Below are 215,124 nucleotides of genomic sequence, written 5' to 3' on the forward strand. Positions count from 1 at the left end.
ACTCTGCATCTTTCCAGAGTTAGCTCCTCTACCCCTCTAACACTGCAGAGCCTCTTTCATTCCTTGCTCCTATGTTGGGTTTCATATGGTTCCACTTCTTTTGACTGTTTCTGTTCCATTTTCCACTCATAATTATATTTTTTAATCAGGTTACTTTGTCCCAACTTCTTGATCATGCTCTTAAAATCCTGCCACAGTATGCCATGTTTCCTAAAATTAAGGACACTTTTAGGTGCGCTTTGACACTACCCCTGGCATAGTATCATACGGTACTACTGATAGCACCAGTGAATAATATTTTAAAATTTAATTGATCAATATACAAAATTAGAAAACTGGTGCCTCCTTCTATCTGCCATACTTTTAGTTGTGGCCAACCTTGGCAACTTTAAGACTTGTGGACTTTTAACTCCCAGAATTCCTCAGCCAGCTGGGGAGTTAAAGTCCACAAGTCTTAAAGTTGCCAAGATTGGAGACACCTGATCTAGCTTACTATTTCATCATAGACAACAATGAAAATTTACAATAATTGATTCCTACAGTTTAAATGCTTGGTTTCTTTCTCTTGCTGTCTAAATTAACAGATGATTGGCTAGTATCTTGTTGGTCTTAGAGCAGGGGTCCCCAACCCCTGGTCTGTGGAGTGGTACTGGGCCACAGCATGCCAGAAATTGGGCCATGCAAACAAGCAAAGCCCCATTCCCAGGATGCAGGCAGTACACAAAACCACCTGGTCTACGGAAAAACCTCTCACCACAAAACCAGTCCCTGGTGCCCAAAAGTTGGGGGACACTGTCTTAGAGGAACCTGAAACTTGGATTCTTATCTTGCTGATCTCAAGCCTTATACCAGAGTACCACAGCGATTTCACACCCATGTCCACTCGGGCCATGGGTGTCTCCTTCACCATGTTCTCCTTTTGTTCTCCTTCACCATGAATTAATGAGAATTGGGGTGGATCAGGGCATTAGCTAGAAGCTGATTTCTACACTTCCTTATGGAGGGAGCAAGGTCAATAGTTATTCCTGCAGTAGTCAAATGAGTTCAATCACAATAGCCCTGTGAGTTTGGGAAGTGTTTCAGGGATGAGAATGGTTTCAGGTTTGTCTTCTAATCTGAAGTATTATGACAGGATGAATAAGCAAAATGGGGCTTCTTGCCTTACCTTAGTTTATTTGTAAACCTGCCTGTTCTGTAATGTTATTATTACCAGCCTTGTGTATTGATTATACAGTAATTTATTTTTTTAATTATTTTTTAGTTGGTATATGCCACCAGGAGTCACAAATTAGGAGAGGGGAGACTTTACAAGTCTAGGGAAGGGATGGAGGAGGGGAGGGAAGGAAAGAAGGTCTCTGGGCAGTGTGTTTCAAATTTGGCAATTTTTAAAGATGTGTGAGGTTCAACTTCCACACAGACAGCATGCTCCACAGACAGCATGATCTCTGGGCTCTATATAACCTGTCTAGAAAACCAGATTGCAGACCCATGCTTCATTTGGGAGATTTATTTATTTATTTATTTATTTTGTCACAACAGTATACATAAACATCGACAGAAAACAACAACACATCATAAAAGAAAAAAAACAAATGTATGAGCAAAAGTATGCAACAACTATATTAATTTGATATAATGAAAGGGAACAATAGGACAGGAACGGTAGGCACTTTTGTGCTCTTATGCACGCCCCTTATAGTCCTCTTAGGAATGGGGTGAGGTCAACAGTAGACAGTTTTTGGTTGAAGTTTTTGGGATTTTGAGTTGAGACTATAGAGTCAGGTAGTGAGTTCCAAGCGTTAACAACTCTGTTACAGAAGTCATATTTTCTGGAATCAAGTTTGAAGCGGTTGACATTAAGTTTGAATCTATTGTTTGCTCTTGTATTATTGCGATTGAAGCTGAAGTAGTCTTTTACAGGAAGGATATTGCAACAGATGATTCTGTGTGTTAAACACAGGTCATGTCGGAGTCGGCGGAGTTCTAAATTTTCTAATCCCAGGATTTCAAGTCTGGTGTTATAAGGTATTTTGTTGTTTTCAGAGGAGCGGAGAACTCTTCTTGTAAAATATTTCTGGACACGTTCGATTGTATTAATGTCAGAGATGTGGTATGGGTTCCAGACAGGTGAGCTGTATTCAAGAATAGGTCTAGCAAATGTTTTGTATGCTCTGGTTAGTAGTGTAGTGTTTTTGGAAAAGAAGCTCCGTAAAATTATGTTTACAACTCTTAGAGCCTTTTTTGCTATGTAGTTGTAGTGGGCTTTGGCACTTAGGTCATTTGATATGAAAACTCCAAGGTCTTTAACAGGGTTATTTGGGTTTATTTGGAGAAGCGCCCAAATGAGAAGAAACGAAGGTGAGCAGGAAAGGTAAAGAGCATTCACATGGCAGGGAGTAGTAATTGTGGTCCATTAAACTCACTTTTGTGATCTTAATCACATGTATGTTTACAGTAATGTAAACTTTAGTCCACCAAGATAATGTCTACTTTCCGGCTTTCTGACAAACCAGTTATCCCCTTTATGAGAGTTGCCTAAGGGTCACTACTTAATTGCTACAAAAATCATCCACACTGCTTGCCACCAGATCCACAGTGCTTGCAGAACCCCCTCCTAATCCAAGCGGCACCCGACTTCAACCCAACAAAGCGGGCGAACGTGGATTATAGACTGCCTTCTTAGAAACGTCGGTAGTCATTGTACTTGACGCGCGATAAGATGCGAAAGAGGAAGGCTGGATGGCAGAGTGGGGGGAGGTAACCGTAAACTGGATCTTTCCAAACGTATGATTCATTGCAATCTTGCAATCCGCATGCCGGTCAAGAAAGAGAAGACTATTCTCCGCAACAGTTCCATTTCCGTTGACTGGGGCGCCTCAAACAGCTCTTTTACGCGGCGAGAGACACTGAAGGCGCAGCCTAGCCCACCGCGTGGAAGCCGCCGCTGTTGCAGCTGATGGTGACGCGCAAAGACCCCTCCCCACCAGTTTTTTTTTCATGCCCGCCTTCCCGTACGGGGCCGCCTGCCAATAAGGACGGAAGCGTTTCCATCTGCCCCCAAAGTCGCTTCGCCATAGGCCGGTTAGGGATGTCTGTCTCGGAGCCGCTTTCCCCCGCTTTGGGAACTGACGCAGGGGTGAGGAGGCAAGGCAAGGCAGGGTAGCGGAGTCCAGGCTCCCAGCCGCGCCGAAGCTAGCGAGGAGCAGCGCCAGAGCTGCGATGCTGCGGTTGCGCCATCTGTCAGGAGCCTGGGGGGCGGCGGCGGCGGCGATAGTGGAAGGAGGGGAGGAGACTGACTGAGGCGGCTTTTCCTTAAGACTTGCATTTGAGAAGAAGAAGAAGAAGAGAAAAAAAAGGGAGGAAACGGGAACCCGAACCCATCTTCCCCGGACGAGCAACGCGAGGCTGCCCACGCGCCGAACAAAGCTGCGGCCGCCTCCTTCGTCTCAGCGTCCCTCGCTTGCTGAAGCTGGGACTTTTGACGCCCACCCGTTTCCTTCCCTCCGCCGTCTTTCGGTCCTTGCCTTCGTTCATAGCGAGCTCCGGAGCTGGCGGGAAGTGAGCGAGCGAGGGGACCTGGAGAGCCTTTCACGAGGGACTCCTCTTGCCTCCGCCCTTAGGATCCTGCAGAGAGAGAGAGAGAGGAGGAAAACGAAGGGGAGGGGGCGTTGGTGAGAAAGGGGCTCTGCAGACCAAGTCCTGCTGTGTTTCAGGTAAGACCCCGAACGGCGATCCCCCCCACACACACACACCCCTTTACACACACACAGCCCCGCCTTAGGAGAAAGGGAAGGAAACGTGCGCCGGCTTTTGTGTGCTCGCCTTTGGTTGCTTTCCCTTCGCCCTGCTTTGTGCGCACTTCTTCGCCTTGAAGTGCCTCCGAGCGTAATTGTCTCTTCGTGCCTTTCTCTCCTTCGGGGCTCCCTCCTGCAACACCCCTTTCCTCCCCCCCCCCTCGGGGCTACGTACGTAGGAACCTAAAATTTCCCCCGCGGGAGAATTGGAAAGGTGGGCGGCGGTAATCGAAACGTGGATGAGTGCGTGGGAAACGGGGGAGTGGGTGGGGACCGTGGGCCCCAAGAACGAGTGGCGGGGGAAGCCTTGACCCACCCCCGCGAAGAGAAATCGCTTGTGTTCGCTGTGCGGGAAGGGTTCAATTTGTCTCGTTGAACGTGGCCGGGTGGGGAATTGAGGACCCCCTAAATTTTAAAGAGTCGGGTTTTTTTTAAAGATGCAAATGTACTTAATACCGTGCGTTTTATACGTGTTCTCCTGAACGTATATATGAAAATTAAGCCTCCAGAGCTTGGCTAAGGCCGCCGTGGCTAAGAGTTACAAAGGGTGTAGTCCAGTTCTAATGGTTGTGGGGTGTCATTCATATTATTGTTGGGTTAAGAGTATGTGTGTTATTTGGGGGGGGGCGGAAGTCTACGAGAGGAAGACTTTTGAGATCAGAAGTTTCTCCTTTTACTAGATTTGTCCAATGGTGTGTTGGCATGAAGGGTAATTTGGACCATCGCGGCCGGAAAGTGTCGGGTTAGCGTGACATGCTGGCGAATTTGTGAGACCGGCTCTTGTGATCTGCTGATTAGGACTGATGGTGCCATATGACAAAATGTTTAAAAGGGGATAATGTTGGTGGGATCTGCAGAGCTGAGGCTTTGTGAAATGAGGGCTTTGGCGTTGGAGTGGAACTTATTCCCTTGGCCCATAATAGGAGAAAGACTGGGTAATCCCTGATGGAGATGCCTTGAGGTGTGAGAACATTAAATAGATAATGTTCTGTAGCATGTGAATGTGGAAAAGAATGGTAATAACTCTGATGATGTAATCCTTTAATAATTGACGAGTTTCCTGTTCAGCTGGGTTTTTCACACACTTTTGCTGACTTTTTTTTTCTTCCTTTGGGGTCCTTTGCAAGATCTCAACCTCTCTAACTTGCAGAAACTGAGTATAATTTAGTTGTCTTAAGGATGGGAGGAGCCATAGTGATCCATGCCTGGGCTTTATGTTGCTGTAAGTTAACTGCAAAAAAGGCGAGTGGAAGAAATAGTAAAACAGCTCCTCTCCTTCAAATAAATTTTGCAGGATTTGTATAAGAGCGACAAAGAGAAGGGCTTTAAGAGAAGAGATCAATAAAATGCTGAAGGGCACTGAAGTTTGAAAGGGGCTCTCATTTCCTCTTCCTTTTGATTATTCTCTCTCCTCCCTAGCTTTGCAGTTCTCTTTCCTCAGGAGAGACCATCACTCTAATATCAGTCACTTTCCTTAAACATTTAGCCTTAGTAAAGGATTCTAAATGTTCTACCATGGATGTCCACATTTTTGGTGCCTACAGTCTTAAAGGGCATTTAAACCAATCTCTCTCTCTCTCTTTAAATGGTTTTGTGGTGCAGTTGAATTTGATTTAATGCTCTATCTGTAAAAAAATATAGAATTTTTTAAATTTAAAAATGAAGGAGTGATTCATGCTAGTGATTCAATTCATTCTGAGATAGGATAATGCCAAAAGCATAGTCCTATTCATGCTGACTCAGAAACAAATCCTGTTAAGTTTAATGGATTTAAGTGTGTAAAACTGCAATCTATAGTGCACATAATAAAGGTGAAATAAAGGATGCACACGCCTTCTCTTTTATTCTCTCACCCCACCTTTAACACTGTAATGGATCTGATTCCTTCAAAAAGGGAAACGGGTTTGGAAGATAACTTCTTCTTTCTGGGCAATTTCTACATGAATTATGGGAACTTCAGTTCCCAGAATTCTTAATGTTGCTGGTTGGGAGTTCTGGGAACTTCAGTTCAGTCTGACATAAACAGAGTTTAAAACCTCTGCTTAGAAGATTGTGGTTTTCTTATTTTCAATTGCACATCCTTGTTTTATGCTACCTAAGTGACTACATTACAGTGAGCTGTTCTTTACAGTAAACTTACCACATGATGCCATTGTAAGAATTATACCAATTGTTGAATACACTTGTGCTGGTTTTTAAAAGATACAGTCTACTAATGAGGTATAATACATGTAACTCTAGAATAAACTTAGTGGAATTAATTTCATTTGAACCATAAAGCTGCCTATTTCAGCATATTGACTGTGTGACTGACAATTCCTAAAATAATACTTTTAATTGCTTACTATTTAATAAAGTTATTTTATAAATGGTCCTATTATAGGGGCCGGAATAGCTCAGGCTGTTAGAGCCTGTTATTAGAACACAGTAGCCTGCAATTACTGCAGGTTCAAGCCCGGCCCAAGGTTGACTCAGCCTTCCATCCTTTATAAGGTAGGTAAAATGAGGACCCAGATTGTTGCGGGGGCAATAAGTTGACTTTGTAAAAATATACAAATAGAATGAGATTATTGCCTTATACACTGTAAGCCGCCCTGAGTCTTCGGAGAAGGGCGGGATATAAATGTAAACAAAAAAAAAATTATCCTTATGTTAGCAACTGGCTGTATTCTGCAATTGCAGAGGACAAGTACTTAATTTATGAAATTCCCTAGTTTTTTATTGTATTTTAATTTGCCTATAGTTATATCTACTATAAGGTTTATGTATTACCTGAACAAATGTAAAGAGGTACTAAGTCCACTTAAATATGTTCATTGGTTACACTGAATTCCAAGAGGAAAAAGGCTAAGGCATTATACTGCATTATAACCTCTGTTATAGTGCATGAACACCAAAATTTAAAAACAAACATGACACCATAATAGAGGTGCAATTGCAGATGGCCCCACTGATTTCTAAACCCCTTTCCTGATTTTTTTCCCTGTTATAAGAGTAAGTCGGGCTAAAAGAAAAGGAATGTTATTGGAATGGACATCCCCAGGAACTGGCTGTTTTCATTAGAATGATGAAATCAACTGTGTAGTGTTGTGCTGATGATTCCATCCCTTTTGTTCATATGATTTTACAATACATGTACAAAGCAGGGGTGGGTTCTACTTACCTTTATTACCAGTTCGGAACAGGAGCGTGCACATGTGCTCGCTTCACTCATGTGTACGCGCTTCTGTGCATGCGCAGATCGTACCTTGTGACGTCCGGGCAGGTGGGCGGAGCCTCCTGCCACTTTTACTATTGGTTCGGAAGAACCGGACAGAACCGGGAGCAACCCACCACTGGTACAAAGGAATTGGGTTTGTATCACAATGCAAAGATGCTTCTTATATCATTCTATACACGCCTCTCTGAAGTAAATCTCAAAAGGTGGCTAACTTATGACCATAGCAACATGCCAGGGTCAGATGATCACTATTTGTGACTTTCCCAGCTGGTTTCAGACAACAAAATCAACGGGGAAAGCCAGATTCATTTAATAACTGCATGATTCATTTAATGACCACAGCAAAAAGGCTCCTAAAATCAGAGTGGTCACACAATGACTTAATGACTGCATTGCTTAGCAATGGAAGTTGTCACAGTTGTGGTCATAAGTTGAGGACTACCTCTCAGCACCACTTAACTAGATTGGGAAACTAAAAGAGAAACTAAAAGTTTCAGAAGAGTAAAAACTACTACTGTCCTAGTAACTGATTCCTATCAGAAGTAAATCTAGCTCAAATTTGTATCATTAGATTTAAGTGATGGGAAGAGGGTTTGATTCTCCTCTCAATGATTGTTATTTTCATTCTACAAACCTGAGGCACACATTCTACAAACCTGAGATAACACGAGTTATCAGTTCTGTGGAAGTGGTAATTTTAGCAAGAAGACCATCTAGTTCTTGACTGGCTTTAGCTGTTCACCAAATATTAACTCTTGCATACAGTATTTGATTGAAGATATAGGAACACAGCCATTGACTTTTTACATAGGTGAATGTAGGTAGATATACCACATCACAAGTAATGTATGCTTCCATGAATTTATCTGCATTATGTCCTTTGATTTTTAATTAAATTGTTTTTGTAAAAGAATCATTGAGATTTTAAAAATAATTTAATAATTTGTAATAATTGTAATGTACTTACAGGGGTCTCTGGTGGGTGGGGCAATGAGCAGGAGGCTCATCCTGCAGGATGAGGTGAGGCGAGGCAGTGGGCGGGGCAGCTACAGCCAGAAACAATTTCACCTCACACTTCTGTCGTACATTAAAGGAAATGCTGCATATAGAATGCTGTACAAACATTGGCTGTGTGAGACAATTTTGACAGGGCTGAATGTCATTATATTGTTTAATGGAAGAATTTGACAGTTGCAGCTGGGATATTAGTGCTATTGGGAAGTTATTTAAAGAACTGCTTCTCAAATTCATAATATTTCATTTATGCCTTCAAAAGCTCTTTTTGAAGTGCTGATATACCATGTAGCAGTTTCTTTTGTTAAAATAGCAGTTCAGGAAACAATTTGAACACAAGGGGATTCTGGCTTTCAGATTGCAGCAAAAATTGCAGAACAGAAGTAATTTTGAACTATGAGCCATTGTCTTGCCCAGTTGAAGTAATATTTCTTGAATGACTGTATATGGTTTTTTGAAGAGTTCAGTTCCAGAAAAGATGTATTTGCTATTATAATAGTAAAAATAAATAATTCGTATCGCATAAGGAAGATGGGTGGTGAAATTTCCTGACTGGATGTCGTTCAGATATGTGGTACACCATATTCCATTGAATATGCAAATTTATGGGTGCACTTAATATAGTTGCAAGTTAATGCCAGTTAGGGAATACTAATATCGGGAATAATTTTATTTTTGTCAGCAGAGCAAATAGTGCATGCTTTTATGTGTGTATGTCTTGTTACATTCAGACATGTTTTAGAATTTTTTTAAAAAAACAGAACATTTCAAGATATCTAGTGTCAAAACATTTTTTCCTGAAGTGTCCCTTAAATCCGTATCGTTCAGCTCATTAGAAATGAGTCAATTCACATTTCCACTGGTACAGTCATGAGAATGAAGTGACTGTAATTTCCTTAACTGCTCCAAAGATGGACTTTTAATTATCAGTGGGACAAATGGGCTTTTGTAATAAGATATATCTGCTAATTTTTTTCAGGTGATGCAGATGCTAGGCAGCTTTGAAAGTTTTTGTCTATTGAATTTTCCACCGAAGAGGTAACAGTGGAAACAGATACTTGCTATTTATAAAACTATGAATATGAATCTTCTTTATGCCTCAATAGAATACAATATATTGCTTCAGGAGCCCAAGTTACATGATGCAAGTCATACATAGGTGGAATGGTTTGACGAGACACCCTTGAGGCTTACATACTAATAAGCTTCATTAGGATAAACACTATTTCTAGACATAATATGATATGCAATGAATGCAAATTTGATTATAGAAGTTAAAACTCACCCTTTCAAGCAGTATGCTTCAATTAATAATTACATTAAACTAATCTTTTGGAAAACACATTTTATTATTTTATCGTCCATAAGTTCATAGATGCAAATATTTACTCTTACAATCTCTCACTTATCCATCCACTAAAATGAACTGTTAGTAAAGTCATATATGTGCCGTTATAATGTCATACATCTCTTCTATATGCTTGTGTTAATATTTACATCAATGTATGCTGTCTTATACAAACCTTTATTGGTGGATCCCAGGCTCCAATTCAACCACCCTCCTTTCCTTTTAATTTTCATAGAATAATTGTTTGGTATGAAAATAGGTCACTAAAGATATTTATAGTCCCAACAGATCTCTGTCAAGAGGGAACTGTTTTTATAATACATGTATATAACATAGCGACTTAACCAGGAAATAAATATTTCAGACATGATTAGTGGGATTGCACGCCTGAAAAGTTCTGAAAATATAGGATTTTTTTCCCTTTCAGTATGGAAGTAAAAATATCTGTCACAGAAGGAAGAATCAAACCAAAAACCAAAAAGAGCCTTTTAGCATTCACTGTATTCTGCCTCCTGCTTCCCATTGTGACATTTACCAGGAAATGTACAAACCAACAAACTTTATTTGTTGCCCTCCCTCCAGAAGTGACCCTTGGATGTATTTGGATTCTACCCTTGTGCTCAGGATTTAGTATTATATTTTGCCTTCATGAATTATCTAATATTTTTAAAAAGAAATCTGGAAGCACTTACATTCATAGTAATTTTCTACATAGTTATTCAGTCTGGTTAGAGCAGCTTCCCCATCTTCAAAATACTGGGCTGTAAATTCTGCCTTTATTATAAATTACCTATACAAGAGGGATTTTAAAAAAAAGAAAATACAAGGATGGATAAAAACCATTGTCCTTTAGCAGTAAGTCAGAAAAGGAGGAAAATTCTCTTTTATGTAAAACAGCTTTTAATGTCTTTCACTAAAACACGATCAAAAAGCTTTGACCGTCTTGTAGAATCCATAGGGAGGAATGCTCTGTACGTTGCCTTGGACTCCTGAGGAGAGGATCTAACCAATTTTTAGTTTTATACTAAATGTTACTTGTACTGATAATATAACACAGAAAAAGAATGATTAAAAAAAATGCTGTAGAACAGGGCTGTCAAACTCCCGGCCCATGGGCTGGATGCATCATGTGCTGGCCACGCCCACTCCCTGTTTAGCAAAGGGGAGGAGTTCCAATACGTCACGTCACGTGATACCGCCGTGATGAGGTGAGTTAGTCACCCCTGCTGTAGAATCTAAGTGAAGATAAGGTATGGAATGCTAAGATGGGAATGCTTACAGAAAGGTGTCTTTTGGCTTATTATATTTTGAAAAGTGTAAAAATATAAAGATACCCGTATATACTCGAGTATAAGCTGACCCGAATATAAGCCGAGGTACCTAATTTTACCACAAAAAACTGGGAAAAACTATTGACTCGAGTATAAGCCTAGGGTGGGAAATGAGGCAGCTACTGGTCAATGTAAAAAATAAAGATAGAGCCAAGTAAAATAACATGAATATTTATTTGAACGAAAAACAATAAAAGTGCAAAAGTGCAAAATGTTCGGCGCTCATTTTTATTATGCAGCGCCCCCTGCTGGACATCTATCAAAAATACAGTATCTTTTAAAAGTACATCGAGACGTAGACTCGAGTATAAGCCGAGGGGGCCGCTTTTCAGCACAAAAAACGTGCTGAAAAACTCGGCTTATACTCGAGTATATACGGTACTATCCAGCCAAAATTAAAGACTTCATTCCTGTTAATTTTAGCAGGAATTCTAAATATAGAATTCTTCTACTGAAATCAGTGGGATCTGTTTAATTTCAATGAGTTTATGCTCTAATTTGCATGCTAGTCATTGGAAATTTTTTTAAGGTCATGTATGATGCCAATTTACTATAACTGAAAAATTGTTTCGGTATTTATACTTAAACTTCTGGTAAATAAATGCTTGCAGTTAAAAAAAACCCACCTGAGAAATGTTGTCTCAATAATACTGCAGTGGAATAACTGGAAACATATAGGGACTGTATAGGGAAAAGTAAGTATGTTAGAGGGAAACCCATCATTGGAAAATTAGTTTTTTCTTTTTCTTATCTACTTTTTTGAAAATAACTAACTTCAGAATAGTATTCATAGAATTGAATTTGAATAATGAAAAAGCAGATATGCTGTTTAATTTGTTATTCTAATCCAGGCATAATTGGCATGTTCAAATTATTATTCAGTTGTGCCTTTCAAAATTCTAATACTTATTCTACTGTGTCAGTTTGGCCACCAAAAGTATTCTCAAAATTCCTTTTGAGGCATCGGTCCAAAAAGGTTAAAGATCCAGAAAAAATATTAATACACTGCTGTCCAAATGTTGTTTCTGTGTTCTCAATAATTACAACTCTGTCATATTTCCAGTTTTTCATTTCTCTGGCAAAGTCCAGTTCTATAGAAATCTATACAAATTTGTAGTTTAAGAAAGAAAATTGGAACAGTGTTGTCACAATGTAGAGTATTGTTCAAACAATATATCTATATGATAAACTAAAACTACTTTCCTTAAAATGTTTTTTTTCTAGAGCATCAGGAATGGGGTAGCATGTGAGCTCTTTTCAAGTAATATATTTCCAAATGTTTATGTTTATTCAATTTCTATACCGCCCTTCTCCCAAAGGACTCAGGGTGGTATACAGCCAACTAAGAACAACAAATACAAAAATTAAAAACAGATTTAAAAGAATAATTTAGATAGGCTGAATATACTAAAAACTATTAAAATCCCCATTAAAACTATGAGGCCAGTCCTGCACGATGGAATAAAAGAGTTTTCAACTCACGCCGGAAGGCCCGGAGGTCAGGGAGTTGGCGTATCCCTGGGGGTAGCTCGTTCCAGAGGGCTGGAGCCCCCACAGAGAAGGCCCTCCCCCTGGGGGTAGCTCGTTCCAGAGGGCTGGAGCCCCCACAGAGAAGGCCCTCCCCCTGGGGGTCGCCAGTCGACATTGTCTGGCCGACGGCACCCTGAGGAGATCCTCTCTGGGAGCGCACTGGTTGATGGGAGGCCACCGGTAGCAGGAGGCAGTCCTGTAAGTAACCTGGTCCTAAGCCATGGAGCGCTTTAAAGATGAGAACCAACACCTTGAATTGCACCCGGAAGGCAACCGGCAGCCAGTGCAGCCTGCGCAGGATAGGTGTTATATGGGAGCTTCAAGTTGCTCCCTCAATCACCCGCGCGGCTGCATTCTGGACCAGCTGGAGCCTCCAGGTACTCTTCAAGGGGAGCCCCATGTAGAGAGCGTTGCAGTAATCCAGGCAGGAAGTGACGAGGGTGTGAGTGACTGTGCATAGGGAATCCCGGTCCAAGAAGGGACGTAACTGGCGTATCAGGCATACCTGATAAAAAGCTCCTCTGGCGACGACTGTCATATGTTCTTCTAACGACAGCCATGCATCCAGAAGGAGCCTAGATTACGAACAAATAGGATTCAGGCTATGTGAAGCAGTGCACAATCTCCACCGTAATTACCCTCTCCCCTTAAACCATATTGTCAACAGGCAATCATTTCAAGTACAGTGAGGAACTTGTCCTTGCATGTGAGCTAGAACCCAGTTATACAATCATCTCAACCAGTGTGACATGCATATATTGTATACAAGCTTCAAATAACTGCACATAGTAATCCAAGTGTAACCTCAAGTTTTTCTTTGTCTCTCTTTGTCTAAATGGCAGATTTCACTCCCAGGAACATTCTTCACAAACAAGGCCTTCCTGATAGGAATAAGAAGCTGCTGACAGAAGGGGGGGAAAACAATTCTATGGACATGCTTTGCCTGTCTGCTTTTTTGGATCTGATATACAGGGTTAGATGTTGCTTTATTTCAGGGGTGTCAAACTTGTGTCATGTTGTTGTCATGTGATGTATCATGACTTTTCCCCCCTTTACTAAACTGGGAATGGACATGGCTAGCGCATGACGCATCCAGTCCTCGGGCCGCGAGTTTGACACCCCTGCTTTAGTTTAATGATTCTATTGTTGGAATTTCCTAATGCACAGTAGACCCAGTTTTATACAGATCTATGTATCTTGTATATATATGTGGGTATAACTATGTGCTTAAATATGCTTGTATTAAACCATGATTTCGATTGCACAAACTTCTGTAGATGGATGCACGATTCCACTTTTGGAGGCGAAAAATAACCTGGTTGAAATAACCATTTTGCTGATTCTGTTATGGCAGTCATTAATCTGTTGGTGGATTGTTAGTGTGTGGGCATAGGATGGAATAAATCTTTATTATTCTGATTAAATGTCAAGCTCAAATGATTTCCTTTTCTGCTGTGTGAACAGTCAGTGGGGTGGACATTTTTCCCCTTGATGATGCCAGTACTGTTTTGCCCTTCCAAATCAAGGTCCTTGCCAATATTCTGTGTAATGAAGCAAGTCAAGAGCAAACCAAACAATGCCTGATTTATATCCAGTCTACCTGAACTGATTACCCCACATGTATTACACATACAGAAAATATAACATTTTTACTGGCTCATATATCTTCTACACATGATGAATGTGCACTTTTGGCTTCTGATTTCAAGGACTGTGATGCTCCTGATTGTTCTGTTTTCGTAAAATTAGTTTATCCTGTTTTTAAAAAATAGTCTTAATCATTTTAAAAACAACTATTTTCAAATAACAAATCTGTTAAAATAGGGCAACAAACAAGTAAAACATAATAAAAACATCAATGATGAAAAAGAGCATAAAAACTCAAATTATTGGTTGCTGTAACAAAAAACAGTTAAAAATGTTTGGAGAATAACATATCTTAATCCAGTAGTTCGAATATTAAAAAGTGAAGGTAGCAGAAAACCCTTTTCAGAAATGTATTCTATACATTAAGTATTACAGAGGGGATTTTTCTGAACGTTGTCGTCATTTTTGAAACTAGAGCAATGAATTTGTGACTGGTCTTTTTCTTGAGAAGTTCATAGATAGATCAGATATTTTTCATGTACCCACTACATTTTTTAAAAGTTAAATCCTACATTACCTGTAAACCAGTGGTGAAATCCAAATTTTTTTACTACTGGTTCTGTGGGCGTGGCTTGGTGGGCATGGTGTGGCTTGGTGGGCGTGGCTTGGTGGGCGTGGCAGGGGAAGGATACTGAAAAATCTCCATTCCCAGCCCACTCTGGGGCTAGCCAGAGGTGGTATTTGCTGGTTCTCTGAACTACTTAAAATTTCCACTACTAGTTCTCCAAACTGCTCAAAATTTCCGCTACCGGTTCTCCAGAACCTGTCAGAACCTACTGGAATTCACCCCTGCTGTAAACCAACAGGGGAGTTTTTGGTAATTTTCCTGTTCTATCCTTCCCAACCCAACCCATTTCTAAGTTTCAGAAACAGCATAGTATGGTTGAAGGTTCCTCTCATTCAAAAAAGCTCTGAAGATAAAATGCTGTGCTTTATAGGTATTTAAATTTGTAATCATCAACTTCGTTGTTAAACACAATATCATTTTGCAGATTCTAAGTTTTAGAAGACAATGTTTGCTAAGAATATGTGCCCACTTTAACAAAGATATGATGAATATCTTTAGTTAACAAAAATGTACAGTGCAATTTAAATACTTCCAAATAGGGCTCTTTAACTGACGTTTCAGTTATTGTGTTGCATGGAATCAAAATGGCTCTTATCTTGCTGTGATATGCAACAAACCTAAGTATAGCACTGATGTTCTAAGAGGACAGCCATTTATATGATAAATTAAGCTTGAAACCTCAAGCAGCTGTTTTATGGGTGTAAAATGGCGCCATATACAGCCACCAATCAGTGAATGCTGCTGAATGTATTTTGTGAACTATGTAACCATCTACTAACAATATTGTTTATTCTGTGTAGTTTAATCAATACACTTATTCAATTATCTTAAAATTTAGGCTGTAATATTGTGCACATGCCCCGATTCCATATATACCATAAACTTACTTCATAACTCACTATATAAGGATGTAGATTCTTGAGGAGGGACAGTATTTCAGTGAAACCGCAAATGCAGCAGCTCTTTAGAGCTGCTTTTTGAATTTAGAACAACTAATATCCATGTTGCTTTGCTTTGTCCTGTTCCAAAGCTTTTCCACATCCTTGATTAGTACTTTCAATATCTGAAAAAGACTTCTCTGCCCGTACAAAAATGTTTTTTGATGTTTCCACTTGAGTACTAGAAATCTCATTTTCAGCTTTTACAAGTGTCTGTCAAGACTACGAAGTGATATACAGACTTCTGGTGAGGATTCATAATACTTAGCAAAAGAAGTTTTAAAGATGGGTTTAAGGACGAATCCACTCACTCTTTTTTTAATAAACAGCAAAGGGAAGATTAGAATAGAATAGAATAGAATAGAATTTTATTGGCCAAGTGTGATTGGACACACAAGGAATTTGTCTTGGTGCATATGCTCTCAGTGTTACATAAAAGAAAAGATACGTTCATCAAGGTACAACATTTACAACACAATTGATGATCAATATATCAATATAAATCATAAGGATTGCCAGCAACAAGTTATAGTCATACAGTCATAAGTGGAAAGAGATTGGTGATGGGAGCTATGAAACGATTAATAGTAGTGCAGATTCAGTAAATAGTCTGACAGTGTTGAGGGAATTATCTGTTTAGCAGAGTGATGGCCTTCGGGAAAAAACTGTTCTTGTGTCTAGTTGTTCTGTTGTGCAGTGCTCTATAGCGTCGTTTTGAGGGTAGGAGTTGAAACAGTTTATGTCCAGGATGCGAGGGATCTGCAAATATTTTCACGGCCCTCTTCTTGATTCGTGCAGTATACAGGTCCTCAATGGAAGGCAAGTTGGTAGCAATTATTTTTTCTGCAGTTCTAATTATCCTCTGAAGTCTGTGTTTTTCTTGTTGGGTTGCAGAACCGAACCAGACAGTTATAGAGGTGCAAATGACAGACTCAATAATTCCTCTGTAGAATTGGATCAGCAGCTCCTTGGGCAGTTTGAGCTTACTGAGTTGGCGCAGAAAGAACATTCTTTGTTGTCCTTTTTTAATGATGTTTTTGATGTTAGCTGTCCATTTGAGATCTTGCGATATGATAGAACCCAGAAATTTGAAGGTTTCTACTGTTGATACTGTGTTGTCAAGTATTGTGAGAGGTGGAAGTATGGAAGGGTTTTTCCTAAAGTCTACCACCATTTCTACGGTTTTGAGTGTGTTCAGTTCCAGATTGTTTTGGTTGCACCACAAGGCTAGTCGTTCGACCTCTCGTCTATATGCGGATTCGTCATTGTCTCGAATGAGACCAATCACTGTTGTGTCATCTGCGAACTTCAGTAGCTTAACAAATGGATCATTTAGGATATCATTAGGATATCGATTTTAGAAAGTTATAAATGTATTAAGGATCCAGATAGATTTGAGATAACATTTTGAATTATTAGAATCCTTCCCATGGGAAAATGGTATTTTTTATTCTTAGAAAGTGATAGGATGGGACTTTGAATATTAGATACTAGAGGGAATCAGAAGGGACTAAATATTACAATTAAAGAAAAAGACCACTTAAATTTCACTTACTAGCACAGAATGGAGCAAACTATTTTTATCATTGGATGTATTGGAAGATACTTACTTGTGAGTAATGGATCCAGAGATTAATCTTAAAAGTATCTGCTGTTATATATAGCTTGTATTCAGTTCAGGTTAAAAAAAGGAATAATTTTCACCAGATTAGACTGAGTCTGATCTGAAACTGCATTTAAAAATGACAAGCTACAAGAATTAAATGTAAAAAGATGTTACATTGGTTATACAAATAAGGCCAGAAATATCAAATGGCAAATCAAAAAAGTGACTTGCATAACTTTCTTCTATTGATTACAAAAGAGACACATGAAAGTTCTGAAGGATTTTGTGAGAAGGGACAAAGAAAAAAAATAAAACAAGCTCTATGATATTACTTGAAGGGATTAATGATTAGGATTATTAAAGATAAAAGGAATGTAAAATGGGCTTACTTGATCAAAATTAAAATAGGTATGTTGTTATAGGTAGTCCTTGACTTAATTACTAGTCGTTTGACAACTGCAGTCACAACGTCCTCCAAATGGGTACTTTATGGCCCATAAACACTCCCCCTCCCATCAAATGATCACTTTCTGGGTGCTTGGCAATCTGTTTGCATTTACAACCAGTTCCCAAGTGCCCTGTGATCCTGTGAACACCATTTGCAATCTTCTCTGCTGGTTTCCCCAGAATGTCAAGTCCCCAGAAAGCGCAAGCAGAAGTCTGTTTACTGGATGCACATAGGGATTTTCCTTTCCCTCTACACAGGGAGGGAAAATTCTCCTGTGTGCTGAAGGAATGGACTTCAAATCTAACAAAATGCTAGCAAATGGTAACACTCTGAGCCTTTCCAAATCTGGTATTTGCTAGCCTTTTCCGCACCAAAAGAGAAAACACCAGCAAGTGCCACAGTTCTGAGTGTAATGTTTTCACCAGATTGGAGGTTTATTCCTTCAGTGGGTCAGGGGATTCCCCTGAAGGAAATCCCTCAGTACACTGGAGGAGTATACCTCAAATATGGCAAAAACATTAATCAACACTGTGATTTGTATTATTCTCCCTGAAGGGAGGGGGGAAAGATCCATTCTCCTGGATAGGGTGGGAAATCCTGCCCCACCATATCCAAGAGACTTGGGTCCTCTCCCCGGTGCTCTACTCAACAACCTGAACAGTTGCTTAATGATTGCAACTGGGATTGTAGTCATTGTGTGAAGTGGTTACATGGCATCTCACTTAACTGCTTCATTCAGTGTCCGAGATTCTGGGCCCTGATCGTAATTGGAGGATTACCTGTATTCCTGATAGCCATTAATGGACTTTTGCTTACCAGGACTGAATAAGAATATGTTCATAGATAATGAAGGGACGCAGTGGCTCAGGGGCTAGGACACTGAGCTTATCAATCAAAAGGTTGGCAGCTCAGCTATTCGAATCCCTAGTGCTTTCATGTAACATGGTGAGCTCCTGTTACTTGTCCCAGCTTCTGCCAACCTAGCAGTTTGAAAGCATGTAAAAAATGCAAGTAGAAAAAATAGGGACCAGCTTTGGTGGGAAGGTAACAGCGTTCTGTGCACCTTTGGCGTTTAGTCATGCCGGCCACATGACCACGGAGACGTCTTCGGACAGCGCTGGCTCTTCAGCTTTGAAACGGAGATGAGCACCGCCCCCTAGAGCCGGAAACAACTAGCACGCATGTACGGGGGAACCTTTACCATTACCTTATAGATAATAAATGAGATATGGGGTGAAAAATTTGTTGTATTTTTTAAAAAAGTGATGTTGTTAAAATTATACTCATAACAAAGTGACTTCTTTATATATTACATTTTTCTTTGCTATATATTTTTCTTTATTAATATTTCTGCACTTTGTTTTTTTTTCTTTGATTTTTTGTGGTTTGTATTTTTATCTGTTTAACTGTAACGTTTAATAAAACGATTGTACAAAATGATTACCAAGTGATATAAACAAATCCCAGTTGCCACAGAGGCCTAATAATCTCTGCAGTCTCTATTTTAAACTCCAAAGTTACATGGTTCTCATGCTAAGAATTCCTGCCTTGCCCTTTTTGTCTTCTTTTCTACTAACATTTGATCTAACAAAGAGTGCTGCAAATGTTGCTGACTCATGTTTTACTTTTTAACAATTCTACCTAGATTAAGGACAAGAGAACACAAACAAGATTAAATATTTACTTATAGTTGGGGCCTATAAATTCTTAGCACTGATTTCCACTATCCATGGGATCAGTATCCCTGATTATAATGATGCTTTATTCTTCCCACTTGATCTATTTACTTTATACAAGGAGCCATGGGCTTCAGAACTTTTGGTGAAAAGTCTGCCGTAAAGAAATACAAATTCCTGATTAAGAATAGTTTGGTTTTAGTTATTGGTTCTAGACAAGGCTTTTATACATTATTTTTCCATTTATTATAGTACATTCACAAGATTTGGCAACAAACATACTAGGAAACCTCTATATTTCTGAACATAATATTTTATGTATGTTTTTTGTTTCCTTTTGTGTTACTTTTTTTTCTTTATGAGTAGGCGTCAATCCCACATTGAATGCAATGAGATTTCCTTCTGAGTAAATATATTCAGGATTATATGTTTGTTTTTGCATATTATGAACAGGTGTTCTTTTTTTTAATCATCATTGACTAATCTCATTTGCTTCTTTAATTTGGAGAAGATTAAGGATTTCTTTCAGATGTGGAAGAGTTCAGATCACCTTTTCTGAATTATTTTTTATCCACTCCAGGCAGTACATTTGCGTAAAAATCTACTTCACAAAACACTTAATTGTCATTTTCTAGTGTCTCTGATAAAGATAATAAAGGAAACACACTGGTGGTGCTGGATGAAAATAGTGAAGTTTTACACTAGTAAAGCTGAATGGCACTATATTGAGAAGCTTTGCTGCTATAAAAAAATGACATAGTTTTTCAGCAAGTGTTTACTTCTGCTGAGGATCAAAAAAATCAAAATAGATACATAAAATATTTATTTTATATAAGACTGGCATAGAAACTGGTTCTTTGAACCAAGTTAATATTTTCTCACTGCAAATTTCACACAGTAAAGTAAAACCTTAATTTCATCAACATGTTATCAGCCTGTCTCATGAGGAGATAGAGAATTTGTGGCTCATATAGTTCTTTTCAACTTTTATCATTGTCCGAGACTGCTGGGAATTGTAGTTTAGCAACATTAGCAGGATAGTAGGCTGATGACAGGTATTAATGAGATTAGGTCTTTATTTTATTGGATGAGAGGAGCAGAGACTAGATGCTACTGAAACTGTGTTTGCATTTCCAAGAATTGGAATACAGCTTGTCTAAAAAAATTGATAATTATGAATTTCTAAAAAAAAATAGAAATTAATCAAATCACTCAAGTTTCCTTTACACTAACAATGAAATACTGGAAATCTACCCTTTGTGCCTACTAGGCTTTGAGCCTTCTGAGATATCAAACATGTAAATTAGATGCAGTTGCTCTATGACTAGCATTCAGGTTGAAACTAGACTGAAATTCCTCTAGCTGTTTCCCATAGAAAAGACCAAGGAGACAGTGTATAATAACTTGTAGTTGCTACTGTGATGGGCTGGATAATGTTAAATTAGTGACCCTGAAGGAGATTCTAGAGGTTATTTCCCAGTGCTGGAGCTCCCTGCCAAGGAAGAACAGCTAACTGTAATTCACTTGTCCTTCCATTGGCAAACAATGACATTGTTTCTTCAGACAGCTTTCTGGAGCTGGCGCTAAAGCAAGTTTAATCTGGAAAACACTGTATTATTGAATTTTTATTTGAGGAATATTAAGCATATTCCTCAATTAATATTGAACATATTTATATTAAAATATGCAATTAAATAAATTATATACATAAAATATTTTATATACAGTAATTAAATAATTTTTAATTATATAATTATAACATTTGTATTTTATAGTTAACCTTGACATTTTTAATAACAAGATAGTGATTTTTTTAAAATGTGCTCTAGTTGGAGTTCCAATTCGGCTACATTCTTAAATGTTATGCCTGTATTGCATCATTTTAACTCAAGTAAACATTATAGCAATTTAAAATCCTGCCAGTAATTCTCAGAGTTTGACCTAAATCCTTGCCTAAAGAAGAAACTTAATTGTTAGACAGCTGGACTCTTGTCCCTAATGTTCTTCTTACCAAATACTGCAACTTCTGCAAAATTATCTCATTTGAGCTTTTCACATTAAAAGAACAAACTACATTAAGATGATTACAAAAGATCTTGTAGTTTAGGTGTGAGTATTATGAGATACTCACACCTAGTATGAGGGACTATGGAAAGCAAATGGTTTGAAAATAGGTTTTGTGCGAAGGAAGACCACTATTTATTTCATTTATATTCTATATTTAAAGTTTATAAATGGATTGAGTTAAAGAACAAATATTCAGCAATTGCCATATTAGTTAATTTAAGCCATTATTACTAACTAAGCTGGAATGTAAAACAAAATTGCTTGTCCTATCATCTGAGATAGTTAATATCTGAGTTAATATCTGATAGTTAGATATCTGAGTTAATTTGTTCAGTAATCTATTGGTTTTAATGCTTCTTTAAAATCCAGCTTTCAATTCCATATATATTTAGGGAATATATATAATTTAGGGTATATTTAGGGAATACCATGGTTTTTATGATTCTCATATTTGCAGGTATAGACACTTCATGGCAGCTGAATATCTTTTCCAAGGCCTTCATGTCTTCTCTACCAAGTGCTAGCCTGTGGCGTATTTTTTTGACTGCTTGTTCCTTTACAGTTTTGATGGTTGATCCTAAAAGGCAGAGGCTATCATCACTTTGATTTTTTTGTTGCCAATTCTAAGGCTGGTTGCTCTACCTGTTTTCGTTAATTGGCCTTTTTTATATGTAATTGTAGCCTCCTTTTTTCTCTGTTCTCTTAATTTCTGTTAGTACAGCTTGCAGATCTTTTGCATTTTTGCAATAAGAATAGCAAAATTATCGATGTTTCTTGCTCCAGTTTTAAAACTGCTCAGTTTACAGTATCTTCTACAGTTACCCAACCAGCCTTGAGCAAAAATAGGATGAACTGCCTCATCCTGCTAGGACGAGTCCATCCTATTCACACTGTCAGAAAGGACTTCAGATCCCATCAGTCAAAGAAGTCTATTGGGAGCCACAAGAAGAAGAACCTGCTGCAGTGCCTACCCTTTGGAATATCTTATTGTAAGGCAGGGGTGTCAAACTCAATTTCATGGAGAGCCACAACAGGTTTGTGTTTGACCTTGTGGGGCCAGGGTTGGCATGGACAGGGTGGGCATGGCCAGCTTGACATTACTTGTGTTGGGAGCACCTGTGATGCCTGAGCGCTCTGCCAGTGAAAATGGACTCCCGAGCTCCATTTTCGGCTGCAACAGCCTCCTGCAACCCTCTGCCATCAAAAATGGAATTGGGAGTGCTGCCCGCGGCCTTTGTGAGCTCCATTTTCGGCTGTGATGGCCTCCGGTAATAGTCTGTCAATGAAAATGGAGGTTGGGAGGGCCGCATGCAGCCCTCCCGAGCTCCATTTTTCCTGGCTGAGGCACTGGGGGCCGGTCCTTCGATGTTTCCAAGGGACCCTATGGGCCAGATCTAAACACCCCACGGGTTGGATCCGGCCCCTGGGCCTTGAGTTTGACACCCCTGCTCTAAGGTAAAATCTGTCCCCACTCTCCCATCTTTCTGCAAGTGTCTGAATACTTAGCTCTGCTGATTGGCCTGGAGTCCAAATGGGGCTCCACACACACACACACACACACACACACACACACACACACAGGAGGTGGTTGCTGAATTGATAACAAACTCCACATTCCCACCCCGCACCAGCTTGCTCTCTGCTCTTTACCCATTTATCTTTTTGGTTATATATTCTCATTGTGTTCCTTGTTAATTGCTTATTTTATAGGTTCTGTTATTTTACTTCTGTTTACACTCATTTCATTTTCTTCCTTTTTATTATTGTAAGCTGCAATAATAGCCCCATGGTGAGATAGGTGGCAAATAAATAAAATAATACTTCAACAATATTCTTGGGTGATGCTTTGAAGATACGTCATTAGCCGTGAAACAGCTCCTTTGAAATAAAGCAGGTAATGAATGGAGACATAATCTTTGTAATGGTGGCATTCTAACTTCGGAAATTTCTCTTTAGGAAGGTTTGTTTAGAATTTCTTCCTTTGCTTTACTGAGGACCCAGATTGTTGGGGGTAATGTGCTGACTCTGTAAACCACTTAGAGTGGGCAGTAAAGCACTGTTAAGCGGTATATAAATCGAAGTGCTATTGCTATTTACTTGGTGCTAGATGAAAACCATTCCCAAATTCCTGAAACTCTTTTAATCTGTAAGTGACATTGCTATATGGTGTATTATGAATAGAATAGCAAAGTCCCATTACTCTATTCATTGGAAATAATGCAATTGATTGTTTATGAACTACGCTAATTATGTTGAACAGTTATTAAAAACCAATAAGTCTGTATAATGGGAGCAAAGCACTTTTTTCCTGATAATATTCTTTTGAAGAAAGGAATGTGCATGAGCGTAATTAAATTTATCCTATTGGATAAACCCATAGAAGACTTTTATGTGAGAAATAAGGCTGTTTTCCTAATAATTGAGTTTATTGTTTTGAGACAAGTTTGTACATGGAGAAGAGCCGAAATGTAATTCAATTTACCAACCTAGTCTCACAGATAATAGGCAGAAACCAAGTTCACCCTGAAACATGGTTTACTGAATAAACCACAACTGACATAACACACCGAGTCATAAACCATGTTACTAAGTCCAGTGGTGGATTCCTAACCACAATAAACTAAATCACACAGATTACATTTTTTATTTGTTTATTTCTCAGATTCATATGCTGTTTCAGTCATGAAAATGTGTCCTGTATACTTCAGTCCAATAATATATGCTTTCAAAATAAACAATATGGTGAATAACCAAAACTTATGGCTTCATACAATTGAATGGAAGAAAAAAAATCAAATATGAGCAATCCTGAATTACATGAGATATAAAATATTTGAATTAGCTGCATATTAAGATTGATTATGAGGACAAAGCATCTCATTTTTTATTACATTGCATTATTCATGTCATGCCCTAATGCAGATCAGTGGTGTCATTCATGAGTTTGTAGGTCAGAGAGGGTATCACTGATGCAAGCATGAAAACATTATGCATGCTCCTAGATGCAGATAGATCTCTGAATAATATGACTAATAAGATCAAAAGTTTTCCCATTGGTAATCAAAAATCAAAAAAGACTTTTCTGAATCTTAACATAGTCATGACATTGAACAGATTGCTATATCTCATTTTCTAAGGTACACTGAGGAAGCTGATACTGTTTCTTGTGTTACAATTAACTCTTATTTTCCCAGTCTTTTTCAGGAAAATATTATTTTAGTGACACTAATATTTTTGTAATATTGCATTTTTTTAACCTGCAAGAACTTAAGTTCACACTTAGCAGTTGAAGGAATAAGGAGAAAAGATATCATTGTGGTTAGTAGAAGGGTTCCATTAATGTATATACAGGTAATCCTCAACTTAAAAGAATTCACTTAGTGATTATTCAGAGTTACAACGGCACTGAAAAAAATGACTTATAACCATTTTTCACACTTATGATGGTTGCGGCATACCCATGGGCACGTGATCGACATTTGGATACTTGACAGCTGTCTCACATTTATGACGGTTGCAGTGTCCTGGGGTCATGTGATCAGCTTTTGCGCCCTTCTGACACGCAAAGCCAATGGGGAAGCCAGAGTCACTTAACAACTGGGTTACTAACTTAATGACTGCAATAATTCACTTAACAATTGTGGCAAGAGAGTCGTAAAATGGGGCAAAACTCACTTAACAATTGCCTCACTTAGCAACATAAATATTTGGCACAATTGTGGTCATAGGTCGAGGACTACCTGCACTACAATCTTCCTACATTCAAGAAGGAAAACAGAATACATGCTTTCCCCACATGGATGTTTTATTTGAGGATTAAATTATTCTTGGAAATTCTATTCCAAGGTAAAGTTTTCCATAGAGTTCCTTCACCCATTCTCTTATTTTATCTTAATAGACTCATATTAAAAGGTGAAGATGAGCCTTTGTTTTTTCAGTCACAAGTCATTTTAGGATCTGCTAATCTGAAAGCACAGTAGTATACAGGTAGTCTCGACTTATGACCATAATGGAAACATTTCCATCGTAAGTTGAGGCACCCACATGACTGATCCAATTTTAAAATCCTTTTTGTGGTAGTCATTAAAGCGAACACCATGGTTGTTAAGTCAGTCACTGCATTACTATGGGTGTTTTTTGTTTTTTTCCTGAAACAGGCTGATTGGTTGCCAAGCACTCAAAATGTGATCATGTGGCATGGAAATCTGGACCAGGTCATTAGTACCTTTTGGGGATAGCTGTTGCAACTTTGAACAGTTGCGAAATGTGGACTACCTGTACTACCAGATGTTAATCTCAACTATAAATAAGAATTGTTTATAATGCGAAGAATGATTACTTTTGTTGTATGTGTGTTTCTGAGACAAGGCTGACTGGTCAATTAGTCTCTGCAATTGTCTTGGCAAGATTTCAGAAGTGATTTGCCATTGCCTGCTTCTGAGGGCTGAAAGAGAATGGCTGGTTCAAGGTCACCCAACTGGCTTGGTGCCTAAGGTGAGACTACGCTCATGGTTTCTAGCCTGGCACCTTATCCATTATACCAAACTGAGTTTCATGTTACTTTATTTATTAAATTTATATAGCCACCCATCTCATAAAATGTGACATACTGTAAAATCAATGGCATTTAAACTGCAAAAAACTTATGTACTATTAGTCTATAATTGTCTACATTTTGTGGGATATGGTAGTATATGTGTTTCCATACTACTCAGTACAACAATTATATGCGTTGGAAAGGAACAATTATGAAAGCATTATTCTTTCAATAAATGTTTCAGTTATTTCATTTGAGCTAAAATACTATTTTAATTAGTGACTATTAGATGACTTATTTCATTTTAAAAAAGATAGGACATACTGTAAAGGGTTTTAGAAATAATTCTAAAAATGGCTCCTGAAATCACTTCCACAGTGTTAAACGGTGCTGAATAGAACAGTAGAATGGCTTTAAGTTATTCAGATCTTGGCTTAATTGTGTTCCTTTCTTTTAAAGTCTTACAGCTCAAATATCTCAATTAAAATATAGAAAAAGGCAACCAGTTTGTTAAAATAGCATCAAATAGCACTAATAAGTAGAATAGTGCTATGTGAAAAGGTATGTGTGTCTATCCACTCTCATTTTTCTATATAGGTATTCTAGTACTAAGATAATTACCACTGCAGAAACTGTACCAACATTTTTTTCCAAAACAAAGTAACATTTGGTTCTATGAGAAGAATTGGAAGAAATGGGCAATTTGTTCAGGGCTATGTCTATTTTAAATAGAAAAAAATATGTGTAGCTCAGGACTGAACTGGGAAGTCCGTGGTGCTCTTTGAGATTGGTTGTTTTCATTACTCTATTAGATAACATCAGTGCTAGTGAATGAGGGATTTGCTCTCTGTATATTTACAGTAGCTTGTCCTGCTGGAAGGGCAGGTGAGAGCTTTCTCCTTGGTTAGATTGATTAGTGAATTATTGTAGTCATTAAGTTAGTGACCTGGTTGTTACTTCCCAATTGGCTTTGCTTGTCAGAAGGTCGCAAAAGCTGATCACATGACCCCAGGACACTGCAACCGTCATAAATAACAAACATACAGATCTTCAGTGGAAGGCAGGCTGGTTGTGATTGTTTTCTTCTGCAGTCCTAACTATCAGTTGAAGTCTGTATCTATCCTGTTTCATTGCTGTGCCATACTAGACAGTTATTGAGTTATAATTGACAGACTCAATAATTCCTCTGTAGAACTGTATGAACAGATCCTTGGACAATCTGAGCTTTCTGAGTTGACGGAGAAAGAACATTCCTTTGTTGTGCCTTTTTAATGATGGTTCTAATGTTAGATGTCCATTTCAAGTCTTTGGAGACAATAGAACCTAGAAACGTGAAGATCTCCACTGCTGATACTTTGTTGTCTAACATTGCAAGCGGTGGTAGAATAGGAGAGCTTCTTCTAAAATCTATTATCTCTACAGTTTTAAGAATGTTCAGCTCCAGATTGTTCTGGCTGCACTACAGAGCCAGTTTATCTACCTCTTTTCTATATGCATTGCAGACTCATCATTGTTTCAAATGAGATCAATGACTGTTGTATCATATGCAAACTTCAGTATTCTAACAGAGGGATCATTCAAGATGCAGTCATTGTATAGAGAGAGAAGTGTAATAGAGAGAACACACAGCCCTGGGGGCTCCTGTGCTAATTGAACAGAATATTCTACTCCCACCTCCCATCCCCCAAATCAAGTAGGGCCAGAAAAAAAACCCCGATAGGACCAAACTTGAACCTAAACTTATTATGAATTTTAATCTTCCCTTTCATGTTAAACAGTTTAATTCAATGACAGTGTTGTACTGTTGAATTGGTTTTATATAAAGCCACTTTTTGTTTTTTATTTCCTATGACTCAGATCAAGTAAAATCATAAATTGCTTACTAAGAGAAAAAATTAAATCAGTTGCTTTAATCTGATTGATTCATGACTGATATTATATTACCAGTGATCCTTTGAAATGTTTTTAAATGGTTCTATATATTTACTTGAAGGTATGCGGTGGCTCAGTGGCTAAGACACTGAGCTTGTCCATCGAAAGGTCGGCAGTTCAGCAGTTTGAATCCCTAGTGCCGCACAACAGGGCGAGCTCCCGTTACTTGTCCCATCTTCTGCCAACCTAGCAGTTCGAAAGCACATAAAAAAAATGCAAGTAGAAAAATAGGGACCACCTTTGGCGGGAAAGTAACAGCATTCCGTGCGCCTTTGGCGTTTAGTCATGCCAGCCACATGACCATGGAGATGTCTTCGGACAGCGCTGGCTCTTCAACTTTGAAACGGAGATGAGCACTGCCCTCTAGAATCAGGAGTGACTAGCACATATGTTCAAGGGGAACCTTTACCTTTACCTATATGTTTACTCATACCTGTAATCTGCTATGAAATAATAATCTCTTGTGAAAGCTTCTTTTAAAAATCTCTTACAGGCTGTCCAGTATATCTGAAGACACAATGGCACCCACATAATTCAGGAGACAATGGATGGGAAAGAAATGGCTTGTGTTAAGAAGAATTTGAAAAGCGACACAAGTCCTCTGTGAATTCTGCCTCATTCCAAGGCTTATTTTGAAGTGTTAATTCACTTATTTTCTAATCATAAGTTATCAATTCAAGCCTGTGACCTTGGGGTATTTTTTTAAAAAATTAAGGCATATCACATCCAGGAGGCAGTACAATTGTCCCCATCAAAGCAGAGTCAATGCGATTTACCTTAATGAAGTGCTTAGTCTTGTCTTGAAGTAGTCAAGCAGTTCTAGAAGCATTTGGTAGTATCAGAAGAGGCTTTGGCATCTGGACTGGAGCTTTTTCCAGCAAATAGAACTGATGAAGAGCGAGCTCATTTTTTCATGTGCATAACTAGAAAGAGGAGGAAGATGATGTGAATGGAAGAAGCATTTAGATTGAAAGAGTTGTACCTTTTCATTAGGAGTGCAAGAAGAAGTTTTCTCTAGTTTGCTTTTCAAAAGGCTTTTTGGATTTTTGCTTGCAAGAAGAGTCTAATGCACAGTCTCCTTGAGCTGAAGTCTAGACAGGAACAGGATGTTAACAATTACAATGCAGGTATGCAAAATGACAGTTCATTTGCAGACAGATTTTGCATCTTCTCTCAGACATTCTGGTTGCTTATTTTTCTGAGAAGAAAGATGAAAAGCCAGCATCTTTAAATCACATTTAAAAAAACAAGCTAAGTGATTGCCCACTATTTCATACATTACCCTTATAACCCATATATCTCACTCATGTCTTTGTCACTCTTAAGATCATTGTTGCACAGCAAGCATTCTTTAATGGAAAATCCAGCACCACGGCTTAAAAGATGCTAGCTACATTCACTATGTAAATCGGTTCCACCTCTTTCCCTCCCCCACACCGCCATCTTCTTGTAACTAGATCTCACTCCTAGGTTCTTCTGTGATCTTTCTATCCCTCAGAGTCCCATCTCTCCTTTTACCTAAGTTGTTACTGTACCATATAGGGCACATAATCATGGCAGAAGAGAAAGGATGATGTCTGCTTTGTGAATGGTGAAGTCGGAGAGCCCATGAATATAAAAGATAATGGGAGGTGAGGGAAGGTATCTAGAAAAGAGGGGGGGGGAGAAACAGTTTAATCTGGATTCTTCCTGGCACTGGGAATGCTCAGAAGCTGAACCTCAGAAGGCTGCTAAGAGAATAAAGAGAATAAGATCAGTGCGGCTAATGTATCTGGAAAAGTCCTGAAAGTGCTAGAAACTATTGAATTACTTCTCGGGGGATGCCTTGAGTCCTTGGTGCTCTTCCCATAATATCTAAGGTTTAAAATGAAACCAGTAAAAGAGATAAATCAGGAGATTTGGAGTGGATACTGTCAATATACTGATGATATTCAGTTGTAAATTGCCACCTCAGGCTCATCTAGAGATGCTGTTGAAATTTTGTTGTGTCTGGAGGGTGTTGAGGTCTGGATTGGATAAAACATTCTGAAATTTAACCTAAGCAAGGTGGAGCTGCTGTTTCATTGCTGTTGTGTGTTGGCTCCAGAGTGATATTTTGAGAGGATGGCACTGCCCTTAAGAAGCAGCTGTATGACTTAGGGACTTCTACTAAACATACAGCTATTAGTACAGTGCAGATTTATAGTGGGCAGGGAATGTGTGGGCCAGATTTTTGCTCTTCAGCAAATCATTAAGAAATGTATGAATATGAAAAATTAATTGCCCATTTGTTGATTCGTTGAAAGCATATGATAACATGAATAGGCTTGAATAATGGAATGTTTTTTCCAATATGTAATTGAAAGTTACCGTACATCTGAATTGGATAAGAGACGGATATAATGGAACTAAAACATGAATAATAAAATGAAAGAAGTCATGAGAATAAATAGAACATTATTCTCCCAGAGATAAGATTGGCCCCAACCCTGCATACCTTTGCAATGCCCTCAAAACTTGGATGTGGCAACTGGGTTTGGACATCCAAAGGAATTGTGGAATCATTTAAATGATAATATTGTACATAGTTAGAGTGGACTCTCCTCTTGCATGTTTAAATATAACATGTCTGATCTTTCACATGGAATACACGTTTATTGAGAAAATATGAAAATGGCTGTGTATAAGAATATGCTTTGATCACTTGGTTATATCAAATGAAGAGTTATGTCAACAAAAACATAGAAGTAAGTTGGATGCAGTGGGAACTTCATACTGAAAAAAATAAATGATTGTATAAAACGAGAAGACGTAAAGTCAAGCATGAATGGGTGTGAAAGAGTACAAATTAAATACAAAATGAATAACCAATAAGGACAAAGTATGTTGAGGTAGTTGGTCATAACAGAGAGAATGAATGACTGTTGAATAGTAAGACAAATAAATGAAGGTTGTATGGATCAAGAGGATAAAAAACATTATTTTAGACGACAACAAAGAACAAACAGGATTTGGCTTCCATAGTGGTAACCAATTATAGCAAATGTGGGACGGGTGTTTTAGGAAATCCTTTGTGAAAGGAATCCGTGAGAAGAAGAATGTGCTAGTTTGACTGATATGGAGGATACAGCTGCAGCAAACATAACAGGAAGCATTGCAAAGAGTCATAAAGGCAGAGACAGAAGAAGTCAAGACACAGATTTCACACAGAGACAAAATGAGCTCTTAAGGCTCTCCCCTTCAGCTGGTACAAAAGGAAAAAAATGCACTTTTAATGGTGCTGGCTTCCTGTTTTTAAATTGATTGCTTTGTAGATAATGAAGATGAGTTCACTATCACTTTTCATTCTGCATTTTCTTATAATGGATAAGAAAATATTTTCAGTCAAGGATGTATTTTTAGCCCTTCTGTTTTTCATTAGAGAACCGATTTTAAAATTTTAATCTGCGCTCCATATAGAGAATTCATTTTTAGTCACTATTAAGAGGTGAAACTTTTTTTTTAACCCAATTCCCCTTTTTCGTTGCTATTGGCTTCTGCTGTATATTAATTTCTTCCACTCCATCTCATCATCTCAATCGCTAATCAAACAGATATGGTCAGGGGAAATCCTTTTCAATGTAGGTCATTTGCCATTCCATCTACCACCCCCATCATTGCAGCAGAGGCTATAAAAAACACATATATGCCACTGCATTTATAAAGCATGTAGAAAAAGAACAATAGGATATGGATGAGTTTGACAACACACTGCCATCTGTTTCACTGTAGCTGAAGAAGAAAAAGGATGGAAACTCTAGCAGTTACAAAAGGAGAGAATTATATGCTGTTTTGATGATCACTGAACTTACTATATTAAGATTGTTTCTGCATTTATTATTTAGGATTTAGTTTTCATCCCCAAGAGCCGCTCTGACTGTTCGGGACTAAATTAATTCCTCCAGTCTGCTATTTCATTTGAAAGTGTGCAGGAAGTTAGCTTCCCTTCCTTCTGTAAAGACTAATAGAGTTGCTTGATAGTGAGATGGGTAGCATATAAATTTAATAAATAATAATATGAGGTCCTGATTTCTTTTTAGGGGTAAAATGACACAGAAAAATTGGAAGTTGATAAGACCACCTCCATCTATCTGCTGTGGTATGAAATTAATCAGGATAGTGTAGTTTTTCTAATTTTCTGTTCACTTCTTTAGTAAAAATGCAGGAAGTAACGATCTCTTAGCCTGCTTTGCAGCAGTTGGAAGGACTTAGAAAATGGCTGACTGGATCGTTGGTGATCATATGCTCATAGGTGATTTCACTTTCCTGGAAATGATCCAGGAATCAGTCTCATCATTCTAGCAGAGACAATGTAGGTAGACTTTCCTGAATAATAATCAGTGGAAAATCTGTAAGCGATTTTGGCCAGACACATGCAACTCTGCACAATTGAGAAAAGACAAAAGGATGTAATCAGCAGATAGAAGAAAGAATGATAATCAGGAGTGGAGTTTTAAATATAACAAGTAGTAAATTTGTATCTGTAAACTGATAAGTGGAGCTTCAAAAAGTTGAATGGACAGCTGGAAAGATTATTTTAGCCACACGCTTTATTTTCTTTGTTTATTTGTTTCATAAAATTTCATTAAGTAACAATAAAAAGTAAAATAACAAACAGAAGACTAAAGAGTAATTGGAAAGAAAAGGTCAAGAAGGGAACAAGTAGGTGTGCAAAAAAAGAAAAAAGAAAAAACTTCGGACTATCTTTGGTACAGATACTTACATTGTGGGAATCTGTAAGTTCTTCTCAGTGCATACAAAAATGTTGCTACTGTTATTATACATAAAAACAGGGTCCCATGTTTATTTTCAAGATGTTTTTATAAATCAAACCTAAAAGAAAATCTTTTGATTTCAATTGCACATTTATTCCAACAATTTTCAGAATTAAAGTATACATATCTGTTCCCAATATTTTTAACTTTTTTACATGTCCCCTAAAGATGAGAAAAAGTACTTTTAAATAAGTTACACTTCCAACATATATTTGACACACCCTTATACGTCTTTGATAATTTATCATGTGTTAAATACCAAGGGTACTTCTTATAAAAATTCTCTTTCACGTTATAATTCAATATATATTTTATATGTTCTCCCATTGATAACGCATATTATATCCATTTTCCCATTTAGTCACACAATCTTTAACATATTCATCTTTCATAATTCAGTTTCAGTAAAAATGTATGCATCTTATTAATAACATACTCATCAATGATACACAGATTAAATTCAAAATTGGTTTTCTTATTTATACAATCAAACTTGTCCAATTTAAATATATCTGTCAACTGAGCATGTCATTGACAAATACGACCCTTTATTTCCAATTCTTCCCTTGGTTTTAATTTGTATTCTTCTTTGGAAAAAGTCAACAAGTCTGCCTAGGTCAGCCAAATTTCCATAACTATAATTTCTCTTCTAAAAAAACTTATTGGATTGACAACTGTAGAAGAATTTTGGGAGAAAATATGGCATGTCTAACAAAAAGCAAAGGTAAAGGCAGGCATTTACCCCATTTAATGCAGATAACAAATAATATATCTAAGTCTTCTATTTACAGTATAGTAATAGTGTATGCCAATGTGTGTGCATTATATCTTCCTCAATATTTATAAATTCAGTTGCAATGTAACATACAAAACAAACATCCTAAGCAATTTTAAAAGACAAGTATTGTCAGAATGTGGTTAGCATATTTATTGGCCAATATTAAATAAAGCTTGTTGCTTGCAGTTTACAATGTAGTGGCTGGAGTTGACATCAATAGGATCAGTTGTTGTCCCCTTCAGCTGAGATGCTAAAGGGTGAATAGTCATGGAAACAGAACAAGCTTTTTTCCTCTACTTTCTAATGCGGCCAAATCATTAAGCAGTGTGGGAGAAGCAGCCTCTGCCACAACTGTTCAGTTGCTAAACAAAGAGGTTAATTCTTTGAGGTTCATTCTTTTTGGCATCTGTCAGCAACAATAAAATATTAGGTGCACACTCCCCCCACCCACTTCATCTTTTTTTATGTTCAGAGTATCATTGTACATATAGTGATTCATATGTTGGCCTCCTACCTTTGACTCTTCATATCCTAGGAGAACCCACTGATATAATTGGTACTCAGTTGCTGCTAAAGAACAACTAGTGGGAGAATTAATCAGATAGATTAATGGGGGTAACAGAAAAAGGCAAGGCAAGGTAGAAAGTAGAGTTCTGCAGAGACTACTTGATTCCCTTTCACCAGAATGAAGGCTGAGAAAATAGCCATTGCAAAAGCCAGTTTGGTATAGTGTATAAGGCATTAGGCTAGAAATCAGTAGACACTGAGTTCTAGTTTCACCTTGGGGACAAAACCAGCTGATTGATCTTGGGGCCCCCACTCCCAGCCTTAGGAAGGAAACAAGGGCAAGTAAGCCCTGGGGGGGACGACGACTGGAGGATCTATCCAGGAAGTCACCAGCACTCAAAAACTGATCTGAAGGCACTTTTTTTTTTAAAAAAAATGCACATGGTCCAGGGAGTAGTCCTTCCTGCAGTTTGATCCCAGAAATACAAAAGTTGTGTTTTTTTTCTCTCTCTCTCAAAAAGGACAGCATGGTAAACAGATAAAATACGCAGTACTGCTTTACTTTTGTTAATTTTCATCAGAGCGGAAGAAACTCTGCTCTGCAAGACAGGCTATTAGGAGAGAATGAAACATGCCCCCAAACATAAAAATCAGTGGATGAATTGTAAGAAAAGTGAATAAGTCAGGGAGGAGGATCACAACTGAAACCTTGTCTTTAAAGAAAACAAAACATTGAAATTCAGAGCATATATTCTGGAAGAAAGGAATTAGGTGAATGGAAAGAAGAATAGATAAGCAAACTAGTGGAAGAAGATCAAGTGAGAATGGGATTGAGAATTATAAAAAATGAATAGGCTTGTGACAAGCCTATTTATTTAAAAGTTGAAATCAATGAGATTTGTTATAGAAGGTAATTATATATCTTTGCTTTCTACCAATTATCCAAAAGGCTGTGTTTGGAACCATCTGTAGCCTGATTATAAGAGTAACTCTGATTTGGGGCTAGACTAATTGACTACTGCCTCCATTAGTGATGACTTGGGTATTTGAATTCTACTTGGGAGAAATACACTGCAGTTAAACTGGTAAATTAAAATGTGACATAAACAGGTTGTGGAGTAAGCTTCGCTAAATTTGTTTTTTGCCATTGCATCTGCTCATTTTCACACTTTGATGGGTGGCTGCTTGCACTATTTTTGTGGCTTAAGGTTAAATTCTGTGATTGCTTTTACTTCATGCAAAACTATCAACTTAAGCCTATTGTAAAACCACAGAATTGGCAGAAATAAATTGAGCCAAAGAAGGATTACGGTAGTTGTGAGATCTACTGCTTCAGCTGCAGCATTCCACCTACTTAGTTGACAGTCACACCATCGTTGCACAAATCTGTCATTTTACAAATGTATTTCACCTATATTTACAATTTACCAGTAAATTATCCTTTATAGAAACTAACATACTTGTGGTATAATAGCCCATGTGAAGTAATCCAATATGGAGTATATGAAGTTGGGGAATATTATTGTGTAGTCATTTAACAAGTCAAATATCCAATTGTGGATATTTTTGTTTTTTAGGACTAAAATTCAGATATTGATCTCTGTAGAAGGAATAATAATTTTATGTCTGATTATTTTATTGTCTCTGGATTCAGGAAAAAATAGAAGGCAATAAAATGCTCAACATTTGTTGTTTGAAATGAATAGATGAGCATGTTAATCTGCTTCAAGTAGAAGTCAAATTCATCAGCAAGCTAAATTATACAGTTAACATTTTTGACATTTCTATAAATACAAAAAGCTTGCATTTGAAATTGTAAGGTCTTGAAGAGACAGGCTTGCATTATCTTGGAAGTTGCTTAGTTTTGGACAATTGCCCCCTCCCCCCAAATGAAAGGATTCTACATTTATAATTGAAAGGATGTAGTTAAAAATAATCCTTGGTGGTTAGAAAGTTGTTAACATGACAGCTGTATTTATGTTTCAAAGCTATGAACAAAACCTATAATCATAGCTAGCTTTCTATAAATCTATATTGCTTTGCCTTTTAACTTAAATTCTAAAAGTAAGATATACTGTATTTGCAAGCTTGCTTCATTTCCAACAGTATGAATCAATGTTTACTTTAAAAAAACACTTCAATTTTTTATTTCTTTATATTGATTTTGATTCTCAGGTTTGAGAATTGGGGTGGTAATTAGCATAAAAGAAATAAATACTGGTTATCAGAAACAATTTATGAGTCTTTTCTAAAACATGCATTTGATTAATTCATTAAATTAATATGGGAGTATTATGCCTCACAGCAAACTTTGTTTTCACACAAGGTATATGAGAAGATGGGGGGAATTGGAGGGATGTTTATTTGACATTTCAGGAATCAGGTATTGCAGATACCTGTTGTGTATTTGCAATTATTTTTTAGCATTACTTCTAGCTTTTGTTTGCTATGGATATTGTGCAGTGTTTCTCAATCACAGCAACTTTAAGATGTGTGGACTTCAACTCCCATAATTCCCCAGCCAGCTATGCTGGTTAAGGAATTGGGGGAATTGAAGTCCACGCGTCTTACAGTTTTCTCGGGGTTGAGAAACACTGGGATAGAGGATATGATTTCTAAATAGGAGCTTTACTTATCTACGAACTCTTAGGTAATTAAAACCAGGCATTGCTTTTATTCAAATTCCGATAAAGAAATCACAATCTCAACTTTTGAAAAGCAGGTCTGATAAAACATCACTCTTTGGAATGATGTTCTTAAAGTGATCATCTAAACCAGGGCTGTCAAACTACCGGCCCATTGACCAGATGCGTCACGCACTGGCTATACCCACACCTGGTTTAGCGAAGGAGGAAAAAGTGCCGATACGTCACGTGACGATGATGTGAGTTTTAGACCCCTGATCTAAACTGATTATTATTCTAATAGGAGCACTTCCTATGATTCAGTGAATTAAATTTATTTATTTTATTTTATTTTATTAGATTTATAGACCGCCCTTCTCCCGAAGGACTCAGGGCGGTGTACAGCCAAGGTAAAAAAGAAACAATGTACAATTAAAAGTAAATTAAAAAACTTATACAATTTGGCCGAAAATTAAAATGGTTAAAAATCTAAAAACCCCAGTTTAAGACTTAAATAAAATTTAAAATTCGAAATCTAGACAATTTAAGAAAGCTCCGCGCGAACAAACAAATATGTTTTCAGTTCGCGGCGAAAGGTCCACAGGTCAGGTATTTGGCGTAAACCAGGGGGAAGTTCATTCCAAAGAGTAGGAGCCCCCACAGAGAAGGATCTTCCCCTGGGGGCTGCCAGCCGACACTGCCTGGCGGACGGCACCCTGAGAAGTCCCTCTCTGTGTGAGCGTACGGGTTGGTGAGAGGCATGAGGTAACAGCAGGCGGTCCCGTAAGTACCCAGGCCCCAAGCCTTAAATCAATTCAATTTAAATCAGTTCTGTGGGAGGAAAAATGCTTCCGGGAAATACTTTCTCCTGGGAATGCTACTAGAAATACTTTCTTCTGGGAAAAATCTAACCCAGATTTGTGAACACATGGCCACTGAGTTTTTTTGTATGCCCAAAAACAGTTCACCCATTTTGCTTACTACTTTCTCTACCCATCTTGTACCTTTGCAGGTCTCTGCTATTTGATGCCTTCCTGAAGGAGTGTGTACGTGGTAGTGTTAGGGCCAGATTGTGTATGCGATGGCATTGGTATCAGGGGACTGCATAGAACACAGCCATTATGGAGTGTGACAACAGGCATTTCAGGAAAATGTATTATTGTACATGTATAATGTATAATTTTATTTACTTAATTGTGTTCATAATTAATAAATATAAATATGTGTTGCATTTTTTCATAGGAAGAATGTGGCCCAGCAATTATCACATTTTATGTAACACAGGTCCCATATTTATTCATGTGAGATCCTGATTTCAACCATATTACACCAGTGGTGGAATTCAAATAATTTAACAACCGGTTCTCTGCCCTAATGACCAGCTGAGTAGGTGTGGCTTGGTGGTCATGTGACCATGTGGGCGTGGCCAACTGAACATCACTCTCGTCGATGCGTGCTTCGCCTTAGCTGTTACAATGTAATAAGGGTTAACCAGAGAGGCAGTTTCTGTAATCAGGTCAATAAAGATGAGGCTAGAAACAACACCAGAATGTTTCCTTCCTGCCTTCCTTGCAGAATTAGCCCTGTAAAGTGGAAAAAAACAAAATAAGATTTCTTCCAACACCCGGTTCTCTGAACTGCTTAGAAAGTTAACAACCGGTTCTCCCGAATAGGTGCGAACTGGCTGAATCCCACCACTGTATTACACTTATAGTATGCTTAGTATCTATAGATCAGAGATCTTGGCTGGAGAATTCTGGGAGTTGAAGTCCACAAGTCTTAAAGCTGCCAAGTTTTGAAGACCTCTGATCTATAGTGTTGCAAGAATAGCATTTCAGTTCTTTGACTTTTTTAAAAATATGGGAAAGAGTTTTCTGTTGGTATTATTTTTACTGAGTTGAAATGAAACTTTATGTAAAAAACACCCTACAACCAAATAAAAGAGCTCATAATAGATACTGTGGCTCGTCAGCCATGGTTTGTGTATTTATTATGGCTTAGCATGTCATCTAAACGGAGTTGCCACTATTTTCAGTTAATCCTAGCTGGAATAAAGCCAATCTTTCTGATTTCAAATTCTCATTAGTTCTTACTGAAAAAGATGTGCTTGTGTCTTCAACAAGTTTGGAAGACATATTAAGTCATAAGAAAGCCATCAAAATCATCATATAAAATGGGGTTTAGGAAGGCAGCATGTATATTCCTATCATTACCTTGTTGGCTAAATATGTCATTTGACTACAATCTGTTAATTGTATTAATGATCTAACATGCAGTGCTAGTATTTATCGGAGGAACTGCTCTACAGGAGTACTACTTCTTTCTCAGTTGGTGGTTTCAGTCAATGATGCTGGAAGAACAGAATTTGGTCCAGTGGCCCTGTGTGAGGTGCCACAGGGATGCTACTCTGTCACCTGCTGTTTAGCATTTACCTGAAGATTATTGACAAAGATCATCAGGACATTTGGATATGATGCCATAAATAAACTGATGATATTCAGCTTTCTATTGGTACCTCTGGCCTATCCAGAAGTGCTTTCAAAGTCTTGTTCTGGCATCAGGATGCTGGGTCTGACCCAAACAAGATGGAGTTGTGGTTTATTTATTACAATTCTCTGCCAATGTTAGAGTTGTCTCTCAATAAGGGAGCACTGCTCTTAGAGGTTCCCCTAGAGTCATGCTTCCTGCTAGATGTGCAAGTGGAGCCATGGTTTGGAGGCCTTTGCCTTGCTTATAGTGGTGCAGCAGCTGCATCCCTACCTAGAGTGGAAACACCTGAATACAATGACTTACACCCTTAGCACCTCTTGATTGGATTTCATAATGCACTTATAGGGGGCTGCCTTTGAAGACCACCTGGAAAGTGCATTTGATTCAAAAGATAGCATCCAATTCATTGGCCAGAGCTCACAACTTTTAGTAGGCCCTTTATTGAGTGTATAGTATTGCAAGTTTCAACTTATAAAGCTCTATATTGCTTGACAATAGTGTTCCAACCAGAAGTTGACTCACTGAAGATGAACCATCCAGGATAAACTGTTTGTGGTTCCTATTTCACGAAATGAGAAAGGGTGAGGCAAAACAAAAAAAGCCTTGCTTTCCAGTTCAACAACATTAGTGGCACACTAGTTTTTTTTAGATGTAGCATTAGTGCTGTGGAACAACATTGGCCTAGATTTCTTTGGTAATGACTTTTCAGAAACCTGCGAAAATGTATCTTTTCTAAGGGGAATTTTGTCACTGTTGTGTTAATATTTTGTTTTATCACATATATATATTGACATTGTTGGAGATAGAAAGGTTTCTTTGGGATTATTAACACAATAGCTGTATATTTTTATTATGTATTTATTATTCTTGAAAGCCACAGAGAGTCTTGAAGGATTGGTAATTCAATCAACCAATAATATATATATATACACACATAAAATGTATGCCTCTACCTGTTTAATGTGAATATTCAGGCTTTATTTGCTCATGTTGCTCACACTGGTTGCACAAATCCAAAAGTGGTGGAGTCAGTCCTGTTTTGATGAAATTATATAAACTGAATGAGCCAACACAGCATTTTTGTGTGTGACATCTGCTGGTGGGCTGCAAGCCAGTTAGCTAGCTAACCAATGGGGGAAATGTAAAAAGTGGAAAGAGAGATGTATAGGGATAAACTGAAGAGAAGAATGGTTCTCTCCGTCATTGACCAAGTGGCATCCCTGGAAATAAAATACTTATCTATCAAAGTACTATTTTTTCATTCCCTTATCTAGTATACAACAGAAAGGAAGAGGAAGGGTCTGAGCTAAGGAGCAAAAGATGTTTTATGCAAATGCTCACGTGGCAGTAATTGGGAACAGAATAAATTCAGTGGAGACGGAGTGCTCTGGTAACATGCAAAACCAGGAATGGAATTGCCCAGCAAGCAAGTACACAGTTAACCCACCCATTAGGAATAGCTGGCTAGCAGTAATACTGCAGAGGCATACACAGTGTCATTTTGCCATCAGTCAAGCAAAGCAGAGTGAATTTGGGATAGCATCCAAAATCTCGGGTAGAAAATGATCAAGGGAGCCAAAGATGATATAATGGCGAAACAGGCTCTTACTCAGCAGTTTAAATTAGAGTTTGACTAAACATTTAGAAACATTGAGCTGTAATTGGCATAAGTCAAATTAAAGTTAACATCTGGAGTAGAATGTAGTGAATTCCACTTCTGTTTGAATATTTTTGGACCTTTTTTTGAAGAGATGAAATTAACAAGATAGGCACTAGCAGTAGTTCCAACATTAGATCCCACAAAAACAACTCTTGTTGTCCCTGTAATTTGCAGATCAAGTTCAACAAGAACAAATAAAATCTCAATACCCTTATTTTTAATTCAGGAGGCTGATATGCTCCCCTTTTATTGCTTTTGCATAAAAACATGTTAACATGTTCTTTGTAATGTCATAATACAACAACACTTTATTAAAATAATCAGTGAACTTCAAGATATTGAAAATACATCATTTACAGTGGCCTTGTTCACTGCCAGCAGAAAATGCCACCGAATAAATCAAGTTTCTTCACCCTAGTGAAGTGTCTAGACATCTTAGATGTCTTAGGATGGCAACCCTTAATCAGCATAGAATGAAGCAAGTTAAAGCCTTTTAATATCTATGAGTTTTTGTTCAATAATCTGCCGGGTGGAAGAGACAAAACCATTTCTCACTAGGCTTAAAAGACAGCAAATAAACCATTTATTTTGCCAGCAGCAGATTATGTATCTATAGTACTGTTATTAATCTCTTTAGGGCTAAGACTCTTGCTTTATAGCGCTCTAGTTTGTATTTATAAAGTTCTAAGACCTCCAGAGGTAGTACATTCAAAATTCCTACAGGATTTATTTTGCATTCCCTGGTGTTCTCCATTTTTCTTTGTGCTTGACATCTAGACTACTTTCCCTAAAGACAAGCATGAGATTCTGTCAGCTAAGGTATTGGTTAGATTTGTCTTTCAGTCGGGAACCTCTGTTTCCATTAATCCTTGTATATAAGTTTGTACATCCTGGTAAAAAGGAATAGAATTTGAACTTAGATACTACAGACTTTCTTGATGCCACTTGGGACTGAGAACCACTATAGAGCTGAAGCAATGTATGTGATTCTAGTTTTTAGAAAAATTGGAATATAAAAATCACATTATTGTAATGGATATTTGGATGACTGTTTACTGGTATTCCATGTCAGTGGTCCCCAACCTTTTGGGCATCAGGGACCAGTTCCATGAAGAAAGCTTTTTCCGCAGACCACGTTCCATGGGGGACGTGGTTTTACATGCTGCCTGCATTCCACAGATGGGGCTTCGCTTGTTTGTGAATGCCACTGTCTCAGTGACAGTCCACAGATCGTGGGTTTGGGTCCCCTGCTCTATGCAACCATATTAGAGAACCTATATGTTAGCCAAATTCAGAGATTTGCCACCAATATATCTGAAGGGAAGATGATAACTCCCCCAATACAAAATGACTTTTGGGTTTGATTGGCTTGGGACCTTGAATCATTCACAAAAGTTTTACTTAGCTGCCCATTCTACTTGACCAGACCAGCTGACTCAATAACACTCCCAACTAGTGAGAGGAAGACAGTTTTTTGTGTTAGAACAGTGGTTCTCAACCTGTGGGTCGGGACCCCGTTGGGGGTCGAATGACGATTTGCCAGGGGTCGCCTAAGACCATCGGAAATATGGGAAGTATACTTGCAAGTCGAAGAATCGCGCTCCAATGGTTGACTCCACAAGCCAGCTGCAGGCTCTTCAAATCGCTAGCCGAATTCGGCTTCAGGCACGATGAATTAAAAAAGAGCGAAATCTTTGCTCTGATGTCTCCCTCTCAAGCCAGCTGCAATCACTCCCAATCGCTAGCCTAATCTGGCTTCAAACTTAATAGGGGAGGAGTCTCCGTTTTAATGCATCCGTCCTCAAAGCAATCGCAAGCAGTTCAGATCGCTAGCCAATACGGCTTCAGGCGTGATAAATTCAAAACGAAAATAATTTTATGGTTGGGGTCGCCACATCGTGGGGAATTGTATTAAAGGGGTCGCCACATTGTGGGGAATTGTATTAAAGGGGTCGCCACATTGTGGGGAATTGTATTAAAGGGGTCGCAGGTATATAAAGGTTGAGAACCACTGTGTTAGAACATTGGTCCAAGGAAATCTCCAAAAAAGTGGCCAAATTCTGTTCTGTTGCCATTGTTACTTGAAGGTACTTGGTAATAAATAAATAGTATGTGTCATGTGGAACTGTGTTAGTTAATGCAGTACATCACTTGAAATGATGCCTTGTGTGTATTTAGTATAGTAGTTAACAGCATCATATTAGAAACCAGGAGATTGTATGTTCTAGGCCTGCCTTAGGCACAAAGCCAGCTGGGTGACTGGCTCAGTCACACCCTCTCAGCCCTAAGAAAAAGGCAATGGCAAATCACTTGCAAAAAATATTGCTAATAAAACTGCATGGGCATATCACACAATTCTCCAGAGTCAAGACTGACTTGAAGAGGCTACACACAGAGAGATAGTTTAATTGTATGCACTATGCAAAGAGTGCCTAACTTACTACTATAAATTACAAATAAAATAACCAGCACAGTTAATGGCTGGAAAGTATTTGCACTCCAAAGACATATGGAGTATACTGCATTTGGCAATCGTTTGATAAAGAGTTTCTTGGGAAAAATATTGATGTTTGTCTCATAAAAATGTAACTTAAAATGAAGCAAAAGATTTGGAATGCAGATTTCCAGGATAGGATGTAGTGAATGATAACATTGCCTATTCCTTGTTAATGAAAAATGTCTGAGTATCGGAGCCAGATGCATCTTATCTGTAATAGGAAAATATGTAAAACTATCTTATATCTGCAAAATTATGGCATGTTTGACAGACAGCCTAACCACAATCAGCCAAATCCTTTTACTTGTGCTTCTGACAGCCCACAAAAATACAAATTGGGTCGAAATTGACATTTGAGGACACAGAGTCCCCACCCACATTTTCCAGGATGTGTTTGGTATCCCATAACTTTAATGCCAGGAGAGTTCTGGCAAGCCTTCATTACATCTTTTGCCCACTTTGCCAATACGCAGGCAGGCAATGGTAGAGATGGTTTAGCTGATGCAATCAATCATTGTTTGTGGGGGATGTATAGTATGTGCCAGGACAGCAATATTTCTGCTTGAAAATTTAAGGCTTTTAGGATAGTCTTCACACACATGGTGCTTTAAGAGGACAAGATAGGGGCTGTAGTACTTCTTAATGAAATAGGTTGACATTTATTTTGGTTTATTGGACCAATACTCTCTGTATTATACAGTACAGTGCAAAACAAAATATCCCTTAGTTGGAAGGAGGAAACGCTATTAAAAATTCAAAATAAAACTCACTGAAACTCAAATAGAAAATTCTTTTTTTCCCATGAAAATCACATTAATTAAGATTATAAGGTAGACCAGTGAGACCATGTATCATGTTGTTATGACACAAATATTGCAGCTTACATAATTGTGTTTGATATGGGTATACAACTATATGAGGATGGGATTTGCACTATGACACACCTTGTGCTTATTATCATTTTGCACCTTTGTGGCACAGTACTGATGCTGCTGAATTGAAATTTTAGTAAACTTGTTCTTTTGACAAGATAAAAATGTGCTTTTTGGAATGAATTTTATATATTATTACATATAGTGTTTACATAGAAGTGATTTACACAGTTCTTATATACTGTAAAATTAATGTGAGTGGGATTGAAGTTCACTATGATTAACTAAAAATCTGTGAAGCAGTTAGTCATCCTTTTTCAAATTTTGTTTTATGGGTGCTTTTCTTAGACCTCTGTTCTGAATTATTTTGCCAGGACTCTTAAGTTCTAACAACAAAATCAAGTAGGAAAAAAGCTGACGTTTAAAATGCATTGTCTCATACTCGCTTCTCCTGGGATGCATGATGCAGAAGTCTTTTCTTCAAGTGCAGATAAATATACCAATAAGCAAACTTATCTTGGCTTATTTGAATAAGCTTTAAAAATACTTTTAAAGTAGGTTTGATTTTTAAATTTAGTAGAACAAAGTGACTCAGTTGTTTCATTATAACAGCGTAATTTTTCTTTTAACAGACTATTTCATCTGTACTTTGCTCCATAGCCATTTTCTCTGGGTAGAACTTTCTGTTTCACTAAGTACGGTTAAGAATTGGTTTTCATGAGTAGGAGATCATCCTCCCCTGAATAATTGCCTATTAATTGAAAGAGAAAGAGAGTGCATTTACGATAAGAACAGACGGAAATGCTGGAAACAAAGGCAAGAAGAATTTACAATAGATCCTGCAGTAGGTTTAATATTTAACTATTTTGTCTACAATAAGGCAATCCTGGGTGCTGAAAATTGGAAGATTAGCCTAAATACCCATCTTTCTTCTTAGTGCATTTTGATTCTTTTTGCAAATTTACATTTCTTTTTTACCCTGTGATATTTTCTGTGTATCAGTCCAGTTTTGTTTCCATTTCACTGTATTTTCATCCTCTTTATTCTCTTTTGCTGTTTATGCAGAACTGAACACCAGTTGGGTCCAGTGCAGGGCTAAATGAGAGAGGGGGTTAAATGGATGGATAGATGAATTTGCTTGATTTGTTGTGAAAGAATAATTGGCCTTTGCAAATGAGGGAACTAACAGATCTTACTTTGCACCTTACTTTACAGATTAAACTTAATTAGATGCATTTAAATTGTTTGTTGTTGCTTGGTCCCTGCTTTTATTTTATTGATTTGTTTGTTTGATGTTTTTTCTCTGTTGGCAGGGAGAGAGATATATGTGTGTGCATATGTGTGTATGTTTAAATCCACATATCACAAATGTAATTATATGAACATGCAGGCTGTTGAGGAAAAGTTTTTGAAATTGATTTCAGCTAGCCACTCTGGATTAACACAGAATTTTTGTCTGTGTTCATTTATTTTCTTTCCACTCTTTTAAGACATGGAGAAATAGACTTCCAGGTCTTCTCATCTTCTGTTAACTTCTGTTACTTTTCTGTCAACTACACATTATAATAATTCTGCAAAAATCTAATTCTTATTTAGCTATTGACAGACACTGGCCCAGAATTACTTAACTTCAGTTCAGATTAAGTCTGAATCCATTTATCTTTCTAGTTTTCTTTCCTACTTCAACCAAATATATTGAAAATTGTTCAGCTCAGATTTGACAGTTTGCCTCAAAGCAGTAATCAACCAAGGACTCTGGTGTGGTGAGTGCATGTGTCTTTTGATGAATGAGTAAGCTTGTGGTAGAAGGACACAGTGCCTCATCATTCCTCTGGCTTTGATTTTCACACTGGCAGTCAGAATGGAAACGCAATGAGCTCTGGAGGAGGAGAAGCAAATGGCTTTTTCCTTCCTCAATGAGCTCACTGAGGCATTTAAAAAGCCTGCTAAGCAGCCTGTATTGAAAGGTTATCAGTCAAATAGCATTGCTCTCCTACAAGTCCTTACAATCCATTCATATAAAAGTTTATTAAATCATATATAGAAATTATGCAACCGGTAGTAACAAATGTGCAATTTGTTACTACCGGTTCTGTGGGCGTGGCTTGGTGGTGGTGGGTAATGTGACTGGGTGGGGTGGCCAACTTTTTTTTAATTATTTTTAAAAGCATTTTTTCTACAACCTCTTTGGCCAATTATTTTAAAAGGCTCCTCTGATGATCCCAGCTGAGTTACCTGATCATCAGAGGTTTTTCTTTTCTTTTAAAAGCATTTTTTTTTTGCCTTTAAAACGGGTGAAATCTAAAAATTTTCCCTACCGGTTCTGTGGGTGTGGCTTAATTGGTGAGCGTGGCTTGGTGGTCAGATGACTGGCTGGCCAATAACAATAAATAATAAAAATAATAAAGTACACAAAACAATAAGAGGTACCAAAAACCAACTTTCACACTTTACACACACACACAACACAACTGACTCACACACAATGTAAAAGCAGCTGCACCTCACCCAAAATGGCCCCTGCAACAAGCAGGAACCTCACACAGCCACAAAAAGCCCAAAAACCAACTTTCACACTTTACACACACTCAACACAACACAATACAACTGACTCTCTCACACACACTCACAAAATGCCACATACAGCTTTGTGAGATTTTGTGTGTTTGTGTATTAGAGTGAAACACTACAGAAACACACCAAATCTCAGAAAGCTGTACAAATATTTTATTTTATTATTTTATTTTATTTTATTTATATTTTTAGATAAAAGCAGCTAAATTTAAAACTTGCTTAACTTTAAAACTTTCTTAACTTTAAATTGCTATGTCAAAAAAAAAAACTCCTAAAAAACCCCACAATTAACTATTTTTTTAAAGCTTCCCCCCCTTACTTACCCAATTCAAGGGAAAAGGCAGGCAGATTGAGTTGCTCACCGATGAGATGGATTGAGGCAAGCAGATTCAGTTGCTAGCTGATGCAATTAATTGCAACAGCTGAAGCAAGGCTGGAATAGTGAGCGAGACTGAAAGAAGCAGGAAGCTGCCAAGTAGACAAGTGGGGACCGGGCAGGGATTTTTGCTACCAGTTCTCCGAACTACCCGTCCCCATCACTACCGGATTGCCTGATCTAGTTCGAACCAGGAGCATTTCACCCCTGCTTTAAAAGAAAAAATAGCCTCTGATGATCAGGCAACTCAGCTAGGATTGTCAGAGGAGCCTTTTAAAAGAATTTTTTCTACAACCTCTTTGGCTGAAGAGGTTTTAAAAGCTTCTGATGAGCCGTGCAATCATCAGAGGCTTTTTTTTTACTTTTAAAAGCATTTTTTCAGCCAAAGAAAAAATGCTTTTAAATAAAAAAAAAATCTCTGATAATCGCGCGGCTCAGCTGGGCGGGGGGGGGCAGAGATTTTTGCTACCGGTTCTCCGAACCACCTGCCGCCATCGCTACCTTATCAAGCAATCTGGTCCAAACCAGGAACATTTCACCCCTGATGCATACTGTATTTATGAAACACCGATGTATTGCAAACATTTATGTGCAGATATATTTGTCTTTTTTTTGCACTGTGATTTTTTTCTTTAATCAAATTTAAATTTCTAGCGATCTCTAGAAAAATCTTACCATCTCCTGTTCTTTTTTTCTCACTTGGTCAGAAGGGCACTTAATTTATCTCCCTGCATTCAGTTTTGGCTTAATACTTTTGGCTGTAGCTTTACTTTTTACAATTTTTTTTAAAAAAATTCTTTCTGTGTGGCTAAATCATTCATCTGTGGTTTTAATTGAATGCTCAGTCTAACCTAACTTATCAAATATGTCTGTATATGTAGTTTGACTGCAGATAAGATTTGAAATGGTACATTAACTTGCTGGGGAAGTTAGTTTGATCATCCCCATCAATTCACATACCCTTAAGTTCCTAAAATTAAAAAAAAATCATAGTGTATGGAATTTCTCAAATACTCCTGCTTAATAACAAGATATGAATTTATGGGACCTGACAGCTGCCCGTGAAGTCTGGGTGTGATGAAGCAACAGCTGTGACTTCCTCTGAACTGATGTTTCAGCCATAGAAATGAGCAGTTAAATTACTTGGTATCAGAATTGTTGGATTCTCTCCAAAACCCAAGCATTTTGTCTCCCCATAGGCAGATGTACAGTCTTTATTGTTGGTTCTTTTGTGCTACCATAGTTTACAATTTCTCCTCCCTCCTTAATGCATTCATGGCTTCCCCTACATGTAAAGTTAACATTGAATGCAATTTAGTAATATATCTAACCTGCTAATAAAAGCATAAAGGCAGTTCCTGCTTTTAGAAAGCCAAAGCAAAGTTTTTAAAATAGCAGAAATTCTGCAACTTGAAAAAGTATTTTGATAGCTAATAAATCGGTCCTGAATTGGATATGTTTGAGTGGGAGCTGTAGTATGTTGAGAAATGCAGTTTTTGGTAGTAACAGAAAAACAGTTGCAGAGAAAATGGTCTTTATGATAGATAGGAAATACCCCAGTCTGCAACGGCTGTATTTTCTGTTTTGCTACAAGTAGCAGGAAATGTTGCTAGTTGTGTGACAAACGTGTTATCTTTTTAACATTTCCTGCAATCGGTGTAGTTATCCAGGTCTCACTATTGAAACATGGCATAAGAATTTGTGTTGCTGACATACATAGTATTTTGGGTTATTCTAGAACCATGATGTCATAAAAAACATGTTATCAGAATACATTATAATGGCAAGAATCTGCCCACACTTAATGGTTGGCAATACCCTGAGATGATTATTCACTAATACTGTTTAGAGAAGAAGAAAAGAATGATTGTTTCTTATGAACTTCCCTAGTTCACACTGAGCGCCAAAGAATCGAGGCCTTTGAACTCTGGTGCTGGAGAAGACTCCTGCGAGTCCCTTGGACTGCAAGGCGATCAAACCGGTCAGTCCTAGAGGAGATCAACCCTGACTGCTCTTTAGAAGGCCAGATCCTGAAGATGAAACTCAAATACTTTGGCTACCTAATGAGAAGGAAGGACTCACTGGAGAAGAGCCTACTGCTGGCAAAGATTGAGGGCAAAAGAAGAATGGGATGACAGAGAATGAGGTGGCTGGATGGAGTCACTGAAGCAGTAGGCATGAGCTTAAATAGACTCCAAGGGATGGTAGAGGACAGGAAGGCCTGGAGGAACATCGTCCATGGGGTCGCAATGGGTTGGACACGACTTCGCAACAAGTTCACACTACCTTCATTTTATTCATAAATAAAGTTTATATTAGCCATTACTAGTAATTATAAACTTATTCCTTGTTACTGCAAAACCCTTGGCTATAAATTATGACTTAGTACACAAAAAACTGGTTACAATTAATATATAGGTACACCTCGACTTACAATCATTTGTTCAGCGACCGTTCAGTGTTACAGTGGCACAGAAAAAAAGTGACTTGCAGCTGGTCCTCGGACTTACAACCATTGCAGCACCCCTATGATCGTGTGATCAATATTTGGGCACTTGGCAACTGGCACGTATTTATGAGGGTTGCAGCATCCTGGAATTATGTGCTTCCCATCATGTAGTTGCCATTTGCAATCTGCCCAGCTGGCTTCCAGCAAGCAAAGTCAATGGGAGAAGCCAAATGCACGTGATTCACTTAAACTGCAGCTTAACAACCATAGCAAAAAGGTCATAATATTGGGCATGACTCTCTTAACAACCATTTTGCTTAGGAATGAAAATTCTAGTCCTAATTGTGGACATAAGTTCTGGACTACCTGTAGCTGACAATTTAATATCTAGTTACCTAAAGAGAAAAGAGTTGTTAAGATCGGCATTGGTTCTAATGTTGATACTTCCTATTTTCTGTGCTGCTCAGTTGTTTGTTTATGTAACTTGAGCTTTGCATTTCACAAAAGCATAATATTTTCTCATATAAGGGATTTTCGATCTTCTCCCCATTAACACACTACCTCTCAGCATCCTTTGATAAAAGATGGCTGTTGATACTAAAGATGCTAAGAATGTCGTCTGAAACTCGACTTCTATGTGTCTTTTCCTATAATCATGTAGCTGTTTTCTGATTGATCAAATGGATCTCTATTCCAAGAAATATTGTGTAGAATTTGTAGCATATAAAGAACAAAAACAAGAGTTATCTTAAGAGTTTCAGATGAAGCAAGTTCTACGGATGTCATAACAATGATCATTTTAATTTTATGAGAATATCTTATTTTGTCTTTTGCAATCATTTCACCTGAAGAATGTTAGTTTACAGATTATTAGAAATGAACTCTTTCATCCCCAGATCTTTATCTTACCTGGGTAAGGCAGGCCTGGCACTGCCTTACTGTACCTCTATAATACAAATTGAAATGTAACAATAGGAATATGTTTTTAAGATATTTTCATTGTAAGAGATAAAATGTTTGTATTCTTTTGGGATATCAATGCAATATTTAAGCTGTATACGGAACCATAACAATATAGAAGTGTGGAAAAAAAACACCATTATATTCAGTTATTTTTATTTTCTCTCTTGTAATTCTCACAATATCTTGACTTCACGCTAAAAGCTCATAGCATCACTTTTTCATTGTGGACTAGACTGCTAATCATATTAGTGAATGGAGAGCCCCCTAATTATAATGTTATCCTGTAAATGGTGATTCGCTTATTTCCAATGAGAGCTCTTTTACGTATGGATAAAAGTATAATGTTTGTTTGAGAACATCATTGGATGGAAACTACTAAATCAGATCAGTGGTATTACAACTATTCAGAACTAAGAGTTTGTATGTCCTCCAACTTGAATTCTCTATTTTAGCCACATTAGAAAGTGCTTGTTTCTTAAGGGAATGTGGCAGAATATCAGAGAGTGATTTTGTATACAAAATATTTCTTTTGCCTTTATGGTTTTTTTAAATGCAACAAGATCCAAAATCTATATTATTAATAGTAATGTTAATGTCCCTGTTCTTCATTTGTTTGTAATATTAGGATTTTAAAAGAAACAAAACAATCAAAATCCTTAAAATTCTATGAATGACAGAAAGTAGAAAAAACATTTGAACATTGCAAAATATTTTGTTCTTTAGGCAACCGTCAGCAAGTAAACACTATAGAACTTGAATCTATGTTACAACGTTTTAAAAACTTGTTAGCTTTTGAATTCATAATGTCAACTGCATTTTTATAGGACAATCTTGTATATATTTAACTGAATGTAAATTTCTCTAAGGCAAAATTTCTATTAATTCTACTGAACTCTGGATTAAAATACTGTGAAAAAGGAAGGATTTAACATCTAATAATCACAGTTACTTTTTCTGATATTTTTTGAGGAAATTATTTATAAGAAGAATCTGCGAACACTATGCTGGCATTGGATTCCCCATACATAATAAAGCTATTGAGAGCTTATCTTCTGGAACATTTGCTACATATCAACATACTGTACTATAGATTATTACTGGATTTATCTTCTTTAAAGTAATGTCTGAAACTGAATTACGTTTACTAAATAAAGCCTTTTATTTCTTTTCCCTAGAATTGCATGTCTAATGAATGCAAAAAAACCGGCAGCTGTTCAGAATTCTATCCAGTTACAAGATTGCTTGAGGTTGTTTTTTCATATTTGCATAAACAAACTTGATGTTTGACATCCAACATTAATAATCAGTTTGTTTTAGGCTTTGTAAGGATTCTCACAGTCAAATGGAGAGGATTTTTTCCTCAATTCTCCCCAAGAAAAATTTCAGAAGATCAACATTTTTTTTTCTATATGGAGGCAAAGTATTTATGAAGCCAATATTTCCTTTCTACTGATTCCCAAAGGCAGGGCTAGAAAATCTTCTAAAATCGGTTTTTGTGGGAGAAGATAGCTTTCTTTTCCAGTTCCAGTCCTAGTTTGTTCTGGAAAGCTCTGCCAGCTTCATATGTGACCAGGGCCATCTCAATAGTTTATCTACTTTCTTTCTTTTTATTATTGCTTTACTTGGGTTGGCTTCCACATTCCTTTTTGGGAATTCCTAATCTAATGGCCATCAAAAATCAACAGTGATGTCTAGGGATTTGTTTAAGTTTTCTAACCATGGGAAAGAAACAAAGAGTTTGACTTTTAATTATTCTGTGCAACAAGTGTGTTTGAAATAGTACTCTTATACAGCCTTGCTCTGCACTGGATGAATTTTCCATGTGTTTTTTTCCACAGTAGCAATAGCACTTAGACTTATATATTTCTTCATAGTGCTCTAAAGTCCTTTCTAAGTGGTTTACAGAGTCAGCATATTGCCTCCAACAACCTGGGTCTTCGTTTTACCTCCCTTGGAAGAATGGAAGGTTGAGTCAACCTCAGTCAGGATTGAATTGCTGGCAGTCGGCAGAATTAGCCTGCAATACTAAATTCTAGCCACTGCTCCCCTATGGCTCTGCAAGATGGCTCCATGAAGAAAACTTCATTTTTTGGAATAATTATTGAATTTAGGCTATCATGTTAGTAACTAAGGTAAACTCCACTTAGAGTTGTAGTGCTGCAACTATGGTAGCATATCAGTATAAACTGTTTTAAAACTGTTCTTGGTCACTGCAAATGAATCTTACCTATTCGTGCACAGTTCAAGAAAACTCCCTAAATGTATATTAGTTCTTTCCAAGTCATATCTCCCTATTCTATTGCTTGTTTTTTTATTTTATTAAACTAGGTTTGAGCATATTCATTCTCAATTATCTCCCCACAATCTCCAAGTTTCTTGTCCTATTTGGGAGAAATAGAGTAGAGTTAGCATGTCCTGTGTAGTGGTGAACATTTAGTCCAAACACCTGAATGGCATTACCTGCAATTACAGATAACTCTTCTGTAAAAAATTGTTTTGTACTTAGCTTTGATGAAGCTTCAAGTGAAACTATCTCTTGAAATTGAAAGCAATACGGCTTTCTTATTTATGGATTGATTTGATTTAAAAGCTGCCCAAATATTCAATCTAGAAGTATTTGTATCAAATATCATCAGAAAATATTTTTGTCCTGAATGGGTATAGACTTATTATTTGCAAAAATTTTGAACAAAAAAAGATATTGGAATCTTATGATAGTTTTATTAGAGTCATAGTAATCAATATTACCTTTCTCCATTTGTCTTCTTATTCCTACCCCAGTCTTCCTCTGTCAGGTGCCTTCTGAATATAGGGGATTTTCACTTCCATGGTGTCCAGTCAAAACTATATGGGAGCTGAATGGTACACCAGATACCACCAGAATGGGAAGAATATACTAAGCAGTGAATCTCAGCATGGACTATAATTGATAGTAGTGTGCAAATAAACATCTGGTTCCCTTTAATCTAAATACCATTCCAGTTAGGCCAGGACTTACAGTGAGATCCTGTGTCTGTTATATAATAGGAAGTGGTGGATACATGCAACAGCACAAGCCTTTGCAGTTTATAAAATATTGGGATTCAAAATATTTTTCAAAATATGAAATTCAGTTTCTTTAAAAAGAACAGTCACCAAGTGCAGTTCATGTCTATTGAAATCGCTGTAAACAACTCAGTGTTTTAACATAAGTCCATTCATTGAAAGAATCCTATAAATAGGAGCCTTGTTCTGGCCTTCGAAATGCTTGGAATGTGCCTGTCACGTAATATGTGTGCCCATTTCAATGGGAACACATGTCTCCTCAACTCTGTCTTAGCACACACACACACACACCGAGGAAAAAGTTCCTCAGGGAAACTTAACATTGTTAATTGTGTAATACAAGCAAGCTCTGCTGTTTTATAAAGAGCAATCCTTTTCTTGGTAAAGCATTCATATAGAACAGCTGTAAATTTAAAACAAGTGAATTAATCTTCTTGATGTAGATGAACTTACGATCAAACAGAGATCAATCATTTGGGAGGGGCCAGACAACAGTTTTTGTGTGATTAAAAGCAGCTGGTGAAGTTTTGGAAGAAGTGACATTTTAACTGTGGGCTCTATTCAGTATTGCACTTCGTATCATACGTATGTTTCAGTTTGACTTCAACATAGGAAAGACTAATTTTTTTACATAGTGTATGGAGGCGTGTATAGTTTTCAGAGAACATGTAAACTTGAGTTTTGGGGTTTTTTTCCTCCCGGAAACTTGGGTATAGTCTCTTTCCTCCCCCTCCACCCTGTTTAGAGCAGGTGGGAAGCCTTGCAGTAGACAGCTAGTGTTTCCTTGTGGGTTGCTGTAATAAAGGACCTTTGTAATGTCTCTTTATATGACCTGAATACAAGCTGAACTGAATGCATATTAACTACTCCCAAGAACCATTTCATTTAGTTCAAGACCTTACCTGAATTGGCATTGCTGTTTTCTAGCAGGATTCATGCACTTTTCGGAAATATAAAGCAATTACAGACCTGGCTACCTAAAGGGACAACTTCTCCATTATATACATCTGCTGTTAAAGTAGTTAAGATCTAGGGAGGAAGGTGCCCATTTGTCAATGGAGAGAGAGAGAGAGAGAGAGAGAGAGAGAGAGAGAATTCTTGATATAAGCATCTTTGTTGTGAACTAGACTCCATGATCAGTTACACTTGGCAACCAATATAATCCAGATATCAAATTAAGATAGTGCTTAGCTTTATAATCTGGTACAATATTTTCTTGAAGCAATGTATAATTCTAAGGATTCTTTTTTAATTTCATGCTTAATTGTTGGTGTTTAACTGTATGGCAAATTGCTTTTGTTACCTATCTTGCCAATCGTTTTTAAGATTGAAAAGTAGATAAATATGTATAAATAATCATTATTTTGCATGCCTCAGGAATAAATACGTTTCTTATTGTATTAGTTTGAAGGCTGATAGATAGGTACTCCTTACACATCGTCTGCCAATAACGTCTGCTGAGGAATAAGAGCCAATTTAGAAAAAGAAAGGAAGATTGTATTCATGTCTGTGCAACACAGTACCAATATTTTCTGGTATTAATGACAGTCCCATAGCTTATAAGTACATATGCATCTGTTTTTAATTTCATGATGAGATTTCTGAATTTGATTACAGGTAATCCTTGACTTAAAACCATCATGTTCGAAGTTACAGAAATGACTTGTGATTATTTTTCACATGACTTGTAGCATCTCCATGGTCATATGATCAAAATTTGGATACTTGGCAACTAGCACCTATTTATGTAAGTTGCTGTATCCCAGGGTCATCTGATCGCCTTTTGCAATCTTCTGACAAGCAAAGTCAATGTGGAAGGCAGATTTACTTAACTGTATTACTAATTTAACAATTGCAGAGATTCACTTGACAGTTGGGGCAAGAAAGGTTGTAAAATGGGGCAAAACTCGCTTAACAACTCTAGCAGTGGAAAGTTGGGGCTGAATTGTGGTCATAATTCAAGGACTTTCTGTATAAAATATAAGAAAATTTTAGAGGATTTTTTTTCTGTTTTCTCAATTATAGTTTTTTGCATTAAAGGAGATCTAAATGAATTCAAATAATAATACATCATTTAATTTTATTGTGAGTTAAGTTGGAACATAAAGGAGGTCATACAGTCAGTTTTTAAATTTAGACTGTTTAAATTGTAGTTCTTCAATATTTGTAGCAGATAAGTTCAATACTTTAGCTCAGGGGCGTCAAACTCAAGGCCTTCGGGGTGCTTCGATCTGGCCTGTGGGGCCGCCCTGGAAACAGTGAAGGACTGGCCCGCAGTGCCTTTTCCAATGAAAATGGAGCTTGGGAGGGCCACATGTGGCTCTCCCAAGCTTTGTTTTCACTGGGAAAGGGTTGCAAGAGGTTGTCACAGCCAAAAACTGAGTTCGGGAGCCCGTTTTATCTGCCAGAGTGCTCAGGCCACCACAGGAACTCCTGACATGAGTGATGTCGAGCTGGCCACACCCACCTTTCTCCTACTGTCAGGTCCACTTGTGAATCTTCAATTAAACTGATTTATTGTTAAACATGCCTATGCAACTGCTTGGGGTTAGATAAGGGTCAACAGAATTCAAGGGAGGTTGTACTTTGTTCATTTGTGGCAATGTAGGGATTCTTGGCCGATCCCTCTTTTAACCTTACCCACAGGTTCTGCTACTCCTATACCTAACTTTAAGAAAGAGTTGTAAAGCATTATTAAAATTTAGATAATGGCATTCGTTCTGTGTTATGTTCGGAATGCTCTTTGATTCATATGAAAATTAAATAAATTCACAAAAATACAACAAAAGAATAATATACATCATCTTACATATAATAATCGAAGCAAGAATAGCTTTCACGCAATGCTGGAGATTACCTTCTGAAGGTTTAATAATTAAAAAAAATTCAATTGGGCAGAAATGGACAAATTGACAATTGATCTAAAAGGACAAATAGATTTGGAATACTACGCAATATGGGAGAAGTGGTACGATTGGATTGAGAACAGAAAATTGAAAAAGGAATAGATAAAATAGAGAATTAAAATGTATAGTAAAAATGTATAGAGTGTATTTGAACTGGAATGTTACGATATGTAAATGGTCGCAGTTATGATTAAGATGTAAGTAAGATTTGTTTATTTGTAAAAACTCAATAAAAAAAAATTAAAAAAAGGAAATTAAATAAATTCAGTTGGAGGGAAATTTTTACTTGTTATACACTGTACCAAATTTGAAACACAGAAATTCTGTATACAGATCAATATAATCCTTGGCCATCCAATTTATTATTAACCAATAATAGCTGTGATTAAATTCAATTGGATTATGGCATGAAAATATATATCAAGGCATAATCTGCAATCTAAGTAGCTTTTAGTCAAGTGCTAATTCACCAGAGTTCCAAAATCACATTTTATTACAAAGTTGATGCTGAAACAATAGTTTTAGAGTCATTACAGAAAAAATATAAATCTCATTTTTTATTTTTGTCAGGATTTACTCTTTTTTTGGTTTTTTTTATCAGCAGCATCTTACACATGCTTTTTCTCTCCAATAATTAATATCAAAATTATTCTGTCAGTGTAAATTGTCTGTACTGTAAGGTATTTTTTTCTATATATACCGTATATACTCGAGTATAAGCCGAGTTTTTCAGCACGTTTTTTGTGCTGAAAAACTTCCCCTCGGCTTATACCCGGGTCTATACGGCTTATACTCGAGTTTTTGTTTTTTTTTTAAAGCCCCTCGGCTTATACTCGAGTATATACGGCTTATACTCGAGTTTTTTTTTTCTTTTTTTCACATTTTACCGGACGGAAGCCCTGCCGGTGCAGTGAGAGGGCGGGGCGGGGGAGCCGCCAGCCTTCTCAGCTGAGGGAGGGAGGGTTTCCCCAACCGGTAGGTGCCTCATTTCCCACCCTCGGCTTATACTCGAGTCCCCAGTTTCCCCCAGTTTTTGGGGTAAAATTGGGGACCTCGGCTTATACTCGGATCGGCTTATATTCGAGTATATACGGTAGTTTAAGGGAAGAATTGCGAAAGCTACCACAAAGATTTCTTTAGCATCGGCAAATCATTATATTTGTCTATCTTAGCCTTTTTATTTTCAAATTATCCAAACTGGATCATGCATTTCTAGCAGTTTTTCCGTAATTGATAAATGTACTTTTGCTGTTTACAATAAATGTTGATTCATAATAAACCTGTGGAGTTCTATAAAATAGTGATAGCAATATATATGTTCTTAAAGGAGGGAGAAAAATATTAAGAATTTGAATGAATTTGGAACTCAGAAATTTTGAAGTTTACAGTCAAGCAGGTATGATTGATGAAACAAGTTTCCATGATCATATTGTATGAACATATATTTTGGTGTTTTCATGCATCTTCAGCTAACAACCCAGGAATCTATGCTAAATAACTTTGAAGTAACTCGGAATATTAATATGGCTTAAAACCAGGGGTGAAATGCTCCCGGTTTGGACCGGATCACCCGATCTGATAGCGATGGCGGCGGGTGGTTCAGAGAAAAAAATGCTTTTAAAACTAAAAAAAGCCTCTGATGATCGCATGGCTCAGCTGGGATTGTCAGAATCCTTTAAAAGCATTTTTTCTACGACCTCTTTTGGCCAAAGAGGTTGTAGAAAAAATGCTTTTAAAAGAAAAAAAAAAGTTGGCCATGCCCACCCAGTCACATTACCCCCACCACCAAGCCATGCCCACAGAACCGGTAGTAACAAATTTTGCATTTCACCACTGCTTAAAACCAGCTTAATAACATAGTTCCTTTTGAAGATTTTTAATGTCACTTTATTTAATGAATCTATATTCAGGAAAAATGGGGAAAAGTTAAAAAAATAAAGAATTAATGAAAGTGTAATTAAAATAAGTCCCATGAGCTGTTATTTGTGTATCTAGCATTCAATTAGTGTTCATTATTCTATGGGACCATTTTGCTTCATTGTGCGATTGAGTACATTTGATAATTGGCAAATGTTTGTTAAGTTCGGGAAATGAAGAGGCAGGAGACGATACAAGTGACAACAGCTCTTTAGTTTATTGTGATCCCAGCAAAGAACAACAGGCAAAGACCCCTCTTTAAATAGTAATTTGGCTGAGGCACCAGCCAATCAGCAACGTGCATTTTCCCACCCAAATTTCCCTCCTAAAATTCAAATACATTACACTCCTCCCCTCCCAGAACACATTTTACCATATTTACATAATTTATGCATAGCATTTGCATGTTATTTTTCCATGTAGTCACGCAGGTAGACAGGGCGTCTCCTAACTCTTTCTGACCTGCGCAATTCATTCCCTGGGAGTGAGTCGAGCTGGTCGGAGGGACTGTTTGTTCCTCCCAGCTCCTCCTCTGGGCCCTCCGGCCCTGGATTATTGGCAGAGTCATCCCTGCTGTCCTCTGGAGGAGCCGGTTGGCGTCGCTGGACTTCTTCAGACACAGCTAAGTCCTCCGATCGCCTCAGGGTTGAGTTAGCTGTTGGTTCAAATGTTTGGTAGTCAGGGTCTGGCTGTTTGGTTTCTGGATCGTCTTGTATTCTTTTTCGTACTTGATCTATGTGGCGTCTCCACACTCGGCCGTCCCCCATGTCTACTAAGTATGACTTTGGACCCGTCACTCCTACAATTGTTCCCCTTAGCCACGCTGGTCCCTCACTATAGTTATGTGCCCATACCGGGTCACCTGTTGCCATTGTTCTGGTTTTTCCCTTCGTGCTTTGGTACCCATCAGGGGAGTATGTAGGGTTTAACCGATCTAGGGGGCACGGGAATCTTCTTCCCATTAATAACTCCGATGGGCTGCGGCCGGTGGTCACATAGGGAGTTCTACGTTGGACTGCCAGGAAGGTATCAATTTTGGATTGCCAATCTCTTGGGCTAATTCTAGATAGCGCTTCCTTGGCACTGCGAACGAAACATTCCGCAAGTCCGTTCGTCGCCGGGTGGAAAGGTGCCGAGAGGACATGTCGGATGCCCTCTCCTGCCAGGTACCCCTCAAACTGGGTGGCCGTGAATTGTGGGCCGTTATCGGACACTAGAGTATCGGGCAACCCGTGTGTCACAAATAGATGCCTCAGAACTGTGATTACAGCTTCCGCTGTTGTGGTTTTCATGATTAATATTTCTAGCCACTTTGAGTAGGCATCTACCACAATTAAGAAGGTCTGCTCATGGAACGGCCTGGCGAAATCTATGTGGATCCTGGACCAAGGACCCTGGGGTTTCTCCCATTCCCTTATGGGGGCTGTTGGGGGTAGTGGCCTTGATTCTTGACATGCTTGGCATTTCCCCACCTGATCGCTAATGTCTTTATCCATTTGTGGCCACCACACATAACTTCTCGCTAGGCTTTTCATCCTCACAATCCCTGGGTGGCCCACATGCAATAGCTCCAACACATGCCCTCGTAATTTCTCCAGACTAACCACTCTCTCCCCCCATAACAGACAACCCCCTTGTACCGATAGTTCCGAACGCTTTTTTGTAAACTCTTTGAAACTATCCCCTGGTGCAGCGGGCCATCCCCTCTGCACCCAACCGATCACAGTTCTTACAATAATGTCTTTGTAAGATGCCCTAGTCACTTCCATAGATGTGACTGGGCCAGAGTCCAAAGAGTCAATTAACAAGACAGGGGTTGGGTCTTCAATAGTCTCTGGCAACGGGTATCTACTTAAAGCGTCCGCATGCCCCAAATCCTTGCCCGGTCGGTGAGACAGTTTGTACGAATATGCTGCCAGGAAAATAGTCCAACGGGTCATTCTGGGTGATAACGCAACCGGTGTTGGACGGTCCCCCGCCAAGAGTCCCAATAAAGGTCTGTGGTCTGTGACTATTTCGAATTTCCGCCCAAACAGATACTCGTGGAATTTTTTAACCCCAGAGACTATAGCAAGGGTTTTCCGGTCCAGTTGGCTATAGTTCCTTTCCGCTGCGGACATCGTGTGGGAAAAATATGCGATAGGGGCTTCTGACCCGTTCGGTAACCTGTGGCTGAGGACAGCCCCCACCCCGTAGGGTGACGCATCACAAACTAGTACTAGTGGCAATGTCCCATTGTACTGAATTAAAAGGCTGTCGCTGGACAGAAGTTTCTTAACGCCTTCAAATGCTTTAGCCTCAACCATGCCCTAACGAGTGCAACAAATGTTGCACTATGGGAACCGGGTAAGCACTCTTTTGCAATGCTTTGTTAAGCATTGCCTTATAGTCAGCGCAAATACAGACTGATCCATCCGGTTTGACTGGGGTCACTATTGGTGTCTCCCATTTTGCATGGTCGACGGGGACTAGTATTCCCTGGCTTACTAATTTGTCTAGTTCCCTGTCAATCTTGGGTTTGAGGGCAAACGGGACCCTCCTAGTTTTTAATCTAATGGGAGCCACCTGGGGGTCCAAATTGAATGAAATGGGGGTCCCCACGTATTTGCCCAGGCTGTCTTGGAAAACGTCCTCGAATTCTCTCAACAATTCGTCCTTCAGGTTGACTCCGCTTCTGTGAACCCCGGTTATTCCCATGCCCAAGGCTCGGAACCAGTCCAGACCTAGCAAGCTGGGCAGGTTTCCATCTATGATGGTGATCGGCAGGGTTTTCTTGAATTGTCCATATTTCACTCTGACAGACGTGACTCCTCAAACAGGGATTCGGTTCCCCTGGTAGTCTTGCACTCTCAGCTTTTGGGGTTGCAGCTGGCGTTTTGTGACGTCTGGCAGGTCCCTTGCGATTGTGTCCTAAGACATAATCGTGATTGATGAGCTGATATCTACCTCCATTTTACACTGCACTCCTTCGATGTATGTTTTGGTGAATATTTTCTTTTCTAGCCGTGTCGATGCGTGGCCCACTCGCACAGTGGTCTGATTCAGCTTCGCGCCTTTTTTGAACTGACCACTCCCTAGCCGCTTCGCGGATCCGGCGCCCTGTTGATTGGCCGGTTTGAATTTTTGGCGGGAAGGTTGGGAGGCTCGGCAGGCCTGAGCTATGTGTCCTTTCTTTTCACACCGCCGACAAATTTCATCTTTGAACCTGCAATTCTGTCATTGGAGTTGGCCTCCGCAACTCACGCACTCGTCCCGGTCGCCTCTCTCCGGCCTCCCGGTGTGGAAAACCGCTTCCTCTTCTTCGCCGTCCGATTCAGCCTGGATTTCTTCGCTGTGGACTGGTTTTGCTTTCGCCGCGGCATTTGGTGTGTTCGGCTTTTGTAAGGTTTTCGTCGCTTTGGTGGATATCTCATGTGCCCTGGCCTCATCCAGGGCTATCACCAGGATTAGGTTGCTTTTCGACAGCAGCCGCCTCTGTAGTCGGATGTCCCTGACCCCACAAATGAGTTGTTTTAATAAAGTGTCCTCCAAGTCACAGTGGGTTGCGGCTTTCCTTAATGCGGCCATGTACACGCTTATCGATTCGCCCTCTCACTGAACTCTTTGCCTTAACTCGAACCGTTGTACAAACTTCGATGGCACCGGCGCGTAGTGTGCTCGTAGCGTCGTCTGTAGCATTTGCCATGACACCGACTGTACCGGCGTTGGTTCCGACAGCGATTCGGCGGTATCAAAGACTTCTGGCCCACAGTGGCTCAGGAAGTAAACGCGCTTCCGATTATCCGATACTCCCTGCAGTTCGTTAGCTTCAAGGAAACACTCGAAATGAGCCATGTACGACCCCCATTTCTCCTTGGCTGGGTCGAATGGCACTGGCGGCGTATAGCTCAACATCACTATGTATCCGCTCTGTATGACTGGCTGGGTTTGAAACTAAGTTGCTTCTTCAGCTCTTTTCCTAGTCTCACTGCCTTCAATATCCCACCTTCGTCGCCAATGTTAAGTTCGGGAAATGAAGAGGCAGGAGACGATACAAGTGACAACAGCTCTTTGGTTTATTGTGATCCCAGCAAAGAACAACAGGCAAAGACCCCTCTTTAAATAGTAATTTGGCTGAGGCACCAGCCAATCAGCAACGTGCATTTTCCCACCCAAATTTCCCTCCTAAAATTCAAATACATTACAATGTTTTTAATTTTTTTATTGAAATTTCGGTATGTTGAAAAGTGTATGATAGCCCTTTGCTTAGCTGATAAAGTTTGGAGCTCTCATTAATTACAAGTTTAACTTCTAAGCATAGAAGCATGTTAAGATTTGTAGAAGAGAACTGGCGCAATATCCCATCTCCAGTATATGCCAGAATATTAGGATTGTTTGTGATCCATCAATATGGAAAGGCATAACTGAGCAAGTCTTTTCTTTTTTTGCAGACTCTGTCCTAAAGGAAGTGCTGAAAAAATGTGGTGAATAAAAGCTCGTTGCATTTTCAGGGGGGAAACTTGTGGTAAGCAGTTTTCATTTTACAATAGGGGTATTTGCAGTTAATTAGCAATAGCCCTTAGACTTACTGTATATACTACTTCAAAATGTTTAACAGCCCTCTCTAAATGGTTTACAGAGTCATCATATTGCCCCCAACAATCTGGGTTCTCATTTTACTGACCTCGGAAGTATAAAAGGTGGAGTCACCCTTGAGCCAGTCAGGATCAAATTCCTGGCAGTGAGCAGTGAGTTGGCCTGCAATACGGCATTCTAACCACTGCGCAACCATGACTCTATTTTCAAATCTATTTTTTCAACCATTTTTAGTTTAATATAGGATATTAAAAACTATAATTTTACAAAGTTGGCCATTAATACGTTAGCAATATTTTCCTCTTTTTAATTTCTTTTAAATCTGAAAGAAATCTAGCAAAGCCTTCAGGCCAGGAATGCACTGGAGAATTTAATTTGTCAAATCAGCTTGTATATTGTGCTATGGCTTTTATAAAATACTTGGGGCTAAAATCTAAGACAGGGTTATATAATAAAGTCTTGCTTCAAAATAAACAAATTGATTATATCACCATGAAAACTCATAGTTCAGTTGGGAGTTAAAAATAGTGATTTTTGATTCTGTAATGAAATGATTTTATTTGGAAAACTTGGCACTGACAGGCCATGATTATTTTTTGTTCTGGTTTTCTTTAAATTAGTTTGATTATTTAATATTTGTTTTTTGTTTTTGCTAGACTGGATTCTGACTTAAAGTACCTTGAAGTTAAGTCAACACAAATCCAGGTAGGATTTGTGTTGATTTTTGTATAGTAGTTTTCAAGTGTACTCACTGAAGAAATTTTTTAAGTTGATAATGTGGGTGTACTTTACATTTTCAAGTGATATTTTAAAAGCATCATTTGAAATGAAAGCAGGCTCCAAGACGGAGTATTTAGTGAACCATGGTTATTTACTGAAATATAGTGTATGCTAGGAAATAATCTGTTGGGGATTTATACAATGAACAGGGGGCAAGATGAAGTAAATTTACTTTTTCACCTCCATGATGTTGTCCATTACCACCTCATCCAAAATCAGCAACAAATGCTTTTATTGGAATCACACTTTTGAATCTCTTGCTACAGATTTGAACCTGAGAGAAAGTAAATGAAAATCTGCTACTTTTGTCTGTTCTCAATTCATTTTTTCCATATGCTGGTCAAGATATATTTGAAAACTACATGTGATTTTCTCCAGCTTTATTGTAAGCTGTGATCATAGGAACACTCATTTTATTTTTACATAAATGGGCTTTTATGCCTCAAGCTAAGACAGACAATTGCCATAATAAGTTTCACACTGTTCTGCAATATGCTTTATGTGAATGCCACCAATATTAAAAGATTAAATCCAGAGTATATCCACGCTGCTAAAACTTATCATTGCCTTAATTACAGGATATATTTGAATATTTTTATGCATTATTGATTATTCAGACCTGTTAATAAGTTTAGAATTTATGGGAAATATATACATTTTGTGATAAATGCATTCCTGTCCCACTGCCTTCCTGTTTCTTTTTTTCTTCATTTCCTTTTCTTCCCTGTGTAATCTCTTACATAATTCATGTACTTAGTGAAAAAAAAATGGAATTTTAGAACTGGTTAGCAATCAGTTTTCTGACTTCAGATGAAGCAAATACTAGAAAAGCACATTCAATTAAATGGGTTTGAATAATCCCATAATAGTAATCCTTTCCACACACATTCCTTGAAATTTATCATTTGCTTATTTATTTACAGTACATTGATTTAATGTACTGCGCAGGGAGTACATTAAATCCAAAGATCCTGTTTTTTTTATTTTCCTCTCCCAATGGTTAAGTACAGAGATGCTCTTTCTTAGAGGAAAAAAAGCTCTGAGGAAGGCAGTCCACTAAGCACCATAATAAAGACTGTTGAGGGTCCCTGTTTTATCTAGTTGTTTAGTAAGCAAGGAAGGGTTGAGACTGGAGGAGGCTATGGAAAATGAATTACCATTGCTGCCCATAGACCGTATCTCATTGTTTCAGCCACTGTTCTTGCATATCATCTGTCCAATCTTTCTATTTCCTTCCCAGCCTTGATGTCATTCCTTCAGTTCACCTACCTAGCCAGTCTGCATTTCCCATTCCCTTCCATCGCTCCCTTCTCCTTACCAGGAATTCACACATGAAACATGGAATAATTCACTCTCTTGCTTGATCTTCCCTTCTTCCCTTGGATCTCAAAGTCTACACAGAAAAATATGGCACTTTTTATGGGAACCTGTGGCTGCTGTCTGACTTTGCTTTTGTCAAACATATGGCATTTGTCATTTTGAAGAATTCCAGGAGAGGAAAACCTCACCCTGTTCAGAACCCAGTGGGAACACAACTTTTATAAATGACTATAGCAAAAGTGTCAGTGCACTTCCTCTTTCCTTTTATCTTCAGACTTCCCAAAGAGGCTTTCTATAGGAAGCAAATTCCCAGCTCACATACTCAAGAAGACAATCTCCTGAAATGTTGAGCAAGGCTTCTCAGATTCCATCTCACCCAATGACTCTCTCACGCGCCCAGGCATTTAAATAGGGAAGAAAAAGAACTAAAGGAGAGAAGCAAGGAGAGGTTGCGTTAGAGGTAGAAAAGGCTACTGCGAACTCTGTGAGGTTGATTTATCAGAACAATTTCATTTTTCTAAATCCATAAAATCCACTCAGGAAACACAGTCCCATCACCATCCAGTCATTCTTGCATTTTGGGTAGCTGAAATAGTTCTTGTAGCTTCAGACACAGCAGCAAATACCCCCTTCCTTGATAAACTGAGCAGATTCATCAAGAATACAGCCAAACATTACCACAGTTTGTTTCAGACCATGTCAAAAACTTTAAAGGAACTACTGATAGCTCTCTGGTAGCTTCCTTGATTTAGAGACATAGGAATGACTTCCCCAAATACCCTAATGATTACATTATTTTGAAGATGACTCATGAAGTCAATACTTTAGCAATCATAGCAAATTGTTGATAAGGTGCAAATTTCCTAGACATACACAAATCAGTCCAGCACTCCAAATTTGATATTTACTATGAATTTGATCTTTACTATGTCACCATCATGTGCTAGTCCTGAAAGAAATCTCTCATGATATCCCTTGCATCTGCATGGAGAAGGTTTCGGGGGATGCTGTAAAGGACGAAGTCCCATCTTCTGTCTCTTTCGTCAGCATGGATCTTGCTGACGAAGGGGTAAAATTCAAATTCAAAATTTTTCCCTACTGGTTGGTGGGTGTGGCAGGGACAAGATATTGCAAAATCTCCAGTCCCACTGCACTCTGGGGCCAGCCAGAGGTGGTATTTGCCAGTTCACCAAACTACTCAAAAATTCTGCTATCGGTTCTCCAGAACCTGTTAGAACCTGCTGGATTTCACCCCTGTATTGAACCCTAGATCCACAGGTATTCCGGGACAATCCTGGAATAGAATCCTTCATAGAATTCTTCAGACTATAAGCCAACAAATTCCGTGAATTCAGTACCCTGATCCTTATGGAAAAAGACTTGCCTGAATATCTACATGATGTAAAGGGTCTTTAGCTTTCCTATGACTCCTTTGGCAGTTTCTCATTTTGTAACAAGCACAAATGGAAAAGTGTGAAGTCATCATGATAGTTTCCAGTTGACCCAGAAAACCTTGATTCTTATAAATGAAGCAGCTGTGACCATAACGTTCTCCTTGGATTCTTCCCGTCAACCCAGACCTCTTTATGACAGGGAGGCCAATTTTATCCAGACCCAAGATGCCTTCCTGGAGGATGAGCATGGCAAACCTCAACTTCTTTTTGCATTAATACTACCATGCAGGGCAACTTATTTCTCTTACTCTTGCATTACACCTTTAACAGCTTCACTCAAAGCTTGCTTCACCTGATGTAATGGGTAGTAAGAATAACCTGATGTAATGGGTAGTAAGAATGGGTAGTAAGAATAACCTAGAATAACCTAGAGGACCAGGAGGAAGATCTGTAATCATAACCAAAACAATAGTCACAAAAACGACTGAGGCAGAAATGTATTAGTATTCATAACTTTGATTGCTTAACCAGATGTGCTCAAAAGGCTGACAGTTGACGAGGCATACAACAAATAATGACTCATTTGCACTTCCCTAGTGAGTAGTTTTCATTTTGTTGGTGATGCACCGCTCACTACCAACATGGAGCATGCATTACAACAGGGCTGTCAAACTCATGGCCTGCGGGCCAGATTCATCATGCGTTGGCCATGCCTATGCCCAGTTTAGCAAAGGGGGTGGGAAGTTGTGATATGTCACGTGACGCTGCCGTGATGATGCAAGTTTGACACCCCTGCCATACAATAACAGACTTTTTTTAAAAATGCCATAAAGAGAAAGGTTTCCTTAGTCCAGTCGTGTCTGACTCTACTGTAGGCGCAGTCATTTCTGTTTCTTAGATGAGGGAGCCAGCGTTATCTGAAGATATTTCTGCAGTCATGTGGCCAGCATCAGGGGTGGGTTTCACTTACCTTTGCTACCGCTTCGCTTGTGCGCATGCACCACTTCTGCGCATGCACAGAGCATATTTGATGACACTCGAGCCGTGGCGAACCAGTAGCAATCCACCACTGGCCAGCATGATTAGGCCAAGGTGCACAGAACTCTTCCCATTAAATGGTACCTATTTATCTACCCATATTTGTGGGCTTTCAAACTGCTAGGTGGGCAGGAGCTGGGGCAGGAACAGGAGCCCTCTCCATTGTGTGGAACTTGGATCTTGAACCCAGGCTATCAGTTTTCTAGCTGACAAGCACAGCTTCTTTCATTGCTGAGCTACCGCACCCCCTCAAAAAAAATATGCCGTAGTCTTACTTTAAAATTGATTTTCATACCACAGATAAAGGATTTATAGATCTTTCCTCTCTTGGTGAATACAAAGCATTGTTATACTAAGGAAAGAATTGCCTCTGGAGTAATTTATTTTTACATCTATTTGTATTAATGATATGAAACTCTTTGAAATATTACTGGACACTGAAATGGCTGAGAGGTTGCTCTGTACAATCATGTAGAACAGGGGTAGTCAACCTACCGCCCACTTTTGTATCTCCATTAGTAGTAAAATTTTCTAACTGCCCACCAGTTCCACAGTAATGGTGATTTATAAAGTGAATCATTGTTTGCGCATGCCTCTCGCGCATCATGAATTGGGTTTGGCGAGGGCGCCAGCTACCAGCTCTGCTAGTCTGTTACAGCTGGGTGGTGTGAGGGGAGATGCGTGAGCTATTCTGGTATGAGGCTCTTTTGTTTGCGGTCGCACTATAGCGCCATTTAGTTTCACTTACATAACGTGAACTAAACGTATGCACGGGTGATACAAATAGTATATTTTCAGAAATTTAAATTGTCATGGGGAATTTTATGAAAACCTAATGAAAATGTTTTTAAATAATGCTGTGAAAATTTTTTAAAAAGTCAATTAAATTTAAAAAAAGGAAAGTGCTTCAGTATCGGACAAAACCCCTACCGCCCACCATGAAAGCTAGAACGCCCACTAGTGGGCAGTAGGAACCAGGTTGACTACCACTGATGTAGTGTAGAGCTACAAAATAAAAACTTTGGTCCTGCTTACTGGAACAGTAGAAGGAGTAGTTCTGTAAGTGTCCACAAGGAATAGGAAGTCACTAGTAAGACTGCATTGTCCCTGCTTTGTTTAATTGTTCCATTTTTATTACATTCCGTTCCCCCTCTGTATGCATTACACAATATCTTTCACTCATCCTTATTTTTTTCCAATTATCGTGCTTGTATATATGCATTTGTTTTCATTAACATTTTTCATTAAATCATGTCACCAATTTTTTTTATATTTCCTATTGGTTAAATCCACATACTTTTCTGGCAGTTTGCGACTCCTCACACAGTAACAGTTGGCTTCTATTATCTCTTTCCTTATATTTACTTTCCATTCATTCTGTTGGAAGATTAATTTTCTCTTAATTTTTTATACAACTCATACTTCTCTCCCTGCAGTCATTCTACTTTTATTCTACTTTCATCCTAATTTTTTCCCTTTCCACGTGGATTTTCTCAGCTGCATATCACGCTGCCAAGAAATAGTCATATTCAAAAGTTCCCTGCCCCCCTGCATTCCACTAATACTCTCAATTCACTCTCAATAAATGCTTCATTATTGGAGGTGTCATTTATCTTTTGGTTTAACTATCCCAGACTAGAACATGAATTTTACAAATGCCTGTGTTCTAAAGCTAATGTTGAATTACTTCAAGCTTACAGCAAAGTGACAGAGTTGATACTGTTTTCCTGTGATTTCAAGTATTTCAAATACCTTGAGAAGACATTTTTTGCACAAAATTGATAGTGTTTGCTCTGCACCTGTTGCAAAGTTATTTCCCACATAGGTTTTGAATTTTCAGCTATATGTAAACTAACAGGAATAATTCCTTGCCTGCTTATGGGACAGCTGCAGAGATGATTCTCCTATTAAACCACACTGCACAGCGCAGTGTCTAAAATGAGGGACAGAGGCTGTCTGGATGCAGACATAATGTGCCAGTCTTGTTACTTCCTCAGTAACTTGATTGCTTTAAACCCCCTGGGTAATTAACATGATTGTTACCCTGTATATGTAGATAATCAATTAAATTGAATGCCACTGGCGTGAAGAAAAGGTCAAAGCAGTTTTTCTGTCTTTCACAAGCCTAAATGGCTTTGCAAAACTAACTTTTTAATGTGCTTGTGAAATGTGATGCTTGAAATCTATCTTTGGCTCTCCTGTCTGTTCTTCTAGTGTGATAGTATTAAATCACTTTAACATTTTTTAAACGTTGCAAAGATTTTGAGGACTGCTTTGATTGAAAAGGGGTGTTTGAAAGCTTGCAAACAGTAAAATAGAAATGCAGCTGTTTTTTGTTATTGTTGTACCGTAAAAAAACACTGCTGCCTATTTCACATCAAGGCATATGTGACTATCATTTATATTCTCAGGATATCTCTTCGGTCCCCTGGAACCTCAGGCTACAATCAAAATTTTTAAAGGAATGTGTAAAGAATATGAGAGGATATATCATAATTCATATTAAGATAGAATGCTTGTGTTTTGTGATCTTTAAGACAAAGGTTTCAACAGTAAAGTTTGAATTATTGACAGGTTTTCTTGGCAACATTTGTCACTGCTTCATAAGATTTATTCATTTTCTTCCTTCTTATCTTAATATTATACTTGATCTCCCATCAAGATATCCACATAGATATATTGGGCTTTGTGTTGCTCTTGCTGTTTTGTCATGATCTTGCAGATCTCTTGAACCTACTCTAAAATATAATACAAGCATTAATAACAGTTTAGTGTAAAACTATACTGTAGTCAAATTTGGATAATGGATTGTAAAGCATTTTTCAAGTAACCTTTCTAGTTTCCATTTTGTGCATCTAGGCCTAGGATATTGTCCTATACTTATGAAGAACAACTGTTTAAGGCCGGAAATAAACCCAACATGTTAGAGTCTAGGAACTAACATAATTATGGACTATTACCTTCATTAGAAATGTTGCATTTACAAATCACATTATGCAGCATACTATTAAGTTTCCATGAATGCTTTATAATAGCATAATTTTATTTTTATTCTAAAGATTATAGGAGAAGTAAGTATTCATGAATATGCATAAACTTGCATAAACTGGAAACAGCAAAATGCCCTACAAGTTCAGGACTATCAGTATTAAAAAGGGTTGGGGGATTATGAGGCCCTTATGAAACTCAATGATTTAAAAAAGACTGGCTAAAAAGCATTGTTTAAGGATGTTCTCTGTCCTACCTTGCTTTTTTTTTTCTTCCAATTTTGAACAACTGTGTAAGACTGGAAATAAAACCAAAATGTTAGAGTCTATTTTTTTTTTTGGCCAATTTCCCCTTTGTTGCCATCTTTGCTACTGATTCTTTCTCTTGCTGTTCCTCTACTTTATTTCACTTTCTTTATGATGGTCCTTCTTGCCCTTTTGTTCACTGAAGCAAGCTTTGTACTGAGGAATGACCATTTTTAAAGCCAAATAAGTATGCACCCGTCCTGCATTTGCATTAGCTGTGCACTCTTATCACTGCATCACACTGGATGCCACATTGCTATTAAATCACCTCTGCAAAGAAATCCAAAACAATCTTTCTTCTAATAGTAATGCTCTTCCCTTCCATGCACAAAGCACATACACAAGCACAGGTCTTTGCAGTATGTGTTTCATTTTTATCTTATCTTTATAACTGCCCAGCAGAAGTTGCCTCTACTACTTAGCTGGTTACTCTCATTCTGATTATTATAAATTATTCTCTTTTTTATTATGTCACCAATTTCAATGTTTTCTCAGGCAAAATAGGGCAATCCTGGTAACTTTGCAGCAAATTTATTTCTTTGCTATATATAACTTAAATGGAGTGCAGTGAATCAAAAAGAATCTCTCTCACAAAGCTGGTTAGTGTAATTCATCATTATTGGTATATGTCATTATAGTAAAGCAAGATACTGTATCAGCCTCATAAAATTTGCCCAAACTATTTTGGAGCACGGTTCCTTTGAGACCATGTATTTTACACAGTAATAATTACATTTCTACACAGATGTACCCTCTCTGTGGTTTTTTCCTGCCGATGTGCTGTGACTAAGTTAAATCCGGTGTTTCTTTGTGGTTTTCACTTTGCCTCCTGTTCAGAATTGGGTATGCCTAAGTCTACTACAATAACTTAGTTTATCATGCTCAACCATGCATTTAATAGTGGCATTGATATTTTGCTTCCTTTGTAAACATCCTTGATTTCCTTCTTTTTTCTTTTAGCTTCTTTTAATCTGTTCCATACCCAATCAGCGCAGGCACTTACAAATTCTGTTTGCACTCTCACTCTGACCTTTCTAAGTCTGTGCTGCATGCCAGCACAAATCTTTCCTTCCTTGTTCCAGTTTTCCTAAAGCTGTCTCAAAATTAAATTGGAATAAGTTTGCCTTTTTTACTATTATTAAACTGCTTGTTGGAAAACGTACATAGGATAACGTAAGTACAATAAAAAGGTACCACTCTGAAAGCAGATATTTTTAAATTAATGCTTCATTATCAAATTCGCTAACTGCTTATTTGCACAACTATTTTTTCTCTTGCATGCAATTTTTTAAAAAAGGTGTATACCGGGGTAAAATCCAGCAGGTTATGACAGGTTCTGGAGAACTGGTAGCGGAAATTTTGAGTAGTTCGGAGAACTGGCAAATACCACCTCTGGCTGACCCCAGAGTGGGATGGGAATGGAGATTTTGCAATATCCTTCCCCTGCCACGTTCACCAAGCCATGCCCACAGAACCAGTAGGGGAAAATTTTGAATTTCACCTCTGGTGTATACATGATTTGCCTCTCTCAATCTTAGCTCTTTTACATCTTTAGCTTCCTCAGATTCAGCTCTCTTAGTTTTAAGTTACTTATTGTCTTCTCACTTTTACCTTGAAAAATCAGATAAATTACCTAAACCATAATAAATATATTGAATAAGATAAATTCTATGATACTTTCAGCATAGTGTGTACTCTTGCTAACATACATTACTACAAGAGTAGTGAGCTGGTTAGCATCTAGTGTGAAATTTATGATAAGAAGCTGATTTACAGCTGAAAGATTTTGGAGAGGACCCAAAGCGTGTTAACTGGCTTTAAATTTGTCTCACTGACTTTCAGTCTTTATACCCAATATAAAATTAATCCCAACCAACTTGATTTTTGCTAAAATAGACTTCTTTTTACGTTACAAAATCTCTAGTGTGAATATAAGTTATTTCAATGTTAGCATACTCAGTGATGTAAAGGTTACAATACCTACAAAGTTTTTGGCCCTGTCTCAGAGAATGGGGAAAGCTTCTGTATTAAGACTCTGCAGTACATTTGAAAGAGACTACAAGGTTTTCACTCACTATCTAGGCCAGGGGTCGGCAATCTTAAACACTCAAAGAGCCACTTGGACCCATTTCATACAGAAAAAAAAACACATTGGGAGCCACAAAACTGGGTGGGCATGGCCAACTCGATGTCACTCATTCCCACCCAGTCACATGACCCACTAGCCACGCCTACCCAGCCACAAAAACATTTTCTGTCTCTCTCCTCTCCCTATCTCCTCCTCTCCCCCCTCTTTCTGTATCTGTGTCTGTCTCTTCCCCTCACCCCCTTTCTCACCTCCTTTCTAAGTATCACTCTGTATGTGTCTCTCTATCTCTCTCTCACACCCCCTCTCTGTGTATCTGTGTGTCTCTATGTCTCTGTATGTGTGTGTATTTCCCCCCCTCCCTTCATGCGACCAGCCTCCCCCCTCCTCTCGTAACTCCCTGACCAGAAGCAAAGCACAGCAAAGGCGCGCACGGGGTGGGCGGCCACTCACTTGAGGGTCTTAACAGGACACAACTTCTCTCCTGCACTAATGCTCCGGCTATCGCCTTGCCGTGTCATTGCCCACCCCAGGCAGTTCTTCAGCTGAGTGTGGAGGGAGTGAAGGCTGCCTTACACGCAAATGTGGCACGAAGGCAGGTATACGGCTGCTTCGCTCCTGCACTCTCCAGTGACCCTCCTCCTCTCAGGACGCCTGGGCTGGCTGTGGCTGAGCCAGGAGCATGCGCACATGCGGGGAGACTCTCCTTAGGCAAGCCACTGCCTGCCCCGCACGCGCCTTTCCTGAGCTTTGGCGCTTGTTTGAGGAGGGTCTCTCCGCACATGAGCACGCTCCCGGCTCAGCCAGAGCTGGCCAGGGGGTTACAAGAGGAGGAGGGAGGGAGGAAAGTGCAGGAGCGAAGCTGCCCTGTGCCTGCCTTCACGCCACATTTGCACATAAGCAGCCTTTGCTTCCTTCAGTCTGGAGTCCAAAAAAGAAATGAGGGGCGGGGCCAACCAGTGATGGGACATGGAGCTGCCGCAGAGGGTCCAAGGAGCTGCTTGTGTCTCCGGAGCCGTGGGTTGCCGACCCCGATCTAGGCTGCTATATCTAACTAAGATAGTCAGAGCTAGTGCAGTATTCAATTGTTATTCACTTTTCCTCCTCTTTTCTTCCCTTCAGTCAGCGTGATAGGAACCAGGCCAAAATTAGGGGCTGCCACAAAGAAGAGGGAGTCAGGCTGTTCACCAAAGCACCTGAGGGTAGAACAAGAAGCAATGGGTGGAAACTGGTCAAAGAAAGAAGCAACTTAGAACTAAGGAGAAATTTCCTGACAGTTAGAACAATTAATAAGTGGAACGACTTGCCTTCAGAAGTTGTGAATGCTCCAACACTGGAAATTTTTAAGAAAATGTTGGATAACCATCTGACTGAGATGGTATAGGGTTTCCTGCCTGGGCAGGGGGTTGGACTAGAAGGCCTCCAAGGTCCCTTCCAACTCTGATGTTATGTTATGTTATGTTAAAATAATTCACACAAAAAAATTGCATGCTAGTTTTTGCTACTTAAGAAATAGCTGAGGATTTTAGGCCATTATCTGATACTCAGTCTAATAAGGTCAAGGTCTATTGAAATACATGTAGTCCTTGATTTATGATGGTTCATTGGTCGACTTCTAAGTTAGGATGGCACTGAAAAAAGTGACTTACAGCTGACCCTTGCGCTTACAACCATCTCAGTATCCCCACAGTTGCATGTTCAAATTTTGGATACTTGGCAACCGGCTTTTACAAAGTTTGCAGTGTCACATAATTGCCATTTGTGACTTCTCAACTGACTTCTGACAAGCAAAGTCAATGGGGGAAGCCAGATTCACTTAGTGATCATGAGATTCACTTTAATAACCATGGCTATAAAAGTCATAAAATTGAGTGTGACTCACTTACATCCTCACTTCAGAAGTTGTGAATGCTCCAACACTGGAAATTTTAAGAAAATGTTGGATAACCATCTGACTGAGATGGTATAGGGTTCCCTGCCTGGGCAGGGGGTTGGACTAGAAGGCCTCCAAGGTCCCTTCCAACTCTGATGTTATGTTATGTTATGTTAAAATAATTCACACAAAAAAATTGCATGCTAGTTTTTGCTACTTAAGAAATAAGAGAGGATTTTAGGCCATTATCTGATACTCAGTCTAATAAGGTCAAGGTCTATTGAAATACATGTAGTCCTTGATTTATGATGGTTCATTGGTCGACTTCTAAGTTAGGATGGCACTGAAAAAAGTGACTTACAGCTGACCCTTGCGCTTACAACCATCTCAGTATCCCCACAGTTGCATGTTCAAATTTTGGATACTTGGCAACCGGCTTTTACAAAGTTTGCAGTGTCACATAATTGCCATTTGTGACTTCTCAACTGACTTCTGACAAGCAAAGTCAATGGGGGAAGCCAGATTCACTTAGTGATCATGAGATTCACTTTAATAACCATGGCTATAAAAGTCATAAAATTGAGTGTGACTCACTTACATCCTCACTTCACGGCAGAAGTTCTGATCCCCGTTGTAGTTATAAGTTGAGGACTACCTGTCTATTTGCACATTAAAAATCCGGACATAAAATTGCAATTAATATATTTGTTTAACATTGATTTAGATATATGTGATTTAGATATATGCGGGTGATAGAGGGAGCTTCGCGTAGCTCCCATGTAACACCGCTCCTGCGCAGACTGCACTGGCTACCTGTGGCCTTTCGGGTGCACTTTAAGGTTTTGGTTATGACCTTTAAAGCGCTCCATGGCTTAGGGCCTGGGTACTTACGGGACCGCCTGCTGTTACCACATGCCTCCCACCGACCCGTACGCTCTCACAGAGAGGGACTTCTCAGGGTGCCGTCCGCCAAGCAATGTCGGCTGGCGGCCCCCAGGGGAAGGTCCTTCTCTGTGGGGGCTCCCACACTCTGGAACGAACTTCCCCCGGGTTTACGTCAAATACCTGACCTTCGGACCTTTCGCCGCGAACTGAAGACACATCTTTTCATTCGCGCGGGGCTGGCTTAAATTCTAAATTCTATTGATTTTATAATTTTTATTACTAATTTTAAATGGGGTTTTAGTTTTCTATACATTTTAAATTTTTAGGCTAATTATAATAAGTTTTTTAATTTTGCATTTTATACTGTATATTGTCTTGTCTGTTTTTATTTGCCTGTACACCGCCCTGAGTCCTTCGGGAGAAGGGCGGTATAAAAATCAAATAAATAAATAAAATAAATAAAATAAATATATAAGGAACACACAACAGCAACAATAGATGGTAGACTTAAAGAAAAACTATTAGGATTCTCCAAACAAAAAGCAACATTGGGACCAATGTAGATTAAGCTTCACAGAAAAATAGATTTGAAGGAAGCCAGTTATTTGTCTTGAGCACATGTGTAATATAATCAAACTCTTAATGCTCCTTCTGAGCACTTAATGTACTAGCAGTCTGGATTACATGAAATCTTTCCTGAGTTTTAAAAGATTTTATACTACAAGATTCTTTTCCTTTCCTGCAGCTACATGCTGTTGGATATTGCAAAAAATAAAGCCTTTAGCAAACTTGTCCCTTGCTATTTAACTTGAGAAAGAAAAAGTTGACTGTGAGTACGCTGCTGATCTAATGGTGGTTCTCTTTATACTGCTAGAAATGCTTGCAATTGAGAAGTCTTGCAGAACATGTTACAGTGAGCGTAATCCTTCTCAAAATATTCAAGCAGCTGTAACCCCTGGAAAGCTCACAGGCCAGCTTCAGAGATTGTTCTCAGCTGTTTGCACATTTGCTGCATGTACACTTGCTTCCCTGGCATATACATGCAGACAGCTGAGGACAACCTTTGCAACATCTATGCAAGCCTTTAAATAGCTTGGCTGCTCCACGTGTTGCAGGGGACTTTGAAGATGTTTCACTTCTCATCCAAGAAACTTCTTCAATTCTGACTGACAGGTGGGGAATGGAAAGATTTATACTTGTTGCAGACTGCTAGTCATCTGTATTCTTTTAAAGAGTCATTGAGACCACTTGGAGGTTTATCTGTGTCCTCAGGGTCACCTAAGTAGTGCAAATGGGTGTGGAGCCTTCTTGGAACTGCTGGAAGGGTTGGGGTTAAGTTAGGGTTTGCTGTCTACAGAAGAGTGGCCTTTGTCTTTCAAATGCAGATGGAGTGCTAAATCTTGTCTTAACGGGTTTGTTCTCCTATGTTGTGCCATGTGTTTATGAAGTGGTTGTTTTGTTTCCCCAATGTACAGATCTTCACATGGCTCACTGCATTGTACTACATATACCATGTTGCTTAGTTTGTGTCTAGGTGTTTCATCCTTGAGCTGGACAAGCTTCTGCCTTAGTGTATTCTTGGGTTTAAAGTGTGCACATGTGTTGTGTTGGCTGAAGATCCTCCTGAGCTTTAAGTCATGCTAAAGATGCTTTATAGAGCCTGCCTTTTATAGGCTTTGCACAGCCATGCTTCACATGGGCAGTAGGCATGTCTCCCCTTCTATCAAAGGAAACATGATGCCCACTCAATTAGAGTTTCTTTGAACCTACCAAAGTCTATAGCAGCCTTCTCTAAAACTGGCATCTGCCAGATATATTGGGAGAAATTCCTACCCAAGGATCATATTGGCTGGCAGTTGTTGGAGTTGCAGTTCCAATTCCTTGGAGGGATGGTTTACAGATTGATAAAACATTACATTTATTCACATTCTCTCTCATGTGTCTGAGTAGTCATCCCTACATACCGGTATTTCATCAGAGAAAAATAGCTTGCCCTTTAAAAAAAAAAAAAAAAAAGACCTTCCCAGCATTTTTTGGCAACCATACATAATACTTTACCTTGAAATAACCATTTATGAATAACTATGAGGAGAAAGGCAATTTGGAATTTGGAAAATTTGTTAATTTACATCGTGTGGTGGGTTTCATTCCTTTTTTCATGCGTAAATGTACCATGAACATTACATTGTAGCATGCAACGTAAGGCTAATTTGCTTCAATTGAATCAAAAGAATCCCACATCCTTCCTGTGCCCTTCAAAGAATTATAAAAGCCTATTCAGTAAAAGAACAGATGCACAAGTATGTATCATTTATCATCAGGGATGGCACAATGATACTGAACAAACCAAAGAAAAAAGTGCCTATGTAGAAGATAAGGAGAGATGGACACCCTACTTTTTTTTTCCTGCAGCAACTGCAGTCCATTATTTTTAATAAAAAAGTGTAATAAATAAGGTATTATTATGACAGCTATCAAGGAGAGGCGATCATGTTTGTTTTTGTAAGTTTTAAACATCTTTTTTTTAAAAATACTATTTTGGAGGATTTTTTAAAATGCATGTTAAAAATAAAAACAGATTGTAAAATCCAACACCTCAGACTATTAAATGTTAGTGGTTAAATTTTTGCCTGTGCTTAAATGTTTGATTTTTTTTTTTGAAGGTGTCAACTATAGTGGTGCTTAAGTTTATGAATCCTTTTGATGTCCAATGTTTCCGGGTAAATATGACATAAAATGTGATCTGTTTTCTATACAAATTCTGAAACTAAATAAAGAGAACCCATTTAAATAAATGAGTGAAGAACATTATACTTGTTTATTTAATTGTAGAGGAAAAAGCTACATATTTGCATATGGAAGGATTGGAAGGAGAAAGCCTTGCACTGATGATGTTATCTAGTTTGGTAATGAAACTTCTGCAAAAAAAACAAAAACAACCAAGCTAGGAGAGCACCAAGGACAGCCTGGTATACTATGGGGATAAGCCAGAAAGCTATTGGAAGAGAATGCTATGTGGACAGATGACTCCAAAATAGAATTTTTTTAGATTGAATGAAAAGTAGCAGAGAGGCATATTCCAGTACACTGAAAACAACTTTTTGGAACTGAACATTGCCACCCCTCCTTTTTAATATTCAAAATAATGTTCATAAATATAATAACGTTTTAAGAAAAATGAAGGAAAATATTTGAAATTGTAATAACATTCTCAATATTACAGAAAGGCATCTAATACCAAGATCAGTATAAAACTTTAGATGATTTTGTAGGATAATGATGTAAGTATATTTTTAAGACTCAAATATGTGACAAACAAATTATTTAATTCAGAAAAGATGTGACACATGTGATTACGTTAGCTGTATGCTTCTATATTATTAAAATAAGATCACATGAAAAGACAGATGCTATAAGATCTATGAAACATTTGCCCCTCTTTCAGAAGAATCTTTAGTGATAGCTGCCATAAATATCTTCCAAAGAAAAATTATTTTGCTGTTATGTATGGTGTGAAGATCTTGGGATTGGGGGAAATGAATAAATCGGAAGTAATTAAAAATAAATATAATGTATCATCCTGGATTTCCCACTAAGCCTTGGCAAAAATGTAGGCAGGTCTTTTCACATTACTATCATAGAATCAAGGCAATCCTTCTTCATGAAATACTAGTCTTTATTTAATTTGTACACTATCTGACTTCCAAAGAACGTGGGTGCTTGATATACTGTAGTTGATTAACTGGAATTGTGCGTCTTTAAATAGAGCTGTAGAGAAACCCTTAAAAGTTACTGCTGGGATTGGGATTGTTTGTAATATTTCAAAAGTTACTGTTGGTAGAACCAATGTACAGCTCAAGCTGTAATGTTAATTTAAAGGAATGTTTGCCCTCAGTTTTCAGCAGAATGCTCAAAATGGCTCTGTGTGATTAAATTGGGGGAAGGGATATCAGCATGTCTACAGATTCTGGCAAACCCATCCTTGAGAAAGCTTTAACTGAATTTCATATTCAATCAATACCTTCAGCACATTCGTGTGTGGGTGGTACAGAGGGATACTGATAACGGAATGCCTCTGTGTTGGTGCATCAATTCATGTGAAGTGAAAATTACATAAGGTTAAATGTTTGCTGGATCCAGGATCTACAAAATAATCTTTTTTTTTTGCTGTCAGATTTAGATCTCAAAATAAAAATGATCAGCACTAGATCATTAGAAATTATGGCAGTTAAATATAAAGGAGATGAATGGTTTTAAAAATAGGTTGTCCTTGATTTATGGCCATAATCTCCATCATATATTGTGATGATTGTAAGTCCAGGTACTCAACATGATCACACCCAATTTTATGACTTTTTTTGTGGCAATTGTTAAATGAATGCTGCAATTGTTAAGCAAATCAATCTATTTCAGTGGGAGTTGTTTGCTGGAAACCAGCAAAAAAGTCTTATAAATTGTAATAATGTGACCACAAAATGCTAGAACTGGCCATAAGGTGAGCCAGTTGCCAAGCATGTAAAGTGCAGTCACCTGACCATGGAGGGTGTGTGTATGTGTGTATCCATCAGAACTCTGGAACTAGTTGGGGGGTGAGTCCATGATAATTTGGAACAGCCTCTAAGTGAGGATTATCTATAATATATTTCTTGGCACTGTATATATTTATACATGAAGGCATTGATGATGTAACTATCTGAAAGTTTTATAAATTTTAAATGTATGAATCTCAAATAAGAGACTTGTGGCTGAAATATGTCTCTTGCTAAATCATTGCTATAAATGCTATGAATGTAGTATAATTTAGTATAATCCTTAAAAAAAGGAACCAACCACCTCTCATGATAGGGCTACATGATAGACCTTTGATAGACAGCATGATAGACTTTTGTCTCAATATACGCCCTTACATAAATCGTCATAATAATGGAATTCCAAACTACAATTTCAAAAAAGCCAACTATGACCTTATAAACAACGACCTCTCATCTCTTGACTGACAAAGTCTGTTCTCAACCTGTATCACTGCAGAAGACCACTATAGAGTTTTCCTACTTGAAGTCAATAGAGTCATTAATCCTTACATGCCACAAACCACCACCAAAATCAGAAAAAATAAATTACCCATATCAATGAAAAAGCTCCAATCCAACAAAAAATCCCTCAAAAGGGCTATGTAGCAAATTTCAAAAACCGCTACAGAAATATATAGTATGCAACCAAATAAAAACTGAATGCACCAATTACCGCACCAAGCAAGAAGAAGACCTTCTGCGCACAAATTCCAATCATGCTTTTTATAATTTTGTGAACAACAAACTTAAAGACTCGATCCATCTCACCACTAAAAGATTCTAACAGCAAAGAATATAATGATGAAACAGTTAAAGCAAACCTCTTCAACACATTCTTTGGCACAGTCTTTGTTAACAGTAATGGTTTATACCCGACGTTCCCCAGTCGTACCAAAAATGAGTACAACGACCTAACACATATAGTTTTCACAGAAGATAATGTTGAAAAAGCTCTTTGCAAACTGAAACCATCCCTATATATTGGACCTGATGGACTATGTGCATACTTCTTAAAAAAGCTTTCCACTAATATAGCAGAACCCCTAAGCATAATCTTTGAAAAAGCTTTCACGGCCAGTTCCCTTCCCAAACTTTGGTCACTTGCCACGGTCATCCCTGTCTTCAAAAAAGGAGACCCCAGCTTAGTTGAAAATTACAGACCTATCTCTCTATGCTGTCTCACCTGCAAAGTAATGGAATCTATCATCAACCAATCCATTACCCTCCACCTACTCTCTAATAAACAATTTGGTTTCAGAAAAAAATTATCATCTAATTTACAATTTCTTCACTGCAAAAACATATGGACTACAAATCTTGATCAGGGCAAAGCAATAGATGCAATCTACATAGACTTCTGTAAAGATTTTGACTCAGTAGTACATGATAAACTTCTCCTAAAACTAAAATCCTATGGCATCTCAGGACCCTTCCACAATTGGATAACAGCTTTCCTATCAAACAGACAACAAGTGGTCAAAATTGGCAATGCTCTATCAAATCCTGTTCCTGTCAAAAGTGGCGTTCCCCAAGGCAGCGTTCTTGGACCAACACTCTTCATATTGTACATTAATGCTCTCTGTGACCATATTACAAGTAATTGTGTTCTCTTTGCTGACGATGGCAAACTATTTAACACCACCAACAATATAGCTACCCTTCAAAAAGACCTTGACTTTGTATCTGAATGGTCTAAAACTTGGCAACTCCAAATCTCAACCAGCAAATGCTGTCTTACAGATTGGAAAAAAGAATCTAAACACTAAGTACAAGCTTGATGGACATTACCTTACAGATGACCCCCACCCTGTTAAAGACCTTGGAGTTTTCATATCAAATGATCTAAGTGCCAAAGCCCACTGTAACTACTTCGCAAAAAAGGCTTAAGAGTTGTAAACCTAATCTTGCGTAGCTTCTTCTCCAAAAACACTACACTACTAACCAGAGCATATAAAACATTTGCTAGACTAATTCTTGAATACAGCTCGACTGTTTGGAACCCATACCACATTTCTGACATCAGTACAATTGAATGTGTCCAGAAATATTTTACAAGAAGAGTTCTGCACTCCTCTGATTACAACAAAATACCTTATGCCACCAGACTTGAAATCCTGGGTTTAGAAAATTTAGAACTACACCGCCTTCGATATGACCTGAGTTTAACTCATGTCCTTCCTGTCAAAGACTACTTCAGCTTCAATTGCAACAATACATGAGCACACAATAGATTTAAGCTTAATGTTAACCGCTCCAATCTTGATTGCAGAAAATATGACTTCAGTAACTGAGTTGTTAATGCTTGGAATAAACTACCTGACTCTGTGGTCTCTTCCCAAAATCCCCAAAGCTTCAACCAAAAACTGTCTATTGTTGACCTCACCCCATTTCTAAGAGGTCTGTAAGGGGCATGCATAAGAACACAAGCATGCCTACCGTTCCTGTCCTATTGTTTCCTTTCGTTATATCCAATTAATATAGTTATTACATACTCATACTTATATATATATATGCTTATATATTTTATATTTATTTCATGCTTATGCTTATATATACTGTGTGACAAAATAAATACATACATACATACATACATAATGCCTTTCCAATTGTTCCAATAATGGTTTTTAAACTAAAAAGATTCTTTCTGGAATATTGAAATAAAACAACCACCAAAATTTGGAAAAGTGGGAGGTGAGGTGAGAGAATCACTTTTTGTTGCCAAATTAGGTTTATTTGAATAAAATTTCTTCTGATTCATTTGTGGGAACAAATCTGAAAAAATAATAAAAGTTTGCATTCTAGATCTTGCTTCCCAATAAAGCCATTATAATATAATGGATATATTATATAATTATAATAATATAGACTTTTAAAGTGTTGCCTGAGTACAGATGGCATTTTGTACCACATAGTACAAAAACCTGTACAATACAGTAAGTAATTTTACATTCCAGTTTGTATGCTGGCTGCAGTGAAAAAAAATCTCACGCCTAAATTTCTTCTTAAAGGTTCCTATAATCTTGCCTTGTTCATTGTTGTATGGAACATTTAAAAATCATAAATTATTTATGTAAAATAGACTCTGTGGAAAGGTCAGGTAATCTTGAATATGTTTCTTTTGTTTCAATATGATATGTTTTTTATCGGAATTTTCAAACTTTGTGGTTCCTGTTCCATATAAATGATATTGAGATATTTATCTCTGGCATTTCTCACTAAATAATTAAGTCTCTGCTAATCTCCAAGAAAAAAAATATTTCATTTGATTTCTATGTGCATAAATTCAATCATTTAAAAAGATGAAAATCATGGGGGAAAGCTTTTAAATTGATCTAATTTGCACCTAATTTGCTATGTGACTTTTCCTGCTGCTTTCTGTTTGGGTCAGGAATACGTTCAGTTTTGGATTGTTGTTTGGATGAGGATAGAGGTGAGTGTTATTTTGTATTTTTGACTGGAGACACATAATTTATCACCACCAAAGTAATTTAAATGAAGGAAGGGCAAAAGGAGTTTTCTACTTAACGAAGCAAGCAAGCAACAAAGCAGTCCAGAGGAATATATCCTTAGCTTCACAGAGGACCAAGATTTTAAATTTAACCTATTGAAATGCCAAGGAGAACTTTATATATTGATTTTAAGTAGCTATATTCTTCCTGAGAATAAAAAATTAAATCAAGTCCTGATGATGTATTTATGTTTAAGATACTACCTGGTTTAATTACCATGTAAATAATTTTCAGCTTTAAATATACCTTTGCAAATTGGAGCAAAATGGAGGGAAGTATGCAGTGGAGTACCCCAAGACTCTGTTTTAGGCCCAGTACTCTTCAACATCTTCATCAATGACTTGGACGAGGGGATAGATGGGGAACTCATCAAATTTGCAGATTACACCAAGCTGGCAGGAATAGTCAACACTCCAGAAGATAGGCTCAAGATACAGAAAGATCTTGACAGATTAGAACATTGGGCACTATCTAACAAAATGAAATTCAACAGTGAAAAAAGTAAGGTTCTACATTTAGGCCAAAAAAACAAAATGCACAAGTACCAGATATGTGGTACCTTGCTCAATAGTAGTAACTGTGAGAGAGATCTTGGAGTCCTAGTGGACAACCATTTAGATATGAGCCTGCAGTGTGCAGCAGCTGCCAAAAAAGCCAACACGGTTCTGGGCTGCATAAACAGAGGGATAGAATCAAGATCTCATGAAATGTTAATACCACTTTATAATGCCTTGGTAAGGCCACACTTGGAATATTGCATTCAGTTTTGGTCGCCACGATGTAAAAAAGATGTTGAGACTCTAGAAAGAGTGCAGAGAAGAGCAACAAAGATGATTAGGGGACTGGAGGCTAAAACATATGAAGAACAGTTGCAAGAACTCGATATGTCTAGTTTAATGAAAAGAAGGATTGGGGAGACATGATAGCAGTGTTGCAATATCTCAGGGGCTGCCACAAAGAAGAGGGAGTCAAACTATTCTCCAAAGCACCCGAGGGTAGAACAAGAAGCAATGGGTGGAAACTAATCAAGGAGAGAAGCAACTTAGAGCTAAGGAGAAATTTCCTGACAGAACAATTAATCAGTGGAACAACTTGCTTGCAGAAGTTGTAAATACTCCAACACTGGAAATTTTTAAGAAAATGTTGGATAACCATTTGTCTGAAATGGTGTAGGGTTTCCTGCTTGGGCAGGGGGTTGGACTAGAAGACCTCCAAGGTCCCTTCCAACTCTGTTATTATTATTATAATTTGTGTTGAATATTGGTGTTTTGAAAATGTTTTCTTAGTTTACCTTGTAAGTGTATTATAGTGTTGTTCGTACACAATGATTTTTTAAGTTATTGTAATATAGTTAAATTAGCTTTATAAAATAAAACAGGAATCTTTGCAGTAAGAAGCAGTGTAAATATACTTCTAATAAAAATACTATATATAAATAATATTGTTGCCACCTACATAGGTTTGCAGTTTCAGATTCTTTCAAGACCCAATTAATTTTTATTTATTAAATTTGTTTGCTGGCCATCTCACAAGTTCTTCTAAATAATTTTCTTTACAAATAAGTACTTGACCATTGACATATATTTCATTGAAATGTTTTGTATTTAACTTAGTAACTGAAACATGTAACTCAGCTTCTAGATAAAGTTCATTTTTATTTACTTAGATTCTTTTTTTTTTAAAGAATTATGACGGTCACTTGCTATTGTATTTCTGGGGATTTATTCCAGAAATAAAAATAACTTCTAGATAACGGATGCCTCAGATCAGATAATTCCCATTCCTCCCATCTCAGCTATCATCCATTCATGTTCATCGGTAGAACTGGTTGTGTCCTCATTAAAATAACAAAGCTTCTATTGTGCTTTGAAGCCCATCAAAGGTGTTTCAGGAAATCTACAGTTTATGCAGAGGTTCTGATAGGGTTGCAAACTTCTGGTGGGTCCAGTCTCATTTGAATCCTGTTAGGCTGTACCCTGGGTTATCCTTTTCTCTCTCTCTCCAGGCATAGCAGGAAGGAAAGCCAGTAACACTATCATTTCCTTGCAGATGTTTGGGGCATTTCATCTCTTGAAAACTCCTGATATTCTCTCCCAAAATGGGAGTTATCCTCTCCTGCTTTCATACTTCAGTGGCATCCATATTAAAGCCTAGAGTGACTGTTGCTTCAATAGAGGTTGTGCTCTAATCTAAATAGCTTTTTGGAGATATGAAGTATTAGGTAAAGGTAAAGGTAAAATATATGCTAGTCATTCCCGACTCTAGGGGGTGGTGCTCATCTCCATTCCAAAGCTGAAGTGCCAGCGCTGTCCGAAGACGTCTCCATGGTCATGTGGCCAGCATGACTAGACGACGAAGTGCTAGTTAATAACAGCTAAATTTAGTTGGGGGGAGAAGTAGTAAACTAAGAGAGTGTTGGAGGCCTGAAAACTCTTAGTCCTGATTATGAAGAATTGACTTCTAAAATGCAAAGTCAGTGATTATCAATCATATTCTAATGGATATACCGTATATACTCGAGTATAAGCCGAGTTTTTCGGCACGTTTTTTGTGCTGAAAAACGCCCCCTCGGCTTATACTCGAGTCTACCCTTGCAGAGCCGACCCAGGGAGAGGGTTTTTTGCCCTCGGGAACAGCTGGGCCGGCAGGACGAGCCCAAATGCTGCCGGCATGCTTTGCCAGCTCGGCCGGCTCGTTTTGGGGCGGCGGCTGGCCTCCGGCGTTTTCTTCCGCCGCTTTTTGATGGCGGCGGCGGTGGTCGGCGGAGGGGGGCGGAGGGGGCGTTTGACATTTTCGCCCTCCTCTCACTCGTCCTCCTCTTGCCCGCGGTGGGGCGGAGGCGTTGTCACCCTCGCCTCCTCTCGAAAGCCGAAATTGAGTGCGGCGGCAGTGGGGTGGGTGGGTGGGGAGGCCGCCGTGAAGTGCCGGCTGGGGAGCCCGGGATTGGCTCCCGGCTCCCCAGCCGGCACTTCACGGCGGCCTCCCCACCCTGCCGCTCGCACTCAATTTCGGCTGGAGAGGAGGGCGAGAGTGACAAACAAATAGAGTTCTTCTCGCTTGGCGTTGTCACCCTCGCCTCCTCTCGAAAGCCGAAATTGAGTGCGGCGGCGGAGGCCGCCGTGAAGTGCCGGCTGGGGGCCGGGATTGGCTCCCGGCTCCCCAGCCGGCACTTCACGGCGGCCTCCCCACCCACCCCACTGCCGCCGCACTCAATTTCGGCTGGAGAGGAGGCGAGAGTGACAAACAAATAGAGTTCTTCTCGCTTGGCGTTTGTCACCCTCGCCTCCTCTCGAAAGCCGAAATTGAGTGCGGCGGCGGAGGCCGCCGTGAGTGCCGGCTGGGGAGCCCGGGATTGGCTCCCGGCTCCCCAGCCGGCACTTCACGGCGGCCTCCCCACCCTGCCGCCGCACTCAATTTCGCTGGAGAGGAGGGCGAGTGACAAACAAATAGAGTTCTTCTCGCTTGGCGTTTGTCACCTCGCCTCCTCTCGAAAGCCGAAATTGAGTGCGGCGGCGGAGGCCGCGTGAAGTGCCGGCTGGGGAGCCCGGGATTGGCTCCCGGCTCCCCAGCCGGCACTTCACGGCGGCCTCCCCACCCTGCCGCCGCACTCAATTTCGCTGGAGAGGAGGGCGAGAGTGACAAACAAATAGAGTTCTTCTCGCTTGGCGTTTGTCACCTCGCCTCCTCTCGAAAGCCGAAATTGAGTGCGGCGGCGGAGGCCGCCGTGAAGTGCTGGCTGGGGAGCCCGGATTGGCTCCCGGCTCCCCAGCCGGCACTTCACGGCGGCCTCCCCTGCCGCCGCACTCAATTTCGCTGGAGAGGAGGCGAGTGACAAACAAATAGAGTTCTTCTCGCTTGGCGTTTGTCACCTCGCCTCCTCTCGAAAGCCGAAATTGAGTGCGGCGGCGGAGGCCGCCGTGAGTGCCGGCTGGGGGCCGGGATTGGCTCCCGGCTCCCCAGCCGGCACTTCACGCGGCCTCCCCTGCCGCCGCACTCAATTTCGGCTGGAGAGGAGGCGAGTGACAAACAAATAGAGTTCTTCTCGCTTGGCGTTTGTCACCCTCGCCTCCTCTCCGAAAGCCGAAATTGAGTGCGGCGGCGGAGGCCGCGTGAAGTGCCGGCTGGGGGCCGGGATTGGCTCCCGGCTCCCCAGCCGGCACTCACGGCGGCCTCCCCACCCTGCCGCTCGCACTCAATTTCGGCTTTTCGGAGAGGAGGGCGAGGGTGACAAACGCCCCCTCCGCCCCCACCGCGGGCAAGAGGAGGACGAGTGAGAGGGGGCGAAAATGTCGAACGCCCCCCGCCCCCTCCGCCGACCACCGCCGCCGCCGCCATCAAAAAGCGGCGGAAGAAAACGCCGGAGGCCAGCCGCCGCCCCAAAACGAGCCGGCCGAGCTGGCAAAGCATGCCGGCACTTCAATCCCGGCTCCCCAGCCGGCACTTCACGGCGGCCTCCCCACCCACCCACCCACCCCACTGCCGCCGCACTCAATTTCGGCTGGAGAGGACGGCGAGTGTGTCAACGCCAAGGCGAGAAGAACTCTCTTTATTTGTTTGTCACTCTCGCCTCCTCTTACTCGTCCTCCTCTCGCCTCGGAGGCGGAGGCGTTGTCCTGAATACATCCCAATAAAATGCAAAGGTTTCAAAGCATGTTTTGGAAAAGCAGCGAGGATGGGGGAGAATGCTGCCTTGAATGTGAAAGAAACGTGGAAAACTCCAACTACAGTATAAAAAAAACATTTGCACTCAGTACTTTTTATTTTATTTTATTTTTGCCAAGTTTTCCCCAGGGTTTTTCCCCTATGGAAATTGGGGAGGTGGGGAGAAAGAGGTGAAAAGAAAAGCCTCTTGGAAAGCGGAGAAATACGGCAAGAACAAACAATTTCTCCCCGAGAGGGGGCAGGAGGAGGAGGAGGAGGAGATGGGGGCATTGCAAGCTAGGGTGGGAAGAAGGAGGAGGAAGAAGAAGGAGGCAAAAGAAACCGACCCTCGCGCAGATCAGCAAATTAGCTTTCCTTCTCCAAACCAATTTTTTAAAAAAACCCGTTCTACCCAGAGCAAATGGCAAATAAGCAGCCCGTTTTGAGTCTGATTATTGTTTCGGTGGTTGCCCTCTCTGATCTCCTTGTACATGACAAGGCACCTCTAACCCAGCGCTTTGTGTTTGTTATTGGTAATTCTCCTCTCCCTTCTTCCATTGGAGTCCTCTCCCTTCCTTTCCGAGCAGGCGGGCGATTTACCTTCTCTGCCTCTTTTATTTTCCTGGAGGTGGAGGTGTATTCCTAAGGATGCCTTCAGTGCTGGGGAAGGAGCCGATCCATGGAGGGAGGCGGCGCTGCCGAGAAGCCGCTGCTTACAGAGGCGAAAGAGCCAGGAGACCTTGGCATGGGTGGGCGGCTGGTGTAAGGCAGGGCAGAACCTTCGACCCGCAAGGATCCCGGGAGGTGGGGGACGAAGAGAGGCAGAGAAGGAGGGAGGAGGAAGGAAAAGAAAGAAAAGGGGAGTGAAAATAAGAGCAGTCCGAGCAATAAATAAATATTGCTGGGCTGCTTTCCAAAATCCTCAGCACGGAACTAAAAGTTGCAAGTGTTTTGTGAGTTCAAACAGTCCCTTCAGACTAACACGTTTCATTAAAAGGTACAAAGTTTGGTAAACTGAAGCTCGCTCTGTCCAATGCAAAAAAATCATCATCATCATATAATAATAATAATAATAATGATAATAATAATAATAATAATAATAATGATGATGATAATGATAATAATGATAATGATAATGATAATAATAATAATAATAATAATAATAATAATGATAATAATAATAATAATAATAATGATGATGATGATAATGATAATAATGATAATGATAATAATAATAATAATAATAATGATGATGATAATAATGATAATAATGATAATGATAATAATAATAATAATAATAATGATGATGATGATGATAATGATAATGATAATAATAATAATAATAATAATAATAATAATAATAATAATAATAATAATATTCAGCCGTGCTTCGCTTTGATGGCAGCCTGACGTAAAATGGGGGGCAGGGGGATACATACACGGTTAGGGAAAAATAACAAAACAATGTTTTGGGCTCAATTGCAGTCTTAAATTGAGGACTACCGGTACTTGCAATTTGAACCTTATTGGACACTTCATTCCTGGAGGGTTTTTAAAGAACAGACTGGACAATCCTTTGTCTGAAACAGTATAGGATCTCTTGCTTGAGGAGTGGGGACTGGACTAGAAGATCACTGTTAGTTTGGGATATGTTCAGAGCCCACACATCTGATGACATAAAAAAATTGGCAAAGTCATCTCAAGTCACTTTGGCCGTTATTCCAGGTGGGCTTACATCTGTATTGCAGCCCCTAGATGTCAGTTTAAATAAACCTTTCAAGGACCATGTGCGAAGGATGTGGCATGAATGGATGACATCTGGTCAAGCTCGTCTGACAAAAGTTGGAAATCTGAGAAAGCCAGACATAGAACTAATAGCACAGTGGGTTCGTGATGCATGGGAAGATATTCCAGAGGACATGGTGCAACGTGCCTTCAAGAAATGTGGCATTAGTAATGCTATGGATGGCAGTGAAGACAGCGCATTGTATGAGAGTGACAGCAGTGATGATGACGACTGTGAACTCAGTGATGACGACAACGTATATGCGGATAACATCACAGAAGCTGAAGTAGCTGAAGCTCTGTTTGGACAAACAGATGAGGAGGAGGAGAACTCCAGTTTTGAGGGATTTTAGCTCTCGTTAGCTTGGTTGCTGTTACTTTTAAAGATACTGTATTTTTGATACCATATTCTTTTTGGGGACCCCCTTTTGCACTTTTATTGTTTTTCGTTCAAATAAATATTCATGTTATTTTACTTGGCTCTATCTTTATTTTTTACATTGACCAGTAGCTGCCTCATTTCCCACCCTCGGCTTATACTCGAGTCAATAGTTTTTCCCAGTTTTTGTGGTAAAATTAGGTACCTCGGCTTATATTCGGATCGGCTTATACTCGAGTATATACGGTAGTCTCTGCATCTGTTAGCATTTCAGTTAAAATAAAATATTGCAACGTCTGAACTGTAAAAACTTCACCATCCTGAAAGCAAATAATGAGGACTTAAATTGAAATCATTGCATACCAATTTTGTGATTTGACAGCACATACGATACCATTATTTGACAATGTAGTATTATACATCAAATATTTCCTGTATAAGATAGTTGTATGGGTGAGTTCAGAAACTGGAGGTTTGTAGGGTGTGAATGAGTGTTAGGGAAATTGTTAGTAGTTGCACTTTTGCACAGTAAGTTTGGCTACCCAGACAAATTTGTAGAAGGCAAATAAGAAAATTAACACAAGAATTTAAAATTGAGTGGAAAAAAGATGATAGCTAAGCTTTTGGTCCATTAAATTGGTCTGTTGTAGTATTTTGAAACAAAAATGTACTATATTGCAGTAAGATATGTTGATATCACCACATTTTTACTGAAATATTTTTTATTCTTGCCAAGCCTGTAGCTCACATGTTTTACTTATTTTGTAGCTGGTAATATAAAAGCAAATTATTTTATAAATATAAATGCTCTTAAACAATACAATACTGTTATCCATAAAATAAAGTCAGTCAGCATTATAGTCAGATAAATTTTTAGGACAGACTAATCTTTTGTAACAGTAACTTATGGCGATCAGCAGAACAACTATTTCTGGTGAATTTTTAAACAATATCTTGATCAATTAAACCAGTCATTAATAAATTAGCTATTAAATAGAAAGCAGTAATACATTTCCTGATTACAGGAACATTATTTAAATGTTAAGAAGCATGAACAGATTTCCTGTTATCTCATGCACACCCCCTGGAAACTGCATTTCTTTCTGTCACTACCAGAATTTTAATCTCATTATTGAGCGAGTCACTTTATCTGCAGGACTTCTCTGCTAAATCAACTCAACAGTATTGTTAGCAGTGAAATTTGCCCCTAGGATGACCACTACAGATTTCACTGTTTCAGAGAAAGCTATGGCTGCCAGTCAATTAAATTAATCACACACTAAAATAAATAACATTTGCATGTTCATTTGCATATGAATAAACAAAGTCTCTGAAAAGTTAGTGTGCAGCATCTCTTGCAAGATATATTCCTACTAAGATTATGCCTTCTACATGTAGCAAGATGGGCAACATTTTCATTATTCATTATTTTTAAAAAAAGTTGTGAGATGTTGTGGCTGACAGTATCCTGTCCCTGGGCTGGGTAGGGCTAGAGTTTCAGCCTTTTTTTTGTATTTTGTTTATCCCCAAATAAGAAAATAATCAGTGGTTAGGGAACAGCTTCAAGAATTTTTAAAAGGTAACTTGGAAGTCTTCAAAATATCAGAGTACATCTTGAGTGCTCTGAAGGGACAAGCTGGCACCAACAACTAGGAATTACAGATATCTGCATAAAAAAGAAACAAGTGTTGCTAGTTGGAGGTTAACTCCAAGGAGTTCTTTGGAGCTCAGTATTACGTTACTCATTCCTTTAAATTAAATTACTTTAAATCCTCATTCTTTTAAAATTGCATACTTCTTTTGGTTAAACAGTAGCCTCGAAGGGTCCAAATTCAATTTACAGTATTATCAGGGGTAAAATCCCCTTTCTTGAAGTGACCCATTGACATTTATTTGGGCTATATTGTGGCAGCCTCTTTTGCCAGGCTGATGTACCCTTAAACCCTTCTTGCACGGTTTTAATGTTTTGTTTCCTGGCCAACTGTTTTTCCTGCATTCTTTCACTGAGTTCAATTTTCAATGCAGGTTATTACATTTGTTTTCTGCAGTATAGTGGCAAGAATGGAACTACTCCTGTGAATATGCAAGAATCTCAATGTTCATTTGCTTTTTTGTAATCTTATCTAATCCTTGGTTAGCAACCACTCACTCAGCAACTATTCAAATTTATGAGTTGCGACTGTTGTAGCATCCCTGCAATCATGTGATCCCAGTTTGGGCACTTGGCAACTAGTGCATTTTTTTGATAGTCCTGAAGTCGCATGATCATCATTTGCAACCTTCACAGCCAGCTTCTGACTAAGCTAAGTCAATGAGGAAGCAGACAGGAAGTTGCAAGTTGCAATCACATAATATGATTAATGATTGCAACCGGAGTTGCATTAACTGCCAGCATAAGTCGATGTGGTCACATGATTTTTTGTTTTATAACTATGGTGCTTTGCAGTTTACTTCCCAGTTTCAATCACATTATCTAAGGACTACCTGTATAAGGTATTTTTTTCACTTCCTAAAATAAATAAAAGCAAATTCTTACTATGGTAAGCTAATCAGTAAAAGAAAAGTAGAAATGTGTGCAGCAGCATTAAAGGTTTAAATTAAATTTAAAATTGATAAGTATAGCAATAATACTAAAAAGAAAAAAATTGGGAGGAAAACAGAGGAAAAGGTCTAGAAATTATGTGATAGACAGAAGAACTTCAATAATGAAAGTAATGAAGAATTCATCAAAAAAAATGAAAATGAATACTTAACCAAAACCAGTATATTTTATCCACCTTCTTCATCTTGAGAAGACTTTGGCTTGTGATGGAATGTTTGACCTAGTTTTTGGTCGTCTTATGTTCTCCATCCCTTGCCAGGAAAAAGTTCTGGTGAATTTGGAAGCCAACTAATTTTTTTTTGTACCATTTTCATTTCTCATAATTCCCCACTTAGGGAGGCTGATTTATTACAGTCTTTCACAATACTATTGTTATCTAACTGTTTTTTGGGGGAAGAATATTACTGACAAAAATTTCCAGTCCTTTCAGCCATTATGGTACATTGTCTACAAACAGTAGAGGTATCAGAAGATAGCATTAGCACTTAGACTTATATATCACTTCACAGTGCTTTACAGCCCTTTCTAAGCGGTTTACAGAGTCGGCATATTGCCACCAACAATCTGAGTCTTCATTTTACCGAACTTGGAAGGATGAGTCAGCCTTGAGCCTGGTGAGATTTGAACTGCCAAATTGCAGGCAGACAGCAAGTCAGTAGAAGTAGCCTGCAGTACTGCATTCTAACCACCACGCCACTAAGGCTCTTTGATGATTGCTTTACATTGCTTTACATCTGCAAAAATGCACACAGTAAGATTCATTTTGATTTTTAGAGCATTAGAAAATATGAAATATAGAAATCAGGAAAATGATTTTTTTAAAAAAAACATTTTAATGTCCTTTCCCAAGACCAAGAAATAGAAATGAGTATCTCTTGAAATATTTGTTAAAAATCCAAATTTAATATATCAAAATGGGCAGAAACAGTAGTATACATTTCAACGGTGAACAATGAGGACATCTGATCGATAATTCTACTTCAAATCAAAGCAGTGTTCTTCCTTTAGTAAATTTGCTACTGAACTGAAAACAGTTAATATTCCACTATTATAAAGTTGGAATTTCATTCAAATTCAAATGCGCTTAAATAAAAAATAAGAGGAAAAATAAAATACAATTAGGAGATTCCTCAGTTTATACATTTGTTTGTATCTCACATAAGCAAAAATAAAAACAGTCTGTGGTTTTGTTTGGTTTTGTTGAGCAGTTATGTCAATGCTATTCCACCAGTTTAAACTCATTTTTCCCTTGTCTGAAACTGGAACAAAACAAATGAAAAATAATTCCTAATGAAAAAAAAAAGAGGGGGGAGAGTGGAAGAGTCATTACCGCTCATGGAAATATTTGGCAATGAAACTACTGAACAGATCAAGAAAAGCAGCCATGTGGCCTTTTGTTAAGACCATGGAGGTAGGCCGAATGGAGAGGTTGTTGGGTTTTTTTATCACGCCTGCTCAAACAGCCACTTTGTGCTAATGTGTTTTCTTGTGGATTTGCCAGGTGACCTCTGATTCGCAGGCACCCAGCCAATTCCACCACAGTAACTGTTCCTTAAACAAGCATAGCAAGTGAAGTCAGTTTTTGCTACTGCTTTCCAGATGGAACACTTTATTCCCTTGGCTGGGGGGATGGGGGGGTGTTCAGCTTGTGGTGAATATATCCTAAATTTAAACAAACAAAGTACCTCAGTGCAAAACTAAAAGACTGCTCGCAGAACACCAGAACTAAAATGATTGCTTTTGGTGAGGTTTTGCAAAGGTACTTTTTGTCTCTGTGTGTGCGTCACTCTTTATACTATGGAGTAGTAATTAGCTTTTAGTACATGTATAATGTAGGATAGTTTTGTAAGTAAGGATTTTAGGGTCTGAAGTTAATCCAGTTCACGATATACAATTAGTCCTGAGATTTACATGCAAAGGAGTAATCATCTGGGCTTGTTCCTGATTTTTCTCCCAGAGAAAGGGAACACAGCCAGAGCTGTTTCAATGACATTGTATTCATTGCCAGTGAATATATGTAGGCATGAAGAACCCATTCTAGGACTGAACTAATGCAATGAAATGATAGGGGCAACAGATCTGTAGCTTTACACAAAGGAGAGGCTAGTAAGACATGAAAAAAATAAGATGCATACTTCATGTAGTACCGTGATTTTGTGGCTTTTTGTCATTGAATAATGAGGAAATTGATTGTCCTACCAACAATAATTTGTCATCGTTTACATTTTTAAAGTAGATTGAGTTGATAAAAGTAGTCATAGAGGGTATTCAATATTGGAATGATAATGTCCTAATACAGTAACTCACCATTCAGTGTTTTGCATTCATCGCTATTACTCATTTGTTCTAAATAAGATAGGCCACAACATAGTCAAATGCTCTGCGTATTGTCTAGTGCCGCTTATTTTTTTATTTATTTGTCAAACATATACAAGATAACAAGTATAGGTATGATCATAAACATAATCAAAAGTAAAGACAAATAAATGGGGACAGTAAGACAGACAGTAGGCATGTGTGCTTATGCACGCCCCCTTTACCGTCCTCTTAAGAATGGAGTGAGGTCCACGGTAAACAATTTGAAGTTAAAACTGTGAGGGTTTGAGGCTGTAACAATGGAATCAGGTAGAGCATTCCAGTTGTTGACCACTCTGTTGCTGAAGTTGTATTTTCTGCAGTCGAGTTTGGAGCGGTTTACCTTGAGTTTGTATCGCTTGTTTGTCTGTGTACTATTGTGGTTGAAACTGAAGAAGTCATTGACAGGCAAGACATTGTAGCAGACAATTTTGTGTACTATGCTTAGTTTAGCTTACCTTCTGAGATATCAGGAATCCACTATCTAGGAGGATAAGTCACCTAACTACAACCCCTAGTGAAAAAGGACTGCCCTGGCCAAAGATGTGGTATAAAAAGCTTAATTTTTTTCAGTTGAGCCATGCTCTATATCACACATAGTTCAATATTCAGAGTGTCTTGGATTTCTGGCCTTGCTTTTAGTTCCTAGTCCTAATTTATTCTTAGACAGTGCCTCCTGGCTTGCCACTGGCCATAACTTACTTCCAGCACTGTGAAATCAATGGCAGGATGTGGCCCCGGGTATTTATTCCCACTGCCTTCTCAACTAAGCTTCCTAGTGAAGAAAGAGTAAAGAATTATCTTTCTGATTCTGGTATCATTGTATTTAATAGATAATAAAAATTTAGTACTAAGGAATAGTTGCTGCACAGTCACTTGTCTTTCATTTTTCTTTTCTATTTAAAGGCAGAAAGGGAACTGAAGGTGGTTGGAAGAGCAACGTAAAAGCAAAGGAGCAGTGGGTGGAAGCAAAACTCATTCAAGGTGAGCTGAACAAGATTACAGTACTACATTCTATTAACACCTTCAAGACTTTTCTTTGCAATAAAAAGCCAAATAGAATAGGTACAAATTATTATAATGAACACAAGAAATTATCTTAGAAATAATAAGAGAGTGTTCTGGGCTCAGCATGCAGAACGGTCCTAAACATTTTTAAAAAATAATCGAGAGGGTTTCTGATGAAGCTTGTTTTCTTATCATATTACAGCAGTTACTTTTTCAGGTAGCTGAAATATTACAGTATGTTCTAACATTTCACTGATTTAAGTAATAGAGTGCATAAAGTTTCCTTGATTTTTATTTGTGTCGTAAAATGCATAGGCTGGATCAGAATGCACAGTGGTTATGGCAAACCTTTTAGAGACCGAGTGCCCAGATTGCAACCCAGATTAAAACCCACTTATTGCAAAGTGCCAATATGGCAATTTAACCTAAATAATGAAGTTTTACTACCTAAAATAATGATAAACAATGCAGAGTTCAGCTAATTGTTCTAAGAAAAACGTGATAAATGCACTTTTATGCCCTTCAATTTTTTTCTGCTTTTGAAATATTACATTTAGCAACAATAAAAAAAAACTTTTTAAATATAATTTCTCTCTTTCATTCCACTCTTTCTCTCCCCCACTCTTTCCCTCCCTCTCTCTCTCTTTCCTTGCCCTCTCTCTCTTTTTCTCTCCTTCTCTCTCTCTTTCCCTTCCGCTCCCTCTCTCTCTGTCTTTTTCTCTCACTTTTCCTCCCTCTCTCTGTCTTTCTCTCTCTCTTTCCCTCTCTCTCTCTCTCTGCCTCTCTCTGTTTCTCTCTCTTTCTCTCCCTCCCTATCTTTATCTCCGGCTGTCTCGTCCGTCTGTCTGTCTGTCTGTCTATCTATCTATCTATCTATCTATCTATCTATCTATCTATCTATCTATCTATCTATCTATCTATCTATCTATCCTCTCCTGCCCAGCATCATGTGTCATGTGAATCCAGCCATTTGGGCTGTGGAGGGGGAGTGGAGGCTGGCAGGCAAAGCCAAGTCTTAGAGATCCACACAAAATAAGGCAAATCCAACCTGGATCCTTCCCTTCCCTCTCCCTTTCTCCCCCCAAGCGCAGCTCCCTCCTCAGAGGCAACCAGCAAGCAAACAAACATGGCGCTCTGGCTGGGAGGCGGCAGCGTGGAGCCCCACTTCTGGCTAGCAAAAACAGAGCAGGCAGGGTGTGCATCTTCTCCAGGAGGGACGTGTGAGCCGAATGTTTGGAGCCGTGCTTGGCGGAGTTTGCAAGCGGCCTCAGAGGGGCCGCTTAGTGGGGTGACCCCGGGCCATTTGCTTTGTGAAGTGGGAATGCAGAAGTCAGAGGAAATCCGTGCCTCTCGACGTTCAGCCCTCAAAGACTCCTTTGGGGCAACTCTTTCTGCTTTTGAAACATTATGTTTAGCGACAATATGTTTAGAAACAGCCTCCCTCTGTTTCTCTCTCTCTCCCCCCCCCTCCCCTTTTGACGGGGAAGTAACCTCTGAACTGGTGCTGGGTGGTGGGAATGACATCCGAAGGCTGACGAGCCCAGGAGCAGCGCACCCACACTCAGGTGGCCAGCGGGGACGCTTCCCAACACCAGCAGCTCTGCAGGAAAAGCAACTGCTTTTTTCTTTTTTTTTTGCGAGAAGTTGGAATTGATTGAGTGAAACGCGATGGAGAAACGTGATTTGAGCTGAGCTGGGGTGACTGCGCGCATGCCCACAGAGAGGGCTCTGCATGCCACAGGTTTACCATCACGTGCCTAAAGCTACATATTTCCCCAAACTGCTGTTAACAATCTCCAGAGTCCCTATAGGATATCATCTTAATTTAATCTTTTAAAGTACAGCTGCTTCATATAATTCATAGGTTCAGTAGGGTGCTCACCTCAAATGTATTAAATTTATGATTCATAAATTTATTACTATTAATTTCAGTTATTACTATTCTCTTCATACATTCAAAAGATATTTCTAAAAAACAGCATCCCGTGTATGAGTTGTATGTTTATTCCTTTTTAGTGAATTTCAACCTTTGCGGATAAGCATTCTAGATAACAACAAAGAAGCTAGATTGCATTAATTAATATTGATATGGATAAATTGTTGATATATGTTAAGTTTCTATATGCAGTATAATTGGGTATGTCTAGTTTATTGAAAAGGAGGACTAGGGGAGACATGATAGCAGTGTTCCAATATCTCAGGGGTTGCCACAAAGAAGAGGGAGTCAAGCTATTCTTCAAAGCACCTGAGGGGCAGGACAAGAAACAATGAATGGAAAACAAATCAAGGAGAGAAGCAACTTAGAACTAAGGAGAAATTTACTGACAGTTAGAACCAATTAATCAGTGGAACAACTTACCTCCAGAAGTTGTGAATGCTCCAACATTGGAAGTTTTTAAGAAGAAATTGGACAACCAGTTGTCTGAAATGATGTAGGGTTTCCTGCCTGAGCAGGAGGTTCCTCCAAGGTCCCTTCCAACTCTGTTATTCTATTCTGTTCTGCTCACTTTGGTAAACAACTTTTGATCTAAAAAATAATTCAGAATATGTGTTTTCACGCTGTATGAATGTTTTGTTTATTTGGACAAGCGTTTGCTTTTATCACACAGTATTTTGCTTTTAAAGAAAAGAATTATAGTTTTAAAGAAACTTGTTTCCAAGCATGCCTCTCCTTGTCAAGCAATGCTTGTTTATGGTTCCAATGTATGCCTTATATTTGAGCAAATTATTCTTTCAATCTTGTTTTCCTATCTCCTTAGGAATTACAAATTCCATGCAGCAAATATAACGTAGCGTGAAATTAGTAATAATTATGAGAACAAAATATATTTACGAATTTTTTTTCATTTTTCTCTTTTAATGCCCTGTTGGGGAAAAAGAAAGTAGTGTCAAAATGGAATGGAATGTGCACTTATTCATGTCTAGACTTGCCAGATATTGACAATTTCGGATGCTTCCTCCCACTGGACCTACAGTAAAAGACTTCTTTTTAAAGTGTGGTGCCTCTAAGAATAGAAACCAGAACAAGCCTCAATTTCACTTCCAGGATCATAAGACTGGAATTCCTTTTTGCATTCTGAGAAATGCGGATGGAAAAAGTAATATGAATATATATTGAGAACAGAGTCAGTTGCAAGGCATAGCAAGACCAGCCATTAAATAGCAAGACCAGCCTCAAACCAGTGAAGCAAAAATGAAAAATAACTCCTGCTATTCCAGTATTGCCACTGCTTTCATTTTTTTTCCAGAGCTTATTAGCAAGCCAGAAATAAAATGGAGTTGTTCCTTGATGGTGAGAGTCTTGTCCCGGTGCCTACAAAATCTTGACTGATAGCATTAAAAGTAATTTAAATTCTAAATTTTCAGTCACCCAAAGAACTGTTAGACCAGGGGTCTCTGCAACCTTAAATACTCAAAGAGCCATTTGGACCCGTTTCTCGCAGAAAAGAAAACACCAGAAGCCACAAAACCCTTCCCGTGCCTGACTATTTCTTGAGTGGCCAAAAAACTAGCATATGTAGTTGAATTAAACGTTCTCTTTTCTTCTCAAACTTTTATTTTCTTGGATTTATCCATGCTTGGCTTACCAGGGGTTGAAAAGCTCAACAAATCACATGCCGGCGCGTGTCACACGTTGGCGGTTGTGATGCATATTTGGAGTGACAGGGAGCCGCAGCAGTGGGGTGAAAGAGCCACATGCGGCTCCAGAGCTGCAGGTTGCTGACCCCTGTGTTAGACCTAGCAGCTAATAAACAGCATATATTTAGTAGATTCAACAGCCCTACAAGTGCAGATATGATGGGGCATATCTGAACAAGGTATCTTCGTTTTTCCTTTAGATGACTACTTGAGTCATCTAAGAATTTCTCAGAATTTCATGCACTTATAGTTTGCTTTTTGTTTCTTTTTTGCACTTCATATTAATATTATATAGCATCATTTTGGAGGGGCTCTGGAGTCAAGATCTACATTTGGCCTTTGAATGGCATGTCGCAACTACTCTCCCTAAAGTGGGTGAACCTACATTTCATTTTAATTTAAAGTCCAGTTACAATGTATTTCATTTTTTGCATATACTAATGGAATTACTATCCATGTGTTAATAACTTCTCCCTTAGCTCACTTAAATAATTATAATTTGATAGTGACTTTTGAGCCATAGAAACCACATATCTGCCTGGAGTATAGAGAGATTGCTGATCGCCCTTCTCTGCCTCTTCCCCCAGGAAGGTTTATCAAAACACTGCTATGTCATATCAGTGTGGGTTTTTAAGATACACAGATAGTCCTTGGCTTACGACCATTTGTTTAACGACTGTCTAAAATTACAATGTTGGGATCGTTGTTGCTCTCTGAGCTTGGTTGTTTTCTTTAAGACATTTCAACACTCAAACTAGGTAACTGCTAGTCATCAATGGTGCAGAAAAAAGTGACTTGCAAACCAGTCCTTGAACTTAACAATCATCATAACATTACCACAGACACATGATCAGGATTTGGACACTTGGCAATCAGCATGTGTTTATGACGGTTGCAGCATCCCATGCTTACCTAATCACCATTTGTGATCTTCGCATCTGGCTTCTGACAAGCAGAGTCAATGGGAGAAGCCAGATTCACTTAAAGACCATGAGATTCACTTAACAGTGATAATTCATTTAACAACTGAAGCAAAACAAAGTCATAAAATTGGTAGTGCGGCTCACTTAATGATCACCTTACTTAGTTCCGGCTCCAGTTGTGGTTGTAAGTTGAGGACTACTTATATTTGTGAGGAGGAAGAAAATTATAGGAAGCTTTCTTGTCACATGTGACATGAAGAAACACATCCCTATTGCTATTTCCATTAAACTACTTATTCCTTTGGATGACATTTTAAAAATGCCAGTAGTGGGGTGGAATAAGGAATTTTCGCTCATCTGTAGACTTGCGTCTATTTATTCTATGTATGATGATATCTCTTATGTGGACCCATTTCACTCGGGCTTTCAACCAGGAAATAGGATTAACACTGTTCAGTCAGCTGGTGAATGACAAACTGGAAATTCGGCAAAAAAAAAATTGTTGTCCTGTTGATTCTCTTGAACATTTTTGCAGCGCTCAGTGCTATATGTTTGTGAGACAACATAAGCAGAGCAATAAATATCTCTTCAGAAAATCAAGCCCATATTCAATCTAGCAGACATTTTGTCATTTTGATGCACCTGGATAAATTGCTTTATTGGAGACCAAAAAAATAGCCATACTCCTGCAGGCAGTCTGCATATTTCAGAATGTAGAATTATATGCCTGAATTATGAATGAATGGCAGAGCCAGAGATTAAATTCTAAGCATTTTCCTCTCTCACTTTGTGGCATCAACTGTCTCATACTTATTTTTTCCCAGTCTTGAGTTTAGCAGGCAGCTGGCCTGAACAATGTTGGTTCCTTCGTCATCACTGTCACCTCTTATACTGTCTCCCTCCCTATTTTCTCCTTCCTATTTAAAGGTGCCAGATGGCTCTTCCCCTCCCTCAGTTTGTGGGAGACTGAAGGGCATTGTGCCTCCCTGTCTGTTTCCATATCTTTGCCAACTGGAAGCTGACAAAGTCTCCTTCCCCTTCAAAGTCTGTACTCCTTCATTCTGCCTAAGGATCTTAATAGTACATATAAATTTTATTTTTTCTTTGGCTGCAATAAGAGAGAATTTCCTATTTTGTACCAATCTCTACTTCCAGTTGACTTCTCATAGCAGAGTTTAGTTTCCTTCTTATCTATTTTCTTCATCGGGAACATCGCCCATTTCAAAACTCTTCCTTTTGAATGGGATAATCTTCATCTCTTGTTAGTTAGTTGTACAGATGTCTCCTTTTCCATCCCCCAGTTTACTTCTCTCTTAGAGTCAGAACTGCAGATTATTGCCAAAGGTAGAATGGGTCATCAATTAGGTCTTTTTGGTGGTGAAGGTATGTCAGAGAAAGTACAGAGCACGAATGTTGTCTGCCACATCCCATGGCATTTCTATGTCTGGGTAACTGCCAATGAATCATGTCTTCTAGGTCTGGTCTTTTTGCAGTGAAACTCTAAAATACGTTCCATGCCAATTCTTCTTCCCTCATCCCATAACAAAAACTGAATGGTGATTCAAAGATGCACAAGGGAGGAGAGAATCTGTGTGTGGCTGGAAACTGCAGAGTAATGTCTTTGGTATTGATCTATGCAAATATGGCAAATGGTTCAATAAACTTGCATCTAGTTTCTTAGTCTGTTGGGTGACAGAGAGAAATCTGATACAAAGCCAGATGTGACCTTCAGCAACAATGGAGGAGGGGAGGGAAATGCTTCCTGCTGCTGTCTGTCAATAGAAAACTTGCGCAAGACCTGGTGTGATCCAGTTGATCCATGAAAAGGTACTAAGAGACTCAGCATTCCTGGAAAAATGGGGAGGCAGAATGGGTATAAATCAGTGGTTCCTAACCTTTTCTTGGCCATGCCCCACCTAAGCATCTCTAAAATTCTGATGTCCCCCCCTCTCCCCGTGACATATAATTCTTTCTATTCAAAAAGTGAACTCCTACTCACGTGGAGGAAGCCTAAAAGGTCATTAACTTGGTTTAAACAAGGTTCCAATTGCCCCCATTAAAAATCAAATTACCCTTCCTATGGGGCATGGAGCCCACGTTGGGAACCACTGATATAGATGTACCGTAGGTCATAACCATAGGCGGGCTGAAATGGCAACATGAGTAGAGGCATTATTGGAGTTGTTATTAGTGAACACAGTAATAGATAAAAGATTACACCACTTGTTTTATGCATAGTTTATATATGACTTGATCTGAGTGGCATTTATCAACCATAAATAGCACATAAGCCCATAACTGGTAGGTCAGTTGTAAAGTGCGACAGTCCACTTGGTTTCCTAACAAGAAACTTGTTTTTGCAAAAAGAAACACAGGCTTTGATATCTCTAGCACAAGGCCACCAAAGGTCTCAGAGAAGGAGAGGTAGATAGTTTTAAATATTCTGAACTGTCCAGCTAACCATCATGGAAGAGCTGCAAGGCAAGAAAAGAAGAACCCATAGTTCTCCCCATTCCTAAGGAAAGTGGGAGAAGTGAAGGATAAACCTACATTCAATTTACAGCAGTTGTCTCACAGTCTTGATACAACTCAGTATGTTGCTTTATTGAAGATATCAGTTACACTTATACTAAAGACTGACCTAAACTTTTTCCTCCCACCTTTCTGAGTTAATAGATTCTTGGCTGTTCTTTTCCAATTTTTAAGACTGAAAGGCACCTGGTCCATGTTTTACATAAGGGATCCAATTTATGGTTTGCCAGCTTTGACTCTTTTATTGTCTTGGTATTCTTATAGACTAATTCAGTCTTAGGGACTCAGTTGTTGCAGCCTTTCCAGAGATACAAGTTTATTCCTGGGTATTAAGACTATTCTGGAACCTATACAGTCCCATTATTCCAAAATATGCAAGTGAAATTATTTTGAGGACCTGTTTTTAGAGGTGTAGTGCAAATAATTATATTTTACACTGGTTTTAAATTAGAGTAATGCCTTTTTATTCTAAGATTACTTCCCAATTTATTAGTATAGCAGAATTTGATTAGATTTTAATTTATGTTTTAAGATTGTTTTTATATGAATATTCTTGTATGTTTTTTTAATTTGTTACTAATTCGTGAACATCTGATATAACTTATTACTACATTTTGTTGCATGTGCAGTTTTTTGATGGAGTTTTCATTGTTTGATATTTAATTTTCATTTTATTATTGTAAGTCATACAAAGTCATCTGAGTTGTATTATTTATAATTGTTTGTAAATAAACATTATTTCCAAATAAGAATTCCCAGTTAATCTGGCAGTGGTGTATATATGTCCTATACAAGCCATCCCCAATTAGACACTCCTCAGATGCTTTGAATTATAACTTCCATGATGAGCATGTTGACTGGAAATCCATACATGGTCTTTGCTTCAGTGTATAGTTGTTAAAGCCTTTTGGAATTTCTTTAGTATGTAATTTCTTGAAAGAATACATGTTCTATTCTAGTAGCCAGAAGTGAATTAATTTGTTGCCTGAAGTTCTTTTGTCCCAGTGAGTTTTCTGCTTTGCATGTACTTCTTACTTTAGTTTTGTAGTTTTAATGTACATGTAATCTGGATTGTGCAAGCTTATCCTGTCCTACATAGTTGGCATTGCATGCATGCAAACATGCAAGAGCACAACATCTTAGCAGAAGATTAATTCATGCACATACCTTGCCCTGCCAATGTGATAGGCTTTTTACTTTTTGTTGCAGGCAAGTTCTCCCAGCAATGCCTCCATCTCAGTGTCAACCTGTTGCTGAGTCAGGCTAAAGTTGGATTAAGGTGAGCTGGCAGGAAATGCTGGTGTTTTCCACTGAAAATGGAACATTCTATGTTGCAGGGAGGAAAAATGGAAGATGATGACCTGCAAGGCTCCAGTTGATCTATTGCCAGTCCCCCTTCTCCCCTTTGGCTTCAGGGCTCTATGTCTCCATGACCATCTGTGCTTTAGCTGCTGGAAAGAATAGATCTTCGTGTGGCAGCCAATTTTTTTTTTCCAGTAAGGGGAATATCAAGGTCAATAATACTCTTTGTGCACCCAAAAAAAGAGAGAGAGAGAGATCAGCTATCTTAATTGCAGCTATGCATTAGCAAAACTCCCAATGGCAGTTCCTAAAACTTCCCTTCTCTTTGTCCTCATTCAAGTGCACCACTTCCTGAACTGTCCTCAAAGTCAACCCACTTCCTACCAGGCAATGTAAATTTGGTGAGGATGATCCCTTCCACTTCTCAGGAAGGCGGCATTCACCTTAGCAGCTACCAATCTTCCTACAGAAAAGAAGAGGTAGTTAGATTGACTCTTTGAAATGATGGTAAGTGCTAGGACTTCTAGCAAGTACTCTGCATATGAATGAATTGGTTGTAACACTGCAAGGCAGACCTATTGTGTTATAGCCAGTAGCCTTCCTGCCATAGCTCTTGATAGGAAGTCTCTGCCAATCTAATCTCAGACATCTGGCTATAGGAATGCATGGGGACAGTGCTTTTCCAGAAAACATACTTATCTCTCATCACAAAAATGGGAGGACGGCACACTGCTGGGCTGGGGTAAGCCCAGAGTGTGCTGTGTTGGGCTCTGTCTTTTGACCAGGCTGCTGTTCCAAGCTTCAAGTGAGTGGAATTATTTGAGCATAATTTTTGTGTGTGGAGGGATTGGTATCCAATTTGAACTGCCCATAACGGTAGCTTGTTTCTTGAATCAGAGCAAAAGCACCTGCTTCAATTGGACTCTGCTTGTTTGGCTTCTCTTTTCCTTGCCATGATTAATTGATAAAAAGTGAGTAGGAGGAGACTAAGAGCAAGAGTTTATATAAACATTTGTCTGGTTTTCAATTTTGTAGAAACTCATTTAACTCCAGTCTTCTGGATTTCAAAAGAAGACACAATACTGTATGTTATGTGGAGCTTTTTCTTTTATTTCTGGACTGTAACAAAGTGCTCCAGATCAAACGTAAGAATAGCTTAACTTTAGTTTCTGAAACATGATGACACATCTGCTTTTTGCTACATAAGTACATTGGCAAATAGAGCATTTAAAATCTGGATGTCGTTGTAAGAGGTGGAATGTTGCTGACACCTACATTTTTGTCCATCTGCTCCCGCATATTGTTGCATCATTCCAATCAGCATATCCATATATTCTTGCATGAGGAGACAATCTATCACTTGCAAAGGTAATTCTATACAGTGTAGAATAGAATGTATTCCCTTAGGTAATACGCATAGAATTTAACAGTCACGCACACACACACACACACACACACACACACACACACACACACACTCCTATTGAATGCTCATTGGAAGTTATTTCTAGGAAAGCATATTGTAAGATTGCTGTTGTATGCTGCAACTTCCGTCATACTGTCAAATGGTCACAGAATTATTGATTGATTTCATAAAGCAAACAAACCCTGGAATATATGAGGAAATACGTATTTCAGTATCACTCAGTTTCATAATTTCTGTGGGCTTTAATTAGCATCTTCCTCATTTTGCTTTGGAGAAGTAGATACAAACTGAACTTTTTTATACACTTATTTTGTAAAACCAATGTCATTTGCTAAAACACTCATTTCACCCAGACATGCCCAAATAATTAAGAAGGGATGTGACATTTTAGAACTACTACCAAAATCTTATATGCTGGTTGTAGGCCGTAATGATTTCCAGATTTTGTGAAATGATATCACCATTGTCCTGCTAAGCCATATGTTTCTAGCTTGCTAAAAGGTTGAAATGCCTGCAATCCATATAGTGATGTTTCTGATGTTGTGAAAACTGTAGAACTTAATTTTTCGTCCTCTGGCTGCTTAGAGCTCTGTGCTACTGCAGAATAGAGGATGCATTTAAAATGACCTACACGAGCCCTGGAGTCATTTTGGATCCCATCCAATAATACTTTGTTACTTCCTCCAGATTCTTAACTAAGCTTTCAATGATATCATGCATGGGGTTTTCAAAAAAGAATGGACCACTTTTCTAAGTCTTGGTTTGAAAAAAAAAACATGTAGGTTACACCCTTCATCACAAATTATGCAGTCCTGCAATCAAGGCGCTTTTAAAAATGCATTGCCTAGATATTGGAGCCAAGTTGAAAAAGACAACAGAAAAGGGAAGGGAAAAATCTCTCCATTAAACATTTCCATGTACTCCTCCCCATCTCTTTCACAGAAAATACATGCCAGCAAAAAAGGGAGAGATTTGACCGCAGCCCATTAATTTAGTACCTGTTTTGCACAGATAGGCTTTTATCTCTTTGAAATATTACTCCTATTACTATCATCATCATCCTCTCCATCATCATCTTTTATAGCTTGGAATTTTAGGTACATTCATTATTGGCATAACTTTTCTAAGATCATAAATTTTTGAAGAATTACTTTATTCTTTGCTTTCTTCTCTTCCCCACCTTTTGATAACTTGAAAGTTAATTCATTTTCTGTTGGCTCAGCAGGTGAATAATACATCTCTGGTCATATTCTCATCTTCCCTTGCCATAAACCATGTCCTTTTAAGTTTCATGTTCTAGAAGCTTTTTAGAAACCTATAAAATATTGCATGCAGATAGTGTGAAACCCAAAGAAAAAGTTCCACAGATTATTTCCAGATGACTAAATCTAGGTGCTTTGTCACAATTTTGTGGAAAGGTGACTCATTGAGCCAGACTGTGTCCAACTAAAGGGAGCATAAAAAACCTGCAAGATCTGAGATTAGAGTCCCTCTAATTTGTACAGTAACTAGAAGCCAGTGTGAGTTGTTTTGTGTTTTGTTTTGTTTGTTTTGTTTTTGTTTTCCTGGCTGATGTCTGCTTGCTGAACACAAAGTCACAAGAGAAGGGGCTAAGGCTGCATCTGCCTCACTCCTCAAGGTACTAGGCAAAGTTTCTTTCCCAGCCAACAGCTCAGTCTCATCCAGCATTCTTGGAAAAGGCCAAACTGGTTAGGAGTTCATTACCCAAATGAGGAGTGCCAAGGGGAAAGGTTGGTGATGAAAAAGAGCAGTGGAAGAAATTCATCTTCAGAGTTCAGCTGCAGGGTCAAGAAGTCAGGGTTCCACGCGCTATAAAATTATGTCATAGGCATAAAGTAAAATAATACCACTGCCAACAACATGAACATACAGAAAGCCTGCAGGTGTGACGGTGTTTTCCAGTTTATTGCAGAGAGTATGAAATCTATGATTCCCTGCCTTTTGAGCATAAGTCAATATTAATTACATTAATATCCAAAGCCATAATCAACACTGATAGAGTATCCACTCTTGCCCTCACTGCAGCAAGAATGGAATTGGCATAAACTGAATTGGTATCTTTAGTCCTACGAAAATATGTAAGATATCCAGTGGTGGGTTGCTCCCAGTTCTGCCCAGTTCATGCGAACTGGTAGTAAAAGCGCCAGGAGGCTCCGCCCACCCGCCCAGACATCATAATTGATGATTTGTGCATGCACAGAAGCGCGTGAGTGTGCTCCCATTGCAAACTGGTAGTAAAGGTAAGTAGAACCCACCCCTGAAGATATCCTATCATATTTAGAATAGAATAGAATTTTTTTATTGGCCAAGTGTGATTGGACACACAAGGAATTTGTCTTGGTGCATATGCTCTCAGTGTACATAAAAGAAAAGATACGTTCATCAAGGTACAACATTTACAACACAATTGATGATCAATATATCAATATAAATCATAAGGATTGCCAGCAACAAGTTATAGTCATACAGTCATAAGTGGAAAGAGATTGGTGATGGGAACTATGAGAAGATTAATAGTAGTGCAGATTCAGTAAATAGTTTGACAGTGTTGATGGAATTATTTGTTTAGCAGAGTGATGGCCTTCGGGGAAAAACTGTTCTTGTGTCTAGTTGTTCTGGTGTGCAGTGCTCTATAGCGTCGTTTTGAGGGTAGGAGTTGAAACAGTTTATGTCCAGGATGCGAGGGGTCTGTAAATATTTTCACGGCCCTCTTCTTGATTCGTGCAGTATACAGGTCCTCAATGGAAGGCAGGTTGGTAGCAATTATTTTTTCTGCAGTTCTAATTATCCTCTGAAGTCTGTGTTTTTCTTGTTGGGTTGCAGAACCGAACCAGACAGTTATAGAGGTGCAAATGACAGACTCAATAATTCCTCTGTTAAACTGAATCAGCAGCTCCTTGGGCAGTTTGTGCTTACTGAGTTGGCGCAGAAAGAACATTCTTTGTTGTCCTTTTTAATGATGTTTTTGATGTTGGCTGTCCATTTTAGATCTTGCGATATGATAGAACCTAGAAATTTAAAGGTTTCTACTATTGATACTGTGTTGTCTAGTATTGTGAGAGGTGGAAGTATGGAAGGGCTTCTCCTAAAGTCTACCACCATTTCTACGGTTTTGAGTGTGTTCAGTTCCAGATTGTTTTGGTTGCACCACAAGGCTAGTCGTTCGACCTCTCGTCTATATGCTGATTCGTCATTGTCTCGAATGAGACCAATCACTGTTGTGTCATCTGCGAACTTCAGTAGCTTAACAGATGGATCGTTGGAGATGCAGTCATTGGTATACAGAGAGAAGAGAAGTGGGGAGAGCACACAGCCTTGGGGGGCCCCTGTGCTAATTGTACAGGTATTTGATGTGATCTTGCTTAGCTTCACCTGCTGCTTCCTGTTTGTTAGGAAGCTTGTGATCCACTTACAAGTCTGTTCCGGTACCTGTAGCTGGTTTAGCTTAGTTAGAAGAATGTCTGGAATGATGGTATTGAATGCTGAACTAAAGTCTACAAAAAGGACCCTTGCATAGGTCTTTGGAGACTCAAGATGTTGTAGGATGTAGTGCAGAGCCATATTAACAGCATCATCTGTTGGTCTATTTGCTCGGTATGCAAATTGCAATAACAGTGGATCCGTGATGGTTTTCAAGTAGGAAAGCACTAGCCTTTCAAAGGTTTTCATGACTACAGATGTTAAAGCAACTGGTCTGTAGTCATTCAGTTCCTTGATGGTGGGCTTCTTCGGCACTGGGATGATGGTAGAGCGTTTGAAGCAAGAAGGAACATAGCACATCTCTAGTGATTTATTGAAAATATGGGTGAAGATGGGACCAATTGGCCAGCACAGACTTTTAAGCAAGAAGGAGTTATCTTGTCTGGGCCTGGAGCTTTTCCTGGCTTTTGTCTGTGAAATAGGTCCTGCACTTCCTTTTCTGTGATCACTAGGGGTTGTGAACCCAATGAAATGGGGTCAGTTGTAGGAGGCTTGGCTGTTGTTGGTGTGTCTGAGATGGGGGTTGTGGAGATAGGTGGCTGTAGTTTCCTTTCAAACCTGCAGTAAAACTCATTCAGGTCATCTGCCAGTTGTTGATTACCTTCAACCTGGGAAGGAGGTTTGCCATAGCGGTGATTTTTTTAAGAGTTTTCCACATGTTTGCTGGTTCATTTGCTGAAAATTGATTCTTTAGCTTTTCAGAGTAGCTTCTTTTGCTGCTCTTATCTCCCTTGTTAGTGCATTTCTGGCCTGATTGTACAGCATTTTATCACCTTTTCTGTAGGCTTCCTCTTTGGAATGTCGTAGCTGCTTAAGTTTAGGTGTAAACCAAGGTTTGTTATTACTGTGTATTCGCAAGTTCCTTGTAGGTACACATAGGTCTTCACAGAAGCTGACATATGATGTTACAGTATCTGTGAGTTCATCCAGGTCTGCAGAGGTATCTTTAAAAATATTCCAATCAGTGCAGTCAAAACATGCCTGTAGCTTTAATTCTGATTCCTCCGTCCAGGTTTTCACTGATTTAATTATTGGTTTTATGGCTTTAAGTCTTTGCCTGTAAGCAGGTACAAGGTGAATCATGCAATGATCAGAGTGTCCTACAGCTGCACGTGGTAAAGACCGGTAAATAGGTCCTGCACTTCCTTTTCTGTGATCACTAGAGGTTGTGAACCCAATGAATTTACAATTTAGAGTTGTAAATTATTGTAAATGCTAACTCTGTAGTCCAAGAATAATTTCTTTTTTTTAGAATCCACCCCAAGAAAAGTTAGCCTGATTTTAGCAATTGGATGCCTAGGTATTCGCGCGCCCCCCCCCCAAATGATTCTAATTCTATAACTCCCTAATATGTATGTATTGTATACTTTAGTTGAAATGTACAAGTATTATACTGTGTATTTTGTTTTAATTTTTGCAGGATTTTAGATAATGGGCTGTGTGCAATGTAAGGATAAAGAAGCAACAAAACTGACCGATGAGAGGGATGGTAGTTTAAACCAGAGTTCGGGTTATCGCTATGGAACAGATCCTACCCCTCAGCATTATCCAAGTTTTGGTGTGACTTCAATTCCAAACTACAACAATTTCCCCACAGCTGGGGGACAAGGATTGACGGTCTTTGGTGGTGTCAATTCTTCATCACATACTGGTACATTGCGTACAAGAGGAGGAACAGGTGAATAATAACAACAAGAACTGCATCCCTTACCTTTCTAAAATATGTTTATGTTCCTCAATAAGAAAAAATAATCAATGTAGATTTCTTCTTTTAAATCCCTTTGCCTTTATCTCAGACATACTTCTTGTTCTTGATGAAAATATTATCAGAGTTCACCAGTGTATTAATTTATATGTGCACATACTTATTATTCATACTCCGGTGTCATTGTTTGCTTCTGTACTGGCAAAAATCAGTCATATAGGTTTAGTAGATATTATTTTCTCATCATGTATGTTCAATATATCGAGCCCAACATTCTTAATAGAATCAGTTTTTATACAAGTTTTGAAAAAATATTTTCTTCTAGATTTAAGGTTTAATTTTCTATAACTTCTGAAGCAGCGTAAGAACTTAAAGACTATATAGATAATAACATTTGAAATTCATTTTGTTTGTTGCAGATACCAGCCATGAAATTAATAGTTGATCCTAAATAAAATATCAGTGTATGCATTAACCCAGCACACTAAGCTGTGGTGTGATACCAGCAGGCCAGCATCTATAACACACTAAGCCATTAACCATGATTCCACCAAATCACCAAATCACAGTGGCTATGCTCCTACAGCATACTATGCCAAAGCCAAACAACCATATTATTATTTTGCATGGTGTATGATTGTATTCCCATAGATATCCAGAATAGAGATCGTGTTTGTTTCTTAGGTTTATGCTCCATGGCCATCTAATGATGTTATGAGCTTATGATGCTTGTAAGATCATTATTAAGTTGCATTCTTGGAAATAAATATAGTGCTGGAAGTTGTCAGTTTAATTTGCAATATGCCAAGATATGATTTATTAATTCAAATTTATATTTCTCTTGAATATGCAAAGGAAAATGGGGGAGGGAAAGAGCCTCACAGATGTGGTAGTAATAAATGTGATTAATTCACTAAATAAATGAAGAGCCTGCCCCAGCATCAAAACAAGTATCCACTGGCATATTGGTGCCCTGCAAACCACATTAAGAATCTCCAGTTCTGCTGGACAACATTAATCAAAGATAATACACACAAAGCACTTTAGCAAAAGATAACTTTAGAATTTATATAGTGCATATATAACCAAATGTTTTGGGCTTCCTATGCAAAATGCTGTATGAAAAATAAAATGTGAGTGTTCAAATTTACCTTTTCCTTCTTTCATTATGAAAAAAAATGAAAGAATGAATTTGTTTAAAAAACACTGCCATTTGTAAAAGTTGCATTCACTTTTATTATCTTTCTGTAGGTGTAACTCTTTTTGTAGCTCTATATGATTATGAAGCAAGAACAGAAGATGATTTAAGTTTTCATAAAGGAGAAAAATTCCAGATACTTAACAATTCGTAAGTTCTGTTTACTATATGACTCACTTTTTAATGCCTAGATGGTTTCTTCCCTTGATAAAAATGATGTATTAAATTCTATTTTGTGATATTAAGAGATGTTCCATGTCAGGCAGGACATTTAGATTATCGATTATTTAAGCTAATAAAAGAGGAGAGAAGATAGTTACTTGTTAATTATGTAAAGAGCTGGAGCTACTGCTACTATTATTTTGATGAGTAACAGTATTCACTGTTTATCAGTGAATATCTGAGTAGAAATCTTATAAATAAATAAAACTAGTAATATTGTAAATGTCTGGTGTATGTAACATGGGGGGGAGTTAGATTAATTTTCTCCCTATATCTTCATGACTTTCAAATTTATTGCCATTCATCTAAATAATGTGTTTCCATTAGATCACATACAAAAAACAAGAGATGTTCACCCTTACATTATCTCGGTAGTTGATGAGAGGAACTTTTGAACTGAGTTACTTCGCTGGTCATTGTCATAAATATTGATTGATTGATCATAAAACAGATCACATACAAAAAACAAGAGATGTTCACCCTTATATTAACTCAGTAGTTGATGAGAGGAACTTTTGAACTGAGTTACTTCGCTGGTCATTGATCATAAACATTGATTGACTGATCATAGAACAGAAAGAATCTGGTATTACAGAGAAGGGGCTGACAAAATCTGCATCATGATGCAAACTCCATGCCTCAAGCAGATTTTATGATCTAATATTTTGTTGTTTTGATGTTATTGTAGTTAGTTATGGACATCTATGAAGAGGAATAATCTGGACCCTTCCATCTTTTAGCTGGCCTTTACTGGCCAGGATTAATATTTCTATCCTAAATTGGAAATTAAAATAAATGTAGAAACACTGAAAACAAGGCCTTTAAGAATTTATAAAAATGCAGTGTTTATTTTAAAACATTTTTTTTAAAAAACTATAATGTTAACATATTTCTTAAATGCATAATGTGCTTCTTCCCATGTATATAACAGCAATTCCATCCTTGAAATATTAATAAAGAGTCTGCAAATCAAAACAGTATTTTTCCAAAGATAACAGGCGGATTATAAAACTAAACTTAAAAAACAAGGTATTTTGTGGAATATTCCATGATTCCTTATGCCTAAACATCTATGCTGGTTGTGTAAGCATAGTTGGTTGAACTAAAACTTACTTTAAGGATAACATCATTTTCATAATCATATTTTGATTACAAATTTTGATTTAATGTCTGCTTTTCTTTATGCCTCAAAATGGTCCTGATGAAGATAAAGATAAAATACTTGAACAATAAGCAATTTTATTACATTTTCTAAATCTGCAGTAGGGCTATCCACATGTATATAACAGTACATCATATATAATTAATATTAGTTTTTATTGGGGATATTAAAGTTTCCATAATTATGCTGGCAAAATGCCCAAAGGATGCCTTTTCCCCATGTTGTGCTGGATATTGTTTTTTATTTCAGTTTCTTTTTTAAAGTTCAACTTTAAACATTTTCAGTCTTTTGTCAGTCATTTCGGAGTGCAGTAGTTTAAAAGTCAGTGAAATTACACAAGCACACATCTTTTCAAGAGAGCTATGGAATCCACCCACACTGATACATTCTTTTAACATGGAAGCAAACTGTACAAACACAGCAATACCAGTTAATGCGTGCTTTCTCTGTTTTCTGAATGAATCTCTGTTATAACATGTCACAAACCACAGTGTGTTATGGCTGTTAATAAAAGATCTCCATCTAGTGGAATTTCTAGGCAGTAGTACCAAAAGAAAAATACATTCCATTGTCTGTTTCTTTAATTATGAATGCTCAAAAAGGATGGATTCTTTTACTGAATCAGGACCAAGGTAGGCATATTAGGATGGCTATCTTTAAACCAATGTTGTGTTTTTCTAATTCTTGCTTTGCAGGGAAGGAGATTGGTGGGAAGCCCGATCCTTAACTACCGGAGAAACTGGTTATATTCCCAGTAATTATGTGGCTCCAGTTGACTCCATCCAAGCAGAAGAGTATGTATTTTTTTTAAAAAATAGGATTGTTTTGGACAGAGAACAGTTAAAACTGTGGTGACTTTCAAGGAATTACCCATTACATTAGCCTTCCTTTTTCAGCTAAATACTTGGGTGATTAAAGGAAAGATTGGTGGGGTTGGGGAACTGAACTAGCTTTTACCAGATCAGAGTAGAAATATCCGGAATCTTCTGGTCTATAAATATATCTTTTATAGTGTATAGTATAGTGGGTTTAAGCACACTGAGATTGTGAAGGTTTTATTCTAGTTGTCTGGCCAGACCTTTATTCATAATAAAGGCAGATGGAACAACATTTATTATTTCAATTTTAAATATCAAAACTAAAGGAAATATTGAAGCCTTTCTAAAAGCAGTATTTGAATAAACATGAACTCCTAGCCCTACAATGCTATCTATAACTTATCAGAAATACTTTTTTTGTATTGCATTATGCTGTGCAGCGTTTTACATTGAATTGCTGATTTAGGATTACATGATCATTGGTAATCAATTGTAGATGGGTCTTTCAGAGGATATGCCTATCAGTGTGCAAATTAGTCTGACTACAGTTGCCAATTTTTTATGCGTTCATCATATCTCAAGAATCATATTACCCGTGTTTCCCTGAAAATGAGAGCCAGTCTTATATTTTTTGAAACCCGAAATAAGCGCTTGGCCTTATTTTCAGGGAGGTCTTATTATTTTGCGGTGCATGGAGCAAGATGGGGCTCCTCTGGCCATCTTACCTGATTTCCAGGTCTGTCTCCCTAACCCTAACCAGAGGAAATGGCGGAGACAGGCTGCACATGCGTGTAAATATTTTCGAGAAGGGCTTATTTTCAGGGAGGGCTTATTTTAGCGCATGCGCTCAAAAGCCCGATTGGGCTTATTATCCAGGGAGGTCTTATTTTCGGGGAAACATGGTATTAGTGTTGGCTCCTTATGCTAGTACATCATTATCAGAAATCAACATTTTACTGCTGGGATAAATCTGCATATAAGTGTGTTGAAGGTACAAGAAAAACTTGAATGATCTTCACAGATGGTCCTTATGCAAGCTTAATTGTTTTAAATCCTTAAAAAACAATTCCACTTCCAGTTTGAAAACTTTTGTTTCTGGCATGTTTGTTCAGATGGTACTTTGGGAAACTTGGGCGAAAAGATGCTGAAAGGCAGCTGCTGTCCTTTGGAAATCCACGAGGAACCTTCTTGATTCGTGAAAGTGAAACCACCAAAGGTAATAATGCCTATGTTTTAATTAAGAAGCAGAGAAAAAGCATCAATGAAGGTAATGAGACATGCTCAAATGAAACAAAAAATACTATAAGCAAATTAATTTTTCATAATAATTTAAATTCATTAGAACTTATTAGATAAACATTACATTCAGTTTAACAATTTAAATTTAAATTCAGCAGAACTTATTAGATAAACATCACATTGCGTTTATAAAATCTGTGTTGGGTGTGATTGTGTCTTAAGTAAAGAAAAATAGCATCTAACTTATGAGCTGGCCTTTCAGAAGGGCTTATTTTTAAAATTCTGCTCTAAAAATCGAAAGTGGCAAACAATAGTAAAGAGGTCTAATTCTGACTATAATGAAGAAGGAAGAATTGTAAAAGAACCTCTAAATCAGGGCTGTCAAAATCCTGGCCCGCTGTCTGGATGCATCACTCACTGGCCACGCCCACAGACAGTTTAGTGAAAGGGGGGGAGTCGTGATATGTTACGTGATACCGCCGTGACAATATGAGTTTGACACCCCTGTTCTAAATTGTTTAGCAGTTCAGAATTACTGTTAATGCTGTCCTTTCCTGCTTTCCTTTATTTCAAAATATACTGGATACTCCATTTTTATAGTAACATGCTACCAAAATAATTTAAATTATTTTTGATTAGAATATTGTATTTATTTATTTATTTACATGTAGCTGTTAACTTTTTTTTAAATTTGCATTTATATCCCTTATTTTCTTGTTATAGGTGCCTATTCATTGTCTATTCGTGATTGGGATGATATGAAAGGTGATCATGTCAAGCATTATAAAATCCGCAAGCTTGACAGTGGAGGATATTACATTACAACCAGGGCACAGTTTGAAACTCTTCAACAACTTGTTCAGCATTATTCAGGTAACCTTGAAAATTCAATTGTTAAATAAATTCAGCTTCCTTAAAATAAAAATGCTACTGATATAATGCCTCTCTATTATCTTTTGTTAAATAGAAAATGTTAACAAAATTACAATCTTCTTTTTTCTTTTGGTCTTTAGTTTGGAGATCAATACTTTAGATGAATCTCTGATATTAATCTGAACACATAAAGACTCACCATTTTAAAATGTGACTTTTGTTATATAAATCTCAGAGCATTTCTGCACTCCATAAGTTTCATTAGCAATTTTTTGATACCTGCATGGGTTTTCACTGTATCTGAAAAGGACATTTGGGATAAGCTATTAATATAATGCATAAATTGGTTTCTTATAGTCACATCTTAAAATTGGATTTCCCAAATTCACTATTGCTTTCATGTTAACATCTTAAACTAAATTTTAGAACTCTGGGAGCTTGGTGGCATAGTCATGAAACTAAAAAAGGGTGAATGAGTCCTTTTTATTGAGATTTTAAATATCTCTGTGGCTTCCCTTCTATTTCCTATAAAATTAATTTGTCTCCCCTCCATCCCAAAATTCCGCCACACAATTTTTAGTCTTTCTTGGAAATAGAAATCCTTTTTCCTAGAAAAGATACATTCTGATATTTTAAAGGATAAATACATTTTATCCATAGATTTAACTCTAATCAGAGTCATCTTAGTTATGGTTATATTGACTTTAGTGATGCTTGAAATTGTGAGCCTTTTTGCTGTAACTCAGGGCACTTAAAAAGAGAGATCTCCATCCACCTATCATCAGAATACCTTACATACATTCTAAGTAATCACTTACTTAGTTCTTGAATTTCATATAGTTGTTCGCATGTTTCTTTTGACAAATAAAGGCTGTTCCCTCATTCTCTGCAATGCTGGGATTGAAGCTGACAGTAAACAAATCAGGATTATATATAAGAAATTGTTCTTGTCAGCTCATGCCACCTTAAGTAAGTGACAGAACATTCTTCCTTCCTTCCAGTGACCCTCATCATCACCTCATTATGCTTGTATATTCTGATTGAGTACATCTTGTACAATTTAGTATAAGCATTCCACAAATATTATATTCCCCTTTTTCCTCTATTTGACAGCTAATGCTGTAAACAGTGCTGAAATAGAAAGCCTTTAGTTCATGCTCATTGTTTAATATGGCTAAAATCCAACCACACTTAGTCCTATTTTTATGCAAGGATGGTTTTGTTGTTTTGTTGCTGGTGTGTGTGAGTGTGTTTGTGTGTGTGTATGCGTTTAAGCCTAGACTAGCCTTTGCAGGTTTTTTGGAAGTCATTTGCTACTGCCTTCTTCCTTGAGTTAAGAGAAAGTGATTGACCAATGTCCCCAACAGGATTGCAATTCATAGTCTTCTGGTTTTAACCTGGTACTTTAACCACTGTACCAAACTGGCTCTAAAGATTGTACATAATACATTAAAATTACAGAGCTAATTGTTTTTAGGTTAAAAAAAACACCACATTCCTAGAAACTTATTTTTTTCTTCATCTAATTAACAAATATTGATATTAATTGGTGTTATGTGTAAACAAATTATAAAACTACAGTCTTAATTCTTTTAGACAGTTGTGATCATAATAATGGTGAAATAATAAACACACTCTTATTTTTTTGGAACATTATAATTAATGATAAATTTGATAGCAGATACTTCCTTTATCTTGAGCAATAATCCATAGTTTTTATTTTAGCACTGGGAAATATCTAGTTTCTTGCAGGTAGGCTTCTTTTCATTTAACAACATTGCTCCTTCCCCTGAAAGTTTCTAATTGCCCTCTCCCAATTAAAAGGTTCCTAAACACCTCTGAGATCACATAGCATGCTAGGGAGGGAAAATCTTGTCCTCATTTCATTGAATGTAGGTGGTATTAATTGGCTAATTACTATCTACTCTGATTCACTGTTGTAAAATAAGTAAAAATGCATGTCTCTAGGACAATTCGTTTTTTAAAAATAGCCTTCTCGTGTCTTAGAATGGTTGTGTGTTACTATGTGCATGCATACAATATTCTGTGCAAAGTTCTTAACATTCCAGACACTTAGAAATATATTTACTTATTCTAAGATGACTTTCCAAGAACGTTCAATATTTAAACTGTTTTCTAAATTGTTTTAGAAGTTAATCAGTTTAGCAATGTTTTTGAACTGTTTTTAGTAACATTATGCAATATTCATTCTCCTGTATTCAGGCACTTTTAAAAACGCTTCTCTTTTTACTCACCCAAGGATGCACGCTAACTAGAGTGTATTTATACATTTATGTTTCATCTATTGTTTAATACATTAATTAATTAATACTGCATGAACCTCTTAGATGTTGTCTCCTTGTTCTCTATTGCATCAAAGAAAGCCATTTTGCTTCGGTGTATTCTGTCCACTTGCATCTTTCCAGTTCTAATAATTTGTTTCTTTTTTTAAATCTCATTTTTTTCCTATTGCTTTTGTAGTTGTAGTAATCCATGGCATAGTTTTGTCACGAATAGGACAAATTCCTACTTTAAAAGTATATGCTTCTCCAGGGTATCATCCTGGATTAACTGTTATCCACCTGGTGCCATGCACTTGTTCAGATAGCAACATCTGTCATTTCCTAGCTGTATTTCTAGAGGATATCAGAATCCAAAATGTCAATCTGGAGATTTGCCTGGAGGTTTTATCAAGCATTACATAATTGCCAGAGAACAGAGAGTGAATAGGAGACAGTCCTTAAAATTAATGATGGGCCTGTTGAAGGTATTTGGTCATGGGCAATTATATCATCAGCTAATATACTTGCAAGAGCTGATGATATTTTACCAACTCTGTATTTGCATTATGTCATTCCAGCTGTTTTTACAAAAGAAGTAGGATTTCCTCTTCAGACAATAAAGTCTTAGTGTCAACCATTGATTGCTTTCTGCTTCATCCCACAAGCCACCTTAGTAAATCACCATCAGATTTCCTTTCCCCTGCCTTCTTAAATTACTTCATATAACATGAAAAAACAAAGAGAGAGAAAGACAGAGACACTGAGATTGACTTGACTGAGAAATTGTTTTGTTCCCATTGAAGCATTCTGATGACAGTATTGAATAAAAACATTTTAAGATAATAGTGTTAAAAGTTCATATTCGGCCCAAGATGATTTGAGCACGATCAGAGACATGCTACAATATCTGAGATGTATGTTATGGCTCTATTTCTGTCAACCCTGACCAGCTTTCTCCTGCTTTTAGCATTCATTCATCTCGGACTAGGTGTGATAGAAATGATTCTGTCCTTCAAGAGTCAGTCATGCCATAATGCAATTTGTAAAAAAAGAGAATGATTGGCTCTTGTTACAAAAAGAATAGAAAGTCTAAGAACCCTTTGTTTAGTCACAATACAGTAGAAGAGATAGATAAATCAGCCTATAGAATCTCCAGTAAACATCAAGTCTCTTCTGGGAAATTGGGGAAGGGTACAACAATAAAACAAGAAAGAGGTAACCTCAGGCTACCTTAATATTTTATTAGAATATATGACGTGCCCTACATATTTTCAAAATAGTGTACTTTGATGGCAGTAGCTGAACTGCCATCAAAATACAAATGCTAAACTGCTATCTATCAACATGAAGCAGCTATATTGGCTCTCAACTTTAACCCAGACACAATTTAAATTACTAACTTAAATCTATAAAACTGCACCAAGTGTAAACCTGATAACTGTCATAATCTTTGCTGAAAATTTTTCTTTGGATTCACCAGACGAAAAAGAAAAGCCTTATTGATTGTGAAGTCCAGATTATACAATGCATTCTCCTGATGCCAAGTCTGAATTCTTTATGGTGTCAGATGACAACCTTTCTATTTGTCTATGTCTTTTAGATTTCAATTCAATAATCTTCAAGAATTAGGATTTATAGATGATAGTTTATTTGCTACCAACTTTTTATGTAAACCACATTGTAAAACGAGTGATCAGAATAAAAATATTGGAAATAGATATGCAAACTATTTGCATCTAAGACTCCCTTTAATTGTATATAAACAACATCATAAGAGAGGCTTTGGAGAAACCAGTCTTTGGAGAAACCTCATTTAAATGCTTTTTGTTGTTGAAGTTTGTGGGATTGCTACGCCTAAATCAAAAGAGCGCTCTGAGGCATTCAGAAAGATTATATATATAAATAGATTTGGGAAGGAATATTAAAACATTGCCTAATAATTAGACATCAATCATTCTACTATCTGGAAGATCATCTACAATGGACAAGATTTCCAACAACTGCCAATTTAGCCAGACCAGGCCAGCAACCTGAGAGTAGAATATACAAGGTTGATAGTAGTCTTTAAGAACCTCAAAATTACATCATGAGACATACAGGTAGCTCTCCCCAATGTGCAAGAGTCTACTATTAGAAAGAATCTGCACAAATTAGATCTATGTGGGAGGTATGCTGGAAGAAAACATTTGCTGTCCAGAGACACAACAAGGCAAGTCTAAAGTTTGCTCATTGGCACCTAGGCAAAGAACGAGATTTATGGAACATGTACTCTGGATAGCTAAGGGAGTTATTTGGCCACAATACCAAAAGTCATGTTTTGTAAAGCCAAAGAGAACATTCCCCAGGAAAAATCCTGATACCAACTATAAAGCACAGTGGTGAAAATGTTAGGGTTTGGGGCTGCTTAGCTCAATCAGGACTTGGGCAACTCACTATCCTAGAATCCACTATAAATTCTTCCTTCTACAGAGGCCATCTGTCAGAATGCTCAGCCAAAAGTGACCCTTGCAATAGGGCAGGGACTCTAAACACTGCAATAAATCCACCAAGGAAGGGCTAAAAAAAAAGAAGTGGAGGGTTCTAGAATGGTCTGGATCTAATCCCACTGACATGGGGTGATTTGACTCAAGCTGCTCACACAAGAAATCCTTCAAACATTTCACAGGTGAAAAAATCCTATATGGAAGAGTAGGGAAAAAAATCCCCTCACAGTTGATGTCAAGAGACTGGCAAACACTTACAAAGAAGGAAGGGCTATATTTGAGATTATTTCTATCAAAGAGGGAAAGTAGAAGGTAGCAGCGCTGAGGGTATATTTACTTTTTCCACAGAAGGGAATGGCATATCCGTTAATTTTTTTAGTGGATAAATGATCACAGTCAGTTTTTCATAGCTGTTTTGTTCAGTTACATTTTTTTCCTATACTTTGTAATGAAGGTAAAATATTTATATACCCATATATGTTTTAAAAAGGGGAGGAAACTTTATATGGAGTATATTGAATTTTTTCACATGATTGTATATGTCCCCCATTTCTTCTCAAGTCTGAGATCTGATTAATTTTAAAATACAACCAAAATTAATACTGATGCTCCTGTTAACAGTGGTAATAGAGAAGAGTAGGGGAATAGATAGGAATAGAAATATAATAAAGAGAAAAGAAGACAGGTTGGAATAGGTCCATTATGGTGAACCTATGGCACATGTGCCACAGGTGGCACGCGGCGCCATATCTGTGGGCACATGAGCATTGCCCTAGCTCAGCTCCAGCGTGCATGCGTGCACCGGCCAGCTGATTTTTGGGCCTTCTGGGCCCACCGGAAGTCGGGAAACAGACTGTTTCTGGCCTCTGGGGGGGTGGGGAAGGCCATTTTCACCCTCCCCAGGCTTCAAGAAAGCCTCTGGAGGCTGGGGAGGACGAAAAACAGGCTTAATGGGCCCACGGTAACCTTTTTGCCATCACGTGCCAAAAATGCGGAGAGTGCGGGGGGGGCCATGGGGGGCATTATGGATGTGGGCATGCCCATACATGACCCATACACACACTCCCCACACTTTTGGCACGCGACGGCAAAAAGGTTAGCCATCACTGGAGTAGGTCATGCCAACATTTGAATGCCCTTCTAATCAATTAAGAAAGTAACCCAGAATAAAGTTGAATGAGACAGTGATATCTCTTAAAGAGTCATTCTTATTAACATCTGACATTCTGGGAAGCTGTGAAAAAGACTCTAAGGTAGATGCAAAGGAGAAATCAGGATTAGGCTAAGAATCTTGTCTCATCTCCTTACATTTTGTAACCGTCTCATCTCCTGTTCAAGCTAAGCGAAAGAAAGCAGTGTGGCATCTAAAATACCAGAGGTCTCAGAATTAATGGAAGTACAAATTTTGGGGATTTGTTTGTTTATTTGTTTGTTATGCCACGGATCTCCTCTATAAGGTGACTCTGGGTAGTTTACAAATTATAAAACAAGTAGAAAAATATTTAAAATATTAAGACATTAAAACTACACAGATTAAGATTTTAAAACTATGCTGAAGCCAGAACTAAGAAACGGACAGGACTGTTATCCTGTCAGTCACCTCCAATGTTGAGCGCCCTCCCCCCTTGGGGCCCCAGGCCAACCAGCAAAGCCAAGTTTTTATAGTCTTCCAAAGGATGGAAGCAGTTCTCACTTCCAGTGGTATGCAGGATGATTAACCTTCAAGCTTATTTTGGAATGCTACTAACAGATGTTTTAACTTGTTTACTAGCACTATTTTTGTTTGTTTTTTCTTCTGTGCTTGCTATGTTTGTTTGATGTTTGTTACTCTTTTCTTTCCCTGTGCTTTACTTCTCCTTCATCAGAGAGAGCTGCGGGTCTTTGCTGCCGCTTAGTAGTCCCTTGTCATAAAGGAATGCCAAGGCTTACTGACCTGTCTGTCAAAACCAAAGATGTCTGGGAAATTCCACGAGAATCACTACAGTTGATCAAGAGACTGGGAAATGGGCAGTTTGGGGAAGTATGGATGGGTATGCTGAGAAAATATTTTAACTTATTTAGTCAGCCCCCAGCTATCGGGGACAGGTGAGGAAGATGGAAGGTGGAAACAAAAGTAATAGGGATCAGTAGCAAGAAGAGCAGATGTCTTCCATTACTTAGAGTAATATGCTTCTCTCTGAAAAATTTATCATTTTTTAAAAAAATGATAAAAAGACAAGTGATGCAATGGGCTTCCTGAGTTTAGTTGCTAGCTTTGACAAGCTACCTTCAGTTTCAAATACACTAATCGGATCGCTATGCAAGTATTTATTATGAGCCTACTTTCTAGAATCAAACTACTACTGAAAGATAACTAACGAGGAAAAGAAGCACCTTCCATCTTTCCCTGTGCATGCAATTACTCTATGAATTATAAGTATTTCTTTTATTAATTTCCTTTTCTGTAGAGAAAGCTGATGGTTTATGTTTTAACTTAACTGTGATTGCATCGAATTATACTCCACAAACTGTCGGATTGGCTAAGGATGCATGGGAAGTTGCACGAGATTCATTGTTTCTGGAAAAGAAGCTGGGTCAGGGCTGTTTCGCTGAAGTGTGGAGTGGTAAGGCAGCGAAAACTGTTCTGGTTTGGGATGGATGCTTAAAGCCATCGGGAAAGAAGCCAATTTCAGAACAAGAAAGGCATTCTGAACACAAGTTCCAGTGAACTAATATTGTTACCTAAGAGTAACATTTGATAAGGCCCTTAAGTGGAGAAGGCTAGGCTTATTTTTCTAGTCCATACAAGCCCAGAAAGAAAACATTATATGTTGTCTTCTGTGTTATATTGTAAAAAAAATGCATTGATGATTCTAGAACAGGAGATTTCAAGTTCTCAAATTCTACCATTATTTATATGGTCCAAGATTGGGTAGAGTCCATATCATTATTGTGTGCTGGATCGTTTATTGGAGCTCTTGTTAGCTTTTATGAGACCAAATAAAGTGTCTTATAATTTGGGATGCAAATCCTTTTGATATAGTAACCCAGATTTAATCTTAAAAAGGGCTTTTTTGTGGACTCACCCTTTCCCTTATAGCAAACTAGCTTCTATATGCATATAATTATCGGGACAGTCTTTTGCTAGTTACTAATAAGTAGCTGAGCCACATGGCTGTAGCTTTCTTTTAGTATACAAATTGTCAACTCTACAGCAAACATGAAAATGAATTCATTATATTAGTTAACATTTGTCTAGCTTTCCGTCTTTTTTTTCCTCCTTCAAAAATAAGAGTTCCTAGCTTTGGAATATTAACAAAAATAATTCCGTAGATGATTATGAAATAAAACTGTTCTGAGCTGTAGACAGATCAAATCATAATAATTTTTTTAGCTGATATATGAATTTTACTATTCATTAGTATCCTCATAATTTCTAAGTTCAGAGGAGAATTAATTTGGACAAAACTCCATGGGATCCTTATCTTCATTTTTTACTATTATTTATATTGTAAAGAATACTATGTTGTATGTTGCTTTGACCCTTTGTGCAGTCTTTCTCCAGTAGAAAGAGGTTTCTTTATAATGACTTTTCAAAAAAAGTGATAGCAATGTTACCAGAAGAATATTTATCAATACATTTCACCCTAATAAATTTGTTCAATAATTTGGAACCTTCTAATGAAGGTGAATTCATTCCCACCTGACCTCACCCCCAGGAGCTTGATGCTATGCCTTGGCTGGGCAATAGCTTTGTGAAATACATTTGCCTCACCTAACTTGTTTTAGGTCACCCAATGAGCTAAGTCATCAGGTTTTTCATGTTTGTACTCATCCCTCTTTTGGCTCTAGAGGATGAACTTAACTTGAAGTAGTTGTATCACCAATGTTCTGCAGCTGTATTAGTGTTCACTGCTTCTTATATGTAACATTTATGGATTAATCTTTCCAATAACTCATTTTCTGTATCACAGCAGCCTTCCCTAACTTGGTGCTCTTCAGATTGTGGCTTAAAGATGCTGATAGTTGAAAGGCAATGCAATTGGAGGAGAATCAGATTGGGAAAGGCTGCTTTAATATCTGCAAATAGCATTATGTAGTTTAGCTCTCAGTCACGAATGTGTAAAATTTATTTATTCATCTATCCATCTGTTAATAGGTACTTGGAATGGGAATACTAAAGTGGCAATAAAGACATTGAAGCCTGGCACTATGTCCCCAGAATCATTCCTAGAAGAAGCTCAGATCATGAAAAAGCTAAAGCATGATAAACTGGTCCAACTTTATGCAGTGGTGTCAGAAGAACCCATCTACATTGTCACCGAATATATGGGTAAAGGTAAGATGAGAAGCATGTGTACTCAGTAGATTGCGGAATGCAAATTAAACTGTGCTATTAATCCTACCTTTTATTTAATTACTTATACAATGTTTATACCAATTGACTCTTGGCTGTTAGGAGTAAAACATAAAATAAATAGTAATGCGTAAATGAAAACCCAGTCCCTTAAATCAGTGCCATATAATTAAACAATGTAGAGAAAGCATGTAGGGTATGGCTTCCAGAATTTTTCTCTTTTAAAATGTAATTGATGAACTAACAAGAGGGTGACATAAAATGGTTTTTTCAGCATGCAAAAATTGACCACAAGCTATAATTTCATTAAATGTAAACTCTTAACTATAATTATACCTTTTTCTTAACTAGACTCTTAACATCAAACCCATAAAATCTTTGTAAGTAGCTTGTATGTTTCTGTGTTAGAATATAACAAGCAAATAATTTTTTGGCAAAAGTGTCCTATGTCAAATATTAAAATAATGAAATAATAGGGCATTAGAACATGCTACGTTGCCTCTAGAATTCTTTCCAACTGTTAAGAGTCATTGCAGTGTAATAGTTATGAGTAGAAAAAGGGAACATAAGGGTTAGAAATTACCGGTAAGATAAATAAAGATATGGAATAAAGAATTAAGATTTCCTTGTAATACTAGAAAGATCTCCCCAACTACACAAAAAGTTTTATTGCCAATAAAGAACTAAAATTATTTCTCTTTCTTCATGCCCTTACCATTTTAGTCGCTTACTGAAAGACAACATAAAATCTGTTTGAGCTGCAATATCCAAAATCTGATTTGTTCCTTTATGAAATCCTTTCACTTGTATCTTTTTTCTTGTGCTTCATTCTGAGTAAAAATTTAGCACAGATTTTGTGTGTTTTACATCCCAATTTTAAATTCTTGAAAAGAAAGTATGGTTTCCTTATTATTTTATTTGTATCTTCACATTAGCGATTCAGTGTTCTGTATCATTTAAGATCAGTCTGAACTTTTAAAGCTATTTTTTAATATTTTGAATGATCAGGTATTCAATATGTTGCATTTCTTTTTGTAAATATGGATGGTTCTATTATGATTCAGAACAAGAAGGTTTGTGTGAGTAAAAGGAATGAATGTTCCCTCATATATTACTTAGGAGTTTATATTGGACAAGAATCTTAATCAAATATTCATATATTCCTGTGGTCATAACCATTTGCCTGTTGTATCCAAATTTTCAAATACCCATGGTTTGAACTTCAAAAATTGGCATTGTCTCTGATTGGAATCACAAAGATTTGAGGGGGTTGAATGGAATCTAAGGAATCTAATCCACAGACACTAAAAATGACATTTTTGGAAATTATTAACATGATCCAGATAGAATAGTAAGGCCTTTCCAAACAATACCAGAATATCCCAGTTATTTCATATTTCAGTATTTTCTTCAGAATATCCACAACATTTTTTTATTTACTTCAATTTTTTATAGCTTTGTGATTACCTTTCACAGAAATATTTTAAGATGCTCAGTTTTCTTCTTTTCCATTCTTCTGATTCTATTTGACAATTCATACCAGGCTGTTATCACAATATCTTAAAATGTTTATATAGTATTACATCTTACTCTCCTTAAATGACAAAGGTTATTGATTTCCACACCCTAAAGTAATTATATCCTGGCTTCATGAATTTGCTGAGCTCAGCTTTGCTGTGTGATCAAGCTACTTTCTCCCTCCAGAAATGCTTAAGTAAGCATTCTGAACTTACTCGTTAAATATATTATCTATACAAAAGTTCTGTGCAGATGATAAAGTGGTGGGAAGAGTTCCTTTTAATGATTTACCCATGACTGGGCACTGCTGCTTCTTTAAATAATAATGTAGAACACTTCGTTTATCCTAATAAGGATTCTTCTTTGTTGTGCTTGCCTTATGCAAACTGATATTACAAAATGTATTTTTTTGTTTCAGCTGGTATTTCACACAAATCAGTTTTTCAGGAACTTTATCACTTCTATTCTGCATTGTAGAGAATTCTAGGGGTAGAATAACTATATTGAGGGATGGGGGAGAACCTGAATCCAAAGCTATGTGGAACTTAAGCCTGCATCTAATGGTGCTTTAGATAAAGAGTAGCATTTTCTGCTCTTTTCCATAGTTCAGTAGTGAATCCCTTGATTCCCTAAGCCATGAGAAATTGCAACAGTGTTTTTGGTAGGAGATCATCAAGAGGCAAAAATTTCCCTGTGGATGCAATGGGAAGGGGCTAGCAGAGGAGAGAACCCAGATGGTTGGATTGGTTAAAGGTGCCAAGCTAGTAAATAGAAAGCTGTGGATTCTGGTCCTTTCTTGCATCCAGCTGAGTGACTTGGGCTAGCTGAGCCTTAGAAAAAGGGTAATGAAAAACACTTCCAAAAATGTTGTCTAGAAAACTTCAGGGACTTTCCAGACAGTTGCCAGAAGTTCAGAATGATTCCAAGATACTCCCTCCTCATAAAAGGGGAGGGGGCTTTTAAAGTGTATTCAGCTTTAATCACCAAAACCAACACACTCTAATCTCTTAATACCCATTCCTAGAAAGTCAGGCATCACCCATACCACTAAATCATTTCTGTACTTCCTGGCATCTATTGCTAGTCCCAAAACAAATAAAAAAAGTTTGCCTCATTATCAAACATGTTCCTACCTCTGAAGTGGGATGATATATTAAATCTGCTGCAGCTGTTGATGGTTTGCTGAAATATTTTGGCTGCACAGGGAAGGTGGAATCATTGAAAATTGCCTCTGGGTTAACCCTAGAATTCAGTAGGATGAATTTTATATTAAACTGACATTTTCCATGACTTTAATCTTTAATCTAAAGATTAAAATCATGTGATTTTAATCTTTGGATACATATGCAATGAATAATTAAGTAAACATGTAGTACGTGTTTTCCAGAGTTACATTCCATAAAATTATTTTGATAGACTTTAAATGATTGCTGGTTTTAAAACTTTGAATTATATTTGTATATGGAGATGGCTAAAGAATTATTAATGCAACATTGGAAAAACAAGTCTATACCTCATACATATAATCTGTCATCATATGAATAAGAGATTTGGGGAAAAACAAAAAACAAGGAGAAATGGTTTGGAGATCTTTTGATCATGGAATAAATTCCCAGCTTTCCCTTGATCCTCATTGCTTGTGAAGAGGAAATTTGTATTTATTATTATTGTATTAACACTGTTTATGTAATTTTTAACTATTTTGAGATAATCAAATATTATTTAAGAACCTATTTTTATTTGTATTGCAGGAAGCTTGCTTGATTTCCTAAAAGATGGTGAAGGAAGAGCTCTGAAATTGCCAAATCTGGTAGACATGGCAGCACAGGTAAATATAAATATGTCATTAATCAAAGGTATGCATGTGAAAGCAAGTTGTGTTTATTAACTAGTGCATGTCATGTATTGTGAATTAAACAGGTTGCTGCAGGTATGGCTTATATAGAGCGAATGAATTACATACACAGAGATCTGCGTTCTGCAAACATCCTGGTGGGGAATGGTCTAATATGCAAAATTGCTGATTTTGGATTAGCAAGATTAATTGAAGACAATGAATACACAGCCAGACAAGGTAGGATGAGTGGCTAATAAAACCATTGTTATAGTGTTCTTGTGAATATTATGTGCAGAAAGACATGCCTGAAAGTGGGTGTCTTTCTGATACATACATGTTTTAAATATAATCTGCATTTAACATTTGAGATAAAGAATTGTTATTGCCAAATCCGCTGGAGAGAAAAAGATATGTATCATTATTTTATCTATGACCTCTCTGGCAAATTTGAAATAGTAGTAGTCTTCAGCAAGAGTGATGACAATTAGAGCAGTTTAATAACTCCAAACATTTAAAACAAATAACTTCAAACATTTAAGCAACAGAAATAATTTATTACCAACTTTCACGTTCAGTAGTTTCTGTAAATGGGAGGGGGGCCCCTCTTTAAAAAAATGTCTGCTGCCTTTGAACACATCTTGGAATAGATGATCTCTCACAGTGACTTCACTTAAAAAAAAACCATGAGGAATCCTAATTATTTGTACTATTAAATACTAGGTCTCCATAGATTGTTGGCCAATGATGGCTTCCACAAATGGAACTAAGTGATTTCCTGTTCAAATAAAGTTAAAATGCATTGATTGCATTCTGGAAATTCACCCGTACAGTATGAAATAGAAAATCTTTTCATAGTGAAAACTGTAAACAGTTTGAAAAACTATCTAGGTATATTAGAAACAATCATAGGTACATTTTTAGTTTTGTCTTCATATAGTATAGAATTAAGTGTTTCTCTAAATATGATCTTTATATTTAAAAAAAAGCAATCAAATGCTTTTCTGCTGCTCATAGTAACTTAATTCTAGAGGCTGTGGCATGCATTCTCCCAGCCCCCACCCCCATGATCCCGTCACATAGATTTTCCACTGGGGTACAACTAAAGGATTGATTGTTTATCTAACTAGCTAGTGTTCCTGTAGGGTTTTGACATGCAGGAACTGAAGACTGGCTGGGAAAATGTGATACAGGCTGGCAGTAGCTTCTAGAGACAGGAAGTACTCACCCCTGTGAAGAGTTGAAGACTGAATTTCAAAAACAGACTTTTCTTTTTCTTACCAGTATTGTGTACTTGACATTAACTGGGCTGACTTCCTGTCTTTTCCATCCCCCAAAAGCTTTCTTGAATCCCTGAAGACATTACTAAAGGAAGCAGATGGTGTTAAGATACCCATCCCCAGTTAATTTTCAGGACATAGAATTTTGAGTTCAGTCTGATTCTTTTTGTATTGATTTCTAGGAGTTATGCTGACTATAGTTGAGAGCCAATAGGATTATCAATGTTATTTTCCATAAATCATAAGCAAGAGATGAATGTACATTGGCCAATAAAATAATTTCTGAATTCTGTCTTCAGTACCCTGCCTCATCCCAGATAAATAATTGATCGAGTCATGTTAAAATATTTCTGGATGTTTCCTAGAAAGGCTAAAAGGTTATACAGATGGGATTGAGGGGTTAAAGTATTGAAAGGCTATGTGTTTATATAACACAAAATGGTTAATGGAATTTTCAGTGAGTGCGAAAACAACTGGAGTTAGCTAAAACAGTGGGAACATTGGATATATTCTGAGGATCTGCTGTGTGTTAGGCACTTGGAATTTCTTTTTGTTAATTTAAGCTGGGGAATATTACAAACAGGTTTCTCTTAACACTGATATAGTTATAACACAGTTATAGTAACTTTGATAATGACAAACATAAAGGAGGAGATGCTTTTTGTCCTGTGTGTGAAATGGCAAATTGGTAAATACTGTTTAATAAAACAGGAAGATTTGGTATAGATTGAAAACTGCTTTCCCATATGCTTATTTGGATGATCTCTACACATATTACTTGGTTTCTATTGTGCTAATATAGCTGTAGGCCAGACATGGGATTTCTAGTAATTTCCGTTAAAGCCAGACGGTAGATAATTCAAAGAACCCTCCATAATAAGAATGTACAAAGCATTTTGAATTCAAAATGGCCGTTTTGACAAATGAAATAAACCACTTTGAACATAAAACAGGTTTCGAGCAATTTTGAAATCTTTAAAGCATTTTAGAAAAGTTTCATGATTAAGAGAACTTTGCTTCAAGCTTCCAAAATGTTCCAAATGCAGGTATTCCTCAATTTATAACCATAATTGGAATCAGAATGTCAGCCATTGGGCAAAATGATCATTAAGCAAAATGCACACATGACTGCTTCATTCAATGAGCACAATCCTGGCACTACTGGTTGCAGTTGTTAAGCAGTTATTCAAGCAGACAGAGCTAAAGAGCTGCTTGCCAATTTCAACTCCCTATATGCATGCAAGGGAATTCCTTTGAAGCACTGCAGGAACAAAACTCGGATCTTCGGATTCTGAGCTCCATTTCTGCAGCTCACTGGAGACTTTCCCTTCTCTCGGTTGACTTTCTTGGGGAGGCTGGCAGAAAATATTGCATATGGCAATCACATGTTCACGGGATGTTTGGCAACCGGTCATGAATGAAAACAGTACCCAGCCAGGCACTCTGATCATGATCATATGATGGTGGTGGTGCAACATTTTGCGATGGCCAGAAGTGTGTTATAGGCCATAAAGCATCCATTTTGTGGTTGTCATAATCTGGACCACTGTTAAACAAATGGTCATAAATCAAGGACTACTTCTTATTTCATGTTCAAAGCAATTGTTTCACATCCAGGATAAACCATTAGCTGCTGCAAGAAGATTGCATAAACTGACTGCAAACAACAGCTTATAGCAAAAATGGTGCATTGGAATATCTGCAAGAAATACTATCTGCCTGCAAGCAACAACTGGTGGTACCACAAAATAGATCAAGTAAATTGAAAATGAAGACACTAAATTGCTATGGTGCTTTAGAATTCAAACACAAAAGCATCTGCCAAATAAATCCCCGACTTAACAATTATCAATAAAGCCAAACATCTGATAGTAGATATTGCAGTACTTTTAAATGGCAGAATAGAAGAGAAAGAATTGGAGAAGACAACAAAATACAAAGACTCTGCAAATAAAGTAGAGCGACTGTGGCAAAAGAAAGCATTAACAATAATAAGCACTTGGGTGCAGTCTCCTAACTTATGGGGCACCATTGAACACCATTGGCATTGACACAATCACCATCAGTCAATTGCAAAAGGCAGCTTTATTTGGAACAACTTACATCCTGCAATGACATCTTTAACACCATTAAACAATAGTATCTGCCTATCCCAAGGATAGGAAATAAAAATCCCAAACCCAAACATCTGGCTGACTGTGCAACCAGCCATAATAAAGATTTAGAGCTACATAAAAACATGTCAAAGTCTAACCAAATCACAGTTGGAGTGTAATGGGGCTGTAGACTTAATAATCAGGAAAACAATTAGAATGCTTAAGTAATTGAACATTTAGGTCTTAGAACATTAATATGGTTTCCATGAATACAAATACACTATTTTAAGGTTCTGCCTTTCATTTATTTGAAAATACAATCATGGCTTGAGAATTTTAGAAACAGGTTAGCATTGTGCTCCAGAAGTTCAGACTTCAGTGTCAGATAAAAAGGTTTGAATTATGTTTCAAAATGGATCATTTATTAACATATAAGACAAGGTTTTTCACAAGAATAATGTAGTAAATAACTTTTTAATTTATTTTTCATTCTCATGACTTATGTAAGTTTATTAGCCATTAATTTACAATGAAAGGTTTACTGATAATTTCTGTTGCCTCTCAGGTGCAAAATTTCCTATCAAGTGGACTGCTCCGGAAGCTGCATTATATGGAAGATTTACAATAAAATCTGATGTTTGGTCCTTTGGGATATTACTAACAGAATTGGTAACAAAAGGGAGAGTACCGTATCCAGGTAAGAGAAAAATACAAATTAAAGAGAACCAAAGTGAAATCAAGCATTTTAACTGATAGATCCAAATAAGTGATAAGTTCATGATATTTTGCATGAAAAACGCTATCATTGACTATTTCAGGATTCAATCAGGAAACACTGATCATTTAAGATCAATAGATCTTAAGATCATAGAGCACACATGACATAGCAGTGGTGGTTAGGGGTGCGTGTCCAATGAAATTTCCATAAACATTGGGGGGAAAATCCATTTTCCAAAAAATCCAAATTCAAATAAAAGTTATACTGCAACAGAGCTCAGATTATATGGTTTACATCTCTTCAATATTGTTTATATTTCCTAGGTATGAATAATCGTGAAGTCCTAGAACAGGTAGAAAGAGGATACAGAATGCCATGTCCTCAAGATTGCCCAATATCTCTACATGAGCTCATGATCCATTGCTGGAAAAAAGACCCAGAAGAGCGCCCAACTTTTGAGTACTTACAGGGTTTCCTGGAAGACTACTTTACGGCAACTGAACCCCAGTACCAGCCAGGTGATAACCTGTAATTTGGGGTGGGCTGCGCGAACCAGTTACCAGGTGTTCCACTTGCAATTGAATGGTTCAAGGCTGTATCTTAGAGCACCAAATATACTGAAGCCAGAAGATGAGAACTTCTAAAACTATGTGTCCTAAAATTCTGAATATCTTCTCCGAACAGAAAGGTGAACACGTGGGGGGTTTTTTTCTTAATCAAAGACTTTGAAACTGCATTGTTTTAATGTTATGTAAACTGCAAAATCTTTGTTCACTGTAAATAGTAATTCAGTGCCAATAATTTATCCTAGTGCTTTCCTTTTTTAAAAAAAATGCAGAATTATGTGATTTTAACTAGTTTTCTCCTGATTCAACTAAAGTATTATTTTCCAGAAGTGGCCTCTTTTTGTCTACATTTTTTCATGTTCTAACAAAATAAAATCAGGACCAGTGTTTGGGGGTTTGGTTTTGTTTCTTTTATATATAGAAATATGTAAAATATATACATACCTGTATATATAGTCCACAGGTGCTATAGCAAAAGGAAATTCATTTCAGAAATGGATTCCATAATGCTGAAGCACCCAGAAAGATTTCCCTGGGGACATTGAACACTGGTGATGATTCTAAAACCGGTGACTGAATATTTGGCTTTTGCCCAGCATGACTTTTTAAATTGGATTGCACTTTTTGGTTTTACTATATACCCGTAGGTTGTTGTAAGTTTTGATCTTTCAAAACTCATGTACAACATTTCAACAACATTTGCCAAGTGTGTCGTTTGATTTTGGGATCAGAATTAAAGCAGACTTAATTAATGAAAAGTACCCCTGCCTGGACCGGAAGGTTGAAACTGCAAGTGCTTTTGTGTATCAAAATATGTAAACTGAATTTTCTGATTTTTTTAAAAAAATAATAAACATTGTAACCCCATGCAATAGTGTCAACCTCATAGCCTTTTAGTCATATCGAGATGCTTTTTCATTCATCAAACTCAGCTAGAATATCTTTTCTGTGTACCATTTTCCATCATTATATAGGTGTTTTAAATGTCCTGTACTGCTAATGAAATTACTTTCAATATGTCTGCAAGTGTTTAAGTAGAATTACTATGCACTTCTTTTCTGGGAAATGAGAGCAGTGGGATGCACAAAAATATTACTTCTTCAGTTGTCTCTATCAACCTTGAATTCTTTCCTTCTTTCTTTCTAACCAAAAAGAAACAAAAGCCCCAGTCCTTTCTACTTCTCTAAGTTTTTTTTTAAAATAATGCTATGATCTTAATTACATTTTGTTATTGTTTTATTTGCAAGTTTATGTTTTTTAAATGTTTAATTGTCTTAATTTAGTAATTAAAAATACCATTTTACATTTGGAATTTGGTTGATTTGTTTAAATTACAGGCAGAGGTAGAGTTTGTGGTAGAGGAGGAACCTCTTTGGTTATTTGGCTATTGGGCATGGTTATTCCCAGACACTGGTGTGACTTATCTGGAGTCCAACTTTAGAGGCTGTTTGAACATTGTTTTCTCTGCTATTATTCCAGAATTACATCTTTAATATTAGATTGTATGTTGTCATGAGATGGATTGGGGGCATTGGCTAGAAGTCTATGTAAGAGAACAACAATTAACTGTGCATAACAATTAACCTGGAAATTCCTTCCCAAAAATAGTTGAAGCAAACCAATGATAAAGTAAGATAAAGAAGTATTCGTAGAAGCAGTCATGCAAATCAGTGCTTCTCAAGCATTATATCAAGCATCAGTTGGCCTTCCAGAATATCACTAGGTGTCACTGGATCTTCAAAAATGCAAAGAAAGGTCTCCATTTGACAACACTGCTATCAATCAGCCTTCATTTTAAAAAACAAATGCTTTCATATATTCTTCCATTATTACCTTTTTGGCAGAAAAGAAAGATATATTTTTTCTCTCTCTCAGAATTTCTGTGATGTTATAGTATAGATTATTTTTTTATTTTATATATATACATTTATCATTTCTCACTGCTTTATTGTCATGGAAAGAAGAAACTAGGAGGTTTTTGTTCATAAAACTCACATTATTTATTTGCAAGTAATGAGTATTATTAAATTGTTGTCTTCAGAATTTGCCTTCGCATGCTCAGTTGTAGACAAAGAACTTAAAAACAGTTTCATAAATGCCTTTGTCTTGTTGCTAAGATACTGGTGCAAGAAAAATGTATATCTATTGTAGCCTTTGTGGAAGAATATCCACTTTAGATAAATATGCTACTTTATTGCTATAATTTCAAAATGCTGCATTAAGTAGAGGAAACCAGCGGTTAGTTGTTTCATAGTCTGAGGATACAAATCCTCAAATTCTTAAAATGGAAGAATAAAAAGATTTTCTATTCTAGTCAAATATGTCGCCTACTTAGTTCTTAGAGATGCCTTAAGGCAGGGGTATCAAACTTGCATTGTCACAATGCCGTCATGTGATGTATTGCAACTTTTTCCCCCTTCGTTAAATAGGGTATGGGTGTGGCCAGCGTGTGATGCATCCAAGTTTGACAGCCCTGCCTTAAGGGGAGAGATTTAATATACCTGAAGGTTGACAAATCAGTCAAAATGCATTGTCCATTTACTTTGTTTTGCCCTGCTCAACTCTGTTGTTGATGTTGTATAAGGAAAACATGGAGGGGAAATAAAGGAATGTTAAATGGAAGGCATTGTCTGAACCACCCTTAAAAGTAATTGGAAATAGTTGCAGTCCACTTTGTGATGAAATTGAAGACACGTATGTCCATTTGGTGTGATTTCTAAGAGCTAGCTTTTCATTAAATGTTAAAACTTTGTCTGATTCCTGATGAAAAGGTATTCTTAGTCTTAGCCTTAGAAAGAGGCAGTTCTTCAATAAGACATGTAAATCTGTCTGTGTCTTTGAGCCAATCTTGAATCTTGATGACTGTCTGGACAAGTCCCTACAGTTTTCTTGGCAAGATTTTGGAAGTAGTTTGCTTTTGCCTTCTTCCTAGGGCTGAGAGAGAGTGGCTAAACCAAGGTGTCCCAGTTGGTTTTGTGCATAAGGCTGGACTAGAATTCACAGTTCTCCTGGCACTTTAACCACTATACCAAACTGATTCTTGACATATATGTAGTGGTGCGCTATTTCACATACCGTAGATCAATATTCCATTTCTAGCTCTGGTTTCCCTATAAGATCATTTTTTTGCCTATTAAAGCATTTTTAATGGTGACAAAGGTAGCATTTTTCATTCGTTGTCGACCATTTTCAAAGAAAATGGGACAATCTATTGTGAATTAATTTCAGCATATAACTACAGCAGTGAACTGCCATAATTTCTGATGTGATCATTTTGTCGGTGGTTTTAAAAATCAGATAATCACTGTGGTATGTAAACTTTGTTTGTCAAATGGAATGATTATTTTTGTTTATTAGATATTTACCTGCCACTGCACTCAGACCGCATGGCAATAAGCAATATAATATCGTCATAATAAAATATTCATACTATAAGATCGAAATAAATCAAGGAACAATAGCATCATAAACCAAAGGTATCTTCTCATCCCCCTGAGGCAATGTGAAATAATTCAGGTTTTTGAAGCTTTAAAAAGGTCAATAATGTGGGAGCCAATTTGATTTCCAGCAGGAGGTTGTTCCTTAGAGGGGACCTTTGTGAGCCTCAAGCTCCCTCGTTTCACAGAAGTAGAAACTCAAGACAAATTCACCAGGATAAATAAACTGGAGAGGTTAAATCCAGCTGAGGAAAACAGTCCTGCTGAGACTTTGATGCCAAACCTTGATTAAGAAAATCCAGGAATAAACTTTTAACTGCACTTTGTGGGGGAATACAGAGCTAACCTTGAAGGAATGCAAAAAATAGTAAACTCTGCTTAGTCGAGGAAAGGATGAGAAACTCAAAATAATCCCACCTTGATTCTTTTTAGAATAAAAGGATGCAGGAGGAAACTTAGTAAGGCTTTCAAGAGTCTGTTGTTATACCCTCCAACAGCAGAGAAGAGTTCCAGTGGTTCTTCTGGTGTCTGCTTCCTGACCTACATCAAAGAGCTAGTATCAGTTTTGAAAGCCTCCTATTCTTTATTCAGAGAAACATCAGCCCTTCTCTTTGACTATGGAGATCTTTGAGGAACTCAAGGTTGCAGTAGAAACTGCCGAAGCATTGTAACAACTTCAACAGCAAGTGGGTCATGGTACAAGTAATTCTGCATTTGGGACACAGCTTGCTGCTCAGCCAGGAGTGTCTCAACAGCTGCAGCCCAAGTGGTATTTCTTCACCCTCATAAGATTTTTCTGGAGAAGTTGGAAGAACCCAGAACCAGTTTCTGACTTTCACAACTCATTGTAAATTGTTTAGGGAATGTCAGCAAACATATTTTTTTACAGATCATTCCAACTTTTGTTCTGAGTCTCCTCAGCCAAATGAGCTACTGTCCCTCATTGAAGACATTGATCCATTTGCTGGATAAGTATGAGAACTGCATGCAAAAATGTATAGCTGCATTTAATAATTCAGGACAGCAACAGGAAATGGAGAGATTTGCAAGCTGAAACAGGGCAACCACAGAGTTTGAGAGAGTGGCCAGATTTGCATGTTAGGAATATGTGGTGGAGTGATCTTGCTCTGATTGATCAGTTCCAAGAAGAACTCAGGAATGAATGAATGAATGAATGAATGAAACAAGCACACCAGAGAATTTAGAGAAATTGTTCCAAAATTGTGTATTAATTCATGAGTGAATGGAGGAGACAAGACACGGGAGAGAAAAGGGAAATAACTTTTATGGACTTTATTCACCTCTTCCTCCCCATAGCCTTGGAGGTGAATGCTGGACAACCCATGCAAAAGAAGCAGTAAGATTCTATCCATAACAGAGAAGCCGAAGAAGAAAGGTCTTGGTTTGCATTTCTGTATTGGAGCCCCAGGACACCGAGTTAAGATTTGCTCCATTAAGGTTTAGGCCTCAGTTGGTAAGCGCCACACTTGTGGAACTGCAGGCCACATAGCAAGCGTCTGAGCCTCATCTTTTGAAATGTTTGCAGGGCTCGCTCTCAGGAGCTCAGCAGGTTTGACCTCAAGACAGTTAAGAAGAGCTTTGGCATATGACAACAGGCAAGTATATTTTATTATCCCTTTTACGTTTTGTGCATACTCAATTCTTAGTTCCTCTAGACCCAGGTGCAATAGCCAGCTTCATACGTGAGTCCCCAGTGCAAGGATATAAACTGTCCATACAATTAGTAGAGAAACATATGTTTGTAGAAATGAATGGTGGACAGGCTCTTCAAATTGATTGGATAGTGCAAGTGAACAGAACTGGGAGATTGAGAAGAAGATGTTGCATCACTGGAGGTTTTTAAGAAGAGTTTGGACAACCGTTTGTCTAAAATGGTATCGGGTTTTCTACTTGAGCAGATGTTTGGACTAGATGATCTCCACAGTCACTTCCAATTCTGTTGTTCTTCTAAGGTGATCTGATCACATAGAGTGGAATTATAGAAAGCATGAAGAGCAGTGACAGTTTGGCTTTAATTATGAACTGAATAGCTAAAATATTTGTCCATAAAGTAGTCAGAGAAATTTGGTGGCTGAGGTTAGAGTATTTCAGAAGGTCTGGCCAGTTTACCTTAGCTCCTCCCTTATCTATTGGGAGTGTGGGATTCTGTTTCAATGGGTTTTATTACTGATCTTTCTCATGTACAGTATAATAGCAATAGCACTTAGACTTATATACCCCTTCATAGTACTTTACAGCCCTCTAATCAGTTTACAGAGTCAGCGTACTGCACCCAACAATCTGAGTTCTCCTTTTACTGACCTCGGAAGGATGAAAGGCTGATTCAACCTTGAGCCAGGCAGAATCAAACTACTGGCAGTGGCCAGAGATAGCTTGCAATACTGCATTCTAACCACTGCACCACCATGGCTCTTTTCTACTAATTAAAAAAATGCTACCCTTTTTTGTGGTAAACAATTTGTTTACCAAGATAGCTCATTTTTATTATCTGCAATAGCTTTCCATCAGCCTAGGTGACCACACAACATTTTTGTGTACTTTTACGTACAGGGGCCTAGTCAATTATGTGATCCCAGATTACAGCTCTTGATTTATAGTACATTCAGTTTGGAAAAGTGCGATTCCAGCAGTTAGATATTCAAATTCATTTGTGATCCAACCTCTAATGGGCCTCTAATGGGAAAAGAGACAGGATAAACCAATTGTTAGAACAGCTACTTAAAATGCTAAATCTATTAACAGAGAGGGTAAAAACCAATTCTTAGAACAGTTACTCGAACTGCTAGGACTATTATCAGCAAGGCAATTAGATTGAATTGTTGTTTCTTGTGGAATTTGTATATCACATCTTAATGTCTTTATCCATAGGCATGTCTCTCAGGCAGTCTATGGCTACCACCACCTCCCATTTTACTTTTCAGAATGCCAGCATCTGAGGTTCCTTGAGCCTCAGACTTCCTGCAGGAGAAGCAGGCTACTCCAATCCTTTCAATGCTCAGATTTAGCAAAGGCTACATACAAGCAGACCACATATGCACACAGACAAGATTGTTTTGGGGGATCTGATGTGGCTTTCCATTACATTTTTACTTTCTGCCTGCTCATCTAAAAAGCTGGACTCAAAACAAAATTATTGGTTTCTTCCCAATTACCTAGCAAATTAATCCTGTGGCCTTTTGTTTGCATTTGTCTACTTCTGTTAAGATTCATCTGGTCTTCCATTGTGCCTTGTTGGTTTATGAAAAGTCCCTGTGCTCCTTACTTTTGAAAACTGTTCCTCCTCTTCCCCTTCCTATATTGGTGAGCAAAGAAGAATAGGAAGTGGAATGTACTTTTGGTAATGGAGCCAGGAGGAATTGTCTGGCATATCTGGAATCCTTACCCTGAGAGGCCATGAGAGATGACCAACAGATGACCACTTCTTGCACAGAAGTTTCATTGAAAATTCTCAAGACAAGCCTCATACCTGTCAAATACCCAACTATCAATAGGAAGTGAACCCAGGACCAAGAAGATTCTGTCCTTTCTACCATGATGATCTCCAGCTCAGGTCATCATTCAACAGGAAGGGAGGGTGGGACTTTCCACCTCCAACTGACTGCATGGCAAGACTGATGACTCTGGGGAGCTGCCAAGTGAGGATAGGGGGAGTAAGCCTGTATCGGTTCCCATAGCAACTGGCTAGTGCCTGTGTGTGCCAGAGGGGAGACTGAGTGATCTTTCTGGCATGGAAGAGGAAGCAAGCAACCAAGAACTGTTTTTTCTCTAAACTAAAGATGGGCCTGGGTTTTTATTCTTGCCATTAAGCTTTTTCTGAAAGTCCAGGGCACAGCTCCCCACTAGTCTTTAGTTACCAGGTCAGTGGCAGAGATATAGATCCATTTCCCTTTAGTTCTGAATATTCTTTCAAATCTGAAATAGTCTGTTTTTCACAGAATAGCCCGTTCTAAGCTCAAAAGTGTTTTGAATTTTAAAACATCTTTGCACATCTCAACACTCCGGTACTCCCCTATTATCCTCCTGCTCGGAGACACTCAATAATAGTCATTAGCAAGACATGATTGGTTTTAAGACAACCTGGGAGATGGTGATTTTTCTTCAAGAATAATCTCAGGCCCCAAAATTAATTGTAGTGCAGTGTCTTGGGAAAATTAAAGCAAACAGACTATAACTGCAAGATCATCAGAAGCCATCATCAAATGTAGCTTTCAGTTCTGCACAGGAAGCAAACTAAACCTCATGCTTATCAGGCACTGATGTTATTAGCTTTTTTTTTTTCCATTGGCAGAACCCACCTTCCTGCTGCTGAAAGTCAGTTCCTGGCTTCTTCCTGCTGCAACAGTGATGCAAACAAAGTTTCCATTTGCACAAAACCACACTGTCACATGAGGAGGAACCTGATGCAATGAAAGTGCTTACAATACCTCCATCTGTTATGTAGGATGCTCAGTTTATTTCAGGGGTGAATGCTCCCGGTTTGGACTGGATTGTCCAATCCAGTAGCAATGGCGGTGGTTCAGTGAACCGGTAGCAAAAATCCCTGGCCCCCCCTGCCCCTGCCCACCCAATGCCCGATCACCCGCTTCCCCACTTGCCGCTTTTAAAAAATGCTTTTAAAAGTTAGAAAAAGAGGCTCTGACGATCTCAGCTGAGATGCATGATCATCAGAGCCTTTTTTTTACTTTTAAAAGCATTATTTTACAATCTATTTGGCCAAATAGTTTGTTAAAAAAATGCTTTTAAAAGGTTAAAAAAAGGCTCCGACGATCCCAGCTGAGCTGCCTGATCGTCAGAGCCTTTTTTTTTGCTTTTAAAAGCATTTTTTATTTACTTTCAAAAATGTTTTTGAAAGGTCAAGCAAATTGTACCAGAAGGGAGTGGGCTTCAGATGGCTGATGCCAGAGGGATTGATGATTTTCCGGGAGGGCATTACGAAAAAAATCAGTACAATTGCGGAGGCTACGGCCTATGTGGAGGAACACAAAGCCTTCCTGGAATCAGATGACCCAGGAATTGAAGAAGGGGAGGTTATAGATCATGGGGCTGAAGCGGCTGCCGCTGTTGCGGCCCTGGAGTTGGGTCAGGCTGAACCCAGAGTTCTGAGATCCAAAACTAGGAAGTGATAAAGATATTTGGGATTGTGTTGGTTTTCCTTATTCTCTTTTGTACGATATTCTGTTTATTCTTGACTCTTCTTTATTACGTATTTAAAATTTGCAAACTTAGCTACTTCGTGTCACCTGCTTGCCTTATGGCTGTTGTATGTGTTAAAAAATTTGAGTAAAATTCTTATTTTAGATAAGAAAAATGAAAATTTACCATACCTGATATGTATTTGTATAAACCTTTTTTGACTAATAAAAACTTTTTGAATAAAAAAAAAAAAAAAAAAATGTTTTTGAAAGTAAATAAAAAGATTTTGCATCACAGCAGATCACGCACACACCCCTGCGCGTGCTGTTCTACTTACCCCATACCTCCTTTTGGTTTGCACTGCGCACGCACACACCTTGCATTTGGTGCATGGTGCGCTTTTGCATGCGCGCACGCAGCGCACAGCCAGCAAACTGGTAGTAAACCAGTTCAGATTTCTCTACTGGTTTATTTCATGTGCAATATTGAAACCACATCTTGCCATGCTCTGTAGTCTCACCTTAAGAGTTGGCAACAAAGGTTTTTCCAGGACTCCTGACAAAAAAGTATTGTTCATCTGTATCAACCTTTCATGGGAAGAGAAATAAATACTAAAAGAATGAGGGGGGTGGAGGATGCATAATCACGCACTGTTAGAGAAGACTACAAACAGAAGGAAGTAGATACTGCAAAGTGTAAATCCTTTTAACATAGAGATTTGAAGAACAAAATGTTGGTTCTTAAGATAATTATGTTTCTCTCCCACTCAGCAATTTCTCCTCTGTCCCTAGAATAATTTGTTAGTATTCCCTCCCTACTTTTTACCCAATTATATTATAATCCAGGGTTGGGAGTGTGGAAGAGAGCAGGAAATCTCCCAAGGGTCACCGAGCCATTCTTCTGGATGTCTGTGTTTACACCATAAAAGTCTACAGGGAAAAGGCTTTGTGTGTCTGTGCAAAAGAACTCCAAGCTGTATGGTTTCGGCTCATGCAAAGCCCTCCATTTGTCTTTGTGCTCAAATCCACTTCTACAGGTATTATTCTGTGCCTGTGGATGTTGGGTAGATGGATGATGTGACATGAATGACATCAGGTGTGTGTATACTCTTTCCTTTTTACTCAAGAAAGTTTACAGTGTCCCAAGATGGCTTAAAATATAATTTGAGCTTTTTTTCCTTATTTTTTCTTCTTCTTCTTGGCGTATTTTTTTTCCTTTGCTTTCAAGCACACTAGTTTAAAAAACTGCAGGGAGAGGTAGCTTAAATCTTGTACATATTTTCCTGAAGCCATTCACATTCAACTCATTGGATTTTTTGAGAGATTTCCATAAATAGTAGTAGAATATGGTTTGGTGATTGCTGCTATGACCAATATTTACTTGGGGAAAAAAATCTCTTTTGAAAGATGGCAAGATGATAAAATGGGTGGGAGGAAATTCTGAGGCAGATGGGGCAACGAAAGAGTAACAAGGTGGAATTGTTTCAGAAAGCAAATGGATGAAATGTTGAGGTGAACCTTTCATCTGTGGCATGAGATTAGTGATTATGGATTCATGCATGGAAATAAAGAACTGGCTCTGTAGTGAATGTAGCCCTCATCATAGATATATTTACCGATAGATTTACATGACCTGTTTCTTTCACTTGTGCAAGAGCTCATATTTAGATGAGGACATACACACAACAGCAACCCTGAATGGCAGGAAAGAAAACAGGTCATCTATACCAGGGGTCCCCAACCTTTTGGACCTCAGGGACCACCAAGTTCATAATTTTAAATCCTGCAGACCACTAATACGAATCCAGCGCGCCACTTGCTGAAGTGCCTGGACTTCCAGTGACGGGATGGGAACCTTCAGGCACTCTCTCTCTCTCTCTCTCTCTCTCCCACTCTCTCTCCCCTCTCTCTCCCACTATTTCTCTCATTCTCTCTCCTCCCCCTTTCTCTCTCTCTCTTTCTCCTCCCTCTCTCTCTCATTCTCTCTCTTCCACTATTTCTCTCTCATTCTCTTCCTCTCTCTCCCCCCTCTTTCTCCCACTCATTCTCTCTCATTCTCTCATCTCTCTTTCTCTCTCATTCTTTCCCTCATTCTCTCTCCCCCTCTTCCACTCATTTTCTCTCTCTCTCTCTCTCCCCTCTCTCTCCCACTCTTTCTCTCTCATTCTCTCTCTCTCTCATTTCTTTCTCTCTCATCTCTCTCTCTCTCTCTCTCCCACTCTTTCTCTCTCATTCTCTCTTTCTCTCTCTCCCCCTCTCCCACTCTTTCTCTCTCATTCTCTCTCTCTTTCTCTCCCCCACTCTCTCTCTCACTCTCTAATTCTGATTCTCTCTTATTCTCTGTCTCTTTCTCTGTCTCTCATTTTCTCTCATTCTGATTCTCTCTCATTCTCTGATACTCTCTCTGATTCTCTCTCTGTCTCTCATTCTTTCTCTCTCTGTCTCTCATTCTCTTTCTCATTCTCTTTCTCTCTCTCTGGCTGGATGAGGCAGTCGCAGTTGAAAATGGAGCCCGGGGGAGCCACACACAGCCCCCCTCCCCCTGGGTTCTGTTTTTGCTGGCAGAGGGCTAGCAAAACAAAACAAAAGGAGAAGTGTTTCACCTTTTGCATTTGAGCATCCAAGAAAGGACAGGAAAGGAGAAAGAGAAATAAGAAAGAAAATAGAAAAAGAAGGGAAGATGGGAAGAGAACAAGGAAGAAAAAAGAAGGAAAGAGGGGAAGGAAGAAAAAAGAATGAAGAGGGAAAATGAAAGGAAAGGGAAGGGAAGGGAAAGAAGGAAGGAAGGAAGGAAGGAAGGAAGGAAGGAAGGAAGGAAGGAAGGAAGGAAGGAAGGAAGGAAGGAATGGATCCCCAGCCCCAACCGGGCCACCACAAGTGCTCCCAACAAGACTTACATCCAGCTGGCCATGCCCACCCCAGAGACACCCATCCAGCCCCCCAAGATCAAACACAACCTCAATGCGGCCCTCAATGAAATCAAGTTTGACACCCCTGACCTACAAGGTCCCTTCCAACCTTTCCTAAACTGATATCTTAACCCTGAGCTACAAATTTTCTCCATTATTGTCTACCCTTTCTAACCATCAAACCCATAAATCACAACCTCGTGTTTTTTTTCCATTTTCAGCAAAAAGTCCATTAACCATTTCCAATCACTGACATTTGTCCTTTGTCTAATCAAACATGTCAGTTTTGCGATCTCAGCAAATTCTGTGATTGTCACCAATCATTTCTCCATTGCTTTATTTCAGTATTTTTGCTTCTACCACACCTTTTTTACAAAGCTTCTTAGAGAAAGCAAGCCATGAGCTTCTTTCTTGCAACCCTTGAGTACACAAGTAAGTGTAGAGTAAAAATGAGAGACAGATCTCCTTGGAAACAAGACTAGCAGCTCCTTTAGATGGGGAGTAGGGAAGATCCAGATTATCCGTCACATTCTTCCCAAAGGGGTCTCAAACCAGACATCAGTCTTCTCCCAATCTGTCAAGTAGGCTATTGATGTTCTGTCTAATACCTGAAGAGCAGTTTCTCACCCACTCCCCCTTGGTTCTGCTTTATTTTTTAAAAAAGCATTTTTAAAAAAACATCCTGCAAAACAGATGAAAAGAACTTTACAGAAGCCAGGGAAGAAACATGCCATGATGCAAGTGTGTTTTTTACTTTTTATCTGTATCCTTTTAGTATGTTTACTCAGGATTAACTTAATCAAGTTTACTTAGCCCGATTACTTGTACAAGTCACTGAACAAGGATCAAACCATTCAGGCTAGGTTTGCACCACATAATAGATTAAAATGTGATTGGCTCTTTTGCCATCAGTAAGTCATGGCAACATAGCCACTGTGTAACTGAGCAAAGGGAAGGATCATAGCTGTGATTCTGCTTACTCTGTGACCTTTGTCCGTTGTTGAATGTAGCTTTAACTGGTTTCAGCTGCAGTAAGGAAAGAGGTTTATCATCTGAACTTCAAATGTCTGAATTGTCGACCAGAAAATAATGTATGCATTATTTGTTAGGGTTTTAATGCTTTAATGCTGGAAGCCACCCAGAGTCAGTTCATTATGAGATGGGTGGCAAATAAATTCAATAAATACATAAAGATAAAAAAAGAAATGTTTTGAAATTCATTTCCTCATCATAAAAGGAGGAGTAAATATACACCCTCCTATTTGTAAGAACAGCACATTTCTGCAGTCAAACATGAGAAATTCCAAGTTAATTCCCATGATAATATTGATTGGAGCTTCAGAAGGGATAGCATTATTACCATGTAAAACATCTCATTCGTTACTATTCCAGTGACCCCAGTGGTGGGATTCAAGTAATTTAACAACTGGTTCTCTGCCCTAATGATTTCTTCCAACAACCAATTTGCCAAACTGCTCAGAAAGTTAACAACCGGTTCTCCCAAAGTGGTGCGAACTGGCTGAATCCTACCACTGAGTGACTCCCAATTTAAAAAAGGGATCTGTTAAGAGAAGCTCGCTTTTCTATAAAATCAAGGCATGTGTCTCACTGAGCAAACTGATATTAAATGCTGTTATAGTTTTGTCTTAGTACTGTATGAAGCAGGTCATTCCTTGCAATACCGTCCCCATTACCTCTTTCCCCATAATATCTCCTGAAGCATAATTTCTAAGGAATCTATCCAATGTTTGTTCTTCTTTAAATTGTCATGTGTCTTCGGGATAATGATCAATGAATGACTAATTGAAAGCAACAGGGAATAAGGAAAGCATTAGTTCATTGCTGATCTTAATTAAAGAGATATGTATTGCTGTGGGGAAAACTTTAATAAATAGCAAGAGAGGATTTTATCATTAAGACAGAATTAATTGGAAATTGCTTATAAATCAATGGATTGTGTTTATTCTTTTGTTTGTATCTTGGAGTACAATAAACTGGGAGGGGGGTGGTTTACCCCTTGAAAGGATAATTTAGCTTTTCTAGAAACATATAAAAGAGGCCAGAGAGTGGGTTGGTGGTGTTATTTTTATTTGTAGTGAAACAATAAAGAAATGACCAAATACTGTTTATACTTTTAAAAGTTCCTAAGTACTGGAAAGCTGAGGCCCTGGGTTTGAGACCCGAGCACTGTGCAATGGGGTGAGCTCCTGTTACTTCCCCTTGTTCCTGCAGATCTAGAAGTTAGAAAGCATGGAAATATGAGTAGATAAATAGTGAGTAGATAAACAAGTACCATATTGGTTGAAAGGGCACAACATTCATACTGGCCACATGACCACAGAAATGTCTTCAGACCATAAATGTCTTCAGTTGGCTTCTTCGGCTAAGAAATGGAAATGAGCACTGCCTCCTACAGTTGGAAACGACTGGAAAGGGGAAACCCCTCACCCCATTTCCATCCCACCTCTATTTTTCAGATTTACCCTCTCATTAGAGCATGAACAATAGAGATCAGTTTTACATATGTTGACAGTCTATGAAAGTGCACAGTGCACTGTGAGGTTATTTCCTGAGAAATATATTGCCTGATAACTAGAACTTCCTATCTGTTCACTGGACTTATTCGCAAACTATACTACCTATTCCTCTGGAGCACCTTTGGTTTTACTTCCAATGGTGCTGTCAAAGATGTATATGAGAATGTAGCTCTTGGATTTGTCCCAGAGAAATAGGGTGTCATCACCAGTCAGAGGGACAGGGGCAGGTCTATTGTCTAACTATTATACTTGCAGGCAGACCAAACATTCTTTCTGACTATACTTGTTTCAGTTTTGAGCCTGTGAGCTCATAGAAGAAACCCTGGTGTCATCATTGACCTATTAGCTACAGGCATTCCTCAAACGTCCACATTTATGAACAAGGCTTCCAAACAGAGCTTCAGAATTATTCCACCACTGCATACAGAAGCCAGGCATGATCCAAATAAAAAGCAAGCAGAATATCAGAAGGATATTCTTATAACTGGAATTTTATTTGAAATGAGGAAACTCAGTCATATAGTACTATATTTTACAATCACTTTACAGTTACTAGTTTATGAGATCTGTCTGCAAAATCTGGACAACCACTAGACAGCAGCAAAGAACTCTGGCAGCCCAGTCCTGAAAATCTAAAGATCTGAGTTCCCCTGAATTTGTTCTCTTGCCAATCAAGCTACTGCAAAGAATTCAAAAACAATTAGAAACCCCAAGCAAACCACTTCCGTCTCTCTCGATATAAATTTGTATAAAGATAAAAATGTGCACCATCCAACTGAGTTACAGATAGTTGCATGTCATGAAGACATGTTGTGGGATGCATGGAATATATGTAACCCCTTTTCAATCATTATCATAAATAGCTACCACACCATTTCTGTTATCAGTTCCCGGATATCTAACTACAATCTAGTACATGAATCCCATCCCTGTATAAATGCCAAATACATTAGCAGTCACACATTAAAATATTATTCCTTTTCAGTATCTGAACATTTGATTCCCCCAGATCACATAAAGCTAGCTGATTCATAAGTATAAAAGTCAGCCACTTCTACTGCACAGACATCTGATATGCATTTCCCTCAGGAAGGAAGGAAGGAAGGCTTAAACTACTAGTTACCTTATCAACTGATTATATGTCCTTAAAGGCACCATGACAAGGCTTTGAACTATCTCTATTTTACAGGAGACAGGATAAAATAAAAGACTGAGGAAGTAGGGAAGGCTATACACATTTCCAGATATATCTTAAGGTGGTTGGCCAGACTCAAAATATGGGCACCAGCCAATCTACTCAGTGATCTTATACTGAGTGTTGCTGGCATTTAAAGTGAATAAATTGAGTGTGATGGAATCAGAGGGTAAGTCCTGTTCTATAGACATGACCATAAACTATTTTTATCTAAACAAAATCAAAGCATGTTTGGGGATTCAGTTACATGAATTGTATGCATCTGAATTTCTTCTTATAACACTTTTATTTGATGATGCAAGATTTGATAATAACATACTCAAGTCATAATTGAGACAATGTTTGTCAATTTTTTTTACGTGTTTTCGAACTGCTAGGTTGACAGTACTAGGGATGCAAACCGCAGAACTGCCGACAAGCTCACCTTCTTCTGCCAACCTAGCATCTCAAACCTAGCAGTTCAAAAGCACGTAAAAAAAATGCAAGTAGAAAAATAGGGACCACCTTTGGTGGGAAGGTAACAGTGTTCCGTGTGCCTTTAGTATTGAGTCATGCCGGTCACATGACCATGGAGACGTCTTCGGACAGCGCTGGCTCTTCAGCTTTGAAACGGAGATGAGCACCGTCCCCTAGAGTCTGGAACGAGGAGCACATATGTGCAAGGGGAACCTTTACCTTTACCCTGTCAATTTAGTCAATGACCAAATAATATCAATTAGATCTCATGGACAACCATTTAATATAGTTTATGCCCTATCACAGATGCAGAAGAAGAGGAGGTTGATGAGTCATGTCGTGTCCCACTCCTCCGCTGACGGCCGGGTCAGGGAAATCCGAATCAGGCTTGCCTCTGCAGCTCTGCCCAAAGTCCTAGCAAAGTCCTCAGAGCAGGCAGGAGACCAGTAAGTGACTTCAGCAAGATAAGTTCGACTTTTGCCTGACTCAGAGACTGCCAGAAAGTAGATCCTTTATATAGGCCATGGGGTGTGGCTCCATGACTCAGCACTCATTAAGGCCTGCCCCTCCCTTCCCTCTGTTGCCTCCGCCTATCCAATCTTCTGATGCGAGGGTCACTCCAATCAGCTGTTGGTAATAAACCCTCCTCAGGCTCACATGCTGTGGAGGAGGGGGAGGGATCTAGCTGCTCCGTTTGCCTGGGCATGGAGTCAGGGCTGGGGGAGGGAGATGCTCCTTCTTCTGCAGTTTGTGTGGGCATGGAGCCAGGACTTGAGCCGGGAGGCATACATTCCTCCGTGTTCGGGAGCAGGTAAGAAGGCCCCGGCTGCTCTGAGGGCGGGCAAGACACAACAAGTCACATGATCTTGTTTTGTAACATTCTGACAAGCAAAGTCAACAGGGAAGCCAGATTCACTTAACAATAGTGTTACTAATTTAAGAACTTCAGTAATTCACTTAACAACTGTAGAATGAAAAAACGTAAAATGAGACAAAACTCACTTAACAAATTTCTCACTTAACATAAGTGAAATTTATGTTCTCACTAACATAAATTTTGGCCTCGACTGTGGTCGCACATTGAGGACTACCTGAACATAGTACTGAAGTGATAGTTCAGTCAGGCTTCCAAGGCAACGTTTCGATGAGGTGTCACTCGTCATCTTCAGGCTGGAGTTTTTGGCTTTGTTCTTATTTTATTTATTTATTTATTTATTATTTAAATTTATATACCGCCCTATCTCCCAAAGGACTCAGGGCGGTTCACAGGCATATAAAACATCAATATACAAAATTAAAATAATCTTTAAAAAACTTATTCCAATGCCCTATTATTAAAAATAGAAATATAAATATTAAAATCAATTTAAAACCCTATAAAATTAAAATCTAAGCCAGTCCTGCACAGATGAATAAATGTGTCTTGAGCTCATGACGGAAGGTTCAAGGTCCGGAAGTTGGCGGAGTCCTGGGGAGCTCGTTCCAGAGGCGGAGCCCCCACAGAAGGCCCTTCCCTGGGCGTCGCCAGACGACACTGCCTAGCTGACGGCACCTGAGGAGTCTCTCCTGTGAGGCGCGGGTCGGTGAGAGGTATCTGGTCGCAGTAGGCGGTCCCGTAGATAACCCGGCCCTATGCCATGGGCGCTTTAAAGGTGGTCACCAAAACCTTGAAGCGCACCGGAAGGCCACAGGTAGCCAGTGCAGCCTGCGCAGGATGGGTGTTATCACGGGAGCCACGAGGGCTCCATCTATCACCAGCGCAGCCGCATTCTGGACTAACTGTAGCCTCGGATGCCCTTCAAGGGAGCCCCATGTAGAGGCGTTGCAGTAATCCAGGCGAGGCGTCACGAGGCGTGGTGACCGTGCATAGGGCCTCCCGGTCCAGAAAGGCGCAACTGGCGCACCAGGCGAACCTGGTAGAACGCTCTCCTGGAGGCGGCCGTCAAATGATCTTCTAGAGACAGCCGTTCATCCAGGAGGGCGCTAAGTTGCGCACCCTCTCCGCCGGGGCCAGTGACTCGCCACCGATGGTCAGCCGCGGATTTAGCTGACTGTACCGGGATGCCGGCATCCACAGCCACTCTGTCTTGGAGGATTGAGCTTGAGCCTGTTTCTCCCCATCCAGACCCGTCGGCCTCCAGACACCGGGACAGCACTTGATAACCGTTGGGGTGGTCCGGTGTGAAAAGTACAGCTGGGTGTCATCCGCATACAGCTGGTACTTCACACGAAACCACTGATGATCTCACCCAGCGGCTTCATGTAGATGTTAAACAGAAGGCGAGAGATCGACCCTGCGGCACCCACAAGTGAGGCGCCTCGGGGCCGACCTCTGCCCCTGTCAACACCGACTGCGACCGGTCGGAGAGATAGGAGGAGAACCACCGATAAACGGTGCCTCCACTCCCAATCCCTCCAACCGCGCAGCAGGATACCATGGTCGATGGTATCGAAGCCGCTGAGAGGTCTAATAGGACCAGGGCAGAGGAACAACCCCTATCCTGGCCCTCCAGAGATCATCCACCAACGCGACCAAAGCCGTCTCCGTGCTGTAACCGGGTCGGAAACCGGACTGGAGCAGGTCTAGATAGACAGTTTCATCCAGGTGCAAGGAAACTGATATGCCACCATACTCTCTACAACCTTCGCCGGCGGGTTGGAGACGACGATAATTACCTAAAACAGCGGGTCAGGAAGGCTTCTTGAGGAGGGCCTCACCACCGCCTCTTTCAAGGCGGCGGAAGACACCCTCCACCAAAGAAGCGCTCGTAATCGCCTGGAGCCAGCCTCGTGTCACCTCCTGCGTGGCCAGCACCAACCAGGAGGGGCACGGGTCCAATAAACATGTGGTGGCATTCAGCCTCCCCAACAACCTGTCCATGTCCTCGGAGCGACAGGGTCAAACTCATCCCATACAATGTCACCAAGACCACCCTCAGCCGTCTCACCCGTATCACCGCAATCTTGGTCCAAACCATCCCGAAGCTGAGCGATTTTATCATATAGATAACCGTTAAACTCCTCAGCACGTCCCTGCAGCGGGTCATCCCGCTCCCCTGGTGTAGGAGGGGAGGCGGGTCACCCAAACAGGGCGGCTGGGCGGTTATCTGCCGATGCAATGAGGGAGGAGGCGTGGTGACCGTGCATAGGGCCTCCCGGTCCAGAAAGGCGCAACTGGCGCACCAGGCGAACCTGGTAGAACGCTCTCCTGGAGACGGCCGTCAAATGATCTTCTAGAGACAGCCGTTCATCCAGGAGGGCGCTAAGTTGCGCACCCTCTCCATCGGGGCCAGTGACTCGCCACCGATGGTCAGCCGCGGATTTAGCTGACTGTACCGGGATGCCGGCATCCATAGCCACTCTGTCTTGGAGGATTGAGCTTGAGCCTGTTTCTCCCCATCCAGACCCGTCGGCCTCCAGACACCGGGACAGCACTTGATAACCGTTGGGGTGGTCCGGTGTGAAAAGTACAGCTGGGTGTCATCCGCATACAGCTGGTACTTCACACGAAACCACTGATGATCTCACCCAGCGGCTTCATGTAGATGTTAAACAGAAGGCGAGAGAATCGACCCTGCGGCACCCCACAAGTGAGGCGCCTCGGGGCCGACCTCTGCCCCTGTCAACACCGACTGCGACCGGTCGGAGAGATAGGAGGAGAACCACCGATAAACGGTGCCTCCACTCCCAATCCCTCCAACCGCGCAGCAGGATACCATGGTCGATGGTATCGAAAGCCGCTGAGAGGTCTAATAGGACCAGGGCAGAGGAACAACCCCTATCCTGGCCCTCCAGAGATCATCCACCAACGCGACCAAAGCCGTCTCCGTGCTGTAACCGGGTCGGAAACCGGACTGGAACGGGTCTAGATAGACAGTTTCATCCAGGTGCAAGGAAACTGATATGCCACCATACTCTCTACAACCTTCGCCGGCGGGTTGGAGACGGACGATAATTACCTAAAACAGCGGGTCCAGGAAGGCTTCTTGAGGAGGGCCTCACCACCGCCTCTTTCAAGGCGGCGGAAGACACCCTCCACCAAAGAAGCGCTCGTAATCGCCTGGAGCCAGCCTCGTGTCACCTCCTGCGTGGCCAGCACCAACCAGGAGGGGCACGGGTCCAGTAAACATGTGGTGGCATTCAGCCTCCCCAACAACCTGTCCATGTCCTCGGGAGCGACAGGGTCAAACTCATCCCATACAATGTCACCAAGACCACCCTCAGCCGTCTCACCCGTATCACCGCAATCTTGGTCCAAACCATCCCGAAGCTGAACGATTTTATCATATAGATAACTGTTAAACTCCTCAGCACGTCCCTGCAACGGGTCATCCCGCTCCCCCTGGTGTAGGAGGGAGCGGGTCACCCGAAACAGGGCGGCTGGGCGGTTATCTGCCGATGCAATGAGGGAGGAGGCGTAGGTACGCCTCGCTTCCCTCATTGCCACTAGGTAAGCCCTAGTATAGGACTTCACTAGTGTCCGATCAGCTTCTGAACGGCTAGACCTCCAGGAACTCTCTAGGCGTCTTCTCCGGCGCTTCATCCCTCTCAGCTCCTCGGAGAACCAAGGAGCTGGTTGGGACCTGCGCCGGGTCAGAGGCCGCAAAGGCACGACCCGGTCTAAGGCCCCCGCCCGTTCCCAGGCCGCAACAAGTTCCTCAGCCGAGCCGTGAGCCAGACCCTCAGGAAATGGCCCAAGCTCCGTCCGGAACCCCTCCGGGTCCATCAGGCGCCTGGGACAGAACCAACGTGTCGGCTCCGTCTCCCTGCGGTGGTGAATGGCGGTCAGAAAGTCCAGACGAAGAAGAGAGTGATCTGACCATGACAAAGGTTCAATGACTATTTCCTTTAAGTCCAGATCTCTCAAACACTGACCAGAGACAAAAATCAGGTCCAGAGTGCCACCCCCAATGTGAGTAGGGCCATCAACTACTTGGGTCAGGTCCAAGGCCGTCATGGAAGCCATGAACTCCCGAGCTACCGTCGATGACGAGCCGGACGATGGCAAGTTAAAGTCCCCCACGACTAAAAGTCTGGGGGTCTCAACTGCCACCCCAGCAAGCACCTCCAGGAGCTCGGGCAGGGCAGCTGTCACGTAGCAAGGAGCCAGGTACGCGACCAGCAAGCCCATCTGACATCTATGACCCCATCTCACAAGAGGATTCGCACCCGGCAATCTGAGGTACAGTGGTCTCCTCGGCTCTAGACTCTCTCTAATCCCAACCGCCACCCCCCCACCCCTGCCCTGGCCCCTCGGCTGATGAAATGCGCGGAAACCCGGTGGGCACATCTGAACAAGGGGCACGCCCCCTTCTGGGCCCAACCAGGTCTCCGTGCGCCCATAAGGTCCGCGGCACCCCTGAATAAGATCGTGAATTAGGGGGCCTTATTGGCCACGGACCGTGCATTGCATAACATCAGCGAAGGCCAGGGCCCTGAGGATCCTGACCATCCGGGAACGGAGAAGTTTGAGGGCTCGGGCGCGATCGCCTGTAAGCATCGAGCGCGCACCCCTAACACGATATGAGCCCCCACTTCCGCCATATCTGCCTCCCCTTACCGTGGAAATAGCACCACCCTCGACCAATGGAACACCGACTCCCCATGACCTCGGACCCACCAACCCCGCCACGAGCATGCGCAGGAACTGGACTCCCCGATGGGTTACCCCAACACCCACCCCTTCCTCCCACCCCCAACCCAAGCCCGTCGGTTTCCTCCCCTTAAAATCCCTTTAAAACTCCCTTAAAAGTCTATTAAAACAGCCAATTAAAAAACCCCTAAGCCTCCTATTTTTCGCATGCCACCTCTCGGGACTCCAAAGCCCGTCCTCAAGGTGGGCCCTCGATAATCTGGAGGGCCAGACCCGCGAGAGAGGGGCATCTCGCAGGGCAAGTAGGTCAGCCGCGGTAAATGTTCGCATCACTGAGACGGTCCGGGCAAGGCCCATCCTGGGCTGGTCAAGTTGGCAGCAAAAGTCATAACAGATGATAAAATGACCATGACCAGTCTGTCCTGATGGGAAATAGTTCGAGATAATCCATGTGCGGTAGATGACAAAACCGCTGACTCAGTCAGTTCACCACCCCATACAAACGACCTGGGGTGGGCTAAGGAAGAAGGGGAGAGGAACGATGGTAGAGATGTTATAAAGATGGTAAATAGTGGAGGGGTGTCCGCTGGACCCGCGGGCCTTCCTCCGGCGCTGCCACATATCCGCGCCACTAGGGCAAGGTCACAGCCACCCTGGGCCTATCGGGCCATCCGCCACTTCAAAGCACCGGGGCAGGCCGCCGCCGCCCACCGCCTCCGCCAGGCCATCGCCACTGGAAACGCCCCCATCGCCACCGCGAGCAGGCCACTGGAGCTCCCCCAGATGAGAGGGGGACACCCGTCGCCAAATCCGCCAGCAGACCCAGGGCTCACCGGTGCCAACACCCGACGGAGAGGGAAGGGCCAGGCCGCCGCCCTCGCCACCGCAGGTTCAAAGAGGCCGATGGAGCCCGGGCGGCCCTCCAGATCTTCATTGGGGCGCAGCCCCTCCGGGGCTCCTCCCATCGCCACCGGAGACGCCCAAACTCCAAACCCAACTTCAAAACTGGCCAAGTCTTCCAGGCAGGGGTCCAGGGGGCGCTGCCAATGCCCCCCTACCCCCCGCCGCCGCCGCCGCCAACCGCCAAAAAAGGCTGGCGGTGGCTCGGCAGGCCGCTAGGCCGCCAGGATTACCTCTGAGGCGCCGTGGCTCCGCCGTGACTCCGGGGCTTCTCCCAACGCCCCGCGGAGTCACACAGCGCCCAGCCACCCTATTTACGGGTGGCTGGATCTTCCTCCATCAGGGCGGGGGCCTATGGTGGTATTAAGGCCCCCCCCAGACCCAAAAAGAGCCTGGAAAGGCCCGTCGCCGCGCCCCCGATCAGCAGGGCGGCGCCATCTTGGACATGCGCAGAAGACTTTTTATGTGAGTAAAGTGTGGTTTTAACTGCTGTTTCTCTATAAATACTGGTAGGGGGTGTTTTGAAATGCTGGCCTAGCTGCTGCAAGCTGATTGGTTGGCTGTGTTGCTACATCTTGTTTGGTTAATAGAGTTGAAGTTAGTAGGGGATGTAGCATTTTGGGCCCTGGTCTGATTCCGAGTTTGAGGTTCTAAATACTTTCAACCTTACACGGGAAAAAACCCGAACATACCATACATATACCCGTGAAAACCTACGAAATATATCTATCTACCTATCTATCTATCTATTTGTTTTCGTAGGTTTTCACGGGTATATGTATGCAGGTTTTGGTATGATTGGGTCTTTTCCTGTGTATTTAGGCAACGTTTCGATGAGCTCTCACTCATCATCATCTTCAGGCTGGAGTGTTTTGGCTTTGTTCTTATGTGAGCAACCTTTGCTCACATAAGAACAAAGCCAAAACACTCCAGCCTTTGCTCCAAAACACTCCAAACTTTGCTCACATAAGAACAAAGCCAAAAAACTCCAGCCTGAAGATGATGAGTGAGATCTCATCGAAACGTTGCCTAAATATTTTCAATCTTACAGGGGAAAAGACCTGAACATACCAAAACCTGCATACATACATACATACATACATACATACATACATACATACATACATACATAGGTTTTCACGGGTATAGGTTTTCACGGACTCAGAGCCAAACCAGGGCCCGGGATGCTGCATCACAGCCATCTGCTCAAGACATCACATCACAGAACTTCAGAGGCCACAACACCAAAGCTCAGGAACAAAAGACCAGGACCACACCCACACAGGATGCTAGGAAACAGCAGACCAAGCCAGACCGCAGCTGCAACATTAGCCATTTCAAACCCCTCCAATCCATACATGCAGCAGACTGACACCCACTATGAAGATGTAGCACCACCACAAAGCCAAACAACAGCTATGCAGCTCACCAGCTCAAATCCCCCTGCAACACAGACTAAATTGAGCACAACCAAGCCCCCACCCAAACAGGACACACCCCCAGCCAATCAGAGCACACAAAAAAACCTCCATCCAATCAGAGCACAGCCAAGCTCCCACCCAATCAGTTCAACCCCCCACTAGCAGTTAAAAGGAAGAAACAGCTGCGATCACACATTGCTCCCAGAAGCACGAAGCTGAAGGCTGAAGATGACGAATGAGACTTCGTCGAAACGTTGCCAAGACATTTCCAATTTTACACGGGAGAAAACCCGAACAACCAAAGACCTACATACAAACACCCATGAAAACCTCAGAAAACAAATATATATATATATATATATAATATATATATATATATATATATATATATATATATATATATATATATATATATATATATATATATATATATATATATATATATATATATATATATATATATATATATATATATATATATATATATATATATATATATATATATATATAGGTCTTTGGTTGTTCGGGTTTATATATAGGGAGAGAGAGAGAGAGAGTGAGAGAGGGAATGAGAGAGAGAGAGAGATGGAGACCCACTTCTGCGGGTGAACCAGAACTTCGGGGGCCCATTTCTACACCTTAACCACATCACAGTCTTTCCATCCTGGGTGCTAAAAGATTGACACTTCTTCCTTTAAAGCAGTGTAGAACAATTCCCAGAATTCCACACATCTTAAGAGTTGAAAAGTTTGAAAAAAAAGGTTTTAAACAAGGCAAATTATTTTTGTGGAGGGTGGGGGGTAAGATAATGTTATTTTATTTGTTTAGACATTTTAAAGATTAGCTTCAGTAATAAGGCTATTAGATCCAGGCTGCAAACATCCAGATGACTACTAGGTGGCAGCGTCATTTTCTGAATCTCTGTGCTGCCTGCAACCCGGGTCTGGTAATTTATATAAAATTAAATTATTAAAAATATATATAATATATATATTTATTATATATATATATAATATAATATATAAAATATATTATATAAATAATATATAAAAATATATATAATATATATATTTATATATATATAAAAATTAAATTAAATAAAATAAATAAATAAATAAATAAATAAATAAATAAATAAATAAATATATGCCCAAGCGCTGCAGATTCTTGTTAACTTATGCAGTTACGAGGTCGTATATACTGCAACAAATCCTTCCGACCTCTGATTTAAACTGGACATAAACTGTTTCAATTCCTACCCTCAAAACGACGCTATAGAGCACTGCACACCAGAACTAGACACAAGAACAGTTTTTTCCCCGAAAGCCATCACTCTGCTAAACAAATAATTCCCTCAACACTGCCAAACTATTTACTAAATCTGCACTACTATTAATCTTCTCATCGTTCCCATCACTCATCTCCTTCCACTTATGACTGTAACTTTGTTGCTTGTATCCTTACCATTTTCTGATATTATTATTATTATTATTATTATTATTATTATTATTATTATTATTATTATTATTATTATTATTATTATTCAAACTTTTATACCGCCCTATCTCCCAAAGGACTCAGGGCGGTTTACAGCCTTATAAAACATAAAATATAATATAAATACATGTTAAAACAACATTTAAAAAACTTATTCCATTAGGCCAAATTTAAAACTATAGTTAAAATACAAAACCCCATTAAAATTAAATTTATAAAAAATCAAACCCTAGGCCAGCCCTGCACGGATAAATAGATGTGTCTTAAGCTCGCGGCGGAAGGTTCGGAGGTCGGGAAGTTGACGTAATCCTGGGGGAAGCTCGTTCCAGAGGGTGGGAGCCCCCACAGAGAAGGCCCTTCCCCTGGGTGTCGCCAGTCGGCACTGCCTGGCGAACGGCACCCTGAGGAGTCCCTCCCTGTGAGAGCGTACGGGTCGGTGGGAGGTAGTCGGTGGCAGCAGGCGGTCCCGTAAGTAACCCGGCCCTATGCCATGGAGCGCTTTGAAGATGGTCACCAAAACCTTGAAGCGCACCTGAGAGGCCACAGGTAGCCAGTGCAGTCTGCACAGGAGAGGTGTCACGTGGGAGCCACGAGGGGCTCCCTCTATTACCCGCGCAGCTGCGTTCTGAACCAACTGAAGCCTCCGGATGCTCTTCAAGGGGAGCCCCATGTAGAGAGCATTGCAATAATCCAAGCGAGATGTAACGAGCGCGTGAGTGACCGTGCATAGGGCACCCCGGTCTAGAAAGGGGCGCAACTGGCGAACCAGGCAAACCTGGTAAAAAGCTCTCCTGGAGACGGCCGTCAAATGATCTTCGAAAGACAGCCGTCCATCCAGGAGGACGCCCAAGTTGCGGACCCTTTCCATCGGGGCCAATAACTCGCCCCCAACAGTCAGCTGCGGCTGCAGCTGACTGTACCGAGGTGCCGGCATCCACAGCCACTCCGTCTTGGAGGGATTGAGTTTGAGCCTGTTTCTCCCCATCCAGACCCGTACGGCTTCCAGGCACCGGGACAGCACGTCGATAGCTTCATTGGGGTGGCCTGGGGTGGAGAAGTACAACTGAGTATCATCAGCGTACAGATGATATCTCACCCCGAAGCCACTGATGATCTCACCCAGCGGCTTCATATAGATGTTGAACAGAAGGGGCGAGAGAATCGACCCCTGCGGCACCCCACAAGTGAGGTACCTCGGGGACGACCTCTGCCCCCCTGTTAACACCGTCTGCGACTGGTCGGAGAGATAGGAGGAGAACCACTGATAAACGGTGCCTCCCACTCCCAACCCCTCCAATCGGCGCAGCAGGATACCATGGTCGATGGTATCAAAAGCCGCTGAGAGGTGTAATAGGACCAGGGCAGAGGAAAAACCCCTATCCCTGGCCCTCCAGAGATCATCAACCAACACGACCAAAGCCGTCTCCGTGCTATAACCGGGCCGGAAGCCGGACTGGAACGGGTCTAGATAGACAGATTCATCCAGGTACTGGGGTAATTGACATGCCACCACACTCTCTACAACCTTCGCCGTAAAGCGAAGGTTGGAGACTGGACGATAATTACCTAAAACAGCCGGATCCAGGGAGGGCTTCTTGAGGAGGGGTCTCACCACCGCCTCTTTCAAGGCGGCAGGGACGACCCCCTCCAACAAAGAAGCATTTATAATCTCCCGGAGCCAGCCTCGTGTCACCTCCTGTGTGGCCAGCACCAACCAGGAGGGCACGGGTCCAGTAAACATGTGGTGGCGTTCAACCTCCCCAGCAACCTGTCCATGTCCTCGGGAGCCACAGGATCAAATCCATCCCAAACAGTCTCGACAAGACGGGTCTCTAACATCTCACCTGGATCCACGCAATTTTGATCCAGACCATCCCGAAGCTGAGCGATTTTATCATATAGATAACCGTTAAACTCCTCGGCTCGCCCTTGTAACGGGTCATCCCGCACCCCCTGTTGAAGGAGGGAACAGGTCACCCGAAACAGGGCGGCCGGGCGGTTATCTGCCGACGCAATGAGGGAGGAGACGAAGGAACGTCTCGCTTCCCTCAGTGCCACCAGGTAGGTCCTACTAAAAGACCTAACTAGTGTCCGATCAGCCTCCGAACGGCTGGCTCTCCAAACACTCTCTAGGCGTCTTCTCCGGCGTTTCATCTCCCTCAGCTCCTCAGAGAACCAAGGAGCTGGTTGAGACCTAACCCGGGTCAGAGGCCGCAAAGGCACGACACGGTCTAAAGCCCCGGCCGCGGCTCATTCCCAAGCCGTGACTAGTTCTTCAGCCGTGCCATGGGCAAGATCCTCAGGGAATGGCCCAAGCTCCGTCAGGAACCTCTCCGGGTCCATCAGGCGCCTGGGACGGAACCACCGTATTGGTCCCGTCTCCCTGCGGTGTTGGATGGCGGTCTGAAAATCTAGACGAAGGAGAGAGTGATCTGACCATGACAACGGCTCATTGACTACATCTCCTAAAACCAGATCACTCATCCACTGACCAGAGATAAAAATCAAATCCAGTGTGCCTCCCCCGATGTGGGTGGGGCCATCCACTACTTGAGTCAGGTCCATGGCCGTCATGGAGGCCATGAACTCCCGAACCGAAGCTGATGATGTGCCAGAAGAAGGCAGGTTAAAGTCCCCCATGACCATAAGTCTAGGGGTCTCAACCGCCACCTCGTCAACCACCTCCAACAACTTGGGCAGGGCTGTCGTCACGCAGCAAGGAGCCAGGTACCTGACTAACAAGCCCAACTGACCCCTATGGCCCCACTTCACAAGGAGGGATTCACAACCGGCAATCTGAGGAACAGTGGTCTCCCTCGGCTCCAGACTTTCTTTTATAACAACCGCCACCCCTCCACCCCTACCTTGATCCCTCGGTTGATGGAATGCTCGGAAACCTGGTGGGCACATTTCCCCAAGGGGCACCCCCCCTTCTGTGCCCAACCAGGTCTCCGTGATGCCCATAAGGTCCGCGGAGCCCCCCTGTATAAGATCACAGATGAGGGGGGCTTTGTTCACCACGGACCGAGCATTGCACAACATCAACCGAAGGCCCAAGCTCTGAGGATCCTGACCATCCGGGGAACGGGAGAAGTCCAAGGGGTCGGAGCGCGTGATCGCTTTCAAACATCGAGCACGCGCTCCCGGAAATCGATATGACCCCTCGCTTCCGCCATACCTGCCTCTCCCACTTACCGTATCAATAGAGCCACCCTCACGAATAGGAACATACTCCTCCCCCATAACCTCCGAACCTAATAAAGAAGAACCGCCGCGAGCATGTGTAGGAAGTGGCCCCCCACCCGACGGGTTACCCCCATTACCCGCCCTTACCCTCCCATCCCTTAAAAATTCCCTCTCTAAAAAACCCCACAAGCTCTTCTTTTTCGCATGCCACCTCTGTGGGTCCCAAGACCCGTCATGGAGGCCGGCCCTCGATAGTGAGGAGGGCCATTCCTGCGAGGCGGGGGCACCTCGCAGGTACAAGAGTTCACAAGAAGTATAATGCGTAGCAGCTGAGGATAGAAATCGGCAATATAGAGGCTCCATCTCTGAATGGCAAGATGATAACAGATGGTACTAGTCCAGAATGAGGACGGACAAAGAATAGAAACACCAATTGACACCGAATGACAGTCTAGATGGTAATCTGTCCAGTGCATAGTCCAAACATCCTGGAACAGGGGGTGAGGGGAGATGGCACTCCGGTCGCTGGCAACGTCTTCCTGCGCAGAGCTTATTGTATTGTTTCCTAATTGCTTATTGTAGCCTATGACTACATTAAGTGTTGTACCTTGATGAAGGTATCTTTTCTTTTATGTACACTGAGAGCATCTGCACCAAGACAAATTCCTTGTGTGTCCAATCACACTTGGCCAATAAAAATTCTATTCTATTCTATTCTATTCTATTCTATTCTATTCTATTCTATTCTATTCTATTCTATTCAACTCTATTTTCGATGTCATTTTCCCCCCCAGGACGACAGACTGCAACGTTGCCAAAAATGCCCATCCGTGCCTAAGTACCAATTTTAACCTCGGTCAGATCCCCGATAGAAAAGCCTCGCGTCGGTTGTTAAAGTTGCACAAGTACAGAGAGATTAAACGGGGCATCCCGGTTAACTTGTTTCCTGCTCTTGTTTCTAAAGAAATCGGATCGCCCGGATCTCGTCCCCACTTTCCCGCTTGAAAGCCAAGGGACCCGACCTCGGAGCCTGAGCCACCCTCTCTAGTCAAAACGCTTCCTCCTCTGGTGTTATCAGTTCGCATTTCCTTTCCCCTGACAGCCCTCTTGACTTTTTCAAAACGAGGCGTCCGACTCTGCTTTTTTTCCGCGATTTGCATACACGCATCGACTTCCTGGTGCGGAGCCTGTTTGGCAACTTACCTGGCAGAGCAAAGGCGGAGGAAAGAAGCCAGGAAAAGCTCAGGGAAGGACGATCGGGGTGGGGAGAAGAGGAGGACGGAGGGGGCCAAGTGGTCTGCCCTGCCCTGCTGATCCCCTTTCTAAGGGGTGTAAGGTGAGTTTGTTAACAGCTCCCCTCCTTTCACCTATTTGGCTGTCGCTGTTGTTGGCCCACTTTTTCCCTTGCTGCTCTGGTTTTATCTCGGCTGGGTCCCGTTTCCCTTCCTGACTCCTGATTTCCTGCCGCAAGCAGGCTTGTTGGGAGTGAGAGAGATCTTGGGCTCCCTCCGCCATGAATGATCTTCAGGCCATACGAGCACTTTGAAAACGCAGACAGCGTGATTCTGTTGCCAATAAATCTGTGTTGTCAACCGGAAAAATGGCTGGGAGGCCCAACTACCACGGGTTTTGCTTCTTGTAGATTCCCTGGACTTGGCTGAGAGTTGTATAAGCTTGATTGATTATGTGCCATTAAGCCGGGGTCAAACTCTTAGTGGCCCCTGAATAGATTTTCTCTAGGAGGCTTTGTCCCCAACCTCCTCCTCTTGTATTCTGTGTAAAGCTGTGTAAAGCTGTACGAAGTAAGAACCCTCCTAAGGATAGGCGTAGAGTAGATTAGGTTTACTTCTCTGATTTGCTGCCAAAATGTTACTCAACACATCTCCTTGAGAGGTTGGTGACATTTCGACAATGTAAATATATCATGGTTGGGATTTATTTATTTGTTGGATTTATTAAGATCACCCAACTCCAAGAAAATTCTGGATGCCTACACATACCACCTGAACAGAAAACAATGAACTGCCTGTTTTAGTGAGGTGTGCAAGGTTTTGTATTCGCAAGTTCTTATACCACTTAAAATGGAAAAGGAAGTTAAGCCTCGGTGTGTTAGCTAGGAAGTAAGTCCCCAGTGGTCTCTCCCTATTAGATGGGTCCCTATATTGATGGGTATCAGGAGCTTCTTGGTGGTGGTACCTCAGTATGGATTTTCCAGCACTGTTTCTCAGTAGCCATGCTGTGATTGGCACCACTTTAAGGCAGTTCTGTATCCCACTCTTTCTCTCTTAACTACCTTTTCATCTACTTATGTGAAAAATCCCAAATTGATGGCACGATAGTTGAAATTGGAATTAGGGAAAAGGGAGTGTCAGTTAAGCTGTGGGTCTTTCTTCATTTCCTAATTTAGGAAGAATGCTTTTGCTGAAAAAAAAGTGAACCAAATTGCATTTCTCTCTCAACGAGTATGCTGTTACATGCTCAGGCTGGTCTATCCCTCCCCTCCCCCCTTCCTATTTCCTAGCTGTTTCTTTCGGCTAACGGCATGGCCTTTGAAGCTGGAATCTACCTAGCTTGCCATGTGTTACTCCACATTTTTCTTCTCTACTGTCAGAAAAGATTTAATCAAAAACAGAGGGAGTTTAGTCAGCCTTGTCCTTTGGAGATTTCATAGGCTGACGCATGCCTTTAAAAGGGAAAGTACAGAGATTTCAATGAGGTTCAAATTGTCTTAAGAAATGCACAAATAGTTGGAACAAAAAGGATTCTGGGTTCCCCCCCCTTCTTCTTCTTCTTCTTCCTTCCAAAATGCTGGTCATGATTGGATATGAATTAAAATTTAATATGGACTCGTTCAGGGCAAATTACCCAAACAAATTATCTTATTTGACTCCTCTCCCCTTTCCCACTTGAGAGCCTGATTGGATTCATTATCCAGCAATCATTTAAATGTGTACACTGCTGCTGTGTGCTGGTATCTGAGCCAAACGGAAACACTTCCCGCCCCCCCTCATCCCTGGAGTTTCATCTGCCTTCAGCCACACTGACAGGGCAGATGCAGGGTGGACAGATTCCACAGCTGGGTCTTTTTGCTTGTCAGGAGGCGAGATTTCTGCCTCTCGGCTTGTGGAAGGCCTTCAGGATTGTCTACCAAAATATTCTTGAGTTGGGTAATTCTAGACAAGGAGAGGAAAAATGAAATTAAAAGCATTCTTAAATACTACAGAATAACATTGCTTCCTTGCTCAGATGTGGCAGTTTTACGGTCCGTGTAGATGTAAGCCCAACTTTTTGGATTATATTTCAACACTTAGATATTTGTGGACTTGATAGATGTATGTCTATTGTATTCTTCATTTCTGTTTAATTTTGTAGGAGTTGAATTATAAGATGACTGAAGGAGTAGAAATGAGAAAGTAGAGGTACAGTACAGAGAAAATTGCATTTTTTTCCTTTATATTTTTAAAATGTTGCAGCTGTTTGAGTCAGGGTGAGATTTAACCTGATACCTCAGATAATAGTTTTCTGATTCATCTTATTTCTTCTGAAGTTTTATTGAGGGGTGACCCCTTATCCTGTAGAAATAAATACATCTTAAGTCTTTTTCTGGAATTGTGGAAGTGACTGATATTAAAATGTATAGAACTCTTGCTGTCTTAAAATCATTCTCAGCTGTTTTTCTTCTGCAAAAAGAAAAAAATAATAATTTGGATTTGTTTCAGTTCATTATTGAATTTTTCCCTTTATGCAACTGAAGCAAGGTTTGAAGAAATACTTGAAGTCGGCTCTACTGGAACTCACTGTTATTCTTCCAAACTTGGCAAGAAAATTAACTATGAAGAACATGTGCTTCCTCAAATGAAATGCATTGATTTTTGGACCAGAGAGCTGCACAGGTCAGAATGGAGAAACTAACAATCCATTTATTAGGATCCTAAGCCTGAAGATTTCCCTTCCCTCACTAATGGCAGCTTCTGTGTGGTAGAAGTGAATGAGGAAAATGAACTAGTTGGTCTAGTATAGTCTTTCTCAACCTTGGCAACTTTAGATGTGTGGACTTCAATTCCCAGAATTCTCCAGCCAGGATAGAGTCCTGTGTAAATCAGAGATCATACAGTTGTTTTGTTTTTTTTCATATTTAGAAGACTGAAAGTAGGAGCTTCCATTGCATTTCAAACTGTATACCTCATTGATTTTTATGATACTATAGAGCAGGGGTGTCAAACTTGATTTAATTGAAGGCTGCATCAGGGTTGTATCTGATCTTGGGGGGGCGCGTGGGGGGCATGGGTAGGGTGGATGTGACCAGCTCAATGTCACTCGGGTCGGGGGCACTTGTGGTGGCCTGAGTGCTCTGCAGCGAAAACAGAGCTCAGGAGGGCTGTGTGCGATTCTCCCAAGCTCCTTTTTAATGGCAGAGGCCCCATGGGCCAGTCCTTCAATGATTCCGGGGTAGCCCTGCGGGCAAGATCTAAGCATACCACGGGTCAGATCTGACCTGCGGGCCTTGAGTTTGACACCCCTGCTATAGAGGTTTACTGATTCTGATAAAAAAAAAATGCATGTGCAATTTTGAAGTTGGGAACTTGGTGATGAATATTTTAGCCATACATCACAACAAACGTAGATACAATTGAATTGAATACTGTATTTGACAAAGTATGATTAGACACACAAGAAATCTGTCTCCGGTGCAGAAGCTCTCAATGTGCATGATAGTAACAGAATAATGATAATCATAATAATAATACCAATAAGAAGGGGGAGTAAAGAAGACAATAAGAATAAATAATACAGCCATACTATAGTAAATACGCTGAGATATTAGACAGCACTGTGGGAATTAGGTGTTCTCAGAGTGATGGTACGAAGGAAAAAACTGTTTCTGTGTCTAGTTGCTTTCGGTTCAGGCCACTGAAAAAACAATTCAAATAATATACCGTACTTTTCAGACTATAAGATGCACCTGACTGTAAGACGCACCTAAATTTAGAAGAGGAAAACAACAAAAAAATGTTTTTGGCCTCCCTTTTTTCTGCGCTTTTTTGGCCCGTTTCCAGTCTTTTTATGGCCTGTTCCGGGGCTTGTTTTTGGCCCGTTTTTGAGGCTTGGTGGGGGGGGCTGTTTTTGAGACTTTTTTTGCCCCATTTTGAGGCTTTTTCAAACGGGCCAAAACCCCAAAATGGACCAAAAAGCCTCAAAACAGGTCCAAAAAGCCTCAAAAATAGGCCAAAAGCCCTGAAAATGGGCCAAAATGCCCCAAATCAGGCCAAAATACCTTGAAAACAGGCCAGAAAACCCCAAAATGGGCCAAAAGGGCCTGAAAAGGCTGAAAAAAAGTGAACCAAATTGCATTTCTCTCTCAACGAGTATGCTGTTACATGCTCAGGCTGGTCTATCCCTCCCTCCCCTTCCTATTTCCTAGCTGTTTTCTTTCGGCTAACGGCATGGCCTTTGAAGCTGGAATCTACCTAGCTTGCCATGTGTTACTCCACATTTTTCTTCTCTACTGTCAGAAAAGATTTAATCAAAAACAGAGGGAGTTTAGTCAGCCTTGTCCTTTGGAGATTTCATAGGCTGACGCATGCCTTTAAAAGGGAAAGTACAGAGATTTCAATGAGGTTCAAATTGTCTTAAGAAATGCACAAATAGTTGGAACAAAAAGGATTCTGGGTTCCCCCCCCTTCTTCTTCTTCTTCTTCCTTCCAAAATGCTGGTCATGATTGGATATGAATTAAAATTTAATATGGACTCGTTCAGGGCAAATTACCCAAACAAATTATCTTATTTGACTCCTCTCCCCTTTCCCACTTGAGAGCCTGATTGGATTCATTATCCAGCAATCATTTAAATGTGTACACTGCTGCTGTGTGCTGGTATCTGAGCCAAACGGAAACACTTCCCGCCCCCCCTCATCCCTGGAGTTTCATCTGCCTTCAGCCACACTGACAGGGCAGATGCAGGGTGGACAGATTCCACAGCTGGGTCTTTTTGCTTGTCAGGAGGCGAGATTTCTGCCTCTCGGCTTGTGGAAGGCCTTCAGGATTGTCTACCAAAATATTCTTGAGTTGGGTAATTCTAGACAAGGAGAGGAAAAATGAAATTAAAAGCATTCTTAAATACTACAGAATAACATTGCTTCCTTGCTCAGATGTGGCAGTTTTACGGTCCGTGTAGATGTAAGCCCAACTTTTTGGATTATATTTCAACACTTAGATATTTGTGGACTTGATAGATGTATGTCTATTGTATTCTTCATTTCTGTTTAATTTTGTAGGAGTTGAATTATAAGATGACTGAAGGAGTAGAAATGAGAAAGTAGAGGTACAGTACAGAGAAAATTGCATTTTTTTCCTTTATATTTTTAAAATGTTGCAGCTGTTTGAGTCAGGGTGAGATTTAACCTGATACCTCAGATAATAGTTTTCTGATTCATCTTATTTCTTCTGAAGTTTTATTGAGGGGTGACCCCTTATCCTGTAGAAATAAATACATCTTAAGTCTTTTCTGGAATTGTGGAAGTGACTGATATTAAAATGTATAGAACTCTTGCTGTCTTAAAATCATTCTCAGCTGTTTTTCTTCTGCAAAAAGAAAAAAATAATAATTTGGATTTGTTTCAGTTCATTATTGAATTTTTCCCTTTATGCAACTGAAGCAAGGTTTGAAGAAATACTTGAAGTCGGCTCTACTGGAACTCACTGTTATTCTTCCAAACTTGGCAAGAAAATTAACTATGAAGAACATGTGCTTCCTCAAATGAAATGCATTGATTTTTGGACCAGAGAGCTGCACAGGTCAGAATGGAGAAACTAACAATCCATTTATTAGGATCCTAAGCCTGAAGATTTCCCTTCCCTCACTAATGGCAGCTTCTGTGTGGTAGAAGTGAATGAGGAAAATGAACTAGTTGGTCTAGTATAGTCTTTCTCAACCTTGGCAACTTTAGATGTGTGGACTTCAATTCCCAGAATTCTCCAGCCAGGATAGAGTCCTGTGTAAATCAGAGATCATACAGTTGTTTTGTTTTTTTTCATATTTAGAAGACTGAAAGTAGGAGCTTCCATTGCATTTCAAACTGTATACCTCATTGATTTTTATGATACTATAGAGCAGGGGTGTCAAACTTGATTTAATTGAAGGCTGCATCAGGGTTGTATCTGATCTTGGGGGGGCGCGTGGGGGGCATGGGTAGGGTGGATGTGACCAGCTCAATGTCACTCGGGTCGGGGGCACTTGTGGTGGCCTGAGTGCTCTGCAGCGAAAACAGAGCTCAGGAGGGCTGTGTGCGATTCTCCCAAGCTCCTTTTTAATGGCAGAGGCCCCATGGGCCAGTCCTTCAATGATTCCGGGGTAGCCCTGCGGGCAAGATCTAAGCATACCACGGGTCAGATCTGACCTGCGGGCCTTGAGTTTGACACCCCTGCTATAGAGGTTTACTGATTCTGATAAAAAAAAAATGCATGTGCAATTTTGAAGTTGGGAACTTGGTGATGAATATTTTAGCCATACATCACAACAAACGTAGATACAATTGAATTGAATACTGTATTTGACAAAGTATGATTAGACACACAAGAAATCTGTCTCCGGTGCAGAAGCTCTCAATGTGCATGATAGTAACAGAATAATGATAATCATAATAATAATACCAATAAGAAGGGGGAGTAAAGAAGACAATAAGAATAAATAATACAGCCATACTATAGTAAATACGCTGAGATATTAGACAGCACTGTGGGAATTAGGTGTTCTCAGAGTGATGGTACGAAGGAAAAAACTGTTTCTGTGTCTAGTTGCTTTCGGTTCAGGCCACTGAAAAACAATTCAAATAATATACCGTACTTTTCAGACTATAAGATGCACCTGACTGTAAGACGACCTAAATTTAGAAGAGGAAAACAACAAAAATGTTTTGGCCTCCTTTTTCTGCTTTTTTTGGCAGAGGCCCCATGGGCCAGTCCTTCAATGATTCCGGGGTAGCCCTGCGGGCAAGATCTAAGCATACCACGGGTCAGATCTGACCTGCGGGCCTTGAGTTTGACACCCCTGCTATAGAGGTTTACTGATTCTGATAAAAAAAAAATGCATGTGCAATTTTGAAGTTGGGAACTTGGTGATGAATATTTTAGCCATACATCACAACAAACGTAGATACAATTGAATTGAATACTGTATTTGACAAAGTATGATTAGACACACAAGAAATCTGTCTCCGGTGCAGAAGCTCTCAATGTGCATGATAGTAACAGAATAATGATAATCATAATAATAATACCAATAAGAAGGGGGAGTAAAGAAGACAATAAGAATAAATAATACAGCCATACTATAGTAAATACGCTGAGATATTAGACAGCACTGTGGGAATTAGGTGTTCTCAGAGTGATGGTACGAAGGAAAAAACTGTTTCTGTGTCTAGTTGCTTTCGGTTCAGGCCACTGAAAAAACAATTCAAATAATATACCGTACTTTTCAGACTATAAGATGCACCTGACTGTAAGACGCACCTAAATTTAGAAGAGGAAAACAACAAAAAAATGTTTTTGGCCTCCCTTTTTTCTGCGCTTTTTTGGCCCGTTTCCAGTCTTTTTATGGCCTGTTCCGGGGCTTGTTTTTGGCCCGTTTTTGAGGCTTGGTGGGGGGGGCTGTTTTTGAGACTTTTTTTGCCCCATTTTGAGGCTTTTTTCAAAACGGGCCAAAAAAACCCCCAAAAATGGACCAAAAAAAAGCCTCAAAAACAGGTCCAAAAAGCCTCAAAAATAGGCCAAAAAAGCCCTGAAAATGGGCCAAAAATGCCCCCAAATCAGGCCAAAATACCTTGAAAACAGGCCAGAAAAAAACCCCAAAATGGGCCAAAAAGGGCCTGAAAAAGGCTGAAAAAAAGGCCCGAAAACAGGGTGTGCAGAGACCAAAAAATGGCTGGTGGGTGGGCGGGGTTTCAGCAATATTCGGTCTATAAGACACACAGACATTTTCGCCCCCTTTTGTGAGACAAAAAAGTGCATCTTATAGTCCGAAAAATACAGTATATATATATTTTAATGTCTCCATGATGTAAATACAAAAGCATTCTGTTGATTGAAAATGAGTTGACTTAAACTTACTTCTTTATTGTATTCCTATCCTGTCCTTATTACTTTATAGGTAACTTAAGGCAGCAAACATATCCCATATTCCTTCCTCTTCCTGCTGTGGTACCTGAACATCTGAAGAACTCTAAGGTGAAGAAAGGTGTTTTGAAATTTGTTGATTTCTTGTTTATTTGAATAATCAAACAAGCTATTTCGGTAGATCTCAGAGCATGATAGAATTAATCAAAAGCAATAAGGTATGAAACAAGCATTGCTTAAATGGGATCCCATATCTCCTCTTTCAGCCATTTCAGTGAGTGGAAATTGGAAATGAGCATATTATTATGGATATACATCTTTTTCTTATCTACTCTGTGAATGATGATCATAATTGTGTATTTCTGTTATGATTTGTATTTTCTCCTTTCCCCCCCATTAGCTACCATTTGCACTTGGTACTTATTTCCATAGATTTCCTACAGAATATTGAAATGACATCCTTACAAGGTTAGTGTTTTGTTTTGCCATTTTGCAAAGCCTTTTATTCAGACTGAACCACTGCTGATAAAACAGATCATGATTATCTAATCTTGAATCGGATGAATTATGTCAAATGTGTTAAAAAATTTCAGCCTCTCAAAAACCTTTGGGGAAGGTTTTGCCAGCTCAGTTCCCCCCACTGATCGACTAGGTCCTAAGGATTGGGTGGAAAGCAAAAAGAATTATGATGAAGGGAGCAATCAAAGCTCTAACTATGACAGTCTAATTTCTTTCAGGAATCTAGGCAGGTGTTGGCTAAGGCAGTCATCTCTTTAGAGTATTTCCATAAGATGCCCAATTATGTAATACAATTCAGCCAATCCCAACTTTATCTTCCCTTCCAGATGTGTTGCTTCCATTTCTCAGATTTCCCATTTTATTGCTGGGAGCACATCTGAATTAGAAACGAATGCACTTTTATGCAGACCAAATAATAAAACTTTTTTATGCTATATATTTCCCCCCTCCCCACTTTAGGCGCTACAATGGGTCGAAGTATGCCAGTTGAAGTGGATGAAACTATTGACTGGTCTCCCTTTCCAGAACATTCATTGAAAGAGGCTTCAAACCCTTCTGTAGAAGTTATAAACAACTCAATACCTATGGGAACTTATCCCACTCAAACATCTCATCCAATGAATGGGCAACTAGGATTCTATAAGCACCTTGATCACATCAATTCTAATAATGGCATACTAGAAACGTATGGCCACAGTCTTCCACAAGACACCTATGATTCTAGAAGACGACAATTTCCTGGCCAATCCAGCAACTCAACAGACTGTTCAGAATGTAATTATTTGCCTCAACACAAAACAAACCAGCTCTTGAGGTCTCAACCATCAGCTGATTCTCTTGACATCGGGCACAATTCTAGTAATTTGCAAAGAAGTTCATCAGAAATATCACAGCATTCATTTGGTGAAAATCAGGAAAACATAAAGCCAAATTGGCACCACGATAATAGGGTGCCAGTAGACCTAAGGACAGAAGATGCAGGATATGATTCTCAGCCTCAGGATCCTCTGGGCATTGGACAACCTGAGCTTCCCTTGTCCTTTACTTCTGTTTTGAACCTACAAGATCTTCCAAAGCCTCTGATGTCCAGAGCATATTCACTGATGGACTCTCAGTCATACCCTTTATTTCCACAGATGCCTCATCTTTATATTTCACCACAAGCTCAGTGGCGTCCAAGATACTACAATCAGAATATGTACTACCAGAATCCATGTAAGCTCATTAGTCATAAATAGTGTTTCCCCTGCTATACATGCATTTGCTGTAATTTTTGTAAAATGGTTGTCCTGTTGACTGGGTTTGTGTCATACTAAACTAATATTGTAGTTTATTGGGGTTTGGTTTCATATGTGGTATGAATTCATTACTGCAGCCTTAATCAAGTGATTCCAGCCAACACCAATTATTCAATAAGCTACAATTAAGAAAACAAACTTAATGTGTGACATTACTATATTTAATGCCATGCATAATTTAATGAATAGCAAAGGGGTGCTGTGCTTGCAGGAATCCCAAACACTTCTTCCAAATTTTGAACCATGTGCAGCCTTAGTAAGTTGCATGTGGGGTTTATTCAATAAAATGTGAATAAATAAAACCATGTCTTGGTGTAAGGAATGCATCCAGTTTGATCATGGTTTTTGACTTACAACCACAAATAAGCCCAACTTTCTTGTTGCTTTTGCCCCTTTTTACAATCTTTCTTACCACATTTGTTAAGTGAATTACTGCAGTTATTAAGTTAGTAACATGGTTGCTAAGTGAAGCTGGCTTTCCCATTGATTTTGCTTGTCAGAAGGTTGCAAAAGATGTTCACTTGACTGTAACCATCATAAATATGAATCAGTTGCCAAGCGCCTGAATTTTTATCACATAATCATAGGAATGCTGCAGCAATCATGTGTATGAGAAATGATCATAAGTCATTTTTTTCAGTCACTATTGTAACTTCAAACGGTCAATAAATGAACTGTTGATAATCAATAGTTTGTACTATCTATTTACCTGTTGTGGGAAGGAGTCTCACTTAAACAATGGCCTGAATTTTTATTTTCTGTTATGTTTAGATGGGCAAACCCCCTACCAACATTTTCCACATTCACCTCAAGTGCAGCTTCCTGTTCCTGGCCCTTGTGTAAGAGTCACCCGCCCTGCTCAGCAAATAATCCCTCATTATTCTAGGCCACATGGACCCAAGTGTAATGAAGAAAGGCTGCCTCAGGGGGAAAGCTCTTCCGAAGGACTCCAGAGATTTCAGTAAGTATTTTCCAACCTTGGAGCTTATTTCATTTTTCGCATGCAAAGCTAATGATGATTATTTTAGCATCCTGTGAATATGAACAGTATACTAACCTTTGCCTGGATAATATCAACACATATATTGCCATTTCACCTGCCATCTCATTTGCTCTATAATCTTTCCTATAAGCAAGGCTGATGGCTCACCCGAGGCTAAGTATATACAAATAGGTTCCATTTCTAGTTACTGTGAACCAGAATTTAAAACTACTGCCTAACTTAGTCATTATTTATTCCAAATTTAATGAAGAATGGCTGCTTCAGATTCAGATCAGCTTAAATTTACCAAGCCACTGACTTAGAGTAAAGGAGAACACTAGAAAGGGACAAAATTACAAATTCGTTGACAATAATTAAGTAAAGTGGATTTGGCCATTTCATTGCTAGTGACTTACAGCATCATTTGGCCACGATTGATCAGATATAAAGACTGTCATTGCTGTTAGTTTGACAAAACTTTTGATTGGATGATTCTTGAAGACACAGTAGGTCAATAGTGGAGAAATTTGTGTATTAGTGTATTATTGTCAAACGGACCAGATGCATCAAGTGCAGGCCACGCCCACCCCAGCTCAGCAAAGGCGAAAAAGTCACAATACCCGGTGGATGGAGTTTGACACCCATGATCTAAAAGTTAAGAGTGAAACTGCAAACCTTTTTTCCTCTTTCTCTAAACTTCTCGCCTTAAGAGTAATTTATTGGGGTGAGCTCATCTACAAAATGTATATAAAGTAATTTAAAGCCTCCCTAGTAATTTCACTGAGACAAATTGAGTGGTCTTCCCAGGCTGAATTGCCTTGCTGATATGAATCTCTGCTGCTTCTCACAGGCCTCTGATTTCTGGCAGGGAAACAAAATAATTCTTATGTACTTCATTTCTGTTCCAGGTTCAGTAATTTCATGTCTTTCTCCTTGTTAGCTTCCAGGTTTTCTAGATGTAGTTCTTTCTCTTCTCCTGCCTCTTTGGATTATTCACCCAGAGCTAGCCTCTATCTAGTAACTAAATTATGAAGGCTCACTAAATTATGGCATAAGTCAACCAGTCATAACCACCACAGTGTGGGAGGATTTGGAATTAAAAGTGGGTGGAGTTTGTAGTAATGTAGGATTACACTTACCATCTTGTCATTTAGAACTGTGCCAGTCCGGCTTCAGGCCTGGGTACAGCACAGAGACGGCTTTGGTCGCGTTGGTTGATGATCTCTGGAGGGCACGGGACAGAGGTTGTTCCTCTGTTCTTGTCCTGTTAGATCTGTCAGCGGCGTTCGATACCATCGACCATGGTATCCTGCTGCAGCAGTTGGGGGGTTTGGGAGTGGGAGGCACCGTTTTACGGTGGTTCTCCTCCTATCTCTCCGACCACTCGCAGACGGTGTTGACAGGGGGCCAGAGATCGACCCCTAGGCAACTCACTTGTGGGGTGCCGCAGGGGTCGATTCTCTCACCCCTCCTGTTCAACATTTATATGAAGCCGCTGGGAGAGATCATCCGTGGTTTCGGGGTAAACTGTCAGCTGTATGCTGATGATACTCAACTGTACATCTCCACCCCGAACCACCCCAACGAAGCCGTTGATGTGATGACTCGGTGTCTTGAGGCCGTTCGGGTCTGGATGGGGATGAACAGGCTCCGACTCAACCCATCCAAGACGGAGTGGCTGTGGATGCCAGCGTCCCGGCACAGTCAGCTTATTTATTTATTTATTTATTTATTTATTTAATCAAATTTTTATACCGCCCTATCTCCCGAAGGACTCAGGGCGGTTTACAGCCCGATAAAAATACAAATATAATACAATTTAAAACATTAATTAAAAAACTTATTTAAATAGGCCAAAATTTAAAATTACGATTAAAATGATAAAACCCCATTAAAATTAATTTTAAAATTAAAATTCTAGTCCAGTCCTGCACAAATAAATAGATGTGTTTTAAGCTCGCGGCGGAAGGTTTGAAGGTCAGGAAGTTGACGGAGTCCTGGGGGAAGTTCATTCCAGAGAGTGGGAGCCCCCACAGAGAAGGCCCTTCCCCTGGGTGTCGCCAGTCGGCACTGCCTGGCTGACGGCACCCTAAGGAGTCCCTCCCTGTGAGAGCGCACGGGTCGGTGGGAGGCAATCGGTGGCAGCAGACGGTCCCGTAAATAGCCCGGCCCTAAGCCATGGAGCGCTTTGAAGATAGTTACCACAACCTTGAAGCGCACCCGGAAGGCCACAGGCAGCCAGTGCAGTCTGCGCAGGAGTGGTGTCACATGGGAGCCACAAGGGGCTCCCTCTATCACCCGCGCAGCCGCATTCTGGACTAACTGGAGCCTCCGGGTGCTCCTCAAGGGAAGCCCCATGCATTGCAGTAATCCAGGCAAGATGTCCCGAGAGCATGAATGACCGTGCATAGGGCATCCCGGTCCAGGAAGGGGCGCAACTGGCGAACCAGGTGAACCTGGTAAAAAGCTCTCCTGGAGACGGCCATCAAATGATCTTCAAAGGACAGCCGTCCATCCAGGAGAACGCCCAAGTTGCGCACCCTTTCCATTGGGGCCAATGACTCGCCCCCAACAGTCAGCCGCAATTGCAGCTGACTGTACCGGGGTGCCGGCATCCACAGCCACTCTGTCTTGGAGGGATTGAGCTTGAGCCTGTTTCTCCCCATCCAGACCCGTACGGCCTCCAAGCACCGGGACAGCACTTCGACAGCTTTGTTGGGGTGGCCCGGTGTGGAAAAGTACAGCTGAGTATCATCAGCGTATAGTTGGTAACTCACACCGAAACCACTGATGATCTCACCCAGCGGCTTCATATAGATGTTGAACAGGAGAGGCGAGAGAATTGACCCCTGCGGCACCCCACAAGTGAGGTGCTTCGGGGTCGACCTCTGCCCTCCCGTCAACACCGTCTGTGACCGATCAGAGAGATAGGAGGAGAACCACCGATAAACGGTGCCTCCCACTCCCAATCCCTCCAACCGGTGCAGCAGGATACCATGGTCGATGGTATCAAAAGCCGCTGAGAGGTATAATAGGACCAAGGCAGAGGAATAACCCCTATCCCTGGCCCTCCAGAGATCATCAACCAACGCGACCAAAGCCGTCTCCATGCTGTATCCGGGCCGGAAGCCGGACTGGAACAGGTCTAGATAGACAGTTTCATCCAGGTACTGGGGTAATTGACGTGCCACCACACTCTCTACAACCTTCGCCACAAAGCGAAGGTTGGAGACTGGACGATAATTACCTAAAACAGCTGGGTCCAGGGAAGCTTACCCCATTGCTGACTGTGGGGGGCGAATCGTTAGCCCCCAGGGAATTGGTGCGCAATTTAGGCGTTCTCCTGGACGCACGGCTGTCTTTAGAAGACCATTTGACGGCTGTCGCCAGGGGAGCTTTTTATCAGGTCCGCCTGATTCGCCAATTGCGCCCTTTCCTGGACCGGGACTCGTTATGCACGGTCACTCATGCCCTCATCACTTCCCATCTGGATTACTGCAATGCTCTCTACATAGCATCTGGATTACTGCAATGCTCTCTACATTACTGCAATGCTCTCTACTCCTTGAGGAGCACCCGGAGGCTCCAACTGGTACAGAATGCGGCCGCACGGGGGATTGAGGGAGCTTCCCATAGCTCCCATGTAACACCTCTCCTGCACAGGCTGCACTGATTGCCGGTGGTCTTCCGCGTGCGCTTCAAGGTGTTGGTTATCACCTTTAAAGCGCTCCATGGCATTGGACCGGGATATTTACGGGACCGCCTGCTGCCGCCAGTTACCTCCCATTGTCCGGTACGTCCAGTGCGCTCTCACAGGGATGGCCTTCTTAGGGTGCCGTCGGCTAGCCAATGTCGGCTGGCGGCCCCCAGGGGAAGAGTGTTCTCTGTGGGGGCCCCGGCTCTATGGAACGAGTTGCCGGTGGGACTCCATCTCCTCCCTGATCTCCAGACCTTTAAACACGAGCTCAAGACTTTCTTTTTTCACCAAGCGGGGCTGGCATGATTGATTTTAATATGGGGGGTTTTAGCGGGTTCTTAACAGGGTTTTAGCTTTCGAATAATTTTAGCTAATATTTTAAGTATACAGCGGTCGAATCAGATTTTTAAACTTGTTTTAGTATTTTAATTTGTTTTGGATTTCTGTTGTTTTATTTGCTGTACACCGCCCTGAGCCTTCGGAGAAGGGCGGTATAAAAATATGAATGAATGAATGAATGAATGAATGAATGAATGAATGAATGAATGAATGAATAAATAAATAAATAAATCTCCCATGAAACTAATCTGAAGGCCATAGGACCACTGACAACTGCAGGTTACGCAATTTGGAATTAGATTGTAAACATTATCCTTCAACATAGACTGTTCATCTTGCATAGTAAGGGTGTATGTCTACGTGCCCATATATTGTATGTTACTGCTTCTCCAAGGGGCCAAGTCTATTTGAAATGAATGAGGCCACACAGTGCATGTGTTTCCTGCTCCAAGCCATAATGGAGCTTTGACACGCACACCCCATCTTTGATTTGCAGTTCCCTCTTCACAAAGCATTGGCGGCTACAGTCACCCTGATTTAGGGATTGATTGAAATCACAGAACTGTTTTTATCCCACAGAAAGAGGAGATCTCAGATTCCTATCAAATGCTTCAGGATTTCTTTTAATTTTTAAGATAATAAACAGAACAAAAGAAATAATTCTAATCAAAGAAAGTAAAAATGCCAGCGGCAGACTTCTTTTAAAATCCTGATGGTCTTTTCAAGAGCTCGGATGCCCTTGGCATACAGAACGTATACTTCAAGATGTATTGATACGACTTCCTCCTCCAATCCTTCTTTTGAGCAACAAACTCTTGTTGAAGCAATGAGGACTTCTGCTTGCAGGATTGCACTGTCACTGAGCATCTTCAGTCCTGGCAGGCCCCCATTACAAATGGTGGCAGACTGGTTTAAATTGAGTCCGCCCCAATTCTGTTTCAACAAATAGGAGAAAGCTTAATTCATTTTATGTATTTTAGAACAAAAGAAGCTTTTGGGTGGGGTCCTTAATCTTCCCTGGCTTATAAATGCAGTTTCCCCCAGCTTTTTCTAAACACAGAGAATCTTTATGCCTTTATTATTAAGAAAGGACACCGAACGTGTACTCAGAATCATGAGATTTGGACAGTTTCAGAATTCACAGTGGGTTTTCTTTCTCTTCTCAGTGACCAGTTTCAGAAGCAGATGCTTGAGAGTAACACACCGTTCGAAATATACGGTGCTCATGAGGGCGTAGAGAGATTTCCTTTTGATTCCATGGCTCAGTCTGACAGCATGTCCACCCCTGGGGCTATCCCAAGACCCCTGACTAATTCTGCAGCCAGAGGGACACTGAGGACCAGCAATTTGCCTGAAGAGCTACGTAAGCGTCTGCTGTTTCTTGTTTGTTAGTTCTGTATGTATTTATGCGCTAGAAATAAGTAAGGATCATTCCTCCCCTCCCCCAATATGTGTCTCATACCATTTTTGCATTATTGAGTTCTTCTACTGATTGAGGGATTTCTAGAACTATATTAGCAAAAAGCTTGAAAGACATTCCTATATATCTTTCTGATTTATATAGCTAGCCTATTCAGCACATGACCACGGGTGTCTCTTTGTGCTTGCAAAATGGAAAGAAAAACACTCAAAGAGCAGGATTAAAAACACAAGCAGGGACAAAGTTTTAAAAAACTGAAGGAAAACAAAAATGTTGAAGATTTTATCTTGTTGCTTCTCCTGTAAACAGAGGCCCTAGTACAGCTTCTTCCTAGATAGAGATGGATAATATACAGATAGTCCTTGACTTATAATCACAATTGAGCCCAACATTTCTGTTGCTATGTGAGACATTTGTTAAGTGAGTTTTGCTCCATTTTATGACTTTTCTTGCCACAGTTGTTAAGTGAATCACTGCAGGTGTTAAGGTACAGTAATAACACAGTTTTAAGTGAATCTGAATTCCTCATTGACTTTGCTTGTCAGAAGTTGCAAAAGGAGATTACATGACTCCAGGACACTGCAACTGTCATAAATATCAGTCAGTTGCCACGTATCTGAATTTTGATCACATGACCTTGGAGATAAAGCAATGGTCGTAAGTGTGAAAAACGGTCATAAGTCACTGTTTTTAGTGTCATTGTAACTTCGAACGGTCAATAAATGAACTGTTGTAAGTTGAGGACTACCTATTGTTGTCAAATGCATTCAATATACTGAATGGTCATTAAATTTTGGCTTAATCTACAAAGCCAGTATGGATTCTTGTGGGCCAAAAAAGGAACTCCTTAAAAGGGAGGCTGTACTGGTCAGTGACGAGTTCTGATCCTTCACTTGTTCTATGTTGTGGCCTGTTGGCCACAGGCCCCTCCAACAGATGAGGAGGAGGTGAGGGAGTCAGGGTAAGCATCAAGGCAACCTGAGAGCTCCAAGCGGAAGAGGGAATGGAGCTGTCAGAGAGAGAGAGGTGGAGCCCGGGCTGTCTATCAGCCCTCTGATGGAGAGTCAACAGCCCCCAGGTCTGGAGGTGGCTGATGAGGAAGAGGAGGAACAGCTGGATCCAGTGCCTGAAGCATGGATGCGCAAAGTCAGAGGAGAGGAGAGCAGTAGAAATCTATGGGCCGATCCTTGGGACGGAAGAGCCACTGCTGCTAATGAAGTCCCACCTTAGCTCTGGGGATAAAAGGCAGGGGGTGGAGATGAATAGATGTGGCAGACAACTATTCATTTCCCTGCTGGACAGACTTGTTAGCCTGCAGTGAGAGAGAAAATTTTTGCCGGGACTGCTGGTGCTCCTAATAAAGGAATAATTGATTTAAATACAGAGGGTTTCTTGTGTTTGGACTTTGGAGAGCTGGGTCAGAACACTCTACCTCTTAATTCATTTTGTAAGATTCAGGTTAAGACAAGCAGAGTCATTGGTTATCAGAAAAGTGTGAAAGTGATAGTTTTAACAATGTTTCTTGTAGTTTAGTATAATGTGCATGGTGCCTTGTATCCGCGGAGGTTAGTGGCCAATATTTCATCTACGTTTGACTGGATTAATTTCATCACCTCCAGGTGTGGCCTCCAAATGGCGTGGGTTGCAAAGCTCTTGGCATAAGTGAGACACACATACTTTGCAAATTTTGATAGAATTCGATCTGTTCTGTGGCATTCATTTTTGGAGAAAATACATTTACACCTTTTCTTCTCCAGGAACATACATTCAGATAAATGCAGAAACTTCACCAGATAACACTTGTGATGGACTAACTTGCCCATCCCAACTGAGTGTCATGTAATGAATTTGAGAAGCAGCTTATTGGGTAATTGATACTATAGCCCAGTGATGTGACTGTTTTACATGAGATTGCACTTCCTCAGGAAAAAGAAACCAAGTTCTGAAGGGATGTTTCTAGAGTCATCACTGTCACTTGATGTCTACTTTACCTCAATCATACCCTTTCTTGGATAGCAACATTTAACTACATTTGTTCGTGCTCCCATTTATATAACAGGAAGTCCTCAACTTATGACCACAATTGAGCCCCAAATTTATGTTGCTAAGTGAGAAATTTGTTAAGTGAGTTCGGCCCCATTTTACGACTTCTCTTGCTACATTTGTTAAGTGACTCATTGCAGTTGTTAAATTAGTAACACGGTTGTTAAGTGAATCTGGTTTTCCCGTTGACTTTGCTTGTCAGAAGGTTGCAAAAGGGATCACATGACTCCGGCACACTGCAACCGTCATAAATGTGAAGCAGTTGTCAAGCATCTGAATTTAAATCACATGATCGTGGGGATGCTGCAACAGTTCTAAGTGTGAAAAATGGCCGTAAGTCACTTCTTTCAGTGCTGTTGTAACTTTGAACGGTCACTAAGTGAACTGTTGTAAGTTGAAGACTACCTGTACTGTAATGAGCTCTGAATGATCCTGAAACTGCAGCTGATATAGAAAGCAGTGATTAGATTTCTGAGTTGGGGATCTTATCGGGACACAAGACATTTTCGTTGAAGTCGTTACGACTTCCCGTTAGCAAACAAGACGGGTTCAAGGTTTTGTTTTGACTTATACAGCTGTAAACAATTTGAGGTCTGAATTTTGGGGGTGCCTTTACTCTTACACAGGGGTCCCGAACCCCCCGGGCCTTGAGCCATTTGGAACCAGGCTGTGGAATTGGTGGGTGAGCAGTGAACAGCTTGACTGCTGCTGGCATGGAACCATTCCCTCTCTCACCCACCCCCGCCGTCCTCAAAGCCAGAAAGATTGGGAATCTCTGCTCTTACAGACTTGCCCGACGACTAAAATCCAGAGGTCCCTGTTGAGACTGCAGTGTGTCACCTTGTAGTTGTTTATTTATATTTGCATGCATACAACTTAGGGGCACCTGATTTGTGATGATTCTGGCAGACTACAGTTAAAAAGCAAGAAGAATACCAAAAGCAAATTATAAGCTGTAAGAAGACAAACGTATAAACAATCCCCTCCTTCATGCAATAGGCTCAACCATCAACCTTCCCCCAAACTTGGCAGAATAGCCAGGTTTTAATACTTCCTGAACATCATCAGTTCTGAGAGAGGTAACCAGCACCGTGAATTGAACCCAGAAGCCAATGGGTAAGCCATAAAACTCATGGAGCAGTAAGGTTAAAATCGCATAATACAGTCTGCCCGTGGCTGTTTGTACCATTGCATGCTAGGCCAGCTGCACCTTCTAAGTAGCCTTCAAGGTCAACCCCTGTGTAGAATACATTACAATAGTCCACTTGGGATGTGCTGCGGCATTAGTGACAGTTTGGAGAATCTCCTGGTCCAGGAAGAATGAAATTGAAGCACTAGATGTACAAAGGACCTCTTGGCCACATCTGCAAGGTGATATGCTCTGCAACGTTTCACCTTGCAGCTACTCATGGTAGGCTGCCTTTGTGAATTCTTTGGAATTCAGAACTATTTTGTTTCAAAGCACATCTGTTTTATTTATTGATAATTATACTTCTCCTAGGCAAAGTCTTTATAACCTATTCCGTGGACGCAGCTGTCGAGGTCATGAAGTTTGTGAACTTTTTATTTGTGAATGGATTTCAGACTGCGGTAAGTATTTTATTCTGGAAGTCTGCACTGCAAAGAGAAAAAGTGTGAATATCTGGGGAGAGGCAATTCTAATTTCAAAGTGGCATTGTTTGTTTTTAATGTGCCTGTCAGCCTAAATATTGTATATTTCATAATGAATATTATATAAAAGAAAGACATAAAATTCGTTTAAGTAAAACATGTAAATGTGAATTTAAAGTGAATGTGTTGGGTGGAAGTAATGTTTCAGATTCATATTTCTAAAAGGTGTCTCCAGCAGCATCCTGCATGTGTGTACAACATTTAGAGAGGTTGACTTCAATATTAGTAGGAACAGACCTACTCATGCCAAGAATTTCCCTTTATATTTTATTCTTCCGTGGCAGTAATTTTATAAACATTTTCCTCCAAGACTGAGTTAAACGTAGTTTGATATGGTAGATACCAATTCATGATGTGTAATGGCGGAAGTTGGCCTGGGATTTTGCAATCTGTGGACGCAAGAAATTTGGCTTCTTCTAACAAGAGCGTCCTTGTCTGTCCATCACCAAAGGAGGGCCATTTGCTGGGGCTCCTGAAGATCTTGGTTGGGTTGAAACAATTTGCAGTATTTTAACACAACACTCATAGTTTTGGCAAAATGTGTGAATTTGAGCACTGTGGTTTGTAATCCATGACTTATGACAGGCAAGTGTAACTTTTGGGGCAGATGAGGTCACCATGGGGATGGTACAGGTGCAGAGTGGGCAAGGCCTTATCACACAAGTGGTTTTTTTTCAGTATGCATCAAGTTGATTTAACCAATTTCTCCACTGTGATATGAACTGCAGATTTTTTACCAAGCTGTACTAAACATAGTAGTGATTTTTTTTTAATGGACAGTATTGTTGGCCTAGGTATACTAGGTGTACCATTTGGAAAGGATGCCAATTTTGAATTAAGGTTAAAATAGCCTCCTAGAGAGCAGTCAGACCTAAAGAAATCATATTAATATTTTCACTTTTTAACAGATTGACATATTTGAGGACACCATCCGAGGAATTGATATTATCAAGTGGATGGAACGTTATCTAAGTGATGTAAGTAAAGATAAAATATAAATCTTGTACGTTTTTCGTGCATGGAATACCTAAGGTTGCTTCCTAAGGCACAGTGAACTAAAATAGGAATCTGTTCTCTCCACCACACCTGGTTTAATTATTAATGTTTTTCCTGCCCTGTCTCCCTCCCCTTTCCTTGAATTTAAAATGGAAGCAACTGAGGGAAGAAAGCCTGGCTCTCTTTTCATCAGTAATATTTCCTTTGCTGAGCATTTTGAGGAATCTTTCTCAGAGTAATGAGCTATCCATCTTGTCTGTGTTATGTACAGGAATGTGTGTGTGTGAGAGAGAGAGGGAGAGAGAGAGAGAGGAAGAGAGAGAGAGAGAGAGAACAAAAACATACATCAAGCACATCAATTAGCTATGCTGTATATTTTGGGTTAGATTCAAAGAAACATATAAGCAGCAGAGAACTTGATTTACATATTGAACTAAGCTAGAGTTGTGCATAAGGGTATGCCATGTAAATCCAGGCAATTGGGGCTTAGTTTACCAAATAAGATTAAACTTTTGCTTAATTTATGTGAACCTAGGTTCTGCTCACTTTAATAATTTGATGAGATAGACAGGTCTTGCTTAGGGGGGGGGGAAAGATTATGCTGCCCAGAAGAAATCTTTATCGGTTGTTAGAAACAGCATGCTGGACAGATAAGTTTGCATATGTTGGCTTAGTACTCGTGTAAGACTAGATAAGGAAATCATGAACTGTAACTAAAAGCTTTGGTTTCCAAAGCTTTGTACCTATGCCCCAACAATGTGCAAGCCAAAGTGATTGGTAAATCCCCCACTGCCAGTGTCCAGTGATAAACTAAAGGAAGCATGTGCTACACTTCCAGTAAGCTTCCTACCCCTACAAAAGTGACATATATACTCCCCAAAGAACAAACTGATAATTTTGGCTTCATCTCCCTATTACATTACTGTCTCTTCTACCCCTCAGCCAACTGAAGATGATAATATAGTAGAGCATGCTCTACCAAGCAGAAAAGGTTTTCCACTACAAATTTCAATGCTCTTTCTGGTTTCAGATAGGATACAAACAGAAGTGGGTTTCAGCAGGTTCTGACCAGTTATGACCAGAGAATCGGTAGCGGAAATTTTGAGTAGGTCGGAGAACCGGTAGTAAAACTTCTGATTGGCCCCGCCCCCATCTATTCTCTGCCTCCCAAGTCCCAGCAGGAAATGGGGATTTTGCAGTATCCTTCCCCTGGAGTGTGGTGGGAATGGAGATTTTACAGTATTCTTCCCCTGCCATGCCCACCAAGCCACGCCCACCAAGCCACACCCACAGAACCAGTAGTAAAAAAAATTGAAACCAACCACTGGATACAGTCATTTTTTTAAAAAGCCATAGTGTGAATTATTACAGTGTATGAATTATTCTTTATGGAAGGAGAATCTTTGTGATTATGGCTTGTTTTGTTTTTAAATCTACCTCCTAAAAATAAGTTTTACATTTTGTGGCTTTTCTTGAAAATAAGAGGTGTTTAATTTCTTCCACAGCCTCTTAGCTATTCCAAGCTGTAAGAATCAATATTATAAATATGCACTCGTGTGTGTGTGTGTGTGTGTGTGTGTGTTTTGTACAGTATGCATAATTATGGCTGAGTTGGTGATTTTTGTGATTCAGCACGGCCAATGCTGAAAAATATTTTCTCTCTCCCTTAAATTAAACTGTGCTTCATGGGCGATCCAGGAAATCTGGTATGAGGAATTCCAATGTATACTGTACCGTCTCACTGCCAAAAGGAACTGGCTTGCCTTACGCTTCCAAGGAACATCAGATCACGTAAAATCCCAGCTGGCAGCTTTCCCAGCTGTTTTTGCCCAACTGTGCTGCATTTTATGATTTCATAAAAGTGTTTCTCTTTCTGACAGAAGACAGTAATGATAATCATAGCAATCAGTCCAAAATACAAACAGGATGTTGAAGGGGCTGAATCCCAGCTGGACAAGGACGAACATGGTTTACATACTAAGTACATCCACAGAATGGTGAGTGAGGACACGTGCTTGCCATTTCAAAAGGAAGTCTTCAGCTGCTGCTTCTTCTGCCAAAAAATTGGCGTTTGTGCTGTGGTTAAGCCCTGCTTTGTTCATATTTAAAACTTTGCTTTCTGCGGTGCCTCTTGGAGGGCACGGCAACTCCATATTCTGTAAATGCAGTTGATTATATGTGTGGGTTTGTGACCTGTTTAAATCCTTTCATACTTGGTTCAAATCTCTGCCATGTGATCTATGGGTACCCATTGGGGAGCAAGGGAGGCAAGTGATGACATTTGCATCTTGACATCATTGTAGCTTGCCACAGATGACTATGATATGAACATATCTTATGCCTGCACTGAACATGTGGAACACACTGAACTGCTACACACACACACACGCATACACTGGAGCCCACTGATGGCAGACTGCAAAATACAAACAGAATTGTATTTTGTGGAATTTTTCTAGCTACACTTTCATATCCACCGGAGTTACTGTATTCTCTTTCCCTGCGCATTTGATCTTTGTCTCCCTACGGCCTAGGGTGAAGGGCTGTGATAGATCCCTCTTGTGGCCCCCACCGGAGGTGTCCTGGCCCAGTTTGGCCTGGTTAGGCCTAGCGGGGCCTGCTTCTTCTCGGACTGGGAGTTGCATTGTCATCTGCAATCATGGGCCAGCTGCATTTGTCACCTTGCATCTTATATGGCTGGCTGATGGTCATTTTTGGGACTGTTCGGGAAGGTGATTGGAGACCGAATGGGTATTGGGGCCCTACTTTGCAACATCTTATGAGGAAACATCCACTCTGGAAATATCGGTGACGCCACGAACGGGGGAGATGAATACCACCCCTATTAGGACGGATTTTAGGACTGAGCTTTTCAGAACCACAATCATTTTACTACCAGACTGCATCTGCGACTTATACCATCTTGTATCAGCTTTAAGCCAGCCACCATCTGAAGACATTTGGCAGATGGGTATCCACTGGACTTGGCATTACACCTTGCCCCCCCAGACATTACTTTGCTACTTCACGTCGTCTGCTCTCTCCTGTGTATGCTTTTAACTTATTTATTTATGCGATATTCTGCCTTGGAACTCTTGCGCCTGCAGTGCCCCGCCTCGCAGGAATGGCCCGCCGCATTATCAAGGGCCGGCCTCAATGTGGTCTTGGGACCCACAGAGGTGGCATCACGAAAAAAAGAGCCTGTGGGGTTTTAGATAGGGCTTTTTAAGGGGTGGGAGGGTTAAGGCGGGCGTTGGGGTAGCCCGTCGGGAGGAGCCAGTCCTTGCGCCTGCTCGTGACGGTTTTAATAGGTTCGGAGGTTAGGGGAGATTGCGTTCCTGTTGGTGAGGGCGGCCTGATTCCCACGGTAAGTGAGAGGGGCAGATATGGCGGAAGGGGAGGATCATATCGTTTTGGGGGGGCGCGCACCCGATGTTTGCAAGCGGTCGCGCGCCCCGATCCCCCGTCCTTTTCCCGTTCCCCGGATGGTCATGACCCCCAGAGCCTGGGCCTTCGGCTGATGTTATGCAACGCACGGTCCGTAGTTAATAAGGCCCCCCTAGTATACGACCTTATTCAGGGGGGCGCTGCGGACCTTATAGGCGTTCTGAAACCTGGCTGGGCACTGAAGGGGTGTGCCTTGTTGAGATGTGCCGCGGGTTTCCGTGCATTCCACCAGCCGAGGCCCAGGGTGTGGGTGGGGGGGTGGCGGTTGTGATTAGAGAAAGTCTAGAGCCGAGGGAGACCACTGTACCTCAGATTGCCGGGTGCGAATCCCTCTTTGTGAGATGGGGCCATAGGTGCCAGATGGGTTTGCTGATCACGTACCTGGCTCCTTGCTGCGTGACAGCTGCCCTGCCCGAGCTCCTGGAGGTGCTGGCCGGGGTGGCAGTTGAGACCCCCAGACTTTTAGTCATGGGGACTTTAACTGCCATCGTCCGGCTCGTCATCGGCAGCTCGGGAGTTCATGGCTTCCATGACGGCCTTGGACCTGACCCAAGTAATTGATGGCCCTACTCACATTGGGGGTGGCACCCTGGACCTGATTTTTGTCTCTGGTCAGTGGTTGAGAGATCTGGACTTAAAGGAAATAGTCATTGAACCTTTGTCATGGTCAGATCACTCTCTTCTTCGTCTGGACTTTCTGACCGCCATTCACCGCCGCGGGAGGCGGGCCGACACGTTGGTTCCGTCCCAGGCGCCTGATGGACCGGAGGGTTCGGACGGAGCTTGGGCCATTTCCTGAGGGTCTGGCTCACGGCTCGGCTGAGGAACTTGTTGCGGCCTGGGAGCGGGCGCGGCGGGGCCTTAGACCGGGTCGTGCCTTTGCGACCTCTGACCCGGCGCAGGTCCCAACCGGCTCCTTGGTTCTCTGAGGAGCTGAGAGGATGAGCGCGGAGAAGGCGCCTAGAGAGTTCCTGGAGGTCTAGCCGTTCAGAAGCTGATCGGACACTAGTGAAGTCCTATACTAGGGCTTACCTGGTGGCAATGAGGAGGCGGCGTAGCTCGCCTCCTCCCTCATTGCATCGGCAGATAACCGCCCAGCCGCCCTGTTTGGGTGACCCGCTCCCTCCTACACCAGGGGCGGGATGACCCGATACAGGGGCGTGCTGAGGAGTTTAACGGTTATCTATACGATAAAATCGTTCAACCGGGATGGTTTGGACCAAGATTGCGGTGATCTGGTGAGGCGGCTGAGGTGGTCTTGGTGACATTTTATGGGATGAGTTTGACCCTGTCGCTCCGAGGACATGGACAGGTTGTTGGGGAGGCTGAATGCCACCACGTGTTTACTGGACCCGTGCCTCCTGGTTGGTGCTGGCCACGCGGGAGGTGACACGAGGCTGGCTCAGGCGATTCTGGCGCTTCTTTGGTGGAGGTGTCTTTCCGGCCGCCTTGAAAGAGGCGGTGGTGAGGCCCTCCTCAAGAAGCCTTCCTGGACCCGGCTGTTTTAGGTAATTATCGTCCGGTCTCAACCTTCGCTTCACGGCGAAGGTTGTAGAAAATATGGTGGCATATCAGTTTCCCTTGCACCTGGATGAAACTGTCTATCTAGACCCGTTCCAGTCCGGTTTCCGACCGGTTACAGCACGGAGCGGCTTTGGTCGCGTTGGTGGATGATCTCTGGAGGGCCAGGGATAGGGGTTGTTCCTCTGCCCTGGTCCTATTAGACCTCTCAGCGGCTTTCGATACCATCGACCATGGTATCCTGCTGCGCGGTTAGAGGATTGGGAGTGGGAGGCACCGTTTATCGGTGGTTCTCCTCTATCTCTCTGACCGGTCGCAGTCGGTGTTGACAGGGGCAGAGGTCGGCCCGGGCGCCTCACTTGTGGGGTGCCGCGGGGATCGATCCTCTCGCCTTCTGTTCAACATCTATATGAAGCCGCTGGGTGAGATCATCAGTGGGTTCGGTGTGAGGTACCAGCTGTGCGGATGACACCCAGCTGTACTTTTCCACGGACCACCCCAGCGAAGCCATCAAGTGCTGTCCCGGTGTCTGGAGGCCGTCGGGTCTGGATGGGGAGAAACAGGCTCAAGCTCAATCCCTCCAAGACAGAGTGGCTGTGGATGCGGCGTCCCGGTACAGTCAGCTAAATCCGCGGCTGACCATCGGTGGCGAGTCATTGGCCCCGATGGAAGGTGCGCAACAAGCGTCCTCCTGGATGAGCGGCTGTCTCTAGAAGATCATTTGACAGCCGTCTCCAGGAGGCGTTCTACCAGGTTCGCCTGGTGCGCCAGTTCGCCTTTCTGGACGGGAGGCCCTATGCACGGTCACTCACGCCCTCGTGACGTCTCGCCTGGATTACTGTAACGCTCTCTACATGGGGCTCCCCTTGAAGGGCATCCGGAGGCTACAGTTAGTCCAGAATGCGGCTGCGCGGGTGATAGTTGGAGCCCCTCGTGGCTCCCGTATAACACCTATCCTGCGCGGACTGCACTGGCTACCTGTGGCTTTCCGGGTGCGCTTCAAGGTTTTGGTGACCACCTTTAAAGCGCTCCATGGCATAGGGCGGGTTATCTGGGACCGCCTACTGCGACCAGATACCTCTCACCGACCGTGCGCTCTCACAGAGAGGGACTCCTCAGGGTGCCGTCAGCTAGGCAGTGTCGTCTGGCGACGCCCAGAGGAAGGGCCTTCTCTGTGGGGGCTCCCGCCCTCTGGAACGAACTCCCCCCAGGACTCCGTCAACTTCCGGACCTTCGAACCTTCCGTCGCGAGCTCAAGACACATTTATTCATCTGTGCAGGACTGGCTTAGTTTTTTAGATTTTAAATTTAGAGGGGTTTTTAAATTGATTTTAATATCTATATTTTTACTTTTAATTAATTGGGCAGTAGAATAAGTTTTTTAATGATTGTTTTAATTTGTATATTGATGTTTTTATATGCCTGTGAACCGCCCTGAGTCCTTTGGGAGATAGGGCGGTATATAAATTCAAACAATAAATAAATAATAATAAATACTTAAGGAAAAATTCAGACGTAAGTGGATAAGCCCTGCAATATAGTTGAAAAGCTTCCAGAAATGAAACACAATTCTGCTTTTAATTGTCCATCTGCACTAGCATTCAACAGGTGTATAAATACGAGACAAGGCCCTTCCAACAAAAATACACAGCAATAAACCTCCCAGTACAGCATATGCATCTTGCACATGCTTATCTGTTGCTCAGTGATAAGGAGTAATTAACACCTAGGCTCCTTGGTGCTCTCTGAGCTTGGCTGCTTTCTTGCAGATGTTTCATTACCCAAACTAGGTAACATCAGTGTATGTTTCATTACCTAGTTTGGGTATGAAACAACCAAGCTCAGAGAGATCCCTCCTTTCAATCCTGAGCTACAAATATTCTCCTTTATTGGTACACCCAGGCCCCCCTACTTCCAAAAATCTAGACTGGAAAACAGTATTACTCCAATCAGGGCACATGTGTTGTGTCTAACATTGGATCACAACCTACTTTCACTGTTTGGATATCTATGCAATTCATAATCCAAGAAAAACATACATAAATCTATCTGATTGTGTCAGTGCGCTGCTGTAGGGACATGAGTCTGTTTATAACTGAAGGCCATTGTACATTAGAAATCAGAATACATACATCTGAAATTAATGTTGACAAATTTTCATTCTTTTGTATTGTTTCAGATGCAAATTGAATTTATACAACAAGGAAGCATGAACTTCAGATTCATTCCTGTGCTCTTTCCCAATGCAAAAAAGGTAATATGACAAAGGCAGAATAACTTCATTTTTTGGTGCTTGATGAAAATTTAAATTAGATATATAACATTTAAAAAAATATTTGGGAATGTGAAATAAAAATCCTTTGGGCATTTGATGTAACAATGTAGAGGAATGTTTCACAATACTCTTAAAACAGAATTATATCAAAACAATACCTCTACTCTCAATCTGTACCCAAAATCTGTTCTGCAGAATATGCGAAGATTTTTACATATCAACTAGGTTCTCCTACTGTGTAGGCCAGAATCTCATTTTGTAGAACTACAGAATTGGAAATAATTCAAATTAAAGCATTGATAACATGTGGCTGTCCAATATCAATCACATCTAATGATGCAGAGACCATCAACCCTCTAGGTACTTAATTCTCTGTTAAACTACTCTTGTATTCTTATAATTTTAAATTATTACTTGTCCTGCTGTCTGCAATGATAATGAACAAATCTTGGCCTTCTTCTTTGTGATACCTTTTGTTACATTTCTAGTCTCCCAGGCTACTTCATTGGTCTTTTCTTAATCCCTCCTAGTTAATCTAAGAAAAATCCAGATTAAAAGTCTAATGCCCAGAACTGGTGGGTCTGACTAATGCACAATGAAGTTCTAATGCACACTTAGTTCCAGTGATTTGGAAACTATACTTCTAGTAATGCAGTATAGTTGACAAATCCATGTTGACCTCTGTAATTTCAGCATTATTTTCAATCATTTTTCATTTCATTTGGTACTTTACCCAGTATCTCAAATGTCTCAAAATTTTATAAACAGTCTATTAGACCATCAGCAAATCTTTCAGTACCCTAGGATGAAGTTCAGCTGACCCTGGAGATTTGAATTGATTCAAAATATAGAAAAATTGTATTTTATCAGTCGAAAACAAATCTGTTCCTTAATCCTGCTCTTCACAACTGCTTAGTGAAACTCATACTCCCATACTGGTTTAAAAAAATGGCCAAAATGGGAATTGACTAGTTTTGACTTTTCTTTGTTACCTGCTAACATTTTGTTACCTTCTTGAGAAGCTGATATACTGATTCTTTTCTCTTTCACTTTGAACATTTTAAAAAGTTTTTTTGGGGAGAGGGGGATTCTAGATGCTGCATTCTTCCTTTGTGACTTCTTTTGTTACATGAATCCTGGTTTGTTTGGTTATTACTTAGCATGAGGTGTGATCCTACTCATAATCATTTTCAAATAGGCTGTTGTATCTATAAATCTGTACATTAGGAAAATAATAAAATAAACCCTCCTACTTATAGTAGGATAAGCTTATCCTACTATGTGATAATATCACATGCAAGAAAATGTAGGCACCATCTTTATAAATTCTCCTTAATCAGCATGGGAAAAATTACTACCATAATCTAGAGTAGGTTAGTCAAGATCCTCCTGAAGCTTTGCTATCAGAGCTATAGGGAAGCTACATGACTCACCTGTACCTCAACATTATAACTATGGAATGCAGATTTATAGGACTTTAAAGCTGAATGATATAAGCAGCAATAAACTTGCTGGGAAAATGCTTCATACAAGTGATTTCACAAGGATTTATTGAAATTGTTCAGAAAAGAAATCCACAGCTTAATTTATTGCTTAGTTTGCTGGCAAAGACATATGAGGAAGACTGGGGAAATTCATGTCAAATGTGGAGTCTGTAACTCTAATGGTGTGTATGTCTCAAAAGCTGCTATTAAGAATCAGGAAGGGTTATATATTGCTTCTTTCTCTCTTCTTTCCTACCCACGTTCTTCTTTCTCTTTTTGACTTTTCCTTCTCCTCAGGAACATGTACCTACCTGGCTTCATAATACTCATATCTACCATTGGCCTCGGAATAAAAAGAACATTCTGTTGCGGTTGCTGAGAGAAGAGGAGTATATCGCGCCTCCAATAGGACCTCTGCCCACTCTCCAGGTTGTTCCATTGGGAGCACACATCTGAAGCCCACATGGACTAAATGTTGTACGATTCTCTTGGCTGATGGCCAGGGTTTTCCTGGCTACCCTTCTGGGTGATGAACGGCATGTGCCCCCTCTCCCCTTCCCACCACAAATAGAATTTGTCTTGGGGTGCAGCAAGCCAATGTGTTTCCTTTCCTTCTGAATGTCTCTTTCTGATGCTGATCAGACACATTGGTGGATTTCAACAAACTACAAATGGAAAAATGCATTTCATGGTGGTTGTTTTTCTTCTGTCTTGAGCAACATTCCAAGTCTGCAGCAAAGCAAGCAAATACTAGAATGAGGCTGAATATGCAAAACAACAACAACAAACAAACAGCAGGATCCTCTTGTGGGCTCACAGCTCGTTTTGTTGTCAGACAGATGGATATATATTGTAAAACAATATTCCAATGCTGTTTCATGTACACGATAAAGGAGTTACTTTAGTTCTGTTTATAGTTATGATATCCACAGACAGTAATACTAAACACTCACAACATTCACATCTCTGAACCTTTACATTTCACCTTAAGATAGAAAGAACGGTAAACTTTCAGAAAGATATACTTTACAGAATTAATCTCAGAACCGCTGAGATACTGTACCAACAATTGCTCATTTCTCATAATGTAGGGCCAAAACAGATATTTTTCACTCTTAACAACAGAGTCAGTAGCAGGGTTGAGATCCTAGCACATGGCAGGGATGATGGTAGTGGTGGGGAAAAGGATTAATGTAGGCAATCTCCTTCCTTTGTGGTTCTGCAAAACTATCCCTAGAATAACTGTATGCCCAAGAGAAAAGCATGTGCTAGTTAAAAAAACCAAACAAACTGGTTATTCCATCTTTAGGCTTTGCTTAACACAATTTAAATGAGAAAGCCAAGACCTATTACTACCTGTGAAACGAGATAAACAAAGGTGCTTAGTCTAAAAACCTACTTAATTTAAAAGAACTCTTGTTAAAAACCCAGTGTCTCTTATCTTGTTTTAGCAGGGCAGAAATCCGAACCACTGCTAATTCTAACTACAGCAAAGTTCAAAGGGAGAAACAATTTGGAGCTGTGCAACAGAAAAGAGGCAGATTGTTGAAGGAGAAAGATAATTACTATAATTTATCACATGTCCACATTAATGAAGCTCAACCGAATACCTGGGTTTTAAAAGAAGCAAAGCTGTATAGCAACAAGCGGAAAATAATCACTTATAGTCCCCTTATCACAGAAAAAACAATTTTGTTTACTTTCAGATATAAGGGTAACCTTTCGCAGACTGAAATAAATGCAGTGGACAGATTTGCAAAAGAAGCTATGTAGATTCTGGTCATTATGTTGAATGATTGTTCTTGAAAGCATGACAAAGGCTAGTGCTTTTCATCCCACTGTTCTAATGTTATTACAAGGTCCAAATTGCAACAGAATGAGATTCTTGCCTTGAGTACTCAAGAGTTAAAGGTATAATTTTTAAGAAAGTGAGAGGAGTAATTCCATAATATTTAAGGTCAGATAAACAGAAACTGTAATGAGAGTATATATGTTTTGCAAGGTTCCCTTTACCTGAAACGGACAAGTAAAAGGTGGATGGTCAAATGTTCCCATAGTGTGCTTGTGTTTAACAGATGTTTTCTCTGGTTCCAAAGTGCTTTGTGGCCATTATTAAATCTCCTTGCAGTAACACAAAGGTGCTTACCAAAATCAACTGAACTTTCTTGGGTTTTTTTCCTTGAAAACATTTCACTTCTCATTCAAGAAGCTTTTTCGGTTCTGACTGAATAGTGGGGAATGGAAGGATGTATATTCCTTAGCAGTTATCTTTAGTATATTTAGATGGAATATACATCCTTCCATTCCCCACCATTCAGCCACAACTGAAGAAGCTTCTTGGATTAAAAAAATGAAACTTTTCAAGGAACAAAAAAACAAGGAAGTCCACTTGCCTTTGATAAGCATCTTTGGGACAACCATGACCTGGGTGATTGAGAATGTCCATAGACACTCTTTGCAGTAACAGTTCTGACCTGTATTAATATAAGTGTCTTATCAGCTACTATTCTAGTGATGCTTGGATTTTTGCAGACCAGATCTTGCAAGACCTAAAAATTGCACAAAATTGCACTTATATGTGTTTGCCATGCAGCAGCATCTTTATCCATTATGAATTACTATTCTTTTTTTTCCCAACTGGTGTTTACTCAAAAACACAATAAACTAAAACTAATAATTCAGTGCCTTTTGTTGTTTCCAAGGCTGTGGTTTTAACCTGTGTAAAAATTGTGGAGCTTAACACTCAGTGATAAAGCACACGCTTGGGATAGAGAAGCTGGGTTTACATAACAGTTAAATGTTGTTGCTAGTTTGAATTCAATGCTGTCCGACCTCAGCCAGTGTATTGTAGTTTATCAGTTTATTATCAGTGTGGCAAACTAAACTGTTTACCAAACTGTTAGTAAATCATAATTCTGTTAACTACCAATTGGCATGTATACAAAAACAGCAATTAGGGTCCTAGTTCAACCCTAGCTTTCCTAACAAGAGTTAAGAAAGGCCTCTTTAAGAAACCAAAGAAAGTTTTAGCTATCTGGCTTAAACATTGAACCACAAATTAATCAGCCACAGTTTAGCCCATAAACTCAGTCCATGCTGCTTATTTATAGTTCAATAAGCTATGTAAACACAGGAAATTGGGTTGAGTATACTGTGGTTAAGTTTATTTTTTTAATTTATTTCTAATAGTAATTTTATTAAAGATTACAAGTACGACAATAAAAACTAATATAAACTAAGGAAAAGGAAAAGGCGTAGAAAAGAAAAAAAAATATGAACATAGTAAAGAAAAAAAAATATATAAAGAAGATACTTCTCCTTCATTACAAGTGTAAACAATTTTAGTAATTTATCCCCTTTTATTAAAATATAACAAATGATCTCTTCTGTCTCTATCCCATCTCTTATCTATAAAGAAATCCATAAAAGTTCATCATTTTATTCCTGGTTTCAACAAAAGTCCATTAAAATTTATCAGAGATAATGTATTTACTTTTAACTTTGATCAAACCCACCACCGTTGTATTACTTCCTTTTACTTATTACAATCTTGATTTTAACGTCGTGGAACTTGATATTACTTTTTCTTTGTCCCGTCTCATAAAATTTTTAAAAACCTTTAACTAAAGTAAATCCAGTATAGGAAAGTTATCCAGGTCACATTCTTGGGCTGCTCTTTATATATACCTTTTAATTATTATATCATTTTGTTTCTTTGAAAGTCCAGTGTAGCACCTTTTCCATATCATTCTTGTAGCCTATCATTTTTAAATCCACTTTCTATTCAGTCTCTAACTTGTCAGTGAAGAACTTGTTCATCTTCCATAAAGATAGTTTTTTAAACACAAGACTATCTATACAGGCAGACTCTATTAAAATTAACTTTTGGGTTCATTATTCAAAAATATTCTTCAATATGTCCAATGTTAACATGTTTTGCTTCATTTTGTAATTGTAATTTTTAGTGTCCTTCTCCTTTAATTATAAAATTTTAATTTACTCAAGTTCCCTCTAGCGTCCAATTTTTTAAATCTTATCTTACCATGCTTTTTAAAAAATTCAAAGCAGAAGCATTTTCCCATGTGTAGGATTCTTTATAATTAATTCCAGAATTTTATTTCAAATCTATTTGGACCCTTAGTCTATTTGTAAAATCAGTTTTAATCACCATTTTGCTATTTATTCTAAAAAAACAATTAAATTCTTAAATTTGTAGTTAGATTAAATCTTTCACTAAGGATTGAAGGAATTTCAACCTGTGCTGTAAAACATGTTAATCCAAATGTTCCTAATAACTGAAAAGCAATTTTTGAAAATGATTAGAAAAGGAAATATGCAAACCCAGTGTCCTTTCAGAAGTGCCAACCATGTTTTGAGCAAGATGACTATTCCTTCATCTCCCAAAACCACCGGAGACCACTGTCTTCTAGTGTCACAAGAAGCAATGTCTGGAACACTCTGAGGGTGATCTCAAAGTTCTTTCTTTGTCTGGAGAGGAATTACAAAGAGGAAGTGTATTCACTGACTCTTAATTCTGCTGTGGTTGTCACCTCCACTTTTTGCAGAGCTATCTGGTCAGCCATTTTTTCCCCTGGAAGCCCCATGATTAAGTTTACCATAGGCGTTATATGAATACAGCTATCAAGTAAGGAGGAACTATACCCTCGTTATACTCAGGGTAACACAGATTGACTCAGTAAAACACAGATTTTATGTTCCTAATTTAAATAGATTAATAAAAAATATTTAAATTCAAGCAAACAATACATATTGGATTGTGTTTAGCCAAGATCAGCTTTCTAGTTCCATATGTTGCTATTTTCCCTTTGCCATAGTTGCCCTATGACAATTGGCATTTCAGCTTGATCTATTTTCCGCTGTGCCACAATCACAGCTGTTTGATCCTTACATTAAAAATAACGCTTCAAAACAGCTGTGACTAGATCATCATTTCAGTAAAATTAACATGGCCAAGAATCCTCCATTGCAAGTCACACTATGTTCTCTAGAATTCTGTTATGTTCCCCCGCCCCCCCAGGTCAAATTGCAGCAGTGCTTCATGACACATCTCAAGTTATGCTGCTGCATTGATGACATTCTTGTTTATATGGTTTTATTTTATTGTACTCTTATTTATGGTAAGCTGCTTGGAAAAATTTGCAATGGGAGGATATAAATGTTACCACACAGCTTCAATCTATCCATTTTTTCCTTACAACGGGCACTTATGACAATTGTGGTTTTCAATTCTGTGCTGTTACCAGATTCAGGACAATAAAACAGCAGCAATAAAGCAGACACACACACACACACACACACACACAGAGTGTATGCTTTGTGTGTGTGTATGTGCATGTGTGCCTGCCAGTAATGGAAAAATTAGATGAGAGGGAGGAATCCAGAATCACTCAACGATCAGAGAAATAAACTTAGGAAGGACCCACCCTCATTGATTAGACACTTAAAAATGGCAGTGGGAAGTTTGCATCTTCACACTTGCAAGATTTTGTATTTGTAGCCTTACAATAAAATAGATTTAGGTCATTTCCCACGGTGTTTACCCAGGTGGGCTGACAAAGCTAGCTCCCCAAAGCTACAACTGCAGTGCTATTGGTCACCAAAACCATGTGACCTGCCTGTAATTCCCTGCTTAAAATGTACATAATGTGACTATAGTAAGCATGCATTTGTACTATATGAGAAATGTTTTTACATCAAACTGAGCTGGTACAATTTGAGCCGAGGTGGTGGTGGTTAAAGTGCAGCACTGCAGGCTACTTCAGCTGACTGCTAGCTGCAGTTCGGCAGTTCAACTCTCACTGGCTCAAGGTTGACTCAGCCCTTCCATCCTTCCAAAGTGGGTAAAATGAGGAGCCAGATTGTTGGGGGCAATATGCTGACTTTGTAAACCGCTTAGCGAGGCCTGTAAAAGCACTATGAAGCGGTATATAAGTCTAAGTGCTATTGCTATTGCTACAAATGTCAGCTACAAACCGCTGCAACAACATATAGGTTGTCCTTGACTAATGATCACAATGGGAACAGAATTTCTATTGCTAACTGATGCAGTCATAAAGCAAAATGTCATGTGACCACAGTCCTGGGTGGGTTGTCGTCATTAACTGGGAACTGCAGCTCTTTGAGTACCTACTCATATCCAAGCCATTCCAGGCTTGACCCCTCATAGCTCCGAGTCTCAGTAAGGTAGTAAGTAAGATCGTGCATTTCCACTACACTTCAGGAACTTTTTGCAAAAGGATTTTGTGAGATGCCATGGCTCTGGGACTGCTTTTGACTTTTTTTCTTTTTTGGGACAGCTAAAACCCAGGAACTTTTTTTGCAAAGAAGTTTTCTAGCACACCATGGCTCTGCAACTGCTGCTGGCTATTTTATTTTCATAGACAAAGTCCAGCCCACCCTGATACGCGAGTGCAATGCAAATTCTGTCAAGATGCTAGGGAATTCTGGGAGCTGAAGTCTACATATTTTCAAGTTGCCAAGAATGAAAAACACTGTTCTAAATGTTAAGGTTGCTTTTTCAAATTTGACTGGCTGTGAAGTAAAAGGGGCTGTAGATGGAGAAGATAAGTATTTAGGCTTTGTCTCTTAGCTAGCTTACTGATTTATACCACCAGAATATCAATTCTCAATAGCTTCCTTGTAAGACATCTTTCTTTGAGTGTTTCCTCTCAGTGATCCTGAATGAGAAAACGAGAGAATGAACTTCCTGCCTCATTCATTTCGCTACCAAAGAATACATTGTTCTCTGCCCAAGGAAGACTGTGCATCAGGAAACAGTTTGTGTAGGAAGAGGATAGCTTATTCTCCCTGATCTATTTGTCTAATGAACGGGATCATGTGATAAATATGCATAATGACTTTTCTCAGTTGCTCCTGGAAATCCTAGTATATAAACATCAAATCTCCCAGGCATCACTCAATGCATAGCAAATTCATCACAAAGAAGCAAAACAGAAAGCTTTCCTTTTCCTAAATCAGAATGAACAGCAACACGCTACTGTTTTTCAGTTTATCATTTAATTCTCTATTCATACACTTCAAATCTCTATCATGTCCATTCCAAGCAGAACATCATTTAAAGTACTTTTGGGGGAAAAAAGATGCTGGCCACAAGCAATGCACACTTTCAAGTTTTTATTATTATTTGAAGGAAAAATAATTCTTTAAATGTTCCTTCCAATTCTTGGGAAAGTTATTTTATTCATAATTCCTGTATTTGGACTATAACCTGCATCATGGTTAAACAATACATAGCTACCACATCAACAAGACTTAAAGGTTTAAAAATGGCCTTCGGGGTGGCAGGAGCCAATGGTATAGTTATAGTATAGGCCCGTGTTGGCGAACCTATGGAACGCGTGCTGAGAGTGGCATGCAGAACCATCCCGTGAGGAATGAGCGGCCTTGCTGGCTCCTCTTCCACATTCCTGTGCACACGCGCGCGCCGGTCAGCTGGCTGTCGTGCGCGCAAGATTGGTGACATCTGGAAGAGTGGTGTTCCATCGGGCATGTGCAAACCAGCACCTGAACATTTGGGTTTCCGTCGCATACATGCGCGATGGCCAGCTGTTCGTCGGGCATGCGTCTGTGCCAGAAACCGAAAGTTCGGGTGCCGGTTTGTGCATGCGCGATGGACCGCCGTTCTTCCGGGTATCGGCACTCCCGCGTGCGCGAAGGCCAATGGGGCTTCTGCATCCAGGCAGGATGGTTTCACGTGCCATTTCTGGCATGCAGGCCGGCATGCGGTGACATAAAAGGTTAGCCATCAGTGGTATAGGCTGTTTAAAAGGCATTTTGCTCCTCACTTTTTGAAATGAAAAAGCTTATGTTTATCTACATATTATTTAAATGTTTACCTCATTTACTACTTAGAATTCATGATTTCCTTCATAAAAAACGTTCCTCCAAATGCTCAGAAAGGAGGGGAAGGACCTCTTTTTAAGCCATGGAAATGGCAAATGGTCTAGGGAGGTTTCCAGCTTCCTGGAGGTCTCTGAGTTGGAGCTTAGAAGACATGAGTTGAATGCAATGGTGGGTTTCAATTTTTTTTACTATCGGTTCTGTGGGCATGGCTTGGTGGGCATGGCTTGGTGGGCGTGGCAGGGGAAGGATACTGTAAAATCTCCATTCCCACCCCAATCCAGGGGAAGGTTACTGCAAAATCCTCATTTCCTCCTGATCAGCTGGGACTTGGGAGGCAGAGAATAGATGTGGGTGGGGCCAGTCAGAATTTTTACTACTGGTTCTCCGAACTATTCAAAATTTCCGTTACTGGTTCTCCAGAAGTGGTCAGAACCTGCTGAAACCCACCTCTGGTTGAATGGCTCCATTAGCCTGAGAAGGATCGAAGGCAATCAAACCAAATGGCAGAGTATTGAGTCTTTCAACCTGAAGAGGAAAGGGGCTTCAGGAAACAGGAAATGAAAACAGACTCTTCAGAAACGTCTTCCTTTTGACATATAGTAATACTGAGTTCAAAATGGGACTGAACACAGCCCCAATCCTGAGTCTTTTACTGTATTATAATAAAGCAATAAGGTGTGACAAGAAATTGTTTTTCATTCATTATATTATCTTTCCCAATTCTCGTGTCTCTTAAACATTGCTATGAAGTTCACGGAAGAGAAACATTCCTGTTAGGGAGACAACTGTTTATTTTAACATTTTATACAAGATCTCAGCTAGTTGCCTCTAATATCAAACATGGGTGGTCTAGAGACTGTCACTTAGGAAGCAAAACAGATGCTTATATCACTCTCCCTGTCTTACAAGTAAGTCTTTTTTGCAATTTGCAGAATAATGCTCTCTGGACTAATATAGGTCAAGATTATTGTTTTATTGTCACAATATCTCTGTAGCCTAAATTAGGCTAAGGGGTACTGCTGGGACTGCTTTTTTCTATGCAAAGCAGACTGAATAGTATGATACTAGAATTAAGTAGCACGTTTTAAAAAACCCTTGCCACCTATTTGAGGGCTAAAATACAGGGGTGCTTCTGTTAAATCCCAGAAAACAGACTGATTTTCTGTTTGTATTCTCTTTTTACCATCAAACAGGTAGCCCTGTTGTTCAGAAGATACTGCCTTCACATGTTGGTCGCATATAGTAAAGCTTAACCCGTGAATTCAACTTTTCAAAATAAAGACAGACCTTAGGCCTGATTAAACCATCCATGGAAAAGCCTAAGCATAGCTTCAGTCTGAAACATAAAATAGAAATGTATGGTATTTTTAGGTAAAAAGATGTGAAAGTAAAGACTGTATTTGATACATCATATTAACTTATTGCCTATTCAATCATGGTTTATAGAGCAAATAATAAGGAGAAATTCTCTGACAGTGAGAGCAATTAACCAATAGAACAGCTTGCCTTCAAAAGTTGTAGGAGCTTCTTCACTGGAACTTTTCAAGAAGAGAATGGGCTGCCATTTGTCAGAAATAGTGCGGGGTTGGACTAGATGACCTACAAGGTCCCTTCCAACTCTGTTAATCTGTTAAAAATATTAACTGGCTAAATTCAAAAAACATGTTAAATAATAATCCATAATTTACCAGCTATACCAACCATGTTCTCATACTAAGCCAAAACAGCAACAAAAATACACTGTGTTTTAGCAGAATATATGAATGTAGTCATGACCATAATGAACTAGATGGATAAATCATCTGCTATTTATAAGCCAGCATCTTATGTGGCTTTAAATATATTTATAAGCAGATAGATAAGTAGGTAGGAAGGTGGGTAGATTAATCCTCATTCTTAATTTACAGAAAGCAACATAAAAGGCATATATCTATTTCAAAAAAGTTATTAGTACAATTTTCTTAATACTGCCTTGCTATTATTTTACTTTAAAAGTATTAACTAGTTGCAAGCCAAATTTATTCTGTTATATTCTAGAGAAGGCACAATTATATCTGGGATTACTTACAGCCTATTGCTGAGCTATGGCAAACAACCCCTTCAGTTCTATCATGACTAAATAAGGAGGCTGCTCAGTTCTAAAAATAGTCATTCATATTGGTCTGGTTATAACAAGAGTTGTCATCTTTTACAGATATGAGAGTCCTGCAAGTTCAAGTGAGGACATAGAAGCAGATCATATTTACATTTGTCTCATTACTGAGAAGCCATGACCATTTACTTGCTCAAGTCTCCTTGCACATTATACAGATTAATGCTATTGTGCCCTGGCAAGCCTTACAAAAACAAAAGATATGGGTTTATTCTTTAATCTACATATTCTAATGTAACCTGTTTACCCAGGGTTCCTATATAAAAAAAATTGCAAATTCTTGATCTCTTTTATTCACTAGATCTAAATTTTAATTCTTGCCATTTTACAGCAATCATTTGCTCCTCCTCCTCAAAATCCCAAACTAACTACTGTTCAGATAAATGCTGATAATTCTACATAAATTTTCAGTTCAATGTTGAAATTGGGAAGGATATGGAAAATTGTACTCCTGTTTCCATACAAATGATGCCATGTTTTACAAAGAGTGAGACAGCTGCTTTAGACATCAGAAACAATAACGTCTAAAATGGACAGGAGTTTAGGTTGAAGTTGCACAATATCCTGTAAATCTTGGGTATATCTCAGGGAGTATCTTCAAATCTTACTGCCGAATTTTAACATTAAATGGAGAAGAAAAATGAAATAAGTAGAAAAACATATTCATTAGAAAAAATTATATCAACCACATATATGTTAATGTTAAATTTAAGTTGCACAAAAGAATGTTCCCCATGCCCAGGATAATGCATACTATTCATGAGACTGTATTAAAACTATCAGTTGTAGCCAATAGCCAATTTGTGATTTTTCTAACCTTGTTTTATTCTGATATAAAACCAAGGATAATTTTAGGTATTTCTGAAACCACACACAATATTAGGATAGAACAGTGGGGAAAAAATGGCATACTACTTTCATGTTATCTGCCAAAGATTTTCAGACTGGAAACTTGGAACCCTCTAAATTTATGTCTCTATTTAGAACCCACTTTGCTGATAACACTGTTTAATAGAAATGTTGGCTGAGTTTCTGAATACAATAATGAGTAAGAAATAAGTTGTTGTCCTACTACTTGCTTCTAATTTCAGATGTTTTAGGTTGTTATAGTGACTGAACTCTTGTTGGGAGTAGATAATCTCCGCATAGTATCATAATTCCAGTAGAAAAGAATTAGCTTGCCTCCATGTTGGCTTTTTTCCATACTATTGTTCTGTCTCAGGTGTACATTTTGACTGGATAACTTAAAAAGCAAAATCTGAATTAGTGTACCTTCCATTCAGATGAATACTTGTCATTTCCAACCACTTGAGGCTAGATTTTTGTCTGCTTCTGGGTGCAATAAAAATTAATATAACAGGGCTTCCGGTGGCTCCGCTTCGTTAATGGCGGTCTATTTTAGCCCGCCAGTTCTGTGTGATTCTGTAGAGCTGTTTAGACAGCGTTAATCTGCTGTCAACAACTTGTAAATCTCTACCCTTGGGCAAAGAGGGGGAGGTGAGCATTCGGGCTGAAGTAGAGCCCCCAAGGAAAGCCCCAGGAAGATTTCTGGTGGTTTGTTGGGAACGCTTCTTCTATAGCTCGAAAAAAGCTCCAGAATCCAGAACGCTTCTGCAAATGGCAGAACAAAACGCAGTGTCCATCTCCGTGACTGATGGATTACTGAAGGATTGTTAACACGGACAGAGCCGAAAACAGGAGTGCTGGCATTTGATTGTAAGATGATTTTAACTCTTTGACAGAGAAGGTATTCGTATTCAAGAGTGGAGATGATGAAAGATGGCGTTTTGTGTATTGAAAGTGAAAGCTAAGCTAAGCGAAAGCTAAGGAAATGCTTATTACAATTGCTGGCGTGGAACCTTTAAGAAGAATATAACAAGATATTTTTTTTTAAAAAATGGATTTTTTTAAAAAAATCTTTTTTTATTATCTTTTTCTTACAGTGTTTAAGAAGAAAAGCTTATTGAATTTTTTTTTTCCTCTTTTCTTCTTCTTCTTGGTATTACCTTATAAATGGCCTTTAAGCAAAGAGATTTAACCACTTCTAAAATATTGGAAATTTCTTCACTTCAGATACGGAAATTGAAAGAAGATATTAAAGACAAGTCTAAGGAATTTTTTACAGGAGCTTATGGAGGCTCATCTTTCAGAAATAGATCAAAAATTTAATGAAATGGAGAAAGAAATACTGGATTTTAAAGATATGGTGGAAGAGCAGAGGAGGGAGATGAAAAAATTAAAGGAATCAATTACCCCATTATTGTTATCTAGTATTCAGACAGAAGAAAGACTGGATGAACTTAACCAAATTAATTTAGATTTGCAAATGAAAATAGATGAAGTTCAAATTAATTTGAATTTAGAAAATAAAATTTTCTAATTTTATTATAAAATTTCCCGAGTGCACTTCAAGGTGTTGGTTACCACCTTTAAAGCGCTCCATGGCATAGGACCGGGATATCTTCAGGACCGCCTTCTGTTACCACATGCCTCCCACCGGCCGGTACGCTCCCATAGAGAGGGCCTCCTCAGGGTGCCGTCAGCCAAACAGTGCAGGCTGGCGACCCCCAGGGGGAGAGCCTTCTCTGTGGGGGCACCTACCCTCTGGAATGAGCTTCCCCCAGGACTTCGACAACTTCCAGATCTCCGGACCTTTCGCCGCGAGCTTAAAACATATCTATTCTTTCGAGCAGGACTGGCTTAATAGGGTTTTTAAATATGGATTTTATTGGGGTTTATTTTATATTTTGTATTGTATTTTAAATTTAGGCTATTGGAATAAGTTTTTTAAATATTGTTTTTATTGAAATGTATCGTTTTTATTTTATCTGCCTGTTCACCGCCCTGAGTCCTTCGGGAGAAGGGCGGTATACAAATTAAATTATTATTATTATTATTATTATTATTATTATTATTATTATTATTATTATTATTATTATTATTATTATTATTATTACTACTACTACTACTACTACTACTACTATTAAAATAGATGATATTCAGGTTAAGGTAGATAAGGCAGATGAAGAAAGGGTTATATTACAATATAAATTAATGGAATATGCTATAAGGGTAAGGGGTTTAATTGAATATAAAGAGGAAAATTTGAAAGAGATTTTTATTCAGGCCTTTGCTCAGATAGAGGGAGTGGAACCAGAAGATTTTGAAGTTAATATTGAAAAAATTTATCGTGTTAATTCTTGGTTGGCAAGGCAGAAGTGTTTACCGAGAGATGTGGTTATTTATTTTACAAATAAGAAGATTAGGTATGGAATTTTGCAAGCATTTTATAAAAATAAATTTCAAATATTAGGACAAGATATAATAATGATGAAGGAAATTCCTCCTAAAATGTTAAGAAAGAGAAAAGAATTTGCCTTTTTAGTGGATGAGCTTAAGAAAAATCAGATATATTTTAGATGGGAGGTTCCAGCTGATTTAACAGTGAATTATAAAGGAAGAAAGTATTTTCTCAATACAGTTTGTAAAGCACGAGATTTCTACACTAATGTATTAAAGATTGGGAACTCTTTATTAATAGATGTTAAGTTGAATGGTGAATAGATGGTGGAAAATGTGTAAGACAGAAGAAGGGGAAGGAGAATGTTTAATTCTATTATATATGATTATGATTAATTTTTGCAAATGATTTATTTTGGATATAAAGGTGTAATTTTAGGGGTACTATTTGATATATTTCAGGTATAAAGGAATAGGAAGATGGAATATTGTTTAACTTTGGAGGATAGATAGTAAAATTTAGGAATTTGGATTAAATATTATATTTAAGAGATGGATGTAATGTTGTTATATGGCTAATTAGAATTTAATTGTTATAATAGATATATTTTGGATAAGTTATAGGTGTAATTTTAATAATGTTATTTGATATAAGCAAGGTAAAGTGAAGATTTTAATTATTATAATTGATATATTGGATATTTGTAATATTATTTGATGTATATAAATGTCAAATGTGAAAAGATGGACTATTGTTTACCCTTGAAGGTTGGACAGAAACATTTAAGAAATTAAGTTGGAAATATGAACTATTTTTGAGAGACTGCTTAAGGAAGAAAGACATTTTAGAAGAACCCTTGGTGAATATTGGAAGATGGAATGTTGTTTTGATATTGATTGATGAAGGTTGGATATTAAAAACTATGTACTTTATTCAAGAACAAACACTAACACAATTGGAAATTTCTGAGAACTCTAGGAGTGGAATGGTCTGATATATAATGGATTGGAAGAAATGTATTTTCTTTGTTTCTGGAAGGGGAGTTGAGATTTTAAGGAGTGACTATGGATTATGATTTGTGTTATATTTTAATTTTTGTTGTTAGTTTTATACCCTGTATTCGGTTCTGGGAAGTCCTGGGGGGTGGGGGGAGGAAGGGGGAGGGGGGATGAGGGTAGAAAATGGATTGATGGTTAATGTACAAAGATGATTGAAGAAGTATAATTAATATAAGATCGGAGCTGCCTGGCTACCACTTCAGAATGACGGGAAAGAAGGAAGTAGAAGAGAGAAGGAGGTAGGAAAGAGAAGAGGAGGAAGAGGAAAGGAAGGAAGAGGGATAGAAGAGGGAGAAGAAAGGAGTAGGGAGGAAGGAGGAGAGGATGTAGATAAGAGAGGGGGAGGATGGTTGTGGAAAGTAGAAGAAGGTAGAGAAGGGAAGAGAGTTAAAGGAAGGGGGTGGTGACCGGGCAGGTCCGATTAATTGTATATGATGGTACATTAAATATGTTATTGGATATGAATGTTAAAATAAAACTTTAAAAAAAAATTAATATAACACAGCTTATCAACAGTCTGTTGGAAGAACTGAATTCTGATCCGATATTGTTTCAGTCTACTTAAGCATAGGGCAAGTAATGTTTCCTTGACCAGTTGCTTCAATGGCTGATTTCCCCCCACTTCTACAAGAACAACTCCCTCACTTTGAAACCGCCTACCCCCCAGACTAGAATGGGCCTTTCCCTCTTTCCAACACCTTCAGGGCACAGAGTCCAGCTTAACTGGAAGAAGGTTACCCAGAGAGACAGTATTCAATTCAGAATCCACACGATGCCTCACTTTACTATTTTTAATGTTTTATTGTATGTGGTTTTCATTTATAGGCAGCTTTCAAAAATCTTAGGAAGCAGCAACATATAAATCAATTAAGAAATGCAAATAATTACAGCAAAGGTTTTTCAAACGTAATTCTACCAGTACACAAAAAGCCATGTTATGAAATGGGAACTGATAACATGGAACGAGATGCATAATAATGTCTGATGTGTTATTAGCTATTAGGCATTTGCAATCAAGGAAAAGGTCAAAGAAATCTGAATGGGATGGAAGGCAATATGATGAATGATATCTTATGCCAATAAGAGGCAGCTTTAAGTGCTATTTCCTCTACAATCCTGAACTTCTGATATTATTTAGAAGAACTAACTATAGCATTTGTGTATTTTTATGTATCTGTTTTATTATATAGTATAAATATGTAATATAAATACAGAGCACATCAGTATCATAAACAATATTTAATAACTAATGCCATGTTCCTTGTAAAGTACTGACACTGTATATTCACGTCCCCATTATAAAGTGGGCCTGAAACACACACACAAAAATTACCAAGATTTTTTTGTCTCTTTTATCTTACCTTTTTGATTGGAGAACTACATTTTTTACGAATTTTTTGATTCAATATGAAATGTTCTTTTGGTATTACTAATGCAGGAATCTTGGATTTCTGTGCAGAACTGTATGCATGTAAATTGGCTATTGAATACTTGATTAACACAGAGCATGAGTAGAATGCATATTGGCAGGCTACAAAATATAGCGGCACGATCTCCCTTTATTTATTTATGTATATTTGTGTGTTTAATCCAAGAGTGACTTAAACCATGAACCAGGAATCTCCTTGTGTCTGAAGAAACATTTTTTATATTAGAATTACTATGTATGGGAAAGGAATGCAAATGAGTACAAGATTATGAAAACCGAGCAAACCAGAGTCTAAAGTAATGTCTCCCAGGTTCCCAAGGGGCCAAAAAATCAAATAAAAAACACTGACACAGGCTCTGACTAAAAGATGATACATGCCTGAGGTAAAATCACAGGAAGGGAAATATCAGCTTAGGTCAAGAAAGACTGAGAGGAACAACATTAACTATTTTTTAGCCAGCATTACTGGCTGGCTATCTGACTGATCATCAGCAGCACAAAAAAGAATTGCAGATAACAATGAGAAAAACAAACTTAGAAATTATAGACCTTGAAAATGTAGAAGAATCCGTGGTCATCTCTACATTAGAAGAAGAAATGATAAGCAACAGAAAATAGAAACTGTTAAGGAACTGAAATGCCTTTTCCAAGAAGAACAAAAATGTGCAGCTATTAAAGAGAAAATTAATCAAGTACAAGACGAAGCAGCTACAATCAAGGATGGATTGGACAGGTGGCATGTACTAATGCTATACACAGCAGTACGGGGCGGACACCCTTTAATTATTATTATTATTATTATTTATTATTAAATTTTTATACCGCCCTTCTCCCGAAGGACTCAGGGCGGTTTACAGCCATAATAAAACAACAGCAATGTACACATAAAACCATAATTAAAATAGTTTTTGAGTGAAGTTAGGAATTGCTATGTATTAGTTTAAGAAAGAAGGGAATTGATAGTGTGATGGTGTGAAATGGAATATGTTTTATGTTATATTTTAGATTATGTTTGTTAGTTACAATATCCTGTATTCTGTTCTGGGAAGTCTCGGGGGGGGGAATGGGGGGGGGGAAGACTATAAATTGATTGGTTGCCATTGTACAGGAATAATGGTAGAATTAAACAAGTTGGAATGGTGTAAAGTCGGGACTGCTCGGTAACCATTCCTGAAGGGAAAGGGTAAGGAAAGAGGAGTAAAGAAGGAAGAAAGTAGGTAGGCAGGTGGGTAGGTAGGAAAGAAGGGAGGGAGAAGAAAGGATAGGAGGAGGAGAAGAAGGAGAAGATAGAGGGTTAGAAAGGATGGTAGTGAGAAGTGGGAAAGAGGAGGGGAAGTAGGAAAGCAAGGAGAAGGATGGTGGGGAAAGTTGAAGAAGGATGAGAAGGGAAGAAAGGATTATGGGAGGGAGTGGCAGTCGAGCAGCCCTGATTGAGTATAATTTGAGTATAGGATTTATTGTTGGATAAGTGATTGTATTGTACACTGGTCAAATTGTGGGAATTATTATGGAAAATAAAAATTTTGCCTTAAAAAAAAACCAAAAAAACAAAAACAAAACCATAATTAAAAAACTTATTATACAAATGGCCGAATTAAAACATTAAAAATAATTATAAAATAATTATAAAATATTATACTATTGTAAAATATTAAAACATTAAAACTAATTAAAATCCTATTAAAATCCTATGCCAGTCCAGCGCGAACAAACAAATAGGTCTTCAGCTCGCGGCGGAAAGTCCGAAGGTCTGGCAGTTGCCGGAGTCCAGGGGGAAGTTCGTTCCAAAGGGTGGGAGCCCCCACAGAGAAGGCCGTCCCCCTGGGGGCCCCCAGCCGACATTGCTTGGCGGACGGCACACTAAGGAGTCCCTCTCTGTGCGAGCGTACAGGTCGGTGGGAGGTATTCGGTAACAGCAGGCGGTCCCGTAAGTACCCTGGCCCTAAGCCATGGAGCGCTTTAAAGGTAGTAACCAACACCTTGAAGTGCACCCGAAAGACCACAGGTAGCCAGTGCAGACTGCGCAGGAGAGGTGTTACATGGGAGCAACGTGTGCCTCCCACTATCACCCACGCAGCTGCATTCGGAACCAACTGGAGCCTCCGGGTGCTCTTCAAGGGGAGCCCCATGTAGAGAGCATTACAGTAGTCCAAGCGAGAGGTAACCAGAGCATGAGTGACCGTGCATAAGGCATCCCGGTCAAGGAAGGGGCGCAACTGGCGAACCAGACGAACCTGGTAAAAAACCCTCCTGGCGACGGTCGTCAAATGATCTTCGAAGGACAACTGTCCATCCAGGAGGACGCCCAAGTTGCGCACCCTTTCCACTGGGGCCAATGATTCGCCCCAACAGTCAGCCGTGGCTGCAGCTGACTGTACCGGGGTGCCGGCATCCACAGCCACTCCGTCTTGGAGGGATTGAGTTTGAGCCTGTTTCTCCCCATCCAGACCCGTACAGCTTCCAAACACCGGGACAGCACTTCGATGGCTTCGTTGGGATGGCCTGGGGTGGAAAAGTACAGCTGCGTATCGTCAGCGTACAGTTGGTACCTCACCCCAAAGCCATTGACGATCTCACCCAGTGGCTTCATATAGATGTTGAACAGGAGAGGCGAGAGAATCGACCCCTGCGGCATCCCACGTGAGGGGCCTTGCGGTCGATCTCTGCCCTCCTGCCAACACCGTCTGCGACCGGTCAGAGAGATAGGAGGAGAACCACCGATAAACGGTGCCTCCCACTCCCAAACTCCCTAACCGGTGCAGCAGGATACCATGGTCGATGGTATCAAAAGCCGCTGAGAGATCCAATAGGACCAGGGCAGAGGAACAACCCCTGTCCCTGGCCCTCCAGAGATCATCCACCAACGCGACCAAAGCCGTCTCCGTACTGTATCCGGGTCGGAAGCCAGACTGGAACGGGTCTAGATAGACAGATTCCTCCAGGTATTGGGGTAATTGACATGCCACCACACTCTCAACAACCTTCGCCACAAAGCGAAGGTTGGAGACAGGACGATAATTTCCTAAAACAGCCGGGTCCAGGGAGGGCTTCTTTAAGGTGGTACAAGGGGTGCACTTCATCCCTATTCCCAAACTCCCTCAGGAGGCCCCCTCACTAGGCAGCCTGATGGAGTGGATGGATAACCTGAGGGAAATTTATCAAGCAGGCATTGATAAAAACAGCTAAGACCCAAAAACTGCAGGTGGATAAGAAAAGGTCACCACAAAAGCCATTCTGTGTAGGGGGAAAGGGGTACCTCTCCACGAAGTACCTTAAACTGAAGCTGCCTTGCAGAAAGCTGTGTCTGAAATACCTAAGTCCACTCCCCATAGTCTATTCAACCCCATGACAGTGCAGTTAAAACTCCCACCCTTACTGGGGAAGGTCCATCTGGACTACCATAGCAGCCTCTGAAGCCGGTGGTGGCATCAAGCAGTAGACCCTTGACCCCATACCCACACAGACCCGTAATTGTGGATGGGGACACCCACTATGAAATAGGCCAAGTATTAGAGTCTTGGGTGCATAGGGGGCCCCTGCAGTACCTAGTCCGTTGGAAAGGATACCCCATGTCTGAGGCCTTATAGGTGAGGAGCCAAGACGTATGGGCGGAAAGACTGATCAACAAGTTTCATAAGGAAACTCCCTTGAAGCCCAGGCAGGACACCCAAGGTGGGTCGTGGGTTCACTAATCTGTGCATGTGCTTGCTCTCTTCCAGATTCCCCTTGGTAGAGGGGGCTGCCTGTCAACATCCGAGACAGCTCACGGTTCAAAGTAGCCACAATGCGCAGTTTAGGAGTTGCCACACAAGCGTAGGGGAGGGGAATATATAGGGCCACAGATGGGTGTTGGCTGATGGGACTCATGTTGGGAGAGGAGCCAGGAAGGCAAGCCAGCTGCAGTCGGTTCAGAAGCCATCCAGGTCTGAAGAGTATTTGCTGGACCAGCCAGGAGCAACCAGGAACAGGAGAATGAAGTGTGCTGAGTCTGTATAGCCAGCTGGCTAGCAGAAGACAATAACACTGGCTAAAAAATTCTTTTACTCTATTGTTCACCACGTGCCAAGTTGAGACTTCAGTAAAGAGACCTGTTCTACTCAGTGTGGCCTCTTCTTTTGCTGGCTTGGTTTGGAACCGTGACATTTGGGCTATGTTGGAAGAAAAATCAAGTTCCAGTTCCAAGCCAGGAATAAAATGGAGGCTGATTGGAAAGAAAGATTCTGTTTATTGATGAACAGTACCAACATACAGTGTGCAGCTGCTGGACAGCTGACAAAATGGAGTTGAGAGTAGGGTGGGTTTTTATACCTTTTTGCTTTCTATGGGTCATGTAGGAGTCATGGCTGGCTCTACAGGCAAAAGGGGAAATGCAAATCCTAGGTGTTTGTCTGAGCAGCTAATCTTCTTGCCTAATTGCTTATCTGGAGTTTCTCAGTGATCCAGTCTTTCTTAATGAATTACCAAATCTGCATTTCTAAAAGCTGGCCTCCTCAGTTTCTGCTTGGGGCAGGGAGACTGGTGCTGGTTTCTGCCTCCTTTAAAAAATTTCCCCATGTCTCCTTTAGGGAAAATATTCTATCCTGCCTTTTTAATATTCCCCAAAATATTTCATTCTATGAAGGGTAGGTGGGTGCTGACTTTTTACAGCTGGTTTCTCCTTCTTTCCCCTTGACCAGCACTACTATTTTTTGTGGCCCACAACATACACAACTTGTTTTGCTGCTCTTACATCCTTTGCATCTTGCTTCACTCTAATTTCTATAAGCTGCCATGAATGTTCTTCCCTCATAACCTGCACTATTCTCTATGTGCCTCTATTCTGGTCTTCATGACCTTAAAAGCTACCTAGACAGCCCATCAGGCTTCCACATGCATCCACATGCTTTCTTATATTTTCTAATTAGGACAGTACAACTGCAGTTTCCTCATGAGCCCAATTTTTAAGAAGGCAATGCTGCAAAGACTGTCCTAATTTTTGTTTTGCTCTGACTTTCCTTTAAAATGGTTTTGTGGTTCCTTGGAAGAAGAGGTAGTGTACTTGACGAAAAAGCTGAAACAAGACCTAAAAACACTGGAAAAAACGGCTACTTATGTTTTTATCCTTTTAAATATGCAACTAAAATTATACATTGTATAGGCACTATACTAACATTTCCAAAATCAATATTCCTTCCATCACTATTGTATTTAGATATATAGAATTCTTAGGTATATTTATGAATGAATAAAATCATTTGATAAAAATTGACATAAAAATTGTCCATCTATTATGTAAGACTGTTTCTTTTTTAATGCAATTTGTATTTATCAATTAATAGGGATTGACCTGACTTTTAATTACAAAAAAAAAAGACAGCTAAAAAATAAAGTAACAGCTTACAGCATATTTATTTTTAAAAATGATTCTGGGCTAAATAGACCCATAATTTCTCAGAAAACAAACAAACAAAAAAGATGGAAGGTGCTTTGTTTGGAAGTGTGTTCATTTGTCCAAGAACACAAATGGTAAACAAGGTTACTATAAAGAATCCTGCCTGGGAGAGGGGTGGGATATTAATGTAGTAGTATGTTGTGTCTGGCCAAGCCCCTAGTAAGATAATATTAAGAAATTTAGGTCTCTGTATCCTTTTAGCATTTCTATAGTAAAAATATAACATTTTGCATCCTAGTAATACATCTATTCTGATATATTTATAGTTATTAATTTAATATCAGCAATCACCTATTTTGGCAGAGGACTTAAATCTCAATTGGCTGGTGCTCTTAGCTTTGTTGTTTTTAATATGATGTGGAAATCTAGAGGTCATTTAGGGCAGAAAGGTAGTTAAGAAATATCCATATTTAAGATTAAGCTATTTTATTTTCTTTGATTGATATCGGTAGCTTATTCAAATTTACAGCTCATTATTGGGATTGTTGCCTAGCAACACACATTAGACATTCTGAAGGGCAATGGACAGAGGTCTTTGTTTTAGGTACAATTGGATTTGCTGCTGAGTACTAAATAACATTACATTTTTGCTGTACACAAAATTGTTTTTTAAAAATTTCTATTTAATAAACAAGCAAGTTTGCATGTTCAAAACTGAGAAATAAAAAAAGAATGCTAATGTAAGGTTGTGCAAGTTATTTCCAGTGGAAATCATCTGATGCCTGAAATAGTCTGGATTCAGTGAAGGGAGGGTTTTTTTGTTTCTGTTTTTAAAAAAATTCCACTGCATTGAGAAGAATTCAACAAAAATTAATATAGGTCATCTCTAGGACTGCTGGGAAGAGAGGTATTAAGATGCTACAACAGCGTGGGATCAGCAAACCCAAAATCTCAACTGACACATTTATTCCTTTTCCAATAAAAAGTAAATACTGCATATGAAATCAGCCTTCCTCTGAGACTGTGCTTTCTCTCCATCCATGGAGAAG

At 39.8% G+C, this 215,124-nt stretch overlaps 2 protein-coding genes across 10 annotated transcripts; both read left to right on the forward strand.

The window, feature by feature from the left end:
* Positions 1–2,855: 2,855 nt before the first annotated feature.
* FYN (FYN proto-oncogene, Src family tyrosine kinase) lies at positions 2,856–135,048 on the forward strand. 8 transcript variants are annotated; one of them, XM_058173782.1, is made up of 15 exons: positions 2,856–3,713; positions 62,538–62,611; positions 96,100–96,177; positions 104,505–104,574; positions 110,945–111,202; positions 112,481–112,577; positions 114,507–114,605; positions 115,742–115,845; positions 116,592–116,741; positions 123,372–123,536; positions 125,645–125,824; positions 129,112–129,188; positions 129,281–129,434; positions 133,136–133,267; positions 133,612–135,048. In XM_058173782.1, the coding sequence occupies exons 5-15, from the start codon at positions 110,956–110,958 to the stop codon at positions 133,818–133,820; spliced, it is 1,614 nt and encodes a 537-aa protein (XP_058029765.1). In that variant the 5' UTR covers positions 2,856–3,713; positions 62,538–62,611; positions 96,100–96,177; positions 104,505–104,574; positions 110,945–110,955; the 3' UTR covers positions 133,821–135,048. The 8 variants fall into 8 exon arrangements, with proteins under 8 accessions (XP_058029765.1, XP_058029775.1, XP_058029790.1 ...); XM_058173792.1 differs by having other exon boundaries at positions 96,104–96,177; XM_058173807.1 differs by lacking the exon at positions 96,100–96,177.
* Positions 135,049–167,643: 32,595 nt separating this feature from the next.
* TRAF3IP2 (TRAF3 interacting protein 2) lies at positions 167,644–195,621 on the forward strand. Of its 2 annotated transcripts, XM_058173847.1 has the most exons (12): positions 167,644–168,459; positions 168,759–168,932; positions 171,283–171,359; positions 171,649–171,716; positions 172,227–172,982; positions 173,837–174,026; positions 179,250–179,446; positions 183,048–183,136; positions 184,126–184,194; positions 186,094–186,210; positions 191,361–191,434; positions 193,236–193,405. In XM_058173847.1, the coding sequence occupies exons 4-12, from the start codon at positions 171,701–171,703 to the stop codon at positions 193,261–193,263; spliced, it is 1,536 nt and encodes a 511-aa protein (XP_058029830.1). In that variant the 5' UTR covers positions 167,644–168,459; positions 168,759–168,932; positions 171,283–171,359; positions 171,649–171,700; the 3' UTR covers positions 193,264–193,405. The 2 variants fall into 2 exon arrangements, with proteins under 2 accessions (XP_058029830.1, XP_058029820.1); XM_058173837.1 differs by lacking the exon at positions 167,644–168,459 and having other exon boundaries at positions 168,725–168,932; positions 191,361–191,435; positions 193,238–195,621.
* The last annotated feature ends 19,503 nt before the right edge of the window (positions 195,622–215,124 follow it).

The sequence above is a fragment of the Ahaetulla prasina genome, chromosome 1 (assembly GCF_028640845.1).
Source record: "Ahaetulla prasina isolate Xishuangbanna chromosome 1, ASM2864084v1, whole genome shotgun sequence".
Classification (NCBI taxonomy): domain Eukaryota; kingdom Metazoa; phylum Chordata; class Lepidosauria; order Squamata; family Colubridae; genus Ahaetulla; species Ahaetulla prasina.

Excerpts from the sequence above, each read along its gene's own strand:
- FYN (XM_058173782.1), top strand. The coding sequence starts at position 110,956 with ATGGGCTGTGTGCAATGTAAGGATAAAGAAGCAACAAAACTGACCGAT. Across the intron at positions 116,742-123,371 it reads ACTTGTTCAGCATTATTCAG|AGAGAGCTGCGGGTCTTTGC; the intron begins GTAACCTTGAAA and ends CTCCTTCATCAG. Across the intron at positions 129,435-133,135 it reads TGAATACACAGCCAGACAAG|GTGCAAAATTTCCTATCAAG; the intron begins GTAGGATGAGTG and ends GTTGCCTCTCAG.
- TRAF3IP2 (XM_058173837.1), top strand. Across the intron at positions 172,983-173,836 it reads TATGTACTACCAGAATCCAT|ATGGGCAAACCCCCTACCAA; the intron begins GTAAGCTCATTA and ends TGTTATGTTTAG. Across the intron at positions 179,447-183,047 it reads CAATTTGCCTGAAGAGCTAC|GCAAAGTCTTTATAACCTAT; the intron begins GTAAGCGTCTGC and ends TACTTCTCCTAG.